We start from the raw sequence: 288,358 nt of genomic DNA, 5'->3' as shown, positions 1-288,358 counted from the left end.
TCTTCTGTAGTAGATGTTCCGATTTTTCAAAAGTTAAAAGTATAAGTTTAATCTAAGTCTGTGTACTTATGTTACTGGCAGTGTGTTAATAAACAATACTGTTATACATTCTGATTAAAATTACTAATTGATTGTTGACTGTTTTGTTAAGATAACAGAGCCGGACTTCCTGTTATGACCACAATATTGTATTCACCGTTATTTACTGGGGTGAGTGTGGTGAAAATCAAACTGTTAGACACATCACAGAAGTTTGCCCTAGGACAGCTTATGAAGGGAATCCTGAAGATTTCCTGATGGCGACTCCAGAATCTGTAGCATAAATTATTTTTTTAAATCTTTGGAATTTTGACTGTAATTGGTGTTGTGTTTTGGTGCCATACGCTAAATAAATACTGGGGCAAATGTTGACGTTATCGAAATGTTGTTTTCATTGAATTCGGTCTTTTGTTGGTGAGTTAATTAATTAATAAGTTCTATTCTTTGCAATTTAAAAAATATCTCATTTTATAATTAACGTGACGTGTTAATTTTGAGATAGACCGACTAGTATTGAATTTCTACAACGAATTCTCCACAATTTGTGGAGAATTCAGTCATGTGCTGCTGGTCACAATATAACTTTGCACTTGTCGAACAAACTTGTTTGACTTGTCTGACAAACTTTTGATGGTGTTGAAGACAACCGAAATCGTCCTACGAAACGTTACGTGGCTTGAGTGTTCTAAATTACAACTCATAAGCAGAACGGGTTTACGTTACTCCCGATAAAGTTCATAATATATTCGAAGAAAATTAGATGAAAATAATCAAATAGAAGAAATTTTATTTACGTATGGTAACGAAAATTGAATCGCAAGATTTTTATAGCAACTATTTCGAAAATTTGCGCAAAGCTAAAAAAAAAACTTTCGAAATGGATGATACATTCAAGAAATGCTCGAATTATTTCATCTATAAAACAATGGCTTATTTTTCTTCTCAGTAAAATAAAATCTAAACATACGAAAAGGAGTTTCGTCATCTTTGAAGGATGGCAATGACGGTCTCATATTTATATAAAAAATATAGTACACACTTACCAACAATTGTAGTATTAATTATCCAAGCGCTTTCGGATTATTCCTCCGTTATCAGGGATTATTGATTAATTATGAATTTTATAGTTGTGCAAATAAATTTCTTTTTATTGATAAAAATTAAAACGAAGATAAAAAATTAAAATTATTATGTTCATAACAGTTGATTGTCAAGTGTTAAAATAAGTCATACGTTAAAATAAAATATTCACTTTCATATTTTGTTTCATATTTGAACTTGATTGAAACTAATGTACACCCATATTTTGTACATCACACGTACCTATTAAAACTAATACGCCAAGAAGTTCAAATTTAAATAGATCTGGTGAAAAAAACTTTAAGAAATATTAATCATATTTTGAAACAACAAATTTTTTTAGAATACCTCTACAAATCCACATTTTTAAAACTGTGAAAATGAAGAATACTGTTTTGCCTAATACGTCGTAGTAAAAGAGCTTCAAGATGAAAAGATTAAAAAATTTTAGATTACGTTTTTCGAGAACTTTATTACATCTCAGTCACCATTTACATTTTACATTTGAGGAGATTCGGGAAAGGTTGAAGTTGACAGTTCTATTTATTAACGAGAAGTCACATCAAACATCGTTCTTTAACGTTACTGTTATTATAATAGGATAAATTACTACTCTGACTTTCCACTCCGATTAAATCTAATTTACGATATTAGTTGAGTCGTACTTATATACAAATTATAGCTCTTCAATTATTAGTTACAATAATTAAAATTAATATTTAGAGATTATGACAGAATATCTTATTTTTTCAACATTGAATTCCCGTCAAACATTTAGTGCTTGGTGCCGACTATGTAAAAAAAATATTTATTATGAAATAAACTGCCTGTTACGGAAGTATCTATTCTTTCTGAATAACAAATAACAATATAACTTAAAGAATTGTTTTTTTTTTTTCACTCAATACTGGTTTGGTGGTTGGGTTTCAATTAACCTCACATCTCAGAAATGGTCGACCTGAGACTGTACAAGACTACACTTCAGTTACACTCATACATATCATCCTCATTCATCCTCTGAAGTAATATCTGACGGTAATTCACGGAGGCTGAAAAAAGGAAGGAACTCAATGCTGGTAAGCTAAAATACTAGATAATCTATCGTACTTCAATTTAAATTAAAGTTTTATAAGCTGATTAATAATAAAGTTGTACAGAATAATTTATGCTTCACAAATTAAAATAAAAGTTTAATGTTATGATTGATATGTTAGGAGTGTAATGTACAGTAATAGAATTGTTTAATGTGTTTCCTGTTACGACGATAAGCATGGAAAAAACCATTACGAATCATCTTACTCAGGGATGAACTGGTAAATTTTTCAGAATCGGAACGTTTGATTTTGTAATATAGCAGATCGCAAAAATGTGGTCCGGAGCGGCTGGCTGTATGACAGTGTTATGAGAAATGAACATTCAATTTGCTGGTTAGATTAAGAAGCATAACTTATCTTTTTCATGTCAAATGTTTAACTTTTTTCATTAGATTAGATTTTTAGCGACTTAATTTTATCACCGTTTGCTTATATACGTATGTTAGGCAACAGAAGTGTCCTTCGTTACACACGATTTAAGGAAATGATAATAATTTTCATTGAGTGATTAATAATGAATTCATAATATTAAAATAAAACGTAGGTCGGACCTTAAATTTTTTTAAATATTTATGTGAAAGGACAACTTTTTACTTTTTCCAGTACCGGAACTACGTTCCGCCATCAGTGCACCCTAATTTTACTCGTAAATTAACAGGGTGTTGTTTTATACGGTAAACTCAAACTTGTTTTACGTTTTATAAAAAACACAAAATGAAACATGTGTTAAAGAAGATATGTTAAAGAAAGAAATGAAGAAATGTTAAAGGTATAGATGTATAAGGTTAAACGTCTGAAGTTAAATATATGTTAATTACTAAAATAACAGTAGAAAGATACTCCAGTTTTTGAAGGTGGTTCTTTCAAGAGTTTAATTTCAATATAACTTTAGTGTTGTTTAGAAAAAGCTTTGCTTGTATCTATTCAGATTGTTCATAAATAATGCCAACCCATAAATAATTTTTCAATCGTTAAACATTAAAAAAAGGTTTTGTAAATACCCGTGCCACAAAACGATGTATTTTTTCGGCATGAAAGCACTATTTCACAATCAATGAGGAAGAGGTTTATTAGACTTTTTAAATAACTGCTAAACATTTAACATTGAAAAATAAAATTTAGCAAATAAAAAATAAAATTCAGATAGGCCAAAATTTTAAAATAATTTTGACCTACCTTAAAACGACCTATTTTTCGGTATGAGACCATCACTGTAAACCATTTTTGAAACTAGCTTCCCCATTTTAATCAAGAGTATCGTAGTTTTTGGTCTAAATGTTTTTTTACCAGTGCACTCGAAAATGATATGTTACAACCCTACTCTTTCTATTTAAAATTTTGCAATAACCCTCCCCCCACCGTAAAGGTAGTTGTTTCACACTAGAAAGATAAATTGTTTTGAGGTTCGAGCATTTACTAAATTTCAGTTTTCTATTTAAAAATTTCCAGACTATGAACTCCGTATATAAAAAACCTCTACTTTTAAATACATATTATAGTGTCTAATTTTTTTACTACGAAAAATTAAAAAAATAATTTGAAAAACAAATCCCGTAAATTAAGATATTCTTTAGAAACAGACAATAGGTTGAATCTGACGCTACCAAAAAAATTATTGAGATAGAACTAACGAAATAATTACGAAATGCAAGCAACTGATGTTTCCAACTTTTTACATTTTAATCTCTTTTACTGATTTGAAACTCAATAATCATTTTTGTTTCTACATGAAATTTCAACAAGGTTCGAATACTATGTATAAACAAGATGTCCCGGGAGGATTCTGCTAAATTTTATAGGTGTATTTTTCTTATTAAAGAAATGAAAAAACTTCATATAAACATGGGTCCGAAAACGCTTCGTTAGCGAGTTACGACTAGTGAAATATTTCCCCGATTTCTGCTCCACCCCTGAAATGAAACTTCATTAAAAAAATAAATTTTAGTAAATCTTTCACTAGCCGTAACTCGCTAACGAAACGTTTTCAGACCCATGTTTAAATGAACTTTTTTCATTAATTTGGTAGGAGGATGCCATCTCCAGGTGGATTTATTAAATTAAATTTTTGCAAAGAATGGAAAAAGAGAAGGAAGTGTTTTGGGCAAAATAGAGTTAAAAAATTTAACTGGAGAATTTTATCAACATTTTTCTTACAAATGTTCAACCCTTTTTAAAAAGTTTAAAACCCTTTTCATCAGGGGTAACAAATTGACCAAATGTTTTTTTTTTAATAGTCACCTCACCCCCAAAAAATGATTTCATTTTTTGTTCTTTTCAGCTGTTTCTTACTTCCAAAAAGGAGTTAATGAATGAATATTTTCTAATCACTCAGCCTTAAACGTCTATAGAAATTTTTCTCCCGTTCCATTGCTGTAATCTCTGGCCACTAGCCACAGCTAGTAAAAAATCGTTTTTGTTTATTTTTAAAAGTTTAAAAGCTTATACTGTAAAATATCCATTCCGTTTAAAATGTGAAAATATTGATATGTCATTATTCCCCAAATTTCTAGTTATTTACAAATACCTATTGGCAAAAGAGTTTCAACTCCTTTCTAAAAAATTAGATTCATGTAAAATTACGGTTTTTTTTATTTTTTTCAATAGTTTTTAAAGGCCTTTTTTAATTTTGTTTTTTTAGCACTTTGGAGCTAATTTGTTAACACTAATTTTACCCAAATACCCCCCTGAAATAAGGAGCCACCAAAATCAAACTATTTTTGCAATTCAGAATTATCAATGTCTAAAAATTCTTTTTGTAAACATAAAAGTCACAAAATTCCCCTTAAATACGGGTGACTCCCCCAATCTTTAAAAAATTTAAAAATATTTTGGGATTTTAATTTTAATTTGTTTTGATTCTAATTTTAAAAGAAATTAGAATTATTAAAATAGTCTTCTTTGATTCGAAGGGTTCCGATTTTAGAAATATCATAAAACTTTATTTTGCATTTTTTACTTTATTAAATACTAATTTTAAAAAAAAAGTTTAAAAAGTAAACGGTATTTTTTATTCGGGGCTCACAGTTTAAAAAAATATATTGTTTTTTTATTTTAATATTATTAAATAAAAAATATTAACAGTTTTGTAACTTATTAATATTTAAATGAGATTATTTCAATAATTATTTTTATTTTTTATTTAATTTTATAAAATCAGGAATGGTGTTTATAGGAAATTTCCACAGATAAAAAGTTTATTCGTCAAATAAGTAACCTAAATGCGTTGGTAATTTTTTTCATAATAAAATGATTATATATCATTAAAGACAAAAGTAATGCTTCTTAACGATTGAATTTCCAAATCTTTTCCGCGTAGCCGGAAAGTTTTTACGATGGAGTAAGTGTGACATGACTGGACCTGAGTAGCCAGGAAAGTCATGCAATACTTTGCCAGCTTTTTTATTAAATCTTTTATAAAAAAATTCTAAATATTTTTAATATGCTCTTAAGCAATTTTACAAGAATTTATGGTTTAGAATCGTAATCCATTCAAAATACAATAATCTAATATATCTATTAGATTTATTTAAAAAATTTCAAACATAAAAAAATTATTAAATATCTAAAGGACAGAAGATAAGCTATTAAGAAATAAAAAAATAAAAGTATAAAATGTAATTTAGGTAAAGAAAAACAAACATAATTTATTATGTTCACAATAACATTAAAAAAAGAAACTAAGCACACGAAGACAAATCTTCCTTCATAAGATTAATAGTTCAGTGAACATTAGGTTGTCTAACAAACAAACATTAAGCAACTGTCTTTATAAAATCATTATTAATGAATCTAAGGAAGAAGAGGAAAAAAATAAAATGAATATAGAAAAAACTTAACGAAAATGAATGGCTGGGTGAATAATGAATGAAAGAAACAAAATTTACCATATCGTGTACAATAATTTAGAATAAACAAACATAAATAATTCGTAAAAGCTACCAAACACCTTTGCATGACAGGTACGAAACCTACTTTGGATTACTTCAGAGGTTAATAGCCTATCCCTAGAAAACGTTCTTCATATGGTTAACAATTCTTTTGCCGAATGCTACATTTTCCCATCCATTCTTAGCCCAACAGAGAATATCGAAATACTGAAAAAAGCTGGTAAATTATTGTATGACTTTCCTGGCTACGCCGGTTAAGTACAATAACTTGATAAAAGCATAACTTTTATAAAATAAAGTATAACTTTTATGAAAGTTATGAAAAAATTGCCTCTCATTTTAAATCCGGAATATAATATAGGTATCAAAGTTACTCTTATTTTAACAGCCATTCAAGTGATGAAAAAATTACAAAAAAATTTAATAGTAAAGATTGAAAGAATTAATAGTCAAAAACCAGAGTATATATATTTTTAGAGGTGGGGAATAAATTTTAAGGGAAATGTTTCATGAATCTTTCGATTTAAAAATCGAAATGAGTTTTTTCGCAATATCCCCTCATCCCTTTAACGAATCTTGAAACAAATAATATGATTAATCTCCCAAATGCAATATATATATATTGCAGCCCGGTCTAGTGGTACAACTCGTCATTGCAAATCACTTGTTTAACGACTGATTTTTTAAGTCGAAGGTTTTCAAGTTCAAATCCTAGTAAAAGATGATTGATTTTATACGGATTTGAATATTAGACAGTGGAAAGCGGTATAATTTGGTGGTTGGGATTTAACCAAACATTTCAGGAATGGTCGGCCTGAGTCTGTACAAGACTACACTCCATTTACATGTCAACCACATCTCATTGGGTCGTGCGGGGGGGGGTTGCTTATTATTCACTAATTGAACAAATTGTAACGTACATATTAGGGAAAAAATTCCCATAAAAATCTACATTCAAATCAAGAACTACACTAAACGGATATTGGAATATGTTTTTTAAAAACCACGAATAATATTGTTCATGTGTACGTGAAATTTTCTTGTTCATGATACATTTCATACATTGAACATTTTGTTAAAAAAATTAAATCAGATATAAAAAAAAAAAATTGAATTTGATTATGAAACTAAAAGTAAATAGCTAATATAATTTTTGGGATTTAAAATTCATTTTTATAGAGAATAAATAACATACACATATACCGAAAAAAAATCGCACTGGTAAGATAGATTCATTAATGATACTTTTCATCCTACACAACGTAAGACCGTAACTTTTAATGCCCTGGTTTTACCCTTATTATAGAGAAATGAATTTCATTAAATCATACAGCTGAATTTAATAACAGCATACGATAAACAATTGACAAAATCTGTAATAATACAACAAAACAACTTTAACAACAGAGAATAAGGATCGAAAAAAATGTTAAAAATAGCACATTATCCTATTATCCTAATGTTCTTGTACGAAGTAAAAGAAGTATTGTGATCGCGAAAAATTCCCGTTTTAAGATTTCAACGGAAGTATCCATTTTGACCATCCCTAAATTCATTTTGAATAGTTTTGGCGTGACGTCTGTACGTACGTATGTATGTATCTCGCATAACTTAAAAACGATTAGCCGTAGGATGTTGAAATTTTGGATTTAGGACTGTTGTAACATCTATCTGTGCACCTCCCCTTTTGTTTGCAATCTACTGAACCAAAAAAAAAACCCAAAATCCAAAAAAATTGGATTTTGGACTTTTTCTTAACTATAGTAATAAGCCCTCATTAAGAGCTTTTCAACGATGTATCATAAGTGGTACTTATTTATTGGTTCCAGACTTAGAGCCAAATGAAATTTTAATTAATGAAATATTTGGATCTTATAAGGGGAAGGCACATCGGTTCGAATCCGACTTCATATACATATATTTTTTTGATTTTTTTTTTTTAATTTAAATATAACGATTTATTAATAATTATTAACCTTTGATTGTAAATTTTTTTTTACAGTAAATAACAATTCAATAATAACAATAAAAAAAAAAACTAAAAAATATCAGAAGTTATTAATGAAATAAAATTTTATGTACTTTTCATTTTAAAAAAAAGTTTATATGTAATTTAATAGGCGAACAAGTAAGTCATGTGGTGTCCACATCAGATTTGGTGAAACATGTGATTATTCGTTTTTGTTTACATTTTGTTGATGGTTACATCATAATAATGATGTAAATATATAATAATAATAATTTTGTAAATGATAGATATAAGACATACAATTATTTACAGTATAATACAGGGACTTTTACTCTATCCAATATTTCAGGTAAAGTTGTTTGAATTAATAATTGCATAAATATTTGATGTTAATAACTAATATTTTAGCAGTTGTGTAACTGTCCACTTTATTAAAGAATTGAAGGATCGTATCTAACTTTCAAATGAAATAAGTTTTAATGAAGTGCAGCAAAAAAAAATGTGTATATGTAATTTAATAGGCGTAAAATGTGTATATGTAATTTAATAGGCGTAAAAGGAAGTCATGTAGTGCCCAATCAGATTTTTATTAAAAAAAAATTAAGAATATTTTTTTTTAAATCACAACTTTAACGTTACGGTAGCTACGTCTGGGAAATTGGATTTTATCTTCGGAAACAGCTAAGTATAAAACCAACTCCCCCACCGTGATTACGACTAGAAAATTAGCTTCTGTCTTCGGAAACGCTATACTCGTCAAAAGATTGGAAATTCATAAATTTTGTAAAGAAAATAATTTAGGTTACGTAGGGTAAATTAAAAAATACTGGAAATAGAATAAAGGGCATTTTGTTCTCATACATATAGAGAATCTCAACCACCAAAAAAGCAATTGCATTGTAAAAGTGGTTAGTGAATCTCCTTATCACCCCCAAAAACCTTCCCTCCCAAAAAAAAATATTTTGTTGAAAAGACACCCAAAAAACAATTGTTTGTCCTAAATACAAGCAAAAACAGAATGTAAAAAAGTGGTGAATAATACAAACCCCCGAAAAAACTTGCAAGTGAAGATATCCCTCAAAAAGCAATTGTATCCCCCGAATCCGAGAAACACTGATATACAAAGCTTACAACTCTCAAGCTTCTGTAAAACACCATTTTTTACTTAAAACGCAGAGAAATATATTTAATGAGTCGTACAAAAACTTGAAAGAATTACAAAAATTCACTCTCCATGGGACTGTTTTTTCTATGTTCATCTGTCGAAGACTGATTTTTTTTGTCGTATACGTCAACAAACATTACTGTTTTTCTTCTTTTGGTGTAACACATAACAAACTAATTTAGAAAAAAAAAGAAGCCACTAAATAGTTAAGAGCAACATCTATTTAGAGTAACATTATTTTGCTATTTATTATTTTCTAAATGAAAAAGTTACGAGTGAATTTTTGTAATTTTTTTAAGTCTTTTGTACGACTTAGTTTATTAAATATATTCTTCTGCAGCTGAAGCAAATAATTTTGTTTTTTTAGAGAAGTCTGAGAGAAGCAAATTGTATTCAGTTTCTTCATGTATGAATTTTTTCTTATTCGGGGTAAGAAACTGTTTTTTGTGGGATACCTTCACACTACAAGTGTTTTTCGAGGGTTTGTATAATTCACCTGTTTCATTCTGTTTTAGTTGGTATTCAGGAAAAATAATTGTTTTTTGGGCCTCTTTTCAACTAAAAACTGTTTTTTTGGGGCTTGGTGGATGATTATTTATTTTTCTCTTAAGAAGAATATATAGACATGTCTTGAATTTCTTGCCCATATTTTTTATAAATGCTTAAATCTCTACTCGAATTTAATACTCTACGCTTTCTTCTTCAGCATACAAGTGTAATGACCGTTCTGCATACTCTGCCCATTAAGAAATATTGCTGCAATTACTTGATACGAATTGATAACAATGTTGCACGAGCCTTTGATGTATTTTTAACATGTAAAAATGATAAATCTTTTAATTTTTAATGCATCTCTATTTTACTTAATCTGACCAGTTTTAATATAGTTAATCAAAACATAGATTATTTCGAAGTAATCTAAATTTATTATTTCCATTTAACTGGAAAATACCTTATCATAGACCAGCTCATAGCAATTCAGCTATAATTTTACTGTATTTACCGTTAATTATAATTTTTATTAATAATTATTAATTAAATTAATTAACAAAAAATGAATAATTAAACTTATTATTCATTATTATTATTGTATTATGTTTATATTGTATTATATTTATACGTATAAGTTTTACAATTTTTCCGTTATGATACACATCCTAGTATTTTCTGAACCATGATAGCTTGCGCCATCTAATGAAATACAGAGGAAACGTACGCCTGCTTGCTGTAGGAGAATAAAAATATCGGTTTCAAATTTTTTTAACGAGATAAGAGTAAAGCATGTGATTGTAGCTTGCTCCAAATGAAAAAATATAGACGAAACATATGCCTGTTTGCTGTTGAAGAAGAATAAAAATGACGGTTTTAATTTGCGTAATGAGAAAAGAGTAAAAACATGTTAAAAACGTGTTAATTAATGAATATTTAATAGTGAAAATAGCTTTTATATAAAGATAAGTGCGTAACAAAACGACATTACCGGATATCATGTTAGTATGTTTTTTTTGGTGTACGAAAAATCGCGACCTTTTATAAGAAGCTTAACCATTTCTGTAAATACTTCCCGTTTGTCGTTTTCTTATTTCTTCTCTCTTGTGTTTGATTTTTTGGCGGAGATTAGAGAAACAGAGAAAATCGGCGTTGTTTCGAAACTGATCACAAAATTATTTAATGTACTTCATAAAAAAAGCTGACAACACAGTTGTAGGACTTACTCGTCACGCAGCGTTTTTCTGATGCACGGCTTACATACACAACTTAAAAATATTTATCATTTTATTTAGATAGAATATTTTTTGTTCATTTAATTCAATGATTTTAACCAAAGCGTGCGCGCAAACCCTATTTCATTCACGTGTGTGTGGCGGTATTAACGGCAACTTTAAACACTTTTTTACACTTTAAATATTATTCATTTATTTAATTTTACCGCTCACCTGTGACGTCAGAACATAGCAGACGACTACAGCAGCTGTTCGTCAGTGATACACTAGCACTCCTTGTGGTGAGAGGGGGTAATATTGACCCAGTATACCCACTTAGCCACTAGTTTATTTAGAGCATTTTTTGGGGTGGGAGTGCGATTTTGCAAATTTTTTTTAAATATTATTTTTTTATTAAAGAATGTGTCTGAAGAATAAGACCTTAATTAGGCAAAATCTCGAGGTACTGAGGGTGACCTTGCTCTAAGCCTCACCCCTTGACTTTTTCAGTTGAAAATTTAATGTCATCAATGCCCCATACAAAGAAGTAATCTGACCAAGTTTGATTAAAATCGGTCCAATAGTTCCGGAGGTATAAGATGATTTAGAGGACGACACCGAACATACACACGTACTACGAACATCAGGAAAATTTCCGTACGGTTTTTGGGTTTTTTTGGGTTTCTTAGGTGTCAAAGCGTCAAGATCCGGTGAAAACCGCTTATGCCCAAATTAGACTGATTACAATACTTTTCATTTTAAAGCTATAGCGCTAGACGGGAAAGTATTAACTAGACAATGGATACTTTGTCATTAGTGAAAAGAAATTTTATTTACTGTTGAACAACGATAGAGATAGGAGTAACCAATAGCCTGTTAAGACTTTTTTTCCTTTTGAAAGATTTTTCATCATAAGAAAAATTTTCTATTTTCTCTACCTTTAACATTTGTTTATGAATGAGAAAATCTTATTGATTGGAAAAAGGTTCATGCTATCTTTATTGATGTAAGTTTTAAATACCCAACTTATAAAAGGAGCGTGCACTAAGTCTTAGATTGGAAGAATCTAAATTGGAAGTTTAAATAGCTAAGATATTTTTAAAGCTAAATTTACGCTTTCTACTGGGATTGCCTACAACCACAACAGTTTGCTTCTTTTTTATTCTAAAATTCCGACTAACAATACTCGTTTTGTAGTGTTTTGCAAGCACTACTTATATGACATTATTGTTCTTTTTTTTTTACTTTTTTACAGATTACTAAATAAAACGACTTTTATCCGAACATATTTTCTCCGTTTCCCTTCTACCCTTACTCGATTTTCACTTATGTTTTAAATTTTCTACCACTTTTAGTACTTACACACAAATCTCTACTTCATCAGAAAGATTTCACAAAATTAAAAAATACCTCATTTTATGTCAGACGGTAAACTTACCACTTTATTATTACAAAATTAAAATTAGGTAAAATGTCCTGATGAAGCAGAGATTTTTGAAAAAGCATTAAATTTAGAGGAAAAAATATAGTAATAACTGAAAAACCAAATTTTTATTAATAATTATCTTTCGCTGCCAGGATGCAATTTACTAGACTATTTTTGAATAAAAATTAAGTACAGAAAATATTACTATTTAAAATACATATATATATATATACAAAACACAGATAAAGAATAATAGCAAACGTTTTGTAAATAGGTCTCGTGAAAAAAAGGTATAAAAATAAAAAATAATAATAAAAAGGAAACAAATCACAGGCGGCGCCTTATGTCGGCAATCACCTCTGATCTGCTAAGAAAGAGAGATAGAATAAAAAAAACAACACACAGAGAAAGAAAGAGAGAGAAATAAAGAAAGAAGTTTTAAAAGAAGTCAGTTTAAAGACGTTTGGGTAGGAGGTCAGGTCGTCGAAGACTAGGTAATGTAAAAAAAAAAGATCCAGCGAAACCTTCCTGTCTCGAACCAATTCCAATTTTAATGTTAATAGCCGACGACTGTCTAAATTTTAAAAGCAAAACCAACATAATAGAACAATACAGGAGAGTTAAGATCATAAACTGACAAGATAAGTAATATAAAAAATTAAAAAATTGAGTTTTAGTTGAAAGAAGTTGTGGTAGGTACATTTTACAAATTGATTGGACCGTACATTTTTTGTTACGATTTATTTCGCTACTTATACAGAACTGAATGTAGGACCATAACGAATCGCGTACCAATTTTATAACTGTTTTGACTTTTATATTATTTGTTATAGAGAAAATACAATAAAATAATGAAAACATTAATGTCAAATTCAAGCCTGAGATCTCTGTATATATATGAACACACCCACAATCGTATACAGGTACACTACTTACACATAATACAAACCTGAGAGATCGTAAAAGTTTTATACAACTGCATCCATAAAATATGGTTTAACTCATAATCGTTTTATTTATTATAAACTACAGAAATTAAACACTGCTGTTTAGAAAACAACCGTAAATAACTTTTTAGATAAAACAAGATATTTTTCAGCGACAGATCAATTTTTCTGAAAAAAGGCTCAATTTTCTTTAAATAGCTCCTTTCCTAAAACAAAATACTCTATAGGATTCCAAAAGGCATAACAAAATGAGCTTTCATTCGAAACCCTAACATTAAGGATACATTTATATTAACATTACATTTACATTAAGGAAGAATTACAATTATAGAACGACTGCAGAAACGAATCGATTGCAAAATAAACTTTAAATACGGTGGTATGGAAGAATATTGCAAACCAGATACAGCAAGTGTCGTTTATAACGATGTCAAATATGACATATCGGATATTGTGACCAAAAAGGTTGAGTGACATATCGGTTATTATGACTTATTTTTTCTACTGCAATGCAATATTTTATCGCTTATAATGACGGATGGAAGTGACTCCTCAGTAACATAGTATATCTACATTGTAGCTACAGAAATATTTTGACAGTTAAAAGTCACCTTTTCCTGTTTACCTGCTTATGTACTATAGTTCTTGTTTTTCTCATCTTCTTCCTGTACCAGATTATTGTAAACTGAAGCAGCCACATTCAGTTGTTATTAATCTTTTGCTGTGAGCATATCATACCGCGCGGATACAGTATTTTATTTTATGTAATTCATTTAATGGTGATTTAATTATGACTTCGCGAAAATTTTCACAATAGAGGAAAACGCGCACATTATCTGGCGGTTAGAGAATGGTGAGACTAAAAAGGACATTGCCTAAGAAATAGGCGTAGGTCATTCGACAATATCGGTGATATGGAAAAACCGTGAAAAAATTAAGAGAACTTGCGAAGAAGAATCTTTAGCGAAATGGGACAATAGTCTACAAAATCAATCGTTGTCAAATGCGTGGTTTGAAGATTATCGAGAGGTTGACAAAGATTTAGAAACGCATGAAACTGTAACAGATGATGTAGTGGCTTCAGTACTAGCAAAAATAGACGGGGACGTAGGTAATGACAACGAAGGTAACGATGAAGACCTCAAACCGCCAAATCTTCCAGAAGTTTTAATGAAAACCGTTTATCGGTTTCTCAGTTTTACAGAAATTTCTAATGAAGAAACAAACAGCGTTTGTTTTGATTTAGAAAAGAACCTTCAAAAATTGTATTACAGCACGAAATGTTCGAAACAAAGCAAAATAACCGACTTTTTGTAGAAAAAGTAATTTCTAAAATGTTTATCTTCTTTACTCTACCGTATTTGTACAGGATTTATTATTGCATTTTTTTGCTTTTGTTTTTTATATTATTTTACTACGGAAATAAATTATTATATTTTTAATGATTATTATTTTACTGCATTACAATACCCGTTTAGATGGCATATTAAAGTAGTATCAAGCTATCTAAACATCGGTTATTGTGACTATCGGTTACAATGACTTAAAATCGTTGGTTCCTTGGAGATCACTATAAACAATATTTACAATATGTTATTAAAATATATATTGCAATGTATTATACATAATACACACCCTATTAAAAAAAAATACTGAGGAAAATATTAGGACCAATCAAAGAAAATATACAGTACCGAAAATGACATAACAAAAGACTTGTTATGTTACCGTGAAAAACTAATATCTGGTAAATATCGATACTCTCCGGTGAATGTCAACTTACCAAATACGTCGGTGAAAGACCGAAATATTTGCTTATATTATTTATTATACGGTACTTACGTATTAACGCCACCGCAGCTACGCTTTATTTAAAAACAAAGTAGTCAATCGGATTTCGGTGGAAAATGAACAATCTGTTTATTAATTTTAATAAATGGTTATTTATATTTATTTATTTTATAACTATAATTTAACCAAACTTAACCTACACTCGCTAACCTTGACTAATTAACAGGAGTGTTTTGATTATTTAAATAATAAATAATTGCAATAATTACAGAATTTATTAAATAAATACTCAAAAAATTACGGTTATAATTAGTCAAGGTTAGCGAGCGTAGGTTAAGTTTGGTTAAATTATATTTATAAAATAAATAAATATAAATAACTATTTATTAAAATTAATAAAGAGACTGTTCATTTTTCACCGAAATCCGATTGACTACTTTGTTTTTAAATAAAGCTGTAGCTGCGGTGCCGTTAATACGTAAGTACCTATTATACATTCGGATCTTCACCGGTATATGTCGATAAACATAGATAATCTCTGGTGGGGGGTCGAAACAATAAAAACAAATTCAAAAAATCACCCAATACCAATCTCTAAGGTAAATACATTACGAAAAACGCTCATTAAAAAAGGAAGTTTAAATTTAAGCCAAACATACACCGACATATACCGGCAAGAGTTTGAAAGCATAATAACATAAGCAAATATTTCCAACTTTTCCCGACGTATTTGGTATGTGTCGACATTCACCGGAGAATTCTTTAACTTCGGTCTTTCACGGTACCATATGCACACTTTGAAAAGATTACATACACTAACAGAATACGAAGAATTCCATGGACATCTACAAAGAATGGACCGAAAAAGACTCACAAACAAAATTTTCACACATCTCTTTACCAAAAATGCAACAATAACTGGTTTCAAGAAACAAGGAAAGATTAAACAAACTCGAAATAACTGATCCCTACATCAAACAAAAATCATATCTGAGGAACAAATTACAAAGAATAACAGATGTTCAGGAGAAAGAAAAATATCGGATTGAAACAACTGTAGGACTGAAGAAAGGAAAGAAAAACACAGGAAAATTATGATAGAAATGTGGAAGAATAAACACCTTTCCAAAATGAATTAATTGAATCTCGTGGTTCAAAGCCTATTCGAACCAAAAATTAAAAAAAAAAAACAAATATTGACTTCTTCAGAAAGTTATGCGTTTTACTAAATTTAATGTCATTGTCTAATCTGGCGTCGAACTGCGAGAACTCATCCTCACGCGAGCAAAGCAGCACTCTAAATATTTATATCCTGAACCAAAAAGTTTCATCAGGATATAACGTACACATAACTGGCATAGATTCAACTTTCAGTTCTGTGTTAATATTTTCATAACGCCTAGAGCGGCGAGGTTACAGATAGAATGAAGAGCTTATAGGGCTACTACAATATTATACTGTGCAAGCGGAGATTCACGACATAATGGTTACACAACTATCAATAGAAAAATAGGTAAGGTTGCTAATATAATAAGTATTTGATCTCTGAAATTCATGTTGATATTTCGGATTTATTAATTAAACGTATTCTTGGTCGTGCGAAAGAGCAATAATAATTTTTCCTCGGAATATAACGGCAAAAGAAATAAACACGTTATTCTTGAACAATTTAACAGTAAATTTTATGAATATCTATCTGCTGACATAGTATTAAGCACCGATGATGCAGTCCATTATCCGTAAGAGTTTCTTAATACTCTCAATCCACGAGGATTTCCACCTCATACGCTGAAATTAAAAGTCGATTCTTCAATTATGTTGTTACGTATCCTTCAACCTCTCAAAATTATAATGGTATCAGAGTAATGCGTAACAATATTTTTATTAAAATAATATAATTATAGTTTTATATTAAAGTTATAATTCTTCCTAGGCTAGTAACAAGAGAAATTGCATTTGTCCCTCGAACCCCTATCATATCTACCATCTCAATTTCAACGTCTACAATTCCCCGTCGGAATTTCTTTGGTTTAATATTAACAAGGCCAATGTCAAACTTTCATTAACTTTAGAGTGGGGCTCCGTTCAAAACGTTTTTCCACATATGTAAATTGGAAATACTAACGTTCAAATAATCTCGATACCAACGAGTGACAAAACAAGAAATATAATTTAACCAGAAGTTTTATATTATCTTCTTTTAACGTGTTTTACGAAATTATATTTTACTGATAATTTGTTATTCTTACAAATGAATTTATTTTATCTGCTAAGTTTTGAATAGCGATAACTGTGAGATCAACAGCCCATACATAACTACAAAAATACTATTTCCAATTTTTTAAATTTGATATGTATAGGCGCGGGCAAAGCCTCAATGCGGATTGCTAGTAACACAAAATACTTTACGCAAAGATATTAAATAAATACTTTACGCATATCAAGTTCAATTAAAAACAACTGATCATAATAAATATGAAAAATATACTAACTTCATTTCATTCAAAATTGATATGAATAATCTGTTTTTTTCCAATTAAATTCGGTTTATTAACGAAGTTAGAGAAACGGAATGAAATGCAAGAATAGCAGGAAATATATATACCGCTATTAATTGCAGAACCTGCACAAAGTCCCTTGCTGCTGGCTCTTTCTTGTTATCGGGTTGGTATTTGTTTAATTTCGTTAGCTGTACATTTAGTTTTAAGGACGGAATTGCGGATTGCGTCCAGATCCTTACAGATCTAATCTAAAAGCTTTACTTGGGTTGACCTGGGGAGACTAGCAATCTCTTCCGGCACGAATCCCCTTCAGGCCATCCACTAAAGGCCTGTCGGTGATAGCGCCTTTCGGTCTAACATGAATGCGCCTGATGGAACCCTAATTGTTAGAGGATGCAATACAATCCCTTCACCGGAGGAAGTCGCATGTGCTTACGATGGATCTAAGTTGTAAGGTATTCGTGTTAATGGGATGATCAGCAGACAATGCGACTATTTCTTAATTAGAAAATTATCGTATGTTAAAAGAACTTTATTCCGTGGTTCCTAAAATCAATGTAATGGTCTACTCTATTACAAGATAAGATTTCTTTTCATGACAAAAAAATAAATGAGAACTTATTTTTAGACATTTTTTTTTTCAAATAGCCCTTTTATACGATACGATAAATCAATTTTGATTATACTTCCTTTATGTTCACACTTCTTTAATCCTTCGACAATGTCGTTCCTTCACTTTTTGTATCCACTTTCTTCCACCGGTTGATTTTTTCCTTTTCTGAAAACCTGATTTCTGAATTGCCTGTCTAAAAAGTATCCTGTCATTTATTGTGCCTGTGTTAAACGATAGGAAATATCTATTTATTACGTTTTTTCCCAGTCGCAAGAAAGACTGTGCTAAAATTACTCGTGACACTGGATGGACATTTCCAAACTGCTGCATCGGGAGACATGGACCGATTCTTTGGTCCCTAAATCACCAGACAAAACTCCATTGGATTTCATTTTGTGGGGCTACGTTAGACATCGTTTATGCAACGATGTTACAAAAACTGGCACATTAAGATACAGTGTGAGAGAAAAAGAGAAAGGATTAGAAATGTAATCGAAAGCATTATTCCGCTGATGTTAAATGTTTGGAGAGAGTGTAAATATCGTCTCCATATTCTTCATGCCACTATAAACGCTCATATTTAAGTTTACTAAAAACATGTAGATAATGTTTATGAAATATATAATCATAAAAGCTACATTTAATTTGCATATTTCTATGAAATTAGATTTACCTAATAAAATAAATGTTTTATAATAAATTGTAATCAAGATAATATTTTAAGAACAAAACAATGTGTAACAACAGATGCAATTTCTCCTGAAATTAGTGAAGTCATTATTTTCAAGATAAAAAGCTTCCCGTGCTTTCAGGTTTACTAAGAAAGTAGACTGTAGCATATCCCATGACAATTTCAGCTAAATGTATAAATCATGTTTAAAAGGGAACCTTTATTCTATCCACTGAAGGATCTAGGGAGGATAATGAACATCGTAATTATCACAGAAAGTAACTTAAGTCCTTTATACCTATCACAACCATAAGAAATATTGGAGCATGTAAAATAAAAAATTAATACACCTCTCTTTAGAGAAACAATGCGTTATACATATACAATCAGAAATCTCAATAACTTATGACGCAAAATTGTAATAGAGTAAAGAACAAATAAATCCTCAAAGATGAGTATTGATTTGAAAAGGATAAAAAACAAAACTGCATTAAAATAGCCAAATTAGTATTAATGTAAAAAAAAAAAATCTGATAACAGAATATTATTTATTCGTATATAGTGGAAAACAAATTATACATGAAGAAATATACCTAAAATGTATGATTAAGTTTTATTGCAAAAATTATCATTACAAGTTTAAATAAACCAAAAAAATTTAAATATTATTATATTTCATTCTTTTCTATTCTTCCACCTCCAAAATTATCTTCCAAGAAAGTGTTTTTGATGTTTCTACGTTTACTATGTTCAGTAAAAGAAACTAAAAGAAAATTCACTAAAAACTGTACAATCAATAGAAAGTTACCTAAGATTTACTTATTTTGGGTGGAGGGTGAATTATGATGGAATTTTATTGTAGTATTATTACTGAGTTCATTATTCAAATTTTAATAATATTAAAAGTTTAAATATACCAAAAAAAGTTATGAAAAATTCAATAAATTATATTTTTAAACTTTGATCGGCTTCTCCATCACCAATATCATTCTTAAGTATTTTTTTGGATGGCTTGCACTACTACTTTGCCTAGAAAGACATTTTCTAAAAGATTAGAGAAAGATATGCAATAAATAAAAAGATAGATTTCATCTATTTTTGGCGAAGGAGAATTTTAGAGTATTTTTAAAAAAATTGTAAGATAACCATGCACTCATTTACTGAGCTTAATATAAAGTGGGGTTATATTTGCAAAATATTAAAAAAATTGAGCCCCAAAAAGCCACCTTCACTGTGTGAAGAATTAGACTTCAAAATTTTATCAAAAAATTGCTCTACATACACGAGTCTATACAAAATTTCATCAAAATCGGGTTTTTCATCAAAAGTTATTAAGCTTTTGACAACACACGTACATACGTACGTACGAATATTAACCCCCCACACAAGTTTATTGTTGTTTTTTTTTGGATTCCTGGGTCATGAAACGTCCGAGAAATGCAAAAAAAGAACTCACATCCCATTTTCTGACTGATTAATATACTTTTCTTCTTGCAGTAAAGCTCTAAAGATATGATGCCAGGAAAGTAAAAATAACTATAAAGTTTTTATTAGAGGATAATTCGGAAGATTATTATTAATGTTCAATAAAATTGCCTAGTGAATGTAATTTAACTGACAGTAATTGTAATAACTTTAAAACTAATAAATTATCATCCCGCAAGGTGGTCGTCGTTGACTGATCTTTAAAAGTTATTCTCTAATTTATTAAGACCCTGTCCCCACCTCTCCGATGTTACACCAAATCTAGTAATACAGCTCTTCTTAACCAAAAGTAGAGGCAGCCGTCGATAGCTCAACAACGGATGGACGGACAGGACATTGAGTAGTAGGCTAACAACAAAAGAAAAAGAAAGCGGCACCTTTGAAAAAAAACCAACCTTAGGGGTGAGGTAAAAAGGGAGCAAATGACCGAATTAGTAAAGTAAACCGATAGCAAGAGGGATACAAGGTAGCCAAAAAATTATTTTAAAAAACCGTTTTCTTAAAAGTTGTCCCACAAATTAATTTTAAAAATAATTAACATTAGTTATCTTTTTTTTTATAAAAACACGATTTAATTTCATTATCTATGTAAGGTATAAAATAGAATTCTTGTCTACACTCGATTTTCAACTAAACCTTAGAAAACGTTGGTTTGATAAGAATTATTCTTTTACAACTATATTTTCTGAAGAAGTTTGATTGAAATATTTATTATGTAATCATTATTACCTATATGTTTTCACAATTATATGCCAAATTCATGACACACATTCAAGATTATATTTTCTACTTATTGACAATTTATATCTCTTACTGAACTTGTACTACAAGAGATAGGCAAAGGAAATTAAACCCTTAAACCACGAAAACTTTCAACCAGATGTAAGTTAATATAAAAAAAAAATTAATAAAAATTTTTTTCTTTTCAAATATTATAACGATTGTCTTTCTTTTTTGGAAACATATTATTTTCTTTTAAAATTCTTTAAATGCACTTTTGTTTTAATATATAAGACTCGGCTAATAAATTTTGCACCTAACGTGCTACACGATGACAAAAAGTACTATCGAGTTGGGCGTGGAAGCCGATGATAGCTATAATCCTCCTTTATAAACCTGCGATAATGCGTTTAAATCCGTTTACCGGTTTGTTTTCATTGCCATGTAAAATGGAGTCGAATACGGCCAATATGTCAACACGGTTAAAACAGCGCGCGCGCAGTGATCGAATTTTTAACAGCAGAAAATGTGAATCCTATGATTATTTTTCATCGTTTAAAAGCGGTTTACGGTAGTAAAACTGTTGAAAGGAGAATTGTGAATAGATGGACGTTGAAATGTCGCAAATGTAAAGCTGGTAAAGCGACAATTGAGGACGCACCTCGCAGTGGACGACCAGTTTCTGTGACTGACGAGAACATCGAAAGGAGATGAACGATTTGCTTCAAAGTGACCGGCGAATCACCCAGAAACGCATCGCTATTCAGTTAGACATATCTAAAGAACGAGTAGGCTATATTATCGAGCAATTGGGTTACCGTAAAATCTTTGCATGATGGGTACCGCGCAAACTCTCTGATGGCTCTCCGCATGCTGAAGTTTGAGCCTATTCCGCATCCGCCATACTCGCCGGATTTGGCTCCGTGCGACTTCATTTTGTTCCCTCATCTCAAGAGGGATCTCAAAGGTACACCACCGACGATGAGGTGAAGGAAGCTGTGGACATTTGGATTTGAGAAAGACCGCCAGAATTTTTCAGTGACGGAATACAAAAACTTGTCACAGATTGAGAAAAGTATCAGTGTAAACGGAGATTATATTGAAAAATAAATACTGCATTTTGTAGCTAAGGTATTTTATTTTTATTCATTTTTTATTTCATTTCATTATCTCTTTTCATTCTCATGCTACGCATATATGGAAAAATTTTTCAGTCGAGCCTCATATTTTAGCAAAACATTTCAGAAAATGAGAGATAAAACTGTATCAGGTTTTTACTTTCCCGGCTATAAGTGTAAAGGAAAAGTATATAGATTGGTCCAAAATTACGACATCGGGTCTTTTGCGAATGTTCGACGTTTTGCGACCTCCTAAGTCCAAATAACGTATAAAAAACCCATAGAGATTCCCGGAAGATGAATACACGTACGTAGGTTGGCCTGCATTTCCATTAATATGTTCGTAATGGTTCAACATAAATTCTTCGAAAATGGCTCAAAAACAGAATCCTAGAATTGTTTAATCGATTTTTTTTAATCTAAATTCGATTACCAAAACAGTTTCCTGTTTTTATTTCATAGTTTATTTGATCGACTTTAAATAAAAATCGTTAATCGTAAAAGTCGTTAATATTTAAAAACCCAATGGTGTATTTGAAATTAAGATATTTATTTCAAGGGCGAAGCCGGGTATACAACCGGTTAGCAACAAGTTTTATTTAAAACTTTTACATGTTTACTACCTATTTAAAAGTTAATTTACGCCAAATTTAAAATAGTGTGTTTGTCGATCCCAATCTTCTCTTTTATCGCAGTTCTAAAAAACTACTAAAAATACAATTTTAGGACTAACTTACTAACTTTTAATCTTAACATCACTTTTTAATGTTTCATTCAGGTTTCATATGAAACCGTTAAATTTACCCCTTAATTCGGATCCCAAGAATTATAATTTGGCTTAATTTTACCGAAGGCGCAGAAATTTTTCACCAGCCGACATTCTCTAACGAAGCGTTTCCGTGCTGATGTTTATTTGAATTTTCTTCTTTATTTACACCAGTAGAACATGTCCTGAAAGTTTTTTACATTCTTCTTCGTGAATAAATCTTTATGTATTACATTATTAACGCTGAAATAATTAAATAAAATTATTTGTCACGATGAAAATTAGTACTGATTTCTTTTGTTTAATTATGGTCCCAGTATAATTAGTTACGGTCCACCGATCTCCGTGGCGTAGTAGCGTTTCGGCCTTTCATCCGGAGGTCCTGAATTCGAACCCAGTCAGGCCTGGCATTTTTCCTACATTACAAATTTCCTTTTTCACATTACCATGTACGAGTTTTTTTTTGTAAGTTTTTGCGGATTCATCAGTCAATATTAAATAAATTTTCTATACCTTCTCTGTTTGGTTTTTACCCTAATGCTTCAGTTAAAATTAAATAAAAGTAATTATAAGTTTTGCTAAAAATATTTTTTTTATTAAGCTTTTGCTTCTAAGTATTAAATGAAGAAGCATCATGCGAAGAAATTCAGGATAATTCATGATATAATCACTAATTATATATTTGTAATTTAATGTAACCAATTATTTTATTTATTTTTAACTGATAAAAAGAATCAATAAATTTGCAATACACCAGCTGATTACCAACTAAACAATAATAAAGGATAATAAAATTATGGTTAAACAATAACTACTAGGTAATATAAAATACATAAAATAAACTATGAAGAATTTATTGCACGTTCCTGGGAAAGAATGAATGATTCATTTTTTAATATTTTTTTTTAACGACCTATTATTTAACTTTAATAAATGCAACTAATTTTAAACGGTAAGACATATTTAATAAATCGATATTAATAACATTAAAAAAACTATTTGTATTAAATTATTTTAATACTATATATTTTACCAACATACAATTGAAAATTTTTTAACTTATACCTATTTAAAAAGATAATTTAAAGAATTAATAAAAAGAGCTGCAGGCTTACCATTGTTCCGGAAATAATAATACAAGTACTATTCATAAAAATTGTTAAGGAAATAACTATATAATTACTATTATTTTTTACTATTACAACTATAATTATAAGTATAATTTCAATTGTTAGTTAGGCGATTTTTTATTATTTTTACTTATTTTTTATTTTACCACTAGAATAAGGTAGAACAAAAAATAAAACTATTGAATTTGATAGACCACTAATATTCAGCTGTCGGTCATCTTCCATCCGCCCAGAAAATAATGTCTGGTGGTATTACTCGAGCAGCCTTTATCATGCGAATTCCAACATAACAATCATATCCTGGTTAATAATTGTATTATTATACATATAACAATTGGCAAAAAAGGTTAAAAAATGCTATTAACTTTATCCTTTAAAATCTTTTTTTTTTAAATTATTACATTATTCATTGTCCTTAAAAAAAGCTGTGTTCTCTCCAAATTCTTTTGCTTCGAAAAAAAAATTACAACAAAATAAAGTTTAATATTAATAATGGTGGCGGTTTATAAACAAAACAACTCCATTAGTTTGTTCTGAACTTAAGAAATTGAATTAAATACCAATCGTAATTGATTGTGAAAAGTTTAGCTTGAACTAAAATTAATTTTTGTTCCCAAGAACACCGGGAATCAATGATAGAAAATTTTTTAAGTGGTATTTCCACTATATTAATTTTGATTTTTTTGTTTTTTAATTCAAATTTTGTTTAACTTAATATTTACCGGATGATTCAAAAAGAACTTCACAACTTTAAAAGGATATAAAAATCTGTTTAGATAACATACGGAGTGTTCAAAAATGTGATACAATCTTATGGGAAAATGAGTAAGTTACAATAGTTCTTGAAAGTGGTCTCCATTATGCGATTCACATAATTCAACACGACGTTACATGCACTTAAAAACAAGCTGTTCGTTTTTTGAGGAATTGCAGCGATAAATCGTTCAATTTCGCTCTGCAGTTTGAGTATGATGTAAAGGTGAGTTTTATAAGCAGCATCCTTTAGGTATCCCCCCAGAAGGAGATAAATCAGGAGACCGATGGGGAGGGCCACAACCCGTTCGAAATTATGTCTTGTCCATGAAAACACTGATCCAAAAAAGTCACAGTGTTGTTGGCTGTATGAGCCTTAGCATCATCCTGCTGAAATTACTTGTATTCTAACCGGTCTGCAGGTATAATGTTTACAAATTGTTGCACCATCTATTTGTAGCGCTCGCTGTTCACTGTGCTGTGAAAGAATGTCATGAAGATTCTCCAACGTGACATTGCACACCAGACACCCACTTTTGTGTGTGCTGAGGAGACTAATGCAGCTGATATGGATTTTCCGTACACCAAATGCGTGAATGTGCATTCACGTATCCATCAAGGTGGAACCATGTCTCAACAGACCAAAACCACTCATCGAGTTCTTGCACATCTGGCGTTACAGATGACATAAACCGCTGACAGAAAGCTACACGTCTTCCATTGTTTGCAGGTAATAACTCGTGAGCAACACAAATTCTGTACGGATGCATCTTTAAACATTTGCTCAATTCCGTGTGGGCACTACCGACGGAGAGACCAGACTGGCTAGATAGAGATTCGCACAGATTTCTTGGAACTAATAGAATATGCGGCTTACACATCGATCAACTTTTCTGGTGTCAACACTTTCGACTGCGTCTGCCACATTTCCTGTCTCTTGGAACTTGTCGTACAGCCGCTGATGGAGGACTTGTTTGCAGTATCCAGACCGTAAATTTCTGTGAGGGCATTCTACGTCTAGACATAACTAACACATCTAATGCATTGGGGGCAATGAATATTCTCTGTTGCATTGTGTAACCCATTTTTCCTCGATTAAACATGTAACAAAAGAAGGAAACTTTCTTCTATAAGGTTGCATCACTTTTTGAACACTGTAGATTCGGTTGAGGTCTGATTTCAAAGCAAAACACATCAAGTTTTGACTCGCGTAGTTCATTAGTGCCAAATTCGGCAACCAGTGTTGTTAAAAATGGATACATTTACTAGTGCGCAACGTGCTCACGATACGTTTTGGTTTCACGATTTACTGTCAGTAACTGCAGTTCATCGTAATTTTCGTTGAGTACGGTAGGAGCTTCCTAGTAGACGAACAATTTACTCTTGACACCAAACCTTCGTTGAAACGGGTTGTTCTGAAACATACAAAACAACTAGGACGCCCACGCGTTAATTGAAGGTACTGTGGTGCAACTCAGAAAGCTTTGCACGTAGTCCGAAGAAATCAACTCGACATGCGTCACGTGAGGCTGGCTTTCCAAAAACGACTGTTCGGCGAGTATTACATAAACGATTGTAGTACTTTTAATAAAAGAAGTCGCTCATTTTGGATTCAATTTAACAGATTGAGCTTCTACAACAAAATTTAATTAATGAAGTCAAAACTAAAGTAAAATATAAAACGGCAATTCTTTATCATAACTGACTGTAGAGGATTTAGCCTGTACCAAACGTAATGTTGCTTTGTTAGTAAAATCGTAAACATTATTTTCAGAAACAATGCATATTGCTGACTGATGACATCGAGGAGATCCATCATAACACCAGTGTATTTTCCCAAAATTTTTTTTATTAATATGTTTTAGGAGAAAACTGATAAAAAATGTTTATTGAAAATAACAGTTAAAACTAAGCTTAAATATATTTTACTTGTGTACTGAGAAAGGTACAGTGGTGTAAAGTAACAGAAGAACATCTCAAGAGACAAACAGTACACTTAAAACTAATTAATGAACTATCTAATGTGTAGCCTCGGAAAAACAGACTGAAAATGGTGGGTGATATTAGTAGTAGATTACGTCATAACTGAAGGGGAGACCACGTCTTAGTGGCTTGGTAATGGAAACTTCCTCTCCAACACGCTCACTCTAAGAAAAATGGCAGCTGCCAATTTTAAACGGAAATTTTTATGAAAAATTGTTACACATATTTCGTTTTACCAAATAACGAGCAACCTTACTGCTAAATTACATAAAATCCGTGTTTGTTCATAACTGCATTACAAATACAAAATACAAAACAGAACAAACAGGACCTCACCTCGCATGATCAACAATTATTATGCTGATAATTATTTATTCATTTATAACTAAGCTACATAAAAAAAGAAGTAAAATTGTAATGATAAAAAGTCATAAAGGAGAAATCCAATAATAAAATCTATATATTAAAAATTATGTCAACATCATCAATGCCTGAGAGCTGGTGACCCGATTCATATACGCTGACAATTTCCCGCCATAGCTCACAGTCCTCAGCCATTTGAATCGATGTACCTAACGTTTCTCCAGTCGCCTATTCAATTTGATCCAGCCTGCTTTTCGGCGGTCCTCCGTGTGACCTGCTGTCCTCAATTTTTCCCTGTATGACTCAAGATTCCCTGTAGCTTCAGAAAAAAAAAAAAAAGAACGGCGAAAATCTTTTTCAAGATTTTCGCCGTTCTTACGGGTTATATGGCCGAAAAAGCGAAGGATGCATGGGACAGCATCCGGACAAGCTCCTCTGTATATACAGCTTGTTTATAATCAAGTTGGATGTAAACATATGTGGATATGTCAACATAGCCACACAAAAAAAATGGCAAAAATGTTGCTGAAATTTCCCGGCGTTTAATTTAGCTTAAAATTTAACTTTTCCCCTTACTCGCAAAATTAAAAATTTTTTTCCGCTTTTAGGACGTAACTTTTTTTTAAAGGTAACAACATATTTATGTTGTTAAAATCACTTAAATTTGCCTTTAATAACAAAAAGAAGTTAGAAAAAAGTTTGACTGTTTTCGTTTTAGAAACATTATTTTTAATAATTTTAAAATATAACCCAAAATTCTTGTGATAAAGGTAAAATGTTAATTTTTATCTGATGATGTTTTACAACAAAAAAAAATGAAAAAACTGTTAATGTGCAAAAATAGTCGGTAGGTTCAAACAATAAAAAGGTAATTATTTGGGCAATAAAAAAATTCATTAAAAAACTTCTGTTTTTAAGAGTAGATGTGCATTACTTCGAATATCTAAGATGATTGATAGTTTTCCCACCTAATAAAGCTTCATTCAAAGAAAACTTTTTAAAAATTTAAGTTCCCTTAGTTTTTATACATGAAAGAATCAATGCAGGACTTGATTTTTCTCAAGTCCTGCATAATCTTGCGCAGTCCTTCAAGTCTTCCATCAAGGGAGATAAATCTTAGAATTTATCTACTCAAGTATAGAAAATAAAGAAAAGGAGATGTAGAAAAAAAGATAGGCTTTTGACCGTGTTCTTTTGGCATACACTGATAATGAATAAGAAGAAGCAATGAATGACGTGCACTTATTCCAAGAATATAAATTAAGTTTAAAAACAAAAATAAGATAAATTTAATGAAATGCTTAACGTAAAGAAGCGACAACGATAAATTAAGTGAAGGGAACATGAATGTAGCATACCAGAAGTTGCCAAATTAAGTAGTTAAATTACAAAGAATGAACGAATTAAATAGAAATCAAAAGCAAACTGACAAAAATAAAGATAATTTTATATTTATATTTTTAGAGAATTATATTTTCTGCTAAGAACAGTATGATTTCTATGTTGAGTACTTTTTACCTTTCTTAGCTTCATTATTTTATTATATGTTGACGCGTTTCGGAATAACGTCATTGTCAAAACTTATTGAACTGGTACATTTAAATTTCTGTTAGTATTTATATAACGTTTAGTCAACCCCTACCTTTATTAAATTATATTATTATAAAAGCACCGTCCATGATGTTTTCAAGCGATTGAAACTTCCTGCTTATAAATTGCAGTTTTCCATGAAATTAAACCTAACGATATAAGCCACAAAGAGTTCAATTTCTTAAAATTATATTAAATTTCATTTCTGCTTATGAAAACTAACTAATATATATATTATATATATATATATATATTTATTTATTTTTTCCAAAAAAAAAAGGAGATGAAATCTGATTCGAACCGATGTGCCTTCCCCTGTGAGATCCAAATATTTCATTAATTAAAATTTTATTTGGCTATAACTTTGGAACCAATGAAAATAAGCACCACTTATGATATATCTTGAAAAGCTCTCAATGAGGGCTTATTACTGCAGATAAGAAAAAGTCAAAAGTTCAAATGTTTTTAGATTTTGGGTTTTTTTGGACACTTTTGGCCCAGTCGATTGCAATCAAAAGGGGAGGTGGACAACTAGATGTTACAACAGTCCTAAATCCAAAATTTCAACATTCTACGGCTAATCATTTTTGAGTTATGCGAGATACATACATATGTACGTACGTACAGACGTCACGCCGAAACTAGTCAAAATGAATTCAGGGATGGTCAAGTGGATATATCCGTTGAAATCTGAAAACCGAAATTTTTCGCGAGCACAATACTTCCTTTACTTCATACAAGGAAGTAAAAATTGATATTAAAGGTAACACATATAGCTACTCCAGACAGCCTTAGCTAACACTAAGTATTGATTATTTAACGTAATTTTTCAGCATCCTCTTTCTACGTAATTTTTTTATAAAACGTCACGTTTTTATCTTTTGCGTTTCTTACGAACAGTTTTTTCTAAGCTTTCTCATATTTTGAATACAAATATGATTAAAAAATAATGCTATTCAATTACTTATAACCCTAATATAGACACCAGTAAAATGATAGTTATTTCTTTTTAATTATCAACTGATTTCAAAAAATCTAAATTTAAAAAAGGACAATATAAATTATATTTTTTCTTTGTAATGCGTTTTACTTAAAAGACGGTTTATAATTACTTTAAAAAGTTTATTTTACTTGAGATTTCAAAGTATATACTTGAAACCTATCTGGCTATTCCAAAAAAAAAATAAATAAAAAATTAACTACATTTAACTGTACGAATAAAAGTACATATATAAAATAAGTACAAAAAAAAATTAAAACTTTAGAAGGCGTAAGGAAATCAGTTGATCACAAAATTTAATCACGTTCAAACGAATCTAAATGTTTCGGGTTACTAATACATTTTATTTAAAAATTACCGTCATAAATATTATGTTGTATAGGATTGTTGGTTTGGCGGCACCAGTCAGAGCACGCGCATGTATCAAGTAATCATGGCGTGGATCAATCAGAAGATTTTTGTTGTGTTTACTCATTTTGTTCTGTATGTTGCGGTTTTGGCCTGGAGTAAACGGTCGGATTGCGATACGTTTCCCAGCGCGCGGTACGTTTATTGTGTTCGCCAAACGTTTTGGGTATTGTAATTTTATTCTGAACGAGATCGCGTTAACGTTAACATATTATTGGTCCAACTTAGTCTCCGTTGCGATAGTAGAAGCCTTATGCGAGATGAGTTTACGAGGATTATGTTACGAATCCGTACTGTGCAATTTATTCGACGGTTGTTTGGACGACCGAGAGATTTTCTGAGTTTAAACTCGGTGCATAACAAAATAATGGACTATATAAAAAAATTTGTTTTCAATTTAGCTTTAACGCCTTTGGGTTTCCAATGAAGTTTTTCTGATGAAGAGAAAAACCTGCGTTAGATAGATTGGATTGTCTTGTAAAATTAAAGCACTACTAGATCTTTGTGAGAAAGTTAAATCTTATGTCTTTGCGCCAGACTCTAAGTTCAAAAAGGTGTCATATAACATTACAGATATTTACAACTCTGGAGGCGTTCGACCGACAATAAATGGCTCGTTCGTGGTATACAAAGCGACCAATTTGTTGTTGTTGTTGGTATTGTACAGTGAGTCGTACAGACGTTTGGTCATGTCATACTTCCAGCATTATGGAATCCTCAACCTGGATGGAAATAAGTGCAATCTTCCACTATCGTTGTGCATGTTGCGACTATCACCATGAACTGAGATCTGTCGAAAATATCGGCGGTGTTACGTTATCACAACGTGGATTTGTATAAAGTTTATGACGTCTTAATTGACTGTTACGCTTAATTATCATTAAGAGATATATGCCCACGCGCGCACGCGCAATATGTCAATTAAAATTTACAAAATAAGTATTATTAATTTTTTATCTAGTGTCAAGGATCATCCATTGTTATAGATTTCGCTGAAGCGTTCATCAAAATTACTGAAGCGACGATTAAACTGCTCAATGTTAATTTGTATGTATTAATTTTTTCTGTTGTTATTCTACTTTATATAGAGCTCACTTATTTGTAAAACTTAATAACGTATGTCGTGGTCAGGTAATATAGTGTGAAACGATTTTTCTGTTTTAACTTGTATTTTATACTGATTTCACTCGTTTTTAAACAAAATAATTTTTTACCCATTAACTGTTGTTGAAACTATTGTAGTAGGATATGACCCACCCTGCTACAAGCGCTCAACACTCAAAGTGAGAACTTTTACTGTCCGGCCCGTAAAAGCGACTCGTTAAAAATTCTGTTGGATGTGAAAGTAGGCGACTACAGATGGGACTGCGGGATTTAAATAAAAATAGATGTTTTCTGCTATCAATTTTCGCGTCCTTTACGATCCTCCGGGTAGAAAATGCATGTGGCTGCAAAAGTACGAACACGTGCTTTACATGGAGGGCATTAAAAGTCTAGCCTCGATTTGGATAAATTTGAGCAGCAGAACCCGAATTTCGCTGTATTCTGTATTGTTACGATATAGTCACCACTAACGATTACAAACTGGCCGGTAAAATAGTGACGAAGGACAGATTTCGAGGGAGAACTGTGTACATTCACCGCAATAACCGACAATCGCGGTGCGAAACACTTTAGCATATTAATGTTGAACAATTTGACGACACAACACAAATATTTCACGCTGATAAACACGAAACCCGGAAAAGAGGGCTTATCCAGATCGATATAAAAACGTGATAGATTTTTACAACGGTTGCGTACAAAATCTAATGGATCCAACCGATGGTTGTTAGTTAGAAATTTTTAATGTAAAATCAGCACTCACCGTGGGTGAAATGTAAAATCCAAATTACCATTCGTTCGAATCCCGTATTGCCGTCCGATGATTCTTAATACGATCTACTGGAGTTTAGAAATTTTCTATTGAAAGTTAATTTTCTCCAAAAGACCGATAGATTTTGGTCTGTGTAACAAATACCGTTACCAATAAATTTAATCGAAAAGATCTACACGATACCCAGTTTTGTTTCAAAGGATGCTATCTACGTATTTAAATCGTATACGGTTATGAATCTATTTTTGTCTTAATGCACAACACGTTTGTTGCCTAGGATGTGCGCTCGATTCCTAACGTTGTTTTCAGCGTTGTCAACAACGTTTGAAACCGTTGTTTTCAGAATTTCAAAAATTGTACAACATGAAATGGCTTAGTAAGCATCTTGATTCCTATATAAATAAGGAGGTTTACAAAGATGAGATGATATTCAATTATGTCAATTCTGCCTCATGCGAATTTAAATTAACGTTAGACTTTATAAAAAGTATAACTACAAGTGTAGGAAAATCAAAAAATCAAAATGAAAAAACCTTTTGTTTGTATAGAGTAATTAAAGCCGTATAATATTTTCATCGAGTCGAAACTAATCTATCTGCGTTTCTAATGAGACGTTTGGTCGAATCCAACAGAAAATGTGAGGGTGATAAAAGTTAAAAATTTCACAGAGAATATGCCTGATAGTATATTTGGCGAATATGAGGAAGTTGAAAATTTCATAAAGAACGAAAATGGCGACATGTAAACATGTACGCCAGAACCTAATACTTTGTCCCATTTGACCGGTTAAACCTGTTTTTGTTAACCAGCAATTAATGTATGCTTACAATTGAAATTAATGTTTTCCTTTTTTTACAATTTTTTTTTTGTTTGTCTTCAGTCATTTGATTGGTTTGATGCAACTCTCCAAGATCCCCTATCTAGTGCTAGTCGTTTCATTTCGGTATATCCCCTACATCCAACATCCCTAACAATTTGTTTTACATATTCCAAACGTTGCCTGCTTACTCAATTTATTCCTTCTACCTGTCCCTCCAATATTAAAGCGACTATTTTTTACAATATCTTACGCGAACCAACCCATCATACACAAATATAGAGACATATCCAAAATCAAACGCGAGAAAATACAATAATTACACCGCGAAGTGGCGGTGTAATTAAATGACTATCCCACCAGAAGTATCGAATTGAAGGGTATAGATGATTTTACTAAGCTGATCTCGTCTAAATGATACTCTACGAAAACAAAATAAAAGATACCGCTACCTCTTTACCATGATTAATCGTTTTATAAAGTTCGCATTCGCGATTCCGATAAAAAGAAAAACCGCGGACAATATAATCGCGTTGTTGAAACGCATATTGAAAAAGCACAAGATGAAAAATTTTCAAACGGACAACGGTAAAGAGTGGTACAACTCCAAACTGAAAAATTTACTGAAACAGTACAATATCAAACACTATTCCACTTATGCCGACAAAAAAGCCTAGATAGTGGGACGTTTCAATCACACTTTGAAAACTAAAACGTGTAGGAAATTCACGGAATGGGATTCTCTCACAAATGTTGGAAAAAAATCAACTTAATCATCGAATACAACAGTACGAAACACAGTACTGTAGGGATGAAATCAAAAGACGTAAACAAAAAGAACGAACAACTCCTATTGTACAGGATAAACGCCAAAACTGAGAGACCGCTCCCACGACACCACCGAAATTCAAAGTCGGCAATCACATGCGCATAAGCAAGTACAAATACGTTTTTGATAAAGAATACCTGTCCAAATGGAGCAACCATATATTCGTCATCGATGCTGTACACACCGAAAGCAGACCATACACTTATGATCTTACCGACAGAGTTGGCGGACGTATACTGGGCAGATTTTACGAACACGAACGTTCAAAGACCAAATACCCGGATAAAAACCTGATAGAAAAGATTTTACGGTGCAAAAGGCGATAAAGCGTTGGTTAAATGGTTGAGTACGGGTAACTTGTGGGTCGACAAATACGAAATCACGAATATATAGAAGGATGAGATTCACCAGACAGAAGCGAAAGATAAGCGTACCCAATTTCGACGTTCTTACTAACGGTTCCGGTATAAGCAATAAAAAGAATAAATAAGAATTTTTATAACCGAACGTGATACGATCAATCGTTTGTGGTAGTTCCGGTTGCGGTAAAACTAACGCCGTGTTCAGTCTATTGTTCGATCCTAACGAATTGCGTTATAAAAATATGTATGTGTACTCTAAATCGTTTCGCCAGCCGAAATATCAACTGTTAGCAAAATTAATAGAAAACGTACCGGAGATCAGATGAATATTTTGCATGAGACCGCGCTCTGTAATGCTGTTCGACGTTGTTATTAAAGAGGATCAAGATAAAACTGAAAAGTACTTTTGCATGAGCAGACACAAATACATTGATTGTTTTTATATGACGCAATCGTATTTCGAAACTCAGAGACGATTGATCAGAAACAACTACAATTTTTTGATACTGTTCGAACAGTCGGGCAAAGATATCTGAAACTTATAATGATCACGTCAGAAGGATATTTCCTTTGACCGTTTTAACAGGATTGTTCGAAGGCGTGGAATAAACCGCACGGCTTTTTGATAATCGATAAGCATAGGGAACACGATAAAGGCCGTTATTGCATCGGTTTCGATAGGTTTGTGAGCGATATCAGGGACCGTTAACCCTGATCGGGAGCCGTTAACGCGAATATTTCACGTGAAAATTGGCCGACGTGGAGGATGATATACAAGGCAAACACCCGGCATACGTAAGCGATTTAGCGGAAGAAAAATTAGAAAGGTAAAGCTATTCAGAACCGTAACAAAATTGCTCGAGGACATCAAAAATGCGCTGTGACAACCTCTAGAAGATCTATCGAAAGAATCAGAGATAACAACAAACGACGACGATGATGATGGCGAGAGTAAAATGGATTACGAAGATGATATTGAATATTTTTATACTGATGACGAGAAGGGCTCTGACACACTGTCCAACATGACAAACACTTGAAAAGGAGGTGCACGACGAGTTCACAAACCGCAAGATTGTATATAACGTGCTTTTCTTTTTGAAACACGTAGTCGACTCTCGAATAACGAAACAAATAGATCGAATGTTTCGTGTGTGAAACGAGGGCGGCAAGTAGATGATGGGTGATAAACCGTTAAGATTCGAACGATACCTGATGCTCGTAGATGACAAGACTTTCCGACTGACTTCGGAATTGATGGATTTAATAATTTACAGAAAGGTGGAATTGGATCCGAAAGATCCGTCAAACAAACCCGTTCTGAAAACTTATAACAAAATAGTGATGGCCTACCGACGCTCATTTATAACCAAACGGCCAGATAAAAAGTAGTAGGTCTGAAAAATATAATAAAACAACCAGGGAACTGTTCAAACCGAGACGTCCGTTGAAACCGTTGAACGTAACATTCATTTTCCACCATCAATCCGTATGCAGCACAATCTCCCCAGATGACCAATACAAGTACGCAGAGGTAAGACGATATGTATTACGGTAAATTCAAAAACTTTTTCAACTCTTCAGAACGAGCGTGAGACTCGCAAACCAACATCCAATTTCTCCTGCCAGAACATACGCTAGAGTCACCACTCGGTGCTATTTCGGACAGTAAAATTCCACCACGTCGACGTCCTCATGTAGAAGAAATTGCACCACTGCGTCGTCGCAATCTTACTCCTTCCGATCCCGAAAAACGTTCTCGAGTACGACCTCGAGAAAAAAACCACAATTGTGGTAAAAAACCACAATTAAACAAGAGATGGTTGAACGAACGAGATATCCAACAACATCTACGACAGTGGTAAGAGAATCCGGTGAACACGCACCTGCACTTCCTGAACGTTGGGCTTCTGTACTGTTACCAAAGAGAGCGCAGCTAATCATCAGATAGCGAAGCTTCTTTACGGGATAAGGTTTGCGCAGTACTTATTTAGATAGCGATAGTAGCGAATTGTCAGTTGCTTTTAGTCCGAAAAAAGGGAATGAGATAGACGTTACACAGACTATAATGAGTCGAAAATTCCGGGTGCAAAGCGAGATAAACCTTCCACGTTTCGAGATAAGCCGACGAAGAAAAGATTTTACGACGACGACGATCCCACCGGTTCCGGATTGATGAGTTACGATAAATCTAAACTGAATTACAAATACTGAGACGATCCCAACGAATTGGTCGATCGATTGTGCAACGTATACGACGAGTACCACGCCGGTAATACAGAAGTTCGAAACGAAGTGATATCGATAATCGAAGTGCTAAGAGAAATCGGAATAATCGAATGACGTATTCATTCTGTTGTTCATTTTTTCTCATATGGACAACATGCCGAGATTACATGTTGGTGGTGGCCGAAGGCGTGGCAGAGGTTTACGAGGACTACCGGGTATAGGGTTCAGTCTGACCCCGACGTTCATTATGATATGAAAGGGTGCAAGTTGTGCAACGTCGGTGATGCTGATAAATCGGACGATGTAGTAAGTTTCCGATTCGTTGATGCTAGGATTGCTGAAAATGATAAAAAATGGAACACACGATTCGACAACGATATTAGTGAAATAAAATAGGTTTTACTAGCACTCGATCTCAGATTGAAGGAATTGGAAAATAAAAGCAAAGATATCATGAGCGACGTTAAGTTGCATGTGTCGGAAGCGATCAGAGAACATATCAATAAGAAAAACGCAAAGGCGATTAAGGACAAAGAGACAAAGGAAAAAACCTATAAAATATTGTTGTTCTTGATTGATGTCGTATATTAAGAGAGATGGGAAATGTGAAAGCGAAGAAGAACGTGAACAGAAAAACAGGTTGCGGAATTATATCTTGGCCAAGCCGACGGGCGCCGTTTTAAACAAGGCCATCGATTATTTACCGGTAGAGGCTGATTTGCCAGAGTATCAGTACTTCGGTACGGGCACAAAGCTCGAGAAAAGATTGAAAAGGGGCGATCCCTGTATAAACAAATTAGATCAAGCGGGTATAATGCACGATATAGTGTACGCGAAATATAAAGACAACAGTACAAAGACTCAAGCCGATAAAGAGTTGGCCAAAAGGACTTGGGAACGGCGACGGAATTCGAGTACAGCGTAAAAGGCAGCGACGTGGGTGGTAACCAACGCGATGAAAACCAAATCGAAATTGGGCCGACGAGTTAAGGAAAAGAAGTCTTTCAAAAAATCGGGCAGACGACTCCATCTAAAGAAAGGTGGTCGTTTGAAATTGAAACGCGGAGGCGGTTGCGCAAATAAAAAAAAAAAAATCTTATTTTCCGTACCGATACAATCACTGTTCGATTGTGAACTGTTAGAGTATGCTAAAGAACAGAAAATTCCTAGTTTTAGAGGCGTTTTCATGAGAAAGAAGTTGTCGAAAAAGCCGTGAAAAAACGAAGCCGGTATAGTGAACTTGGACGTTTCCAAAGGATCGGGCACTCAATTGGTCTGCTACCCATTAAATAAGAAAGCGACGATAAAGTCGATTATTTTGACAACATCGGAAACATATCTCCTCCAAACGAATTGATAAAATGTTTTGGTGCCGATAGCAATATCCGATTTAATTACAATCGATACCAGGCCAACGACGACGTGGTGTGCAGTCGCTTGTGTTTAGTGTTTTTGTGCGGGATTATAAAAGATGAAATTTGAATAGAATATCGGACTTGTGTTTATTTTTTTCTGGTTGTAGAAGGCCATCTCGGTCTCTTTATCTTTCAGCGGCGTCGGCTCGAAAATCACCCATCGATTCTTTTCGGAATTACAACTGTCACCAGGCCAATGAGAATTGGGTTTGTAGTGCATAATGACGGGCAACCGCATATCGAACGTCGAAGGAGATGTAAACAACAATCTTACGTTCGTGTTCCCCAAAGAAGTTGAAATATAAGAGCACAAAAATATTAATTTAAAGAAAAAACACGACATAGCAATGCCCACCGGTTGTTATGAGTTGGAAAATATAGCCGACTATATTCAGATCAAACTGAAAGGCGGATTCATGTTGTTAAAACCCAACAAAAACAACTTACAGCTGGAATTAAAATCTACACTTCGGGCGGACACTAATGAATAACACAGTATAGGAACCCTGCTTGGCTTCAAATCTAATCTGATGGAGCCGAATGCAAAGCATACGTCCAAAACCCGGTGAATACAGTGCTCCTGAACGCGATTCGCGGCAGTTACGGCAATTGCGAACAGGATAATATACTGCACGAATTTCCTCTGTCGGTGAATCTGGGTGACATGATTGAAGAGTTGCCGTGGACCCCGATATATTTGCCGGTCAAGCGTTTGCCGGATAGCGTTCTATCGGTAAAATTGAAATACAATTGACCGACGAGAAAAATTATCGTTAAATCTACACAACGAGCCCGTAAGCTTACGACTGGAAGTGAGGAGAGTGCGATCGTGAATAAAGTTTTGTTGTGTTTTTTTATTTTTCAAATATATAAAGTGTATATAAGATGGTGTATATAAGATGTGATTCGATCACCACAATACCGCAGGGGCCCTAAAGCTGAAAGAAAGCGTTGGGCTGTGACGAGAGAAAGAATAACAACTTTATAATCCCAGGGGTATAAAATCAAATCGGTAAAGGGGAAAAGTAATTGGTGTTAAGTCATTCTAGACCACTACGATATTCGGTACGGATACTATTCTACTGGACGAAAATGGACTGTTCAATATCGAAGTACCACTAGGAATTTTGATGCAGTTTGCAAAAGCTTTCCGGAGGGCCGTCAAATGTGTGAAACAACGACTGGTGTTGAAAATAACGAATAGCGATGACAATGCAATAGTGGGGACCGAACCTAACCACGGGTCGAAACTAACGATAATGAAAGTTACATGGGACATACAATTTCTATGGCCGGGGCTTAGAGAAACAGTGGAATTGAACGGTATAATCAAATCAAATAAGAAGCTGCCTATAGGTTTCTACAAGTTGGAGATATTCGAATGGACGATCTGCCGCAGAATTAAAAGAACACGTGGAACGTACAAACGACATCGCGAAAGAAGACGCCGCACTGGGTGATATTAACGTTTCACACGGCAAGGAAAAACGACGCCGTCAAGAATGTGACCAAGTTCGATCGATGCAATTTACTGGAATTAAAGGTTTAGCTTAATTTGGAATATTGTCTTCCCGCCAACAGCTTGAAGGCGATTGCAACAAAATGTACAGAATATTTAAGGATCTTCAATAATATTATATACACATACTATTCCGTATATAATATGTAGGAGAAATCCACATCCGGCATATACTTTTTCAGATTTTTTAAAGGATTTTCCGATTTTCGTAGTCGATTGCTTGCTTCAGAACGAGTCTGTGAAATCTGGTACCATCGACTTTGGAAGTAATCTTTAAAATCACTCGCAATATTCCAACGAAGCAGTGGTAAAATACACGCCGCTGACTAGAGCTGTGAATAAATGATTTTAAAAAAGATATTTACACTGTACGTTGTGTGTGTGTGTTTTATCTTTTGTATGTAAACAAAAGTATCGGCTGGAATGTGAGTCGATGAAAAATATTATTTAAAAATATATAAACAAAACCCCGCAACTCGTCCTAGTGTTAAAAAATTCAATAAATTTCTAAAATCTAAATCGTCGTCGATTGTCCGTCAATCGGTCGAATATCTTCGGAATCGATAATGTTGTACATGCTACCTTTTCCAACTTACAGTCTGGTTTATTGACTATCTCATACATACATGGACATCTAATCTGTCTAATACGGCTTTTTTTCGCTCATCAGAACAATGTTCGTTCGTCAAAAGATGATCGTCGAAACGTAAGTTGCAAATGACGAATGTTTAAAAATTGACGAATGTGTTAAGAATGTTTTGATTGGGTTCTAAAATAGTCCATTATTTCACCGTAAGTCGGGATTAAATTCAGGAAATGTTTTTTTCTTTCGTCGTAACAACCGTCGAATAAACTGCGCAGCACAGATTCGTAACATAATTCTCGTAAACTCATCATTTCGCAGACACAGCTTCTACTATCGCAATCGCCACTAGGTTACACCAATAATATGTTAACGTTAATAAAAGTAAAATACAATAAACGTTCTTTATTATAAAATTATTATTACATTAGAAGGCCAGTACTTACAAAAAACTTGAATCCGGAACTTTCGAAATTCTGTGTTAATTTAATACGATGACGCCTTAAATGTTTTGTTTCTATTGAAAGAACGCGTAGATTAAAATGAACTATTCGATCCCTAATAAACTTACATATAAAAATCGTTATTGAATTCCGAAACTATATGTAGTATTGTATAATATAAAAATATAACCTCCTAATTTATTGGTAAAAGAAAATCAGTGTATTTGTCTAATAATAATTTGTTACAAACATATCATTTTTTAAGTTATACTTAAAACATATGCATACTTCTTCACGACATTTTTTTTTCAGATTGCCAAATTTTAGGTACATAATGAGTAAATGATACCTAAATAATAAACTGAATAATGTGAAGAATAAAGTACCAGTAAAATTAAACAGAAATAAATAGATTTAATTAGACCCACATAAGTTGTCTATCCATATTAAAGAACACAATCTACTTAATTTAGCTAAAGTATTAACATACAATAGTTACCATAAAGATGGAATAATGTATTATTACTCTGAACAGTTATATATGCAACACTAAGACAAGGGATGTAATAAAAAATAAGTATGGATGGATGCATGAATAGCTCACCTCTACACAGAACTTGTGTTCGGCGTCTTGGATGTTTGATAAATACAAATACTGTTTACAATATCTAAATGTGATTAAACAGCAACAACGTACAGTATAATCGGCACTCGTATCTAACTATAAAGCATTATTTTGAAATTATTTACAATCATAACTACATCTACGCACAGTTAAGATATTTTACCACCCTACATTGCATAGAGAGCTGTAATAATGTGATATGTATCACCGGGTGCATTACTTAAAGAGATGACTATATTAAGCAACTAAGAAATGTATTTCATAAATCAAATTTATCTTTAATCAGATCTGTCTCCATTTAGTCTTTAATTTCTTAAATTTTATTTTATCATTAAATAACTGATACGTTAAACACTAAAATAGTTAATTTTTGTTTTTACATAATATAACCTTATCTCTGACAAATATTAATCAACTTAATCTCAATACAATCTGTTAACGAATATTTGAAACTGGCGGTTGTAACCTTGCAAGCAGGCAAGATGGCAGGTTCCATCGAACATCAGCTGGAGGTTTTTTATGGTGTACCACGTTTTTACGTATGTGTGTTAAGTTTATTAAATTTTTATTCTCTTGGAGTACAAAGTGTAAGTAAAAGGTTATAAAAATTTTAATCGTTATTTTGTCAATTACTATTTTTTTAGCTCTAGAAGTATTTTTTATCTGTTTAAAATTAAAATTTTATATCTATTCATTAGGTAATTATGCGGAATTTTTTGAGGTTAGAATGTTTATATATTCAATCCTATAATATTCAGTAACATAGGTAGTGTTTTACAATTCGATAATTCATGTATAATACGCCTAATTAATGTTATATTGATTTTGTTTTATAATGTTTACTTTTTATTGATATTTGGAGCTTTATGACAAGGCTATTTTTAGGTTATTCATTTAGCTGAACGGCTTGGTATTTGTGACACATTTCATTGCTTCATCTGTTGTAATTATCTTATATATTGTAATTTTTTTTTGTTTATTTTAAATTGCGACAATACAAAATTCTCTTAAAGTAGATTGTGTAGTTTCTTTAAATTATTACTTTATATTGCTAACATTTACTTCAGTAATATAGTCGTTAAGCTTTATTTGTAACTTAAATGAAAATTGAACTTTGTGTATTAAATTTAATATTATTGTTATTAGGTATTTTTATTATAAATTTTTCAGGTTATTTATATTACCTACCTTTAGCTAAGTATAATTTAAGTTTAAAGTAATTATTTATGGAGAATTACAAGATATTTCTCCATTGTATTGTATTTTTCTAGTATTGTTGATTTAGTTTCATTATTTAATTTAAATTGATACAGCATTTATTGATTGAAATGTCATTTTATTAGTAAAGAAAGGTGTATTTTGCCTAACCTAACATTGTTAATTCTGTTTTTAATATCTTACATATTATCCTTAAACACGTTTGTTTTTTTATACTGGAAGAATTAACGTACCAATATTATGATGCAGTATTGATGACAGTATTAATTAATGTAAATTATTTAATAATACCAACATTTATTAAATGGATTGAAGTTTTCTCTTAAGGTAGGTTTATTTGGTTTATTTTATTTTGTTTCTTTTGAAAAAATATCAGCTTATTCTAATATAAAATCTTACTAAGAAACCTTTGATCCTTAAAAGATAGTTACATGTCAAAAACACACTGCAATAAAAAAATAATAAAAATAACAATATTGCTAACAATAGGTACTGCAGATAAGGAAACATCAACCTTCCAACTTGCAGCATTACATCGAACCTCGCTTCTAATTTGCCCTGCTTTAATTTTTTCAACTTTAAAGTGAGCGTAGCTCAATGACTCAACCAATCTTAATCAAATTTTCATATGTTCAACTTCAGGTACATTATTATAGCATATCTAAATTTTAATGAAATTGTAGTAGTGTTGGCGATTTTTGAGCCACAAAGTTTTATACATACGCCTATAAATAAATATATGTATAAGGAAACCTCAATTTAAGTGAATGGTGTTTTTATACGCCTCAAACCATAAACAAAATTCGTTGTCATCCCCTACTTCCACAATGCCACTTAAAGTAATTTTCTTCAAAAAGTCAATAAAAAAAACTTAACTATTATAGTCATAATAAAAATATCATCATAAAAACAGTAAATGTTCCTAACCATAGATTTGTAAGTTTTTTATTGTGACACATGATATCAAAAGTATGTGTGTCAAGAGGAAAGAGTTCATAATGATAGCATCTCTGCTGACCAGCTGGTTATGATTCCTATTTCATGATGCCATAAGGCAATAATTCAAATGTGTTAAATCTTTATCTGATTGTGCCATTTAAAAGAAGATTATCCACAAGGATAGGTCCATAGCTGAGTCCTTAGGAAGCCCCCTGAGTACATGGGAGTTGCCTCTGAGCAATAGGGCAGTGGGCACTTCGCATTTTGGTGCCTGTGACACTCCCCTTTACCAGACATAATGCTCTTCATGAGTGGTTCCAGGAAGGGGAGGGGGGAAAAACCTTGGATCCATGGAGTAGTTACTGCTCATTAGTCTGTTTGAGGTAGACACGGCTCTATAGAAAGAATTCATCTATTGGCTAAGGCAACTATAAGGTTTAAACATGTTTCTGTTACTAATATAATGTAATCTAAAAGTTATTTAGGTAGCTGTCATAATATAACAACCAATCAATTAATTACTTTGTACTGGATTATATATAATCGTTCTATTAAAATGTTCTCATGTTTAAAAAAAAAGGTTTATTACTGTTTTAGATTTTTTTATCATGTTTTAATTAACGAAAAAAATTCTGAACAGTTATTTGAATTCGGCAGTTCTGAGCAGTTACTTGATCAACTTCAATTTTTTTCATACTTTAATATACCAAATAGATATGCTTACAATTAGGAACACACAAGATCTAAATATTGGAAAGCAGGTTTGAACAACAGGTGACAAGATCAAAGTCAACAAGATCAAAAGTCTAACAAGATCAAAGTCTGCACCATGTTATCAGTATTCTAGGTAATCAGTTTTATGAGTTATCAAAACTTGTTCAGATGCTAATCCATTCTTTGGAAAGAGGTTAGGGATAAATATTCAAGGTCTCATAGGTAATACCTACAAGTTATCTTGTAGGACACTTCGGCAAATTTATGTTTGAATTGAAATATAGTCATTGGAGGCAGAAGCTAGACCACATGTTTTGTGTATTAGTCAAGTGTATAATGGATAGTCACCTTAACGAAAAGAGCATTGTCATTCATCTTCAACAGCTGACTCCAACTCTGACTGATGTTTATTAAGGTTAGTTTATGATTTATTCCTCTTTCCACAAAACTCAAACCTTGAACATTAATCCTAACCTCTCTCCATAGGACAGATTAACATCTGATCAGGTCATTATAACTCACAAAACTTGATTATTATTGACTAGAGTGGTAACGCAGCACAGACTTTCACCTTGCACAGGTAACCTGGTGTCCAAACCTCCTTTCCAACATTTAGATCTTGTGTTTTCCTGAAAGTTAGCGTGTCTACTGTGTTATATTAAAGTAAGAAAAAATATAAAATTGATCAAGTAATTGCTCAGAATTACCAAACTGATTATGAAAGCCTACATTTCTATTGTACTTTCACATCATGGTTTAATGACCTAATCAAGAATGGTTTGTTGAAGTTCAACTAAGACTAGTTCATATCCTAAATCATGAATTATGTATGGTTAAAAACAAGGTAGAGGTAGTACTGGCTATTCCAAACAATGAGTAGTTAGAAGGAATGCATTGTCATCACAGAAATGGTATTTAAACTTAGAAATATTCTACTAGAGTTGTACTTCTTTGTATTTAATCCCAATAAAAAGATGAACTAATATTTGTAATATCCTATTCATATACTTGTAAACATCACATGTTACCTTCATGCCCAAATAAAACAAACCTTGAATTTGGATAGAATAGTACCAAAACATTTATTTGAACTGAAGGTATATGGCAGTTAAGGGTAGTGTTTAAGAGATGCTTCTTTGTCCTTTATCTTGTTATTGTTATTAATTATTTTGAAAAAAAATTAACTAGTTAATTTGCTATTCATTTTACTTGAGTGATAAAAAATTATTATAGTAATAAAAAACAGGAATCATTTAAATTAATGTTTTTTTTTTAATTTTAATTAAATAATTATTCTACTTGTGTTAATAAGTTTTGTTCATGAGGTACATTTTTTTAAGATCCTATCAGAACTGTATTATTGTTTAATATGATATATTAGTTATGGCATTATTAATAATAATGATTAGATATCATCTATAATGATCTTAAATAAAAGAAACATAATTTTGATTGCTATTTGATTTAATTAAGAATATTATATAACATCTTGATTTTATTGACTTACATTTGTAGTTTGATGATAAGATAAAATATTTTTTCTTAATAGAAAAGTCAGTTATTCTGATGTGGTTCATACACACATGTGCACACATGCACATACACACACACACACACACACACACACACACACACACACACACACACATCACCACTTAATTTATAGAATCTGAATGACACTGTTACAAGGAATAATAAGATTGCTTATTTATTATTTTTGGTGTATTTAATATGTTTTTTATAGATTGGATTTGATAAAAATATCTAAGCCATAAGATTAAAATTAGACCAAAATATCAGGTCCATTTTGATGAGATTGTTAATGTGATTTATTTTTTCTAAAATTTTAGCTTATGACTAATAGCAGAATGGTGTTGAACTACATACAGTGAATGCTACTTGAATACAATTTAATGAAACTGGTTTCATTTTACCTCAAAGTAGTGGTTATTTTATGTAGCTGTAAAAGAAAAACTGCTCCAACACAGAAATGGTTATTGGTTAGAAAAAGTAAATATGATCCAAAATTACACTGCCCAACAAAAAATTTTTTTTTTAATGTTTCCTTCACTTCACGAGTCAAATCTTACTAATTTTGGGTTGAGAAAAACGAATATGACAAATAAAAATGTTTATTAGCTCTAGTTTCTGTGATATACAATAGGTGGAAGTATTTAATGACATATACTAACAACATAGAAAGTCCATTTGACATTGTTTTAATGACAGTTACATTCTAAGAGTTCTTAACTGATGGAAAAATACCTGGCAGTTGGTTGGGTGTGAAGAGAATCATGTAGTAGCTTCATGAGATTGTTGTCTTTCGGCTTTCCTCTTGTAAGTGAGTTCTGGAGCATCCCTACACACAGACCAGCAATAATGCACAAGCATTGCTTCATTCCAACGCCCCCGATATCTTTATTACATTACAGAAATATCCTGATGGAATTTTTCTCCATGTTCATCACTGACAACTTCACAACTAGAAGGGAAAAAGTCCAGGTGTGAGTGGAGAAAATAGATTTTAAGGAACATGTTGCATCGGAGTTGATGGTATTTTTGCAGAAGTACTGTTACCAGCTGTCTGTAGTTATCATCTCTTTTGCCTAAAAATCTATGAATGACTGCTTTTAAGGCTTCCCAAGCTTCCTTTTCTTACCCCTCCAAAATTTGGTCAAATGCAGGATCCTTTACAAGTTGTCGAATTTGTGACCCAACAAAAATACCTTCCTTAATTTTTGCATCACTTAATGCAGGAAATTTGTCTCTTAATTACTTAAAGGGTTATCCTTCTCAGTTCATACTTTTGACAAAACTTTTCATGAACCCAACTTTATATGAAGGGGTGGAAGAAGAACATCGTTTGGGTCCACAAGAGGCTTGGCAACAACATTTCTCTTGCTAGAGTTAAGATTTCTTGCAGGCCAGTCTACTTGAATATAATGTAATTTCCTATCCCTGCTGTTCCACATAAAAAGCAGCAGTATTTAGTGTACCCCAGTTGCATTCCTAAGAGTATAGCTATGACTTTTAGATCGCCACAGATTTTCCACTTGTGTTCAGCATATTTGATTGAGTCTAGGAGTATTGCCATGTTTGCATAAGTCTCCTTCATGTGAATTATATCCCAACCCCTGTAGGAGAAGACACTTGCCTTGTGACAATTCCAGTCACCACACGACTCCCTCCGTTCCTAGCCCTGATGGGTTTTAACTGGAGTTGTCTTTTGCCCTCTAACATTTTACATCACACAGTAATAAGCCATGCCTCAGTAGACATTTGTATCAGTGAATTAATGACTCAGCCTTTGCCTTCACTGTAGGCTTCTTTTGGACATCTTGACTGTCCTACTTCGTTACCCTCTGAACTAGCTAACTGAGTTCACGGAAGCATAAACCCCTTGCCTAGTTTTACACTTAATTGAGCTAATTTGTGATTAAATGTCTTATAATTATTCAAGGCAAATTTAATAAATAACACACCACAAGAAATGTTCGCAACAGTGAAATTTATTCCTAGTTCCCTTAGTGAACTCGATTTATAGTTCATACCCCTGACTTGATCCTTCATGTGAACTGCATGACTAATAGGAGTAGAAGAAAGATGGTTGCTGTTTTGAAGTAATATAGTTTTCAAACTAAGCTTGAAGGAGACTAATAATAGCCTCCAATTAGTTGGATCATGATTCATATTCAAACATTTCATCAAGCCATTAATGTCACAGCAAACAAGATTATTTTTCTTCTCAAAAAAAGAAAGCAGATCCCTATGATGATGTCTCTATTGTGAGACCCTGACATCACGTTGAAGAAGATTCCATTGCTGTAGTCTGGACTCTAGAAGTTTTGCTTTCTTCTTCGACAAATCAAGGTTTCGAATGAGATAACTCAATTTCGCATGACTCAGACTGTGCGGTTTATCATACTTTTTGTCAAAATTAGTCATGGGATGTGGAAGGTTTGTTGGGTTCTTCTTCTTCCACACTGTGTTCATTTTCTACTTCAAGCTCATAATTTTGGGATGGAGTAGGAACTGGTAAACTATCTGAATGTGGAATAGGTTGAATAGCAGATTGAAGATTAGGTTATTGAACTGTTCCTCTTTTCTTCATTGACAGTCCTGCCTTTATAGATGGAGTCAAGCAGAAATAGCAGTTATCTATATGGTTTGTAGGCTCCCATCAAACCATAAGCACAGCAAAAGCATAGATTGTTTTTTTTTATTTTTCAGCCATTCTTGTAGTATAACTGAACAAGTGTTGCAACATATATGTGGGACTTATCCTGGTCCCTTACCTTCATCCCAAAATAATGCTGATAGGCAGTCTTCACAATAGGTATCAGATTGCGTTTCTGTGAAGAAAATGTTATTTCACCACAAATGTAACAAAAATTATTCACTGAATTTACACATTTTCGAGGCATTTTGATTTAACACTTCACTTTTTTTCACTTCAAAAGCACTCGAAAACCAGAAATCCTGCACTAATTGCAACACAAACAATATGAAACTCACAGCAACAGTAATAATGTTTATAACGTACAAACAGCTGGAAAACATTTTATTTTGTCATTTAACAGTTGTGAAAACTACATAAACAAAATTACCCCCAAACTAAAAATGTAGGTCGGATAAAAAATGACATGTCATTGTATCTCCAAAGCAAGAGCTAATCAGTCATTTTTAGTGATTTTTGATTTCAGCAGATGGAAATATGTAAGAATAATTTTTTTTTTTAGCCTAAAACATTCACATTATTGGGCAGTGTTATCTACTGTGGACTTAAATTGAGAATTAGCAGTCATTGGAACAGATTTACATATGAAACTGTTAGATGCTGATGTCTTGCAACTGGACAAAAAGCACATTGGCCAGCAAAAAAGCAACTTTTAACACCAGCACTATGCAAAAAAAAGCTCTTGTGGGCTAAAGTACATGCTAACTGGACCAAAGAAGACTGGAAAAATGTTATGTTTTCTGACGAGTCACATTTTTATGTTCAGGGACAAAGGGTTCCAAATGTTAGCAAAGAATCATATGAAAATACACCACTGGCTCATATCCAACAGTCACTTAAACACCCCCAGAAAAAAATGTTTTGATGTTGTTTCATATTTGAAGGCTTTTGTTTATTACTTCCAGTAGATGGTATGTTGAAAAATGATGCATATATCAAGATTATGAAGGAAAGGGTTGTGATACAACTTCAAAAGAAATTCCCACAAGGCAACAAGGTGTTCCAACAAGATTTGGCACTTGTCATACTGCCAAAAAAGTGGAAAAAATTTTCAAAGAACAAAACATTAAAGCATTCCTGTGGCCTGGCATCTCTCCAGACTTAAACCCAATTGAAGATCTGGGCAATAGTCAAAAAACAATTCTCAAAAATAAATTGTACCACAAAAATTGACCCCATTGAAGTAATAATATCTGTATGGTTTCTTGATGAAGAAATAAAAAAAGTCTGGTATACTTGTTGAATCTGTGCCAAGTCGTGTGTCTGAAGTGATTAAAAATGAAGGAGGATATATTAATTATTAGTTAGTTATTCACAAATTGTACAGATACAATTTTTTATCTAAAGTTACTTTTTATTAAATAACATCTAATATTTTACTATTATTTTAGTAATAATAACAGCACCCCATTTTTTATAATGTTCATGATGTATGTAATATATTCATATCAATATAATATATTCATGATGTTTTTGTAATTAAATAATCATTCCAAATTAATTGTCAAAAGTTGTATTTTTCACATGATTGTTAGTAATTAGGAATAATTGTAGTTAGAAATAAAAATAAAAATTTAATTTGCATAAGAAAGTAATTAAATATATACATAAAATTAAATATATACGTTGTTCTATAAGTTACACATAACTAAAGTGTTTCATAAAATAATCATCTGTAAAGAAAGTTTATTATACAATTTATTATTTCATATGGAAACATAATATATTACTATTTAAACCTTGTAAACAGTGGACTGAAAAACTTATTTAAAATTGTATTTAATAACTATATGATAAAACTATGAATGATTTGTAGACAATGTATGGTAATAGTGCTACTTGTGCTATGGATTTTTTTAGAGTAATCATATTGCAGCATAGCATGTATTCAACATTCAAAAGCCAAAATTATGAAATTGAAAAATCCAGCATTCAAAATGTATTCAATTATTCAAAAACTTTTATGTTTAGGTGTATAAAATAATAAATGAAAATGTTTAAAAAAAATCCTCCTAATTTTATATATATGTATATTTATTTTTAAAGTAAGTTTTATGAAATAAAGATATAATTTTACTTTATATAACCCTATATAATTATAGTAGAACTGTATTAAATATCATTATTTTAATTATGATCATGATATCAAGTCAAAAAATCAAAATAGTCGGTCAACCAAGTCATTTATATGTACGAATAATTATTATTAAAAATTATTATTAATTTAATCATATAAAGTAGTGTTTCATACGCTTTGGGGTATGTAGCAGCAGTGCACTGAATAAGGATGTAGGTTTAGATATTATGGTTTGGTCATAGTTGTGATGGTTGTGGTTAACGTAATCGTATAGCCGAGAGCAGAATAGCCAGCAATTGTCATAAAGAGGAGGAGGTGGTGAAGGAGAATGAGGAGAATCTTCTCCTCCTCCTTAACTTCGCTCCCTATTTTTACTACTACTTCATCTTCTTTAGCTTCTTTTGTATAATTATTATTATTCGACCAGGCTATTCCAACCTTTTTCTTACGCCCTCTATCAGTTACAACCTATGTTAAACCCTTCAATAATCGTGTTATCATTATTAAAATGATGAACCAAAATTATGTTAAGAGTAGAAAATGCAACTTTCCATTTGCATTTAAAATATACGTAATTCCATTCTTTTTAAAGTATGTAATCTTTTATATATATAATCAGTGATTATAATTATGGATACAAAACAACAACAGATTGAAACAACTCTTCTTCATTTTTTTTCTTTTTCAGTCGATTTATTTTACATTTTATCATCTATGTATGTATATCGTCCCATCTGTCGATATGTATCGTTTGTATTATTATTGTTTTTTTTTAAACCAGCTTCTTTTTTTGTTTTTTTTAATACAGAAAAATTATGATAATAGTTACTGTGTTGGTAGTAATGAAAAATATTTAAGAATACCTAAATAATTAACATAATCTTTTCTTTTTTATTTGTTTATGTGTGTATTAAAGTTGATTTTAATAATTGGGGTTGGTAATTGCAAATACAGTATTTATTTAATGTAATTTGCATTTACTTATTCTTTTAATAAAATTGATTGATTTATATGATGTTCTTGAAATCTCTTGATATTCAGCATGGCTTTCTTGATTCAGACCCAGTGGCAGCTCCATTACTTTATCGTGTTATGAGTACACCTTTAGCTTTTTATATATAGATTGCTAATTCAGGATATCTTAATTAAAACACATTAACAGAATTAGCAATTGTGATAGTATCAAAAAGCTGTTAGCATTAAAGTATTACTGCTTCATTTAAGCCTTGAACTGCAGCTTCTTTTACAGGAAAGCTGTAACTAAGAATTTGCACCATTCTGACACATTCTTTAATAGTAATATATTATTCTGTATTGATTCAGTATCTCTAAATTAATTGTGAGATAAATCATATTTTATTTGATAGTGTTTTTTTTTTAAATTAATAAATCTGTTGAATAATTTTTCTTAACTATCAAAAGTTTCATACTGATTTAATACAACACACATGAAAGCACAGGTTATTGTTAGTTCTTTGAATGAAATACATATACAGGGTCACATTCTGTTAGTATTCGAGTTCATAAAAATGAAGAATGACATCATCAAGAACTGAGGTCCTTTATAGTCAGTTTTCCATCAAAGATTATCTTGATCTTGTCAGGTGGGTCCAAAACTCATTAATAGCATTAAATACGGCATGAAATTTAGATTCATGAAGGAAAACAAAAAATCCTTTATGGCTAAGATGCCTAGAGTAAATCCACTCCCCGCAGTATTAATGCATACCTAGTAATCTATACTACAAAACTGTAAAATGATAATCAATGTATTATAAATAATAATGAATGTAATTATAGTTCTATTTTATTACAACCTGTGTAGTTATATATCTGTATACGTAGTAAAATATACATTACTTTTTTTTAAGTAGATATTTGCATAAGATAGCTTCTATAATAGAGATTATTTTTTTCATTTTAATTTTAATGAAGTTTTAGAACTTAATAATAATTTTTAAGTCCATAATGATCAGTGGTAAAAATGATATAAAATGATTATTTTTTAGATGAACCAAACAAGTTCATCTTAAAAATTAGCATTTTACATATTTAATGAATTATTCTTGAACAGATTTTATATAATTATAGTTATTAGTGACGATTTTATGCCCAAAATTTCAATATGAAGTTAAAATTGCAGTTTGTAGATTCTTAACTGATTCAATAGCTTTTCTTTTTTAGTTAGAGTACTCTTTTTATATTTTGTTTATTTTATGCCCTTCCTATATTTTCTGTTATTATTTGGAAACCAAATTAATATTTTAATGGAAAAAGCTGTTCTGTGAGAATAATTATGTCCACCAGATCATCTTGTGACTAATGTGTTGGATTTCCAGCCTCAAAACTTAAATTTCTCTCTTATAGTTGTTGGAAATCTGTGCAATAAGTACATGATAGAGTCTTCATCTTTTTATTTATAAGAGCATTTGTGAATCGCTCTGTACTTGAGTTAATACGATTTTTTTAGAATTATAGAAAACTTATAAAATATACTAGAAGTGATCTCCTTATACTATTGTGGAGTACAGAATATGTTTCAGCAATTTAAATGCATCTAATTTTGAAACAATTCAAATTCTGGTTCTTTTGTGCCCAAGCTTGTATGTTCTGTACATATACACTTTAATTTTGCTGATTGCTTTTAGTTTTTGATCACTGATCAAGGAAAAAATCATTTGCGATAATTAGTCATCAAAAACAGCTTGCTTAACTGTCTTTATCATGTTAGCCATGATATATTGTGTACTACCCTGTGGAGTAAAGTTTAAGTGATATCTTCTTTAGTGAGTTGACCAATAAAATTGAGGATCTTAGAGCAATGATCACTTCATGAATCTTCAAAGAATTTCACATACATCACATTAAACTTCCCACATCCCAGTTTTTTTTAAGAACTCTTGTTGAATTGAAAGAATTTAAGTAACCATTTTCATATCATTATAGAAGATATTTATTCAAATAACTGAATCCAAGTAATAAGAATGTGATCTCTTTAACATTTTGTATAAAACTAGGACAAAGCAAAAGAATTTCAAGGACATTAAATACAGCAGATTATTTGTTATTATAACATCTGAAGTCATTGTCATTGTATTACGTCAGATTATTCCTATGAGAATAATGTAAGAAGCCAGTGTACATTAAATGACAAAATTGATCTCTTCTCCCAAGACAATTCTGATACTGACTGACTGATTGTTCTCTCCCTCTTTCTCCACCTTACTTCTTATCCCTTGTTCCCTGGATAATTGAGAATTGTGTCAGACATTATATTGGCTTAAATTTTGGTATCATTCTGACATAATCATGTATCCAGAGGGGCACCTGCTTCATTACTATGATAATAACTTTAGACTTGCCTGAGGATTCTCTTTAGTCTAGTCTAGTCTAATCTCTGTAGATTGCACAAAAATTCCAGCTGACGCTACTGTATCTGCCAAGCAGGTCCTGTTGCTCCTAACTGAATTTAATACATCTTTCCTCAAATGATTTTGTTCTGTTGTAAACATTTCCATTGTAGATTTTAATGATTTGATTAGTCTGCATAAAACTAGCACCTATCTTTAGTGTTATTCCTGATGTTGGATTTTTTTCATATATTTTATCCTTATTTAACATTGCATTTCTTCAATGTAGCCTATAAGCTCATGGTTCACAATTTTCAGCTAGTCATTAATTATCTAAAACGTAACAGTTAATCTTCAAATAAATTAAAAGTAATTATTATATTTTAAGCCAGTGTGAATGTTGGGAGAAAGGTGTGCTAGGGCACAAAAAACACCATAATGTTTACTCTCCAGCGGATGATTGAATGTTATGATATTCTTATCAAGAGTATTAGATTTTCTTTTCTAATATATATATATAGCTGGTTGTATAATCATATAAATTTAAATATTTAATTATAGTACACTCTTTTTCATTAACTTTAACATAAGTATCCTTTTTTTTAGTACATGATTGGATCTTGCCAATTGTAAAAATGTTTAAAGCTAGCACATTTCTAATAAGCAGCTTTATCCTACAAATATAGGTTCAAGATGGGAAAACAGATTATCTATTTACTATGAAGTATTTCATAATTTTTTTTACTTTGTAGTTTATTTTATATTATAAATAAAATAAGTTCTGGGTTATCAAAACTTAGTTACAGTAGTTTTAATGTAACTTAACAAAAAATTCCCTCAAATTGGAGAAAATTTATGTTTCGTAACTATTATGTTATAACACCAGGAACATCATATTGAATAGCAGAAATTAAATGGGGTAAAATAATATAAGGAAATTATATCTAACAGGCTTGAATGGAAATTGAAGCCATATTTAATTAACCAATTATTGTATATCATTAATAAAATAATCTTTAATTTTCATCTATTTGTAGAAATTATTATAACGTCAATTCTCCTTAAAGTATAAAAGAAAAAATCAATTTTTAATTGTAAAAAGATTTTTATAAATAAAAATAGAACTTTAATATTATGTCATAAGCTATTATTTTTTTTTTAAAATGATTATATTTATTTAATATTAAAGTCTGTTTAAACATTTTTGTTTTTATTGCTTAATAGTACAAATTTTTGTATATTCTGTAAGTACTGTTCTATTTATTTGATTTTTTATGGTAGATTTTTCCCTGAACTATATTAGAAAAAAAATATTTCTATCCACTTTTTCTCTTCATTCTTGGATGGATCAACATAAGTGAACGAATAAAAGATATTGCTTTCTTCTTTTTTTTTGTTAAATTATACCCTTATTGTTTAAATTATATGCTAGTATGAGGGTCTAGGAATAATCTTCTGTTTCTTTCTCATTCTGTTAGTAGTTCTTACATATGTATGGAGAAAGACAAAAAAGCAAGTGAGTGTGTGTAATGTAAAGGTGGTTGAATAGGGAGACAATCACTACACCTTTATAGCTGAATAGTTAATTTTTTTGACTACTCTTTTTTTTTACATCTTTTTGGTCTTGAAATGTTATTATAAGTTTTAGTTGTACAGAAATTTTGAACTAACATAACTCAAAAATGTTATGTTAAATGATTTGAATTTTTCATTTATACTTAAGTTAATGAATTATGTTTGTATTAATTTACTGTTTTAAACTATTTCTCGCAGTCTTATGGTTTTTGCCCGTATAAAAATAAAACTCTTGAGTTACAAGATACACCAATTTATATATTTGTTTATTTACCTTTTTATTACATTATAACTGTTTTTTTTTTTTTTTTAATTTAAACACTTATCTAACTAATACAGTACTACTAAACATTTTAAAATTATAACTTTAAAAAAGTGGCCTTCATAAACATGAAAAAGAAAATCAACTATATTCATATGAATTAATCAAAGATCCCTTAAATGCGATTTAATCTTTATAACAATCTATGTTTGATCTCTTGGTAAGGTAAATTTAATTGAGTAGTTCGTCCCTCACTCACTTACTCGGCTGAAACGTAGAGACTCAAGTCAATTCAAAATTAGATGTTATGTGATGGTTAGTTGGAATTGATGCCGAAGGCTAGTTTGTTGTTGTTACTTTATTTTGTAAAATAATTATTTTTAATACCGATTGTTTGATGCGTGATCTTTTGAGCGCATGTTGATGTTGGAGAGATGAGTGATAGAATAAGAGAAAAGTAGAAAGAGAAAGATTATTACTGTGATGCCACTCCTACCAGAACAGATTACTATTTTCTGGACTAGTAGTGATAGAAATTAATGTGATATTCTTCTAATTTTTAAAACTTGTTTTTTTTTTTAAATTATCATATTTTATAATTATTTTTTACTTCATTTATGAGAAACCTTGAATTATCTATGGATAAAAACTTCTGAATATTTGTAAATTTAACAACAATATCTGATGTAATAAAATTGCCTTTGATTCTTCTTTTAACTCATTTTCTGCCTTTAAGAAAGAAATAGTAACAGTAGTTAAATTTTAGTTTTACTTTTTTTGAGTAAATTACCTATTTATGTTTGTACATAGAAGTTAAGAGGAGGCCCTTTCTCATCCAATAAGTACCTCAAATTGAAGTTATGCTTTTTTACAGCCACTACATAAGAAATGGTGGATAGGACCTTAGACAAGCCTCTGCTACCAAACCTCATAAAAAAGAAGTAACAATAAATCTTCAGGTCCCCATATCTTAGTTAATATCCAAAGTCCAATCTGGCTGAAATCTAAAAACCATCTTGTGGAACAAAGTGTCAAGGATACGGGAAAAGCATGAATTTTCTGAATGGGATAGTACCTTCTGTAGAAACTACCTCCAGAGAGCATAAAAAGGAAAAACCCGTACAAAAAAGTATTTTGTGCCCCCTAAAATTTTATGATTGTGGATGCTATGTTCCCACTGAAAGAAGGCATTATATGTAAGAGCATCTATAATTATCCAGTCAGTTTTCCAAAATGCGCATTTGTATAAATTAAATTAATCTCTGTGATTGCATAAAAATGTTTGAATGAATTAAAAACTTGCTCAAGGACTTAAGTTGTAGTAGAGAATTTTGTTCTGATTAAGTTTTTTACTACTTTATTTTATTACTATTACGACCTCAGACATGTTTCTACATATGTTTTAAACAAAGCAGATGAGATGAATGAATTAATTAATTATTAATAAATACCAGACCATCGTTACTGGGAATTAAACTTGAGACCAACTGATTTAGAAATCAGGATACTAATCACTACATCTACTGGTTATGGTTAACAAGCTGTAATTTATTATTTTTGGTTCATCACAGAAGTTAAAAGGCCAAATCTACATTTTATAAATCCTTTAATGTTAAAATTAAGACATTTATTTGAGTTTTAAGTTGAAAATACAATAATCATTAAAAATAATAACATAATAGCTACAGGTAAATAAAAAATGGTGCCAGCCCTCGGACCAGTGTTGATTGTGAATGAATGCTCCACTGATTCTGAATTTTTTTGTAAAATTATTTTACTTTCCTGGCTAGTTTAGTTATATTAAAGAGAAGTATAGTAATCAAATCATTTTTCAAAAAATTATTTTTTTGAAAAACGTGCAAAACCCACAATTTTTTAAATAAGTGTTGCATGACTTGTGCCAGGAAAATCATACAATACTTTACCATCTTTTTTTGTATGATAAAAAAAGGATTTTTTTTTATTGTAGCAGTATTAAATTTGCATTTTTAAAAAATATTTTCATTAAAATTAAACTTATAAAATTTGAGTAGCGGACCACAGAATTAAAAGTAAACTTCTCTCTTGTTTTATGGTATGAGTTCTTGCATAAGATATGTAGAATGTTGAAATCATTTATGCTGATTTGGAATACAAAAAAAAAATGTATTATAGAAAAGCTTTGTTATGCCATTATATTACGCCCTCGGGTAGTGCTATTGCATATAAAAACACCTTGGCTTTTACCATGCACCTCCTAATTGTATGTTCTAGAGCATGTATGACACTAAGAAATGAAGAACCAAAGTTGAAAGTATTTTGAAATAATATCTGTTAGCCCATATCAGAAATATTAATACTGTTGATAGATTGTTTAATACCTCTGTTTTAAAAGTTTTTCTTTCCTTGGTTTTTCACCTCACAAGATATTACTAAAGTAATTTTCTTGTGGATTATTGCATATTTTTTAAGATAATAATTTTTTAATTATATTTTGGTATTTGAAGTTTTAATTTAGAGTAATCTCCAGGAGAAAAATCAGCTTCATACAGCTGAAGACTCAGATGAAATTGTGCTATCCCTGTAACAAAGTACATTCCTGTTCATGGGGAATCAATGTTTTTTTTGTTTTGTTACAGAGAATGGCACCTAAAAAAGTAGAAGAACCAGAAGCAAAACCAATATTTGGTCGTGTTGGTACTAATTTAAAAGTTGGAATTGTTGGTATACCAAACGTTGGTAAATCCACTTTTTTCAATGTATTAACTAAAAGTCAGGCAGCTGCTGAAAACTTTCCATTCTGTACAATTGATCCGAATGAAAATAAGTATCTATTTTAGTTTTATAATATTATCATATAAATTAATAATATGTATATATATATATATATATATATATATATATGTGTATTTTTTTTATATCAAGTTTTTTTTGTTGTTTTGGTGTACAAGGAGTCATGTTTGTATAAAAATATTTACTTTTGTATGTTTCTGGTTACTTACTGATTGGAAAAAAGTATTAATTTTAAGATTGTGTCCTGTTCTTCAGGAATCTTTGAAATTATAATTATGTTATAGTAGACAGTAACAATATTATAATTTTTTTTTATAACTAAAAAAAAATTTTCCAGGTAAGAAAGTTAGGATGATTATTTGGGGAGTGAATCAATTACAATTTAGTGTTTGGAGGTACAGTTATAATATATCACAATGATGTTTTATTACCACTACATGTTATAAAGATATTGCACCAGTTTCTCAACAAAGGACATCAGCTGAATTTTCCTCAACAGTTTGTAAAGCTTATTTTTTCCCCTTTTATCCCCATTTTCAGTTGAAATTGGCTGTATAGTTTTTTTATGAATTTTACTTTTAAATCGTAATGCGTTTTTGTAATATGACATTTTGATTAATGTATATGTTTCTTTTGGTTTTTACTTCAAGCTAATATATTTTATACAGTAAACTAATCCAAATATTAAAACCAAAAGTTTTGTTTAATATGCTTTTGTCAATTTTTAAAAATTGAAACAAGAAGAAAATATTTCTTCTTAGAAACCATATATTATAAAACTTATTAAATTTTGCTGATGTCACATAAGCCTTTCGAAGTAATCATTGCATGTATATTAAAAATTATACTCAAGACCTTAGCAGAAATCTATCAGTGTGGGTAAAATAATATAACTCACTGTATTTTTTATTTTGTATTTATTTACATTTTACAATTATTATTATTATTTTAACCAATTATTTTTTATTTGTTTTAGTTACGTCGGGTACCTGTACCAGATCCTAGGTTTGAGTACCTCTGTGAATATTATAAACCAGCCAGGCAAGTCGATTTGCATTGTCTTGAATTTTTTTTTTGCATATTTCTGATCATCTTCCTTACAGGGTCTCCTAGAGTCACAGAATCAAAATTTATTCCTTAGAACTTTTATTAATATTTATATTTATAGTAACCATTTAAATTAAGACTGAAAGGTATTAATTAAACTGTTATTAATTTATTTATAATCCTCTCCTAGAGTTGGGCATAATTGAATGAATTATTTAAAATAACTCTGGGATAACACCTATTATTAAGTTGTGTGGTCGGTCAGGTTTCCCCAATCACAAATTGGTGCTTGATCAGCAAATGAGTAATTGTCTATGTACAATTTTTGACTGCGATTGGGGTACCTTTACCTAAAGGTTATTTTTCAGATAAATTTGTATTATGGAAGTTGTGTATATGATTGCCCCAAAACAATTTTCTTTAATATGTATTGTATCAGTTATGATTTGCATGAGCATTTATGAACCATTCTATTCTCCCCTCGATTTCCCGTTTTTGCAGCAGGTGGATTTTTCATCTATCCTCATTTATTTATTTTTGTAAATTTCATATCGAGTAATTCTAAAAATTAAATTAAATTTTGTTATTAGAAGGAAGATTTTACTGTTAGAATTCATACCAGATATGTATGATCAATATTGCACCATTTGAGTTAAGATCTACAAATAGTTTTATCAGTGACTGAAAGATAGCATTAGAAGAGGCAATAGTTTAAAACATATAGGTGTTCTCTTTTTTCTTTTTAATCTCGAACCACTGTAAGGAAGAACGAGATGAATCAGAGGATGAATGAGGATGATATGTATGAATGTAGATGAAGTGTAGTCTTGTACAGTCTCAGGTCTCTCGAAGAACGAGATGAATCGAGAATGAATGAGGATGATATGTATGAATGTAAATGAAGTGTAGTCTTGTACAGTCTCAGGTCAACCATTCCTCAGATGTGTGGTTAATTGAAACCCAACCACCAAAGAACATTGGTATCCAAGATCTAGTATTTGAATACTTATAAAAGTAACTTCCTTTACTAGGATTTGAACCTTAGAACTTTTGACTTCAAAATCAGCTGATTTGCGATGAGGAGTTCACCACTAGACAACCGTGGTGGGTTGTATATAGTTGTTCTGTAATGTACCAGTGGAAACACAAATACCGGACAGTGGGGACTTACACATGAAAAATTTCATGCCTTTATAAAATAAAATACTGCAGCCAGTGTGTTATAGTCGAAAAAAAGAGTTAATATGAATTAAATTTGATTTATAAAAGACTAGGGTCTTTGATTTTACATCATTTTATCAAATATTGCATAATAAGCCTATTATTAGCCTTTTGAAAATGATTTTTCAGTTGTTGAGAACAATTTGTGTGATCTTTTCTTATTTAAATTCTTTTCTAGTCACTTTAAATTGATCTGTACGTGATCAGTGGTAAAGAATGTATTCAAATTTGAATGCCCTTTCATTTTTAAAAAAAAGAAAGAAAGAAGGTAAGACTACTTCTGAGTCTAATCTGAATTGCAAAGAGATTTTGTGGTTGAAACTGACACCACACCCAGTGAATTGCATCTCTTTATACATTTTCTTCTTTTTCTATCTATGTTAGATTAGCAGTAGTAAAAATAATAATTTATTTTATGTTACAAAACAGTATCCTCTTTAAATTTGAAAAAGGTTAGTTTATAAAAATTGCTTTGAATAGTTTTTTCAATTTGTTTAACATTAAATTTTATTTAGAGTTGATTCTTTATGTGTTATTCTTTATTTCTAAAATAATATTATATCTTTAACCAATATTCTTATTAACCTTTATCTTCATACCATTTTTCTTTCACTTTTTGGAGAATTGTAGCAATTAATTGACAAGAATTACAAAGAATCTGTTAGATTTTCTGTATTATTCAGTAAGTTCAAATAAGTTCTTCTTTAATTATTAAAATTATTATCAAAATTTTCCATTTTTAATTTTAGAATTAACTGGAATTCATTAATACCTAAAAGTTACCATTCAATGAAAGTTGATCATTTTTTATTGGTTATATTAATGAAATTAAATGGGAAAAAAATATTTTTTTGAAGTTGCTAAAAGTAGAATACTGCTTTAACATTTTATTTTTTGTTTTGGTGGATTCACCATCTTTAAAAGCTTAATATCAAATATACATTAAATATTAAATAAAATAAACTTTTTGAAAAAAATAAATAACTATCATCAGATTATCTGAGTAGGCAGTTATGTTTTCATTTAAGTTATGAGTAAACAAACTTGGCAAGCTGATCGCCTTAACCAAATATGAAATAAGCCATCGCAGCCAGTCCATTTGATGAAGAAATAAATAAAAATGCATTTGAGTGAAATTGAGAACCATCTCTTTTTATTGAAATCTGGTAAAAATTTAAAAGAATGTTTTTCCTTCGTCAAACTAGTTGAAAATTTATCAGGAAGGTAGCTTCACAATTTTAAGTTTTCAAGTAAAGAGAAATTATTTTTTTTACTTTCAACATAAATCTTGATATTAAGTCTCTGATGAAAGTGTTGTACTAAAAATACATTAATACCTAAAATTTATAAAATTCAGAACTTTATAAAAGTATATTTACTTATTTTATTTTAATTAATACGGTTAAATAAATGGCTTAAAGCATTATAAAGATTTGTTAATTTGTTCTATTATTTAATAAATTAAATAAAAATTGTGTTGATTTTTGTATGCTTTTATTTAACTCACGATTTGTGTCTGTTGTTGTTCTGTTGGTGGCAGGATGGTCAAAACTTTGACATCAATTTTTTACCACTTCTGATAAGCTCAGAATTTGCATATACATTCATTGTAGTTAACAATGCAATTGGAGCATAAATTTTTCATGAATAAATTGTTATAAATAGAAAATTAGCTGTTTCAAAGATATATGATTTCAAGCATATATACTCTTTAAGTTGGCTGAGAGAGGGATAGAGAGAGTGTTATTGTCTGCTAACATGCTTTGTGTACTGTTATGTTGATTTGCTTGATTCATTAACAATGTGCAGTCAAGTCAGCTCCATTTCAGCAGAAAAGTTCCTGGTAGTTCTTGGTGTCAATGATATGTTTAGTGGTGTTGCCAGGTAAGTCACTTAAACTCCGTAGTTAATCAAACTGAGGTTGGTAAATTCTTTCTTTTGTTGAAAACATCCTCTCCAGACAGTCTGTCTGAATTGACTTTTACAGAAGATTCAGTCTAATTTGCAAATGAAGTAAATAGCCGTGCTCCATTGTAGCTTTGCATTGCTCTGATGTTTCTGCTAGTGTTGCTTGCGAGTGATACAAACCATCAATGATGTTCTAATCTATTGTTACTTTGCTGTTTTGAATTTGAAGCTCTGTTTCTGATAAACAGTGTCTTGAATGTTCTAAACTACTTTTACATTTTTCATTTTGTTCACGTGTTCTTTTTACTTATAGTTTTTAATCTTGCTTGTTTTTCTTCAAAACTTTCATTATTAATTTTTTCTTGTTTTTTACACTTTCTTATTCATTGTTGAAGTATTGTTTATTTCAGTGTTTTTATTTATGACAGAAAATTATAACAAATTTTTGTTATAAAATCATTTTTTAATTGAATAATATTTTTCATATCAAAATGGATGTATAAAAAGTTTAAAATAAAAATAAATTTTTTAAACATGCTTTTATGTAAAATATATAAAGTAATGTAACCACTAAAAACAGAAAAATAATGTTATTAAAATTTAATAGAAAAAAATTAAATTCTTTTCTTTATAAAGTTTATGTTAATGAAAACTGTATGAAATGACTATGAAAATCATATAGGTTCATGGAAACAAGGGATTAAATAATTTTCTTTAATTCCTTTTTGATCTGGATAGATAACCCAATGTTTGTTAAATTATGACTGATCTATAATGTAATTTATAACATGTATATAACACGTTTCACAACAAAAAAGGGTACATTAATTTGTTGCTTTACACTATTTGTCCCAATCTTCCTAATTAGTGAGGATGCACGTAAACCATCTCAAATGCTAGCGTCAGAGGCACAAATATCTTTCTCTGAATGTATGATGTTTTCTATCCAACCAGTTATGGCGTTGAAAAATGAAGGTGATACTTGTAAGGCTGATCAATTTCCTAGCAGGCCTAGCATGGGATTTTTTTGAGAGTGACTGTGCCATTTATGGGAGCATCTTGTGACTAATGTCAGGTTTTTCTGCAATTATTATGGTTGTGGCATTTAACTTTCACATTGTACTTTTAAAATTAAATTTTATGTCAGTTAATACTACAGTTAGTTTTATTTATTTATTTGTTTTATCTATAGCAAAGTTCCAGCTTTTCTCAATGTAGTTGATATCGCTGGTCTTGTCAAGGGAGCTGCTGAGGGCCAAGGACTTGGAAATGCTTTCTTGTCTCATATTAGAGCTTGTGATGCAATCTTTCATCTTTGTCGTAAGTATCTATTAAACTTTTAAATAATTTCATTGGTTACCATTACAGATTTGTGGTATTTTGATGAAAAAAGTATAAATAAATCGAAAAGATGATAGAAAAGTAATTAATTTTTTTTAATCTTCTTTAAGAGTGTAACTGAAGGAAGGAGATTTTATTGCTTAACATTGATATTAATATTCCGTAAACCAGTATGTTAAACATCTAAAAAAAAGAGAGAAAAGATATTGTTATAGAAATTAGATAATTATTTTTCCTTTGTGAATATATATTTTTTCTTTTTATTTTAATTCTTGCTTCCTGTTATTAGTTGTTTGTTATCCAGATGTCTCATATATTATTTTACCTTATATTCACATACAGTAGTGCATAGTCAGATGTTTTTTTGTTAATGTATTCATAGAAAAAGCAATGTTATGTTTGTGAGAAAGATATATTCATTGAATATTTTTACCATGATTTTGTATCTCTATTGTATTCAAAAATAGAATAGTTGTTGCTTTATTGAATCTCATTCATGAAATGTTATATAAAATATATATTTTATGAATGAAAATAAAGAAATAGTAGGTTAAAGGCACAAAAACTTAATTCATTGTTTATCAGTTTATATGTGGGAATCCCTTCAGGGCTTTTACTAAACATCAAGGAGATATTAAAAATAACTGAACAACCTGAGTATAAGAAGGAAAGGGATGTTGCATGCAGAAAATCATATATATTCTCTACACTGTTGTTTGCCTGTACAATATCTTATGAGGTTTTTATATTTTCATTCAAATATAACCATTTATTTTTATTTATTTATTCTTTTCTTAAAATATAACACTTAAACATCTGTGAAAGAAACAGGTGGTTTTTTAATTTTGTATATAATGACTTTATTTGTGTAATATTTTATTTCCTGTCTTTTGTATTCATTATTGGATTTTTTTCAGTAGGTTTTTATGTTATTTCTCTCTCTCTCTCTCTCTCTATATATATATATATATATATATATTTATTTATTTATAATTTGTAATTTTTTATTTTTACCTCTTTATTTCAAACTAACTCAGTTCTTTACCCAGGATTCTCAAAATAGGTTTTTATTTAGTTTTATCATCAAAAATTTTTTTCTGATGAAAATTTGCTGTTTAAATCAAATCTGTAGTATTTGTTTTTTTTTTACCAATCTTTATTACTATTAGTAGTTTTTTTTTTTTTTTTTTTACCAGTTTCATAAAAATCAGATAACTGTTTATACAAACAAAATTGTCTGAGTGATATGCAAAACTACTGAGGTAAAGAGAAAATTTATATAAAATGTATGGTAACATACTGAGATTAGTTACATTCACCACTTTTTTCCTGGTTAAATTGTAGTTGGAATAACATTGAAAATTCTAAATGTTTTCTATCACTTTGTATTAAATTGCGGTATGACAGGGAAGAACAATGAAAATGGAATACAGTTGAATAAACTGTAGAATAATAACTAATGTATAAGCATTCATAAACTTTATGTTAATGGTTATTGTAATAAATATTTCTTCCATTTGATTATGTTAGGTGCATTTGAAGCTGAAGATGTTACGCACATAGAAGGAGAGGTTGATCCAATTCGAGATCTTGAGATTATCATTGAAGAATTGAGGAAGAAGGATGAAGAATATCTAGTATCCAGTCTTGAAAAACTTGAACGTACTGTTTGTAGAGGTGGTGACAAAAAACAAAAACCAGAATATGTAAGTTTAATGCCTTGAAATATTTATACATCAGTATATCTATTTATTTTATAATTTAACTATAAACAAAAGAACATTTTTCACACAATTGTCTTCCTATAAAGACGACCTAATGACTTAATTTTTATTACACAATACAGTGCACAATAATGATAATTATTATTATAAATAAATAAACTATAGTATGTATTAATTTAAACAATTAGTTGTAATTTTTTTTTTATTATTAAAATAGTAAAATATTTTTATAGTTTAAGAATAATATGAGATGAAATCTCAACAATAAAAATGAGCAAACTTGGAAAATTATGCTACAGAAAAAAAAAACAATTTTGTAATGAAATATAAAATAAAATTATTGAAAAAATTAGAAATATGGATTTGCAAAATGATTTAAAGGAACTAGACAGAGAAGACACTTTGTTATTATGGATAAATTGTGGATTATATGAATAAATGGATGTGATAAAACAATTGGCATTTAATAAGATTATGAAGAAGATAAAATTATTGAAGTTATGAGTAGTATAAATCAGATTAATGAAAACGAAGAGGGTATTGAATAAGAAAAGCAGAATTGGAAACTATTGTATAGCATACTGAGGAAAAAGATTTTTTATATGGAATCCATTAACATAGAACAGCAGCCTAATAGATTACACTAAAATTCTGTAAATAAGAAATTGAGACTGCAAAGTTTTTTCAGCTGCCTAACAAAGAAAGATCAAAGTTAAAATAAATAAGCAAGAATTTATCAAAATCAGTTTGCTTTAGGCTTACTAGTTAATTTACTTGTTTAAGGTCAAAACATGCAATTAAAAAAAAACTGTTTATTTTTCAGCTATAAAATTTTGTTCTAAATATCAAGGTCTTGAGAAGAGACATTAACTTTAATTCTTTCATAGTTATTACTTAGCTAAAATTACAAATAAGGATTACTGATATGTTAAAATGTAATGCTAATTAATATTCTGTACCACTATCGCCTTTTTAATAAGTTCTTGAAGAGCTATTAGTATATTGATTATTAATAGGAAAATAACTCCAATTTAATTGACTTTTTTACTTAATCAATATCCATTGGTCCAATGGGTCCCAACCTAGTCTGTTAACAGCAGGTCTATTCCTGTGTAATCATACATATTACTTTTACATTGCATAAATATTGAAGTTATAGATATGAATTTAATTGGTAATTAATGTAACATTGTAATTATTTTTAACTGGCTCTCATACACCTTATCTTTTTTGGAGAGTGATTGATGAGAACAATGGTATTTTCAGATATCTTAATGTCATTAATTAGATTCAGAATCAGGATATTAGTGTCCAGTTTGGAACAGATGTTAAACCTTTGTGAGATTCATATTGAAAAGTAATTTTTTGATTGGTATGTAGTTGGAATAAAATGTTCATTTGTTTATTTCAGCTGTATCTTATTTTTAGAGCGCTTATATACAATTTGTTAACATGTTTATATGTGTTCAAATGTATAGCTTGTTTTATAATTTTTAGTTACAAAACTGAAAATTTTATGAATTATTAACATATTAGGTATTTTTCTGTTTGAATGAATTTTTATATGTTTTGGATCAGAATGTTTGTTATACTGCAACATTGTATTTTACTATTGCGTTATTTGTTTAGATGTTACTTTTTGATATTTTTTTTTTATAAGTTATTTAGAATATAATTTATTCTTCATCAAAATAATTATTATTGACTGCCAAAAATAATTATTTTTGTTTGGTTTTTTTCTAGGATTTACTTTGTAAGGTTAAGACGCACCTAGTTGACGAGAAACAACAAATTCGATTCGGCGAATGGAATGCAAATGAGGTAACTATAATTATTATCTTTATCAGTGTTGCAGTTTCACATAATATATATATATATATATATATATATGTGTGTTCATCTATATATGACGTACTATGTGAACAAAATGTTTTTGTTCTGGTTTTGTTTTAATAATAGTTTTAACATAATAATTTGCTGTAATTCAGCGAATAATTGCATTATTGTTTTTGTCATACCTTTCATTTTTATTGTATTGTATTGTTGCAAAAGTTTTCAAACCATTTATTTGTCAAAATCAAAATTGTTTAGGTTTAACTACACTGTTCACAGTATACATTTGTATGTACACACCTATATTATGTTTTGTCATGTGTAGCATCATTAAATAGTACTGATATTGTGTATGTGTGTTTTGTATACGATATAATGTATGTATGAGTAAAGAGAATATAATTATAAATGATTGTTTATTATCATTGTTTGTTGATATTTAATTATCATTTGTATTACAATAATTGCAATACAATTATTTATATTTATATATGGAGTGATAACAACCTTATTAACGGTTCATAGTTCAACAACATAGTTTTTAAATAACAATAATTATTTTTTTTTAAATATATGATTTTTCTGTTAATACTTTCCAATTCTCTGTTTCTCTTTATTTTATAAACTAATTAATTTGTTGTGTTTTGTTTTTTTTACTGATATTAACATCTCTGCTAAAAATATATAACTAGTATACAGAAATACATTCTCACTGGTTTTGATATCGACTTTACAAGTTACTAATATTTGTAAAATTGTTAATATTTGATTTTTAATTAAACAACACCTTATGGTCATTATTTGAGTAGTTGATCAGTATTATGTTTGGTATTCTGAAATTCTTCATTTTCTATTGCAGCTTTCAAGATTTGGTCATTTGGCAATCTCTCCTTTGTTCATATAATGAATGTAGCTGTAACTTATAGTATCCATGGATTTTCAGATAAGAATATTATTAAAATCCAACAAACAATGGATTTTAAAGACAGTTTAGAGGAATCGTTTGTAATAAATGTAATTGATCAACTAAATCTTGGACTATCTATTTCCCACACTAGAATGCTAGTGCAATTTTTAATTAGTTAACAATTTCAAAGTACACAACTTTAATTTATCAGTTGTATTCTGCAACTGTGTTATATATTTCTCTTCTTTTTTTCAATTTTGTATCAGTGTTTCACATCAATATGTTTCTAGCATACTTCATCTCAAATTGTGTACTTTATGGTTTCTAATCTTTGTCTTTTTCTTAAATTTTTACTTCTACTTTTCATCTGATACTCAACTGTGAGAGTGTCGATTTGATCTTGCTTATAGTATATATTATAGTTAAAATAATTTTACAAGGATTTTTCCCTGATCCATCTTAAAATCATGTAATGACTGTTTTCTTTCATGCCTTGGTAAAGCAGGTATTTTTATGATTTTGTGCTGATGTTAGTTGTCGTGTTAAGAAATTTTATCTCTGTGCTATCAATTATATGAAATAAAAAATTCAATTTTATAACTATCATTTTGGAAGCAACAATGTTTGATTAGATCTGATTTTGAGTGTGCTGTGTAAAATTTGTTATATTAATTAAAATTATGTATTTTTTTATTTTGTAATTTATTAGTTTATATACACATGAGGGTAAATCAAATATAAACGGGATTTTTGTTCCTGAGCATTTATGGTTGGTAGGACTGGGCCCGGGCTTCTAGTATGCTTGGATGGGGTCATTGGGAGTGGGGAGAGCTGTTTATTCCACACTCCCAACCAATTCATAAGTAATGCTCATGATGTCAGAGCAACAGATGCACCCCTCCACTGTGCAACGCATAATTATAAAATTTCTTGCGCATGAAGGAGTTCAAGCGACAGAAATTTTCCAGAGATGACTGCACAGTTCAGGAATTAAATATTCTCAAGGACTCATGTGTTAGCCGGGCATAAAGTGTTCAAGGAAGGACAAGAACAAGTGGAAAATCAAGATCGCCATCCTCGGACCGGCATTACAGACGAAAACATTCACATGGTTAGAGACATCCTTGAAAATGATCGACGAGTCAGAGTATCTGAAATTGCAGAACAGGTCAGAATAAGTTATGGGAGCTGTCAAGCGATCATCACAAACAATCTACAGTTCTGTAAAGTGTGTGCCAGATGTGTCCCTCAACTTTTGACCACACATCAGAAGTTGAGATGTTTGAAGGTCTGTCAGAGGCTTACAGCAAGGTTTGCGAAAGAAGTTGTTGCATTTTTGGATTGGATTGTCACTTGCAATAAAATGTGGGCCCACCACTAAACTCCCCAGTCGAAACAAGCCATTAAGAGAATGGTGGAGTAAAGAGGAGGCAGCCCCAGTGAAAGCCAAGACAACTGTCAACTGGCAAGGGTCTTTCAACCGTTTTTTTCGACCGGCAAGGCATTTTGCTCATTGATTTTTTGCGTGGACAATGCACAATCAATGCTGTTTACTATTGCGAACTGTTGAACAAGGTGAGGGTTGCATTTCACCGCAAAAGACGAGACCAACCGATTCAAGAGGCCATCCTCTTTCACGATGCCAGGCCCCATATTGCAGTTCTAACGGTCTCAAAACTAGAGGAACTGCACTGGACTCAACTTGATCATCCTCCATACAGCCTGGACCTATCGCGCCCTGCATTTTCATTTGTTTGGGCCGCTTAAAAAGCTCTAGGAGGACAGTGATTTGAAGATGACAAGGGCGTGAAGGGATTCGTGTGCAATTGGCTTCTAATGAAACAAGCGTCATTCTACATTGCTGCGATAAAAAAAACCTTCCTTCTCACTGGAAAAAATGTATTTCTAAAGCAGGAAACTATATAAAAAAATAAATTATATTTGCCTTTTATTTTTCAATAAATAAATTTTTTTTTTAATAAAATCCCGTTTATATTTGATTTACCCTTGTGTGTGTGTGTGTGTATATATATATATATATATATATATATTTTATATACTTGAATTTTTTTTTTTTTTACAGATAGAAGCTTTGAATAAACATACTTTCTTGACAACTAAACCGGCCATGTATCTTGTTAATCTTTCTGAAAAAGATTATATTAGAAAGAAAAACAAATGGTAATTTTAATGTATTAACCTTGATATTTAAGTCATTTTAAATATTCTAACTTATATTTCAAAATGTATATTTAAAAAACATTTTTTAATAGTTATTTAGAAAAAAAAATGTTATGTTAACTCAGTAGTAAAGTGCCAACATTGTTTGATTATCTTGATTATATTTAGATCAGAACTGATGAAGTTTATAGATTACCTTTAGCATTTATTTACTATTATCATTATTTTTATGAGTACCTCTTTCATTTTACCTTTTTACCTTCTTGATTCTTATCAAGATGGTAAATATCCTGATACTTATTTGATGCAGGTTTTATCTTGCTTTATTTTGTTTACTTTATTACCCACAATAGGTACATTGGAAACTGGCCTAGCTGTTAGATTGACTTCTGCATTGCTTGAAGAAGTAGCCTGAACATCCTTTGGTAGATGAGATGACACCTGAATTTTGATTGCTGAGAGTCTTTATTTTCTATTTGTAATATTTCTACTAATGATTGATGCCTCTGGTGAAATAAAATTATGTTTCCTATTCCTCTAACCCCCAAAAAAAACATACTTTTTACTAGATTTGAACATGGTTTCTGTAACATCTCATAGTGATTGATATTTATTCATCAGACTTATGGATTGGTTGAGTAAATTTATTTGTTTATTATAAATAAGGTTTTATTGAAGATGAAACCTGTATTTGATAAGTTAAGTACAAACTGTTTTTGTTATCTCATTTTGCAGGTTAGTAAAGATCAAGGAATGGGTTGACAAAAATGATCCCGGTGCTTCAATTATTCCATTTTCTGGGGTATTTGAAAATAAATTTATTGATATGGTACCAGCAGAACGAGCAAAATTTCTTGAAGACAATAATTGTACAAGGTATTGTGGTACATTTTCATCTTATTTTTTTTCCTTAATTATTGATTGGTTTGATACTATTTTCCATTACTTTTTATTCTATGCTAATACTTTAAGCTCAGTATATTTATTACATCCTACATCTTTTATATGTTTTATATATTCCAGTTTTCTGTCTTATATTCTGCAAACATCATTTGTAACTAAATTAATTATACTTGATTGTCACTGTGATTTGAATGTTTACTTTTTAATTACAAAATTTTACCAAAAAATATTTATCTTCTCTCTTATTCATCAGAAATCACCTTCATTTTGAGCTTTTTCAACCGAAGTAATTTAATCTTGTCAAAAACTTTTGTTCTTTTACTTTCGGTTTTTTTTTCAGTTCATGTTTTGCTACCCATAAGCATTAAATGCTAGTTAAGTATTTTTAAAAATTTCTTTCTATGTGGGTTTTTATGAAAATGAAAACTTCTCAATGATTATGTTTTTTGGAAATCCAGGTTAACCAGTTTTTGTTTGTTGGAATGTGCACCGTTTGTTTATTGTTATGCCTCTCTATGTCGTATATGTATATGAGTTATTTATTAACAAAAATTGAAGCAATTGAATAAATTGAGGTAATTAGCTTTGCTGACAACCGTAAAATATGATCAGTGATATTTTATGAACTTTAAATATCAGCTGAAATTCAGATGCAACTGCTTACTCTGTATAATGTTAATGCAATGAATAAAAGAAATGGATGAAAATTTCATGAAAGTTTTTGGAACAGAAAAAAACATAATGAAAGTCCCTGTCCTTGGTGACCGAAAGCACCATAAAACAAAATTGAAGTGTTGATAATGAAGTAAAAAAAAGCTTGATTTTGAAATTTATTTTTCAGATATTTATTGAAAAATTAAAAGAATTTTTGGTGACAAATGATTTTTAAATGTTGATAAACCTGTCATGTAGTTGTTAAATTGATTGGTAGTAAAGGCATGTAACAAGAGTATTTTCAAACTTGTGGATTGGTGTGACGAACTTTTTGTTAGTGGTAATTATGTCTCAAACTATGTAGTTTCAGTAAAAATTGTTTGTTTCATGTTTTCATTTAAAAAATGTGTATAATTAAACATTTTTACTGTAAAGATAGTTTTCACAATTCCTATGCTAGCATAAATGTTAGTTTGCAGCTAGAGTAATGAATAATGTGTAATAATATATTGTTAAAACCGAATAACATTTAAAACTGTAAACACCAGCTATTATTGCCAACATAATTATGTTATTATTAAAAAATTATCAGTGTGGTATATGTATTGCCGTACAGATAATTTTGCATACTATATCTTTTTGTTATTTGTGTTATTATACTTTGTAATTATTCTATAGATTTTGAATTTTTTTGTTGTATTTTGAACATAATCACTGGGAGCTAAGGCTGTAGGGTAGATGATTGAAGATTTTCCAACTAAATTTTTCCTATTGATTTAGTTCTGCAATCACTAAATTCAACAAGCAAGATACCCTTTCTGTCCCAAAAAAAGCAATAGCCATAAACATCTTTACCGATTGTGCTTTTCTCAACATTCAAATAACAAATTCAAGTTTCATTTCCTGTATCAGTGTGATTAAATAATTCATCACCTTCATTTTCATAATGCTGCAGCAAGTCCTTGTGTGTGTCAATATCATTTACACCTATTTGGCACACAATTTTTATAGCCCAATTTTTCAATCAAAATTTCATAAATCAAAAAACATAATACTTCAAAGAGAATTGTAACATGATGAAGCGCCAATTTTCTCAAATTTTTTATTAACTTTTTCAATAAAATCGTCAATTATCATCGATGACTGACCACTACATTCTTCATCATAACATTTGTTCACCCTTCTCTAAATGAATGGCACCAGTATCTGCAACACTCATAATTCAGCCTGTAAACATCACAAATTTTCCAGTAAATTTTTGCTGCAGTTGTTTATTGCCATAAAAAATTGGATTATTCCTCGTACTTTGCACTATCACAAATTGTAGCACTCAGATGGATTAATATAAACTGATAATAAGACTAAACTGTAGTTAGTAACAGCTAAAATATTGATTGGAATGACTGAGCTAAGCAAGCCACACCTACTTAGATTGCATATATAAGTGGCAAATTCAAAATGGATCTTACTTTAAAAACATGCCTTGTATGATGGCAAGCATAACATCTTAAAATTCTAAAATTCAATTAAATATTTGTATGCATATTTATATTCTTACATGTAATGTAATGATTCTTTTGGGGCCCCTTTAAAACTTCAAAACAGGTTTTCAAAGTGTAAAATGTTAAAATTTAAATCATATAGAAGAGCATTAAGTAAATTATTAATGCTTTTATATAGTCACTATTCCTGAAAAATAACAATATTCACCTTCATTAAACCAGATAAAAAAAATATATTTGTGTTGACAGTATAATACTTCAGCAGTGGGAAACAGCCGTATTGTTACCATTGGAATTAGTAAATTACCAGTCCATTTAATCAACCTTTTCACCAATTTTTAAAAAATAATTACTTTCTTTTACAGAACCAATATTTCTTGTTGACAACTTTTTAAATAATGGTAGTTGCAAAAACCTGAATTTCTGTACATTTGTCTACCATATACAAATAATATGTGCTCAAATAATTTTCATTAATGTTGTCAAATAAAATTTTTGTATCTATTTTATATATGCAGTACCTTCACAAGTTTTTCTCATTATTTCATATATTTATTATTTTTAGTATAAATATTGATTTTAAACAACTTTAGTATTTTTATAATTACTGTTATGTATTTTGTAATGCTGCTCTAGTTAAGATTTACCACATTTTTTCCTTGATCCAACCAGCAAAAGTTGGGGCAATCCCTTTTTTATCCATATTGTATTTTCTGATTCTTATATATATCTGGACTGTCAAAATCAATTATTTCAATGTCCATTGACAAATTACGATTTTTTTGGAGCATGTGGAAAATTGGTTTTATACTTTTTTCATTATATAATAATTTTCTGTAGGAGGAATAAGTTATAAAAGAATCATTTTCCAATTTTTTTTCCACATTAGACCTCCTGAAATAGAAAAAATTTGAAAATTGAGGATTTTTAGTAAAACAATTGTTTTTTATCTTTTGTTCTACTATTTTACTTGGAAGGAGAATTTATTATTAAATTAATTTATGAAAATTATATGATTATATAAAAATCAAAAAATGTTGTTAAACAAAATAATATTAAGTAACAACTGCAAGTGTGTGTGTGTGTGTGTGTGTGTGTAAACAGTTAAAAAAATAAATAAAATAAAAAATTAATAAAGTGTTGTAAAAGAAGAAAACAATAGATTAGAAAGCCAAACTGGAAACCACATAGATACTAGTATGATTTTATTGTATGAAACCTGTCATTAAGAACCAATATTTCTGACCCAATACTGAGAAAAAGATAGAAGAATATAAAAGAAGAGGAGAAATCTTCTTTTTCTTCTTCTTCTTTGAGGGTCTTATGATGAGTCTAAACATTTCTTACCTGGCTAGACTGTCTGTGTCTATCTGGCTGTCTACATCCGTATGTCTGGGCTTAAATAATTTGTCCTTAAAAATAAACCCACCCATATTTCCAACTCTTATGTTTGGTCCAATTATTGTCATTCTCACAACAAATTAATGATTTCTTAACCTTGCTTTATTTCTCTTTGTTTCACTCCCCTCCCTCTTACTTGTTTTCACTCTCTCCCTCTTATTCATTCTTTTCTTTGTTTTTATTTTTTTTTATTTTAAACTCTTCAATATGTTTTAAAGATTATTAGGATAAATTACTTCCCTAAATATATTTTATTATTCCCTGTAATCATAAAATTTTTAATAAAATATATATTTATTATCAATTATCTTTGTTACCTTATTTCATTACAACTTATCAGATGTAATTTTGATTACTATTTTAAAAATATGAATTTATATAATCTATGTTTAAATACATATTAAAGTGTCCTACTATTAAACATTCTTGTATTTAATTGTTTATTGCATTAGTTCTGTTTTAATATTATTTATTTATTAAAATTTTATATTCATTTATAATATTGAACTATTATAATATAAACATTTTGTGAAAATTTAATATTAAAAAGATCTTCTATATATAAAGACTTTTGTAACATTATGAATACTGTATAACTGTAAAAAGAAAAATAATATAATTATTAATTTAAAGATCATTTATTGAATTAATAAAAATTATAAGCCACAATTTAAAATAAGTGTAAACTGAATCACTGGCTTTTGCTGTCAGGTATTCATAATTTACCAGATAAAATAGAATGTTTAGTTAAAAGATGTGTTCACAAAATCAAATTTTTAATGAAATTAGGAGGATATTGAATTTGTTCAAAAAGTTTTTTTCCCCCAGTTCAGTGAAATCCAGGAGTTTCATTTTTCCACTTTTTTTTTGCAATTGTTTCATATTTTAATCTTGTTAACTATTTGTATCTTTCAAATTTATGTAGTCAGTTTCAGGGCAATAATTGAGACCTAACATATTTCTTGAAGGTTGAACTCTATGTTGCTCATCAAGTCTTTGAGAATGCTCTGGTGTAGATTCACATTGTTTGTAATCATAAATTCTAGTAGAAGATATCAAATTGAAAGTTGAATCTATCCCAGTTATATGTATAGATTACCCTGATGGATCTTAGTTCAGGATGTAAAAGTCTACTGAGTGCTACTTTGCCCATATGAGGATGAGTTCTCACAGGTTGCTGCGATTAGACAGTGACATTAAATTTAGAAAAATGCATAACTTTAAAAAAAAATTGGTATCAAAATGTTTATATTCCTCAAACCATCAAAATTACAGTGTTACATGTGTTAAATATGTAACTATATGTTATGTACCATATTAAATCTGTAAATAGTCTGATTTCTTTTTAATTTTATTTTCAAACTAATTTGTTTTATATATATTCTGATAGTAATACAAATTGATCTTTTTTAGTTTTGGTTGAATAGTTTTCACAGTTTAGGGAACAATTAAAAAAGGCATTGTCTTGTTATATGGTTATATAAAGTGTATCTGTAAAATAATAGTGGGGTTTTTAATGGTTATAGCTTTGAAACAAAGCATTGTAAAGAACTGTATGTTCAATGGAAGAAAAACATTCAAGTTTCTTACCTGGTTTTTTAAATGGTCCATATTTTGAACTTGAAAAAATACACTTGTGTTTTTACATAACCCCAAAAAATAGAAATCTATGGAATAAGGTCTGAAGACCTTGGGGGCCAGGCAACCCACCCTTCTCACACGGTCCATCACTGAGGAAGCATTTCCTTAAGAAAATCATGCATGATTGTGGCAACATGAGGAGGAGCTAACTGGAAAATGGAATTCTCCAGTATTTGGGGCGCTGCATACCTTTTAACATGTCCAGGAAGATGTTCCCTATAATGTTTTTTTTTTTTCAGCAAAAAACAAGAGGCCAATAACTGTCTCGTCCAGTAGTGCACCACAAATTCACTTTTTAAAAGTCACACTGATTTTCAGTAATGGCATGTGGAAGTTCAGTACCCTATATACAGGGTGATTCAAAGAAATGGGAAATTTTGAAAGTTGTGTTCGTAGCCGTGGGCGATTGGTACCACTTGATAAGTGGCGCCAGCCTCTCTAACCTTACCTGCCATTTAGTTGTCATGGATCCTTGGAGTGGTGCGCAACGTGCATTTGCTATCAAAGTGTTTTACAAAAACAATGACAGTGTGGAGGGAGCGCATAGAGAATTTTGCCGTCATTTTAATCTGGGATGGCACAACCGTGTTCCATCAGCACATGTAATTAAAACATGGATAATTTTTAGGAAACTGGTTCGGCAATGAAAAAGAAACCTCCAGGTCGTGAGCGAACCGTCCGTACACCACAGAATGTTCAAGCTTTACAAGATGCTGTCACACGAAGTCCACATCGGTCAATCTGTCGTCTCTCAGCATCTTTACAATTGCATAGTTCAAGTGTTCGAAGAATGTTAGTGAAGAACTTGCAATACCATCCATACAAGTTGCAGATTATCCAGGAACTGAAACCGAACGATGCAGTTGTGCGAGCACAATTCTGTAATGTAATGCTTCAGAAGATAAATGATAACAAAGAGTTTGTTCACGAACTGTGGATGTCAGACGAAGCGCATTTCCACCTCAGTGGATTTGTTAACAAGCAAAATTTCAGATACTGGGCACAAGAAAATCCTACGCAGCTACACCAGCGTCCGTTGCACAGCCAGAAAGTGACCGTGTGGTGTGCTATGTCATCTTATGGTGTTATAGGCCCTTATTTTTTTGAGGATGACAACGGTCTTGCGATTACAGTGACGTCGGCTCGTTACGTAGCCATGCTTGAAACCTTTGTTGTGGAACAACAAAAGAGATTTCCACCAATTCTTAACACAGCTTGGTTTCAACAAGACGGAGCAACGTCACATACTGCACAAATATCGATGGCAGCTGTACGCCAATTGTTTGGACAATGTGTCATTTCACGAAATGGTGACATTAGATGGCCTCCCAGATCGCCTGATCTCTCAGCTTGCGATTACTTTTTGTGGGGTCACCTTAAAAGCAAAGTGTTCCACAGTAGACCTGCTACAACAGAAGAACTGAAGGCAAAGATCCGAGAAGCAATTGCGGAAATTCCAGTTGAGATGTTATGTCAAACCATGAACAATTTAATGAAGAGACATCGTGAGTGTTTACGTAGAAGAGGTCACCTGCAAGATGTCATCTTTAAAAAATAAACTAAAATGTATGAATCCTAAAATGGCAACATTTGCACAATTACATGAAATAAAATTCATTTTCTAAAAAAAATTTTCATTAACGTTATTTAATTTTTTTAATTTCCCGTTTCTTTGAATCACCCTGTACAAATATTGTAGAAATGTAATCCAGAAACAAGAAACTTTGCTTCATCACTGAAAGTGAACTTGCTTAAAAAATTATCATCTTACTCTAACCTATCCAGAATGTCTACAGCAAAATCAAATTGTTTCACTTTGTTCTGTGAATAAAGTTGTTGTAACAGCTGAATTTTGAACACAGTGAAATATAGCCGTATTTTTAATACATTGTGAACAGTTGTATTAGGAATGCCCAACTGTCTACAACACTTCTCCATGGATTTCTTTGGGCTACGCAAGAAACTTGTTCGCACTGCTTTAGTCATTTCATTAGACACTAATGGCTGTCCTGGAAGTGTTTGTCTCAGTAGGCTGCCTGTTTCTTTGAGTTGCTTGTACTATCACCGATTGTTATTTTCATTTAAGGGTATCTTCATTTCACACACGATGGTATTCACGCCTAAAATGTGCAACTGATTCAAACATAGCAAGCTAAACTACACATTGAACCTTCCTCTGCACTGCAAACATGATGACTATCGCACACATGCTGCTTGCATATACTGGAAACAATGCGCATGCGCTAGCTTTTGCACACATAAATTAAGTGTTTCCTCATTTAACATACAGCTCATCTCTTTACAGTGCTTTGTTCCAAAGCTATAACCATTTAAAACCCCACTATTATTTTACAGATGCACACTGTATATATATATATATATATATAAAATATGTAACCGTATACATATTAATGCTAATAATTGTTTAAAAATAAAAACCATATTGCAGATTTTTATATTGATAAGTATAGCTTATTCCTAGAATATTGTTTTCTTATAATCATTTGTTCTCAAAGTGGGCAATAACACCCCCTTTTGGGCACAGATGCCTTCAGGGTGTGTGGTAGAAGGCCAACAGAAAATTGGGGGCATTCAGGAGGTGGTATAGGAAGGCGATTGGCCGATTAAAAAAAAAAGGCAAAAATTATGTACGGCTATCAAGAATTTTGGCTGCAAAAGCCAATCCTGCAACTGTACCCTGGATTGTGGTCAATTGTTCCAACAATTTCTGATAGCATTCCCATTGTTTTATTTGTATAAATGTGGATTTGGTGCTGCAGCACTGTTGCTAACCAAAAAGAGAAATTGGCTGCATGTTACCAAATGCGGCGATTAAGGCTGTTTTTAAGCAAATTCGAACCTGATATTAACAAACTCGTTAAAGCACATCAGATTCATCCTTCACATTAATGTAAGTGTAATTTTTCAATTGAAAGCTTTATTTTAATTATTGTATTATTATATTGAATATGCTATCACTATTGTTATATAACTATATAGGTACATTGTAATTTTTTTGAAAGAAATTTTAATAAAAAAACTTCCAATATGATTAAATATGCATTTTAATTTCTCTCATTTAAAATGTAAGTTTCAACTCAGAAATAGGATATGCCATGTTTAAAAACAGCAAATACTATTATCATTTTTTTTAAATGTTAAGTTTAAGAATTTTGGGGGCACTAGAAAATTTTTGATACTCAGTGTGGGCAGTGGGCAAAAAAGCATTATATAGCATTCAAGAATCAATGCTATATATTTATATTTTATATGTAATAAAAGTTTTCTTATTTTAAAAATCAATTTCCATCCATTATCTTATCTGACCAGTATGTTACAACTTACTTTAAATTTATAAAGTCTCCCAATCAATTAGTTTAGTTTATATTGTATTTTTTAAACAATTTGGAAAAAATGTTTCAAGCTTCATTTGGTTTGGATTTGTCAGTTTTGTGAAAGTGATTAAATTTATTTTTATGTAAAGATAATAAACCCAATAGATTTGTAACTTTAAACTAAAATTAGAACAATAGTCTTAAAAACAGCTGAAAAACAAATTCTAGATTTACTTTTTTATTATCAAGGTATATGTGTTATGATTATAGCCATAAGGAGTCAGGATTTTGTTGTATTTTTACTAACAAAAGCCTAGAAAAAATTAAAATAGTATACCTCTGAGATTTTTGTTTAAATCTTACTTATGTTTGCAAGTGATTTTTCTACTCTTGAAAGACAAACTTTTGGTTGAACAATAAATTCTGCAATTGCTATAAGATACAATTGAAGAATTTATTTGTTAACTTTAATTGATGGATTGTAATATTTAATTATATTTTGGAGTATTCATAATTCTATTTACACTATCCTTGATAGTTAAATTCTGTAAAGAATGATTTTGTGCCAAATATATTGCTAGGAATCGAAATATAATGGGCCACACATCCATATCATTTTTTTTAAATTTAATTCTTTAAATTTTATGTCAAAATGGAATTTAATTCCATTTAGTTGCATAACTAAATAGTTGCCAAATCCTTACTATCCTTAATTTGATGCCAACTTCAAAAAGTTACAGTTTAAAGAAGAATTGAAAAAGGAAAATCTTTTATCTTTTTAGTATGTTTTTTTAGTTGGTTTTATTTTATTTTTAATTTATTTTATATCATTCAGTTATCTTATTTTTTTTAAGTGTAGGAACACCAACAATCAAATAAGTTTAGAAAAGTAAGTACTTAGATTTAATTTCTCTATTTATATTATCTTGAATTTATTAAAATAAAATGTAAAATCGTCTTTTTTTTGTATAATAAATCTCACATTTGAACTAAAATTCTTCTCTTACACTGTATAATTTATTATATGTCGTCATACAGAAAGATATGTGGTATAGTGCACACACGTGCACACAAACATAATTTTTTTGTCTTTGTTGTTAAAATGAAATGGCTCCACAGATTGTTTTCATTGCCATTGAGTGCCATTATCATGATTGTCATAATGACTCTGGTAAGATGATGCTGCTTGCCCTTGTCTAATACACACACACACACATACACAACAGAGAACATAAAACCTAACCATTATCTCTGTCTGGTTTTTCATCATAATGACTCCTACCAGAATTGGAAATAAAATTAATGAAATTTTTTTAAAACTCTCTTCTCTTGGCTCGCGTTACAAAAAGATACCTCTTTTTAAAAACTTGTTGAATTGTTATATCACTGGCCAGCTTGTTGTTATTGTGTTTTTGTTTTTATGTAATAAAACAGTTAATTTGGTTTTATTATTGTCATTTATACACCAAATTGTTATTTTCATAGTATTATCTTTTGTATTTTTTTTTTTTTGTTTAACAGAAATATTTCTTAAAATGGTTTTTAATACTCATTTTGCTTTTTAAAAAAAATTATTTTAAAAGTAATTCCAGTTCTGTAGTTTCATATATAATTATTGTTGTTATTTATTATTGGTGTTATATTTTTTTTAAATTACATATTTTTTAAACTGGTTCCTTGTGCGTGTCTTTAAACATTATTTAATTAAATTATATTAATTTTGATTATAATGATTGTATTGTCATCTTTGTTTTTGTTTCTACTTAATGGATTTTTTCCTCTTCATCTGTTTTTTATCATACAGTATATTTATTAGGATTTAACTGATATGCAGGATTTTCATCCACAGAACATTCATCTCAAGAAATCCTACAAGAGTGATTTTTAATTTTAAATCATGTTTAATAAATGTGTTAAATAATGTTAGTGTTTAATTAATTATGATTATTTTGATGATATTGTATTGATAAAATTAGTTGATTTCAGTAGTATATAAATAAACAAAAAGTTCATTCATAAACAAGAAAAAAGTTATAAATTTATTTTTGAAAAATAGACAGATTAATTTTTTTTTAGATTATAAAGCAGGATTCTCTTTAGGGCAACTATAAATCAAACCCTAAAAAGTTCAAATCAACAAGCAGAATCCTTTTCTGTACTGCTGATACAATTGTGCAGTAGTTTAATGTTTATTTTTTTACCTATTTATTATTCATATTAAATGTGCCAGAATTCAAAATATTGAGTTTCTTAAAGTAAGATCTATTTACATGGATTTGATAACATCTAAAAACTTACATTTTAATTTCAGTGAAACTGTACCTGTAATCAGCAGAACAACTCCTATATTATACAAGATATATTTTTAGTTCTTAATCATGTAGACTATATTAAATTTGTTATTACAATATGTTCCCTTGTTAATCATGTGGAACAAATAGATGTTCATTTCAACCACATCCCATGACTCAATACAAGATTCTGGACCATTGACAGGTTATTGACTGTACATGTACTTTCATTTAACTGGGTGGGTGTTCATATTGACCATACAGCTATGCCGAGTTACACGTGCACTCAGGAGACTGCATTGTAATTATTTATGTTTTTAGTTTTAACCTATTGTGTTTTTCCTTTTTTAAAGCAATTTTTGAAAATCCATTTCAAGAAAAATTGTTTTTTTTTATTATTTGGTTATTTTAGTTTTTGTTTATATTTAACAATAGGGATTAAACATTAATTGTAATGTAAATGGATTTTAGTAATTCTTTTACTTCTCATGTCCTAAAATATGGTTTTATATTATTTTTTTTTATAACTTTATATATATATATATATATATATATATATATATATATAAAATGTGTTGATTTATATTTAATAGATTATAATATTTAATAGATATTTATATTTAATAGATATTTAATAGAATAGCGCTTTTGCGAATTTGATTCACATCATTTGCTGCATGCATTGTGTATATATATATATTACAAAAACATGAAAAAAAATTGTTTAAAATTACAAAGATATATTAATTAAAATTAACCAAGTCAAAATTAAAACAAAGACAAAAATTAAATAATCAAAAGTTATAACATTTAAAATAAAAACAAAAACTTAAGCGAAGCAAAATCATATGCTAGCAATTTCACTTATTTTAGTTTACTAACCATATTGAAGGATCAATTACTCAATATTATTATCTAAACAGATAGTGTACTGTCTACTGCAGCCTTTCTAATACCATCATCCTTATATTCTGTCTGATGAAGGTAGATCTTATTAAATTTGTTTTTATATTTATATATATATATATATAATACCTTACTCAAATATCAAAACCCTTATTATACTTATCCATATTGCATTTTTTTAATTTCTAATACTTTTAAGTTTGTCTGAATATCTGATATTGTGTATTTATTTTTAATCAAATAATCTGATACATTTGAAAATCCAGTTTGCCTTTTTTATAACTTTTAAAATGTTCCATGAATCTGTTTTTAAATGATGTAATGGCCTTATCAATATAAATATGGTCACAATCATTACATACGATTTTATAAATACCACTCAAATTGTATACATCAGAAGAATTATTGCATATATTACTCATTAAGTGTTTTGTTTTGTGGTTATTCATCTGGTATACAGGTTTGAACTTATTATTATCATAAACCTTTGTAATATGTTCAACTATCTTATCAGTACATACATATTTTAAATATACATTGTCAATTTGTTGTGTATTATCTATTGATATTAAATTTGTATTATTAATTTTATTTTTTACCATTTGTTTATTATAAATATTATCTACTAACCTACTATCATAACCATTATATATAGAAATCTGTTTTATAATATTTAATTTTTTGTTTAATTAATTTTTATTTACTTTTTTTTCATATAATGAATTGCTCATTTACCATATTTGTATAAGTACTAATCTCATGTGATCATGGGTGATTTGAAGCTCTATGTATAGTGGTTTTGTTAGATGTTGGTTTCCTGTATACTGAAATTATACACTGATTATTTTTTTAAAAATAATTATAAATGCCAACCAGGCAAGATTATTGTTCAAATATTACAATGTACATGTTAAACTTTGCAATATAATCCAGTCAATAAATTTTAACAAAACCTGCCTGAAATTTAATTTGATACCAAAGTATGCCAGGTTAAATATAAAAAATTACCAAACTAATAAATGTATAAATAAAACAAAGGAATTGTTGAAAGATTAGAGTAAAACAAGAAATAGAATATGCATATTTAAAAAAAAAGTTTAATGAATTATACAGTGCACATTTATATTTGGTGAAATTTTGGGTAACCTATATTTCATTATGCATATAATGTAATCAGAGACAGTATAGAGGTATATCAGGGAAAGATTAAAGATAATAAAATTAGTAGTTTAATAAGAAATGATAATAGATATATGAATAATAATGACCATAACTATAATTCTAATAAATATAATAATAGTATAGAATTGGGTTATTTCACTTTGCAAGAAAATTTGTTAGTCAATAATAACTATGATAACTTACAAATAGAAGAAATGCTTGCAAAATCAAGTTCTTTTCCTGATAGAAGTATTGATTTGGTGAATTTTACAAATATGGAACTTGATAAGAATGAACAATTTATTGCAGCTTAAGTATATAAGTTTAACTTAACAAAAAATGATGAGAATGATATTAAGAATATTGTAGTGGATTCTGAAGTAAATATAAATAAAGCAAACACTAGTGAAGATATTTTACGGAATACCATTTATAATAAAAGAATAATCCACAACCTGAAAAATAAATTAATTTATAATGATAGCATTATTTTAAAATCTGGCAAAATGAATACACCAGTCATCATGTATTTTGATAAATATAAAAATGTAATGAAACAATATATAATAGATGAGTTACAAGAGATAAATGACCCGACTAAAAGATTTTTGAGAATTATTAAAAGTTTAATAATGGAATGTTGTAATATTTTTAATTATAAAAATAATTTAACATATCATACTAAATTGTCCTAAACCGAAACCAAATGCATCTATATTAACTGGTTTACCGAAGTTACACAAACAGGGTATACCTGTGCGTACTTTAATTAATTTTAAAATCGCTCCTTGTTACATTTTATCTAAAATAATTGATAAAATACCCAGATGTAAAATAAAGTTAGACAATAAATATAATGTAAAAAATGGATACAAGATCTTAAATAAACTAAAGATCTTAAATATAAATGATAAAACTAGGATGGGTAGTTATAATATCTGTAATTTGTATCCTAGTATACCTATAGAAGTAACTATTAATGTATTAAAGAAAAAATTAGTACAAAATCATGAAGATCCCTTATTTGTTAAAAAAAATCATTGTTATTATAGGGAACATAGGCAAACAAAATTATTTCAATTTTGATTACAAGTATTACACACAAGAGAGTACACTACCGATGGGTTTTCTGTTGTCATCCATATTGTCTGAGATTTATTTATAACAGTTTGAAGATAAAATAGTTTACTAGATAACACATACACATATTGTTATGTGGACTAGATATGTTGATGAAATTTTTGTGTTCTATAATCCGGTGGCAAATGGCACATTTAATAATCTTGATTAAATTGATCTCGTAGTGTAGTGATTTGAAATTTACGTTTGAAATTGATAACAATAGTAAAGTAAATTATTTAGATGTTGTTATTGAGTTTAATAAAAATAATCAATGTGTAATTTCAGTATATAGGAAACCAGCATATAACAAAACCTTTATACATAAAGCTTCAAATCACCCCTGGTCACATAAGATTAGTACTTATACAAATATGGTATATAGAACAATTAATTATATGAAAAATAATAAGACCACTATATCCTTTAAAACCAGATTCTTGGAATATTTTAGAAGTTATAAAAAAAGGTAAACTGGGTTTTTTCGAATGTATCAGATTATTTGATTAAAAATAAACACACAATATCAGATATTCAGACAAACTTAAAAGTATTAGAAATTAAAAAATGCAATATGGATAAGAATAATAAGGGTTTTGACATTTTAGTAAGGTATTATAAATTTAATATGATCAACCTTCATCAGACAGAATATGAGGATGACAGTATTATAAAGGTTGCAGAAGATAGTACCACTATGTTTAGATAACAATGTTGAATAATTGATCCTTCAATATGGTTAGTAAAGTAAAATCAGTGAAATGGCTAGTATATGATTTTGCTTTGCTTAAGTTTTTGTTTTTATTTTAAATGTTATAACTTTTGATTATTTAATTTTTATCTTTATTTTAATTACATTGTAATTTTGACTTGGTTAATTGTATAATTGTAATCAATTGATCTTTGTAATTTTAAACTATTTTTTTTGCAATTTTTTGATGGTTTTGTAATATATATATATACAATGCATGCAGTTGATGATGCGAATCAAATTTGCAAAAGCACTTCTGTTATGTAATGAAATAAGGTAAGGTAGTCATACTATTTCAGTTGTTCTGTACTTAGGTTTTATCTATTAAATATAAATTAATTTGTATTGGTACAGAGAAGTATGGTTATTAAAAGAATTGTTTTTAAAAAAATAATAAATAAATATATATATATATATCTACTAGTTAGCCCATCTAGCCATAACCTGGACCCTCAGGGCTCAGGTCAGCCTATGCAAATCCTGGAGCCAGCTAAAAGCTTCTCAGGGCCAAGGGGCTTACCCCATGGCCACAGAGCTCACTTAGCTCGCCATTTCCAATTTACACCTGTAGAACTTTGTTTCAGTCGCCATTCCCATCTCCCCAAAGGGCTGCACCCCCAGGACCACTGCACCATACATTATTCTCATGGTTGTGAGAATAATATTGATGATAATAATAATTACAGTATTCAGGCTTTATAGAAACTTGAAATAGAAACTAAATTGCAAGAAATAGAATAATAGTAACTGTGGTGACTAAAGTACATTCATCTTTGACAACAAAAAATTTATAACTTATTTCTTTGCAGTAAATATAATAGTGGCAGAAATATAATGAAGAAGTAAAAGGGTTAACTATTTTGTTCCATAACGAATATCTTTAATTCACAAATTACACTCCTTAGGAGCAAAGAAATAATGAATATTTTTAATATCTTAACCTTCAAGGGTGTTAAAGCCTCAGTCAATAGCAGAAAACCTTTCCTGGGATAACATGAATGTATCCTGCAAATTTGAAAGTAACTGGCCTGTTGGTTCTCGTATGATGCAGTAACAAAGAAAAAGACAAACTTTATATATATATATATATATATATCCAGATAACTGTGATCTGTTAGCTCAAGAGTATACCTGATGCATCACTTTCAATTCCATTTCTGTAAATTTCATGGAAAGCATTTTTTGAGATTACTTATTGGCTTGCCTCAAAATTTTGTTTATTATGTAAAGTTGTCTTAAATCATTTTTTCAAAGATCTCATTTGGGAACTCAGAAAAAATCTTGGAGATTGTCAGATGAGTAGGGTGGCTATGGAAGCACAGTTTTATTAGTTTTAACCAAAATGTCATGAAACAAGAGCAGTTTGTAAAGTTCACATTGTTTCTTACAAATTGAGAATTCTGGAGTTGTTTGTCTATTACTTCAGATCCTTTTCTCTTGATGTTTTCTTTCAGATGTAATATTTTACGATAATACCTCTATTTGTACATAAGATGAAAACTCGTTAGGCATACATTTTATACTTGTCAGTATAAAATACATTACCAACTTTTTTGTCTGACTTCCATGATTGAATTGATCTCATGATCCTGTTAATAGTTTTTATGAGATTTTTCTAACCCATGAGGCAGATTGCACTTTTTTTTTTCATTGAATCCATAAACCTGTGATTAGTTCAAATTTGTTAAATAATTTGTGTTATACTTTTCCTGTTATTAGCACATTCTAAAAGTTTTTGACAGAAGACAGTGTGATTGTTCAGATTTTTTGTCAGAATATTGTGACATGAGGCCACCGATATGTTACATCTGCTATTTACTGAACTGTCAAATAATTTAGGAACTCTTAGATTCTTACAATATAATATTATCATGTAACACTGACGCCTGTCTCAAACATTAATTATTGTCTGTTGATTAGTGGTCATCCTTATATAGCTTAAATCCTTAAATCATTAATCAAAACATGTGCAACTTATGAACCAATCACAGTAAACTTGTTTAACCATTCAATGAATTTCCATTAATGTTTTCTATTTTTAATGTTGTTTTTTCATAATTTTTACATTTAGTTTTTTGTATGTTATTTGGTAAATAAGCAATGCAATTTTGTTTATTCATTTTCATCTCTGTAATTTTGTGACTACTTTTTTCCTTTTTTTTCTTATATATTTTTTATCTTCTAGTAAAATAACACTTATAATTTGTAGTACTCCAACATGTACATGCTGCACCAGAATTTGTTATGTCTCTAATATTGTTGTTTGAGTGATTTATTTGTTTTGTTTGGGGGGGGGGGCTTAATGATATTTCCACATAAGTTTGAATCTTGTGCATGGGGTATGGATTTAGATCAGTAAAAAGAAAAATTAATGAATTATAATATTTTGTTATAACTAACAAGTTGTAATATAAATACAACTAGTACTGTTGACCTTTTACTTGATAAATCAATAAATTTTAGTATACATTTTATTTATGTGAAAAAACATTTTTACAATACCCAGCAGTAAGCTAAGCTCATTTATATAACCCAGTAATATTACTGTTTAAAAGAATCTTCCACCCATCTGTTATCATTGTATCTTATCTTAATTTCTGTATAACTGATGCATCCCTGTTTACAAATTTCATTTCATTTCAAGAGTATTCACATACCCATTACATAGATTTGTGCAATAAATATAATTTGGTTTTTGAAAGGCAGAGGGAAAGAGAGAATATTAAATGAAAATATAATTTTTTTTATGACCGATAAAATGATAACATTTTTATAAAGGTTACAATTTTATTAATGAAATAATTTTATGATAGGTGTTCTGTCAATGTATTTTTATGTAATGTAGTTTTCTTGAAGTTGAAATGGTTTTATTATTGTTGTTATTCCTCCTTTTATTAATGCTATATTAATAATTTGTTTCAGTGCTTTGGATAAAATAGTTGTTCAAGGATACAAGGCTTTACGGCTCCATTATTTTTTTACCGCTGGACCAGATGAAGTGAAAGCATGGACTATACAGGTTAATTTTTTAAAAATTTTGTTGTACGTTGTATTTTCTTGAATCTGATTGCAATCCTGTTTTGTTTTGACGTTTCCATTAGAAACAGAATTATATTCTATTCGCCAGCTTTTGTGGTGCTGGTCTAGTCATAAATATGGATACGGTCAAATTTATCTCCAGCTAAATTTATTTTACATGGATAAGTAATTAAAAAATAATTAAGGAATAATAATTGTTTGTTGCCAGAAGAAATAATTAAAAAACATATGTTTGGTAATTCACATCGCTAGTGATGCACTATAGAATAATTAAAAATTCAACAAAAATATAAAAAAACAGTGATCTAGTAATACATAGTAACATTATTCTGATCTGATCATAAGTATCCCTGAGTATGAAAAAACTAACTGATTTGCAAACATATTTTCTAAACATACGAGGAACAGTCAAATGTAAACCAAACTTTTGGCTCACATACAAACATTAGTAAACTGGTGCAGTGAGTTATTGATGGTTGAGATATAGGAAGGGGATGATGTTTCTCATGAAATACTTCCCATGAAACAAAGTTTCTCATGAATGAGAGCACCAGATCCTCTGAAATTGGGACAAGACTGTATGTGCAATAGGAATATGATGTCACTTATCCAAGACTATGGCTGGGCCAGCAAATTGAAAATGTAGAAAATAAAGAGTCGCAATTGGTGTTCAAGGAGAAGTATGATGGATAACAACATTTGATCGATCTGTGGCCTCATTAAGGTCAATTGGCACCTTACAGTCAATGAAATTGCTTTGTAAGTGGATATCAGTTTTGGAAGCGCACATTCCATTATCACAAAGAACTTCTGTCCATAGAGTTTGTGCAAGGTGAGTTTAAAGACTTTTGACTCAAAATCAGTTTAGGTTAACAGGAAATTTGCCAAGGGTTCCTAAATCGATTTTGACAAGAGGTAAATATCTTTACTCTAAATAGTTGAATGTGATGAGACATGGGTTCATCACTATACTTCTTAGTCAAAATCAGCAAGTGTGGAGTGGTGTGTTAGAAGTAGAGAGCCTGCCCTGAAAAGGTGAAACAGCATCCATCAGCTGGAAAAATCTTCACAACCAAATTTTGAATGCTGCATACTACTGCCAGCTCTTGAACATAGTGAAAGGATAAACTGGACGAAATTTACTGGGAAACTTAGAACATCCTTTGTACAGTCCAGATCTATCCTTCTGTGATTTCTTTTTGTTTGGGCCATCAAAGGAGGCACTGAGAAGTCATCAATTCCAGAACGACAAGGAATTAGAGATATTCTTATGCAATTATCTTATAACACGCCCTCAAATCTTTTATTAAATAGATCCACTTGCTCCCTATAAGTTGGGAAAAATGTGTAGAACTTCAGGGAGACTACGAATAAAAGAAATAAATATGTTTTGTGTGTTTATTCTGTACTAAGAAATTTTGGAAACAATGTCTGGTTAATCAAATATAAATGGTAATTTTTTTTTTTTTTTTAATTTATTGATTAATAATATACACAATTCATACCTTCATCATTTCTCTATATAGTCTCCTGCACGATCTACACACTTCAGCCAATGGTTTGGAAGCTTGAATATTCCTTGTTCATAAAAATTTTGAGAACGAGTCATCAACCAATTGTGCACACACTCCTTGACTTCTTTGTTTTTGAATCGTTCCCATTGTTTCGAATTGTTTTCAAAGCGATTCTTTCAAGAGCACAAATAAAAAATAGTCACAGGAGGACAAATCTGGACTGTAGGGAGGGTGTTCAAGAGTTTCCTAGTGAATTTTTTCCAATTTATCCCTTGTCAAAATCAGTGTGCAGCCTGGCGTAGTCATGGAAACAATGGTGATAGTCATGGGGGTATGCTCATCAGAGATGGGCATACCCCCTCTTTTGTTTTGGTAAGTGGCTTTTGTTGACTGTGATGTACAATAGTAAGCTGCATTCACCGTTCATTGACTGTGGAGAAAATCAGTGAGTAAAACTTGAGTCAAAAAACATCATTCCAAGAACTTCTTCGGCTGACAGACAGGTTTTGACCTTTACTGGGCAGTCCTCATCCTTCCTTCACCACACATTACTCCCCATTTTTAACTCCTAGTGTAATATTGGGCCCACGTCTCATTACATGTGACAATACGCCTCAAAAAATTGTCCCCTTGTCAAAATGACTCAGAAGTCTCTCACAGATCTCCAACTTGACCTGTTTTTGATTTTCAGTCAACAGCCTCGGAACCAATCAAGCACTAATTTTTCTAAGCAAAGATGATCAGTGATAATGGATTGAGCACGCCCATAGTTGATATCCACTTCTGACATGATTTCTTCAACAGTGAACAAGCGATCAGTCACCTTCGATAAGCTCTTGAATGTCATGGATGTTGTCAGCTGTGAGACTTGAACTTGGGCGTCGATCCACAACTTTCATTTCTACAGTTTCTCGCCCACCTGTAAATTGTCTGGCTCACATATACAATCAGTTCTGGGACAGTGTAGAGTCCCCAAACTGTACCTTTAAACAAGTTGAAATTTCTACGGGTTTAATGCCTTCATTATTTAAAAACTTTATGATTATACATTGTGCATCAGATGACAGAACCTCTTACTCACTCATGGCTGTATTGATGATAGAACAGAGTGGAGGAGCTAACCAAGCTGGTTCCCCCTCTTTAACACATCAAACATTAACCCCCCACTCCACCATCCAGCTTGGAACTGCTTACTGCATAGAATAGCAAAATTACCATTTAAATTTGATTCACCCTCGTATTTCACTGACCATCATATTAATGTGTATGCATATTTTGCATTATGTGATAGTAAAGTAAAAACAATAATTAATGTTTCTATAAAATTTCATAATTAATTTTGCTTAAATTGTTTTTAGCATTAGAGGCTGCATTTGCCACTATTGTAATTCCTTATTGTGTTTTATAAATGTTTATTATTTTACAGTTTATTTTTATCATTGTGCTATTTAAAAAAAACTTTATAAATTTGTTTTCATTAGAAGTAGGCTTTTGAATTTCAAGCATTCCAAGGATTAGGTAACCTTTTACTGCTTGTACATGACTTTTTTATTTTGATTGTGAACAGTATAAATAATATATGTTGATTGTGATGAACCATTATTCCAAAATCATGCACATTTTCTTTAGTAACTATTAAGTTAAAAAAAATCCAATAAAATAATAACAGTTATTTATGTGTTTGTTCATAGAAGGGAACCAAAGCTCCTCAGGCTGCTGGAAAAATTCATACAGATTTTGAGAAAGGCTTTGTCATGGCAGAAGTTATGAAATTTTCTGATTTCAAAGAGGAAGGGTCTGAAGCAGCTTGCAAGGTAACTACTAAAGATATGGTTTTATTTTTTCATATGCAACACTTTGCACTTGTTAACAACTGTAAACATTTAATGTTTTATGTTAGTTGAGTTTTAAATTAGATTTATATACAGAATTAACTTCGTTTTCTATAGCAAGTATATTATCAATATCTCTTAGTTATTAATTTCATCAATGCTGGGGGGCCAGCATTGCCATGCTGTAGTGGGGACCCAACACCACTGAGGGGAAGCCCGGTCTGATTTCAATAGACAAACCACAACTCCCCAACTACAGCCAAGTTGACTTCACCGGAGACCAACTTCTAGACCCAACAGCTCTTCTCAGAGCTAACGCAAAAAATGGTCCTTTTTAGGACCACCACAAGGTTTTAAATTACATGCTGTCGAAGCCATTCAACAACAACAACAGCCCTTCTCAGAGCTACTATAAGGTTTTAAGTTGCCATGATCCATCAAAGCCATTTGGCGACAATATATATTTATATATATATTTATACTATTTAAAGATCATTATTGTATGCATTATGAATGTAAAATGTAATAAACTTGTTCATGCAGTGCATTTTACCTCGTTTTATTGTTAACACGATTTTTCCATCATTGCAACTTTGAATACTTATAACTCAATAATGAAGAAATTCACAGAAAAATGGATTTTACCATTGTTTCTCTTGTAAAATTAAGTTTGATTCAGTTTGGCGGATCCAAGATGGTTGAAAAAAATAAAAACCCACCATAATGCAGATTTTTTTTGAACTGTGTAGAATCGCATTTCTTTCTGCCTGAAAATACCTCTCAGATATGTAATATAAAGCTGTTTCCATACTTTAATATCACTCTGTATATATAATTCTACTATGATTCAATATAAATCGTCAACATTACTGTGACTGTGAATGTTTTTTTTTTTTTTTGTTTGGAAGACACGACCTTAATTATGGTTCATGCCTGTAATCCTATGATTATTTTAAAAATATTCAATATATTTTATCACTCAAGTAGATCCCAAGCTGATGAAATGCAGATCAAATCTTGTTTTGATCATCTAAGAGAATTTTTGGCTTGTTTTGTTGACACATTTGATCCTTAATCATTTTAAATTGAGTAAATTGAAAAGTTTTTTAAGGCTTAAGATAATTTTTGAATAGTAATTAACAATTACTTAAAGTATACAGTATTTTTTATTTAATACTTTATATTTGCAGGTTTATATTTTTAGATAAGTATTTTTATTGTTTTGTAACTTATTGACAAAAGCTGATAAATTAAATTCATCACTTGCCTTTATCGACATGATAAAAGCAACATACAGGTTTTTAAACTTAGAACAAAATAATGTAGAAAGTGTACTTGATCAACCTATGCCAAACATTCTTTCAGGCTTGTCTTTTGACTCCAACTCTTAACACCAATTTAATTGTTTTCCAGTCTCAATTTATCACTTTTAAATATGAAGAAGTATCGTGAAAGTAGGTTAGACAGATGAAGCAAGGAATGTGGAAGTAATGAACAGGACTAAATATGAAAGAACACTTTTGCAAGAAGTACACAAAAGAAAAAAAAACGTGTTAGGACATAGTTAGAGGAAGTGGAATCTTGACAACTGTATTTGAAGGGTTAGTAGATTGAGCAAAGATGTGAGGAAGAAAAAAGATAAAATGAATAGATAAGGTGAAGATTGCAAACTAAAAGGGGGTGAAGGAGAAGGCAAAGGCTTGGTACAAGGATGGATGGAGACAGTGGTGGCATAAGGGTTATTTAATCTTTACTATGAGCAGAACTTAAATATTAATACACTTTCTGAACTATGTAGAACTATTTTTAGGAAATATAGACTATCCATTGGTTGGAGTATTTAATAAGAAACTGTATTTCAATGGATTTTGCATCTGTCCTTTGCTTAGTTTTTCAAAATTGTTAATTGAATTTTCATTATATTTTATTATTATTAAATGGGTTTTAATTTTATTAAATGGTTTTTATATGATGATTCTATTACTTTTAGAAAGGTGGACTATGTTCTTTTACTTTTGTTTCAGGGTGCTGGTAAATATAGACAACAGGGTAGAAATTATGTTGTCGAAGATGGAGATATAATATTCTTTAAATTTAACACGGGTGGATTTAAAAAGAAAAACTGAAAACATGGACTGACTGTAAATGGAAAGTGTTACTTTAATTTAATAATAAAATATTCTCTCACAATAAAACTGCATAAATAATTTATTTTCTATAAATTACCTGTTTTATTTTATTTTTTTAAATATTAATACTACTTTAATAATATTTATTATATTTTTGCTTTTATAATATACATTAGCTTTTTTATTTATTAGGTTAGAAATATACCGAATCTGTTTAACCCTGAAACTGGCAATTATATTTTCCGAAAGTGGTAAGAATATTTTAGAACATTCTCTTTAGTGTAAAAATTCTTAAATCTATTTTTAAGCAAAACATCATAACTTATTTATTAATACACCCATAATACTCAAAAAAATTTATTACATATTACTTAATTTTTTATTATACAACCGGTAAAAAGTTACTTATGCATTATTTGAAGATTCTATTACATGCAAGTTGTTAATAATGATATTTTTTAAAGTAAAGAAAAAATGAATTTGTTGAAAAGATTTTTAAATATGTTAAAAATGTAGAACTAGGTCAAAAAGTAATATTTTACTCTGGTGATTTATTGTTTTTTATTTCTTGAGATTTTCTTTTCTTTCAATAATTCCTATGTTATAATGTTTTAGAACATTTAAAACAACCAGTATGAATCCTACAGTTGTACCTGAAACATCAGTAGCTGGATTTATTTTTTCCCTTTTTATTTACACAGAAAATTCTGTTTTACCAAGCACATGAAAAACTGTGCTGAGCCTTACCAATACTGAAAGGGGGTATTTATAGTAACAGAAAATGAATATAATGTGCTAGAATGGACACATAATTTTTTTTAAATAATACAAAATATTTTATAGAAGAAGAACTTTTTGGCTGGTCTGTCTCCAAAGTTTTACTAACTGTAAACTCGTTTTGATTGGAATCTGCTAAGTTCTGATGAACAAATAACATTCTGCTTATTTGCACTTGGCATAACTATAACAGATTATTTATCATTCTCATCCTCATAAAGAAATAATAAAATCAATTAGTAGAAATACACTGGGAATTACTACTGACTTCATCCATTCTTGTGTAATCACCATTATTGAAGTAAAGTTTCTTTCATAAGCAGATTCCTCTTAATTATTTTGCAAAAAAGTTTCTCTTAATAGTTGGCTGAACATTTAATATAAAATAATAATGAAAAAATATCTAAAACACATTAAAAATAGCTGATCACAATAAACCAAGCATGAAAATGAAAACAATAAAAAATTTGGAATTTACAAAGGATCCAGACATAAAAACTAAATAAAAAAGTATCATTTAATAATTAAAAATTTCCAGACTACTTTCTAAATTATTTTATTTTGTTACTTTCTAAACTATTTTATTATTAAACAATGTAATCTGGATAGTAAAAATATAAAAAAAAATTGTTATAAAGCTATGTACCAAAGCCGATTTTGTGACACTACCAGCTGAACAATAGATTTCATTGTCGCTAAATCAATGATTGCCAGTTCTAGGATTAAATGAGTGACTGGTTACACATAAGTATGATTACTGATATCAATAATTCATTCTTGTTACTGAATTTTTTGCTGTTGTATTACTTAAAATAATTAAAGTGCGCTATGCTAAAATAGTACAGTCAATTATGTTTCGATATTATTAACAATATTCCTCATTTTGACTTCTTTTTATCCTCTATCTCAAAGTTTAGTAACTATTAAACATGAATTTTAAACAATTTTAAAACGTGCTTTAAAAAAGTCTAAAAAATGGATTACCCAGTAAACATAAAAAGAATATAATTTTGTTTTCACCAAAATAATAGGCAAATAATAGTTGTCTATTTTCACAAGACTACAATGAAAAGCATGGGGCATGACCTCAGTTCTACTTTGCACCTTAACTTTAGTTTATCTAAAGAGATTTACTAGATATTGTATACTGAAGCTATCATTTCTATTTTGCATCAAAACTTTTGTCATATTTAAAGAATTTATGTAGATATTAAATAAGAAAGCGCATTTCATGCTTTTCATTGTGGTCTTGCAAAAATAGACAACTTTATACATATTATTTTGTTGAAAACAAAATTATTGTCTATTTATGTTTACTGGGTAATCATTTTTTTAGATTTTTTAAAAGCATGTTTTAAAATTATTTTTTTTATTTATACTTTTTATTAGTACAATGTTTAAATATTTACGGGGTAAATATTATGCAAGAGTTTTCGATATCTTGTACAAGGGTGTTTGAAGCGTTAACACCTTTGATCAACTATATTAATGTTCATTCATCCCTAGTGTGCACGTGTACTACTCCTCTCCACCTTCTGCACATTAAATACAGTTCAGCAAGTGGTAACAAAAGCGAACTAAAGAAAATAAAGAAAAACTTGTAAAAACACTTGTTTTAACTGTTGTAATGAAGTTGCTGATTTAAATTATAAATTAAATCCTTTGGTTATTTGATTTTTTTGTTTGATAGTTTTCAAACATTTATATTCTCTATTTGTGAGTTTCATTTCTGGTTTTAATTTTCCATTCTATCTATTTATTAGTTTCAGTATATTAATCCATACATTGTTTTTATTCTTAACGTCTTAATCAATGTATTTCAAACGATGGATTACATTTACTGTTCTGCTCCATTGTCCTGTTATACTCATTATTATGAAAAATATCTCCTATAAACCCTCTTAATTACTACTGTTGTCTAGCAACTTTAGCATAAATAGTTTTTTTTATTTCTTAAAATCTACATGTTTTACGTATGATTATATTTATGCTAAAAATTCATCCATAATTCAAAAAAAAATTATTATGTTTCTAAAATGTAAGTAATATTTAGCTTAGCTTTATAAGTATGAATTCTTCTCTTAATGCATTGCAGATTGGTCATATAATGATCATCATTATTTCAGAGAAGCATCTCTGAAGTCTGGAACAGGTAATGTAAAGCAATTAATCGTTATAACCCTTTCTGTGGGAATCTGTGCATTATGCACTTCATCTGTATTTAGTAGGGGAAATACAGTAACTTTTGGAAAAATTTATATTTTTATTTTGGTAATGCAAGAGTTAATAGTGACTAAGTTCTGGACTTTATGGATACCTAATTGTGAAAAAAGTGATAGATACCACTATACCGAAAAACTTGAAAGTTATAATCAAAATTTAAACTATTATAACTCACCTACATGTTATATTGACATTGGGCTCTTATATATAAATGGAGATGAAAAAAAGATAAGAGACGTAAAGTTTTTTTGAGTAATCAATTCATTGTATTATGATTTATGTTAATCTTTTTTACCTCTATGTATTTACTACTTGTATATCCTCAATTTTTTTTTTTATTTCATTCTTTTTTTTTGTTTTTACTTTCTATTCACCACTCTATGACCAAATCAACTAAATCTGGATATCTTGAAGACAGCCCACCAACTTAGTCCATTCATCACCTCCAAAAAGATTCTTCCACAAATGTCTTCCTGTTCATCTAAAAGCTTCTTTATTCCAAATTTAAAAGTTTTGTTAACTTTTAAAAATTTTCCTGTTTGTAGCCTATTTATTTAATTAGGAGATATAAAAATAGTAGGAAAGCAGTAGTAAGACCTTGTGAAGACAGGAATACCACTTAAAATAATTAAATTATTTTTTACATTATTAAAATTTAATTTGAAATACAATATAGGATGAAATGAAAATTTACATATGTGCATATAAAATGATATTTGACAGATAAAATTATATTATTTGGTATTGCTCAAATTTATTCCATTTTTTTAATAAACATTTGTACATATTTTTACAAATCAAGCTGTACAGTTGCTAAAGCATGTTGATTTAATAATCTTTTTTTAATATAATGATAAAATTCATACTCCGCAGCAAGTTGACTTTCTAATTTTTTTCTCACTTCTTTATCTAATACACTAATTGGTCTGTACAATTTCCTAGCTTTCTTTTCTTCTGAAACAATAAAAATCTTATAATCATAAGTTATACAATTTATTCTAATAGTAACTAATACTACAAAGCAAAAACTAAATTGTCATCCATAGGTTATCAGAGTGGGCAGAGATGAAACACCATTCAGTATAGATAATCAAAAAATCAGTGTCTGGCTTAACATTTAAATTTTACTGCTATCTGTTCATTATTTGTTTTTTTTTCAGTCTTCATTTACTGTTTGAGTCTAAATAACAATAGTCCCTTTAACAGGAAAATGTGGTGTTTGTAAAGCTTCATGTAAAATATCACTTCTGCTATTTCTCCATAAATACTTAATCTCTACTATATTATTGTTGTTATTTCTGATAAAAACAAAACAGCTTGAAGTTGTTTCATCATGTTGAACAATTCGGAAAATAAAGGGAAACAAACTTTTTAATTTATTTCTCAATGTGGTGGAGCAGAAATTCCAGTATATCTGGTAAATGAATATTGTTTATAATTAAATTATTTTGTTAGTTGTCACACTTAAATTAAAAAAAAAAATTGAAAAATACGTTTTGAATATTTTTTAAACATATCTTTTGATCATCATATTTTTACTTCCTTGTATGAAGTAAAGGAAGTAATGTGATCATGAAAAATATCAGTTTTCAGATTTCAACAGAAATATCCATTTTTACTTGTTTCGGCATGACATCTGTACATACATTCATATGTGTATGTATGTATCTCGCATAACTCAAAAACAATTAGCCGTAGAATGTTGAAATTTTGGATTTAGGACTCTTATAACATCTAATTGTGCACCTTCCCTTTTGATTGCAATCAACTGGCCCAAAAGTGCCTAAAATCCAAAACAATTTAGATTTTGGAATTTTTCTTAACTGCAGTAATCAGCCCTAATTGAAAACAATTCAACGATATGTCATAAGTGATACTTATTTTCATTGGTTCTAGAGTTATAGGCAAATAAAACTTTAATTAATGAAATATGTGGTTCTTACAAGGGAAGGGCACATCAGTTCGAATCAGAATCATCACCTTTTTTTTAACTTTTTTTTTAATCTATTTTTTTTAATTTAAATATATTGATTTATTAAAAATTATTAACCCATAATTGTTAAACAATTTTTACAATAAATAATGCAATGATGGCAATAAAAAAAAATATGAAAAAAATCACAAGTTGTTTGTGAAACAAAATTTTATGTACTTTTAAAAATATTATGTGTAATTCAGTAGGCATTATTACATATGTGTATATGTAATAGATTTAATGAAACATCTGATTAATTAATATTTATTGAAAATTGTAATTTAGAATTGTATTATTTTTGGATTTTGTACTTTAATTTCTGTTAATTTTATCGTCATTAAAGTTAACTACAGAGTGACTGAAAAATAGACACTCACAAGAACAACGTATACACTGAGGCATACATGCCCAATCTTTAATAAATTGCAAAAAAATTCTTATATTGTAGTTCATTACTCCTCTGATATTGTCAGACAATATTCTTCCTAAGTCAGAGTCTATCATCATTTCATTTATTTGTTTTCTGTTGCCAATCATTGATTCATTCATTGGTTTGATATAATTTGTGTACATTTTCCCTAGTTTTCAAATTTTCTTTCTCTTTATATTCATCATCCTCTCTTAATCTTTTTATTCTTTCCTTGGTCTTAACGTTTTCTTCCTCTGTATAATTATCATCTCTTAATTTTTTTTATTCTTCTCATGTTCTTAACGTATTCTTCCCCGTCACATTCATTTTCTTGTTATTTTTTTGACATATATTTCTTCATGTTTTTTTCTTTTTCCTTTATGATTGTTTCTTTTTCAATTTTGATTATTCACCAAATATCCAATAATAAAAACTGAATATTTTACATTGTAAGCTCAAAATTAACATTTGTAACCAGTATACAGTAGTTCACTAAACAGAATAATTTAATTATTATTAACTTTTATTTATACAACACACAGAAATCAGAAACATTTGTTAATCAGCGACTCATGAAGGTAGGAATAATACTGATCTAGTAATATGAGTAATAAAGGAGCTTTTACTCTATCCTAATACTTCATGTAAGATTGTTAAATTAATAATTATATAAATATTTGATGTTATATCTCACTTTCAAATGAAATAAGTTTAAATGAAGAGCAGCAAAAAATATGTATATGTAATTTAATAGGCATACAAGGAAGTTATATGGTGTTCAAATCAGATTTTTTTCTGTATGTATTTATAGTTGTGTTTTCAAATTTCTAAGTTGAATGGTTCAGCTGTAATGTTAATCATACATATACACGAGTGTTATCATAAGCATCTAAAAATTTGGTTGAGTGCAATGTAGTAGGGATACAGTAATACGACTATATGAGGTCTTTCCTCTATGGAAGAATCATGTTTTTGGTTAGATTTTTATCAAAAACAATTTCGTTGCAGCGTATATTTTAGATGGTTTATGCAAAATTATGATTCTATTGTCATATGGATAAAAAGATCCCAATCTCTGAAGGATTTTAGGTAGAATGGCTATCCATTTAGAGGGAACCATTAAGTTTTCCTCTGGTTGAGTTGTGTGTGTCATAACTGCATGCAGCTTCTCCATGGGTAGATTATCTCTATAAATTTTGAACAAAATATTAGGCATAAATAATTTTATTTGTAATAACAAATTACCAGAAATATTTCACTACTATAACAGTGATGTCATAATTAGCTACAGTACAAGTCTTTGCAAATTAATTGATTGACTGTTGGGATACACTACTTTGGCTGCTGGTATGTGGAGAAGTCTCTGAGTGACATTAAGAGCAGTGGTGGGGATGGCATAGTGTACTATGGACTCGTCTTCAGATATTACATATACAATAATCTCTTTTTCAATAAAATTTGATTTTTTTAAATGTTTGTGTTTTACTTTTTTTTCATTGATTTACTCTAAATTAAATTCAATACAATTTTATTTTTAACCTTCTTGTTAATTTAATATATTTATTACAGATATAATGACAAATATGCTTCATGGTTTTTAATTGAGTTATTTAAAAAGAAATTGTTTGATATTTGTGGATAGTAATGCTTTGGCACCCAAGATTTTTTAATTCTTCAGTAATTTAACTTAAAATCACAAAGTGTGTCCTGTAATTTGTTTCCACAAAAATGGAGTATGGTATTTATTTCTTTCGATAACGTAGACTGGAATAAAATGTTCAGCATTTAAAAAAAATTAGGGTTCAAATACAGAGATAGAAGAACAATTGCTAACATGTACAGGAACCAAACAGCAACAATAACAATTGAAGAACATAAGAAAGAAGCCCTAATAAGAAAGGGAGTCCGACAAGGATGTTCCCTATCTCCGTTACTTTTTAATCTTTACATGGAACTAGCAGTTAATGATGTTAAAGAACAATTTAGATTCGGAGTAACAGTACAAGGTGAAAAGATAAAGATGCTACGATTTGCTGATGATATAGTAATTCTAGCCGAGAGTAAAAAGGATTTAGAAGAAACAATGAACGGCATAGATGAAGTCCTACGCAAGAACTATCGCATGAAAATAAACAAGAACAAAACAAAAGTAATGAAATGTAGTAGAAATAACAAAGATGGACCGCTAAATGTGAAAATAGGAGGAGAAAAGATTATGGAGGTAGAAGAATTTTGTTATTTGGGAAGTAAAATTACTAAAGATGGACGAAGCAGGAGCGATATAAAATGCCGAATAGCACAAGCTAAACGAGCCTTCAGTAAGAAATATAATTTGTTTACATCAAAAATTAATTTAAATGTCAGGAAAAGATTTTTGAAAGTGTATGTTTGGAGTGTCGCTTTATATGGAAGTGAAACTTGGACAATCGGAGTATCTGAGAAGAAAAGATTAGAAGCTTTTGAAATGTGGTGCTATAGGAGAATGTTAAAAATCAGATGGGTGGATAAAGTGACAAATGAAGAGGTATTGCGGCAAATAGATGAAGAAAGAAGCATTTGGAAAAATATAGTTAAAAGAAGAGACAGACTTATAGGCCACATACTAAGGCATCCTGGAATGGTCGCTTTAATATTGGAAGGACAGGTAGAAGGGAAAAATTGTGTAGGCAGGCCACGTTTGGAGTATGTAAAACAAATTGTTGGGGATGTAGGATGTAGAGGGTATACTGAAATGAAACGACTAGCACTAGATAAGGAATCTTGGAGAGCTGCATCAAACCAGTCAAATGACTGAAGACAAAAAAAAAAAAAAAAAAGGTATTTATTTACATCAGTATTATAAATTTGAGAAAAATTGTCAACAGTTATTAATGAAAAACAAAATTTTCCAGACCTGTACAATGCATTTCTCAAGTAAATATATTTCACATTGTCTTAACTTATGTAGCCTAATTATTATATATTGATAGATTCTTTATTTAAATATTACTTTTTTTTAACATGTTACAAACAGTAAATGAAGTATATAATATTTACACACCAGTAACATACAGTTAGAAAAACTATTTTTCAGATTGTTATGATCACTACAAAAAGTCAATAATACATTTTTCTATATAGCAGAACATCTAATTGTAAATAAATATAAAAACATAGAAAATATTATAAATTAATAATGCCAAAGAAAAAAGACTTGTTAAAAATTATTACATTCATAAATGTAAAAATAGATTTTAAGTAAGTAATACATGAAAGAAATTTCGATATGATAAACTTGCAAAATATAACATAGTATTTATATACTGGTAAATCTTATGATTTACCATTGGTTTAATCTACCATGATAGAAAAAAATTGTGTATATATATATTGCTACTTTTTAATTATTTATTTATAACTGATTATAATACTTTATATATGCTAAAAATGTTGATTGATTTCATAAAAGCACTAAATAGAAGACTCATCATTTCTATTTTGGTGGTATATATAAATACAATCCAAAAAATATAATTACAAAAAAATTTAAATGTTATAAATTAAATTGAAATAAATCTTCAACTAACCTGAAAGATGCATTGTAAAAACATTTAGAACATCCCTAAAGAAATATGGAAGTTGATGTTGTAAAACAAAAAGAGTTGAATTTACTTCTTCTAATATACCAACAACTGGAAAATAGCGTTCAACATTTTGCTTTGCTCTGTTCAGTGCTGACTGATCATTTAACATCCTGTTTTTATACAACATATATAAAGTTTGTATATAAACTAATAAATAACATATTTATTAAATAAGATGTAAATACATAAAATTTTATTTTCTAATAATGTATAGCAATTGAGTTGTGAAGCGTATCCATTCTGTTAATTAAATTTACTATTTTGCCTGTTTTTCTGTTAATTTTAAAAATAGAGAAATTATTTAATAACAAATAAAAATCCATCTTGGATGTTTTTCCATAAGATTGCCACAGTTTAAGGATTGTATCAACAAGAAGTAAATCAGTTACGTATTTAACATGAATTGCAGCTCATATAACTGCTATTTTTAACTCATAGTGATAAATGAAGAAAATTGTTTTTTTTTTTTTGTCTTCAGTAATTTTAATGTTTGATGCAGCTCTCCAAGATTCCCTATCTAGTGCTAGTCGTTTCATTTCAGTATACTCTCTACATCCTACATCCCTAACAATTTGATTTACATATTCCAAACGTGGCCTGCCTACACAATGTTTTCCTTCTACCTGTCCTTTCAATATTAAAGCGACTATTCCAGGATGCCTTAGTATGTGGCCTATAAGTCTGTCTCTTCTTTTAACTATATTTTTCAAAATGCTTCTTTCTTCATCTATTTGCCGCAATACCTCTTCATTTGTCACTTTATCCACCCATCTGATTTTTAACATTCTCCTATAGCACCACATTTCAAAAGCTTCTAATCTTTTCTTCTCAGATACTCCGATTGTCCAAGTTTCACTTCCATATAAAGCGACACTCCAAACATACACTTTCAAAAATCTTTTCCTGACATTTAAATTAATTTTTGATGTAAACAAATTATATTTCTTACTGAAGGCTCGTTTAGCTTGTGCTATTCGGCATTTTATATCGCTCCTGCTTCGTCCATCTTTAGTAATTTTACTTCCCAAATAACAAAATTCTTCTACCTCCATAATCTTTTCTCCTCCTATTTTCACATTCAGCGGTCCATCTTTGTTATTTCTACTACATTTCATTACTTTTGTTTTGTTCTTGTTTATTTTCATGCGATAGTTCTTGCGTAGGACTTCATATATGCCGTTCATTGTTTCTTCTAAATCCTTTTTACTCTCGGCTAGAATTACTATATCATCAGCAAATCTTAGCATCTTTATCTTTTCACCTTGTACTGTTACTCCGAATCTAAATTGTTCTTTAACATCATTAACTGCTAGTTCCATGTAAAGATTAAAAAGTAACGGAGATAGGGAACATCCTTGTTGGACTCCCTTTCTTATTACGGCTTCTTTCTTATGTTCTTCAATTATTACTGTTGCTGTTTGGTTCCTATACATGTTAGCAATTATTCTTCTATCTCTGTATTTGAACCCTAATTTTTTTAAAATGCTGAACATTTTATTCCGGTCTACGTTATCGAATGCCTTTTCTAGGTCTATAAACGCCAAGTATGTTGGTTTGTTTTTCTTTAATCTTCCTTCTACTATTAATCTGAGGCCTAAAATTGCTTCCCTTGTCCCTATACTTTTCCTGAAACCAAATTGGTCTTCTCCTAACACTTCTTCCACTCTCCTCTCAATTCTTCTGTATAGAATTCTAGTTAAGATTTTTGATGCATGACTAGTTAAACTAATTGTTCTGTATTCTTCACATTTATCTGCCCCTGCTTTCTTTGGTATCATGACTATAACACTTTTTTTGAAGTCTGACAGAAATTTCCCTTTTTCATAAATATTACACACCAATTTGTATAATCTATCAATCGCTTCCTCACCTGCACTGCACAGTAATTCTACAGGTATTCCGTCTATTCCAGGAGCCTTTCTGCCATTTAAATCTTTTAATGCTCTCTTAAATTCAGATCTCAGTATTGTTTCTCCCATTTCATCATCCTCAACTTCCTCTTCTTCCTCTATAACACCATTTTCTAATTCATTTCCTCCGTATAACTCTTCAATACATTCCACCCATCTATCGACTTTACCTTTCATATTATATATTGGTGTACCATCTTTGTTTAACACATTATTAGATTTTAATTTATGTACCCCAAAATTCTCCTTAACTTTCCTGTATGCTCCGTCTATTTTACCAATGTTTTCTCTTTCCACTTCTGAACACTTTTCTTTAATCCACTCTTCTTTCGCCAGTTTGCACTTCCTGTTTATAGCATTTCTAAATTGCCGATAGTTCCTTTTACTTTCTTCATCACTAGCATTCTTATATTTTCTACGTTCATCCATCAGCTGCAATATATCGTCTGAAACCCAAGGTTTTTTACTAGTTCTCTTTATTCTGCCTAAGTTTGCTTCTGCTGATTTAAGAATTTCCTTTTTAACATTCCCATTCTCCCATTCTTCTTCTACATTTTCTACCTTATCTTTTTTACTCAGACCTCTTGCGATGTCCTCCTCAAAAATCTTCTTTACCTCCTCTTCCTCAAGCTTCTCTAAATTCCACCGATTCATCTGACACCTTTTCTTCAGGTTTTTAAACCCCAATCTACATTTCATTATCACCAAATTATGGTCGCTATCAATGTCTGCTCCAGGGTAAGTTTTGCAGTCAACAAGTTGATTTCTAAATCTTTGCTTAACCATGATATAATCTATCTGATACCTTGCAGTATCACCTGGCTTTTTCTAAGTGTATATTCTTCTATTATGATTTTTAAATTGGGTGTTGGCAATTACTAAATTATACTTCGTCCAAAACTCTATAAGTCGGTCCCCTCTTTCATTCCTTTTGCCCAGCCCGTATTCACTCACTATATTTCCTTCCTTGCCTTTTCCAATGTTTGCATTTCAATCTCCAATTATTATTAAATTTTCATCTCCTTTTACGTGTTTAATTGCTTCATCAATCTCTTCATATACACAATCTACCTCATCATCATCATGGGCGCTTGTAGGCATGTAGACGTTAACAATCGTTGTCGGTTTAGGTTTTCATTTTATCCGTATTACAATGATTCTATCGCTATGCGTTTTGAAATACTCTACCCTCTTCCCTATCTTCTTGTTCATTATGAAACCTACTCCTGCCTGCCCATTATTTGAAGCTGAGTTAATTATTCTAAAATCACCTGACCAAAAGTCGCCTTCCTCTTCCCACCGAACCTCACTAATTCCTACTACATCCACATTTATCCTATCCATTTCCCTTTTTAAATTTTCTAGCCTACCAACCTTTTTTAAACTTCTAACATTCCACGCTCCGACTCGTAGAATGTTATTTTTTAATTTTCTGGTGACCCCTTCCTTAGTAGTCCCCACCCGGAGATCCGAACGGGGGACTAGTTTACCTCCGGAATATTTTACCAAGGAAGGCGCCTCATTTTCATTTCTATATGAAAATGCAGAGAGCCACATTTTCTTGGAAAAAAAGCAGCTGTAGTTTTCCATTGCTTTCTGCTGCGCAGTACTCAGAGGACTGAGTAATGTTGATATGGCCGTTTAAGTCATTCTGACTCACGCCCCTAAAAACTGTTGAAAGAGCTGCTGCCCTCTTTCAGGAATCATTCCTTAGTCTAGCTCTCAACAGATACCTCTCCGATATGGTTGCACCTTCGGTCCAGCTACTCTGTATCCCTGAGCACTCAAGCCCCCTCACCAACGGCAAGGTCTCATGATTCATAGAGGAGGGAAAATTGCTTATTGCAAAGAAATCTGATGATAAATAATAATTGTACCAATATTCAGTAATTATATTCTTACATTAATATTCATGGTATTATGTTAAGTAAACAGATCTTATAGTGTGGAATCCCTTTAAAATTTAATATTAAAGTGCTAAAAAAAACTTACAATCATATATGAAAAAAAATTTTTTCTCTTTACAGTATGTTTAAATTATTTTGTATAGTATATGCAGGGAAGTATCACAAGGTTTTCCTGGGACTTTTGTAACCTATTCTACTCATGAAAATAATGGAAAATGATCATATATATTCTAAAATGCTTTATTTGAGAGTTACAGCTAGTGAAAGATTTTGCTTGGATTTCAGCTACCCCAGTAAATGAGATTGTGCTGAAATTTTTAGGACTTTAATTAAGGGGCAAAATTAGTGATTTTTAAGACTTCGGACTTGAAATCGAATAAAATAGGTCCAAGAACCATATCTGCAGTAATTTTTGAGAAATTGGAGTAAAAACCAATAAACAGGTAACCCTATTTTTCAAGTATGATGTACAATAACGTTGTTAAATGGATAATTAATACATAATAAAACTTTTAACCAAGACTTTAAAAGAATTTAATTTTGCACAAAATGGTGTAAGATAAATTGAATAAAACAAAGAAAATTAGAAAAATTTGAATTTTATGTAGAAACAGCAACATATTTACTACATTTGTCAAAAAAGTGCATATTTAATATCAACATAAACCAAAATTATTTTTTGATGACGTGAAAAATTTGTATGATTACAAATTCTACAGCTTATCAACAATGCATAATACTGCATTAGTGTTTAAATTATTATGTAAGATACATTAAATATATCAGGTACTGTAAACTCTTCTTCTCTTTCTTTTTCTGTTTAGCCTCCAGAACCACCATAAGATATTACTTCAGAAGATGAACGAGGATGGTACACAGTCTGTCCCACAAGAAAGGTAACTCATGTGAAATAAAATACAAGACTTGTTTATTTTTAGTTTATATGACTTTTTACTCAAAATAGGCCCCTTGTGAGACAACTGGAAACATTGAAAAAATTGTTCGAAACAATTTTGATATTCAATCTTTGAAATTGCCTGCAGTACCATGGTCATAGCCCTCTGGATATCTGAAATCGTGTCAAAACGCTTTCCTTACATTGACATTTTCAGTTTTGGAAATAACCAGAAGTTGCACGGAGACAAATCAGGCAAATAAAGAGGGTGTTCAAGCACCATGATACAGTTTTGAGCTAAGAGATCGTATATGATTTTGCTTTAGTCTGTAAGTCCATTGTCTTGCAACAAACACCATATTGCTTGATTCTGATATTCAGGTCGAACCCAAACAATCCTCACCCATAAACGATTTAAAACATCCAAGTAGTAATCTGCATTCACCATTTGACCTTCTAGAGTGAATTCTTTATGGATAATTCCTTTTGAATCAAAGAAAACAGTGAACTGTCCCTTGACACGGCTTTTCTGCATGCAGACTTTTTTGGGTCTCAGATTCTGGACCTTTCCATTCTAAGTTTTGGAGCTTTGTAAGTGGCTCGAACTGAAAACACCAGGTTTCATTACTTGTTACGATGCAAGAAATGAAGTCTGGGTCCCTAGCGGCTGATCTTTTCATGTCTCTGCGGTGTTCCACTCTGCAATCATTTTTATTACCAGTGAGTGAGTGAGTGGGGCACAAAACGACAACAGATCTTTTTGCCCAAATTTTCAGTTAGAATGCAATGCACAGTTTTAGGAATTCCAGTGATCTCCTGAATTAACCTATTAGATTCACAATGATCATTTTAAAGAATTTCAGCCACTTTTTAAACATTTTCTTCTACTCTAACTGTTGATGATGCTCCTGGACATAGATCATCTTCAGTGCTCTCTCTGCCATCACGCAACCTTGCATACCACTTAAAAACATTTTTATGACTCATTGCTTCACTACCATAAACAGTTATCATTTTAAAAGTGTCTGTGGCACTTTTACCCAATTTAAAACATAACTTAATTTTTGAACGTTTCTCCATTGCTCCTTTCACGACCAAAGTTCAAAACATACTGTTAAAGTTTTGGTTATTACGAGCAGTCTGTGATGCCAGCACTGTTAAATTTAAAACGGAAGATAGGTAGAATACCACCCTAGTTAATTTATGCATCCGTTCACAGATCGCATTTAGTAGTTAGACGAATATAAAATCAGTCACCTTTCTTGTGGAACGGACTGTGTATGTGCGAATGTGAATGAAATGTAGTCTTGTACAGTCTCAGGTCGACCGCTTCTGAGAAGTGTGGTTAATTGAAACCCAACCACCAAAGAACACCAGTATTCAGATCCGTATAAAAGTAACTGCCTTTATTAGGATGTGAACCTTAGAACTCTTTTGACTTCAAAATCAGCTGATTTGCAATAAGTTAATAACTACTAGACCAGCTCAGTGGACAAGGTACTGTGAACTGTGCTGTCATTAGTGAAGGTTTTTTGTGAATTTTATTTTAAATGTGATCAGTTTACCATTGAAGTAATGCTGTACTTATTAACAACAGAGAAATACTGAATACCATGGTATGGTATTCATTTTTGGTGTGTGTAATGGTAATGCCACAGTAGAATGTGAAATACATTTTCTGTATTGCAGGATTCCAGATCCCAAAACAATTAGTGCAACTTTTCGCAGTCTTTGAGAAACAGATTCACTACCTAGTATTCATACCAGCTATGAATGGTATAGTGACAAATCGTGTTAGAACACTCTTTTGCATTGTGGGAATTTGTTTTGAACTTGTGTCATAATCCTTTCCTTCAGAATCTTGATATATGCATCACTTTTCAACATACCTTCTACTGGAAATAATGAATAAGGGCTTTGAAATGTGAAACAATCCAAAACATTTTTTTCTGGGGATGTTTAACTGATTGTTGGATATGAGTCGATGATGTATTTTCATCTGATGCTTTTCTAACATCTGGAACCCTTTTTTTCTGAACATAAAAATGTAGCACACATTTGGAAAACATAACATTTTTCCATCCAATCTTCTTTGATCCAATTAGCATGTGCTTTGGTCCAAAAGAGCATGTTTTTGCACATTACTGGTATTAAAGCTTCTTTTTAGCTGGCCAATGAGCTTTCCATTCAGCTACACAGAAGTATGGTATGCACAGAAAGAGAAACAATTTTCAAATGCTTTCTTGGAGTTACGTTCATTAGTACATATTCAAGATACACGAAACAAAAAATACCTAAATATGATTTTATAATAAAAAATTAATTAAACTTTCACAAAACACTATTTATAACATGAAAATTGCTAAATAACCAAAAAATAATAACGTTGCATTACACAAACAGCTTAAAGAATGGTTGTGGTCAAGCAGTATAGCCACAACAAAAAAATTAAAATTCCCTGTGCTCAGATTAACTTGCATGCTACTCTATATTATTTATTATAATGGCTAGAAAAATACATAAGTGTAACATACATACCATATCACATTCTTCTTTGTATTTCATTTGTAACAGTGGTTGATAATCTAATATACTAACCTCACTTCCAAAACTGCTGCTCAAAATAACTTACTAAAACTTCATTCAAACTGCTCTCTCATGTTATGTTTGCAACAAAGATCTATTTTCAACAATCCTGTTTGCCTTGAATTTTCTCTTAGATGACAAGTTGTAAAAAACTATCCTTCTTCCCACATATTTTGTGCTTTGATTTCCTCTGCTTTATATCTAAAACTACTTCTTTCCCATTTTCACTCTTTTTAATACTGTTACATTCATAGATTCTATCGATGCATCTCCCCCATAACTAAAATCAGTTAACTTTTTGTAAAATAACTTTATTCAGTGTCCAGGCTTCCTGATAATATTTTATTACACTGAATACATAGAATTTCATTAAAACAATTTTTAATCTTCAACTGTTTACTACATAAAATATTTTTCTTCCAAACAAAATAAGCTTACATTTTTCCAGTTGTTGCACTAATTTGCACTGTATAATCACTTCCCTCAATTTCTGTTGTCCCTAAATAATTATATATTTCATTTTTTCTATCTGTCCACTTCGATTTTTTAAAATCTTATTGTTATTATTACTTTGGTAAATAATGTCATAAATTTTATTTTATTGTTATAGAGAAGTAGAAACCATCCAGTCTACTGCAGTTTACAATGCACTGCATTATTTATTCTGCTGGTTGTTTATCAGCCTGTCAGAATCTTTTATATATCCTATAGAAATATGAAAACATGTCTGTACACAGACATGTTTAAATTACAGTAGTGTATTAAAATACAGTCTTAAAAAAAATTAATACAATCTTATTAATTGAAATATTATTACTATTTTGCTATTCATATCACTTGTAGTTTTATTTATTTTAGGTATAATAACAATATTGATTTATTTATGGTTATATTTCCAGAATCTAAAAAAGTATTATTTTATTTTCCTGTAATGAAATATTAAAGTTTGTAGGATAAAAATTTGTTTAGCATTTGTAGTTGTAGCAATGTAAATACTGATTTGAAGAATGACTTAAGAAGTATTTTGTAATTTTTTCAAAATACTGGTATATAATCCTTAAATATTATTCTATAATTAATGACATGAAACAAAGCATAACATATAAAGTCCAATGGGAAGGTTTTGCAGTAAAACTTATTTTTTTATAATTTTTCAAAATAATTCCCACCACACGCTATATACTTCTCCATTCTTTGAAACCAGTCTTCAAAGAAACCCTGCCATGTTTCATTGAGATCTGGGCACACTTATCATCCCAAGCCCTTAGGGAGTCATCATCACTCATAAAATGCCTCCCTTTCAGTCAGTTCCTCACCAGGAGGAACAGTACAAAGTAACATGGAACAAGGTGAGGACTGCAGGGAGAATGCTGTAAAGTTTTATTCCAGTGCTGGCCAAATACTCAGATCAAATTTTAGAGCAGTGCACTGGAGCGTTATCATGGTGAAGAAACCATGTGTCCATCTTTGAGTTTGGGTGGAGCTTCGACAACTTTAGGCAGGCCTTCCTTAGTATACCACTTCCCAGTAACTGTCTTCTGAGTTTCCACACTCCAAAACTTCTCTCACACTAAAAAATACATCTTTCATTCTCTTTTTCACTAATCAGGATTTTTGAACAACTTTGGGGTCTCCTCATCTTTGAACACCCAAACTTGTTCTTAGCCTTGGTTGGGAAAGTAAAATAGTACAGCCAAGTTTTGTCACCTGTCATAATACTGTTCACATAGGAAGGTTTGCAACAATCTATGATGTGAGCAATTAATTCTCTTTCAGAGCTGAGAATTGTTTTACCTCATTTTTAAACATTCAAATCTATTTCCATCATAATTGCTAAAAATAACTTAAAAAGTTGCATAATTACAAAACAAAAATTTTTTAAAAATGCTACCAGTACATATTTCTAAAATTAACTATAAATACAGACAAAACACTGGTAATGGAAACACAGTAACTACCCTATAACACAATAACTACACTTTACTCGAATTTGATTTTATAATGACCAACAGTCTGATAAGCGGATAGCACTGCGTGTACTTGACTAATACTTTTAGAACGAGTTGTAGCTTCTCATGTGCATGCTCACTAAGACCTTTTCCCCATATCCCATCTACAGCAATCCATGCCACTTCTTGTTGTGGCACATAAAAAAATAACCAATGGGTCCTGTAGTACTAAGTTTATTTGAACTACTGTAATGATAATATGTCATTTTCAGTTACTAGATAAATATATTTGCCAATCTCAGTGGTGAATTGGTAGTGTCTCGGCCTTTCATCTGGAGGTCCTGCGTTCAAATCCCAGTCAGGTATGCCATTTTACATATACTATAATATTCCATGCACAAGCTAAAAGCTTATATCATCAAGTATGAATAAAAAAACAAAAAGAATTTTTTTTTGTTGCAAAATGAAATAGTACCATTTTTCTCATGTGGTTCTTACTACTAATCAATATCCCATTCAAATAGAGGATGCTGACTTTGATCTTTTATTGTTTTGTTAATTTCACTTAGCTGAAATTAATTATCGTTATTTTTATTCTGTTTAGTATTTTTTAAGAATTATACTCTATTCTTTTGACTCATTTCTACTAGCTTGCACTACATACTCTATATGTTTACTTTTATTGCTATTAAAAAATAAAAATTTCTCTGTTTGGCAGTTCAGTGTACAAGATGTAATAATTATTTTAAGCAATTTAAAAAAAATTATTTCAGATTACTGGAAAATTTAAACCACTGGAATTTAGATTACAGGAATTGGACTGTATTACTTTTTTTTATTAACAACAAAATTAACTTTGCTTATAACGTGTGTAATACAAGAACAAATAAATAGAATAAAATACCTTGTACAAAACTACAATCATATAATCATTTCATTTCTAAGTGTATGGAAGAATAATCCAACAAAATTAAGTAATTCTTTTTACATACTTACATGCAAAATTCATCTTGTCCACAAAAATATGGGATTGTTAAATCATACATTTCTCCATCATTATAAATACAATTTGGGTCATCTCTTTTAACACATTTTTCAAATTCTCTGACCACAGCATAATGTAATTTAGTTCTCCATGAGATCGATATTTTACTATTAGGATTCTTAACAGAGGAGGAAGTGCTAGTATATCGTGAAGCCGGTGTAGGTGTTGTATGATGATAGTAGTACCTATAACATATTAATTTTTTTTAAATAGTGACATTTGTTATCTAGCACTTGTTTATTGCAACCTTCCTATTTTAAAATACACTATTATTAAAACTAAATAAAAATTATAAGGACTATCCAAAATTGCTTTCTGATGAGATATTAAAAATAAACTGGTTGCTATAGCAAAGCAGCACATATGGATGAGCCACCTGTAATTTATAATCTCATTGTACATACATCTGCTGGGTTCGATAGTGTTAAGGCAGTAGTTAATTAGTAGTTAACCTATAAGCCCATTTTGCATATTACACATATACTGCATCAGTTCAAGTGGGAAATTTTTAATCATACACTTGGTGCCAAGTAATTACTATTTATTTACAAAACCAAAGATCTGGCTGGTAGCCTGTTGCATTGCATCCAATGACCAACTCATGAAAAAGGTTAGTAAATAATTAACCTGGCTAGGTACTTTGGTGGCGTAGTTCTTGAATGAAAGCCTGTAAATGAGGCTTTAAAATAAGTGCCTGAATGAGACACTGTAACAGTGGAGAAGTAATATAGATAACGAATAATAACTTTTTCTTATTCCAGTCAAAATTTCATTTCAGAATAAACCTCAAAAATATGTGTAGAAAGAATGCAATAATAAAACTTATTATACCACTGTTGTGTGGAATGCAACAAACCAAAACAGCAGGTTACATCATAATTATGAAATTTATGTAGAGCCCAAAATAGGGTTAACTCTGGTTGTCAGGTGAAATGGTAGTTCATAAAGGTAATCTACTGATAAAACTATTAATGGTCTATAGAACTTGTGTATAAAGTCTGTAGCCTGGCTTTACCCATTCATGAACAGTTCACAAACAAAATCTTTGTATATTTAAAGTTTAAAGAATTTTCAATAGAAGAGGAGGTATTTATATTTATGTAGAACATTAGTTTAGCATGACAGGTAAAAATTATTTATGTTAAGAATTTTTCTGAGGTGGCTTCCTCTATTCCATCCTGCTTAATCATCCTGAATATTTATTTAAATTCAGTGTTATAATACTGATTAAAAAATCTAATGTGGGCATCACATGACTTCCTTGTACACCTATTAAATTATACATACACATTGTTTTAAAATGAAAAGTACATAAAATTTTATTTCATTAATAATTTCTGATAGTTTTTCATATTTTTTTTTTTATTATTATTATTGAATTATTATTTATCATAAAGATTTTTTACAATCAGTGGTTAATAATATTAATAAATAAACATATTTAAATTTAAAAAACATAAAAAAATAAGGAGATGAAGTCAGATTTGAACCAATGTACCTTCCCCTTCTAAGATCCTAATATTTCATTAATTAAAATTTCATTTCGCTATAACTCTGGAACCAAAGGAAATAAGTACCACTTATGATGTACATCGTTGAAAAGCACTCGTGAGGGCTTATTACTGCAGTTAAGAAAAAGTCCAAAATACAAATTTTTTTTGGGCTTTTTTAACACTTTTGGTTTAGTCGATTGCAGTCAAAAAGAGAGGTACACAACTACAGAATGATTTTTTAGTCCTGTAACCCAATTGTTAATGTCTGGTAATTTTTTTCTAAGAAAGGGAAATTTTATTTTGTGACACGAGGTTGGTAGCACTACTCAACCTGTATAGATACGGCAGTGTGAGTTGATTCTCCTTGAGCTGTGTAAACGTTTCTGCGGTTCCGGTCGCGTTACGAACAGAATGTCTTTTACCATTGAACAACGAGTTTTCATTCTTGAACAATATTTTGCTACAAAATCATACGCGAATGTAAAAGAGTCATTTCAAATTAAATTTGTTGGTGTTCCTCCGCCAGAAAAAATGTTAATTTCTAGGCTAGCAAACCGATTTCGAGAGAAAGAGTGTTTGCAACAGAAAGCGTAGCAGTCGACCAACTCGCTTGACAGATGATGTTTTAGAGAATGTGAAAACAAGATTGTTCAATTCTTCACGGAAAAGCTTACGAAAGCTTTCCACGCAAATTGGTTTGTCACATTCAAGTGTTCAGAAAACTGCTAAAAATCTGTAATTGTATCCATATTGCATATGATTAGTCCAAGAGCTTTGCCTCCAGATTTAAACAAGCGATTGCAATACTGCCGTTGGTTTAGGTCTCTTGTAAATGATAACGGAATTGAATTTTTAAACAAGTGTTCTTTAGTGATGAAGCTTGGATCCATCTCGATGGTTATGTGAACAGTCAAAACTGTCGAATTTGGGCGGTTGAGAATCCTAACGCTCTACAAGACAAATCTTTGCATCCTTTAAAAATTGGTGTGTGGTGTGTCTCGTCATCGTATAGTGGGACCCATATTCTTCAAACAGACAGTAAATGGTGAAGTATACAGGAATATTGTGCACCAATTTGTGTCCCTCCTGGAACCTCAAGAATGGTATTGCTGGTTCAGCAAGATGGCGCTGCATGCCACACATCTCTAGAAACCGTGGATTTTCTGCAAGAGTTCTTTGATGATCGAATGATAAGCAAGGGCTTATAGCCTCCAAGGCCCCCAGACCTCACATCTCCTGACTACTTTTTGTGGAGCTATATTAAGTCCAAGGCCTTCAAAAACAATCCTCACATTATTGATGAACTTAAAGTCAATATTACAGACTTAATCACGAATATTTCCAATGCAACTCTTAAAAAGGTTTCTGCTAATATGCTGAAAAGAGTCCGTGCATGTATAACCGCAAGGGGTTGCCCACCCCTTTTGAGCATATTCTTTAACAATTATGTAATTAATAGCTTTTTATTAAATTTCTTTTGTAAGTAACAAATACATTTTTTAATCCACCTAAATTTCTCTTTCTTAAATTACATTTAAAATTCGGTAACAGGACTAAAAAATCACTCTGTAGATGTTACAGCAGTCCTACACATTTCAACATCCTACGGCTAATCGTTTTTTGAGTTATGCAAGATGTATATGTATGTACATACAGATGTCACGCCGAAGCTGGTCAAAATGGATTCAGGGATGGTCAAAATTGATATTTCTGTTGAAATCTGAAAACCAAGATTTTTCCTTTACTTTGTACAAGGAAGTAAAAATGTAAAGTATAATTATTATTTTAAAAATTAATAAATTTATATGGCTTAAATAAAATTGGAAAATTTATAAATTGAAATTTTTTGGGAGTTTTGTTTTACTATTGCTATACAATGTACCATCAACTTACTCCAGTAAAGCCCATCAAGGCTAGGAATGTCAAGGAGTGGTTTGGTGACCAGAATTGCCACATCACCAAGATATGTCTTCGCCTAGAGTGTCAGGATGTACCATCAACTTGTACAATCAGTAAAAAGCTGATATTCGGTAAAAACATCCTTGAAAAAACTCATTTTATTATCATTTCTCCAAAGCATTCAATTTCAGGATGATATTACCTGAGACAATCCAGATATTGCAGAACCATCAGTGGTAAGGGGATTCAGTTTACCATCTTGCTCAGGATTACTCATTTTCATGTTGAAAGGTGCAAATATTTGTTGTAAATAAATTAACACTTCACTTAAAATTACAAATATTATCATCATTAGACTTCATTCATTTAGCCTTTTATCTGTATTTTGGAGTTTCTCCTCTCATAGTTGTGAAAGGAATTTTCAGTTATGAATCTAAATATTTCTTTAAAGAAAAATATTTTTCTATCATTGAATAGAAGTTTATTATTATGATAAGAAACTTGTAATACTTACCTAATAACTTTTATTACACTTCTTCTTCATCTTTGATGAATTTATCTTTTGATAGGATTCACCTGAATGTCCTACATTTTCTTAATTCTGAGCATCTTCCTCATTTGTTTTTATTTCCTCCCTTCGTAATATCTGTTAGCATCTAAATCCTTCTTCTGTTTTTCATCTCCTTCCTTCTGCTTTTCTTTCTGTGATTCTTCACAGAGGACAGTTTTTAAATAGAATATGCTTCATTAAGATATTTTCTTCTTTACTTTCCTTACCGTCATGAAATTTTACTCCTTTCTTATACCCGGTACTTATTTTGTCATTTTGTTTTATTTTCTCAGTCTTCTCCACAATTACAATTAAAAACTATTCAAGTAGTTCTCTTCTATCTTTCTGACTGTTCTTGATTCAGATACTTTTAATAATACTTGGCTAACCTCTTCTTCATTTCAACTGTGATCCTTCTTGTCAGTAATCCTTTCACGTTTGTATAAGATCTTTTCCCATAAGTATTCTGTTTCTTATTTCCTCCATGCAGCCAACATTCGAAATGACTAATCTTCCTAATTACTTAAATTACCTCTTACATGTTCTATAATTCTATTATATTACATATACCAATAATGTACAATATTCTTTTAATTTCCCCGAAAGAATAGAAATACGTACTTGTACTTACATGATTACACTTGAAAGATTCTGAAAAATTACTTTTTCTGTAGATGTATAAAGACTCACTCTCAACACAGTTAATATCTTCTAGGAATTCTCTTCCTCATTTTTATCTACAAGGTTATGTTACTTAAAAATATTTTTTTGACACTTTTACATTAATTGTCCCCTATATTTCCACTACTCTACTAATTAGTTAACTGAAAGCTGATTATTTTTTACATTTGTCTATAATTTGTGTTATTCTGTTATTAGTTTTTTTTTTTTATAGATATAAAGTCTCTAAGCTATCTTACATAGTTTTTTTATTTGTTCTGTCAAATAAAGCCAGATCTTATCTTCTATTAAATTCAGTAGTAGAATATTAATTGATTACAGAGATGTGAGTATGTATGGTAACAGCTGTGGATAATGAAAGACAGTGTTCACAAAAGAAAAAAAAAATTCCTTTCATTAATACCAATGGAAAAATTATGAAAAAAAAATGTTTCTTTTTTGAGTATATTGCATGCAATTAGTGATATGATGGGAAAGCAGTACAGAAATACAGTAGCGTGCAAATTAATCCCAACACAGATATTACTTAATAAAAAAGATAACTTTATTAAGAAAAACAATCATACCTGTATAATTTATGAATATCTAGTAATTAATATGCCCTCATTTATTCATAATCACTTCATGTACACAATTTCCCATTAATTCAACAAGTATACTACATATTTTTTTTGATTCCATCATGAATCCTACTGATATTATTGTTTTAGAGGTCAATTTTTGTGGTACAATTCATTTTTGAGAGTAGTTTTTTGACTGTTGCACAAAGATTTTCAATTGGATTTAAATCTAAGTCTGGAGAGTTGCCTTTCCACACAATTTAATATTTCAATTTTCAAAAAGTTTTTCAATTTTTTTGACAATAAGACATGATGATAAATCTTGTTAGAACACTGTGTTGCGTTGTGGGAATTTGTTTTGAATTTGTGTCACAACCCTTTCCTTCAGAATCTTGATACATGCATCACTTTTCAACATACCATCTACTGGAAGTAATAAACAAGGTTCTTCTAATGTGTAACAACCCCAAAACTTTTTTTTCTGGGGATGTTTAATTGATTGTTGGATATGAGCCGGGGATGTATTTTTTCTGATGCTTTTCTAATGTTTGGAGCCCTTTGCCCCTGAACATAAAAATTTGGCACACTGGATAACATTAACATTTATCCAATCTTCTTTGATTCAATTAGCATGTGCTTTGGCCCACAAGAGCCTTTTTTGCACATTACTGGTATTAAAAGCTGTTTTTTAGCTGGCCAATGAGCTTTCCATCCAGCTGTAAGAAGTTGCCACCTAACAATTGTCATATGTAAATTTGTTACTCTGGCTACTAATTCTTGATTTAAGTCCACAGCAGATAATTTTGGAAAAAGTTTACTTTTCTCACTAATAACTGACCATGTGTTGTAGTAGTTTTACTTTTACGGCTACATGTGCCTTTACTTTAAGGTGAAAAGGAATCAGTTTCTTTAGATTGTTTTAAAATAGTATTCACTCCTTAGACCAACACCATACTCAAGAAACTGTTCGACATTGTGTTATACTGGAATGCTCAGAAAGAGAAACAGTTTTCAAATATTTTCTTGGAGTTACGTACATTATTCATTATTCAAGGTACACGGAACAAAAAATACCAAAATATGATTTTATAATAAAAAATTAAGTAAACACTCACAAAACAATATTTATAATATTAAAATTGCTAAATAACTAAAGAACAATAACCTTACATTACACAAACAACTTAAAGAATGGGTGTGGGTCAAGCAGTATAGCTACAACAAAAAAATAAACAAAAAATTTCCTGTGTTTGGATTAATTTGCATGCTACTGTAATTAGAATATCATTTAAACAAAAAATAGGATATCAGTTTTTTTAAATAAAAGAAATTATTTATATTTAAACTTACGTAGCTATTGCTTTATCGATGGGATCTCTTATAAGATTAATATAAATTGGAGATTGATGTCCAAATGATGTGAAATTAATAAAGAATACATGACGATCAAATGTTAATGGTAATGCACCATCTCGTACTTCTGTCATCATTGTTTGTATCATTTTCTCCTGTAAGATATTTTACATTTGTTAATAAATATAATTAGTAAAAACTTCATTACATGGATATAGATGTTAATAATCTCTTATGATTCTGCTGAAAATCCAGACTTTTGTTTTTTACTATGACTTGTTATATACTTTTTATTGTTTTCATCTGCACCTTGATAGAAGTAATAAAAATATAACAGAAAACATGTAAAGAAACTTATGTAGGAATTGTATTAATACTGTATTCTAAGAAAAAATAAAAAGAAAGTGGCAAAGAAATAATGTATTAACAAGAAAAAATAACAGTGTAAAAGTACAAACATAAAAATAATATAAATAAACAACCTGTTCATAGAAGTTTATGAAGGCTGGAATTTACAAAAAAAAATATTTGTAATAGATAGTTTGAAAACCATCTCATTTTATTGTTAAAAGTTAGCTGTAACCATGATTGTCTAGATATTTAAATTATCTTTAAGATTGTTTCTGCCTTAGGAATATGGATAAATTGAAGGAAATCTAATCTAAATAATTTCATTAGTTGTTTAGTTTGTTAATTTTGTATGTGTGTGTGTGTGTGTGTGCGCGCGCGCACGCGTGTATAATTTAATAACTAAATAATATAAATAATTTTTTTTTAATTATTATTTACTTATTACAAAAATCTATTTATTTTTTCTACGTCAGAAAAAAACTGATTCTGTTCTAAGTGTATTAATCAGAAGAAAAAAATATTGCTAGAAATAATTTTAGCTGGATTTACAATTCTATAACAATAATAATCACTGGATATGCTACGTATGGGTTGCTGAAGCTGAAATTGTTTTGATATAAAATAATACAGAAACCTTGTTATATCTGAACTTTCATTTGGATTGTATTAAAAGAACTATTTTGTAAGGAGGTTACTTGCTCAATTAAAGAAAGATTAATTTAAATAAAATTATAATAAATTTTTTTTGGAAATTATAACCAAAATTCCAATAATTAAAAATCTCATAAATGGCTTTTTTTAATCTATCTGATTCAAGAGCTTTCTATGGCAAAAATTATGACTTTCTATGGGAGAAATTACGACCTACAAGAATGAAACATCTATTTTTGCATGGACAGAGGTTAACAAAATTGATAATTAAATTAGAGTTCACTGCATACCTGTTCATAGCGATTTAATGTATGTTTATTTCCACCAGGTAGTCTAACATGTTTAAAACCATTAAATGACTCTAACCATTGAAGAAGTAAAACTATTAATTCACCTCCAGATTTTGGAACACTATTAAATAACACAATATCTTCATTTATTTCAGGTACTTTTCTCATCATTTCACTTAATGATTTTGTTACTTGTTTAGATGTAGTTGGAACAAATATCTCTGGTAGTTTATTATTGTAATATAATATGGTCATCTTTTTGTTTGAATGTAGTTCTATTTTTGCCCATAATAGTAATACTGTTATTAGCGTTGAACATGTTATACATAAAAACCATAGTTTTCCATTTTGAATACAAAAATTTAATACTTTTTGTATAACATATTTTATTATTTTTGAAATAAATATCATTTTGTTCAATAATTCATATAAATTTTTTACATCTTGATTTTTATTATTTTACACATTTTATTTAAATATATAGTCTATATGTTTAAAAATTTACGTTTTCCTTCACTAACTGAAAAAAATCTTCTTGTGTCATATACTTTCAAATAATTCATTATTACTTTCACAATTTGTCAACAGTATGAAACCTTTGTGGATCATTAATCATTTATTCACATGAGAAAGCGTCCAACTTACCTGACAAAATTTACCATTACCTGAAAATTGAAAAAAGATATGTTAAATTGTTTTCCACTTCATGAATTACACAGATTATTATAATTATTACATTGTAACATAATAAAAAGAAGTGCCTTTATTTCTTGTTATAAATTTTGTTGTTGTCTTTTGTGTTATTATTCTTTTTTGCATAATAAAAAAGTTTTAAGTACAAGGGAAAGTCAGAAAGTAAAGGAAAATGTTTATTTACTTTCATCTATTCATTGCTAGCTGTTTATGATTGTGTTTAAAGGTCAATTTAAAATGACTGCTTCTTTGTCTGGTTGTACCAAAGAAGTAGTGATATAATTTTTCAATTCAGAAGGGGTGAAATCAATCAAGATTATTCATAGAATGCAAAGTGATGCTTGAGTGGAAGCAAGAACTATTAATAGTTTAAAAAGGCAGTGATGTTAACAACAGAAAGATTAGCCTTACACTACAAAAAATAATGACAGTATCAAAGTGATTAAATAAATGATTTACAAATTAAAGTTGATGAAGTTGTGACTTGAATGTGAACTGTAGGTTGGTGTTTTCAATTATCCACAATTTTTTAAACTTCCAAAAAGTCTTTGCTTGCTGGCTATCATGACAACTAATAGAATTTCACAAATATAGTCATCTGAAAATTTACCATAAGCTTTTGTACCTTATGAAGATGAAGGAGACATTTTTCTGAAGTGATTTATAACCACTGATGAGACATGGGTCCATCATTTTGAACCTAACGATGAGGTTTAGTCTGGATAGAAATTTATCTCCTACAACAAAAAATTTCATTCACTTCACACCTAAAGATGAAATTGTGAATAGTTGTGAAAAGTTCTGTGATCATTGAAGAAAAAAATCAATTCCAAAAGGCATTATAAACTTTGAAAAGGTGTGATTTTGTTTCAGGACACACTTGACCTATAAAACTGAGCCAAACAATTGTTTGCCTCAGTTTTTATCTGGTATTTTGAATCACCTATTGTACAGTCCTGACCTAGCTTAAAGTAATCATTTTCTTTTTGGCTCCCTAAAAGAAGAGCTTTAAAGGAATTATTTTCATTTTGATGTAGAGATCATGGAAGCAATGGAAAATTTATTACACACCAGACCGAAAAGTTTCTTCCAGGAAAGAATTCAACATTTTGGAGTTAGTGCCTAGAGCTGGAAGGGGATTAAGATGAAATAAAAGTATATTTCATTTACGTAATTGAAAATGAAAATAATACTTTTTTTCATTTCACTTTTTTTTTCATTCCAGATTTCTTGCTGAGTGAAAATTGTGCCTTATAAAAAGGGATACATTAATTTATAACTTCATATTATACATATTTCTTATAGCATTGATATATTTAAATCATCCAAATAACAAGTGCACTCGTCAAGAGTTACTTTCCCAAAAGTACAGCCATCCCTATGGTGAATACAATGAAGGTGTTACTTATTGGGCTGAATATTGCCTACATTCCAGTGTGCTTGGCATATTGATATGTAACTGTGTACTCAGCTCAGTGAATAAGATAGTGAAAAACCACTTCATTTCTCAGTAACCTGGCAGAAGGAAGTACGCTGTTGAGAATGACTATATTGTTCATAAGAGTGATTTTTAATCTATGTCAGCTTGCTTATAATCATTACGGTTAAGGTATAACATACATGTACTTTTGCGTATTATGAAGTTTTTAATACTGACAATACTAATAGTAAAAAGTTAGATATTGCATTTATATCTTACTTAATTATATATTATCAGGGCTGCTTGAGAGGCCTTGGGGATCTGAAACGTTTAGAAACCATTGTGTATTTTTATTTTTTTATATGGTCAAACACATTATGATAAATAAGACAAATAAAAAACAATTCAAATGTTGCATTATTCCAGTTCTATGAATTGAGGGGTTCTAATATTAGAATTAATTTGATAGAAGAAAAAAGCAAATTGAATTTTGCAACATTTTCTAGAAAAATAATAATCTATCATATAACTACAATTATAGTACTTTTGAAGCCGAACAGCAGTTGAAGGTCACAACCCTTCCTTCCACCGACTACCTTAATTTTACTAGTTAATCTCCTTTCACCCTGCTATAGTCAACTAATCAGAGCCTCTGTTATGATTTGTTGTGCTTTATTCTGTGGACTACAAAAGTTTATTCAAAACATACTAAGAAATGATTTTTAATTTCAAAAAGCATTGTTTTATGAACAGACTGGTTCAAATTTCATATATTACTTCATGTATATCAAGAGATGAACATTTTTAAAATATAACAGTTACAGTTATTATAATGAAACAATTGCAATTTAATATGGCTGCACATTTAATGTAAATAAATAATTTTTTTTCATGAAGTGTAAGTGTAAGTGAAAATTTTAAATTGATTTCTTAAATAGGTTGTTTACCATTTGGTATTGTTGTTCACATTTGGTAAATTTATTTATTTATTATTCGTTATTTTTTCCATTGTAATATAAATATCTATGTTTTAAAGTTATATACAGTCACAATTTCAAAGTTATATTAATTGATCAGTGTTTTATTCTGCATTACTGTTTTAAGAATAATCTTTGTAAATAGCCTGATAGTTTGTGACAGTCTGAAATAAACAAAAAAACTACATATTTTCCATTTAATTTTTATTGTAACTTATAAAGCCCTACTATTGTTATATAAAAACTAGGTATAAACACATCAGTAAAAGGTTTTTACTGACTTTTCAAGGAAAAGTACAATATTACTTTTGGCCACATGGAAGGGGGGGGTGAAAATAAATTTTCTTTACATTTTAAGGTATGACAAGTATGAAAATGCCATTCATTTAGATTGTATTTATTTACAGGCTTATGTTTAAAATTTTGTGGCTCAAAAATCTCCAAAACTACTGGATTAATTTTATTAAACTTTAGATATGCTGTAGTAGTGTATCTGAAGTTGTGAAAATTTGATAAAGGTGGTGTAGTTGTCCCTGAATTAGAGACAATTTAAGGTTGAAAAAATTTGAGCGAAGCAAGTTAGAAGCGTGGTTTGTTATGATGCTGCAAGTTGGAACATGGAAATGAAATAAAATTAGAAAAAGTTGGAACTGTGCAAGATCTTTTTTCTTTAAAAGTGTGGACATGTAAACTGATAAATGTTTTTTTACAAATTACACATATTTTTTAAAAACAGATTGTCCAAAAGTTAGGAATACACCAGAGTAACATTCATTCATATATGTTTTTCAAGTAGATTATAATAATTTGGGGGAATAATTAATCGTGCTACTATGAAAGGGCAGGGCATTAAAGAAGGGAGAATTAGAGCAGGTAATGTCTTTAAGCGATAGCTTATGACATTATGGAAAAGTAAGCTTTAAAACAGTACAGGAAGTTTTTATATTGGTTCATATGTTCTTAAGATTACCTTGAAAAAATAAAGCAAATATGTCTTTATATTAGAGTATAGATATAAATTATGTTGGGAGTTGGTCAAACATCACTCAGAATTTACCTAGATTGATCAGCACAAACTACGATTAAACTTTGAACAGGGCAGCATCATACAAAAAAAAAAGCTAAAACATCAAGTCGTTAAAGACCTTATTAGTATTTAAAAATAGAAAGTATAAAAATGATTAATAGAAAATTAATTATATGAGGTATTTAATAATTAAAATTAAATACAATAGTGGATGTTACTGAGCAGATGGTACACATAAAACTAAGATTGAAAATATTCAATTTTCTTTTTTTAAATTTTAATTTCTGTTAGTAATAGTAGTATTAGTTATGTAGTGGAGAATCTTTAATTTAATTTAAAATAAATTGATAAAAGTTTTTTTTAAATATCATTTTTTTATTCAAAACAGCAATAGAAGCATAATGAGGCTTTTTCAAGGAGGCCAAAGTATTGTGTTGTGTTATAAAAAAATACTTATGTTGTCTGGTTTAGTGCACATGGATATTATAATGATTTTAAAAATAAATGCCTACTTTTTTTTAATTTATTAATTTTCAGTTAGTATGCTCATATTAAGAGTACCAAACAGTGACGTTGTCCAGTTTTAGATCCTGAAAATTGAATGAAATAAATATTTAATTGTGAAATATGCCATATTTTTTAAAAATTTTATTGAGATGCTTCAAAATGAAACAAAATGAGCTACTTTGCTGTAGAAGAAATCAATTAAATTGTAACACGAGAATTTATTAACCCACAATGTTAAATATTGTTACATTGAAAGAAATTGTCAATGATAGGAATGAAAAAGTCATTACGTGATGTCACTAGACTTTGGTTCTTGAATTTGAATCTAAATACCAAGCTCTGCCACTTATTGAGTAAAAGTATAGTAATAAACCACAATTAACATAAACAGATACACATATCTGTTATTTTACAATATCTTCCCCAGTCTTCCTTATGTTTGGGCCACTTATAAAATTTTTACAATGTAACTCTGATGTCAGAATTGCTTTTTCTGGTTATAATACATGTTTGTTACATATCTTGCCTCTATGATGAACAAAATGAAAGTATTCACTTAAGAGTGAATTTCACCTGCATTCTGGCAGGTTGGCGTACTGATGAACAAGTATAACAATATAATTGAAAAGTTTAACTAAAAATAAGAAATTCTTTTGTTAAAACATAATAGTAGTTAACTCTTAACATCATTTATATTAAAAAAAATATATAAATAAATAAATATTCTTACTTGATTATAATATAAAAAAATAATAAATAATTATAAAGTAATAATTGTAATAAAAATATTTTCATTCACAGAACGTGTTAACTGTTACAAAAATAACCTTCATCATAATTATTGTAAATTTACACAATCATAATGAAGGATTTTTATTGATAAAAAGATAAAAATTTATCTTTATTACTTTTGATATACATCTTAACTAAAGTATCTATTAATGTAGGGTTTTGTTTTAAAATACGCATATTTTTACAAAATAAAATAAATTTAATACTTTAATATTTTTGTATACCTAATATACAAAAATTATAGTCATAATTATTTTTATTCAGTCAGTTTAAAGTCTGTATTTATTTATCATTCAAGGGATAAATGTTAAATTATCATTTCTTATGAGTCTAACAAGTTAGAATAATGCATTTTAATTCTCTAAATCTATGCAAAATTAAAGACTAAACCACTAACAACTTACCAAGCATAATTTCAAGCTAACTTCCCTAAATTTAAAGAAGAATTAAAAAAAAAATGTCTACTTTTATTGCATTTTTTAAAAATTGGTTTTATTTATTTATACTTTCATTTTAATGGTTTTATTGAACAATATAAGAAAAAATGATGACATTTTAAAAATATTAAACAAAAGGCTTACTTTCAGTTCACTGAACCATTTTTCAAAGGTCTTTCAATGCTACTGAATATTAATTTGAAAACTAGTCATTTAATATTTATCATTTTCCACTTTTTAGTTTAATTTTTATTGATTACTGAAAAGTGTGACCTAAGGTTGTTTGAAATTGTTACATACATATATATATATATATATATATATATATATATATGTTTTCCCTCAAGTTTTGCAACTAGATTAAATTGGAGTATGCTAAATAATCTAATACTTAGTGATGATCATTAAAGAAAATATCTTTAAGATAACTCATTTAAATACTGTAATCTTTTCTCCATAAAAATCTTATACCTATGAGGGTAGTTCAATAACGAAATAACGAGACAAATGCCAATAGCAGAAAAATTATTTAATAGAATATATAAAACTGTCTGTTATTTAAGTTGGCACTCATGACATCAGCTGTTTGAAAAGAATTTTCACTATTTCAGTCACTGATCTCTATATAACTGGGTAGGGAATTCTTATGGCGTAAAATACAATTAAGTGTTCAATATTGAAGCATATTTCAGCATCGCAGAATGAACAGCTGGAAACTAAATAAAACCGTTGTACGCTTGCACGAGTTTAATCATTAGGTAGGGATGTTTATTTTACTCAAGTGAGGTAACCAACCCATCGAGTTGGTCTAGTAGCGAACGCGTCTTCACAAATCAGCTGATTTTGAAGTTGAGAGTTCCAATGTTCAAATGCTAATAAAGGCATTTGAATACTTTTATACTTTTGTACGGATTTGAATACTAGATCGTGGATACCGGTGTTCTTTAGTGGTTAGGTTTCAATTAACCATACATCTCAGAAATGGTCAACCTGAGACTGTACAAGACTACAATCGTACATATGATCCTCTGAAGTAATACCTGACGGTGATTCTCGAAGTCTAAACAGGAAAAAATGTCAAACCAAAAGAACGGTAATTTTCGCAACACAAGCAGAAATTTACAGACAGTTGTAGAAAATTTATATAGAGGTCAGATATGTAGTTACATAGAGATCAGTGTTCAAAATACAAAATCAGAACACTTCTGCATCAGTTTAAAACATGGTTTTATCCCTACTCTTACACTTATCTCTGCGCATGCGCCGTTTCATTTTATTTAGTTCTACCACGTAGCGCTAGTTTATGCTTCAAATTTTACCAATTCCAACATATGGATTCCACTATCTAGTTATATAGAGATCAGTGTCAATATATATTCGATAATATCGATATTTATTTCAAAATATCGACTGCACCAGAAACAGTGTTCCATGGAAGAACAGCGTGATTAGTTTCTGAAGATGAAAAACCTCGAAACTCACTCGCAGATTTTAAATTAACATTATGGTAAAAAGTGATAGAAAGAATATTTAAAAAGAAAACGAAAAAAGTGCCAGTTTTTCACCAATTTATATAAAAGCCAAAACAGAACAGATATATCTCGGAACGCTTTCCTGGAATACCACTTAGCGGATTTGAAATGCAAGGATGAACTGATACAAGGATGAGTTGAAGTACTTCGTCATCCACAAATGTATTTTAAAATAATCAAAACCAATTTGACCGTTCGTAACGGGAAATAGTTGCGCGTTCGTTTAGGGGCAAAAATTTCACATTTTACGCGTTCCACACATGCACACTCTAAAAATTCTGTCCAGTTTAAAATACTAAATGTTTGGCGTGCGGTATTTTTCTTAGCTTTGTTTTTAGCTTCGTCCTAAAACGAGTTTGATCATAAAATAGTGAAATATAATAAAGAAAATTATAAAATAAAACGAACTAAAAGGGTGAAACTTATACTGATGGTCAGATACACTCAAAGGGAGCGCTCAGAAATAACAACGCTCCAAGTACGTAGCGAGTTAATCACATGTACCCACATTCTTTACGCATGATTGATATAGTTTCCATTCCAAACTCGAACGCTAATATTTGTGTTAGTGACCTAATAATTACTTAAAAATTAAAAACCCTTGCAAAATAATAGTTTTGGAAAAATGTTAACTTACCTAATTCGATTTAATGGTACAATACACAACCTCTATGCCGTAAATTATCCCAAGTTTTAACCATAAATGTAAAAATAAATCCTCATATTTTAAAAAAAATCGTGTTTTGTTAATTATTTTTTAAAATACAAGAAACTAAACAAACAAATAATAACATTTTTTATAGGTTTTAGGATATGTGTTTACTCTGTAGGCTACTGAATACAAAAAGAAAAAAATAACTTGCAAAAAGATTTTTCATGAAATTTAATTTTTTTGTCATTAATTTTTATTATAATTATATTCAAAGAAATTGAAAATGACTAACAGTCATGTTTTCCATAAAATATATACAGTTAGCTTTCAAAAACTGTCTGTTATATTCATTTCTTACAATTCAGTCATTTGAAATAACTTGATAGAAATTAAACTGTTAACGCGTTTTCTGCTTAAAAAATCGAGTTCACCTGTTTGTTTTAGGGCTTTTAATAGATATTTACAAAGGGAATAGTGGTTGAGTGGTTTTTTTTTATGTGTGATCAAGTCTTATTCTTCACTAAATAAAATTACATTGATAATTCATTTCCCCCCCCTCCCCCCAGTAAATACCTCTGGTAGTTCATTGTAACTTTATTCCATATGACTTATTTGACTTGACGTTTTTTTTGTTTTTTTAAGTGGAAGGAACAAAAGTTATCTAGGTAAATATTTATTCTGATCTATACCTAATAATACATAATCTAGTTCACGTCATGATAAGATAAATTATAAATATAAAACCAAACAAGGAGATAAAAAAATAGACGTGATTAAAGTCTAAGTTATTTAAATATAAAACACGAAGTAATGTTAAGATAGAAAGATTAAAGATAAACGTTAGAAATAAAAAAAATTACTACAAAGTAATTCATATCTCAGAATCAATATTATGTTGTGTTGTACGAAAATAGTTCAGTTATCTGGTATGGTAAAGGTGGAAATTATTTTATTATGAATGACCAATTTTTTTTTTAGTAGATATCACCACGCATTCACAAATATAAACACAAGGATAAGTGAACATTTAATTTTCTAAATATAGGTTTACTTGATTTATACATATGGGCGCCATGTAATGATCTGACAGCCCGTTTTTATACCTTAAAAACTCGTTCTGACTTTTTGAAGCAGCCCGTAGAGACGACATTATATTTCTTTATACGGGAATATTCCCGTGTATTGTTACGCGTACATATGAAGGTGTATGACGATGTTCTTCCTGGACTTTCATAACCTATTCTATTCGTGAAAATAATGGAAAAAATTCATGTAAAAATGTGTCCTAAAATGATTCGTTTGCGAGTTACGGCTAGCGAAAGATTTCACTTGGATTTCAGCTACCCTGGTGAAATGAAGTACTGAAATTTTTAGGTCATTAATTAAGGCGCCAAATTAGTGATTTCTTATGGTTTTTGACCTGAAAAATTGAATAAAATACGTCCCAGAACCGTATGTGCAGTAAATTTTGAGAAATCTGGGTGAAAGCCATTAAATTGGGTTAAAAAACCCTGTTTTTAAATGTTTGAATAAAATAACTTTGTTAAATGGTTAATAGGCACATAAAACCTTTAGATAAAACTTGTAAATTATTTAATTCTGAACAAAATGGAGTAAGATAAGTTGATTAAAACAAAGAAAAGTTAGAAAAATTCGAATTTTATTTAGAAACAGTACATTACTACTTGTATATTTGACAGAAAAGTAGTTATTTAATGTTAACAAAAACCAAATTCTTTTTTGAGGATGTGAAAGATTTGTAAAAACAGAATTTATTGTTAAAAATTGCTATTAAAAAAGTTGGAAATTACACAATATTGTAAAATAAAAATTACAGTACAATGCACTCTCTAGTCTAGTTTCTAAATAAAATTCGAATTTTTGTAACTTTTCTTTGTTTTAATCTACTTATCTTACTCCATTTTGTTCAGAATTAAATAATTTACAAGTTTTGTCTAAAGGTTTTAAGTTATTTTATTCAAACATAAAGAAACATGGTTTTTTAACCCAATTTTTTGGTTTTCACACAGATTTCTCTAAATCTACAGGGCATACGGTTCTGGAACGTATTTTATTCAATTTTTCAGGCCAAAACCACAAAAAATCACTAATTTCGCGCCTTAATTAATGTCCTAAAAATTTCAGTACGACCTCATTTCACCCGGAGTAGCTGAAATCCAAGCGAATTCTTTCGCTAGCCGTAACTCGCAAACGAAGCGTTTTAGGACATGTTTATATAAACTTTTTCCATTATTTTCACAAGTAGAAAAGGTAATGAAAGATCAGAGAGAACTTCGTGATATATCTGTATATGTACGCATAATAAAATAATATAAACATAAGCATAAATAAACAAGCTTAGTGTTTTATTAAGGCCGTTCAAACCAAAATAGTACATTTTGATTTTGTTACAAACAAAATCAATTGAATAGTTGGATTAAAAAAATAATAATTTCCTCATTATAGAAAGTCTTATCTACGCTTAGTAGTAACAATCACTTTCTCACTTCATTTCCAAAGGTTTTTTTTTTCATTCGACAGCGGCTTTAAAGGATATTTTATTAAAAATAAAATATAAAAAATGGCTTACATAAAAAAAATCTATCCCCGTTAAATGTTTAATGTTATCATTGTTTGATGTTATTCACGCGAAAATTCAGTAAAATTAATTGGAAAATTTAAGCTAAAATAAATAAGCCTTTCCTTTATCTCGATAGCAATCTCTTTCTACCTTCTCAAGTCTTGCTGGTCTTTTGAATCTTGGTGTCTTCTTGTTGAAGTCGATTTTCTTCTCTCCTTAAGACAGGTTTCTCTCCTTTATGTTTCTTCTGAGAGGCATTTTTTCATGCGAGCTGCCTCTTTTGTAGATCAACACTAAGTTAAATAAAGATAAAATCTATAAAGTCTAATAATTTAAAACGTAATATGAAATTAAAACTAAAACGTTTTAACACTTTTTAATTTTTTTGTTTTACAATTTAAATTCTTCTTTAAATGTTTACATTTAAAAAAACTGCGTTAAAATTAAATTTAAAGAAAAATTGAAAAATTATTGTTAATCTCAATATAGTATTCTTATTTGATCTTAGGCAGGTCCCGTGCATCAAATCCGTCTACATTCTCATACTATTCCCAGCTAAATTTTAATTTCCTAACTGCTTTTATTTCCTTTTAAATCGTCTATAATTTTTACATTTTTCAGCCTCTTTTTTTGCACCTTCTATCAGCTTCGTCAGCTTGCAAAATCCTGATTTCTCCTCCTTTTTCCTGTTTAGCCTCCGGGAATTACCGTAAGATATTGCTTCAGAGGATAAGTGAGGTTGATATGTATGAGTGTAAGTGAAGTTAAGGTTTGTACAGTATCAGGTCGACCATTCCTGAGATGTGTGGTTAATTGAAACCCAACCACCAAAGAACACTGGTATCCACGGTCTAGTATTCAAATCCGTATAAAAGTAACTGCCTTTACTAGGACATGAACGCTGAAATTCTCGACTTCCAAATCAGCTGATTTGCGAAGACGCGTTCACCACTAGACCAACCCGGTGGGTAAAGACTACCCAGACTCTTTTTTTGCACCTTCCATCAGCTTTGTCAACTTGCAAAATCCTGATTTATACAGAGTTCTATACTAACTTGTTAGATTTTGAGTTCCTGACCAAGTACGGCTACCGAATGTCAATAAAATTTATTTGAAATTTGAACAATAAAACAGGAGAATAAGGCAAACATTTTTTTCCAAAATGAACAACCAGGTAAAGTTGTTGTTGCCCTCCCCTTCCCCTCCAAAAAAAAAAACTAGCAATAGAATATAATGTTTTACAAACTATTAAAAGCAGTAAAAATATTTTGTAAAAAGATTACATTAGTGACAAAAAATGTTCAGAATATAAATGATTAACATAATCTTCAAATTGTCAGATTTTACAAAAATATCAACAGCTGATTTATGTCATATATTATTTATAAGATTTACTTTCTTTCTTCTTTTTAATTTTTAATTTGTTTTGTTGTGCATTTGTTAATTATAAGAAATAATGAATTAGAAATTCTTAATGGATAAGAAGAATAATGAATTAAAAGGTCAATAATACAAAAAATAATAACTGAGAATGCACTTTCAGCGTACAAGCATTAACTTTTGCTGGTCTATACCACAGAAAGTATACAATTTATATTATATTTTACAATTATGTAAGTATTCATGAACTTAAGAATATATTGATTAAAAAATAATCTATGTTTTAATTGATAAATCATTTATTACTTACAGATACTGTGTATTTGAAAATTATTTGTGTAAGTAGAAATTTTAATTTTAATCTGTGCAATAAAAATTTAATTTTATGGTATATTCAAATAGAGTACATGATATATAGGACTTTGTACTGGTCAGAACTTTAGGTTGACTCTTTTACTATGAGCATAACAACATATTGATTTTTATAAATGGTTTATTATTTTATAATTTTTATAGCTTATTATTCTTTAATAATTTTATTATAATTCATCATTGTATAAAACTCATTTATAATGTTTAATAATATAGCGTTACGCACTGACAGTTTTATTTTTAAGAACTCTAAAGTAGAAATTCTAAGACCATGAAGTTTACTTTTGAAAGGTAGCATATAGCAAAGATATCAGATAACATACCAAATATCAGCAATAAACTACTAAGATCTTGGTACGTGATAGGGTATCAAGGTACTGAATGTACCAAGGATTGATACAAATTGAAATATAACTATTCAAGTAATTAAACTAACTTTAAAGTATTCAGTATCATATTTCATTATCAAATTCCATTTATCATTAATAAAATAATTAAAACTGGTAACTAGATACTTTATAGTAATCATACTTAAAGACATCACAGTATGGATATGTGTATATACAAGATATTTCTCTGATTAAATTGAGGATAATTGTTCCTTTTGAACAATAAAACTTACATCTTTAATACTAACTGGAATGATGGACTGATGTCAAAATTACCATACCTTCCCCACACATCCATCCTATTCCAACAATTACAGCTGTGTTCTAATAAGTGAAGAGACAGCTGGTGAAAATGTATGTGTATTAAATGATGCAATGATATTCTTAACAGTTATAAATTCTATTTTTTGATATTTAATTAATTTTTGATGACACATCGCTTGTTACATGTTGTGGATATCCAATGTGAAGTTTGTTTCCTATACAGATTACTTAACATAAAATTAATTGTAAAATCTTATTGTTAGTATAGCTTATAAATGTTTATTAGCATAAAATTATAGCAGTATTGAATAAAACAATTTTTATTTTTGAAGACACGTTTTGTTTTATCCACATAACATTGTTTTAGGTAGATTTTGTAAGAAAGCTACCTATTGTAATGGGTACCTTGATTCGACTTCCAGAAAATTGTTACATATCTTCACATTTCACGTCCCTCAAACTCCAAAACCACTGTCAGTTCAAAAGTTTATATATACATTTATATATATATATATATATATATATATTATAATATAACTTTCTTGTGGACACGATAACTGCCATAATTTTGAACCAGTCACTTTCAAATTGATACATGAAATATAACAACCCAAAATCTCTGTCAAGTTCGTTAATGGGAAAAATCGGACCATGGGGTGGAAATGGGGGGACTTTTTCGAAAAACAAAATATCACTATAAATTTCTTATTAAGTAAAATATCGAATTTGTTTAAAGTTCCTACTGTTCTTTGGATAAGGGCTCAAAACTTATCTAACTCTCTTAAGTCTTTTGATATCACCAACCATTGGGCCAATGGTTGGTGATATCAATGGTGAAAAAATGGGGTTTCAAAGACAAAAAAAAAATCATATCTCCCTTAGTAGGCACAGTATCAAATTGGTTTAAAGTGGTTGTTAGTCCTCTAAAACTTTTGTCTGAAACAATTTTTGATATGACCAACCCTTATGGCAAGGAATGACCAAAATGTTGCTGGAATTCTAAGAAGATGGGGCTTGTCATATGCTAAATATGTGAAATTTTTTTCACATGCAACCATTGTCATATTGAGTAAATTTGAAGTTTTTCTTAACTTTAAGGTGGAAATATTTTTTATCCCCTAGTTAGCACTGGTGAAATCTACCTCCACCTTCCAATGTGCTGAAAGGGATTTTTATAAATCATGCTTGTAATTTCATCTAGCAAGATTAAAGAAAAATTTTTTTTTTTTTCAGTTTCACACTGGTTTAACCAATCTAGGCACATAAGTTCTTTATAGTTTGCGTTTGCTCCTGCCTCAAATATGGTTAGATATCTATAGAGCTCTATTAATTTTTCCTAATGAATAAATAAGACTAATTAAATCAAACTTTATATCGAATTTAAAACAATTATGACATGCAAAAAATTGAATTTGAACTTGAGTTTTCCTACTAGCATCACAGAACAGTTTGCTATTGTATTAGAACAGCTTTTTATGAAATTAATATACTTAACCACTTCTGGAGCCTTTTGTGAGTACCTCACAAAAGTCAAAGTTTGGAGAATTTACAAAATGTCATTACTCCTCACAATAAAACAATTTTTTTTTTCGGAAAAAACTGTTGTAACTGAATTTCTTTATTTTAAATGAAATATATATTTTAAATTATATTAGTTATAATTATATAATCATAATAATTATTATTCTATCACTTCTACTCAATCAAGAACCACAATGAAAATGATTTAAAAAAATAATTAAATTGAAAATTTACATTTTAATAATAATAATAATAATAATAATAATAATAATAATAATAATAATCAGCCTGCTGAGATTACAATAGATAAAAATAACTACTAATATGTAAAAATAATGATTTACAGCTTAATTTGTTATATTTTAAAAATGAATTGAAATATTATTAAATTACAATATTATTTAATATTTTAAAAGTTATAATTTATCAAAGTTGCTTTTTTTCTAAAATTAATTTTAAAGCATGGTTTGCGTCAAATATTTTTACTAAATGTTTGTGAATTTTATATAAATGTTTTTCAGAAGAAATTATTGTTTGTTATGAAGTAAATAGATTATTATTTATTATCAATTAATAGTTTTTATGCTAATCTGAATGTTTTGTTTTGTATATTTATTTCTTAAAAACTAATGTTTGAAAAATATATATGTAAAATGATTAATTAGAAAAATAAATTATAAATTTAACTACATAAGTAATAAAAGAATAAAAGATTAAACATGTAGTACATACAGTAAAAGAGAACAATAGTTGTACTGTAAGAGTAACAGGACTTACAGTTTGTACGGATTATAAGAGATGAAGGTTGCACTGTGACTAAAATCTAAATATTGTTTATACTTGAATGAAAGATCAGTTGGTTGGTTTTAGATATTCTATAAAGTTTTAAAGTTTAAATATTACTATTATTATTTTTATACAAGATCTTTGGAAGTGGGGATGAATTTTAAATAGAAGAACATCATAACATCATTGATTCATAGAACAGAGAGAAAGAGAGAGACAGAGAGAAAAGCAAAAAAAAATAGTAGCAAAAACTTTCACTTATAACAGGATGATTTTTTAGACTAGCTAATATACATGTAGATGTTCTTCTTCATTGGTGTTTAAACAACATTGGTTTGTGTAGCAGTATTCCATGTTAAGATGCTAGTATGCCGTGTGACCTCTATGTAACCTCTTTATGAGTAATCATTTTACATACAGGTTTTAGCACACTATGATTCCAACTATAATGTATTGTAATACGTAGTATTTTACTTACCTTTTACTCTTTCTTTCATCAGCAAAATTTTAGTGGGGGATAATGATTTTATAGTAGGAGAATTGCTTAACATCAATGCTGTAATTTATAAAGTAAACACATGACCTTTACGTATCCCACTATTTTTTTTTTTTTTTTTTGTTTTGACTTCTTTCTCCTGCTTCTAATATTTTTTCTTTGGTCTGATTACTTTTATGGAGCATTTAATGTATCTCAGCAGTTATCACACAATATTTTTGAAATCCTTTAATATTACATATTTTTTTTTACATTACAGAATGATTAAATTGTTTCTTTTTTTATATTTTAAGTTAATTGAACTACTTATTAAGGAACATTTTTTCAAATTAAGAATACTGTTAGATTTTAATTAATTGTATATTCAGATCCTTAAATAAATTAAGCATGAAACATATTTTGAACAAATACAAGGTCAACCAAAAAAATAAAATTCAATTATTTTTTTTATTTGTAATTTGATTGCATTTTATCCTGAAGAAGGCCACCATTTTGATTCACACATACATCAAGATAAGAGATTATTTCCACTTATATAATGCAACTATATACATGTAACAAATATTTTTCTTTGAGTTCTTTAATCTTTTGTGGAAATAAACACTTTGCATTCCTAATATTCCTACAGGAATAAAATCTGTGATATCACAATAATGGATCATCATATAAGGAATTTGTAAGTCTTGGGAAAAAAACACTTAACTGGATTCATTGATTGCGTAGCTATGTGTCTGGTTGATTTATTTCTAGTTTTTCTTCTTTGAGGAGATAAAGATTTTTCAATCATTTAGAGAGAGATATTTCTCTGATATGATAACAGAATTTCCATTACTTCCTCAAAGAAGTATTGACTGATTATTTACTCTCAAAGGAGTACTGATTGATATTGCACAGAATCTAATGATTTTGAGACTATACAGTGTGCTTAAATAATAAGAATTAGTAATTGCCTAATACCAACAGTTTTATTTATTTGCATATCTAATGAAAATGTGTTCCATTAGCATTAATAATAACACATTAACAATAATGTGTACTCATTAGCATAATACGCATAACATCTTACAATATTTAAAGTTCATAACAAAAAGTCATCTAATTTACTTTAACATCTTTGAATACTTATATTACTTGAATTTTGTATGGATTCATGGATTAGTCCTTATGAACAATCCTTTGGACATCGATATTAAATGGTGCAAGTGAAACTGACTGATAACAAAACATTTAAGACTACATAACATAGCAGCTTTTCTGGAAAAATATTTTCAAACTTTATGTGATACTTTAACACAGTTCCATTTGCTTCAAAATTTTGCACTGATGATTTAAAGGTTGGGCTGACAGCATTGCATCATTGCAATTGACATTAGTGTCATCGAGCTACCACAAAACTACTTCCATTCTTGTAAAGCTCCCCTACACTGGTCCATCTTTCCAATGTTCCATCCTAAAAAAAATGTTATAGAAAGGATTGCTATAACCAATGCTTATATTTGCCTGTTTCTTTGGTTTCCTTTATAAATTTTAAATAAAAGAATGTCATAGGATCTTTTATTCATAGAAGAAAGAAATAGAGCAAAAATAGATGAACAAAAAATAGAAAAAACTTTCAATTACATCAGAAAGTTTTTTTTAGGGTAAATGTTCCTCTCTTTACTATTTAGATGTATAATACAAAATAAATTAACTTAGTAATATATATAATATTAATAATATCATTAACTAACCATTAATAAATAAATGACAATCACCAATTCATCAAGATAGTAATTTTTTATTGGCACGGATTGTCATGGTTATTGTTAAGGAAAACTACACTTGACAGTGTATTAAATTTTGATGATCTTAAGAACTAATTGATTAAATGTGGCTTTGACTGTTGGAATTTTACCTTTATTTCTTTACAATTTTCAGGATGTTTACAATTTCTTTACAATGATCAGGTTGTAAGGGATAAGTCATTTACTTCCTGATTCAGAACTCACTTTTTTGTACATTTTATAACTGTTATAATCATTAACTAACAAAAAATAGATTACAGCAGGTAGAGAATTAAACCCATGGTATTTACTTCTTAAGAGGAAGTAAAAATGATAAAAGTTTTAGCTTCTAAATTGATATTACTCATGCGTAAGTAAATTCTGAAATATTTTTTTGTATGTTGCTGGAATCATTAAATAATCTAGTAAAAAAGATTAGTTTTATCAAGAAACTAAAGGAAGACTGTGATTTTGGTCATTAGCATTTTACAAACTCCTCAGCCTTTAATTTCCAGGAAGTAACTACCAACATGTTCCAGGAGTTGGAGAACCACCAGAATGTGCTTCTATTGTGATTTATATCATTACTTTTATTGGCTTAAAATTTATATTCAAACATGGACTGTGTTATGGGTAAGGATAAAAATGTTATCCTTGTCAGTTTCAGTTTATAAGGAAATAAATAAGAGGTGAAGCTAAAATGTAATGCACATTGGAATGTAATGGGAAAACAACAAAATGTACCTGTCGCACAAAGAGACAGGTACTGCTATCTTGTAATTTCATTCCTTTTGTTACTAATATTCCACAGCTCATAAATCCAATCCACATTCTCATTTTCTAACAATCACTGTTGTTATGGAGTCAAGTATGCCTGCTATGTCAACGTGTCTACAATGTACGTTTTTAATTTTTTACAGTGCAAAACCTGAATGTTAGTGACATTTTTTATTGTCTAAAAGCTGTTTATGGTGATTAAACTGTTGAACAAAATACTGTTTGTAGGAGGGAAATAAAATTTCATGCATCAGAAACTGGTAGAGTGATTGTTGAAGACGAAACTTGCATTGGTCGACCAGTTTCTGTGATTGATGAAAAGCATCAAAAGCAGGTGGATGAATTGATTCAGATGGTGTTTGCATCACACAACATATTACCAGATAGGCATAACTAAAGAATAAGTAGGACACATCGTTGCATGAATGGGCCACTGTAAAATCTGTTTATGGTAGGTGTCATGCAAGCTCACAGAAAAGAGCAAACATCAATGAAAGGTTTATTGTTAACAGCAATGTATATTGTAATGATGGAGATGACTTCTTTTTCAATATTGTGAAGGTAGATGAAACAATTGGATCATCATTACGACTTAGACGAAAGATGGCAGTTGATGAAATACCAGCACTATTTCTTTTTATTTACAGGTTATAAGCAGCTGTAAATTACATTTCAGCCACCCATCATACTTTGGCAAGTAAAAATATGTATAGTATTTATAGTAACTCATAAACTGGCTAGTCATATGGCAGTGTCATAAATTTAAGGTAAACTATAAGAAAATTCTGTTAATGCTATTCAAATCATTTTCAGAGTGGCTAGCTTCTGGACTCCCATTTAATGTTAATTTATTTTTATGTTTATTGTTTGTATGGCATAGTAACTAATACAGTAAAAATTATATGAAATTTATCTTATCATGGGTAATGTAACCATTTTAAACTATTATTATTAATTATTCTCCAAAAATGAAACATATTTATTAAATTTTCTACATTAAATTTTTTTTTAAATTAATATGCTACTTTTTATTATATTAGTTTCATTCAATTAATGGCCATTTTTGTCTTTTTTTTATAAAACTGAGGATTTTTTAAAACCAGGTGCTAGTCCTGACAACCTAATTTTATTAGGTTTTCTAGGATGCCAGATCATAAATCATAATAACAGGTCATAGGCTGATAAACACTACAGCTTAGGAGAATACAGATTAAAGTACAGGATTTTATGCAGGAGAGATGGGTAGAATTCCCAAAAGTTTCCATATTTTTGATGGGATTTCTTTATGGGTGGACTGGATTTCACTATTTTTAACTTTTCCAGATAGGCCTTTTATACTTCATTCTAGAAAAAAAATGAAGTATGAAAATTTGTAGGGAGTGTGTCACATAATGCCAGAATGGGATTTGAAACTGAAACCTTACAAATAAAAAACCAAAGATGCTAACATTCTACTGTGAAGGTAGGTGCAAATGTAACTGTAATGACTGCTTGAAATACTGTGTTATGTAAACTGGATAAACATATACCAACAATTATAAAGAATTCTTACAAGCATACTACAATCAACCTATGCAAAATACAAAATAATAGAGGGTCTAACAAGAAAGGTTAAAAAGGTTTTATATTATAAAAGAAAGTCATTAGTTACAAAATGGGTACGGTAAAAAAAAGGTGTAACTTTACATATTTTTAAACATTTACTGTCACTGATTGTTCCTTCACCATAATTTATTTATTAAGCAATAACAAATTGTAGACAGAGTTTAAAAATATTATAGTCATAATTATGATACAAGAAGTGAAACAAATACAGTAGTTTTATGGAAGTCCATAGAACTACATTTTTGAATGTTTAAGTTTGTGGAGAAGTTTGGCAAAAGTGAAATTTATGGAGAACTTGCCATACATGTGTGAAAATGACTTATAAAAAAAGTCTAAGGCAATTTTTACTATAAAAAAGTCCTTGAAGTATTCCTTCCTTCCTTCCCGATTTTAACTAGGTTTAGGTTTATATTTTGGAAATTCTGATACAGAGTATATTAATAATATAAAAGAAAAACTTAAAACTAGTCATTGATAATTCATAGAATAAATGTTAAGACATTAAAATTCACTGAGAGGAAGGACAACAAAACCTGCTTCTATGAACTTAGTCCTTAAAATATTTCCATATCTCATATTTAGGGGATGAGTAATCGGAAACTAATTTGTCCATAAAATGTATTGATAAATCAAAATAAAACAAAGAGCTGCATTTAAAACCGTCCAAAATATTTTATTTATTATCCAGATAATGTACATTGTAAGCATGTAAATGTTACGATTTTCTTTTCTACAATTTACGTTTATCCATAAGTTGCGTAATTTTGGACCAAAGTTAGGTTTTAATAACGCCTGGTCTAGAAAGGGTTTTGTAATGACGAGAATCTTTTTATTTTAATTTCTTCCACCTACGTACTCCCAATCATGTGGCAGACAGTCAATAAATTACCCATACAACACACGTACAACATAAAGTGCGAAATTAACCTCCTTCTACAGGTTAGCTAAAAAAGTTCTTAAAATAATGTTGAGAAATTTCTTTTTTCTGTCTATTTTTTCCCAACGCTTACAAGAAGTACTTATTAAATATTTTTAACAAGTATTACGGTTTTTGCTAGGTTTTAATTAAAAGATATTTTCAATACGAAATCACTAAAAAACAATCTTGTGTTGGGCATTCCAATTATATGATTTTTATCATAAAGACTATACTACTTGAAAGGCAACATAAATAAATACAAAGCTTTTAATTTACTTGAAGATAAGCTACTTAAATGAATACTTTGAATCTTATTTTAACTAAAGAAGTAAAGTTGTTTTTTTTTCTTTAGTTTTGTAGATGCATCACTGCTAAGGGAAGCGTCTTGTTTGTGTTATATGGAAGGTAATGGGACAAAGATGGCTACAGTAGAGGAAGGTAGCTATGTGTTTAAAGAAGAATGTGTATTTGTAGATTATTTACCCATAAATCTTCGTGAAGAAGAAGTTACAAGTGTGCCTGAAGATGAAGTTACTGTACAATTATCTCAAAATGATGAAACTGATGTAGTACTAGGTAATTTTTATTAAGTGTTCCACATTTTTAAATTAAACCTACTTAACCTTCTCCTTAAAACAAGCGATATTTTTGTTTATCCTGCCAATTTATTGTGATATTCTGCTGAATAATAGTGAAATTTAGTTAGTGTTTTGTTTTTTTTTTACATAGTAAGAGAATTTGGCTAAATTAGGCAGTTATGTCGATTTAATAATTTTGTTTGTATTCAGTATATGGTTACGGTTCATGAAAGAATTTAAAAAACGCAAGTTTTATCTTATGTGATTGCATTTTAATTTAAAAATAAGACTGTTGAATGGGTCCTTAAACAGTGCATTAATGTCAGTCTTTCGTTTAACTGAGGACGACGCGCAGCTGTTACGTGATGAAACTAATCTGCCGTCGTTAGTCATTTTACAAAAAAAAAGTTGTAAAACGTTGCCTACATATTGCATACTACAAACAAATAACTTATCGTAAACAACCAAAACCAAAAAGAGATGGACTGTGAGGTGTCATTGTAAAAGTAAATGGATAATTTTATTGTAAAAACACAGATGGGCATATAAATTAATAATTAGTCATCAATGTTCAAATTTCCTACTGACAGTTTCTTTAACACTAACCATCTCTTTGTAGTTACATTGAACATTTTAAGAGTAAGAGCTTAATAAAGAGAGGCAGTTTGTTATAAAACTGCTATATTAAATAATTAAACGCTTTAACTTACCTTTTTAATGTATATTTTGGCCGGTTAGGAATTGATTCTCCAAATATTTTTATTTTGGACTTTAGTTCTTAATGGTAGATCTTATTTTAACGTTAAATAAGACAAACAAAAATTAATTCTGTTAAACAATATAAAGATTGTCTTTTTAAACTAGGTTTGCAGTACTCGAAACAATACTAGCCTTTTTCTACAGAACAGTGAACAAAGCCACTTTTAAAGCCAGTAAATTAACATTATATTCATTGGGTTTATCTTATTAAAGTTTTCTGTTATTCATTGAATCTGTGTAATTAACATACTCATTGTTTCTTTCATATTGTGTTTACCATTCTTGACATCTGTTAATGCATGTGTTCTTTTTAAGTTAGTGTAATTTTTTTTGCAGTAAATAAGTTTATTATTCAATTATACAATCTAAAACATGAGTACAATAGTGTTGCTCATTTGTTTCTTTTCATAATTTGACCAGTTTTTTTTCTTTTTCTTTTTTTGAGAGAAATAACCTCAAAATCTGATAGTCAGAGAATGGGTTTGTAAAAACAAATACTATATTTGCTTATATTGCAGGAATGTGACAGTTTGGCAATCTACTAAGTATACACTGTTTTAAGTACATATCGGAGCCGATCATTAAAAGGGTTATTTGGTAACTTAAATTTTATTTTGGATAATCACTTTGGAATAATACCTTGTGCTATATTAAGCTCAGCATTTTTCTACTGTTTAATATGCTGAAATTCTTACTGCATGTTATAAATGCTATTCTCATTATCAGTTGACCAATCCAATATCTTCAGTTTGAGAATAATGAATTTTTGTTTTTTGGACTCTATCCATTGTAAATTGTCCCATGATATTATATGTAATTAGTTTTCAAGATATGTGATATCAACTTTGTGTGCAGTTCACATTTGTGACTATTAACATTGTAATTAAAATAATCATAACATTATATACAGCTCATACACCACCATTTCTCTTATTTAGAAATTTTTACAAATGCCAAACATAAATAATTTTTTTTCAGTTTAGTTATGTAATTAAGTATAATTATATAGACCTTGTCAGAAATATGTGCTGCTCCATAAATAAAAAAAAAAAGAATTTAACTTGAAAATTTTAAGGATCATAGGAAACTATGATAAAACTTTAACCTGATCAATGTCACAAAATTAATTGCTACAAAAATGAATGGTTAAAGTCCATATTAACACATAAAAATAATAACTGAGATTAGAAGAGGAAATATATGAAGATACTAAATAAACAAAATTTAGAAGACTATTGGAAATTATTTGAGGAATTATTTATACATTTTAAATCAAGATAGAGAAAATTCAAATGTTTTTTTTTTTTTATTTTAATTTATATCATTTAAAAACATTTATCAAAAGAGTAAATGGTTCTGTAAAAGAAAATGTTTGAATTGTATTTCATATAAATTAACAAAATCTTTTCAATAGGCTAGATCGTTTATTGAAAATAACAGTAAAAATAGAAATAGTAAGGCCCCCGTTCTCTTCCCTTTCCTTTCCTTTTTTTTAGCAAAGGTACTAAATTTTATGCTAAAGGTGTTTGAGAATTATAAATTTTTAATTTACTAAATCTTTCTACTTGTAAAATAGTCATTATCTCACTAATAAATTCTTATTTCTCTCAAAAAGTTTGAATGAGTTTTTTAAGAAATACAAACATGGTGTTAGGCGTCTCATTTATTGTATGTTCATTATACAGGATATAAAAAAATGAGTACTGTAGTTTTAAAGCTATTTAATATCTTTTAACTTTGCTTTACAGTAATGAATTTCAAATAATGAAAGAATAATTCTTACATTTTTTCTGTGTGAAACTTCTTGTCATGTAGGACAAGAAGGTTCTTGCTCAATAGGACCCACATGACAAAAGTGCCCATCGATACGAGAGTTTGCCTTCTTTGAACAGTATGTCTGAAATAATGGAAGCAACCAACAGCTGCTTCAATCCTCTGCCCTAAATCAGTTAGATTAGTAGGTAGCAGTGGTACATACACAAAATCCTTTATAAAACTCCAAAGGAAAAGATCACATCGGTCGACCTTAGAGGCCACTGCAAACAAGCTCTTATCATTAGGTCTGTGGTGACCGATTCAGTAATGTAATGTAATGTCATCTTATTTTGCCATTCTGTTATTATTTGCAAATCTTCCTTTATACCTCTGATTATCTCTATCATAAAAAGTTCACAAATTCAGCATCATTATTCATTTTAAGTGATCAGGACTATTTTATTAAAGGAAATGTTAGAATAGTTCTATAATAAATATAAAGCAAGGTGTCAAAAAATCAGTTATGTAATACTACATATTAAATTACAGTGGTATATGTATACATTTACATACATACCAATGTAGTTGCAAAGAATTAACTTTGCAACATAATTATATATGTACATGGTATTTTTATTTTTTCAGTTAAAAATGAAATTGGTGTTCATAAAACATATATGAATAATGGATCTATAAATAATGCAGAGTTGGATGGCCATGAAAATAGTGAATTATCAGGTAAATTTATTTGATCATCACGTTTATATAATGTCATAAACAGTTGCTGACTTATTTTACTCCTACTCCTTCCTCAGAAGGAAATGTTTGTTTGTAACAAACATTTCTTTGTTACAAAGTGATGGTTTACGGTAAAAACACTTTCTTGTTTATGTATTGTCAGTTTATGTTTACATTTTACTTACCAAAGAATTAACTGGTACATTCAATTATCTAATTTGGATTACAATGACTGTAATGGGTGTATGAAGTACAATAAATATTTAATAAAAACTTACTGCTAAGGATATTACAGAGGATATAGTTTTTTAATGAATGTTAACTTCCTGTATTATTTATATGACCAGAAATAAAGAAATCAAAGAGATTTATGATGTTATGAATTGTTGAATTTGTACTACTGAGAAATCAGGGGAAAAATGGATGTCTTATATTAACATTTTCCACAACTCTTAGAAGTTTTTTCAAATACTGTAAATTAACTAATAAAAATAACTCAAAAAACATGCCTTGTTTTGAAGTAGTATAAACTTCAATTTTTTTGTTATTTGTATGAAATAATTCTTCAAATAATTTTTCTTGCTGATTACTATACGAGAGTTGTTCAGAAAATTTTCATCCTGACAAAGAAAACAAGATTTCCAGAAATTTTATTTAATTTTCAATTTAGTCACTTTACAATTCAATATATTTAGACTGGCTTTCCAACGTTTTTAATAGTCTTAGTATAATGAATGTGATTTTATACTGTTCTGCAAAATAAGCAGTTGTAACTTTGACCTCATCATTTGAAATGAATATTTGACCAGCGAACCATTTAATCAGGTTTAATAAAAGGAAACAATCATTGGGTTCCAGATCTGACAAACACAGCACTTGTGGAAAGCACTTCAAAGTGTAGGTCATGAATTTTGCAGCTATAACCCAATACGTGTATGCAGGCACATTATTGTGGTAAAAAAGTGCTGTCTTTTTTGGTCTGATATTTAGCTTGAATAGCACCCTTCAATCAACCCAGTAGTGAAGCGTAATATTCCCAAATGACAGTCCTGCCTTTTTCTTTTAGATGGAACCAGTTTTACTTTTTTTGCTGTACTTTCACCTCTACCCACTTTTTGGACTGCCATTTTGTGAATCATGTTTCATCTACTGTTGTAATATGTTGATTAAACTCAGTGGAATTGCATTTCAATAATTCTACACACCTTTGAGAAGCTTTTTCAAAATTAACTGATAACAAACATGACACCCATTGAGCGGAAAGCTTTTTCAAAACCAAAAAATTGTGTAAAATGTAATGGTCACTATCTATTGAGATGTTTGCAATGTCAGCAGGCTCATGTACCTTCAGTTGGTGATCATTTAACACAGCGGTGTGGAATTTATTTTTATTATTTTGTTGGTTATAATGGGTTTTTTGGCATCCCAAGTGTTCATTATCTTGATTGGATATACAACCATGTTTAAATTCATTAGCATAGTAAAATACTGGTATTTTACTATCCTTTAAAGCTGTGTTGCATAAATGTTAATGCACATTTCTTTGCTTGTAAAGAGAAAATGTGATGACTTGTGGTTTTTCATTAAAACTTTATGGCATTTTCCATTAAAATGCTATTAAGGAAATAAATTTATGTAAAGGTTAATATTGTACAAAGCAAACACATATAAGTAATGTATGTTCTTATTAAGAAGTAGGAAATCTGTCCATTCTTCTAAATGTTTTATTAAGTCCTGTAAAAACAAATTTCAATAAGATTACTATTTCATGTTTTAGATCTTGAAGATTCTGTGAATGATAAACATAAATGCATAAATGATAAAGATGATGGATCTTATAAAAAGTTTCCTGAAAAAGTTGATGATAAAGAGAAACAGTTGAAAACTCATGTTTGTTATCATTGTTCGTGTCTGTTTTTAACCCACGAAAAGATGCTTAGGTGAGTTTTATGTTATATATTTATAAATAAATAATTTCATTCCCATTATGTTTACTTTCTACATTTTCTTCTGTCAAGTAAATACTATATATAAATGTATAATATGGTTTGCGTATATATTTTCTCCTTTGTCAGCTAAAAATTGTTGCAAATGTACAGAAAGGTTTCTTTACTTTGCATTTTTATTAGTGGTAGTAGTAATCATACAGAATTTATAAAAATTCAGATTTTATTAGTTTGCCTGAGTTTTTTTTTTTTTTTTTTAATTTAAATAATAACATATGTTAAACATGTTGGCTGCCATAAGGCACATCTTACAGTAGTGAATACCAAGCATACTGAGTGCCAAGTGTTCTGGCATGTAGCAACATGGCATCATTGACATTTCCAAATTATTGAATAGAGTTTAGTTTGGCGTATGGGGAATGCTTTGATACTTATATATGACATATTCAGAATAACAAGTAGTGACTGTATGGTGTCCACTATCTGTTTACAACATTAAGTTTTTTTGAGAAGTTCCTCATTCATATTATAATCATCATATAATAATCATATTATAATATACATTTAACTGACGTTTCATTCAAATGATGTTTCTTAAACATTATGACAGCCAACGTGTTAAGATTTAGTTTTGGCTTAAACCTTACTTGAAGAGTGTTTAATCATTTCTGTTTATTACATCAATTACTTATTGGGGTATATATCAGGAATAAATGCAGGTTCTTCATTAAAAACAAAAGAAAAGGGAAAAATATATTACCAATCTAGTATTTGTTTATATCTGCTCTACTTTTCCATATATTTATAATCAAGGTGAGGGAGATTCCTGTTGTAGGTCCCAACCACTTATACTACAGCCAGTGTACAATGGGATACAATACCTTTAGTTTTACTACATTAAGCCATTTAACCTGTTTGTAAATCATTCCTTCAGTCTGTAACCAGGTACATGCCTAAAATTCCACACAGAAAAGCAGGAAGAACAGATTCAATATTGATACATTATTAAATATTGAATATAAAATAAAAAATATCACTTGTTGCTCACTTTTCTTTTAAAAAATGTTCACATTAGTGCTTTCACGTTGCTCACCACTTCATCAGATGTTTTAAACTTAAGAATTTAAAAAAGATAAGGATGTTATTTCTTCTAGGTCAGATTGTTAAAATTTACTTAATTTTTTTTTTATTTTAATAAAATAAAAAAAATGTGTGCTAATATGAACATTAAAAAAAATATAATAATAATAAGCAGTAAGTGATGTGTTTTAATTTTATTTATTATTGATAATAATATTGTTTTGATTGGTAGAATGTAAACTACAAATCCATTACTTTTTGAAAATTATAATTCCATCCAGTTCTGGATTAAATTCTCTTCTTAATAATATATATAAAGAACTCCGCCTTGCTGATCATTTTCTGTTCTCTATCTGCAAATAATTCTGCCTCTGAAGCATTTGATTTATGAATTTATAACAAATTTTGAAAGTTTCCGTGTTAGTGATAATTGTTTCTGTATCACGCATGTTCTCCTGCAACATGTTCCAATGCAGTTGTCTCCATAAATCCTGCATTTTGGGACAAAACAATAGAATATGCCAACGATTATTCTGATGAAGTATCATCAAGAGTATTTATCTTTCCTTACCAATAATTAAATTTTCCATAGCATGTGAGAATTAATCTCCCTCGCTTTCCACTTTCTATGATAATTAAAAAAAAAATATTAAAATTAGTCATAATGTAAAAGACCAAAAGAGCAGTGTCCCAACTTTCATGCCATTTCTCCATAGCTCAGTGGATCTGACAACTACTATATTTTACCTTTATTGTTGATTTTTTCCCCTGTAAGCTTAAATAGTAACCAAAAAATATAATTCTTTCAATGCAGCATACGCTATCATGCTTGGTGGAAACCATTTTATGAAGTTTCTTATTTTTATTAAGGTGCAGTAAAAAGTAATGTTATATATTTATGTTTTTTTTGAGTGCTTAAGGAGTATTCCAAGTAAAAGTGTTAAATTATTTCTGCATTCTATGGAAGTTTCTCATTTCAGCTTTTCTTATGAATGATACATTCATAGTTGTTTAATTGGGGGGCTTATTTTTAAAAGTTAAAATTTAAAGAAAAATTATTAAATTTATATTTTACACAAGTATATTAGTGTGGTCTCTTACAAGTTGATTTATTATTATTTTTACATCAGATTTTAGGAGACACTGGGATCTTATATTTTGTAAGGTGTAGGTTTGTAGTGTAAAGAAATAGAATGTAAAAATTTAATTTTTTCTTATATTTTTGGCTAAGTGAGAAGGCTCAAAGCACTTCTCAGTAATTATATGTTCAGTCAATAGACGCTGAGTCAAACAGATGTTGAATAAAGGTTATTTTTTTTTTTTAAATTAAAATGCTGTGGTTTTATGGCTTTGTTTCTTTTTGAAAGATAGAAACTTGCATTTCTTTCGTTTTTTTTCTTTAGGGTGGATTTCAATTCATCCAGGTTGCAGTAGATTTATAATGGCGGCCATAACCTCTTGCTCTGTTGTGTCATGCTCGACATCTCGGATGTGCACAACAGTTCTCCTTCCAGCTCTGCTTTTTATATCAACGTGAAGGTCGGCAGCCTTGTCCCTCAGGATAGATGTAAATTGTTCCGCTTTCTCTGCACCCTGTATCCTAACATGGAGCTCCTCGTTACGGCCCTTTCGCAATGAGATGACGTTATTTACCTCCTCGCTGGTGAAAGCATCCTTCATGGACCGGAGGAGCTCCGCGTACGTTTTTCCTTCTGCCTTAACAATCACTGTTCGGCTTTGCTCCGCCGGTGGAGTAGCCTTCTTTATCGGGATTTGATTATTACCGATGTGCTTGGTCCCACCATCCCCTTGGAGAGTTAACACATATACAGGTGTTTCCCTTGCTCTGAAGATATAGGATATGATCTTCTTCTCCGCCATTATAAATCGCGTGGGTTCTAGCGAGGAAGTCAAGATAACATCCATGAGGAAAGGTTTTGGCGAGACACAAAATATTACGGTCATGACCTCTTACAGAGCGGCATGCAAACTGGTCGAGGAAAGAATAAGAATCGGATGGATTAGTTGCCGGGCGTACATCCGGGAAGATGAAGACAGGTGCTACTGTTGTTGGGGCATGGGCCATAGAAGGCACGAATGTAAGGGCCCAGATAGGCTCGATTTGTGCTTCAACTGCGGTAGCAGAGGTCACAAGATAGCGGATTGTCTTGAACCTAAGCAATGCCTCGATTGTAAGAGCGGTGAACACAGGACTGGAGCATGGCAATGTAAGAAAAAATTGCATGATTAGGACTATGTTAGCGAATGCCAATAGGAGTATTCTCGCTCACGACTTAATAAGTCGTGTTGTTGCAGACAAGAACGTAGACCTCCTTGTGGTCACCGAACCCAATAAATATGAAGCTGCCAAACTTGGATGGACTGTTGATATGTCGGGAGATGTTGCCATTATGGACGTAAGTCATAGTATACAATGGAATTTCAAGTTTAGAGGTAGTGGCGTGGTGTCTGTTGAGACCGAAACAACTCTATTCGTGGGTATGTACATTGCGATCACTGACTTTACTAACTTCATCAACACTACAAGGTGTGATTACCAATTCAACCAAGAGGATCGTAATGTTGGCTGATTTTAACAGCAAAATGGTGGCGGCTGGCAGTTGACACACCAACAGGAGGGGACAGATCCTTACCGATCTCCTGGAAACTGCCGGCTGCATCTGCATTAATGACGACACGCCCACGTACGTAGCGAGAGGTCATCGGTCAGTGTTTGACCTCACCATCCTGGACTGTAGGTGGAGAAGGAATCAGTACCAGTGTATGGTTCTCTCAGAAGATATAGCGAGCGATCACCGCGCCTCTATCTTGGATCTGAAAAACTTAGATTTCAGGCTTGAAGTGCACTCCCCCCCCCACGGAGATTCTCATCAGTACAAATAGAGCAAATCGTCAACAGGACTGCAAGTAGACTGTCTGATAGACATCAACAATCACCTGAGGCTTTATCTAATATAATAAAGCAGGAAATGGATAGAATGGCAGCTAACAATACTAGGAGGCGCTCCGTATATTGGTGGACTGCTGAAATTGAAGCAATGAGACAGGAGCTCCAGTCCCTTAGGAGAAGGAAACAACGTATTCTTAGAAATAACAGAGAAGGGTACCAGGAAATAGTCAATAGATACCTCGAGGCAAAAAGAACGCTCAATAAGGCTATTAAGAGACGTAAAAAGGATTGCTGGATCAGGCTCTGCGAAGAGCTTGACAGCAATCCCTGGAGCCAGGCATATTGTATTGTGACCAAAAAGTTCGGGAGACGTATGCCTATCCTCAATAAGACCAGTGTTGCAAGGGAGGTAGCCAGGTTGTTCCCGCATACAGTGCCTGATATCGTGAGATCCACACCTTGCGACAATAGAAGTTTCACCATGAAAGAGCTACAACTTGCGGCGAGGAGTTTGGCAACCAAAAAGAGCCCTGGCCCGGACAAGATTCCCGCGGCAGTGATCAAGGGGCTGGTTCAGAAGGCTCCCTGGGAGATGCTCGAGATTGCCAGCCACGGCATGGAGAACGGAGACTTCCCCGACTGCTGGAAGGAGGCCAGAGTGGTATTCCTACCTAAAGGCACCTCTTCGGAGGAAGATATAACCTATAGACCCCTGAGCCTCCTTAACATGATGGGGAAGCTAGTAGAAAAGATGCTGGCTGGCCGCATCAAAGAACTAGAAGAGGGAGCCGGATTCAGTCCTAACCAGTACGGGTTTATGCGGGGGCGATCCACCGTGCAGGCTATCTGCCGAATTTCGGGATGGGCCGACGAGGTGAAGAGAGGCACTTGGCGAACCAGGAGAATTCCACTGATGCTGTCACTAGACATAAAAAACGCGTTCGGGGCTATTGGTTGGGGTCACATTAATGACGCAATTGCGGCTAGTGGCCTCAACCCGTACCTGCGTAGGCAAATTGAATGTTACTTGTCCAACAGAGGATGTCTGGTAGAAGCACAGGAAGAAACAGTACATTTTCAAATGCACGGTGGAGTTCCGCAGGGCTCTGTTCTGGGGCCGTTGTTGTGGCTGGTGATTATAGATGAACTCCTTCAGAAGGAGTTTCCTGTCGGCATCCAGGTCCTGGCTTATGCAGATGACCTTGCAGTCCTCGTAGAGGGAAGGACGGTCTTGGGAGGTGCGGGAGAGGGTGTATGCGGCCGTCGACACTACAGGAGTGGTTGAGGTCCAGGGGTCTGCAACTGTCTACGGAAAAATGCCGGTGTATTGCCTTTACGTGTAGAAGAGTGCTAGAACCGTTCAATATTTCCATCAACGGTCATGCTATAGAAGAAGCAAATAACATCAAGTACTTAGGAATTATCCTCCAGAAAAACGGTAGATACACCGACCACATAGTCAATGTATGCAACAAGGCAGAAAAGATGATAAAAAGTCTAAACATCATTATGTCATCACAGAATGCCCTCCGGGCCTCAAAGCGCCGTTTACTGGCGACCACTGTCGTGTCTTCGCTTATGTATGCCATTCCGGCCTGGTGGCGTTCTATCGCCATCAGGCACAACAAAGAGAGACTGGCAAGGACGCACAGGTGTGTGCTCCTAGGTGTTGTGTCCGCATACAGGACAGTGTCCTATGCCGCCCTGTGCGTGTTATCGGCTACACCTCCTATTGACCTAATCGCAAAAAAGAGGGTGGAGAGGGCACAAGGCAAGCCAGAACAAGAGGTCAGGGATGCTGTTTATAATATCTGGCAGGAAAGATGGTCACAGGAAGCTGTGGGTCGATGGACGAGAACCCTCATCCCCAACATCAAGCCATGGTTGTCGAGAAGATTTGGTGAGGTTGATCATCACCTATCGCAGTATTTTACAGGACATGGTTCCTTCAATAACTACCTGCACAAAATAGGCAAGAGAGAAGAGCCAATTTGCAACTACTGCAACGAGATAGATGATGCTGAGCACACCTTTTTTGAGTGCAATAGGTGGGACACACTTAGACATAGTAAGGCACTCACAGGTATAACTCCAGAGACAACAATAGACTACATGCTAAGAAGCGAGTCAAACTGGAATAATTTTGCTAGTTTTGTTAGACAAGTTGTTGTACAGAAATACTCCGATGAGAGAAGACAAGGTGTTGGCTAGAATAGGACTGGGTGGACAGCCTTGCTGGTGAGGTCCAGCATGCTGCGGTGTGTTGGCACTGATGAGCCACCAAGGACTCCACGGGTAACAGTCAGGTAACAGCACACTGAATACTGAAGGGACCTGGCACCGCGTCGCGGCGAACTGGGTCTGGCGTGGTGTCCAAAAGGGCAATATTAATAAAGAACTCTCAAAAAGAGCTAACCGGTAGGCCGACCTGTCATGCTGGTATATAGCCGGTAGGTGGGGAGGCCTATTTGAGTTTAAAGACACTCCCCTGGGCGGCATAATACCAACAAGTCGGTCCGGCCCAGGGGAGCTGAGAGAGAAAAAAAAAAAGGTTGCAGTAGATTCTCACAGGTAGTTAGAAATATGATTTCCATTATATGGAGTGCATATTAATCTTCTGCTATAATATTGTAGGTGTACGTTGTATTTCCATGCATACCAATGGTTATAAGTAAGATTGCTCTCCATGGGTGTAGAATCTTTGGTTTAGAAAAGATAACTTAGTACACTATTATGACAAAAACAATTATTCAATGTTAGTATTGCTTTCTCTATTCTTTTTCTTAATATTTCTTTAGTTTTTGATCATTTGAATTTTTTTAGGTTGTTTATCTTTTTAATCACATTCAGCTCATCCTGTAAGAAATTATAGAATGACCTTTTCTTTTCCGTTTACTGTATCATTAACTAATTGCATAAATGCATTCAATGAATATGATCTTTACACCTGAAATAAAATGTATAATTAGTTACTTTGTGATATAGTTTGATTGCAGTAATTATAATTTTGTAAAAAAAGTCTCCAGCTAGAGTTTATTTCATTACCATTTACTTATTTTCAAGTTTTCTTTGTTGAACTGTATTATGATTTTTAATTTTTATGTGGTACAATGTGTGTGAACAAATAGCTGTAGTGTTAATTTTATTGTGTATTATTTTTAATTTTAGTTATCTGGTAAGGACATTTTTGATTTGTGTGTAAGTTTATAAGAAATTAATGAATTTTTTTTTTTTAACAGACACGTAAAGATGTATCATAAAGAAAATGTACAAGTACGAATTGATAGAGAAGGTAAGCGTTGTTGGGTTTGTGGTAGTTGTAAGAAAACATTTATATCACGCAAAGGATCAATTATACACCAGAGGACTCATACTGGAGAACGTCCATACACATGTACAATATGTTCAAAAAGATTTATAGATAGCAGCACATTAATGAAACATCAAGTTATTCATCAAGCCGTACGACCATTTACATGTCATATATGTAAACGTGGTTTCAATCAAAAAGTTGCTTTACAACGTCATGAAAGAACACATTCACAACAGCAAATTATTTATATTTGTAAATATTGCCCAAAAACTTTTCTGGGTACAAGTAGTTTACAGGCTCATGAAAAAATCCATTCTGGTATCAAACCGTTTTCATGTAAGTATTGTCAGAGTACATTTCATACATCGACTGCCCAGAGACAGCATGAAAGGGTACATACGAATGAACGACCATACAGTTGTTTATATTGTCCAAAAGCATTTAAAGATAGCGGTACTTTATTTAAACATCAGGTAATACATTCAGGTATAAAACCGTTTGTTTGTCCGTTATGTTCGCAAGGTTTTACACAGAAAGTCGCCTTGAAAAAACACATTAGATCACATGTTATGAAATCTGATATTAAATCGTGCGATATTTGTAAAAATATTGAATTCACAACGAAAGATGAGTTATGTGATCATTTTGAAAAACATCATGTCGAAGATCATCCAAAATTATTGGAAGTGCGTTCAGTTGCGTCATCATCACTGTCTTCATCAGTTAATAAAAATACAAAGTCTCCTTCTTCATTATTTTCATCACCTGTACCTGATTCTTCAGATTTAACAGATTTAACTACATTGTGTGATGTAGCTATATCAACTGCAAAAAATTTAACATTTACGGAAAATTATACTATTGATAATAATGGTGATATAAGTATAGTACATGCATATAAGCATCATCAGTATACTTGTTCTGAATGTGGTATGGGTTTTAAACGTTTAAAATCGTTAAAATCACATTTACTAGGTCATAGTTTAATGTGTAAATATTGTGATAAAGTGTATTCAGATAGATCATTGTTGGAAGAACACGAAAAGTTATTTTGTAACAGTAGTTCTGTCTGTACTAATTATATTAGTAATAATAATAAGATCGGTAATACTACTAGAAAAAGATTTAGTAAATTTAAATCCACAGTAAAAATTAAATCGTCAGGTAGTAATAAAAGACAGTTTTATTGTGAAAAATGTGATAAATACTTTAGTTCTCGTAATGGGTATATGATTCATCAAAGAAGTCACACTGGAGAAAAACCGTATGGATGCCGATGGTGTGATAAAGCATTTGGTGATTCTGCAACTCGACATAAACACGAAAGGATACACACTGGTGAACGACCGTTTAAGTGCGATCGTTGTCCAAGAGCATTTAATCAACGTGCTGCATTACGAGCACATCAGATAACACATAGTGTTGATCGCGCTTTCGTTTGTCCATATTGTCCGTCATCATTTCCTTATGCAGCAACATTAAAAAGACACTGTGATACTTGTCATAATGAACATATGAATATTATTTGTCCAATATGTGATGATTTATTGTCTGGTATTAGTAATTTACATAATCATATTAAAAATAAACATGTTACTGATAAACAATCTAGTATATGTCCTCTATGTGATTCAGGTACATTTACAGATTTAAATGAATTTTCCGATCATATAATTTGGCATGCTAAACAATTATCTAGTAACAATAATTCAAATAAATTGCTAAATAAAAATTCCAAAAATAGTCAGTTAGATCCTATTAGTTGTTGATGATTGTTTTATATTTATTACTTATTCTAATTAGGATTATAAAAATGAATTTCTTTTTGTCGAATAGTATTTTTTTTTTTGTATATAAATATACAAGTAGCAGGTGTCTTTGTGAAGGTTCATTCACTTAGTCAATATGGGTCCATTCCTGTGTATTTTTTTATTGCTCATTCTGGAAAATATTTTATACCCGTATTCCTGGGTACATTCAAACAGATTTTATTTTTAGAGTAGCTGATGACATGATAATAGAAATAAATTGTGTATCAAACAATGAATTCCACCCTTCCATCACAAAATGAGAGTTGCCATCTTTTTACTAATGTGGGTGTGGTTTCATATGAAAGAGAATTTATTCAGATGTAGTGAAATATTTATAAGTTTGTATGTTCTTGGACTTTTGCAGATTAATGGTTGAAAAGAAATTGAAACTGGTTGATGGTATTGTGCTTTGTGTAGCAACAGATTTATTACTCTATTTGGAAGTGGTTGATTAAATTATCATAATTAAATGTATGTATTTGTCAGAATTCATAGAGAAAAGAGTCTGTATTAAATTTTGCCAGAAAAAACAGAATTTGGGCATTCTTGTTCAGAAACCATCCCAATAATATGTAAAGTGTATGTCAATGAATCGATAAATGATGCCCAAATTAAACAGTGGTTTAGGAGATTTAAAAAAAGTCGTACTTCATATGAAAGGTACTCTTAATCTTGCAGGCCTGCAGCAACAAAAACTCCCGATGTGGAGCAAGCTCTACTGTTTTATTCGTTGTTTGTTAGTGTAAGAGATAGAAGACCTTGGAATTGCAAACAGTATAGTTTCAGAAATTTTGATTTGAGGATTAGGGATGAGCAGTGGCTGCAAAATTTGTTTCTCAATTACTGACTGAAAACCAAAAGATCAAGGAAGAATTATTGTTGGAATAGCCCAGTACAATTTGGAAAAATTCAGAGACAACCTAAAAATGGTCAATTAGATTAAAAACATTAGTGGGGATAAGTAATAGGCTTATTGTTATGATCCTGAGACAAAAATCCAAACTTTACAGTGGAAGAGCCCTGAATAACCAGTAGCCAAGAAAATATGTCCGAGTCTGAGCAGTATTAAACTAGTGCTCACTGGATTCTTTGACAAGTAAAGTGTTACCATATATATGCAGTAAACAAAGAATATTATTTGGTAGTTCTAAAGCAATTACATGATGTAATGAGAAGGAAATGGCCTAATATATAGAAAAGCGGTGACTGGTTCACCACTTTTATTACTACAATGTACTTAACCATTCAACACAACTTATCCAGCAATTTCTAACGAAACGTGGAGTTTTGCAACTTTGTCAGCTCCTGTACAGCCCTATCCTAACCTTTTGCTATCTTTCTGAAACTTCATAATTTTCCATGAGTTACCAAAGATGTGTGAAACCTTGCATCATCATGTTGGAACACAATTCCTTTGCAATTTGCCAGTTCTGTACATTTTTCATTGATTGCTTCCTTCAGTTTTATTAGTTGTTAATAAACATCTTAATTGATTGTTTGGTTCCTTAGAAGTAGCTCAAAAAGCACAATACTTATGTAACCTCACCAAACTGACAGCATGATCTTTTTTCTGATACAATTCAGCTTTCGATGTGGCTTGTGCTGGTTCATCACACTTGGACAATGATCGTTTTTGATTGATGTTATTGTAGGTGATCCATTTTTCATTACCGTTAATGACTTGTTTAAAAAAAGAGTCATTTCATTGTATTTTAGATGTATTTTGAAAATATTGATTTGTTGTTTAACTGTATTTCTCTCAATTCATGTGGAACCCAAATATAGGTTATGAACTTCAGACAAAAGTCTAAACTTTACAGTGAAGAACCCTGAATAGCCATGCTCGAGTCAAGAAAACATGCCCAAGTCTGAGCATTATTGAGTCCAAGACATATTAATGACATTAATATTAAAGAACTTCTTAACAAGTCCAAGACATTTGATGTGATTTTCAATTGTAGTGTATGATGCATTTAACCACTTTGCAATCTCTCTCATAACAATATGATCTAACTCAATTATGGGTTTGATTTGGTCTTATCACCTTCAGTAAGTGGCCAGAATGTTGATCATCTTTGAATGAAAAATCTCCAAAATGGAATTTTTTAAACAATTTCTGACCTGCAGATTCTGTTAGGCATTCAACACCATACATTTTACATATCTCTTTGTGAGCTTCAGTAGCTTTCTTCCTTTTATGGAAATAAAACTGTAAAATATTTCACAAATGCTTGCTTTTGCACTCCATGTTAAAATTGGCCTTAAACTAACAAACAAAAATATGCACAGTTTGCTTCTAAAGTAAGCAAGAAGTGACAGCTGTCAAATGCCAAAAGAAAAAATCAAAACGTGGACAGAAATCCTTCAAGATAAACATAAAGCTATTTAGTTTTGAAAACCAAAATTACTTTTTTGCCAGCCTGAATCACTAAATGTACTGCAATTTTTTCAAAATCCCTACAATACAGACAGAGTTTAAGTTCTTAATTAGTTTGTTGAGTGCAGATGGGTTGGCTGAGGATTTCATCTATATTGTAATATTGTACTAGAGCTATCTTTAGTGCTAGTTGCTAATTACCAGACTGACTGAAATGGACTGGTGTGTACATATGACTGGTCAAAAGTTGGTCAATTTTTATAATATGAATAGTAATAATACAGCATTCAATTGTGTATATTTCATATATTTTCTTCATAACACTACAATCGAGTTTGAATTCCAGCAGTAGTTTAATCAGGTAGTATCATTTATTTCACAAATTTTTAATTATAATAACTCATTTGCAGAAATCAGCTTTGTGTTCGTAGAGTCAATGTAGAAGGATTAAAGAAAATTTATGAGTGATTAATCCATTCATGGCTGATTATTATGTGCATCATGAAAGAAAAAGCTTGTTTTAAAGGCATATTTCTTACAAACCACATTATGGAAAATTGTTAGTTTTTAAACTTTTTCATTTTTAGTTCAAACCTGCTTTCTGACATTTAGATCTGGTGTTTTCCGTATCCTAAGCATATCTACTACGGTATAATAAAGTACTAACAAAATTGAAGGCGATCAAGTAATTGCACAGAATTACCAAAATTTCAGTTTATTGAATAAAACTGGGAATTTCTGAAAATAATGCATGAAACAATTCCAATTTTTCATAACTTTTAAGAAGTTATATTTAAAAATTACCCAACAGTTGGTTTCCATACGATAGCCATTTTAAATAAAAATATTTTCACTGAACTTTTGTTTTAATAACATTTCTGTAATTCATATCTAATTTCATAACTTCAGTTATGAAAAACGATTGTGGAACGAAAAACGATTATGACGGAAAGAATAATTTTTATTAAAACAGTTATAAATTTCAGCAGTCAGAAAAATATATGATTGTTTTACAGTTTTACATAAAAAATAGCTGCACAGACTACTAAAATCTCTACTATGTTTTATGCTTATGTGAAGCAACAATGTATTGTACACTACATGATTGAGTTTGTCTGGAGTTTTAACAAAAAACTCGCTTCAAACAGAAAACTTGCATATTGAAGTGAAAACATATTGAAGTTGACCTATAATGAATTTTTTTATATACTTACACATAAATTCTTAAGTATTTTTTTTGGCAGAATTATGATGGAACTTTGAAATTTCACTCTTAGTAAAACAAAATCATGATATCTTTAATTTGTAATTTTCCATAATTTATGATTTTCATAAGATAAATTGTAAATCAACAAGTTTTAATTAGGTATAAAAATTAATTCTTTTAGTTTATAAAAAATTACTTTAATTTATCGAAGATCATTGCTTCCCACCATGGTAGAACACTTAGATATCCTTCCATTAATACTGGTGATGTAATTTTCTTTGAATTGTTAAAGTAATTGCTGTATAATTGTACTTTTTTCTGCACAGATGATATTTGCAATAATGTAACAGTACTTGTAATGATTTATTGAAAGAAACAAAGAGACTGGATCTAGTACAAAAAAACATGTTTCTTCTGTTGCTTAGAATGTAATTTTTATTGTAATCTTATTATTAACTTAGCATATATTAATCTTTTTATTCACCTTGATTTACCATAACTTATTAATTTGTATAACATTAATTTAGCCATATTTAAATTGTTCAAACATGATTTAATTAAATATAAATTTATTTAGTGTAATTTGTTAAAAATAAAAATGTAGAATCTTTCTGTATATTAAAATATTTATGTAAATTTTGCATTTTATAGGTGTTATTGGCATTGTTAATGTGACTTAAATTTTTTTTTATTTTAGAATTTTTGCATCTTATCTGTTTAGAATGTTCTAAAAACAATTGCTTAACCAAATTTTTTAAAAATTGTTGGGATTTTAATATAGAATTTTTGTATCTTTATTAGGCTGTAGAACTATATGTTATGTCGTAATTTTCTCTTATTCTATATCCCTGTTGGACATTTTTTACCATGAATGCATTTTAAAAAAATGTTATACAACTAAATTTGAAGTCTATAAAGTTGGAACTAATTTTGAGTTGGAAGATTTTTGTGGAAGATTTGAGAAACATTGATTTTATTTATAGGAGAAAAAAGGGGTTTAAAATATTGTAAAAATTTTGATCAGAAGTCTTATATATACTCTCCTCTTTTAGTAAAAGACTGTTTTTGCCATTATTAGATTTGCTTAAAGACGAAATATAAAAATTTTGTATGCTACTTAGTAATTGATGTAAACTATATAGCTCTGACAACCATAATTTAGATCAAACCTTTTTATACCTACCGCCCACTTTTGTGTTTCTTAGTATTAAAATTTTCTAACTGCCCATCAGTTCCACAGTAATGGTGATTTATAAACTAGGGAAGTAACTTTACTTTATAAAATATAAATTAAAACATAATAATTTCTTACCAAATACTTTGTGTTGGATTTTCGCTAAGTTTGGCAGAATAAATTTTTATAAAACAACTTACTGTAGATAAGTATTGGATATCTGGCTCAATTTTTGTAAGAAACAAACTAAGGTCTCCTCTTTCGGAAATATGCAGGTGGTTTCTTTTGTTGGTCATAATATAATCATCAGTACCAAAGCCGGATTCCAGAAGATATGAGGTAGGGAAAGGTAAGGTATCAATAAACTAAATATCATATTCCACATATTTAGATATAAGGCAAGGCGGTTTTTTATTTTGCCATAGGTTTTCATATCCAACCCACCGTGTAGATCTAGTGGTACAGCGTCTTCCCAAATCAGATGATTTGGAAGTAGAGAGTTCCAGCGTTCAAGTCCTAGTAAAGGCAATTACTTTTATATAGATTTGAATACTAGATCATGGATACCAGTGTCCTTTGATGTTGGGTTAACTGTTCTTCTCATTATAACTTTCAACAAATTGTATGTCACTATCATATAATGCTACAAAAGAGCCAAAGATGTACCCTTTGATAGCCACTGGACTTCTGTGTGCAAAAGTAAACAAAAAAAATCTTCATTATTGTCCTGGCAAAGCTGTTTAATCATTCTGTCGTTTTTTTGCATTGGATTTGATCTTGTTTACAGCTCAAATTATTATAATTAATGATGAATGGAGACTTGTACTTATATGTTCTCCTACAAGATGTCGTGCAACACACAATGAATATATAAAACATTTGGCACTTCTTCAAATAAGCAACAAATCTCTAATAGTAACCTACCATTGATTGTGCTCCATCAGTAGCGCATGCAACAAACAATATTATTCAAAGGAATATTATCTTTTGTAAATCATGATTTCACAGTATTAAATATAGATAATCCTCTTGCATCTGTAATGAGATTTATTGCAAATAGCATTTCTTCTCGTGATGTATTGTCTTCATAAAAATAATGTACATATGCCATCAATAAAGCATTATTATCTGCAATGGTAGACTCATCCAATTGCATGGAAAATGAAGAGTTTTAGAGAATTCTTATAAGTTTTTTTTTTCAATATTAATGGTCATTTCTTCAGTTCGTCGCTTGTGCTATCGCTTAGGGGCAACTTTTAAAAAATTTCTGGTATATCCTGATTCATTACTGTTAAGATAAATTCTTTTATAGAGGGTATTATTACAGTTTCTCCAATGTTATAGCTTTTACCACTCTGCAATTAATTGTGAAATGCGATAAATGACAATTAATCCATCTTTGTTCGCTGCATGTTGTTTTTTAAATGATGCAACGATTATTGAACAATGAAATTTTTTATACATTTCCAGAAAATATTCAATGGGCTTTTCCTTATCATTTGGATGCTCTGTAGAAAGATGTTCTCGCAGTCGACTTGGCTTCATTGCCTCGTTGGATAATGTTTTGTGACACAATAAATACATTGGATGAAACCCATCTTCAAATACTCTGGCAAATAGCCACGAATGTATTTCTTTTTTTTTTTTTTTTTTTTTTTTTTTTTTTTTGAGACGGGCTCACAATATTTTGTTTGAAGCTATAGGCAAGTGCTCACTGCGTACTGACCAGATGCGCAAGCTATTCTGAGACAAGGCTCTTTTATTTGCAGTTGCATTATAACGCCATTTAGTTTCACTTATGTAATGTGAACTAAACTTATGCGCGGGTGATACAAATAGTATATTTTCTGAAATTTTATTTATTGTGGGGAATTTTATGAAAACCTAATGAAAATATTTTTAAATAATGCCATGAAATTTTTTGAAAAAGTCAATTAAATTAAAAAAAAAGGAAAGTGCTACAGTATCAGACAAAACCCTTGCCACCTACCATGAAAGCTGGAATGCCCACTAGTGGGTGGTAGGAACCAGGTTGACTATCACTGATCTAGATTGTAATTATTGTTAATATGATACATAAAGCAACATGCATAGTTGTAAACAAAGTGGTACACAATAGCACAGATTTTCTTGGATCTAATTAACAGAAATGTACTTAGTGATGAAAAAGTGTCCACATTATTAGTATAAGTAAGTGACAGGTTATGCACTGTCAGGATGTACAATTAACAAGAAGTACTACTGTCAATTTTTATGTTTTAATCCTTTGACTGAGGACTTGTAATCAAATTATCAATCTAAGGATGAGAAGTTTTTTCTTTTTCTTGTTAAATCAGTGTTTTTGATTATACATTGACTTGATTTCTTGGTAAAAGTGATTATAAAGATGGAAAACTCGGGAAACCTTTTTTGCTTGGTCCATCTCACGAAGTGATTTTACCCCTGTAGTGTAAGAAACCATACATCATATGTACATAAATTTGTCTAATTATATATTGTGAAAATAAGGTAATAACAAATAATGTATATCATATTTTATGAATATTTTTTTGCTGTTCATAAAACATGAAAAATGCAATAATAACATTCATTAAAATAAATTTACCAATTTTTTATTTTTTTATTTGGGATTACTAGTATAATTTACAATTGGTCTACTTGTTTACAAAATATTTTTTAAAAATATTACGTTTTATATAATGAAACATATTTAAAAGGCAATTATTTATCAATATTATAATAAAATACAAAAATGTTCAGTCCATTGTAGTGATTTTATTATAAATACCTCAAAATATTAAGTCTAAAAAGACTTAATAAGAAGAATATTAAAGAATGTCTTTGATCATCATTGATGAAAATTTATGCATATTTTAAAAATGTTAAGTACGAACACAGACTGTGAGTACGTTTTATGTAGGTACAGTATAAAAAAAAAATTAAGTCATAAAACAATATACATATCTGCTAGAACTTATGAATTGATACTGCAATAAGAACCTTGGAGTTGTTATATGCTTGGAAATCGACTGTCTGGTCTGGTAAAAGTGGTTGAACACCAGAACGACGTGAAATGTACACAAATCAAACACTAAATGAAGTGTAGAATCAACAAAAATACAACTATGTAAGGTGAGCAGAATTTTACACAAGTACTGTGTAAAAGACACAAAAAAAGACCATGCGTACTACACACCACACTGGTCCACATTCAAAGGGTTAATGGACTTAGTTCTAGAAATACCAGGGAACTTATAAATAACCCAGGTAAACCAGACTAGAAATAAATGGCAACGTTATCACAATAGTTGCACTTTACTAGAACTGTTGCATTAGTACATTTTATAGAACTGACATTCATTCTCTTTACCAGATCTTGCTCCCTGCAATTTTTCCTTTTTCCAAAGATCTCATCATTATTAAATTGAAAAAGATTCCAGGATTGAGTAGCTAAAATAAAATGTAAGTAGGGGGTTGGTCAACATTCAGAAAATGTTTCGAGTGGTAGAACCAACATTGGGCTAAGTTTGTGACTTTGAAGCAGTTAACTTACAAATTTGTATCTTTTATAAATTCTTAAAATAAATCTAATGTGGTTCCTTTTGGATCTTATATCATAGAAATTTATAAAAAATAGTTTTAAATTGATGGATCACATGATCCATTTTTACTTGTAACTCTAGAGTTACTATCATCTGAAGAACACAAATTTAATATAAAATATGGAATTAAAATGTTTATTTGTGTCATCAGCCAGTCAGGTTTATATACATTCCATAACAATACATAGTATTGTGATCTTTGCTAAGGCTTCTAAAAATAACCTGATCTCTCTGAAGGCTGAGTTCCTTTGAGAGTTGATGTGCTTCTTTTGGTGGAGGTGAACTCTGCTGGCAATCATTTATATATTTCTGAATATCAAATAAGAAGTGTTATTTGTTATAATGTAATTGTGTTGAATTAGTTACTTATGTTTCAATTTTTCCACTCCTGTCATGTTATTATTTCATTTAAATGTCAAGATATTTATAGATATTAGATCAGATTATTATTTGTAACAACTTTATCATTTGTAAATTTTTATCTTAAAGGATATATATATAATAAATTACATAAAACTTTCATTAGAAACATTTTCAAATTCAGAACCTAAAAACAGGAAGATAAATGTTCTTACATTTATGAAGTACTTTGATGTATTAATATGTTTTAATTCTAGATTTACAGAAATGTATTTAAATGCAGACTACCGTTTTTGTATTATATGTACTGTAAAAATAATTATGCTAATTATTTTTATTTATTTATTTGTGATATACTGAACTAATCTACAAGCTTTTATATCTATATTCGAATATTCATACTGCAAACATTTTCTCAATGATCATGTGTTATATTGGCTACTTATATATATTTATTTGTGTATAGGTAAATTTATATTGATTGTATATTACTTTAATAATAACAGTTTTATACATAATACTTTATATAATTACATTAGTATTTCATTTTATTTTTAATTATTTATTTATTTATTATTATTATTATATTATGGTATTTTATTAAATACTTTTTTATTTATGTATTAATGTTGCAAATTTTCTTGACTATAACATAACATATTCATGTATTCATATGTGTACATAACATATATTCACGCAACCCATTTTATTAAAATTGTTTGTATATCGGTAAATCGTCAAAATATGTTTTTATTATGTGATTCAGTAAACTCATCAATTAGTTTTAAATTTAAGGAGTTATTTATTGCTTTCTGTAGGTTTTTATTGCATTTTTTTTTTCATCTGAAGGCTTCTTGTATTTTATATATCTTCAGACTCTGTTAAACTAAAATGATCTCTTTACCCATCAATTGTTCCCATTGACAAAAATGAAGTAAAGAATAATGAATTATATTTTGTTTATTCTGAAATTATCTTCACAAAACTTTATTTATACAATTGAGCAAAAAGCGGAGCAAATCAGCTATTGTATTTGAGAATCTTTTAGTTACAAGTTGTTTTATTGTCCCTCAAAAAAGTTATGTTTTATGATCCCTCAAAACTAACTGCAAACATGAAAAAAACCGGTTAAAAATACAGCCAACCTTCATATTGAAAAAGAAAATAAACTGTTTGTGTAGAAAAAAAAATCCCTGGGCATGCTAGAAGGTAGACTTTACCAGTGCTAAGTAGAGGATAAAAAAGATTTCCACCTTAAAGTTAAGAAAAACTTCAAATTTACAAAATACGACAATGGTTGCATGTAAATAGTTTCACATGTTAGTATACAACAAGCCCCCATCTTACAATTCCAGCAACATTTTGGTCATCACGTGCCGTAAGGGTTGGTCATATCAAAAATCATTTCAGACAAAAGTTAGTTTTAGGTAATGTTTAAAGGACTAACGACCACTTTAAACCTTAAATTTGATAATGTGCCTATTAAGGAAGGTATGATTTTTTGTCTTCAAAACCCCATTTTTTCCACCCTTTAGGCCAATGGTTGGTGATATCAAAAAACTTTACTTAGCTAACTTTTAGGTCCTTATCCGAAGAATAGTAGAACTTTAAACGAATTCGATATTTTACTTAATAAGAAAGTTATAGTGATATTTTGTTTTTTTCAAAAAAGCCCCCCCCCCCATTTCCACCCCCATAGTCTGATTTTTCCCATTAATGAACTCAACTTAGATTTTGGGTTGTTATATTTTATATATCAATTTGAAAGTGATTGGCCTTAAAATTACAGCAGTTATCACATCCACAAGAAAGTGAAATTATATATATAAACGTTTGAACTGATGGTGGTTTTGGCAGTCTAGGGGATGTGAAACGTGAATATATATCAAAATTTTTTGGAAGTCGAATCATGGTACCCATTACAATAGGTAGCTTTCTTATGAAATCTACCTAATATACCAGAGCAAAGCAACCATTTATTAATCATTACTGGATAATCCATAAGTTTCATTGCTGTGGACATTTTTTTGGGTCAAAAAAAGTTTTACCCCAATTCTGAAACCCTAAGTAAATGTTAGTTTCCATTTTGTATATAATACATTCAGACATCTTAAAGCATTACTTACTGTAAGAGGAATACATTAAAAAAGAAATGCCATAAAATTAATCCTGCAAAAGTAGGGTAAACCTATTGTTTTATTATAAATAAAACATAGTATTCTTTACATTTTTATTTTATAGTTTAATATAATTTTAATAAAAAGTAACACATATTTCTGTCAGTTTTGTACATATAACAAGAAATATTTAAAATAACAAAAACCTTTAAAAAGGATAAATAAAAGTACTTGGGAAACATACATTTCTAATTCTCTGAATCAAACACTGTCATTTTCAGGAGTGTGATCTGTATCTCATATATAATTTACAAGTGTTATGGTTCTGACCCTTAACATACACGTGAGTAATTAGTCTGAACTCATTGGAGAGATATTTTTCTGTCTGTAGACACTTTGTAATACCAAATCTGCCTATTATTGAACTTAAATATATTATTTAATGATAAACTAACAGGTGATCTAAGGGATGAAAGTTATTTTACCAACATTGATTTCTGTTTCATTACGCTATTTAGATTTATTTATACGCTATTTATTTTATTAATTGATTTATCAGTATATTATAGAAGCAGGGTGTCTGGGAGGTGTTGGCCAAACAAGGGACCGATTCAAGACATGAAAATAAAAAGGTTCATGTGGGCAAATGCCCTAATTTCACTTCATTTTCCCCTGTGTCCTCTATTCAGTTTTTTTTTTTAAATTTTGAATATCTTAAGAATGAATTGATATATTTTAATAAAATTTGATGAACATGTACTTAAAAAAAATTAATAATTTCGAAAATTTGACCTTTAAAAATGTCGAAATGACGGCTATTTAAATTTTTAATCATCAGCAGCTCCATAAATATTATTTTTATTGAATTATTTTGTTAGATAAAATGTTAAGCATTTTTTTATGAACAAAATGGTAACTTGTTAGTTGAAATTAGTTGATATACAACTGAAATTGTTAAAATAGATTACAAAAATTCACTTCCTTCTCTAAATGAATTAAAAATAATTAATAATTTCTGTTGTTAATATTTGTTCATTTCAGCAACCATATCAATAGCTAACATTATAACAATTTTAAATCATGAACTGTAGAAAAAGTTACGATGTGTTTTTAGTGAATGTAAAAACTTACTACTAGTTACCAGAATACTATACTGCTGAAGTGATCACTTTTATATTATTTTATTATTAATTTAGTTTTAATAAAGGTCAACTAAATTGAGTGTTAAAATAGGTTTTTAATTTTTCAAAGCAATTATCAAAATTGAAGTTTTCATTTGTTAATGAACGAAATAGCAACTATATTATTGGTTGTTGTCCTTGACAATGAACAATGAAAATTATTTTAAACTATAAACTCTTGAAATAATAAACCAAACCAAATTTAATAATACATAATTTTAAAAACTTAACATTTTGCTGTTTTTATGACAATCATCAGTGACTGGAGCTGCTGTTTTCTTCTTTGTGTCAGCTGATGATGTTGCTGGTAGTTTTTTTTTTTTGAATTGTTTCTGTTGATTTAACATATAATACGTTTTTATTATTCATAATTGCTTAACATACATGCCTTGTACATGAGAAATTAATATATTTTTAAAATTACAAGATTGAAAATTTGAAGTTTATTGAGGTTCAATTATAAAATTTTAATTCATTGTAGTATTGAACCTAAGATAGTGAAATTGCCAACTAAATAAATAACATTAAAAAGCAATTTTTATTTGGACTTGTTTCAAACACTGGCAGGAAATTATTTGTCCTAACTATATAATAAATAAACATAACTCATTTTTTTTTTGCTGTTCAATTTTAGGTTTTCTCCTATCCATTTGTTAAATAAACAGTAAGGTACTGAATAAAACTACTTACCTTAGTTGTTAGGCTATAAATTATTATAACTCAAAGATAAGAATTTTTCTCTTTGACAAAGGGAACACGTTCATTCTGGCTGCTCAATTTTTATTAAATATTTATGGCTTGTGGAATTAATTGTGCTTAATTTATGGATGCTTATCTCTGTGGCGAAGTAATAGCTTCTTGCCCTTTCATTTAGGGGTCGTGGGTTCAAGTCCCACTCAGGCATGGTATTTTTCATATGCTCCAAAATTCCATTTCCATATTCCCATGTACAAGTTTCCAAGGTTCTCTTGTGAATTAATTAATTATTTCAAGCGAAAAAAAAAACAAATGTAAAAAAATTGTCAGTCTTTTTTTTATTTCTTGATTTTATCAGTCTTGATTTTTTTATTATTTATTACTTATTGGCACTGTACTACACTACTAATATTGCAATAATAATATTTTGTTAAAAAGAGAACACTGACGTGTAAAATCTGGGGAAAAACTTAGTTTAAAAGCTCACAATTCTCTCTTGAAATCTGGAAGTTATTTGCAATAAAAGTAACAAAAAAGAAAGATTTACATTTTAATTACCTCATTTAAAAATGAATTTTATTATAAATAAATATAATTTGTATAAAGAGAAATGATATTACATTTTTATTTTAAAATTACTGTTATGCTAACTATTATTTATAAACATTGAGATCTATTTACTAATGATTTTGTTATTTTGATTGAAAAAAGGAATAGATTTCAGTTGATAATATGAATTCATTGCTGAGGAAAAATTCAATTTGCAAGTAAAATAAAGTCGATAAATTATAATAGTATAAAGAAAAGAGGAATAATAATGAATTAAAAATTAACATAAGAGTACACAATATTCCAGAAGTCACAGAATTTTGTTATTATTTAGGTTGTAACATTTTTTTAAAAATGTGAAGATGGGAAAACGTCAAAAGCAGATAAAAACAAGCTAGAAATATGTATATAAAGATTAGAATTGGCTAATATTAAAGATAGATTTACAATTAAGCAAGATCCTTTTTTTAAATATTTATATGGAAGTAAACCCCTTAATGTTACAGAAAAATGTTGGAAATTGTACAATTTTGGTAAATATAAAATAAAAAATTTTATAAAAATATAAAAGAGGTGTTGAGATGAATTGAAGAAGAGAAATGAAAAGAAATTTTGTAAAAAGAACATTGTTGATGAACTACGTATTAAAGCATTTAGATTAGAGAATTAGATTCTGGAAGGAAGTGGAAAGAGAATAAAAGTAACAGATTTGAATGTATATGGAAGATAATTAAAGATGTTGATGGTAAGAGACTGACTGCCACGGATAGAAAGAAAGTACCAAACCAATCATCTAATAATTAATGAAAAAACATACAATAAAGTTAACTTTCATTTACATTTAATATACTAATTTTTATTTATAATTCAGTACATCTATTCAAACAAAAAATTTCTATTGCCAACTTCCAAAATTAAATTTACAATATATTTTTTGCTTCTATCTTTATTGATAATTTTCAACATTCAAAAAATCCTTTCTATTGATTTGACAATTAACTAAAAATTTCTTTCCCTTATGAATTAAAACTTAATTTTGTATAAAATCTTTACATAATGTTATTTATTATTATTATTGTAGGTTAGACGAATGGATTATGAGGTAAAAGACACTGAATTTTAAGGTAGAATGATTGGAATATACTTATCTGGGGGTCCCCTTGTCCCAGTGGTCAAATGTTTAAAACGTTTATGAAAATCATGTGGCTCAGTCCCATTAGATGTAAAAGAGGTACAAAGTATTACATTTTTAAATAGACACCTATGTTGTTGTAATTAATGAAATACTTGTTGCATCTATGATAATAAATTGATTTGACTTTCTAATAATAATAAATAACAATCAAGATTTAACATGAAAATATCTCTTTTGACAAAACTTTTTAAACCCACATAGATTTTCATTCTTCGTTTTATATTCTTTGAAATTTTAAAGAAGAAATAATTTATGAAGTAAAAGAAAGAGCTTTGTTAGAAAAAATTATATAAAAGGATATTGACTAACAAAAATGTTTTAGCAAATATGAGAAGTTTACACATAATTATACACAAATATAAATGTATTTGAGTATATGTACACTATTTACATGAAGTAATACTAAAAACAAACAAAAATAACTATCAATAATAATATTATCAAAAAATAATGTCTGTGAAAATGAAGATGATCACTGTTATTACAACCGCTTTCAGTACAACAAAATATGCAGAAGAACTTGTCCTTACTTCTGTCACATATATCAAGCCCCAATCCTCTATTCATTATTTCATCACCGAAATCACATGGTCCTAATCCACATTCTCTTTTAATCGTTAAAGGATTTTCTTCTGTAAAAAATAAAAAAATTAAATAATGTCTTATTGTACAACAATTATTATTGTTTGTTAAATATACACAAAATAATTAAAGGAACCATAGGAATAACTTGAGTAACAATTCTAGAAAATAAATAAAAGCAGCATTTAGAATGATATTTTTATTTTTTAAATTAATTAGTGGAAGTAGTAATTATCATATACTCATTTATAGGATAGAAATTCAATCTGATTATGAAACAAAAGTTTCATTAGAATGAAATGTGACGGAAAATAATATTAATGTAAGAACAACATAAATCAGAAGTTACAGAATTATGTTATTAAAATATAAAATCAGAAAAAATGTGTGAATGGAGGAAAATATCAAAAACAGAGAAAGAAAACGAGAGATGAACTACAGGTAGACCAACATGGTTACAAAAAGCATTGCTCGTTTATTTTTGTAAGATTTACCACATAAAATGTACCGTGAAATAATTTATTTTATTTAATATATATTTATGAAATTATTTATTTTTGAAACTGTGACAGTTTGAAAGGTTACAGTTGCCACACAAAAAGATTAAAATACTTTTCTGATGATGTAACTGAAGGATGTTAATGTTAGTATGAGGGGTGGTTCAAATGTAATGCACACTGAAATGTCACGGAATAACAAAATGTCTTATACAATCCAAAACTCATGCCATATTATTTTTTATCAGTCACCATTATTTTGGAGTCAAGTTGCCTGTTATGTCTATCTAAAACAACCTGCAATGATTGAATTTTTAACAGCAAAAAAAATGAACACTAGTGACATTGTTGTCTAAAAGACATTTATGGTGATGAAATTGTTGATCGAAGCAATGTGAATAGAAGGACAATAAAATTTCATGCATCAGAAGCTAGTAAAGTGAATATTGAAGATGAACCTTTCAGTGGTCAACCAGTTTCTGTGATTTGATGAAAAACATCAAATGGAGATGGAACATCTGCTGGAGTTACGAGATCAGTGTAGTATTCGATTATCCAAGGAGCTGATAATTCTCCTACATGATAATGCTCAGCCATGCATATTGTATTCAACTGCTGAGGCTTTTGTGAAGTTGAAATTTGAACCTATTCCACACTCTCCATACTCATCAGATTTGGTACCATGCAATTTTCCGCTATTAAAGGGAGATATTTAGAGTGTTCATTTTTCCACTGATGATGAACTGAAGGACCCAGTGAAGTCGTGGATGTAGACATATTGTCTAGAGAAGGCTTTGTAGTTAATCTGTCAGTACAGTTGTTTTTATCTGTGATTTTTGTATATATAGATCATCTTTTCTTACCATTTACTCCTTTTTCGTACCCTGGATTCCTTCTTCACTACTTTTGAACTCTGACCCCTAGGGGAAGACACCCACCATGTGACGTTCTAGTCGCAATGCCTCCCCCTCTGTACCAAGCCCTGATGGGCATTACCAGTGGTCATGTTCAGAAACCTCAGTGGTTGACATATTACAGTCTTGACTGAAGACTTCCTCAAGACTACAGTCTTGAGGATGTCACCGATGCGAATGCCGCAAGCAACATTCCCATCAGTGTACTACTAACAAAGATGAACTCGTAGTAACAAAACACACCTCAAATATAGTCTTAAACAAGACTGAATTCCTAAATGTTGAATGAAGGAACTGAAATCACCTACCCAAGCAAGTAAAAGTGATTTTGACACAATTCAAATCAACCAACAAAGTGAAACGTTTTAAACAAAACCACAATAACAACTAACATAAAAACCAACAAGTACAAAGTAATACAAAAAATGATAAAACAATAGAAACATGGGAAGCCAGTCAGGACTTTACACCTCCTTACTATCCTTTCTTTTGCAAGGTAATCATAAATTCCTCAGTTACTGACCATTCAGCCTGGTTACTCCAATTTTGCTGTATGAGGTGTGTTCAAAAAGTAACGAGAATTTTTGTTTTTTGAAAGAATTTTATTTATTCATCTACATTAATGTTGTCCCCTTCAAAATAGTCCACATTAGATATTATACACTTATGTCAGCGCTTTTTCCTATCCCCAAAACATTTCTGGAATTCGATTTTTGGAATAGTGTTTAGCTCTTTCAGCTATTCACTTTTAATCTCATATATGCTTGTAAAACAACGGCCCTTTAAGGTTCTCTTTATTTTTGGGAATAGGAAAAAGTCACACGGGGCCATGTCTGGTGAATATGGCAGCTGGGGTATCATTACAGTCTTGTTTATGGCAAAAAATTGATGAACAAGCAATGAAGTGTGAGCAGGCGCGTTATTGTGGTGCAAAAGCCATGAATTTTTTCACCACAAATTCGAGTGCTTTTTCAGGATGTTTCATGCAAATGACATTGAACTTGTAGGTAATACTCCTTATTGATTGTTTGACCTTGTGGCAAGAACTCATGAGGTACTATGCTGTTAGAATCGAAGAACATGGTGAACATAACCTTCACATTCGACCGTACTTGTCAAGCTTTTTTCAGTCTTTGTGATCCAAAATGCCTCCACTAGGACGATTGAGCCTTAGTCTTGACATTATATCTGTAAACTCATGTATCATCACCTGTTTTGACACGTTTCAATAGTTCTGCATTGTCGTTGATTTCAATTAGCGACTCCTGAACAACTTCCATTCACTGCTGTTTTTGTTCAAAATTCAACAGTTTTGGAATAAATTTTGCTATTATTCCTTTCCAACCCAAAATACCTGAAAAAATTTCATGGCTTGAGCCAACTGATATCCCAACATCATCAGTGACTTCTTTGATTGTGATTCGGCGATCATTCATAATCATTTCTTTCACTTTTTCCACGTTTTCATAGATTGTTGATGTCTGGGGTGCTCATCATCTTCACAACCTTCTGGGAAACGCTTGCTTTGCTCATAGCCGACTCACCAAAAGCAATATTTAACCAGGGAATACAACACAAGAAAAGTATCATCCAGAACTCTGCACTACGGGCACAAACCTGCATCCACCAAGCCAAATCGCGCCAGCTTGTCCCTAAAAGCACCATGTCTTGAAAGAAACTGTAACATACTTATTCGGGGAAATCCAGGAGGCATGCTGCAAGCATCTAATATCCAGAAAAAGATCACGCATATGCTTGATCTTTTTCCGGATAACAGCCAAATGGCCCTTGAAGAGCATCATGGTGGTCTTATCCGGGCTGAACGTCATCTTGTCTTGATGACCCCACAGCTCCAATATCCTGCACGAATGAATGGCCCTGAGCTCAACCTCATTACGCAAGCATCCTTCGACAAGCAGGTGTCCATCATCAGCATAAGCCACCATGCGACAACCTCAGCTGCAGAAGAGAATCAAACTCATATACCCATAACAGAGGACCCAACACACTGCTTTTGGGACAACCCTTAGAAATTATCTTACCAACATCATGGTTACCCTCGTGGAGCAACACATTGTGATCACTGAAATAGCTTTGCAATTCACTAACAGTACATGCTCTTTTCTGCAATTGGTAAATAGCAGAAGGCCACCACAGGTTATTAAAAGCACTGGAAATGTCCAAAAAAATTCCCAAAACATATTCCACTGTACTCATCACATGGAGTATGGCGTCCTCAGTACCTTTTCTGGGACAAAACCCATACTGGTACTTGCCCATGAAACTACTGAAAGATCTCTTCTGATCCCTTCTAAACTATAAATACAACAATAAAGAATGTCAAGGAAAGTAAAGTCATTCAAGAAGGATATATAGTTTTCCCTGAAAATGAAAATGTTGGATATGGTAGATGGAAAAGTGTTCAAGAAGGATAAATAGTTTTTACTATGGCTTATACTAAAGGTTTTTGTACCTTTATTGTTTACCTATAAATAAGTACAAACAGATAATATAACATACCATCTTTTTGTATGTGTGTTACACATCTGTCCTTGCTTTTAGGACATGGTAGTAATTCATCAGGATCACACTGTATATCAGCATGTCTGACACACTGATAACAAATCAGTGATTCATTCTTCTGTCTTGCTCCTAATGCTACATCTGTAATAAAAAAAAAGAATATATATAAATATGAAAGAAATTATTAGGGTACTAATAAATGTGGTTATATGAGTATATATTATTCCATAAATATATTTATGGACATAAAAGAGATTATATATGGCTCTTTCTTTGAATGCAAGAAGTGAATCTATCAGATGCAGTAAAAAATGATCGGGACTGGTGTTATAAATTATAAATATTCAGAAGTACAGTTATATGGAATGAAATTTGTTACAGTTTGACCTGATCTGTGCATATGTTGTCAGTAATATCTCTTATACTTGTCTGGTTTTGTTCTTAGACATGTTTAGTTATTGATCGCATTTATGATATATAGAAAATTTAGAAAAATAATGATTTCTGTAAAAACTTAAAACTAGCAAAAAAATATTTCTTCAGTTACAAAGAGGATTTTATTCATTTCAAAGAATCTTGAAAATTTATAATTTTTTCACCTTCCATAAGCATTTTTTTTTTTTTGGATATAGCTTCATATTTAAAAACAGAAATTTAGAAAATTCTAAATTTTGCTGAACCATGTCATTTATAATCTTATCTAAATATCTAGTATATATTTGCCCATGATATATGGGCATAGTGAATACAAGAAACAGATAATATTAGGTAGCAAAAATGGAATTTAAAACTTGTCTAAAAAATGATGAGGAATATAAAAATAATAATATGAATTTTTACTCAAACTATATTAAAGCCAAAAAATTAAAATGCTTGAATGATATGGAGATTTTTGAAAAGCACGACAAAACATGTTAATACTTTTAAGTATTAATTAAACAAACTTAAATAAAACATCAAACCAACTTTACCAAATTCTTTATTGAAAACTAAATAAAAAATACAAATATTTTTATAACCAATATAACTTTATAATTCTTTTTTAAATTTGGTGCTGCTGTCTTCAAAGTGTCAAACTTCTTTGAAATGTACATAGAAATAACTTAATATACAATACAATTTTTTTACCATAAATGTCGAATTAATTTCATGTGAAAATACGTTGAATATTATGTAATACGTTATTATGCTATAATAATCCATCCAACACTAAGCAATGATGATTATAAAAGAAAATGAAAAATATCTTTAACATGTTTATATAGACAGTATATTTTTCAGTTTAAATTATTTTCCACTAAATTATTCAGATCAAATCCCCGGAGTAATTTATTTTTGGAATTAAAAAAAGAATCAAAGTTTTTGTGTATGATGTAGAGTAAGACTTCAACACAAATAAAAATTAACAGGGGTTGACTTGAGAACCTCCTCATTTTACTGAAGTCGACTAAAAAAAATATAAATCAATTATTATTGTCTTGGTGTGTTCTTTGTATCTGTAGGTGAATGTGCATTCACAAGACACAAAATCTTTTAAATGTACTGAATTTAAAAAAAAAAATAATTAAAGAACAAACTCAAACAGATCAAATTGTATTGTTTAACTGCCTGCTAAAGGAATATCCTAATCAGTGAAAATCAGACATCATTAATGAATGTGCTACAGTGTGCTAGCATCATTATCTGCAATAAAGGCATTATCTCCATCAATGAACTGCTGATAAAGGCAATGCACAGTATTTTCAGAAAGATCTACTAGAAGCACCCTTAAATATAATTAAAAAGTAATTAATTTAAAAATTTGTTGTTTTTTTTTCAATTTAATGACATCTTTCCCATGATGAATTTAATTAAAATCATTGACTCAAATGTGTATTTGTTTCTATTATTACAGATTTGAAATTTTTGGGACTGCATATGTATAAACTGTGTTGTATTTCTTTAAATTGTACTTTCACAGAAAATACAAAATAAAATCACCAGTATATTAGTTTAGGTACCTTTTTCCAAAGGATTTTATTCATTACACAAGCTTGAATGAGAAATTAGGGATGGAAATTTTGTAATATGTGAAAAATACTACATAGGTTTGTTACCATTTAAACCCAGAACCTTAGATTGTAATGTATATATCACGATACAATGTAATTCATCTATCTTATATTTTCTTTAATATGAGGTGCATTACTTTTTGCCTTGGGTAAAAAGAAATGCATCATATTATATTGAGTCATCATAATTTACAGACTAACTGGACAAAGTTTATGTATATAATAAGAGTTGGTTTAAATATACAGTAACAAAAATGAATTGTGTTTATTTCTTATAAATAGACATACGACAAAAAAGTATGCCAATGTTTGACACATTTGTATTGTGTAGAAGGAAATAACTTTGTAGTTGTATATATTGAAGTTCAAAACAAACATTGTGCAAGTTTTTTTCATAAACAACTGTGACAGTGTTATTTTCTTAACTGACAAATGCTATAATTAGATTTCTAAAAGTTCCCAATTAAAAATTTGAACAAACTAAATTTAACAGTATGAACATTTTAAATTTATTTGCTGTCTTATAAAATTGCATAATTACTTTTATGTGAAGCATGGCAATTAAAATAGAGAAGCCAGAACGCTGCTCAGGCATATTTTTAAAAAAATGAAGCACCTTTATTCAAAAATATTATTTGCCTCCTAGAATATAAAATGTATAGCATACCTTACAATACCACTTTTATTTTTTACGATAGCCATCTTCTTATTAATATTACATAAACTCAGTAAAAACCCTTGTCAATTTATAAAATTATCTTTGAGCATGATTAAAATAAAAAAGAGCTTTCAATATATAACTATAAGTAATTATTTTTTCTTTTTCCTGTTTAGCCTCCGGTAACTACCGTTTAGATAATTCTTCAGAGGATGAATGAGGATGATATGTATGAGTGTGAATGAAGTGTAGTCTTGTACATTCTCAGTTCGACCATACCTGAGATGTGTGGTTAATTGAAACCCAACCACCAAAGAACACCGGTATCCACGATCTAGTATTCAAGTCCGTGTAAAAATAGCTGGCTTTACTAGGACTTGAACGCTGGAACTCTCGACTTCCAAATCTGCTGATTTGGGAAGTCGCGTTCACCACTAGACCAACCCGGTGGGTCATAAGTAATTATACTAATCCTCTTCTATCTTTCAGCCAGCCTACTCAAATCATCATCTTTAAACCATGTTTGATAATAGTAGACTTTTATTCTTGGTTTTATAGATGTTTAAAAAAAAATTACTTATTTTAATTGTTTACCTCAAGAATGTGCTTATTGTTTACAAATATATTAATTTTTTATCAAATGCTCAGTTGTTAGAAAACTATTATTTTTTATATCTATATTCTTTAGTGATCTGAAAAAATTATATTGAAAGACCAATTTATTTCCCATATATTATATGTACAATTTATTCCAACTGTACTATATTAAAATCGCACTGCTTTTATCTATAAAATATTAGAAATAAATTTCATTTAGGTTTAAAAAATTTTTATATATTTATCATTATTTTTGTTTTTTTACAAATTCTTTTGAAGTAAAGTTTGTAAATTTATAATTTAACTTTAACCATGATTTTTATTTTTTTTTGTTATTGAGAACAGTGATAATGGATGCTGTTTTAAACAGTGAAAAGAAATTATTAAAAAAATATAAAAAGAAAAGTAGCACAATAGAAACATTATATATTTAACAAATATATACAGTTGGGCCTCTCTTAATCCAGGTAATTGGGGATGTTGCCAGCTCGGATAACGGAATCCGCGGTTAACAGTGACCTTAAGTTTTGTTCTTGAATTCGAGCAACAAATGTCGATTTGGTAGCAGAATAAGCGACGAATTAAAAGTGATTACAACAGTTTTATTTATTATTTTATTTTACTATATTTGTTATAATAAAAACAATAGTCATAAAGCACTCTCGCATCGACTTACACGTTTGAATTTTTAATGAAAATGTCTGTCACTTTCTTTTGTCTTAACTGTGTAGCACGGTCCACAGCAGCGCGATCACACCAGTTTCGCACTACCGTTAAGTCAAGGAAAGGAACATGTTTCGTTGTTCTAAACATTGAAGCGCTTTTATGAGAAATACAGTCCCTTCGCTGCGGCTAATTTTTTCATTAATCCGTTCGACTTCGTAACTGGAGATTTCAATTTTAAATGTTTCCCTTGAATCAGATTCTAACAGTCTTGCACTTCATTTTCCTTTACATTTTCACATCCCAGTATATTTTCTATTGAAGCACAAAACTCACTCCTCATTTGATGGTACAGTACACAAAATTTTCTGTTTGTTACCTATCGAATTTCTGGCCATATTTTTGTGAATGATTTATTAATTGTTGTTTAAGCGATTGAATTCTGCCAACCTGCAAATTCCATGTTTTGTGGTTAATGCCTTTAATGCGGGCATAACTTGAAGATCTGATGCTAGAATAGGAGAACACCTTTCGTTTATAATATTTTTTTATTGCTGCTATGACACCCTAATCCATAGGTTGACAAATGGGTGTCACGTTTGGTGGGAAATAATTGTCTTAATGTTCCCCGAAATTAGAACATCTTCAGACGGATAGCAGTGGGCATTGTCCAACTACGGAACTGCTTTTTCCGGTAATTTCTTTATTTTTAGATAATTTTTCACAAACGGGACGAAACTGCGGTTAAACAGATTCTCAAAAATGTCTGCCCTCATCCGCACCGATTTTTGGTTAAAGTATCAAACAGACGATGGATCCAATTTTAAATCTTTTAGTGTCTTAGGTTTAGCAGCTTTGCCGATCACAAGAAGAGATACTTTCTCGTCACCACTAACGTTACTGCAGTCGAGAACAGTTATTCGCTCTTTAATAATTTTAAAGCCGGGTGCAGAAGTTTCTTCCCTTGATGCTATTGTTTCAGATGGCAAATTAAATCCTGTTTCTCTGTGTTATACTCGTATACTTGTTCTGGCCGCAGATTTTCTGACTGAACAAGAGCAAAAAATATTTTAATAAAATTAGCAGCGTTGTCAGTAACGACAGATAATTTTTCCTCTGATACGGCTAATTGTCTTATACCATGACGATTTCTAAATTTCTCCAGCCAGCCTTTACTGGCAGAAAATGTACCTGGACTATTCAATTTTTTGATAAATTGAATAGCCTTTTCTTGCAAAATAGGGTCAGATACTGGTACCCCAAAGGTTCTCTGCTGCCTGAACCACAAGGAAACTGTATCATATAAAACATCCTCGACAGGCTTCCGTAGCGTAGATTGTTTATTTATACAAATTTTTCGGGCACTTTTGAACAGTACTCTTCAATTTCCTTTTTGTTCCGTTTCCAATCGTTGACGGTTTTTTTCTCCGACACCACACTCATAAGCAATTTTTTTAATCGATTCTCCGGCATATAATATTTTAATTTTTTGTCCATTGACACTACCACACATTTACGTTTTGTATTAGTAATATTTTTGCTAGAACTAGCCATTATAACAATAACCACAGTACAGTACATACAAGTAAACACAACATACTACAGCTATTACGCTGTATTACAGTACAGCAAATACACACTTACAAAATATAGATCAATTTTTACGCGTATAATAGGTGACAGAAACTGAAGAGAATTTATTGTTCTGCTTTATTGCCACGCGCTGTAAATTCCCAATACTAGTTGCTACGCAATAGTAATTACGTATAACGAATAATCTTCAGTATTAGGCTATAGTAAAATTCGTACATGGAGTATTAATTTCATCTCGGTTAATTTTTTTTTTTTTAATTTTACCGTACTTAAGACTTTTTGTAACTGAGGCTAATTATGGATTCAATGAATGATTTGTAGCATAGTGAAAAAATGCCTTGCCTGAGCGGGATTCGAACCCGCAACCGCCGGATGAAAGGCGACACTCGACCACGCGGCTGATCATCTCGATTAAGAGAAGCTCGGTTAAGGGAGGCCCTACTGTATGTAATTATTTTTTTAATAAAATTAATGTGAGATTGCATTTATTATAAAATAATAACATTAGGAACGGAAAAAACTTTTAAAAAAATTTTAGAGCTGATGTTTAAACAGAAGGAAAGAATAAGTGGATGAAAGGTAAGTGAATAAGGAAGTTATACTTATAGAAGGAAATGAAGTTAGTACCGCAGAATTTAAAGCTTAATGCTTTTCTGATACCGGTACTACAAGCAAATTTAATTTGCTGTTGAGATGAGAAGCGGAGGTATATCATAAAGCTTGTTCTTTATTACTTACATAACTCTGTTCTCTTCTATTCACGGAAATTTTCTTCTTACTTTTTCTTTATTCTTCTATTTTATATAACCGTGATTTATTTTATCTCTAGTTTCATTTTATGCTGGCAAATAATTTAACCTTATTTATACTGGGTTTTGATAAAATGAAAATAATCTTCAGTATTATTTAATTATTCTATTTTGTTCATTACACAAATTAATTAATGCAAGAACACATTTTCTTTACCTCTTCCATTAGATTCTTTTATTATTTCATTAGTAACTACAGTTTATGTCTATCAACATGATTAAACATTGTTACAGAATTTAATTATAGATTGTTACTTAAGTTACCAATTATAACAAATAATTACATCCATATTACACAATAAATGTATAAAAGATTAATAAATTATATAAAAGATTAAGACTTATGTAAAAATATACGTATTTCTAGAGTTGCGCTAGGCTAATTTCAACAATTTTTGTGTTCAAAAATTTTTTTAAAGTAAATTAATGATTGATGTAGAGTAATGATTAATGTAAGTAAACATGATTGATGTAGAAAGTAAACACATACATTTAAAATAAAAATAGTCTCGGATACTAAATTCACTCATTAAGCTGATTAAAAAAGGTTTCATAGAATATTATGTACTGTAAACTTTTCTTATATTTTTTTTTTGTTGAAAAAGTAGTAGAAAAACATTTTAAAAAATTAAAATTATTATTGTGAAACTATTCAACTAAATTAGTTACATCATCTGAAGATTCCTAGCATCCACATTAGGTGATGTAGACTTAAAAGGGCACATTATGTAATAACTATTTATTTATACAATAATAAGAGCTTATGTCCACTTACAGTTGTCGATGGATGATAAATGAATTTTTTAGTGTGTGAAAAATGCTATACCTGACTGGGATTCGAACCCAGGATCTCTGGATGGAAGGTCAAGAAGCTATCACTCTGCCAAGGAGATCAACAGATAATAATACAGAGATTGGCTAAATATAATTTATTTTACCATGCCTTTTTTGAAAAGTGCAAAATTTTCACTATCCTTATTTGCTAACATCATTGAACATGTAAGTTATCTGTACCAGATAAATCTTTTCTGGAAAATCTGGTTGTTTATGAATAGGTCTCATATTACAATATGCTGACAATGAATGTATTTTCAGTCGTATAACGGAAAAAGAAACGGTATAAAGAAAAAAAAATGTCTTTATGTTTTATTCAATTCTAGTAATTCCCTTAGATGTCAGGATGTTTACCTCTCAGTAAGGGAAGTAAATAATCAAGGTTGGACAAATTTTATTTTAAGTCTAACAGCTCCTTATTACTGTCTCTGTTTCTTGGCCACCATTTTGTTGTTGGGTTCTAGTTAACAACAGATTATTTTTATTTTAATATGGAAAGTTCAGTATTGTAATTGTATTTAATATAAATTTAAATAATATGTTTAATTTTTTGTTTTTATAACGCAAATATTATAAGGTGCCTCAATGGAATAGTGAGACAATATTATGTGTTGTCATATCAGATAAAGTTTTCATCTAACTAAAACACTGATAATGTGTGAGATTCTTCCAACTTTGAAAGGGTCTGGATGCCATTTTATAACTACCGTCATGAAACAAGAGCTGTGTAAATATACCTTTTGCACTGTCTTGGATAGGTTAAACAGCTAATGGTCTAATTAGCTATTTTAGACTGATAATGTTTTAACTAATGATAATCCTCTAGAGAAATAATACAGAGTACTGAATTTCTATATTTTAAAAACATAACATTTTTTTAATTTAAATTATTACGAGCAAAGTACAAATAAACAAAAACAATAATGAAAAATTGACATTGATCATTTTTTTAATTATGTGTAAGAATAAAATATTAACGATACATAATTTCTTACTTTTTTTTCAGCATGAATTATTTAATAATAAAATCTGGTTTGCACAGTTGTGTTCATTAGTTAATGCATCTGTTTTTGGCATAGCAACAAGAGTAATCTGTGCTGCTGTTCTCAAATTTATCAACTGTTTTATCAATTTATATAAGTTTTGTATCAAATTTTTATATAAAATTTTATCAATTTTTTCTGTATCAATTTTATCAAATTTAAAAAAATATTTAATATTATAAATTTAATTTCTGAGAATAACTATTTCTTATTCTGAAAAGTGAGGTTTTAGTTTACATTCATCCTATTCCAGTTATGGGAGAGTGTCATTAATTCAACCTTTGACAATCTTACTTACTGCAGTGGTACTGCAGGACATTCAAATTTTTTAAGAAGCAACTACATTTTTTTAAAAAGTGGGTCCTACAACATTATACAATGGTTGCTCTGTGATGATGTAGGTATTTTGAATTTGTGGTGCTCATGTATTTTACTATTAGTAGTGCAATTTTAATTTATCATACACAGAATTACTTATTAAAAAAATGTAATGTTTAATAAAACCAATATTTAGTCAACTTTTTTTTATATAAAAATAATTTTATTATTTATTTCAAAGGTAGTTCTATAAATTATATTATTTATTATTTTTTTTAAAGAAACCCCTCTAAAATTGGAAAAAAGGTTTTGGTAAGCTGTTTTCTAATCTTGTTTCCTTTCATAAATAAGATATTTTATTGAATAAACATAATTCTTTCAAATAAGATGGGATTTATAGATATATAGGTCTGTTCGTAAAATGTGGTGTATACAGTTGCCGTATCTGCAATATTTTCTTGTTGGTGTGGGAGAGATTTTATATATAAAGGTGGAGAAGAAGATTTGTGCTGGCTGAGTGAAGCGTAGGTAGATATTGGAGGGGATCGTTGGAGAACAGTAGCATGGGTTACTCTTGTTGCTATGGCAACAACAGGTGCTCTGTACTAATGAACGCAACCATGCAAACCAGATTTTATTAGTGAATAATCCATACTGAAAAAAGAAGTATCGTTAACATTTCATACTTACACATAATTAAAAAAATGATCAATGTTAATTTTTTATTACTCTTTTCATTTATTTGCTGTTTGATCATAATAAATTTAAATTATTTGTGTAAAAAGAACAGTTATAAAATTCTTTAAGGAGGAGTCTATTTAATTATGTTAAATACCAAAATATTAAGATTATTACTAACAGTTATATCAACATAAAAAGTTACTAATATTATGTGTTTTTTTTCATTTATTTTATTATCATTTAACTCCTTTTTTATTCAGTTGAAAGAACTTTTATTTTTCCAGTAACTACATTTGTTTTAATAGAGGATGGTTATCATTATATTCATGTCATGCTAATGATGGAGTTTGAAAGTTGCTCTTCGTCTATATCCATTAAACAATAGTATTTCTATTGTTCATAAAGCAAAGTTTCTGCATGTTTTATTAAATGACGAACTTCCTTGGGATGACCAAATTGATATTATTTACAACAAAATCAGACCCTACTATTTTTCTTTGTAGCACCTTAATAAAATGCTAAACTTTTCATAATTACTAAATATTTATTATGCTTATATCTAATTCTGTCTAAAATACAAGTAATCACATACCTTGAGGCTCCCTGGAAAAAACAGAATAAGTTTTCAAGTTACAAAAATGAGCTGTTAGATCATTGTTTGACATCCATAAGTATGAATCATGTAGATTGGTATTTAGAAGATTAAAAATGTTAACTTATCCTTGTGCTTATATTTGTAAATGTGGAATCTTTGCTAAAATGAATAGTTGATTATTCTTAAAAAATAGCAATATTCACCTCTATCAAAACAAACAGAACTATTCTTGTGTAACTCAACACAATACTTTGGCTTATGAGAAAGAAATGATCTTACTATGCTTCTATTACTATTTTTAAGAGATTACTAAAGCATTTAAAAAATCTTCCCTCAGTTTATTTAAAATATAATTAAAAGATTTCCTTTTACTGAAACAAAATGATTTTTTTGGATAATTAAAAGTTAAAAAAATCACTGAATGGTTTGCATCTCCTTTAATATGTGCTCAAATAATTCTCATTAACGCCTTCTGAATTGCAGATAATTTTGTTGTTATTTTTAATATTTAGTATCTTCATGTATTTACCTTAGCTTTATTTCATATGTTTATGTTTTAAATAATTCATAGGACTTTAATCACACATATTTTTTTTAATTTTATCATTATTGTGTATTTTTTGATGCTGCTCTGATCAAGGTTTTACCACAGTTTCCCTTGATCTATCTAGGTAAATGATGGTGTATTTCCTTTTTTTTATCATTGTAGAATAATATCTAATGTTGTGATTTCAGTTAATGTTTTATTATTTGCCAATTAGAACGAAAGATTATTTATTTATTAATTTTCTAGCTGTGTGATCAATCTTTCCATAATCATTTTAACTGATTGGGTCTATATTTTTCACAGTTTTTTTAAAAAAAAAAAGGCTTAATTATATTCATATAACTGTCAGAAGTAAAAGTAACTGGATGACCATTGATGTTCTCAAAAAATATATATTTTATAAAATGTATAATTATAAAAATATATAGGAAAACCAGTATATGTAGTGAGTAACAGTAAACATTTTTTAGTTACCATAAACATGAATCTGTTACTTTAAAATTATCAACAAATTTCTTAATGGCATAAGCTGATGGTACTAGGATATATTAACAAAGTTAAGAACTTTCATGAAACTGCGGCAGTTCTTCTTGAAGAATGTACAAGTACAAGTAGACCTCACCATTTAAGTGGCCAGGTTATATGAACGGTCTGAACAGCTGACCGTTGACAACTGACAGATGCTAAAACATCTGTATTTAAAAAAAAAGAAACTATAAAAAAAAATTTAGCACGATATATAACCAGCATCAAAGATTGTTTTCACATATTTTTAATAAATCTATCTATCTATTTTTAATTTGTACAGTGTTTTAATAAATAAGAGGCTAATAAATCAGATGGAAATGTAAACAAAGGAAAACCAATCAGATCAATGCAAGATGGCCGCTGTCAAACACAATGACCAATCAGAAAGAGCCCGTATGGCCGTTGCCAATGTAAACAAAATCACAACTGATTAAGTAACAAATTTCTTTGAATTATATTTAACAGCTAAAACATCTGTATTTTATTTTTTAAAAAAAGAAAAAAACACCAAAACAAAAAGAAAAGCCACCAAGAAGGATGACTTACAGTAAATAAATTAAAACACCCAACTTTCTGATAGCCCAGATAGACTTAAGACTATGCAAACAAAAAAAGTCGAAATAACCAAATACACAGAAAATAATATTTCTACATAATGACCAAAAAATCCTTTATTAGGTTATTTTTTTACATATATATGACCAAACAATCCTTTTTTTGTCATTTAGCGTTCTTTGCTATGTAAAAGCAAAGAATAAAATTCACAAATAGTAACACTGAAACCACACAACTAAGTATTCGTTTTTTTTTTGTTGTTTCTAACCTCCGAAACCACCGTTATGCATTGCTTCAGATGGTGATATGAATGATTTATAGCGTATGAAAATGACATGCCTGACCGGGATTCCAACTCGGAACCACCGGATTAAAGTCCGAGACGTTACCACTTGCGCCTCGGAGGCCGGCAAACATATTCGTTAGGAGCCTAATAAAAACACGACTTACCAATATGGCGTTGTGTGTCAAACGAATTTTATACGGACTATAATTACTTTTAATACGCGAAACCCAAAAATTGAACTTTAACTTAAACCTCTTCAAAAATTATTCCTTTTGAACTAAGCCACATTTTGATATCATTGTTTTTCTATAACACGGTTGGAATTCTTTTCGTTTAATGATAAGATGCGTTGTCGAAGACAATAACCTAATTCTCTTCCAAAGGACATAATACACCGCTAAACTATTTCTAAATAATTCAAATTCGTGTAATTTTTTTACGAATCGCGTTTTTATCAAAATCTCACCTTTTTCTCAATTGACCTGCGGGGTTTTGTTTTCTTTGGAGACCGTAATTCATTAGTAGATTCATACTTGAGAATCACGTTGTACACTGAAGCAGCACAACTTCTACTTACGTTAGCAGTTTATTAATATCTGAAATCAACGCCGTTTGATTATTCTGTAATTTGTAAGCATTACTCTGCTTTTGTAAGCATTTAAAATGATGTGTTTTTTTGCGCGACTGAAGGGCTTTTTTTCGCAGCCCACAAATCTTTATATATAAAAAAGTTAAGTTCGTTTGTGTACGCTTCAAAAACTCAAAATGTTCTGCACCCATTGAGCTCAAATTTTATATATATATATATATATATATATATATCGATTACTACACTTATACTTCGAACCATAGGTATATACACTCTTACACTTTAAAGCCTAGGTCAGGGAATTTTTCTGCAATAACTTAAGACTTGTGAGGTTTATCGTTTTTCATTATCGTGTTGAAATAGCATTTTCTTTTTGGACAGATGTGGACGTTTAGCCTGAATATCACCCTTCAATCAATTCAGTAATGAAGTTAAATAGTTTATGGTGATGGTCCTGCCTTTTTCTAGGTAGTCTATGAGCACCACACCATAAGAATCCCCCAAAAAACGAGTAGTTATGACTTTTCCTTCAGATGTCCTGCTTTCGCTTTTTTGGCGCACTTCTCTCTGCTCTCATTCACTGTTTGGACTGCTATTTGATCTTTGGCCTATAATGGTGAATACATGTTTCATTTATTCTTTTAAAAAGTCGAAAAAACTCAGTGAAATTGCGTTTAATAAATTTTAAACGCGGTATCCATCGAGTGAAAAGGTTTTCATACTCAACTGTCTTGTAAAATGTAGTGGACACGATCTATTGAGATTCGTAATGTCAGAAAGATCGCGTACCTTCAGTCAGCGATCATTTAATACACCATTGCGGATTATTACGAGAATTTGTCAGTTGTAGCGGTTTTTGGTTTTCCGAGCGTTCATCTTATTGAATGCTTGTACTACTACGTTTAAGTTTCAGCAACCTACTTTTTTACCGTCGAAAACAAAGGACAAGAATCCTTTAAAATGGGATTTAATTCCTTTTGTTTGTCTCTCAGGATTAAACCTTTTAAAACAAACTGCTTTACAAAGTTCGAATTTCAATTTTATCCATTTTTCATAAAGTACTAAAGCTTATTTGCTTTGCTGGATTGACACAAACAAAGAAACGGTCTGAAACTTCTCAGCTTTCCATCTAATGGACCATATTCGACAGATTAAATATTCATTTGGCCAAACTTGTGCAATCTCTGTGTCAGACAGAGAACTTTCCAAACGATCCTAGTGTTCAAATCATGATTTTTTTTTAAAATGATTTAATGGTGATGGCAGGTATGGCTTTATCTAACCGCCACTACATGATGACTAAATGGTATACTTTAAAGATATAGATGTGATCGTATACCTAATAATATTATCTTCAACAAAAAAATACAAAATTTTATCAAAAGATAAAATTTATACTTAAAAATAAAACTTTACTTTAAACGAAATTTTTACCTTCTTTAGACAAAATTACTTAATTTAATTTACTTTAGATACTTTAGACAAAACTTTATTCTTTAAAGACATAGATGTGATCACATACCTACTAATATTATTTCCAACAAAAAAATACAAAGTTTTATCAATATATCATCTGCTGGTATGCACCAGTGAAATAAATGGGTCAGGATAAATAGTACCAAATACCTACTAACATTGTTTATTATAAAGCATATTTACTTTTGGCATCATCAGGAGACTACAAATCATTTTAAATTCAATTACAAAGATTAAAAATTGTTAAAAATAAAAGAAAGATTAGTTAATATGTCTTGACAATTAAAGATCTGATGAAAGACATAACTGTTAATGTACATATACTTATCTGATAAGGCAATCTCCTGTAATAATTTGCATAGCTCTTACTGAAATATGCGTTAATTTTTAATTAAATTTCTCAAATAAAATGGTTGAGTCTTATTGGTCGATGCTAATATATCAGAACTGCAGCTAGACAATTTATAAAAAAATAGATTCACCATCCCAAATATGCCCTCCTACTTGGTCCTAATCCAATCATAATTTTTTTAAATTTATAAATGATGGCAAAAATTAGGATTGTCAGTAAAACGTACCTGATTTAGGCTATGAAAATTATTTATGCAAAAAAATAACAGAGTCTGAGGATTAAAGTGGAAAAAACAACGTAGTAATGTTATAAATTCTTTGAGCTTGTGAAAAAGTGGTGTGGTAAAGGGAAAAAGAGATGGTAGATTTTCTCTTCTCCTCCATTTTGAAAGTGACGTAGATTTATGCATGAACTTTTCACCACAGTATGCATGAAGGTTGTATGTGCATTAGTTGAGGGTTGCTTTAGAATAGGAGGGGAGAACTCTGCCACCAAAAAAGGAAAAAAGTGTGAGTTTCCATTCCATTTTTATTTCCTGGATACCATTAAGGGAGTAAATTTCCCCACCTTTTTTCACCCTTCCTGTGTAACTACCTCTAACTTCTCTTTTGTAAGGTACCAACATCCAGTATTATACATATAAATTCTCATAACTTTATTTTGTAGCATACGACGCATCTGTTGTTAGTTACAGTGTTGCCAAGTTTTATCAATTTCTTGTTTCTAAAAAATGTCATCCAACATATGAAAGTATAGAATATTTAATATACTATTTGATTTTTGTATATGTATAATTTTTTTTACTTTTAAGTCTATAATTTAAATGCAAACTTTTTAATGTAGACAAACTTTTATTTTTAAGTAAGCGCTAAAATTCGATTTAGTTTCTTTGGAAATATTATAATTTAACCAACTAATGTAGTAAAAATTCAAACCAGTTGATCAAACGAATGATGAAATATTTTTAATACGTATATTTCGTGTAATATATTGAGGATATTTTTTATATTTATTTTAACAGGTTGACTTCTGTACTGGTTACGTTCGTCCTGTACTACAATTTAGGGTGAAGCGTTCTTTTTGTTGGTCTACCTCTTCTGTGAGGTAAAGGTCCTACGTAATAGATAAAGTAATTTTGGTGCGAGCCTGTAACAAGATTTGTACAGCTAAGTAACACTAATAGTTTTATAAAAAACTGATAGATAGTGTTAGAAGAAGTGGAAGCTTACAAGATACGGTTGTCTTTTTTCTTTTTCTTTTTTTCTTTTTCTATTTACCCTCCGGAACCTCCGTAAGGTATTACTTCAGAGGATTATTGAGGATGATATGTATGAGTGTAAATTAAGTGTAGTCTTATACAGTCTCAGGTCGACCATTTTTGAGATGTGTGGTTAGTTGAAACCCAACCACCAAAGAACACCGTTATCCATTCAAATCCGTATAAAATACTGGTGTCTTGTTACGCACCAGTAGAAACTCTAATATCGGACAATAGGGATTTGATAACCTATAAAAATTACCGTGCATTGAAAAAAATACCACAGCCAACGCGTTAAACATTTAAAGATTTTCCATGTATTAAAATGATTTATTGACAGTTGATTTTATAGAATGTAATTAAGATTAAGTAATGATTCTTTATTATTTAGTATACACAGAGTGATTCACGAAAAATGTAACAAATTTTAAGGATATATTCTACTGGTGAAAATAAAGAAGAAAGTTCATATAAACGTAGGTTCGGTATCGCTTCGTTAATGAGTGTCCGTTCGTGTTCCGGCGTGTCTAACGCCGGAACACGCCGAAACGCCGGCGTTAGACACGCCGGAACACGTGATATTCCAGTGCCCGAGGTGGGACAAGGAACGCCTCGACTGCACTGCCGTAACTGAGCATCTTGAGGGGGGACCATCGTTGGAACGATGTTACGCAGTTCGGTGGACTTCGACACTGACGGGTTTTGTGTCGGGAATACTGCAAATGATGTATCGGGAATCGAGGGGGTGAGGGACAGCTCCTTACGGAGCTGCAGTTCGCCCGTGCTTGCACGGCTGGGTGGTGGTGATGAAGTGCGGGGACTCTCGAGCCCCTGAGCTAAAATACTGAGTCTCAGCGGGGGTGTTCCCGTTATTGGCGAAGCACAAAGGACCGAGTCCCGGTTGCTGGGTGATGGAGGCCGGGTACGGCATAGCCGGGCCTGGTGTTTCCCTCATCTGGCGGCTAGGGGCAAAGGCACCTCCTGAAACCGTGTTCATGCTTAATTGGGGGTCTGATCCCGGGAGGCAGGGTTAAAACAAAATGTTGCGACCGAAATTAAAGGGTAAATTTAGTGGTCTTACATGAAATCTGACCTGACAAATTGAAAAAAATAGATCTCAAAACTGTATTTTTAATAGTTTTTTGAGAAAAATTGGCTAAAATACAACAGATTAGGGTCATAAAACACACTATTTTATGTTTAGCGTTAAATAACTTTGTTTAATAGTTAATAAACAGATGAAAGTTTTAATCAAAACTTTAGAGAATTTGATTTTGAGTAAAATGATATGAATAAACTAAATACAAACGTAAAAATTTCGAAGTTTATTAAAAGCAAAATGTAACTAATTTTTAACTAGGTATTAAAAAAAAACAAATATTTCAATATTAGAAAAGAAAAGAATTAAATATTTTAGAAAAGTAACAAATACAAATACAAAAAATAAAACCAAATTACAAAAAATAAATTAACTGTTGAAAATGTAGTATAAGCAATAATGGCTGGACTACCCTACATATGATTTGGAACAATTTTCGATAATATTCTTATTTAGGTAAAATCTAATGACCATTAATGATGCATGTAACTGTTATTTTCCAGTTACTATACTCGTAAAATATAAAAGAAGAAAATGATGTGATCGACTAAAATTTTCACCCCCTCCACTCCTTCGAGGTAATAAACGTCTGCCTTGAAAATAGCGCTAACAAAGTACGTGCAAGTCTTCACCCGTTTTGCTTTACACCTCCGTAATTGATTACCCAATTTACAGTGATTCATTTGTTTATAGGTGTCTTGATTTCATTAAATGTCCGGTGAATTTAGGATAGGAATTCTGAAGATATGGATCCATTGGGATATATCTCGAAATGATTAAGACTCAATGAATGGTTTTTTTTAATGATTAATGATGATAATTGAAAATTTACTGTCACAAAACCTACTGTATGATAATGCGATATTTTTATCGTATGAAAAATTCCAAGTTTTACCGGGATTCGAACTCAGAATCTTCTCGATGAAAGAAAAAAACGTTACTGCTCCACTGCGGAAGTTGGCTAATTTTAATCGTATATGTTTTTATTTAAAAGTAGTAGTGAAAAATAATCAAATAGTTGCCGATGAAAAACAATGGGAGAAAAAGCCAAGGAATGTTATAAAAAGTAAACAAAATCGTAAACAAGAAAAGGGAAGCCATTAAAAAATGAGTCTGGAGTGAATGCAACAGAACATTTTAAGAATGCGATTCACTTGGGAGAACTGAAAAACAACAAAAAATATTAAAAAAATGCAGCATGTATAAAAATTAAAACAAAAAGTGATTAAAAAAGTGTAATCAAAATAATATAAAATACTAAATGAAAAACACCACCTAAAAAAATGAACTTTGTAGCAGATTTTTTTGTTGTTGTAAAACTGAATATCTGTAAAGTGTACGGTTTTACACCAGGGACGTAATAACATCCTCCATTATTATTATCTGTATGGCAATATTCTAGCCTCTGATAGCCTGACTAAAGATCTTGGTGTCACTGTTTCTGCAGGCATAAAATGATCATACCACATTTGCTGACTTATTAAGAAATTTAATCGACTTTTTACCCGATTTCGAAGGCTTTTCAACCAATACAATGACGAGAAATTTATTTCGTACACTTTTCACTTGTTTCGTCCATCCCAGATTACAATTCGCTGCTGGGGTCTGGAATTATTGTTTTTTCTTTAGATATTGACCGCATGGAAAAGGCGCAAAAGGGCCCAACTAAACTTATTCCCACTTTAAAACAAATGTTGTATGAAGATCGTCTTCCTTCCCTGGATATTCCCACATTGGCATATCAACATTGTCGTGGAAATCTCATTGAAACATTCAAGATTTTAAATTTGCATTATTTAATTTCAATTCTACTCTTTATAAGAAATTCGGCAGTCGTACTCGTGATTACTCATTTGAGCTTACTTAGGAAAGATTTAATACACCTATAAAGTAACATTTTCTCTGTACAAGAGTGGTTAATTTTTAGAAACTACAGCTTGATGATATTAGTGCTCAAACTATTGATGTTTTTAAGATTCTATTGGGTGAGATATTGCAGTTTATTATAGGTGATTGCTATTCCGACCGATCGACTGTAGTATGTCGCTAGTTACTTTATTGACTTTCGAATTTTCATTGGCGTATCAACTTATTTTTTTTTTCATTCTTTTTTCTGGGTATTCTTTTTTATGTTCGCTTGTCTAAGGCTCAGAAACATAATGCATTAGACTATTTATAGCGAATGATTAAAAAGGGTTTTACTAATTTAAAACAATATAAAAATTTATTTAAATAATTTACAGATTCGGTTGATGTCTTATTTCATAGCAAAACATATCAAGTTTTAACTCACGTAGTTCATCAGTACAGAATTCGGCTACAGCACTGATAAAAATGGATAAATTTAGTGGTGCGAACGTGCTCGCTGAGTGTTTTGGTTTCACAATTTGCAGTCAGCCACTGCAGTTCAACGTAATTTTCGTAGAGTACGGTAAGGACCCTCCTAGTAGGTATACAGTTTATTTTTGGCACCAAACCTTCGTTATAATAATAATAATAATAATAATTATTATTATTATTATTATTATTATTATTATTATTATTATTATTATTATAACATAATTATCAAAAGCGTTACGTATGTTTTTTTTTTTTTTAAACTAATAGTCAGTAATTAGTAATACAAACATGTAGGTAATCCAAATAATAAATCCCAATATGTTGGAATTCAATACTTCGGATTCCGCCATGTTTAGGAAATATCTTTTTTCTAGACTTTTTTACTTAAGTTTACTTTTCAAATTCTGCAACGAAATTTCTCGTACCTTTAAATCAAAGGATAACATTTTTTGAACTTGTTTACAATAATACAGAATAATGAAAGTAAAAATAGTACATAATAACTATTACTCAATAATAAATAAAATTAAAAAATTAAAAATTTACAAAATATAGAAAAAATTGTTTACACATCAGCATACTTCTCATGACTGTTCGAGGAGTTTCTACAAAATATATGCAAAAAATTATAGAATAAAAAATGGAAAAAAATAATACAAAATATATATGTTGTTTGTTTTCACCAACTAGTTTTTCAACTACTGACGAATCTTGGTGCGCGCGTGTGTCTGTGTGTGTGTGTGTGTGTGTGTGTGTGTGTGTGTATAGGAAAATGCAATTACCGCTACCAGCTTGTCAGGACGTAGCTGCAGATGGAGTGAAATTTAAGTGTAAATAATTTAAGGGTAAACGTGTAGCCTGGAACAGACTCAGGTCGACCACTACTGAGATATGTGGTCAATTAAAATCCAACCACCAATCGTATACACAGTCTAAAATTAAAATCCATGTAAAAGCAACTGTCTTTACAAGGACTGTCGGCTTCAAGAATATGTAAAATTTATAAATATTAAAAAAAAATAATAAGCTCAAGTAATGATTTGAAAATTATTTTAAAGCCTCCTAGTGTGCAACTAGTTAACAATAAATAGTACTATATGTTACTTGTGGTGAGTGAAAAACTATTATCAGGTATTTTTTTCTTTTCAAACAAAACACATAACTTACTTTAAAATTTTAATAATTTTATTAAAAAATCTGATATGGATACCACATGACTTCCTTGTACGCCTATTGAATTACATATACGCATTATTTTACAATCAGAGGTTAATAATTATTAATAAACCAATATATTTAAATTTTAAAAAAAAGTTAAAAAAAAGAAAAAGGAGATGAAGTCTGATTCGAACCGATGTGACTTCCTTCCCCTTATACGATCCAAATATTTCATTAATAAAAATTTTATTTGGCTATAACGCTGGAACCAATGAAATTAAGTACCACTTACGATATGTCGTTGAAAAGCTCTCAATGAGGGCTGATTACTGCAGTTAAGAAGAAGTCCAAAATCCAATTTTTTGGCATTTTGGGCGTTATTGGACATTTTTGGTCCATTCGATTGCAATCAGAAGGGTACGTGCGTACAGACGTCACGCCAAAACTAATCAAAATGGATTCAGGATGGTCAAAATGGATTTTTCCGTTGAAATCTGAAAACCGAAATTTTTCGCGATCATAATACTTCCTTTACTTCGTACAAGGAAGTAAAAATTTTAAATAATCAGTAAAATTCCAAAATCGAATTTTTTTTGTTTTATAAAAGTATATGTTCCTGGAAAATTTTTATAACGAAGTTGCATTTTAATGAATTATCGGTTATAGGATCTGTTAATTGATTTCCGTAAGTGTCTACTGTATATTTGAGAACAAAAAAATCATAAAAATGTAAAGAATTAAGAAAGTTTTTGAAATTTAAATTTTATTAATACAGCTTGTTTTTTTTGTAAAAGGTTTAAATTTTAAAAATAATAGTATTTCTGTAATATTCTAATTACAGATGGAGTAAGAGAAAAAATATATAGGGTGCGGACAGTAGGAGGAAAAAATTGTTAAGTATTGATATTTTGAGTTTTCAACAGATATAAAATAATTTTATGTTTTATTTGTTTTAAAATAATATAAAATAAACGATATTTTATTTTTTTTTTTAATATAAAAATCTCCTTATAGTTTAATGGTTCAGTTTAATTAGGATTAGTACTAAAGCAAAACTTAATAAACAGTCTGGATTCCGCTGTTTCTTTATAGTTGATCGCAATAACGTTACGTAACATTAAAAAAATATCTTACGGGGCTCTGGTTTAAATATACTTAAAAGTGTAGTTACTGTAATTTCAAAAATAAAATTTCTGCATTTCAATGTCAAATAAGTTCAATTAACGGTAGCGTTGTCTTAGGCATATTAGCCTGAGTCTGATTAAGATCAACAGTTTTACGTAACATATCATCACAAAATACAAGTTTCAGAAATAAAAATACATTGTCTAATAACCATAAATTGTAAATAAAATTAAAAACGTATTGAAAATTAAATTTATTGTAAGTTTATAATTATATAATAAATTTAATTAATCTTTTAATTGCTGTAATTATAAAAACCTCTGAATTCCTCATGGTATACTAAATTTATCTACTGCTTAAACATCCCTTCATTTTCACCTCATCCCTCAATACGCGCGCGCGCGCACACACATACATACACACACACACAGAGAGAGAGAGAGAGAGTGAGTGAGAGAGAGAGTGAGTGAGAGAGAGAGTGACAGAAGAATCTCACACACACTCATATACATTTACGAATGCAAATTATTTTGTCTTTGCTTCTCACGAAACTGGTTAACTGAATGACTTGTAATTAGCTTAACATTTCTTCTTACAAAAATAATCTGACTTTCAAGAGTAGGGGTGATTTGTAAGGATTCTATGGAGAATTATGAGTGCTATAGAAAGAAAGTGGAGACAGAAAAAATGAGAATGTTAATTTTAATACAGAATTTTATTAATCTGTATTAAAATTCATTTAAGGCAGATGTGTATATTTATAGTATAATATCGCCTGTTTTTCTTGTCATTAAGAGTAATATATTTCTTTATATTATCTATTTTATTATTTCTTACGACTGATTATTAATCAGAGTTCCTTTCTGTCAGAGTAATGATGTTCAATATTACCGTCAGTCCCCGTGATGAAATGAGTCTAGGTATTATTTATTTTTCTTCTTTATGTATCACTTCGGTCATCATATGTTGGTAACGACTTGAGTTATTAAAAATTTGTCGGAAGATATTTACAAAAAATATTTATGAAAGGAGAATATTTATTGTTCATCTGTTCTATGTATAACTATATTTTTCTGTCCAGAACAGTAGTTAGTGTTTAGTGTTGTCTTGGTTAGGTACAAGTCCTTTTGGCTGCACGTGTGTTGTTCGATTCTAAGAGGATACGTGCCGAATGGTCTTAGTAGCTGATGCAATCGAATCTGAAAGAGCAAGTAAATTTTAATAAAAAGAAGGGATAATGACTTCGCCTTAAATTCTTCAAAAATGAAATTCTCCACCGACTTGGTTCTCTGTTTCCCTTGATTTTAAGTAAGGGATTTAAAAGCCGATATTTTTGTGAATGTTTCATTACGTTTTCCTCTTAACTGTTTTAACTCTTTATGTTAGTACTCAAACTTTTAAGTACATTTTCATTATAAATTTAATCTTTCCTACTAATCTTAAATAGTTGCCGATGAATTCACATCTCAAAAATCTTAATTCTCTTTAATTGTGCTATTTATAAAGTCCAAGACTCAATACCAAACAAAAACATGGAAAATATCTAACACTTAATCATTCTCTTCTTCAAACTTAAATTTAAATTGTGGTTGCATAAGACATTCCTCATCGCTGAAAAGCTAATGATCTCTTTCTATTTTATCCTTTATTTTTCGGAAAGGATCGTAATTGTCAAGCAGTATCCTTAGTACTTAAAACTTGACACTTATCTAAGAAAGGTTTTACCAATATCCATTACTACCATAGTAAATATCCATTTACTACTGTATAATTCATCTTCTTAACGTTCAGTTATAATCCACAGCAGTCACTACGGTTTGTTTGCAAGGATATATATCATCGCCTTGACAAGCTAATTTATAATAGTATATTCTGCTCGATGAAGAAAACAATGAGAAATCACTTTAATCCTCACTTTGTTTAATAAGCTTGGCATGGACTGCTTGTTCGTATTGGGATTACCTACACTATTTACAAAGAGTGATTTTCTCTCGATTGATTATTCACAACCCTCACGTTATGACAAAAAACAAACACGCGCTACTAGTATACAGAATGTATCACGAAGTTCTCCCGGGACTTTCATAACCTATTCTATTCGTGAAAATAACGAAAACGTTCATATAAACATATGTCTTAAAATGCTTCGATTGCAAGTTACAATTAGTGAAAAATTTCACTCTGATTCAGCTATCCCGGTGAAATAAGGACTTGGTGGAATTTTTAGGACGTTAATTAAGGGTCAATATTAGTGATTTCTTATGGTTTTTGACATAAAATGAAGAACGAATAAAATAGGTCATAGAACAGTATCTGCGGTAGTTTTTGAGAAATCTGGGGTAAAACCCCAATTTTTTTTTACGTTTGACTTACAATAACTTTGTTAAATGAGTAATAAGCACATAAAACTTGTAAACAAAACTTGTTGAGAAGTTTATTCTGAACAAAGTTGTGCAAGATAACTTGAATAAAAAAAATAAAACTTACAAAACTAATTTTATTTAGAAACAGTTATTACTATTTGTCAGAAAAGTACTTATTTAATGGAAACAAAAACCAAATGTTATTTAATGTGTGAAAAATTTGTAAAAACAAAATTTACTCTTAAAAATTTCAAAAACTGTAAATTACAAACAATTGTAAAATAAAAATTACTTAGATAATAATTATTTTATTAATAACAGAAATATAATAAATTATTTGAGAAATTATTTTTTCAAAGTTGGCAATAAAATAACAACAGCTGATCAACAATTCGCAATACTGTATAAGTGTTTAAATTATTCTGAAAGGTACATTAAGTTTTTCGGGTACTGTTAATTCTGCTGTTGTTAATTTTCTGTGAATTTTAGTTTTAACGTGATCGATTTGCCATTGAAGTAATTCCGTACTTATTTACAACAGAGGAATACACTGATATTGTATTCATTTTGGGTGAGTGTACAGCTGTTGCAGTAGAGTATGAAATCGTTTTCTGAATCACAGGATTCTAGATCCCAAAACAATTAGCGCGACTTTTCGCAATCTTCGGGAAACAGGTTCACTACCTACTATTCGTACCACGTACGAAGGATCTCTCCAACACGACACTGTTACAGATGAATTTATTATCGATGCAGTTCAGCGTAGTCCAGGCGTCAGTAGACGACGTCTTTCTAAGCGGATGGAAGTTTCGCATTCAGTGGTTTGGAGGATGCTTAAATAAGAAAAGTTTTATCCTTATCACAAACAGCCACTTCAACATCTACACCCAGGCGATGGTTGTTGCTTCGCTTGGGTTTCCAGAACTAATGGAATACAAATCGACAATTCTGCAAGTATGTTTCGTTTACCGATGAGGCAAATTTCACTCGAGATAACATAAACTTATGCAATGAGCAAACATGGGCAAACGTAAATCCTCATGAAACGGTAGAAGGCAATTTTTAACACTGATTTAAAGTCAGTGTATGGTGCGGCCATCTTCACAATCTACTGTTAAGACCGTTGATAGTATCTGGATGCATAAATGGTGAGGCTACGTTCACTTTTTCCAAGAAGAATTGCCGCAGCTGCTTGAAGATGTTCCTGTAGCGCTGAGACGCAAAGTATACTTCCAGCATGATGGCGCGCCTCTCCAATTCTCTTGTGCCGTTTCCACTCTCTTAAATCATAATTTTCCTGAGAAATGGATCTGCCATGGAGGTCCACATTCCTGGCTAGCAAGATCGCCTTATCTAACAGCTTTAGATTTTTGCGTCTGGAGACGAATGAAAAATATTGTATACAAAATAAAAATAAATTCTCGTGAGGAATTAATATTCCACATTGTGGATGAGGCTGAACAACTTAATGACAGCCCTAAACAATTAAAAAGGGCAAAAAAATAGTACAGAAGCGAAAGAAGAAATGTGTTGAAAATGGCGGGCTCATTTTTAAACATTTATTATAAATTGGTACATTTAATGTACTTTCTTCTAGTGTACTGTTTCTAAATAAAATTCGAATTTTTCTTGATTTTATTTAGTATATCTTCCACCAATTTCTTCAGAATTAAATTCTGTACACGTTTTGTTAAAATATTTTACGTTTTTATTATCCACTTAACAAAGTTATTATACATCAAACATAAAAAAAGGGTTTTTACCCCAATTTGTTGGTTTTCATCCCTGATTTCTCAAACACTATCGCAGATGAGGTTCTGGGACCTTTTTTATTCGCTTTTTCAGGTCAAAAACCATAAGAAATCACTAATTTTATATCCCTTAATTAACATCCTAAAAATTTCAGCACGACCTCATTTCACCAGGATAGCTGAAATCCGAGCGTTAGTTTTCACTAGCCGTAACTCACAAACGAAATATTTAAGATATATGTTTATATGAACTTTTCCATTGTTTTCATGAGTAGAAGAGGCTATGGAAGTCCCGGGAGGTTTTCATGATACACTCTGTATGTAAAGGGTGATTTTAAAGTATGAAAACAACTACATATTTCAAGACTGAGGGGGTACTAGGAGGTAGGAACAAGTGCGGATCTACATAATGCATCTTATATAACAATGTCCTCACCTATGTAATAGTTACAAAATTACTACTTTATGGCGTATTTGAAATTTTCATCCGCCACATTAAATCAAACTTTTTTTAAATAGGAATGTGGACATATAATACACGATTTTAATTTTACATTTTACAAGAAAAATGTGGCGAAAACTATTTCTCGATAAATTCCTTCGTTTTTGAGTTAAAACCGATAAAATTTGAAAAAAGAAGAAAAATCGCGAAGGTAAATCATGAAAAAATGAGGTGAAATGTTTCAGTAATTTTTTTATTTCCTGTTTCCTTCAGAATTACAATCGGTAACAAACTTTGAAGAGTTACTGTTGGAATTAATGGCCCAAATACTAATAACACCCTTTAACTCTTGTAAAGGCCATACTCTTATCACCGTACCCGTACATCATCAACAGAATTATTTTTTCAGTTTCACTTAAAGGATGAATTATTATCTGATAAAACTAATTGAATAAATGAAGATAGTAATAGTAATAATAATAATAATAATAATAATAATAATAATAATTATAATTATAATTATAATAAAATTGCTCTAGAGAACAAAAAGTTTTAATTTTACCGAAGACACAGAAATCAGGACGAAATCTTTCGCTCGCCAACACCCACTAACGAAACGTTTCCGAACCTATGTTTGTATGAATTTTCATATTTTCACCAGGAGAACATGTCCTGAAAGTTTTTTTACATTCTTCGTGTATCATTCTGTATATAAATTAGGTTATAAATAAATTGAGAATCTATTGTTGACTTAGGTAAAAAATAAATTTAATTTGAATTATTTATTATTTACATTTAAAAATATATTTAAATATAATACCATAAAATTAATTTCATTTTCTGCCAGTAGATTGTAGGACGAGTAGCGACTGAATTATTAATTAATTTCAATAACTGAGATTTATCTTTACAGTTTAACAATTTTAATTATATTTTTAATTCATTTATTATAAAAACAACCCGTTCTGATGAAGCAGATCCCTACAAAGATACTGAACGAAGATCACAAAAAAGAAGAAAAAAGTAAAACAATATTTTAATTAATTTTTTTAGGAAATTAATGAAACTTTCTGGAAAAATGTATCAAAGCAAATAGCTTTTATTTTAATTAAGACCATGCCTTAATTGAAAAATAATATTAACCGAGTGCCCGCTCCCCTCTTAACAAAAAATAATTATTTCAGTATTAACTCACTTTGGTTGCATTTGAAAACAAATGATAATTCTTGTAAAAAAAAAAAAACATAATAATAAACCTATAAATTTGGTGCGACTTGAATTTATTTATTCTTTAAGAATTATTTTGTTTAATTAAAAGAGAACTTTACCCTTCGTTTGAAATATTTTTTTGTGATGTTTTAGCTGAGAATGTTTGTAGAAAAACATATAACATTAAAGAAAATAAACTTTGAAACTAGGTTTGTAGAAAATACGAGTACATTATCAAATTCAAGCAGGTTTTTCATCTTGTGTAGCACATGTTCTTTTTTTAACACGCTTAGTTTACTTTAAAACATTTCATAAACTACTAACAAAATAAACTTGGAAAAAACTTTCCAAAAGAAAAAAAATTGTTAAAGGAAAGAGGGCTTTCTATTTCTTTAACGAAATTACTTTTTATGATTTATTTAATGAAATATAATTTAGACAGTTTTTAGAGAAAAAATTATGAAATTAAGTTTTTTGAATCTACAAAGAGAGCCTCCATCCCATTCTTGTCAAAATTGTATTTCTGTTTTACTCGTAAATGAATTTCAATAAAATATTTTTGGTGACGACAAAGCTAAAGCAAATTAAATCTGTATAAACTTTCCTATGAAACGATTTTTGCAAATCCGATTGAAATTTCTTTTTAGGATTACTCAGAAGTGATAACAAAAAAGCGTACAAAATATAAAGTACATGTTTCCGTTTTTCCATATTGTTATTTCTTTAATCCTTTTAGGGGCTAAATAAAATAGTACTTTATTACTACCAACATGAAGGATTCCTTCATGAAATATACCTAAAGAATGATTCTAAATTTTATTCAGCGGTGTTATAGTAAAACCAAAAATCCAGCATTAATTATTCATAATTCTATCATTTATACTTTCTTGGCATCATGACTCTAGAGCTGTGCTGCAAGAAGGAAGTAGGGTAATCAGTAAAAAAAATGGTGTATAGGCTTTTTGCGTTTCTCGACATTTCATGACCCAGGAACCCCAAAAAACAAAAAGGGCGTAATGTTCGTACGTCCCTTACACATGCACTTACGTGTATAACCACACTTAAGTGTGTTGCCGTGATTGAAGTTTAATATCTTCTGACTGGATGGACAGATTTTGATGAAATATTGTACTGAGATTCGTGTATATGGGGAAATTTGTTGGGAAACTTTTGGGGTTAATATCTCCAGAGGTTGGGGGAGTTTTGAGGTCTATTTTCTCAAAATTTTGCAAAGATAACCCCACTTTTCATTAAGCTCAGTCAATGCGTGCATGATTATATTACAATTTTTTTTCTAAATATTACGTCGAAATGCCCCCTTTTCCAAAAATACTATCTTTTTATTTATTGAATATTTTTTAATGTTTTCCTAGGCATAGCAGAAATGTAAGCGATCCAAAAAATAATCTTTGCGAACAGTGTTAATGGTGAGGGAACCGATCAGATGCTAAAAATATCGATTTATTTATTTTTCAAAACTCTTTTATTTATTAATAATAAACATTTAGTAATAATATTACAATCAAATTTCATCCTCAAAATTAAAAAAAAAAAGAATCTTAGGTAATTTTTTATTGGTTGTACATTTTTTAGATTAATTTTTTTCAGTTTCTTTCATTTAACATAGTAAAAATACAAACATTAAAACATTTTTTTGGAAGGTGATTTTTGAGATGGAGAAACAGAAAAAATACGGTTTTTTATTTTTTTTTACTTTTTGTGGTTTATTTAAACATATAATGATAATTTCACAATAAAACTTCATCATAAATTTCCCCCATTCCCAAAAAATAAATCTTAGGTAACTTTTTTCTAGTATTATTATTTTTTCATTATATAAGAATAAATATACCAATGCCAGGAAAATATTACAATTTTGTTGTAAATTTTTTTAACTATAACTTTAAAAAAATACTATAATTAAGTTTCGTTTATTATTTTGTACCTAAAGTATCATCTTTAATATTTTCTAATGATAAATTTAATTAAGAAAATAATTTTAAAGTATTTATGAGCATTAGCATATTTTTTTTTTGAGTGGTGTAAATACTGAAAAAAAATCTTGATTGACTCTTATTTTTCTTAGGATCATCAATCAGTTGATTGGTTTGATACCATTCCTTTCTATCATATATATTTTTTTACATCAACATATTTATTACTTACTACATCTTTAATTATCTGTTCTATATTTTTTAATCTTTATCTTCCTATACAGATTCTATTTCTACACTGTTTCTTCACCATCAGATTAAATAATCTCAACAGTCTTACTCTTCAATCTAATTCTTTTTTTGAAAGTTGAGTTTTCCCTATTCTTCTTAAGACCTTTCAATTCCAAATTTTTCTAAATTTTTAACATCTTCTTTAACACCATATGTCAAAGGTCTCTTATTCTGTTTCTTTCTGTTTTTCGTATTATCCATGCTTTGCTTCCTTAAGTTCTACAATATAAATACTTTAAAGAGATTACACTTCCCAACAGTGAAAATATTTTGGGCTCAAAAATAGCTTATTCTTATGTATATCCATCTGCCGAATTCAAAAATCACCATAAAAATGACCGATTAGCTGTTACTTTGGAAATTCAATGACATGTCATTTTTTACCCAATTTACATTTTTAATTTGGGAGTAATTTGTTTTTGGAGTTGTCGCACCTTTTAAATGACAAAACACAACGTTCCTTAGTTGTTTGTAAATTATAAACATTATTACTGTTGCTGTGACTGTGAGTTTCATATTGTTTGTGTTGCAATTAGTGCAGAATTTCTGGTTTTCAGCGCTTTTGAAGTGAAAATTCTGTTAAATAAAAATGCAACGAAAATGTGTAAATTCAGTGAATAATTTTTGTTACATTTGTGGTAAAATAACATTTTGGTCACAGAAACGCAATCTGACGCCTCTTGTGAAGACTGCCTATTAGCATTATTTTGGTATGAAGGTAGGAGACCAGGATAAGTCATGGGCTCCACATATGTATTGTTGCAACATAGAGAATCACTGAAAAATAAAAAACGATTTATGGATTTTGCTGTGCCTATGATTTGGCGGGAGCCTACAAATCATACGGATAACTGCTATTTCTGCTTGACTCCACCTATAAAGGCAGGATTGTCAGTGAAGAAAAGAGGAACAGTTTAGTACCCTAATCTTCCATCTGCTATTTGACCTATTCCACATTCATGTAGCTTACCAGTTCCTACTCCACCCCAAAATTATGAGTTTGATATAGAAAATGAAGACAGTGTGGAAAAAGAAGAACCCAACAAGCCTTCCATATCCCGTGACTTTTACTTTGACGAAAAAGATGATAAACCGCACAGACTGAGTCAAGCAGAATTGAGTGGTCTCATTTGAGACCTTGATTTGTCGAAGGAGAAGGCAGAACTTCTAGACTCAAGACTGCAGCAATGGAATCTTCTCCAACGTAATGTCAGGGTCTCACAGTACAGACGTCGTTATAGGGATCTGCTTTCTTTTTTTGAGAAGAAAAACAATCTTGTTGTTTACTGCGACGTTAATGGCTTGACCAAATTTTTGAATTTGAATCATGATCCAACTGATTGAAAGCTATTCATAGACTCCTCCAAGCTTATGAAAGCTGTATTACTTCACAACGGCAACCATCTTCCTTCTGTTCCTGTTGGTCATGCAGTTCACATGATGGAGTTAGTCAAGCCTCGAAGCAACCCGAGGTGATCTTCATAAATAAGGCTGAGGGGTCTACTAAAACTAGTAGACCACTCAAAGAGGACTTCCAGGTTTCCCTCCGTAACAGGAAGAATTTGAAAATTAAGGAAATTAAACAGATCAGCAAGGGTCTGGTAGTGGTTGCCAACGATAAGGAGACTGTCCGAGTCATCGCGGAGTCAGTGAAAAAGCCTGAGGTCAAGAATGACCAAAAACGTAAGCGTAGGCCCGGGTCATTGTCTACGACATTGGCCGGCCGCTATCTGATGAGAATGTTCTGTCCCTTGTTCGGGAGCAGAACATCGAACTTGATGAGGCCGAATTTAAGAAAGAGTGTTGGCTACTCTTCAAGACTGGAAAGTGTGATGTCCAGCGGTATAACGGTGTTTTTAAACTTGGCGCTGATCTCTTTAAGAAGTTTGTGTCTGAGGGTAGATCGTATATCGATCTAACGTCCTGTCGATTCAAGGAATATGGTAACGTGCAAAGATGCTTCAAGTGCTGTCCTTTTGGCCACAGGGCAAAGTTCTGTAAGTATGGGTCAGTCTGCGAGCATTGTGACGAAGAAGATCACAAGCGTGACGACTGTCCGCAGAAAGTTGAGGCTCCATCCTGCGTTAACTGTAAAAGGTTGCGCAGAGTGCAGACACTCGGTCAACAGTAATGACTGTGGCTGCTATTTACGTTCGGTAGATGTACTTCAATTCCCTGGATAATTAGGACTCTTTCTTTGAATGCTTGATTTTTGTACGTAGTGTTAGGTGAATAGGTATTGTAAGCCTCGGGGTTGATTTTCGCAGCGTCCATCTATTAAGAGAGTGATCTACCAGGTCATGCGGTTTCTAAGGTTTCTTCGTAATACATTATGATCTATCCGCTCTTCGATGTAGAGGGCTTTTGATTTTTAGGTTTAATGCGATCGCCAAATTGCTTCTTTGGTATAGTTAGGTGATAAATTCTGTGGGTACTTTTTATGGGTTGTCGACCCTGTTCGCAAGGACGCTTTTACATTGGAAACGGATGGATGTTAACTTTTAGTTGCGTTGGTCTCAGTCTTTGACTGAGGGCTGGTTGTGTAGTAATAGGGAACCTGGTAGAGGTTTACTTTTCCGCGGTTTCTACCGCTGTGATGCTTCAAAAATGATTACTTGGCTAACTTACTTCACTTCATACCCTGCACTGACGGTTGCACCCCGACAGTGGTTGTACCCTGGGTGGCTAGGGTACTGCCCGGACAGTTGATTGGCCGGAGGTAGGCGTGCTTGGCACCGAGCCCCGGTTAGATAATCATGTTTCAATGTGGGTCGTGCTCGGGAGTGTGATTTCACTCTTCCGGGTACGGTTACTAATTTAGCGTGGCAGTTCTTGATTGAATTGGAGTGCACTTTTAAGGAGCAGTAACGAACCGTAGTTGCGATCAACTATTTAGTTCATCCAAGCGGGCCTCAAAATTGGAACTGAAGTAGGAGACTGGAGGTTATACTCAGCTCCCGAACGGACCAGACCTCAGGTCCTCTGGGATTATGTTTTTGGTTTGGTTTGCACTCAATAATAATCACTAAATTATTATTGCTATCGTAGCTTGGCGTTGTACCGAATACATGGTTTTGTAAGTGGCATATACGTTTAGATGGCAGCAAAGTTAGGCGCGGGGTCTTCGTGCTTCCGCGGGTTGGTAGAGTAGTTCTAGAGGGCTATGTGGTAGTGCTAATAGGTGTCCGATGCCTTCGGAGAAGACTAAGACAGGGTGGAATTTACTGATGGGAATGTCTTCCGAGGTATTCGCGTCAGTGTCATTTCACCGAGGCCGGCTGATGACTGCTGATTAGATTGCGTATGTTATGCGGCCTTAATCGCAAATTTAAATTATCCCGAAACATTCGCCGTATCCTAGGCAATGACTGGCAAGTGGTAGATCAGGTACTTTTATTCCTACGGAGAATAAATATGTTTAATAAAATATAATATTATAATGTTATATTTAGTGTCTGTAGATTAATTGTAGCTTTTCAGAGCGTTAATCTTTACTATCCGTGAGGGGCCCCTTTACACCCCTTCCGGATTTTGTTAAATTTTTTATATTCTAGTTTTTTGTTTTAAATAAATCTATTTTACTGTTAAATTCTGACTGTGATATTAGTTATAAGATTTACGTGATTTTAGTTTTAAGTTTCTTTTTTTTAGCTTTTTATTTTTTCCCTAGTATGTGATATTAGTTGTAAGTTGTTAGTGATATTAAAAACTAGGTTAGTTTAGTTTTTAGTTTGAAGCCTTTAGCTTTTTTATACTTTAATTTAAGTCTATTTTTAGTTTTTGTTCTTGTTTTTTTTTTTTTTTTTTTTAATTTTTATTATTAAATTATTTTTGAGCCGGGCGATGATAACGTGAAAGCGTTTTTCTCCCCCCAAAAAAGGTCACAATACGGGTGTTGTTCTCCCTCGGGGTGGGGGGGGGGAATTGAGTTCACATGAAGGAGACTTATGCAAACATGGCAATCCTCCTAGACTCAGTCAAGTATGCTGAACACAAGTGGAAAATCTGTGGCAATCTAAAAGCCACTGCTGTACTCTTAAGAATGTAACTGGGGTGCACTAAATACTGATGCTTTTTATGTATGTGATTCAGTTGGGATAAAAAATAACATTATATTCAAGTAGACTGGCCTGCAAGAAATCTTAATTCTAGCGAGAAAAATGTCGTTGCCATGCCTCTCGTGGACCCAAAAGATGTTCTTCCACTCGTTCATATAAAGCTGGGTTTGATGAAACATTTTGTAAAAAATATGACTGAGAAGGATGAGCCTTTAAGTAATTAAGAGACAAATTCCTTACATTAAGTGATGCAGAAGTTAAGGATGGTAATTTTTTGGGCCACAAATTTGACAACTTGTAAAGGATCCTACGTTTGACCGAATTTTGGAGGTAAAAGAAAAGGAATCTTGGGAAGCCTTAAAAGAAGTTATTCATGGATTTTTAGGCAACAAACGAGATGAAAACTACAGTCAGTTGGTTATAGTACTTCTGCTAAAATACCGTCAACTCGAATGCAACATGTCCCTTAAAATCCATTTTCTCCACTCACACCTGGACTTTTCCCCTCCTTGTTGTGGAGTTGTCAGTGATGAACACGGAGAAAGATTCCATCAGGATATTTCTGTAATGGAACAAAGATATCAGGGGCATTGAAATGAAACAATGCTTGCGAATTACTGCTGGTCTGTGTGTAGGAATACTCCTGAACTCACTTATAAGCGGAAAGCCAAAAGATAATGATCTCATGAAGCCACCACTTGATTCTCTTCAGACCCAACCAACTGCCAGGTATTCTTCCATCAATTAGGAACTCTTATAATGTAACTGTCATTAAAAAAACTTCAAATGAACTTTCTATGTTGTTGGTATATATAATTAAAATGTATTAATTTATCTTAATCCGTTAAAATAATATACTTCCACCTATTGTAAATTACAGAAACTAGTGCTAATAAAAAATTTTGCTTTGTCATATTCGTTTTTTTCAACCCAAAATTAGTAAGATTTGACTCATGAAGTGAAGGAAACATTAAAAAAAAATATTTTCTGTTGGGCAGTGTTATTTATAATTCTTAGATCTATACTACATATATACTAGTAGACCTTTTTCTTTCTTTAAAAAAAAAAATCTTGTTGCTTGTGCTAGTTTGCTTTTGTTATCTACGTTACTTTCTCCATCTTTACAATTTTTAGAAAAATTTGGTAACTTCTGTTTTAACGTGAGCCACTTGATTTTCCATGTTTTCTTTTGTTATTTTGTATGTTAATTATTGTACTTTGTTAAAATATCACTTTTGTTATTAATAAGCTATTTTATAGACCTATTCTTATGTGCTCTTCTTTTATTAGCTATCCTTTTATCTGATTATCATAAGAAACGTTCTTATCTCTTCGTGGCATAGATTGTATTGTACATCAGTATCTTTGTTGTTCCGTATAGGTTTAATTTTTCATGCAAATAATAATGACCGGCAATAATGTTAGAATATGGAACCTTCTTGTTCCGTTGCAGGTGCACGGTGTTCTTCCAAAAATTTGGACATGCCATCATGAAGCTATATTTCGATGAACGTGTAAACTGGTGCTGTAATTTGCGGAATTGTCGTAACAAAGTTAATTACGGTTTAGTAACTGGCTCGAGAATTCACGTTTTCCTTTTGTTACAGCTGTGAGGTTTATATACTGCTGGGCTGAGAAAAATGACTTCTGTTAGATGGTGTGACCGTCAGTTATATTATGGGTTTTAATGCTACTGATGAATTAGCTAGGCGGCTAGCTGTTAAAATCGATGACCCGGATAGAGTAATCGAAATCGACAAGTCTGTTTTCAAAAATATCACTGGTCGTGTCTTGCCACATCACTGGATTTTCGGCGGTGTCTGTCATGAGACTTCGGAGATTTTCTTAGTAGTGGTTCCAGATCGGTCGCAGGCTACTCTTATATAATTACGACCAACATGACTGATGGAAGTTACTAAGCTTCAAACATGTCAACAAACGTACATTGTAACGTACGTACATACGAGCATTAACGCCCTCCTCACTTTTTTTGAGGTCCCTAGGTCATGAAACGTCGAGAAATGCTAAAATCCCATACCCCATTTTTTTATGATTACTACACTTTCTTTCTTGCAGCATAGCTTTAAAGCATTCGTTCTGAAAACGGGTGATAACGCCTTGTTGTGAGCTCTGGAGGCCTTCAAGGGGGCGGTAGAAGGCCCACAGAAATTTGGGGGCGTTCAAGCGGCCTAAGAAGGCGATGACCGATTAAAAAAAAAAAGGCAAAAATTATTTTTTCCTGATATTTCAAACTAAAATTAAATACCTACTACACTAGCACAAAAAATTAAAGGGTCACCTGTATTTTATGATAAAAAATCTGATTTGGGTACTACATGACTTCCTTGTACGCCTAATAAATTACATATACACATTTTTGTTAAATGAAAAGTACATAAAATTTTATTTCAATAATAACTTCTGATATTTTATATATATATATATATATATATATATATATATACATATATTTTTTTAAATTATATAATAATAATAAAATAATATATATATTTTATTTATATATGTATAATTTTGTTATTATTGAATTATTATTTATCGTAAAATGTTTTTACTATCGGAGGTTAATAATCATTAATAAATCAGTATATTTAAATTTAAAAAAAGGAGATGAAGTTGATTCGAACCAATGTGCATTCCCCTTGATCCAAATGTCGTTAATTAAAATATTTTTCGCTATAACTCTGGAACCAATTAAAATAAGTACCACTTATGATACATCGTTGAAAATCTCTCAATGAGAGCTTATTACTGCAGTTAAGAAAAAGTCCAAAATCCATATTCGTTTTGATTTGTGCTTTTTTGGACACTTTCGATTCAGTCGATTGTAATCAAAAGGGGAGGTGCACAACCAGATGTTACATCGGTCCTAAATATAAAATTTCAACCTCCTACAGCTAATTGTTTTTGAGTTACGCGAGATACATACATAAGTACGTAAAGATATCACGCTGAAACTAGTCAAAATGGATTCAGGGAAGATCAAAATGGATATTTCCGTTGAAATCTGAAAACCGAAATTTATATTCAAACTACTTTAACTTTGCAACCAGAGGCTTAAAGAAACGAATAAAAAATAAATTAAAGTGTGAATGCTCTACTTTTTGACAATACACTTCAGATTTCAAATATCATCAAATTAAAAAAAAAAAAAATAGTGAGAAGAAAAGTTTTAAAAATTTGAAAGGTTTTCTTTGTGAAAGTTATGATCGATTGTTCAACGATTTCTGATAGCATTCCTATCGTCATATTTGTCTGAACGTGAATTTATTACTGTAGCAATGTTGCTAACCAAAAAGAGGATTCATGTTACCGAATGCGGTAATTTACGGCTGTTTTTAAGTAAATTCGAGCCTGATATTTACAAACTCGTTAAAGCACATCAGATTCATCCTTCACATTAATATAAGTGTAATTTTTCAATTGAAAGCTTTGTTTTAATTATTGTATTGTTTTATTGAATATGCTATCACTGTTGTTGTTTTATAACTATATAGATACATTTGTAATTTTTTTTGAAAGCAATTTTAATAAAAATACTTCCAAATATGATAAAATTTGCGTTTTAATTGCTCACATTTAAAATGTAAGTTTCAACTCAGAAATAGGATATGTCACGTTTAAAAACAGTAATTTAAAAAAAAGAAATTATTATTTTTAACAGTTGGTAAGTTTAAAAATGTTGGGGGCGCTAGAAAATTTTTGACTCTCAATATGGGTGGTGGTTGAAAAAGTTTGAGAATCAATGCTCTAAAGCTATGATGTCAGGAAAGTAAAAATAAACAGCTTAACAATATTTTTTCCTTCTAAGGTTTTTATGGATTCCCCTTCCTGCCCTTCAAAGAAATTAATTAATTAATTTTTACAAGTTATTATTATTTTTATTTATAACTAATTGAAGTTATTATGAAAACTGTGCGTAGACAGATTCAAGTTTCAGAAATATCCTTATTTTTTTAATTTAATACACTTACAATACTTATGCAGTGCATATATATATATCCATGTGTTGTACAATTTCAGTTTATAAAGTTTTCACTTTCTCACTTATGAAATTAACTAAATCGTATAACATGCAATTATAATAAATTATAATAACTGTAAACGTTGATCCTGGACTAACCAAACAATCTAAGCATGGATAAATGGGTAGAAGACGGGTAGGGATAATTCTGATGAAAAGGGGAATAGCAGAGGGAATCAGGGGATAAACAAACAGAGTGAGTTAGTTTTAGGGATATCTGGCCGGGATGAGAATATTGTATGGGTTGTGTTCGTAGTTAAGAACCTCCCCCCGTCCTGGCCACATCTCATAATATTGATCTGCTTAGTGTTGTGACAACTGTAATCCCTCATTCATACCATTTACGACTCATAAATATTACAGTTAATGTTTTCTGTTTTTATTCTTATTTTATTAATCTTTTTTTAACGCGTAAAGTTAACTTATTTTTTGTGTTCGATAAAGTGATCGTTTTACTGGAACGAGATAGATATTATTCATAATTGTTAAGAGAAAAATTAATCATTTTTCCACCACCGATTAGTCTCTCTGAGAGTGAAATTTTCAATAAATTTCACTTTCAATAAATAAAAATAGAAGTTTCAGATAATCAGGAATTTCTATTACATATCCTCCTTTCTCAGCGTATTCATTTCTGTAGTAATTTCAAGTTGTAATTGTCTTAAATAAATTTCCTTAGTAAAAAAAACATCAAAATTAAAAATATTAAGTACCTACGACCAGTATTTTTAAAATGGCGCAACTGATTGTATAATTATAAGAAAACTGCCGTTAATGTTAAAAAAATAAAAAGTTCAATACTCTAAAAAAATCAGCCTATAAAACTTTTGTCATAATTTTTGAGAAATTTAATTATTAAATTTAACTTTTTTAAGAAACATAAAAACATAATTATTATAATTCGATTAATGAAAATTACATCCTTAACTAAACCGATGCAATACGACAGAAGGCGTACATTAATTTCTTTCTTTCTAGTACCATTTCTAGACTTTCTCAGCCTGTATATGATTCACGTAAAGCATCTAAGGTACAAGAGATATTTTTTTTGATAATATTGATATTCACTCTAAACCCAGTTCCTGTGATGAACAGAAAGTAAAGACGTCGCTTGTAGAACTGGACATCTTGGCTTAATGAAGAAGGCAAAGGAAAACCACTTCATTTTTTACTTTTCGGCATGGAGTGCGGTTATCTTGAAAATAACTAAGTTAATTTTATCAGTAACTTGTATTTCATACCACCTCAGCTACAAATTTTTTGTTATGGCAGTTAACAATCAAATATTTTTTTTATTTTTCCTAATGTGTACGTTACAACCCTCTTTTGCAATAAGCTACCAATCCTCCCCCCACCACAACGGCCTAATGAGATAAGGATGACATACATACATACATATATGAAAATAAAATAATCTACATAAAAATAGATGTTTTCAGATTTTTTTTATAAATTATTTTTGAGAAATTTAATTTCGAAATATTTCAATTTTAAACATCGTTAAAATTACTAAATAGTTAGCAATTATAGACAAAAGTTCAAGAATGTATTCCACAGATGAAAACAAAATAAAAACGACTTAAAAAAAATTAAAGGTAAACATTTTTTGTATTTTAGAAACGGGTGCTAAAAGATGTTTTCCAAATCTTTACTATAACTTATTAATTAATACTATCCTGCATTACTTTATAAACGTCACTTTCAAGGAAAATTTGAAATTAAATATAATTTAACTTAAAGAATTTAAAAACTTTGGTTCCAAAACTATATAACCGTTAATATCCAAAAATTATTGAATGAACTTAATGAAAAAACATTTTTCTATTTAAAGTGGATAAAAAACAAATTGCCAACAGACTTAAAAAACTCAACAATAAAATTTTTAGAGAATTTATTTTCGCGTAAGCTGATATAAATAATTGATTGCTACTCCGTTTTTTATCATATTACTATCTCTGCCTTATGTAAAAAATATTCTGGATTCGAATAATCTCGATTAGGCTTGTCATTTTTCAATTAGCTATAAAAACATTTTTTACCGTTGTACTATGTAGTACAGTTTATTTTTAATTATTTAAAATTCACTCGTGTAGATACAATATTACGATAATACAAATATAATATAAAGATAAAAATACAGATACAATAAACCGTTTCTAATAATACACAACAAGCCTGCTCTCAAAAGTAAATACTTAGGTTGAGACCAAAAGTAATGAAAAACGTAGAGTAATCAAACAATAAATGTTACCAAAATCACATTTTACATGGAAAATAATATTACTTAAATAACATTTGAAGTAGAAAGGAAATAATTTATATGAAACAAATAATTCATCTCATCATAAAAAAAAAAAAAATAGTAATGACTTTAATTACGCGTTAATCTGTTGTTACCAGTACGAATAAATTAAAAAAATAAATAAATAAAAACAAAAAGAAAGGAAATAAACTGTTATTAAGATAAATTGAGATTCAAGAAAACCCCGGAAATAAGATCTAATTTTTGATAGTTATTTTGATTGATAAACAATTTACATTAAATAATACATACAAATAAATAAAATAAGAAATAAAATTAAAAAAAAAGAATAAACAGATGATACTTAGGAAACTATAAAAAGTTATTTAGTTTCGTTGACATTATTTGTTTTACTTTGTTTCATAATTATTTTTCTTCTTCTAGGCACGTTTCTCCTCTCTCCTGGAGTCCATTCGAACATCCTCCTAGGCCTTACTTTCTTCTTTTTAGCCTCCAGGAATTACCGTTCAGGTATTACTTCAGAGGATAATATATATGAGTGTAAATGGAGTGTAGTCTTGTACAGTGTCAGTTCGACCATTCCTGAGATGTGTAGTTAATTGAAACCCAATCACCAAAGAAAACCGGTATCCACGATCTAGTATTCATATCCGAATAAAAATAACTGACTTTACTAGGTCTTGAACGCTGGAACTCTCGACTCCCAAACCAGCTTATTTGGGAAGACGCGTTCACCACTAGACCAACCCGGTGGGACAACATTCTCCTAGGCCATCTATACACTACTATGGTAGGATTAAAATTCTCCAAACACGCTCATACCATTGTAATATTCTTCCATTCAAAATATCCATCACTGTACCGGTTTCTCAAATTTTTCTGATCTCATTTCTCACGCATTGCATTCTAAAAACTCTACAACTCCTGCGCAGCACATCCATAATTATTTTTTATACGTTTATTAATACTCGTATTGTTATTTCTTCTTTAATTTATTTTCTTTTATATACAGAGTGATTCACAAAGAATGAAACAAACGTTCAGGACATGATCTACCGGTGAAAATAAAGAAAACATTCGTATAGATATAGGTTCAGAAAGTTTTTGCTATCGTCAGCTTTGTCAAAAATTGTCTTTATTTCTACGCCTTTGGTAAAATTAAACCAGTTTTCTTGGGACCCAAATTAAGGGGCAAATTTAGTGGTTTTATATGACATCTGATGTAAAATACTCCAGAAATTTGGGATAAAATACAAAAAATTGGGGTCGGAAAACACACTATTTTATGTTTGGCATAAAATAACTTTGTTGAATGGGTAATTAACACGTAAAAGTTTTAAACAAAACTTATATAGAATTTGATTCTGAGTAAAATTATATGAATAAAGTTTAAAGAAACTAAATACAAAAGTAAGAATTTCAGTTTAAAAAAAAAACATCAAAATGTGGCAGATTTTAAATAGGTACTGGAAGACAAGATTACGTCAAAACTATTTAGAAAAATTCTACTTAAACTTTAAAACTAGATGGTTATTTTGACTGTTTTACAATTATTATCTAAGATAGATAAAACAGGAAAAATACGTATAACAAAAAGCAAATAGATAAATAACAAAATCAGAAGAAATAATATTAATTATAGAAATGATAGCTAAAAAAAGATTGCGAAAGAAACAGAAGTTAGGTATTTGGAAGATTTATCAGTAGTAATGCAGAAACTTCATAATTAAATAACAATGGGAACTTAATAACTAATAGCTTTTTGATTTTTTAAATTTAATAAATATACTTTTGTAAAAGTTCTAGATCATAACATTATTTATTTCATCTGTTTTAAGTCTTGTTCGTGGGTGGGAGGGATATCACCTTGATTGGTTTAAGGTTCATGTAGTCCTTCTTTCATGTTTCTCTTTCTTGAGATAAGTTTAATCTGTTCAAATAATATTAAGAGACGTGCATTAGATCGTCTTGGGCAATCTAAGTTGGAGATTTTAGTGGCTTAGATGTATTTAAGGTTAATTTATAATTTCGACTGGGATTATCCATAACGGCAACAGTAGTTTGATTTTTTTTTACTTTCATTCTTTAGTTATTTTAAAAACCTGCTAAGAATATAATGTTTTGTAAATACTGTTTATTTTTTTAATAATATTTTTTTAAACTGTTGTTTTATAAGCATAAATTGTCAATTAAGTTTTTTACGGCCTGCTCTGGACCACACTAAATTTTGGTTTATTCTTTTTTCAATCTCTTTTTCTTTTGTTTCCAGTATTTCTTCATCCTCTCGAATTGGGTGCTTTTTTTTTCTTCTGACCAGGTGTTCGATGTTGCTTTCTTTCTCTTTGCGCAGTCTTGTAACTTCTTGATACTCATTACCCTTTAGAGGTTGTTGCAAACCACATTATTGTACTTGAAGCGTTTCCATAGAGACAACAGTTTCTGGCGGGGGAGTATGCATACATTCGTTCAGTTGCTTCTTCGCTGTTGTAGTATGTTTGTTATGTGTCTAAATGAATGTGTGTGTGCGCAATATGTTTAACGTATAGGATAGTTTTATAAATCCACTTTATTATCATGGAAGGTGAAAGTAGTGGGGTATACAAGAAAAAAATTGGGGGGGGGGGCGTAAACTTATCCCTAGCCAGACGAGAGAATTCATGTTTAATGTTTTTAACTTAAGGACTTATATTTAACTATTTTTATAACAAAGGAGGCACAACATAGATCGATCCTTCTTAAACAAGCTCAGAGAAGTGTTTTCCAATTTCACTTATTGTGTTCAAAAAATTTTAAATGAAGCAAATACTAATCCCGCTAAAGGCTTTAGCACTTCTAAAAAAAAATCGAAACATTAAAAAAAACTAAAACGTCCTTAGATAACTTTGATAAAAGTATAATTTGTGAAACAATTTAAAATTTTTACATTGATAAAGGTGAACGCGTTTCTCTTCGATCGCTACCACCGGTCGTAAAAGAGAAAATCAATTTTCAAGGAAGCCTTTGGTCTTTATAGCGCATTATCAAAGATATGAGGTTCAAATGGAAGGAAACTATAGGTAATAGAAGAATTTTAGTAGAAAAATTAGAAAATCGAGAACTGAGGCAATGTCACTTAATTAAAGAGTGCCGCAACCAAGTCAGACCTGTAATTTATACGAACGAATCCTACGTACGTGCCAGTGATACCTAATCAATTGTATGGAGTGACAGCTCTGAACGCAACCTTGCTGCCCCGATTTTTAAAGGCAAGCGTGTTTGCATTTTCATGCCGGTTACGAAAATGGTTTTGTCAAGAACGCTTGCTTCTTATATTTAAATCTGGTACAGGAAATTACCATGACGATATGAATTTTATTACAAGCGGTGGGTAAAACAACAATTAATTCCTAATCTTCCCTCTAACTTAGTCATCGTCATAGATAATGCTTCGTACTATAACGTGCATCTGAACCGCGCTCCAAATTCGAATACGCGAAAAGCAGTCATATCGATCGGTTTACACAAAATAACGTGTCATTAACGAGTACAATGTTAAAACAAGAATCGTACAGTTTAATAAAACCGTATAAGCCGCGTATTACGTAATTTAAAATCGATTTAGTTTTAGCCGAGAAAGATCACAGTGTTTTGAGATCGCCTCCTTAATCTCCGGAATTAAATCCGAATAAATTTGGAAGGTTTTAAGAGCACGTCGCGTAAAAAAATGTAAATTTTAAACTAGATGATGCCTTGCATTAATTGAAGGACGTGCAAATTCAATTACGAATGCCGAATGGAAGGTACGACCATATCAAGAAAATATGACCATGTTATCGTATTTGTCTCGGGAATCTTTAATTGATAATGTCATTGAAAATGTCGATAGCGATGGTAGTGATTTAAGTGATGATGTAATTTAAATATTAATTTAAATATTAGCGGTGACGATAGATGAGTTATGAGATGGGTGACGATGAAGCGATGATAAGTTATTAGGTATTGAAACATTATAATTAGATTTGTTTAGTAGCCGTTCAGATCAATGTTCTTACATAGTACAGTACTTCCCGCGCAACTTCTCCTCCTTTGCTTTTTCTTCCTTCTCCTTCGTCAATCATTTCCCCTTCAAAGTTAATGTGGTGGTTTGCAACAAACTCTAACGCTGTACACTTGTCTGTTGTTGATCATTTCCGGTTATATTGTGATTTTTCATGTCCTCGATTACTTTATGTACCAGTTTGTATTTTTTTATTTACTATCTAGGCTTCTTTTAGCTAGCCTTCCGTGGGCATTCTTTTGATTTGAACATAGAAGAATTATCTTCTTTTCCTAAAGGTGGTTATGAGTTTTTCTACTGTCTGGTATAGCTCTTCATTGAATTCTAATCTTAAGATCAAATAAGTAATATCTTTTATTACTTTTTCTCATTCTTTTTTGCGGTTATGCCAGCTATAAAGCACACAAATATTTCTTCTGGTTTCTTTTCTTTTTCTCAATGTTCTTTCATTCTTTCCGCAAGTTTCTTCCGACTATTTAACTATGCTGTGATTCTTTTCCTTCCTGACCTTTTCAAACTTATCTTCGTTTATATTTTGTCCGAATAGCTTCGATCTTTCATTTCCTGTATTTGGATCCCTAGGTTTTGTAATTCTTTCTTCATTTGTTGTAGGTACCCATTGCTGTTCTTTTGTTCCCAGAATTTAGTGAATATTTATTTATTTAGTATGTTCGTTCATTTTATACTTATATGGCCCAGGAATCTCTGTCTCCTTCTTCTTATCTCTTTTCCCACATCCTCTATTTCTAAAAACAGTTCTTGTTTGGATTTCATCTTGTATCCTTCCGTTGTTTTCTCAGGGCCTAGGATTGTTCTCAGTGTTAATCTCTCTATTTTTTTTACGGTTCCAGGTTGATAAGATGTAACGTTTCACTTCCCTACCACTACGTGGAAATATTTTTTTTTAAATAGTGGTAATATTTTCTACATTTATTTATAATTTTTTTTTTTTTCATATATATATATATATATATATATATATATATATATACTTTTGTGCAGAATCAACTAATAATGATTGTATAACGTTCGGCACAGTCATCTAGGTTTAGATTTTAAGTAAAACATTTTTGTAAATTTGTTATTTCAATATCCGTTTAGCATAGTTATTATTTTTATAAATGTATACACTTATTAGTAATAAATAACTATATTTTTATTTCATAAATTTGTTAATAAATTACTTTTATAAATTTATTTGTCTGAATTATACAGTTATTAATTCAACTGGTTCTTTATGAGTACAATCATCAGTATAACGGATATTTTAAGTTTCATAAAAAAATAATTTAATGAAACTGAGGTTTTTTTACTATAGAAGTTAAACTGTTACTTTATTACATGGGTTTTTTTTAAAATGTATTTGAATGTTGTTTCTATTGATACTTGTTATAAAGAAGAAACGCTTATATATAAATATCACTGCCTGCATTATCATACATTTCGTACGTAAGTAGCTATTCCTGCTGAAAAAAATCAATAACATCTGAAAGGATTTTTAATACATCTCTCACTTTTTAAGCTGAAGCATCTCTATTCTATTGCCATTATTCTCATACAAAAAATATTGATTATTATAATCTTATTAAAAGTTTTTTTTAAATTTCAAAAAATGTTAGCGATTAATTTTTTTTAATTATAATAGTTTTGTTTCATTTTTGTATAAAAGTATAAAATTTTATCTGAATACATAATTTTAATAATTTAATTAGAAATTAAATATTTCCTCGTTTCTTTAAATATTTTAACTATGCTTTTTTTCTCATTCTTCTTTATTCTTTTAATGATCGTCTTTTCCAGACAGTTTTTTCTCTTAAGGTGTACCTTATCCAGTTTCCTTTCTTTTTTTTGTTTAATCTTCTTCAGCTCTACTAATGAGGAGAATTGAAGAGGTAATGAAATCTTTATTCTTAACATCGCTTAACCTTTCTATATTTTTTAACAAAGCACTTCAGTACTGGAATTTTAATTTTCCAGCATTCCAAACTTTAAAAAAAACATGTCCCATATTAACTATTTTGAAATTAGATTTCTTTTTTATCTCAGACTTTTTTAAAATTTTATTAAATTCCAGGTTATCCTGTGAAATTATTTTACAAATAATTTATTTTTTATAACTGTTATTTAATACAAAGTTAAGTAACTCTGATATAAAAATAACTACCTTCCTTTAAATTCCCTAATTACAAAATAAATAATAATTCTGTTTTGTTATCCTTCTTTCTTTTAAATTTTTATCACTTTACATTTTCCAATTTATTCTAGTGTATTCTACGAGGGTCATTTAATAATTAGAGACAAATGGGAACAGCAGTAAAACTATTTAATAAAAATAAAGTAAAACTATCTGACTTTCAAGTCGGCATCCCTGACATAAAAAATATTACCTTTTAGAAAAATGTCCATTATTATAACTTTTTTATTTTGTTTATTTCAAAATGTCGGCTCTATTTGAAACGTGTGGAAGAACAGCGTGCTGTTCTTCCACGGATTTTTATTTTCTGAAGGTGTTATACCGGCCGAAATTTACTAGCGGGTTTTAAAATACTATGATAAAAAGTGGATTGAACAATCTTCAGTCGAGAAGAATGAGTTGTCACCTATTTTCATAAAAACGAAAGGTCGGAGGAAGTTTCGACTGACGCTTTGCAAAATCGCATTATTGTTCTTAATTATAAAGACAGATGCGTAAATATTTAGGAAATTGTTGAAATTTATAATGCAATATCGGCACTTTCCGTTCCACTATCTATGATAAGATGAATTACCGCAAAGCGAATTTTAGGTGGGTTTTGAAAAGATCGACTCAAAATTATAAAGAGACCCGAATTAACAATTATATGGAACTTAAACCACAGTATCTAACGAAATTTAATGATTTTAGATCGCATAACAACTAGAGGTAAAACTTGGATTCATCATTTTTAGCTAGAAACCAAACGTCAGAGTACGGAGTGGAAACATCTGAATTCATCCGTCAGGAAAAAATTCAAAATCTACGGTCACCCGGTAAACTGATATTAACAGTTTTTTTTTTGCGGGAGGGGGACTATAAAGGCTCAATTTTTTGCGATTATTTGAAAGAAACCGTGCAATCAACAGTAAATACTATTGTGAAATGCTAGAAAATAAAGGTATATCCATAGGAAGGAGTAAAACCTTTCTCCCTCAAAAGGCATAATGCTTTACCATGATAACACCCATCCCTATACTACTTAAAAAACATCGGAAACTTCAGAATTAGATCGAGAGGTGATACCATATCTACCTTACAATCCCAATCTTTCAACATCAGATTTTTTTTTTAATTGGTTTTCTTAAAGAATTTTTAGTATCACAGAGTTTGGCAACAGTGAGAGGGTTAAGAATTCGATACTCTGAATTCGGTCAAGAACCCCTGGCATCATAGCTCTAAAGCTATGCAACAAGAAGGAAAGTATAGTAATCAGTCAAAAAAATAGGTTAGTTATATGTTTTTTTCATTTCTCAACGTTTTATGACCCCGAAAACCAGAAAACAAAAAAAAACGTGAGGGGTTATGTTCGTACTTATGTACGTACGGATGTATGTGTATTGACGTGTTTGAAGTTTAATAACTTTTGATTGAATAAACCGATTTTGATGAAACCTGGCAGAGATTCGTCTATATGGGGCAATTTGTAAGTAAACGTTTGGAGTCAATATCTCCTGAGGATAGGGGGGGGGGGACAATTATATAAAAATTCTACAAACATAACCCTTATTACATTAAGCTTAGTAAACATGCGTGCATGCTTATTTTACCATTTTTTAACAATTTTGTTCCAAAATTCCTCCTTCCCCAAAAATTGAAAAAACTATGGTTTATTTATTGCATATTTTCTAACCGAATTTTTAAAATGTCTTCCTAGGCGTAGTAGTAGTGCGTGACGAAAAAAATATTATTTGGGACCAAAAATGGGGGCAATATTTTAATTTTTCAAAACTTTGGTTTGGTTTATTTAATTTTTTTTATATTATTAAAAGTTTTAATAATAAACTTATAATAATATTATAATACAATTTTATCATAATTCACCCTCCACCCCCAAAAAAGAAATTTTAGGAAACGTTTTATTCGTTATACATTTTTTAGTGGATTTGTTTTTAGTTTAACATAATAAACGTAGGAAAATCAAAAAAGATTTCTTGGTAGGTGATTTTGGTGGTGGGGAGTAGAAAACCCCGATTTTTTTAATTTTTAAAACTTTTTCTGGTTTATTTAAACATATAATGATAATTTTACAATAAAACTTCATCATAACTTACCCCCTCTAAAAAAAAAATAAAACTTAGGCAACTTTTTCTTGTATATTTATTTTTACGCTATATAAAAATAAATAACCAATGGTAGAAAAGTATTACAACTTTGTTGTCAGCTTTTTTTCCTAATGCGAGAAATAATTATCTAAATTAAAGCCATTATTGTACCCGGATTGTCAATATTTGAATAATAACGAATAATGGTTTACAATAAAATTATAAATTACTGTAAAAAACAAAACCAAATTCAAAACGCTTCGGATTTTTAACTGTTATGAGGTATACTGATACTTACATTATAGAAAAACCTTATTAAAAAATATTAAAACCCTTATTCTTTTTAAAAATAACAAAGATAGCATAACAAGACCGGTATAGCAGGCCTGAGTAACGGATTCCTACCAATTATTAAGGTAGAAAAATATAAAGTAGTAAAAATTAGTAGTAATTAGAGGAATCCAGAAAGGTACTAAAAAGGTCCCTTTTTAGTAAAGGTAACAGGTCCGCTTAACACTCGTCTTTTGTAACACTGCTACTGACACACAATGAACAAATATTTATACCATGAGAAAAGCTACCAAACCTGGTTATGGAATTCATGGGAACGAAAGCCTCGGTCGATCGTTCTCACGCTTCGAGTTGGGTCCGGTCCGACAGGTAAAGAGATAGAAGTTAAAATACCCCTGGGAAGACCAGCTAAAGGGAGTTGTGTGAAGTCCAGTGAGACGTTGCGACGTCCGAGAGGAGAGGCTGCGAGATGGTAGTTGTGTGAGTTCGGCGGAGGTCTGCGAACCAGTCTAGCGAGAAGTGTCTGCGAGACGTCAGTCAGCGAGAGCATTCTGCGGGAAGGACAGATGAAGGAGCAAATTTCCAGTGTGAATTAAGTTCGATACGATTAAGGTGACGCCACGAGTAATCCCAGTAAACAAGAAATACTATAAGTGATTTACTGTAAAAAAGTTGAAACAATGACTAAATTTCATTCATAACTGTTAGGGTAATTTTATTTATGGACAGCAAAGGTATTTTCAATGAAACTTATACTTTTCTTATCTAGTGTACTATTGTTTGTTAAACAAGACTAGTGGTTAAAAGAGCTAAGACTAGCGGTTTCCTTTGTTAATGGGTCATAATTCTGGTTTTCTATTCATCTACCTGGAATAAATGCTAACGATTACTTTAAATTCTGTTTTGTAGGTAATATTTCTGTTTACTATTACTATTGACATTTACGACTATTTGATGTGTAATATGATGATTGTTTACTGGTTTGATTAAGTTGTGTTTTTACGTCATGCATTAATTGTTTGATTTTTTTTTACTGACATGTAGTATTATTAGCGTTTACTACTATTATTATTACTATTATCCTGATTAATATTTGGTTGTTTACTATTTTTCATTAATTTTTTTATTATTATCACCATTGTCATTAATATTTTTGTGTGTTGTAATTATGAAACCAATAAACTGTAATTATATAAACATTCTAAATTTTCAATCTCTCAGTATCCTGAGTGAGCCGCAAACACGCGACAATATAATAAATGTAGTTAGTAATCTTAGGGGTTTTAGGTAGTCAGTAGATTAAATTAAGATAAAATGAAGTACGTACTATTACAAAGGCTTATCCTAGAAGCCTAAGAAGGGACAGAGACAAAATTATTGAGAAATAAAAATTGGGCATTCCGTGAAAAGGGAAGAAAAGTAAAAGGAAAAAAGAAGAAAAGGGTATCCGATGATTGGGCTGTGAAGTTTTACAGTTCAAAGCACACGACTTGATAGTTGTGCTCTTTCATCGACATCCTATGTTCCTCTTCCTTTCTTTCTTTCTTTCTTTCTTTCAAATAAATGGAATTTTTTTCATTTTTCTCTTATAAGTTTTTTGTGAAGAGGAAGTACTTTATTCTTTTAACTCGTTTTTTCCACTTCATTTCATTCATAAAAATAAAGTTATTAATTAATTTTTATAAATTAATAATTAATATTTTTAAATATTAGTGGTCGTGTTATTATTAAACATGACTATATTTAAGAGAGGTGTATTTAAATTTAAGATCTACAAATATCGGACGTCTTTCCTGAAAACGAAAACTTTTCTAAAAGAAAAAATAATTTTGAATTTTTTTCTTTTTGTAAAATTTTAATACAGTGGAAGTATTTATTAAATTATTTAAAGTTTCAAACTTTTCAGTCAATAGGACTTAGGAGAGGGAATATTCAACATTATTTTTAATCAGTTTTAGCCCCATATCTCGAAAACCCGTTGACCGAAAAATTAAAAATTTGTAACAAAATTTGACTATATTATGCATGCCAGCTTTGCCCTGAGTTTCAACCCATCAGATAAGAGAGCATCAAAGCAGCTATATTTTCTCCTCGGATAATAACTATACTCAGTATCCTGGAAGGTACTGGCCAAAGTTAAGGAAATGATCAACAGATAAAAATAAAGAAGATAATGTGTTTTTGTGATTTTTTCGATAAAAAGTTAAATCTTAAGAACGGATTCAAATATTTTAACAAGTGGTTGGCCAACAGAGTAATCTGCCAATTCATACGGGCGTATTTTTATCTCTCACCCTTCCTCTCTCTCACCTTTCCTTTCTTTTTCTCAAGTTGCGTGAATGGACAGAACTCAAGCCCCTTTACAAACATATACTGTACGGGCATGTACTACCTTTACAGTTATTTTCGGCGTTAAATATTCCATTTTTAAACTTTGACCCCTCTGGAGGGACCCTCGATATTTCAATCGAAATTTTCCGAAAGACGTCTCCCCGTAATTTTTTTATGGAGAACACGAATCAGGTCTCAAAACCCGGAGGACGAATAGTCTAGATTGACCCGCACTGAATTGGTAGATTACTCGGCATTTAAAGAAATCTGGTGTATACTTACCCAAAATTTTCAACAAAGTAAATAAATATGAACATTTTACCTTTGAAAATTCCCAAATTTTTGAATCATTAATAGTTTCGTAAATATTAGTTTTATCCAGTTATATTCTATTGTTTTAAATTTTAAGCCTTTTATTGTGAAAATAATGACCTCATTTGTTCAAATTGGTTGACAAACGATTGAAATTGTTAAAATGAATAAAAAAATTATGAATGAAAATAAGCACAAAATCGTCAGATGCTTAATTTTTAGTCGCATTCCTACCGGCCGTAGGGTAAGACGGTACCATTCAGTTTCACATACTATTACTTTTTTCAGTATCATTCAACAGATTTTTATTTAAGTGCTAAATTTACTTTAAATTTTTCCTTATAATGGTTACCTTACCTTAATTCTTATAATTGATTACTATTTTTTTTTTCATATATAATTTTTGACAGTTTATGTTTTTTTCAATTTGTGGCTGTCATTAAAAATGTTATAAACTAGTTGTTGAGCAAGAGGCCAATTGAGATAGAATTTTTTTTTTATTGATCAGAAAGTGCCGTATATAAATTTCTGATTGGTCGACGGCGCCTTTTTCCTGTAGGTAGCTTGCAATTTGTCCAAGACCTGATTGGCCGATTTGCTGATTTTTTATTCTGTTTTAATAAGTCTTTCTTTCTTTTTTTTCCCTTTTAGCCTCCGGTAATTACCTTTCAGATAATACTTCAGAGGATGAATGAGGACGATATGTATGAGTGTAAATGAAGTGTATTCTTTTACAGTCTCAGTTCGACCATTCCTGAGATGTGTGGTTAATTAAAACCCAACCACCAAAGAACACCGGTGTCCGCGATCTAATATTAAAATCCGTGTAAAAATAACTGGCTTTACTAGGACTTGAACGCTGGAACTATCGACTTCGTATTAATAAGTCTGATTTATATTTGTAAAAATACTTTTAATACGTTTGAAAAGTTCATTTAATTATCAGCAGTACTAGTCGATCTTAGACTTCAGTTAAAGGTTTTATAAATCTAACAAACTGAAAATATTTACTTATATACGCCCAAAAACGCACAGTAAGATATACTCTCACACATGTCTTTTGTAGTACTCTGTATAACGTACACGTTTATTTAATTATGCTTAGGATGTCTAATGGAAAGCTCTTTAGCTAAAAATTAAGAAGTTGAAGGGTAGGAAGTGAAACAGAGACGTAAAACGAGTGAATAGTGAAAGTAAATACATAAGATCAAGAGGGGGAAAAAGACACAAGGTGACGGGCTGAGTAATTCTAAAAATAACAAATAACATTAGCCTGCCTACGTATCAAGTTTACTGTAGAACTAGAAGGGTTGGTGTAAAGTCAGTCAGTAAAAGGGAAATAAAGCGAGACAGAGAAATTGTTTGAAAGAGGGGGTAATTGAGAAAGACACCCTCATGCTGTTGAGTTTATACATTGTACTTTGTTAGCTGATACTGGCCTCAAGCCAAAAACAAAATAAACCGACTGTTTAAGTATAAAGACTACTGCATACTAACTTTTACCCACTTATTACATTAAATTCAAAAGCAAAGAGAAAAAAAACAAGCTGATAGTGTGACATAAATAGCTAAATAAAATAATGTAATTTCCCTATTTAACTAAAATAAAAATAAATAAATTTTAGCAACGCAAAACAAGAAAGAAAGAGAGAAAACCATTTACATTTGACTTTATTCAAGTTTATATGATAATTATAAATTTATTGTGTAAATCAATATTTTCTTCTTCAATTTGATTTCTGGTCCTTCGGGCTGGTCTAGTGGTCAACTCGTCGTCGCAAATCAGTAGTTTAAGAGCTGATTTTCAAAATCGATGGTTCGAGGTTCAAATCCGAGTAAAAGCTAGTTGCTTTTATTTATACGGATTTGAATACTAGACAGTGAATATCGGTGCACTTTGGTTGTTGGAGGTAAAATTAACCACATGTCTCAGGAATGGTCGGCCTGAACCTGTACACTACACCTCATTTATATATAATATATATCATCCTCATCTTATTGGCCGTGGGGGGAGTTGGTTATTGTTCATTAGTGGAACAGATTGCAACGTATACATTAAGAAAATAAATTTTAAAAAATATTAGATCATGGATATGTTTTTATCGTTTTTTAAGAAGAAAATATCGGTCTCCGTGGCGCGAGTGGTAGCGTCTCTTAGCCTTTCGCCTGGAGGTCGAGGGTTCAAATCCCGGCCAGGCATGGCATTTTTCATACGCTATAAATTTCCATTCGGGCTAAGTGATCATAGCAGTCGATGCCCGCAAATCTCATTAAAAAAAAAATAAGAAAATGAAATGGATGAAACTATAAATGAAAAATGTTGACATCATTCCGGAAATCGAACCTGAGATCACAATGTAATCGCTACACCAAATGGTTTAATTTATTTCTGAATTATATCATCACATATAAAAAAAAATTTATCGTATTAAAATGATTTTTATTTTTAAAAATTAATTTTTTTTGTTTCAGCTGAAGTGAGAGTTTAAAATATTTTTCCTTTTTCCAAGCTAAAATGGTAGTATTCTTGTATTTTTACTTGAAAATAATTAGAAGGTTCTCGGTTCGGTCTGAATATTGATCTTTTTATCGACTTTTCGAAGAAAATTATGGTATTACTTTCGATATGGTGGTAGGAAAAAGATTTTTTTTTACGTTTTGAAATATGAGTGTGAGAATACCATTCACTTAAAATGGGGTTTCCTTATATATTTATAGGTTATGTATAAAATTTTGTGGCTCGAAAATCTTCAAAACTACTATATCAATTTTATTGAAATTTAGATTTGCTGCAGTAGTTTATCTGAAGTTATGCATGAGAGAATTTTTTGAAAATATTGGCTGGGTTGTTCTAAAGTTACGTTCAATTTAAGGTCGAAAAAAGTTGATCAGGGAAATTAGAAGCTTAGTTTGTTATGATGCTGCAATTTGGAAGTTAACATTTTTTGTCTGCGGTATCTATTGTTAGCAATATTAAACCAAATTAAAAAAAAAAAAATATTAAATCCAAATTAAATTAACGAAAAGTCAATCTTCTTGGGCAGGACTGCGGATGATTTTTTTTTATCTATATTCAAGTCTTACTCATTGCTAAGTGAGCTGAGTTAAATAATTTTATTTTTATTTTATACAAAATATTCCTGTGCTGGTGTAAGTTTCTTCCAAAAAACATTAGTGAATGAGTCATTGAACAAAGCATTATACGGTGACCGTATATAATTTGAAGAATTATTTTTATTTGTTTTTTGTTATCGTTGTTTGAATTTGATATAATTGATATATAGTGTGAAATAATGTGATATTTCCGGGAAATCAAAAGAAAATATGAGTAAATAAATAATTCGTATTCTTGCAATTTTTTTTTAGCCTTCGGGACCACCGTTAGGTATTACTTCAGAGGATGAGATGAAATGATTGCAATTTTTTAGAGCGTGAAATTTCCATTCCTGAGTGGGATTCGAACCCGGGACCACCGGATGTAAGGCCGAGACGCTACCACTCCAGGTAGCCATAGCTCATCGCTAAGTAGTTTTGCAACCGTTTTTTCTCCATTTCTATATTATTTGAAATGTAGGATAGACTTTTTTTTAAATAATTAGAAAAAACTTCAAAAATAAAAAAAGATACTGTTCAGTTCCTTAAATCTTGCCCTTTTTAAAGTCTGTATCAAGCTGTTGGTAGATGTTTATTGAAGGCAGTTTTTATTTTTTTCAAGCTTATTTTATTTCTAAATTATGTTAATAAGACTATAAAATAAAATTAATTTTATATTAAAAATAATTTTTGTTTCTTTTTAACAGTTTATATATTTTCTCTTGCCGTTTAACTGTAATTTTAATAAATATTTTTGACTTTCATGGTAAATGGTATTTCATCCCGAAAAATTGTTGCTCTAACTCCAGTTGGGCTTGACATTATTTACACGCTTTCAATTTTTATACCACATAGCCCATATAAAATTTTCTTGATGTCAGGAAAGATAATCCGTTGTAATGATCCTGTCAAAATTTTCTCTATTAAATTTAAATAAACTGAAAAATATGATCGTAAAAAAATACATTTCAATTTTCATAAAAAAGTATAGTTTTTTGGTAATTCTATTTATAATAGTCTGCTGGCTGTTTGACTTTTGATTAATATAATATGAATCGTTTTCCATCGATTTACAGTCTATCCAATTTATCTACGTAGTTGCGTAGTCGATCAGATGTAAAAGAGTAGTAGTGTTTGTATGCGTGTATATATATATATATATATATATATATATATATATATATATATATCATCATTCATCAAGCAAAAGATCAACAACGACAATAAATCCCACTATTTAATCAAACTGTTTAAAAACTGCGTTAAGATGCTGTAACTAATACTATTTAAACTTGAGGAGGTTTATAGAAACATCTTACCTAAAGATAACAATTCGATCCAAATAAATATTGAAATATTTACGAAAAGAAGGAGGATACAGACTGGATTTTTTTCCATTAAGTCGAAATAGGGAGAAAAGATTTTTATTAATAATATTATTGGAAGTGGAGAAAAATTTGAAAGACCTTTCCTTTAATCTTCTAAAAAAGAAAAAAAAATTAATTATTATTTTCTTTGTACGTATGCGCGCTAGTGCGTACGTATACATCTGGGATTTAGTGAAAAAATTCAGCTGGTTTGATTCAAGTGCCTGAAATCTAAACACATTGAACAACCGTCCCGTTTTATTCCCATATTCCCAGTCTATCCTTCTAACCGCTCGTTTCCCTCATTCCCCTCAAACTCCCTCATGCAGGTTAACGTTTGCTCTTCGTCTCTTCTCATGTAGAGAGTCGCCTACCGCTTCTATACCAGAATTAGATATCTCCGCTATCCTCTCTTGGCTCTTGCCTGCTGGCCTCAATTGATTTTCCATTACTCTTCTGTAAAGCTGCCTAGCCACCCGTTCACCCATCTGCCTTTACCTGTGTGTTAATATAATGCTGAAGGTTTGTTACCGTTACTGACCAGTATATCGATTACTATTCGTATCCATATATACATATATATGATATTTGCAGAAATCAGGTTATATATTTATTTCTTCGATATATTTGAATAGATTTGTTAGTAATAGTAGATTTCATTTAAAATTAAGATAAACGATTTTTATTTTATAAAAAAAAGAATACGTACTAAAAACGTTTTACTTTATCTTTTCATCAATTATCTTTAGATGCTTAAAACATCTGAACATATTTTTTTGTGGGACTCGAGGAAATGAATCTTAAATCTGATATTAACTATAGTTAATTATTTTAATCAATCGACCTAATAAAACGTTGGACATAATCGATTCTACTTGTATGCTTATTATATGTATACATTTATGCTCTTCACCAAACGGTTCGAAGATTCTTTTTTAACTATAAAGAACAACTTTCTTGTGTCATAAATTAAATAGAAAATATTTAAACCGAAAATTAAATTTTAAAGTAGAAAATGTATTCATTCAAATACATTTCTTCTTTTTATATCGGTATCATTGTTTAATAATGGACTGTTATGAGTGATATATCCTGATATTATGGTATTCAAATTATCTTCACGCAAAAAAATCAAGAAAATTGATAGGAACGATACATAAAATAATTCTAAACCTTATCTCACGAAACCGTCTAGCAGATATATATATATATATATATATATATTGTTGCCGAATAGCTTCGACGGCACGTAATTCATAACCTTGCAGTGGCCCTGAAAAGGGCCGTTTTTTAGCGTTAGCTCTGAGAAGAGCTGTTGGGTCCGGAAGATGGACTCCGACGAAGTCGGGAAGTTGCGGCTCGTCAATTGAAGTCCGACCGGGCTTTCCCTCAGCGGCAGTTGGGTCCCCACTAGAGCGTGGCAGTGATGGCCCCCAGAGCCTCGCAGTATCGGGCCGGCGTCGGTCGTCCTTCGCCAGCGCGGCCGAGGCGGTTCCCCCCAAGCGTTCCCACGCTGGGCCGCTCCTGCTGCTGAGCCCGGCGAGCTGGAGCTGGAGCGGGAAGGTAGCGTCCGCATCCAGCGACTCCCTCGGCGGGCCGGCCAGGCCTGCTGCTACGGCGGTGATGTTGGCATCCGCCGGGAGCTCCCACGTTGAGCCGGCCAGGGAATTTCTTCTTCTTCTTGGTTTTCTCCAGGTGGTGGTCGACGATGAATTGCAAATTCATTCTCGTGCACGCTCTTTTATTAATGGCTGAGAGTGGTGGGGTTGCAGCGCCGCTATGGTGGAAGAACTGCGCGGTCATTTGCGCGGTGGGAGTGATGCTTGTATCCGCGTGTTCGTATACTGTACGCCCCGCTCACATCGTTGCTACCGTTATCGCCCGCCGATATTAAATTAGGCATATATGTGGTAACAATATTACATATATATATATATATATATATATATATATATATATATATATATATATATATATATATATATATATATATATATTTATTTATTTATTTATTTATTTATTTACGTATATGTATTTATTATTCATATGTAATTCTATCACTCCTACGTGCAAGTATAATTATTTCTTTATGCGTATAAAAATCTACTGCAAGCTTTCACTTGTCTGATGCCCGTGGTATGCCGATGATGGAAGATAAAAGTTGATATTTAAAAACTTAATAATATAATATTTAAATACTTTTTTTTAATCTCCAGGATTACCGTTAGGTATTGCTTCAGAAAATGAGATGAATGATTTGTAGCGTGTGCGAAAATGCTATGCCTGACCGGGATTTTTGAACCCGGGACTCCGGATTAAAGGCCGAGACGCTAACACTCGCGCCACGGAGGCCGACTAAAAACTAATTCTTAGATAATTAGTTCATCACGCAGTTGAAAAACAGAAGTGTTACTTAAAAGTTAATAAATTATTTTATTGTAATGAAATTCAGGTAGAATTCAGTTATCAGAGTTTGCAGTCAACATCTTGTAAATCTGGAAGTCATAAATACCACTTATACATTTGATTTTAAAATTCATATTCTACAAATCTTTATAATATTTGCTTGTATGTTTTTATAACTTAAATATATAGGATGAAAATATAAATTCAGCATTCAAAATAAGTTCAGAATAACTAGTTGGATGCTGCACGAAATCTAACAGTACTTCAAAAAGATAAAAGATTAAAATCTTAATAATTTGTTGAATTTTATCAGGCCTAATCATTTTATACAAGCTTTAGACAAACGAAGAATCTTTATCTAACTGAATGTTAGAGAAACTTCTGTAGTAAAGGTCAACTTTGTAGTAAACGGTACACAACTTTTTTATCTTTCTCACACTTTCTTTTTGTGTTTTAGCCTACGGAACCACCTTAAGGTATTACTTCAGAGGATGAATGAGGATAATATATATGAATTTAGATGAAGTGTAGTTTTGCACAGTCTCAGGTCGACCATTCCTGAGATGTGTGGTTAATTAAAACCCAGCAACCGAAGAACACCGGTTTCCACGATTTAGTATTCAAATCCGTATAAAAGTAACTGCCTTTACTAGGATTTGAACCTTAAAACTGTCGACTTCGATATCAGCTAATTTACGATGATGAGTTCACCACTGGACCAACCAGGTGGGTTAACTTGTTTATCTAAAAATCATAAACATCACATACCCCTCAAATTAATAAAACAATAAAAACATTCTATATCGTATTCTATGAGTTTTTATAATGAAAATAATATTGGAAAACATTTTGCTGAATTAATTTTGAGAATTGAGAATATATACCCATTGAACACCGAGATTTTGACAGCGTTTGGTGATCAAACATTATGTAAACTCGATAAAAAATATGCTCTCAATATCCTACTGGTAGTCTGAGAACTTTCATAACCAATCATTTTCTGTTAGTTTATGATGAATTCGTGAGTTTAAGGATTGAGATGGAGTCTACTACATATATTGTTAGAGTTTCGCCATCTTGTATGTTTGGGTAACATAAATATTACGTACCTCCTAACAAAAAAGAAAGCAATATAATAAAAAACATTCCAATATATTGTTTTAAATATGTTTAAATAAAAAGCTAATGTTTACATCATCCCATCCATCACCTAGGACAGGACAGTCGGTTACCAAATAAACAGTTGAATATTACGTAAACAAAATAAAAGATATATTTTTCAAACTGTATTATTTTGTCGAATTTTGTTCCAACAAATCATTTTGTAGAAATGTAATTTAATAAATATATATTTTTGTAGTAAAGTTGCTTATATATATATATATATATATATATATATATATACACGAGTACATGTGTAATATTTACATGGATTAGTACTTACCGAATAAACCCACCGGGCTGGTCTGGTGGTAAACGCGTCTTCCCAAATCAGCAGATTTGGAAGTCGAGAGTTCCAGCGATCAAGTCCTGGTAACGTCAGTTATTTTTATACGGATTTGAATACTAGATCGTGGATACCGGTGTTCTTTGGTAGTTGGGTTTCAATTAACCACACATCTCAGGAATGGTCGAACTGAGACTGTACAAGACTATACTTCATTTACACTCTCATACATGTCGTCTGTATATGAATATGTATATAATACGGCGAATGTAGCTAGAATAGTTATATTAAAGGAGAAAGTATGGTGATCATGTCAAGAATGGGGAATCGGGTTTTTATGCAAATCTTTACGTTTTAGGGTTAGTTCATCTTGGCAAAAAAAAGATATCTAAAATGTGTGTCGCACTGCTTTTTAGTCTTATACCTTAGGATTAACAAAAGCAATTTTCTTCAAATTTGGCAGAAATATTTATTTTTATGATGCATTGATCATATTATTATTTTTTTAATTAGGTAAGGAGGTGAGGGAATATCACGAACAAATTTTTTTATTTTCTTCAGAGGCATTTCAGATAAAACCTTATTAAAGGAAATTTTTTACCATACCTACAACGCATGTATAAATAATCTAAACAAACGTTTTCAAAAAATGAATCCCTACATCTTAAAATTTAAATATGTTTTTTATTCTTTTGCTCTATCCCCTTCGATTTAAATATTTTTAAAAATTGTTTGAACCTTTTTACATTTCACGTAGATCTATCCAGAAATCTCTAATTTTTTTTAATTTTCGACCCCGGACCTAAAATATAGAAAAGTTTTCTTTTTCTTACTTTAGCCTCTGTTGAAGAGGGATTTAGAGAAAAGTTTACTTAAGTAAATTTGTTAGGCTTAACCTTAATATAAATATTTTAAGAAGAATCTTTTTTTAAATTTATTTCTCTTACCACTAAAAGATACATATTCTGTTTTTGTTTTAGGCTCTATCTCTTTTACTTTTTATTATTAAGAATTTACTTTGTATTTTTCTTCATCACGAAAAGGGCTATTACAATTAAAGAAGCTTTGGTACCTATATTACTATATATTCCGGACCCAAAATCAGAAGAAACTTTTTTTAATTACTTTCATAAGTTATACTTTATTTTTTTAATATTTTTAAATAATTCTCTTTTAATTTTTTTTTGTTAGGGATGATTTCATTATAATAAATTTTTCCTAAATTTTCTCCTTAGAGTAAGGAAGCCCCTAAATCTAAAAAAATCTTTATTTAAAATTTTGTTGCTTAAATATTTTTTTTGGTAATGCATCATAATCAATATAAAAAATCCTTCTTAATACTTGGGCTTCCAAATTTTAATTAATTTGAAAATTTGTTTTAGGTTTTTCAAACTCAACATTTAGGAAACTAATTTTGGTGAATATTAACGTTATCAAAAAGTGTCTTTTTGGTAGCCTTTTTTTAATTAAATTTAAAAAAGAAAAAAATATTCTTATTCCTCACTAATACTTTTGACCACGAATCCCTGTTTTTAGTAGATTACGCTTAACTCAACGTCATCCTTAAAGAAAAAGTTTCTTAAAATGCTCTTAGTGTGTAAGAAATTTAATTATAACCAATCATCTGACAGAATTTTTGTTAAATGAATACGCCTTTTTATGCTGGAATTTTTCTACTTGCCATTGTCGATCGATCGTTTTACAACTATATCTGTGAATAAAAAATATCGTTTCTCTTAAATTAATAAAAAAACTTCCCGTCTTGTCTTACTTTAAAATAAAAATCGCAACTACATGCATTATTTTTATGTTAACGTACTTAAGGATTTTTTTTTAATAATCCTTTTTTAAATTTTTTAATACTCGAACTCGTACATAGAACACAGAAGATGGGATGCCATACTGAGTCTCCGTGTTGTTCAAATTAACTCCACGTGAGATTCCTAATGAGATCTCATGACCTGATGATATGTGATGATACCAATTATGATCTTAATGGTTAATTAAACAGGCTCAAAAAATCGGCGACAGTCAAATTTATTTAATCAATAATTAAAATTTAATTTAAATATTATTTATTTTAATTTATTTATTTATCGGCGACAGAAGAATTTATTTTGAAGTTTACTGCGGTTTAATACTATATCGCTTTTATTTTTATGTTTAAAAATATCGTTTTAATATTTAATATACATTAGAAATAACTCCACCATTCTTCAAATGGGTTGGGAAATAATTTCATTGGATTACACAAATTTGGTATATTTAATTTACTGGCCTGAAACTGTGCGAAAAATTCTACGGTAATGCTTTTTTTTCATTTTTAAATTATCATATAATCAAATTTAGTGTGTAAGGTAATGTGAATTATTCTTTACAATTTTAATCGGAAAACATAAAATAAAGTTTAGTTTCATATATTATCACAAAAGAGAAATATTTCTTTAAGTTTAATACGGAGAAGAGAAACCGTGAAATAAATTCTACGGTATAAAACTTAAAGTTTTACTTAGATCACTCTTTTTAATACTTGCATTATTATTCCATTCCCGCGCGCGCACGTTGGAGTAAAATTTTAGTGAATTATTGAGGAAAACAGATAGCAAAGTTTTATACCATGAACGCATTCAAATGAAAGTGCTCTTATACCCCGAGGGAATGAAAAAGAAGACTAAAGAACACATAAAAAAGGTGCCTTTCTTTTTTTTGCATTTACTACGTACTTTGTATCCATAATGGTATCTCTTCCTTTTTCAACTTATATACACAAATAGCAGGTATATATATATATTTTCAGATTAAAAAGATACATTAATTTTATAGCTTTATAATGCTTGTTTCAGTCTTTATTACAGCCGTAACACATTCAAATTACTAAGTGAAGGTGATTATACTGCTAACATAGGAAGATTAACATAAGGCTATAAACAGATATACTTTCTTGAAGAGTAATGTTATTTACTACACAGCCAATCGTTTTGATGAACAAAATGAAATTTTACTTGTAATATTAAATATCTTCTGGATTTTGACGGGTTTGATATGCTAGTTTATAACAATATATTCCGTTCAATGAAGAAGACATTTAGAAAAATCCCGTAACTCCTGATTTTATCTAGTAAGATAAATGTGGGATGTTTTATATTCTTGAGAATATCAATGTCACTTTTGGGAGCATCTTGAATTTCGTTCAAGTTATCTTCAACTACTTGCTTATACCTTAAATGTTTTGAAGGAAATTCTTATCATAAATTTCATGAATTACTTGATCTAAAAGTCGACCTACGTGCAAACTTAGCAAAAATCTGGTACTTTTTTAAGTATTTGACTACTGGAAATTGACCTTATCTTTTTATAACGGATACTGTACAAGAATTAATCAATTAGAAATAAAACAAGCTTCAATATGGGCCTTGAATTTCATTTTTGCGATTCTTACTGATAAGATACAGAGTATACATAAAAAGAATATCTGGGCTATATTTAATATCTCTTAAATTTGACTTAAATTAATTATTCAGAAATAAAACGAAAGCATGAACTCTACAGTTTTTTCCTATAAGCGTTCATTGTGAGCACCTTTCTTCACTCGGCACACATCTAGGCGATAGCAATTCGTCCCTTACTTTAATCAGCATACCTAGAGTAATGGAAGCGACAGCTGCTTCAATCCTGGGCTTGAAATCGGGTAGTGGAGGCTCATACCCAAGATCCTTTATAAAGAACCAAAAGAAAAAAATTACACGGTGGTCAGATTGAGTGACCTTGAAGGCCACCACTAGCTACGTCATTGGGTGCATGCCGATCTATCCAGTGATTGGGAAAAACTCATTCAACCACTCCCGTACAGAGTTATGTGCCAGTTAGAAGGCGCAAAATTGTCTTGGCATATTAAATTCTCTGATCCGTCTCGTATTCGAAGAATTTGTAGTTGAGCCGTTTACGCAGCATATCCAAATGAGCTGTTACGCTTGCTTCAGCGAAAAAGAATGGCCAGTAAACTTGCCGTCGGGATGTTCCACAGAAAATATTTAATTTTTGGAAGTCCCTATCGCATTGTATAAGTTCATGGAGACTTTCTGATCCCATTATGTGTTTTAACTTTCCTACTAAGATGAAATGTTAACTCATTACAAAACACTATACATACTATCGTGAAAGTCATAATTTTCATGCTGAAACATTTCGATTACGAAGTCGATTCGCACAGCGTAGTCGGTAAGCTTCAAAGCCTGTAACGGCTGTAAACGGTATGGACGCATATGTAAGTGTTTTTTTTAAAACAATCCATACTGTAACGCCGCCATTTCTATTTCGCGGCCGGCCTTTCCAACAGATTTTTTAGGACTAGAAGGTAAGACTCCCTGACACGTTCTACATTTTCTTCAGACACACTCGGTCACCCAGTACTCTTTTCTTTACACAGACATCCGATTTCTTCTGATTATGCGAATGACGATTGTTATTGTCAGTTCAAGGATCACAATTAAATTTTTTCACGGAACACAAGTTGAATTGTACCGAAAGTTCACATTTATCAAACTCAAAACATAGAAGGCTTCCTGTATAGGAGTCGCCATCTTTGTTAGTAGCGCTCTCAAGCGGAAAGATAGGTTATCAATATACGACCGTGCGCGCAACTATAACTGTCCTTTTTTCTCTTTTATTCTTGCCTTCAATTAATAAACTCTCTACACCTCATCCAAAAGATATAACAAATTAAAACTCTTATATTATTATTTGTACACCTAGTGTATTGCTTCAAAGTTAGGTTTCATCTTTCATTTTATTCACACATTGCAGTTAGAAATGCTTTCTCTTAGAGCAATGATGTTTTTACTATGTAGCTTCTCAAGTGGACGCTGCCAATTGTGTGTTTGAACATCTGCATTTCGATGGGTTAGAACTGCCGGTGTAGAATAGCATACAGAACTCGGTGAAGAAGACATTGAAAATTCGTTTCACTTCTAACTTTCTTAGTTAGCATGATTTTTAAAACAATCCATACTGTAACGCCGCCATTTCTATTGCCATCGGGATGTTCCACAGAAAATATTTAATTTTTGGAAGTCCCTACCGCATTGTATAGGTTCATGGAGACTTTCTGATCCCATTATGTGTTTTAACTTTCCTACTAAGATGAAGTGTTAACTCATTACTAAACTTATAACTATGCTTATTATTCTTGAGAATGCCTATTCGTTGGTGATGTATCGTGTCAGGCGGCATAAACTAAATTTGATATTTGTTCTACAAGTTGGTTTTCTAAATTCTTTTACCTTTTTTTATTAAAAAATATTATAAATTTTGTTTATTTTTAATGAAGTACTGAAATTAATATTGACTGAGAGAGACAACCAAATGTTTTAATGTTTTTGGTACTTGAACTGTTTTTGTAAAACATTTTTAAAAAATCCTCCAATAAGATTCCTTTTAATAAAAAAATTAACAATATTGAAAAAACATAAAAATAAATAGATTTTGATTTTGTAGAAATACCTTCTTGACAGTCATTAATCAGCAATTTCCAGTACTCCTGGAAACAATGCTTACATCCGTTGTTAATACAGGTGAGCAACATGTAACCGAACACATAACGTAACCGCTGCAGAACCGGTAGGTTATGTTGGAATGAAATTTGATGAATGATAAGAAAAAAATTAAAACAAAAAACGTAATTTAAATGTTACATTTATTTATCTTATTGTTACAAAAGATGTTAAAACGACCACCTTGGGCATCGATGCACTTTTATGCTCGACTGATCATACTGAAAGTCGTCTGACGCAAAACGTTGATGACAATTGCGTTGATTTCTCGTTGAATGTTCACCTTCAGTTCATCAATATTGTGGGGATTAGATGTATAAACTTTCCTTTATGTTGCCCCAAAGGAAAAAATCGCAAGTAGACAACTCTGTTCACCAACAATGTTTTCAAGAAGCCAGTTACAATAATCAAGTCGTTTCGGTTTGACTGTCTCTTTCAGTTGTTGTACAGTTGTAACTCTGTACGTTTCAATTTTAATTCATGAAGAATTTTACGACAAGAATGTGTATTTAACACTAGATTTTTGGGATAACTTGGATAGTGATTTTTTTGGACTAGCAGTAATTCTCCTTTCAATATCGGTAATGGCCTGTGGAATCCTAACGGAAGGTTGCCTATTTCGTTTTGCATTTAAAACCGAACCTGTTGTAACTAAATCGTGTATGCTACTCTTTGCTGGCATACAGGCATTCGGAAATTTTTCTACGAATACTCGTGATTCTTGAAACTATCCAGAACGAATATAGGCCTCAACTACAGCTATCCTCTTCTGGAGTGAATAAGCCATTTTACACAAACACAACTGCACGCACAATACTGCACTGCAACAAAACGTATACTGCAGTGAGACGTAACCACCTGACAAACGACAACAATAATCAGTAGTAACACATACATTCACTAGTCGCGCTAGTTGTATGAGAGTCTCATAAATAGTGTTGGATAGTGGTTTCATTATGGGTTCGGTTTTATGTTGCTTACTCTGTTCATTAACATTATTTTTGCTCCGGATAAAATTTTCACAATCAATTTTGATTGATAACTCCATTTTTTAGATTAATTTAATTTTCAATTTCTTAATTTTAATAACTTTCAAAAGCTCAGTTCGGTAAATTGTGTCGCACTGTTTTTGGCCTTAAATCTCTTCTTTTTTCCCCTGTTTAGCCTCCGGGAATTACCGTCAAGTATTACTTAAGAGGATAAATGAGGATGATATGTATGAGTGTAAGTCTTGTACTGTATCAGATGGCCTTACATCTCAGGATTGACTGAACTGATTTTCTTCAAATTTGGCTAAAATATTTCTATATATGGGGCATTAATCATTTTTTTTTAAATTCACTAAAGGAGTGGGGATATTATTAAAAAAAAACAATTTTGATTTTCATCAAAGGCATTTTAGAGAAAATTAAATTAAAGGAAATTGTTATCTATAACTTATATAAAATAATTTGAAAAAGATTTTTTTCCAAAAATCAACCCCCATCTCCTAAAAGTGAAATATATGTTTTATTCTTTTGCTCTACCTCCTTTCGGTTTAAAGTTTAGAACTATCAAGAAATGTTAGCAATTTTTTTTAATTATAGACCCAGAACTAAAATTCAGTAATTTTTTTTGAAAATTTTTTCCTTAAGTCTTTATTGAAGGAGGTGTTAGATTTAGAGAAAACTTTACTTAAGTAAATTTGTTAAGCTTGACCTATAATATTTTTAAAAACAGTTTTCTTAAAATTTATTCCCCACTCTAAAATATTCTGTTTTTTTTTTTTGCTCACGTTTAATTTTTGACTTCACCGGCATAACGAAAAATTCATGCAATACTTTGCTAGTTTTTATATCCTTACGATAATTTACATCAGATTCAATTTCCACTGTCGCTACATTTCACTAAATTAAATCAAATAATATTATTATGGTTTTTAAACTTTATTTTAATTATTAAACTTAAGAAACAAAAAAAAAAGATAAGTTAGAGAGAGAAATTGGGATGAACGGAATTTATCTTCTTTATATTTCAAAAATGAAAAGAAAAAATAGATTGTTATATTTTATTATTAAAGAATAACAATTTTATAAAATAAAAAAAAAATAATAAGAAGAAGAAAAACTAAAATCGATTTAATGGAAAGCAATTTCCACCTCTTGTAAATTTAACAAGAAATCTCCCCCATGGGAAATCATTCAAGTGTATTAGGATCGGTACGTTGTTGGCAGAAGTGGTCGGGGGAGATGAGTTTAAGGAAGAATAGACACAAGATGAAGTACCGTATACGAGTTCTGGTTATGTTATTAGTTGTGAACAGTTCTGGTTTAGAAGTTTGCCAACTAAACATCTTCAAACTCAACTAGTAATGATGAGTTTCTAAAATTTGGTATTTCCTATGCATTCACAATGTAACACAAGTTAAACGCATTTATATTAATTTTTTGTAAAAAAATTTTGTGTGTGTATAATATTATAATCTTTTCTAAACAAGTAAAAATAATATGCTTTTATTATTATTATTATTATTATTATTATAAAAAATTATGTTTATAGATCAATTACCCTTCGCTGTATATTAACGTTTTACGAGTTAAAATTAGATTAATAATTTGATTTGATTCAATTTTATCCAATTTGAGTAATAATTTGAAGACTTTTAATAAGGTAGTTGGTTCTTCTCTACTGAATAAGTTACAGCACGATAAGGGAGTAATGCTTACTTACTATGCTGACGTAAGTGTTTATTCTTGAACTGAAGATAATAATAATTTTCCGTATTGTTCCAATTTTTTTATAAGATATTGAAAAAACCTGGCAAAATATTTTATGATTTTCCCGGCTACTCCGGTCAAGTCATGATTATCAAAATTAAGCATCAAAATTCCCAAATTTCGAATAAAAGTTTTTTTTTTAATTTAGGGGATTCCTTACTTTGTGGGGAAAAATTAGGAGAAATCTATTTATAAAGAAGTCATTGTAATAATAAATTTAAAAGAGAACTGTTTAAAAATATTGAAAAAATAAAGTATAACTTTAAAAGTAATAAAAAAGATTGCTACTCACTTTGGGTTCGGAATATAATATAGGTGTCAAAGCTAGTTTAATTTTAATAGCTCTTTATGTGATAAAGAAATATGCAAACAAAATTTAATAATAAATATTAAACCAGTTAAAGACTAAAAACAAAATAAAAAAGCAGAATATATCATTTTTAGGGGTAGGGAACAAATTTTAAGAATTATCTTTCTAAAAATATTCATATATAGATTAATCTTAAAAAACTTGCTTCATAAATATTTTCTCTAAATCTAATACCTCCTTTATAAAGGGTAAAATAAGGAAAATAAATTTTTTCTGCATTTTAGGTCCGGGATCGATCATTTTAAAAAAATTGTAGGCTTTTCTTGATAGCTCTATATACGAAGTATAAACTTTCAAAAAAATTTTGAAAAATATTTTAACCAAAAGAGATAGAGAAAAAGAACAAAAAATCATATATTTAAATTGTAAAAGGTGAGGGTTGATTTTTTGAATTTTCTAAAATTATTTTTATATGCATTGTAGGTAAAACATTTGCTTTAATAAAGTTTTCTCTAAAATGCCTCTGAGGAAAATCAAAACTTTTTCGCGGTATCCCCTCACCTCCTTAACTAATTTTTAAAAACCATTAATATGGTCAATACCTCATAACTGGAAATATTTGAGCCAAATTTGACGAGAATTGATTCAGTCAATCCTGAGTGAGTAGAAGGCCAAAAGCGATGCGTCAGACATTTTAGATTTTTTTTTTCTCAAAGTTGATGAACCCCTACAATTTAAAAATTTAAAAAAAACCCGATACCCCATTTTTGACATGATCACCACACTTTCCCTTTAATATATCGATTCTAGTTATATTGGCCGGGAAAGGAAAAATTTTATCCAATATTTCAAAAGGAGTTCAGTTTAAACTTGCTGTTCCTGACTTTTTTCCTCTTTGCTCTAGAGTGATGCCGGCATATCTCAACATGTCAAGAATGGTACAGTTGGTTAACGTTAGCCATTTCATTCAGAAAGTTAACAATTCGGTGACCGGATGAAAAAGTTATGATTAAGCTCTTTTCTATTACATCCTTGATCAGTACTCTTTTGTTAGGTCCTATTTAAATACTCATCCTAACCTGGCGATAAGTGCATATAATTAGTTTAAAAAGAAAGATTTGTTTCCTAGAAAAGCGGCCCCGCAATCTTCAAGGAGTACGACAATCGTTTTAACATCGTTTTGAAGTTAGACCACTCATTCCGAATTCGTAAACGTAAAATTATTTATTCAGAAAATTTTAGTATATGATACATTCATCGTTACCATTATTAATATTTTTGGGAAGATGAAGAATCAAATGAAAAGGAATAACAATTTTTGAGAGAATGACAGTTTTAAAAAAGCGAAAAACGGATGTTTCGTATGAAATTCTAAACTTGAATATTTTCTCTTTTTTATGTTTAATGACAATTAACCCTTAAAAGAACATTTTCATCCTCTAGCAGAAAATAATGACCGTACATCTAAATAATTATTACATATCAAGAGATATCTAAAAAAATTTCAATATACAGATCGAATGTCAAAACAATGTTTACAGGCATATGAACAAAATGTTAATCTCTATTCTTATAAATAATAAAAAGACGCGCGCGCGTGTGTATCGGCGGTGTAATGTAAAAACGGGAAGAAAAAACATTTTTTTTAATAAAATAATTTTTTTATATACATATAAATATATTTTTTTTATATGACGTAAAATAATGGGCAAATAAAAAGTGATTTTATTGATAAAAATTGTTTTTTTTTTCATATTAGTTTACATTGCCATATAACACAGATTATATAGAAAAAATATATTTCCTGTTTTATACATTACGCTAACAATTTAAATTATATTTTAATAGACTTCCCTTTAATTTTGTATTTCTATAATCCTTATATTTTACATTACAAATAATTTCGTGATTTCTCACTAACATTTTCAGTTAGCCCTGTTCCGTATTTCACATAGTTGAATTATAGAATTTAAAAGGAAACAATCTACAACATAATATTTAAACCAAGATTAAGTAAATGATCTTTAAACTATAATAATCGTAACGTAAGAAAACGTTGATGCCACAATTTCTTGTCGTTCTAGTCGTTTTTAACAACATAGCCATGTCCCTTTATTAAGAAACAATCTGCCGCTTTCCATTTAGATATAAGAGAACACTTTTTATGAATACGATTCACAGTAATATTACAGCCGCAATTTTTTAGTAAACCAAAGCTTAACTCTTATTAAATCAATAAAGAACTGGTACTTAAAGTCAACAAGGAAGCAGCTGCTTACCAAACTTGAATGAAGAAAACCACATTAGATATCACTGTATAACAAAGTGTCTTTCTTTATCCAACTAGGCGATCTATTACAATACAGTATGCGATCTATAAAATTACACTAGTATAATTTTTTTTTCTTCAATTAGATAGGCTACAAAAAAATAAATGCTCCTTTAAAAACATCGTTCACTAGAAGTCCAAAAGGTAAAAGACCCGCTCTTCAAAAAAAAAAAAAAAAGTATTAATAAAAGTAATGCGAGAAATGATGTTAAGAAATTTTAACCGAACGTGAACAAGACTGCTTGGATTTCGGGAATATACATACTTTTTTTATTTAAATTTAATTTTCAAGCGATTATAATTTTAATATCAGAGTGATTTCAGATCCTATATATTACGCTATAATAATCTAATAATGATTTCAGTAAATAAACAATGCCCGCGGCCACATAAGTTTTTGTTTTAATAAAGCTTCCTCTGATTTTATTTTTTTTTTAATATAATGTAGGCGCCATATGACTTCATTGTACGCCTATTAAATTAGATATGCATATTTCTTTAAAAATGAAACGTACATAAAATTTTATTTCATTAATAATTTCTGATATTTTTTTCATTTTTTTATTATTATTATTATTATTGAATTATTATTTATCGTAAAAGTGTTTTACAATCAGAGGTTAATAATATCAATAAATCGATATATTTAAATTAAAAAAAAAAAAGGAGATGAAGTCAGATTCGAACCGAAGTGCTTCTAAGATCCAAATATTTCATTAATTAAAATTTAATTTGGTTATAACTCTGGAACCAATAAAAACAAGTACTACTTATGATATATCGTTGAAAAGCTCTCAATGACGGCTTATTACTTCAATTAAGAAAAAATCCAAAATCAAAATGTTATTGGATTTTGGGCTTTTCTGGACACTTTTGGTTCAGTCGATTGCAATCAAAAAGGGAGGTGCACAACTAGGTGTTACAACAGTCCTAAATCCAAAATTTGAACATCCTATGGTTAATCGTTTTTGAGATATGCGAGATACATACGTACGTACAGACGTCACGACGAAACTAGTAAAAATCGATATTTCCGTTGAAATCTGGAAGCCGAAATTTTTACGATCACAATACTTCCTTTACTTCGTACAAGGAAGTAAAAAATGATTACTACATACACGGAGAAAAAAACGATATTTTTATTGGCACACAACAGAAAACTACCAATTATTGTGTACTACTCACAAAATCATTACTAGTTGAAGAATTACAAACAAATAAAAACAACAAAATAATGGTAAATTCTATCTAAAGAGTGTATCACGAAGTTCACCCGGGACTTTCATGACCTAGTCTATTTGTGAAAATAATGGAAAGAGTACGTATAAACATGTGTCCTAAAATGCTCGTTTACGAGTTACTGCTAGTGAAAGATTTCGCTCGGATTTCATCTATCACGGTGAAATGAGGTCGTACAGAAATTTTCAGGACGTTAATTAAGAATTAGTAATTAGTGATTTCAGAAATAAGATATATTTCCAGATTTAGTAATTTCTTATGAAATTTGATCTGAAAAATTGGATAAAATAGGTTCCAGAACCGTATCTGCAGTAAGTTTTCAGAAATTTGAGGTGAAAACCCCTGTTTTTTTTATGTTTGACGTACCATAACTTTGTTAAATAGGTAATAAACACGTAAAACCTCTAAACAAAACACACAGAAAACTTAATTCTGAACAAAATTGTGTAAGGTAAGCTGAATAAAACAAAGAAAAGTTAGAAAAATTCGAATTCTATTTAGAAACAGTACAGTTGATTAAAGTACACTATAACTACCGGTTTATAATAAGTGTACAAAAATGAGCTCGCCATTTTCAACACAATCTTGGCACAATTTGTACTGCTTTTGTTGCTGTTTTTAGTTCTTCAGGGCTGTCCTTAAGTTGATAAGCCGCATCTATAATGCGGACAATTAATTCCTTACAAGAATGCACTTTTGTCTTGTATATAATATTTTTCATCCATCCCCAGACGCTAAAATCTAAAGGTGTTAGTTAGCTAGACCAGGCGATCTTGGTGGTCAGAAATGTAGACCTCCACGGCCGACCCATTTCTCAGGAAAATCATCATCATTTCCCTGAGATTACTAATTCTGCTCCTTAATTAACGTTCTAAATATTTCTGTACGAATTTATTTCACTAGTGTAGCTGAAATCAGAACAAAATCTTTCAATAGCCGTAACTCGCAATCGAAATATTTCAGGACATATTTTAATATGAACTTTTTTCAATATTTTCACGAATAGAACAGGTTATGAAAGTCCCGGGAGAATTTTGTGATACACTCTGTATTTTATACAAAATAACCATTATTATATTCAGTTCAGTACGACATATTGTATAATAATCGTAACTAAAAAACTATCGACAATGCAGTTAAAAATATTCAAATTTCTACAAATTGGATTTAATTTCCTACTCATAAACAGTAATGGCGAATTCATATACTGTAATGTAACGTATGAGTGTCGCGCTGCTTTTGGCCTTATATCTCAGGATTGACCGAACTAATTTGATTTCTTCAAATTTGGCTCAAATATTTTTACATACATTAATCATATTGATTTTTTCGAAATTTGCTAATGGCGGGGATATCACAAAAAATCAGTTTCGATTTTCTTCAGTCATTTTAAAGAAAACTTTATTAAAGCAAATTTGTTATAAGATACCTACAATGCATGTATAAATATTAAAAAAACTTTTTTATCATCTCTCACCACTTAAAATTAAATATATGTTTTTAAAAGCTTTTATTTAACTCGCTTTAGGAATAATCAAATCTTGCAACTGCTATATCTTTTGATCTATCGTATGAAAATCAATGAAATTTGGTACACGTATATAACTTCGATGACAATACAGCACTACGGTGTCGGAATTTGATATGACCCACCCCCACGCCCACACTACCCCTACGCTAAATTCATGCATTTAGTTGAAAATTTTCATTTCTCATGAACTATCGTATGAAAATGATTGAAATTTGGTACACGTATGTTACTTCGATGTGTAAAAATAAATATTTTTACTTTTTTTTTTAGTGTTAAAAAAAATTACAAAAATATATTTGATTACATATAAAAAAATATTTTTTAAAAAAGCTTTTATTTAACTAATATTAATATAAACATTAATAAAAGGAAACAAATTAGAAAACCCCTCTAAAAAGTAAAAAATAAAAATTAATTCAAATTGAGAATTTTAAACAAAAAATATAATATATTAACAAATACATTAGAAAGATCAAAAATCGTTATATTTTCGTGCGCTATCTATATTACTAATTTAATTGAACGGATAGACTTTTCTAAATGTAAAAATTTAATATGGAAAATTATAAAAAAATTAATTTAAATACCTAATTTAGGTTTAATTTAGCAATAATGATCTGAGGTTCGCCGCGTAGTCTGGCTTGTTATTTATACTTATTTAATGTATATTAAAAACATTTAGTAGGAAATATAAATAACAATAGCTGCGTAATAAATTAAAAAATTGTAGGTGTTAAAATGAGAAAAAATGGAGGGGATAGTAATTATAATAATTTAAAAAAGATAGAAGGGAAGGATAACTAATAAATAGATCGACCGAGGATTTATTTTATTTATGGTTTAAGGGAAGCAATAACAATTCAACGTTTCCTTCCGTTTTGTTTTTGCTTTTTATTATTTTTTTTTTTTTAAACATTGCATTACATGTATCGTACACACTGTTATATCACCCTCTCTACACGGAAAAGATTGGAACTACACTGTTTTCTTCTTATCTTATACATACAACATATAAAATACCCATAAATCTAGTTTAGAACTTTTCCAGCAATAAAAAGAGTCCTAAATAACCTTGACCCTTTTAAAATAAATGTATGTGTTATATAATACGTATGTGCTTTGACAATCATATACCGTTGATATATTTGCTTAAATCCCTTCTTAAAAACTATTATTTCTGATATTCTACTGAATCAATTTTAAAGATCCTTACGGAAATGATGAATTTTATTTGAGCAAATAAAAATAAAGTATCATTATATTGTTTTCTTTTTACAGTTTACTTCGAGTTTGTGTAAAGGTAGGATTTTAAATTTTAACAAAATTACCAATAATGTAGCTGAACTTTCTTAATATTTATACAAAGCTTAAAACGTAATTCACCCCCTCGAAATAATAAAATTGAAAATCATTACGTATTACTAAGGACGTATTCCTTTTTTTTAAATATTTATTATTGCTTAATTTAAAAAAAGTTTTAAATTTTTTATCGTAAAGAAAAACTATAAAAATTAATATAAATTCAAATATCTGGTAATATTGTAAGAGGACCATTGTAACGGGTTTCTTCCAATTAAGAAGAAAGAGAGCGAAAAGAAAGAAGGAACTAAAAGGGATTTTTTATTTATAATAACGGGTCCACTTAACAATTTGTTCTTTGTAATACAGACCTCCAAAAGCTCTCTGTTCGACCAGAAGGATTACCGGACCGGAAAAAAGTGAATTCAAGGAATTTTTTATTTTTCTATTGTTATTTTATTGTTAATGCAATATTAGTTTCTATTAGCCATTATAAATTTTTAGTAAATCGGAAGTGTAGTTTGGTATTTACAATTTAATTTTCGTTAGATCAATTTGGTCTTTTTACTGGAATTATTATTTTGTACGTTATATATACTTATTATTATTATTTATTTTATTTTATATATTTTTAGAGTAATAAATTGTATTTATAAGAAATTTTTACGTTTGTTAGTCTTTCAAAATGCTTATCGAACGATGCTTATTTTAAAACGATGAAATTAAATTTCATCGTTTTAAAATTTATCTTCTTCCTTACATTTAAATTCGCAGATTGATTGGGAATATCTACCGTGCTTCTTTGTTTTCAATCTTTTCCTTTCATTTCATAAGAGTGTCACCCTGTGATTTATGATCTACGGCATAGGTACTCTTTCCTTCGTCTATCCTTACAATCGACTCCTTAATCTAATTCTTCCATTATGATCAGAAAATACATTTTTATGTCGTAGTATGTGTCCCATCAACCCATCTCTTTAATAGTCATTTTTCCTCTACATTTTTAGTAATGTGTTAATACTTAGAATTGTTTATATTCTCCTGAAACAATATCTCAAATGTTTTTAGTTTTTTTCGCCTAAATTATGCATATTGTCCAGGTTTCAGATCTGTATAATAATTCACGCCTCTCGAAAAATGTTCATTAAGTACCTTGTACTTCTATAAAAACACTTTCATCGATCTCCGGAGCGGTAGCATATCAGTTTTTCATCCGGAAAATTAGCGTTCAAATCCCAGTCAGGCATGGCTTTTTTCATATGCTAAAGAAATTTCTATTCTATATTCCACAAGTTTCTGAGGCTTGAGCTTACGAAGTTAATAAAGAAAAACGACTGAAACCTATTTCCATGCAGATGATACATCATTTAGAAAAAATATAAATCTTCGTAGTTGATGGGTTGAAACAGTAAAAAAATTAGAAAATGTTTATATTTGGATCAATGTTTATTACCTACTACTAATAATATGTTTAAAACTGTTCGTAGAATTCTATTTATAAAATTTTAAAAGTTGAAGATCTATTAATTATTTTTTTCAAAAATTAAAATTTACTTTTAATTTCCAGTGGTATTTATCAGACATTATTTTTTTTAATTTTAAATTTTAAAAAATGAGTAAAGTTTTCTTAAATGTTTAATATACTTTGAAATATAAGCTCCCGTTTTTTTTTTTTTTTGTTTTTTTTTTAATATTAAAAATGTTCCCTTTTATACAAGTGTTTTCGCATCATTTTTCTTGAAAAAAAGTAATCCACTCTGGGGTACAAAGCAAAATAGTGCGGACACATACACAAACATACTCGTACTTATGAAAACAGTTTTTTCTAAATTTCTATGTTTTATAATTCCAAAAAATGTAATTTAAAGCCAAGTATAAAAATTATCACCACTCTTACCCTCTCTGTTATGTTGCACTGTAAAAGCTGGGAAAGTAAAACCCAAGTACAAATTCACTACAAATAAAAGGAAATTTTGAGCCTGTTTTCACCACTGAAATATAGAAATACTGGAATGGGCACTAGCGTTAGAAATCCGTGCCAACAAAGATAGCTGATTTAGATGTATACCTCTCTTTGTCTACAGTCCGTTCAAAAAGTTTGTGACGATCTCTCTCATCACAAATCACAAGTTATCTTTCATAATTCAAGTTATTGTAGAAAGTTTTTATAAAAACATTTATATGATACAATGATTAATTCAACATTTATTTAATATTCATAAGCATTGAAATTTTTCTATTAATTAAATAGAATTATGAGATTTTATCACTTAATATTAACTACATTTAAGTTTTATGGAATCACTTTCTGAAGGGACGGTACGTTAGGTACAATGCGCATGCGCTGCACTGTGCGACAATGAAAACTATACCTCTAAATCTATCTGTCTCACTTTCGTTTTCCGCTCTCGTTGGACATAGGCAGTGCCCATTCCGGTATTTCTATATTTCAGTGGTTTTCACTTAATAATAATAGAAATTATTATTACTCGTAAGTATTTTTAATTCAATTAGTAAAGGAAGTGAAAACAAGCACAATATCGTAGACTGCATAATTTTTACGATCTACTTGAACAATTCTAGCCATATTTCAATTATTTATCAACAAATTTAAACAAATGAGGTGTCATTTTTTTACCCAATAAAAGATTTAACATTTTATCAAATAGAAAAATAATTAAATTAAAACTAATATTTACGGAACTACTTTTGATTAAAAAATTTTAATGCACACCACTTTGGAATTTTCTAAAGTAAAATTTTCAAATTTATTTATTTTGTAGATGTTGGGTACACGTATATCAAATTTCGTTAAAATATTTCAATCCAATGCCGCAGCTGCCATAGTGGAGGACATTGTTCGTGGTAGGGAGGTTTATGAGAGTGAGTAGAGGTTTTCAGATGCCTATTCGTTCCACTGCATTTGTTTGGTTGTGGACCTTAGGGGCTCTTCTATATAAATTGATGGAATTGTCTTAAGCGTGTTGTCATTTGATTATGTTTATTTAAACACGGGTTGTTATCTTTGGGTGCCACTGTAATTTGTATTGCGGTGGTGCTAACGTGTCTGGTATCTAGTTATACTAGTTTTTGTGTTTCCTTTTCTTCGTGTGTCGTGTTTAAGTGCAAACGGTGTAGTGGTGGTGTAATCGTGCCAGATTGTAATGTGTCTTTTTTTTGGTGTTGATTGTATTATGTAATCTAATGCTTCTGCGTGTTCGTTTTATAGTGTTATGTTAAAAAAGAAAAAAATCGTGATGTATAATTCGGGCGCTACAGTAATTCGTGTTGCGGTGGTACTATCGTACATGTTCGTGCGTCGCGTGTTCGTATCGCGTATCGTATCGTGCATGTAAGTTTTATCGTACTACGATAAAAAAAATTTGATTTATACTTTGGTGCTACAGTAATTCGTGTTGTGGTGGTGCTATTGTGTAAGACTGTAATGGATGCATAATATGTGTGTTGGGTTTCATCAGGTTTAATGTTTCTGCTTCTCGTTCTTCATTATTCCGTGTACGGGGGAAAAAGTGTGCAGCATAACAATGTTCAGTAAAATTGTACTGAACAATTATTTGCCATTGTGTGACCGAAAATTATTCCGGGTGGCCGTTTTTTGCAGAGGTGGTGCCTCTTGCAGAGTGGGAACTGAGTTATGCTTAAAAAGCGGATCCAATTTCCACCTGCAAAAAAAAGGTTACGTTGATATGCCGGCCTCCGTGGCGCGAGTGGTAGTGTCTCGGCCTTTCCTCCCGAGGTCTCGGGTTTGAATCCCGATCAGGTATGGCATTTTTTCACGCTACAAAAATTGTCATTCATCTCATCCTCCTCTGAAGTAATACCTAACCGTAGTCCCGGAAGTTAAAAAAAAAGATTATTTTGATATACAGCCCTGGTTCGGGAGGGGGTTTCGTGGGTTGAGTTATTGGCTCACGCAATTTCTGACCGGATACGGTGCCTTTCGGGTGTACCTTCTTGGGAGAAGGAGAGCGTATGATAATGCGTGCCCTAATTGTTGCAGTAGAGACACATCCGAATATGTAGTTTTTGAGTGCCTCAGATGGGCGCGGGAACTTAATGAATGTGAACTCCGGGTTGGACCACTGGAAGTAAAGAACATAACTGACAGAACGCTCAGTAGTGAGGATCACTATGGTATTATATCGAAATTCATTGCTTCAATACTACGTCAGAAGAACTGGGGAACAGCTGACCAAGGAGAGGACTAAGAGAGAGTAACTGTCGAATATTACGATGAGAATGAAGATTATCTCCGCTCTGGATTATAAGATAGCTGCAGTAAAGCCCTCTGTTGAGGTGAACTGAAGAACCGCAGAGCGAGTGGGTGAAAGACAGTCTCCTATAGAGCCGTCGTTCGTCCGTTCTTGCGAGGATGGACGGCGGTGATGATGCACGGGGACTCTGGATCCGCTGAGTTCGAAGGCACCTTCCCGGGCTGAGAAATGTTTAATTGCGGATCCGGCCCGCCTGGCGGGGGGGGGGGGTGGTTAGGTTTAGTCGGTAGGACGCACCCGTAGCGAGTCCGATACGTTGTTCGTAACTGAGATTCCCCCACCTCATCATTAACAAAAGAAAATACGTTGATATCGTACGTAGTTCAGTACACGGAATCCTTAGTTACCTAACTGAATTTCTCTTAAATGAAGTTATTTAATCAGTAAATATTATACGAGTATTTTATACTTGTGCCGTGTTGAATTATGTTAGTGTTTGGTGAGAGTACTGTGTAACGTACGAGGGACGTACGAGGTTACCCACTATAACTCCAGATACCATTTCTTACAATTTTTTTCTATAAAAAGGAGCTTTAATTTATAATATTATTAGAAAAATTATTTCAAATTTTATTTTTTTAAATTTGTATTCCCTTAAAATTTTTACTAACATACTTTCCCAAAGAATAAATTTAAAAAAGAATTCGACAAGATGTAGGAAGAAAGAGACATTTGAAGTTTTAAAATTTTCTTTATAATTGGTTCATATGTTTTCAGTTAAAATATTACAAGTGAATTGAATTCCTTCCGAAATATTACATTTCTGTAAAATGGTGAAAATATTTAAATAATACAATATTCTACTAAATCTCTTTTGATTGTTTTTAGCCAACGCAGATACAAAGAAAAACCGCCCGGCACACCACATTCGGACAATATGATTTATTTGTAAAGGTAATAAAGTAACTAATTATAACCAACTCCTATTTATCAGTTATAATTGTCCCAAAAAATAAAAGTAAGGCCCACATTTTACAAACAGATTTTAGGAATATTTGTGGATATTTTATATGGTTTTAATACGCCATGTTTTTTGTTACTTTTTCATATTTTAAAAACTATTTTAAACTTTAAAATGTATGCTTCTTATTGCTTCCTCGTACGAATTACAATAACTATTGTGATCGCAAAAAATTTCGGTTTTCAGATTTCAACGGAAATATCCATTTTGACCATCCCTGAATCCATTTTGACTAGTTTCGACCTGACGTCTGAACGTACGAATGTATCTCGCATAACTCAAAAACGGTTAGCCGTAGGATGTTGAAATTTTGGATATAAGATCTAGTTGTACACCTCCCCTTTTAATTGCAATCCACTGAACCAAAAAAGTTCAAAAAGCCCAAAATCCAAACAAATTAGTATTTTGAACTTTTTCTTAATTGCAGTAATAAGCCCTTGTTGAACGCCTTTCAACGATATAAGTGGTACTTATTTTCATTGGTTCCAGAGTTATAGCCAAATAAAATTTTAATTAATGAAATATTTGGATCTTACAAGGAGAATGCACATCGGTTCGAATCAGACTTCATCGCCTTTTTTTTTACCTTTTTTTTAAGTTAAATGTATTGATTTATTAATAATTATTAACCTTTGATTGTAAAAAAAAATTACGATAAATAATAATTCAATAACAATAAAAAAAAAGAAAAAATATCAGAAGTTAATAATTAAATAAAGTTTTATGTACTTTTCATTTTAAAAAAATGTGTATATGTAATTTAATAGTCGTACAAGGAAGTCATGTGGTGTCCACATCAGTTTTTTTATTATCTTTATCAAATAAATTAAAGCACTCAGCGGGATTAAAAATTCAACGTAGCACTATATATATTTTATAAATGTAACAAACAATAATTAAATTCTTAGTTTATTATACAAATAAATTATATTATTTAAAATAATATATTACGTAAATACAGTGCATTTATGAACTTTTCTGTAGTGAAATAATGCTTAATAAGCTTTATTAAAGCTTAATATTGCTAATAGTTACATTATACCTGTTTTTGTTTTTTTTTGAGAATATATATATATATATATTTATTTATACACGTATAATGTAACAAATTTAAAAATAGATATTACATTTTTATAATAAAAAGTTATTTTAAATAATATACCATATATTAATGTCCTTTTTTTGCGAATAGACCATCAAAGGGATAAAGCAAATATATTGTTTACTCTTTTTTCTTTCTTCCAAAAATTTCTTCATCTGATTTAACTTGATCTTTTTTTTGTCTTCTTCAGTCCATTTCCTACAACTGGGCTTTTTTGTTTTACAAGTATGATCAAATTGTACAAGAACTATCTAAACTCATTTCTAAGAAATTTCCTGAATTAGACTGAATCTTTGTATTTCTTTTTCCATTTGTTTGCTGAAACTTGATGGTTTTTGTATTTCCCAATTTTATCACTGATTTGTTTGTTCAATCTAGATTCATTCATGTTCATCATACGTCCAAGAAATCTTAATCTTCTTTTTCTACAATCTGTTTCTAGTGATAGTTTGATGTATTTCATTATTTTATTTTAATTTATAAGTATTTTGGTGCTTTTTATTTCCTTGTATGAAGTAAAGGAAACATTGTGATCGTGAAAAATTACGAATGTCAGATTTCAACGGAAATTTTGACCATCCCTGAAACCATTTTGACTAGTTTCGACATGACGTCGAAACTAGTCAAAATACATACGTACGTACGTATGTATCTCGCGTAACTCAAAAACGATTAGTCGTAGAATGTTGACATTTTGTATTTAGGACTGTTGTAACATCTAGTGGTGCACCTCCCCATTCGATTGCAATCGACTGGGCCAAAAATGTGTATACAATCGACCTCTAAATAAAATGGGGTTTCAATTTTGAAACATCTGAATTTTGGACTTTTTCTGAACTGCAGTAATAAGTCCTCGTTAAGAGCTTTTCAACGATATATAAGTGATACTTATTTTCATTGGTTCCAGTTATAGCCAAATAAAATTTTAATTAATGAAATATTTGGAACTTACAAGGGGAAGGAGACACATCGGTTCGTATCCGACTTCATACACATTTTTTTTAACTTTTTTTTTAATTTAAATATATTGATTTATTAATAATTATTAACCTCTGATTGTAAAAAAATTACAATAAATAATAATTCAATAATTACAATAAAAAAAATATGAAAAAAATATGAGAAGTTATTACTGAAATAAAATCTTATGTACTTCACATTTTAATTCAAAAATTTTTACAGAGGTTAATAATTATTAATAAATCAATATATTTAAATTAAAAAAAAAGTTAAAAAAGTACATGTATATGAAGTCGGATTCGAACCGATGTGTTCATGGTTACGGATCCAACGCGTTCTCACACCACAGAACTATCTGAGCGACGGCAAGCAAAAGTAATATATAAACGAATATAAATGCTGATACGGATACCACAAAACAATGTAATGTAATGTAGTGTCCACCACAATGCAATTGTGTAACTGTCCACTTTATTAAAGAATTGGAGGATCGTATCTCACTTTCAGATGAAATAAGTTTAAATGTAGTGCAGCAAAAAATATATATATGTAATTTAATAGGCTTACAAGGAAGTCATGACCACATATGATTTTTTAGGTCCATATGAAGTATTTATTTTATTATTACTAATAAAATAATATTTAATTCCAAACTAAGATATTAAATGTACATACACAATTAAAATGAAATTATGTTTTTAATTAATTTATTACGTTAAAAAAATTCCTTCTAATCAAGCAGAAATTTCTGGAAAAGTATTCTCCAATGGAAACAGAAAAAGCATTACGTGAAACAAAATTGTAATTATTAAATTAGCTTTAATTTTAATAATCTTTCTTTTACCAGGATATTTATACATGGAAATATAGTACGACTAAGCTTTAAGTAACGCTAGGGGGGTGATATAATTCTTATTCAGGGAGTCTTTAGGAAAAAAAAGGTAAAAACTATTTTTATTAAAAAATCCTAAGAGTTTCTATTTAAAAATGGTTTGAAAGTGGTGAATCTTTTATTGGAAGAACTGGAAACTTGAAAATGTTCCCCAATTATAATAAGTTACTGCTAAGAAGGGATTTTTTTCCTCATTCTCTTCGAAGTTGTGAAAAGAGCAAACCGATTTTCAAAATCTTCGTATCGCTTCAGTTGAGATAAGAATACAAATTTTTTCATTGTTATATTAATTACAGAAATTTGAATATTTATCCTAAGTTTAGGAATTTTCCTAAAATTAATCCCTAACAGAGTTAAATATGACTAAAATTATATTCTCTAATTTCTAAACACCGTCTAATCTGTTTGGAAATAAAACACAAATATTCTATAAAAATATCCCATGTTTTCTTGAAAAGGGTAAACCTGAACTAAAAATGAACTAAAAAATGTCCGTATAGAGTAGCTTTGCAATGTAATCATGATATAAACTAAATTTGGCACTTAAAATAGCAATAAGATTGAAAAAAGTATTGGGAAATTCCCTTTTAATCATTCCTAAATTGGTAAAAAAGGATTCATTTAAGTTACTGTTGTACAGAGATTGTTAAAAAAAAATTCAGCAAAAATTAATATATGACAAAACATTTTGGAATATCCTTTCAAAATCATCCTTAAAAGGATGAAATTGGATAAAGGGTTTCATATTTCCAGTTTATATTTCGAATTTGTAAGAATTATTTAATAAAAATATCATGTAAAGAAAACGAATTACATCAGATAATCATTATTAACAGTTGGAGTATCAAATGTATTTTACTGTATATTGATTTAAAAACACTAAGTTTTTGCTTTGTGCTCAAAAGGACAAAGATGTATAAAAGTGGAGCTTTAAAAAATACTATTGCCTGCATGAAATACGAGTACTTCACTAAGTAGGCTATAACTCACGTAATTTCTATTTGTATCTATTTTAATTGTTATTGTTAGCCATTACGCTATTAGTAGATAATAAACATGAGCCAAAGAGTAAATTTTTATCGTTAAACTCATTTAAGGGGAAGATTGAACTACCTTTTAATTCATATACAAGAAATAGTCTTAAAACTTTTCAAGCGTTACATTTTTGAAAGAGAAAATTAAAATAAAATAACAGCTAAAACTTTATTACTCGTGCCTGCTATTTGGAACAAAAATGTACCCTAAAATCTATAAATTTTTGCGTTTAATACTTCTCAATAAGCGTCAGATTTTAAATACTCAGCAGGTAATCCACAATTTACGTAAAGATCCATACAGTTTTTAGAGTCCCTTTTCCCTCTTGCGTATATTACATCAGATTTTATAATTTACATGCCTTCTCAGTTTTTATTTATTATTAATTTTAAGAACAAAATCAAAAATTAAGGAAATTAATTTGGGAAAAAAATTATTTTAAGATTTCCGGCTGCTCAGTGTTTATTATAACCTAGTATTTTTACTTCTTTGTACGAAGTAAAGGATTTATCGTGATCTGGAAAAATTTAGGTTTTCAGATTTCAATGGAAATATGATCATCCCTGAATCCATTTTAACTAGTTTCGGCGTGACGTACGAATGCATCTCGCATAACTGAAAAACGATTAGCCGTAGGATATTGAAATTTTGGATATAAGACTGTTGTAAGATCTAGTTGTGCACCTCCCCTTTTGATTGCAATTGACTGAACCAAAAGTGTGCAAAAAAAGCCCAAAATCCAAAATAATTTGGATTTTGAACTTCTTAACTGCAGTAATAAGCTCACGTTGAGAGCTTTTCAACGATATAAGTGGTATTTATTTTCATTGGTTCCAGAGTTATAGCCAAATGAAATATTGGGATCTTACAAGGGAAAGGCATGCATATCGGTTCGAATCAGACTTCATCTCCTTTTTTTTAACTTTTTTTTTAATTTAAATATATTGATTTATTAATAATTATTAACTTCTGATTGTAAAAAGGTTTTTACGATAAATAATAATTCAATAATAATGATGATAATAATAATAATAAATATGAAAAAATATCAGAAGTTATTAATGAAATAAAATTTGATTTACTTTACATCTAAAAAAAAAATGTGTATATGTAATTTATTAGGCGTACAAGGAGGTCATGCGATGTACACCTCAGATTAAAATTTTTTTTTTGCTTGATGATATCACCACATAGCTTGAAGATTGCGCCTAGAATATGGAAATGGATTTTTTAGCGTATGAAAAATGTCATGCCTGACCGGAATTTGAACCCAGGACTTCCGAATAAAAGGCCGATAGCTACCACTCTGCCATGAAGATTACATGAATAATTTCATTTTTGAATTAATTAAATTATTGTAATTTTTTATAGTGAAAGTTTTACACTAATTTGAAAACGTAACTCAAAAAGAAAATATTAATAAAATGAAATAATACAATAAAACTAATTAAATAATAATAGTAAAAAAAGGTAAACATTAACTACTAGTAATCTAAATAAACGTATGGGAATGTGTTAACATATATATATATATATATATATATATACTTCAAAATGAAGAATTCTAAAATATTATAAATTTCTTTAAAAAATGTAATAGGTCTTTTATTATTTATTTTAATGTAAAGATTTAAATATAGGAAATGCAATTTTTTTTAATTTTTCTGCGTTTTATAAAATATTTGAGAATTTCTGGTAGAAATTCAATACTATATCTACTTTGTTTAGATGAAAGTAAAACCTAACAAATATTTTTAATTACTTAGACATTTTAAATACACACGTAAATCTTTTCGTTTTAAAATTATAAAGTTGCTATTTAAAAATGATCAAAGTAATTTTATTTTTATTTTATTTTTACTAATAATAGTTGAACATTCTACAAATTTCTACCAGGGAAATGTTACAATAAGAATATTTAGACGGCTTCCCCCTGCAGATAAATTAAAGTTACATTTTATTAACTACTTTCCCGTTCTTGTTTTTAAAGAACCGTTCAAACAGACTTATGTGAGAAAATCCCTAAATGACAACTTTTACCTTTAATTCCTCCTTCCCAGGGAGAACAATAAATAAGAAGCAGTATGGTATATTTTTGGTGCTAATAATTCTCACTTATTTTTATCGGTTTCAATCCATTGTATCTTACAGGATCGTTTTCATCCGAAAACTTCCTTTGAAAAATCAGTTATTTATAATTTTAAACAATTGATACTTAAAATCTTTCAAACGTTCAGGCCTATATATATATAAAATTCTATAAAATAAAAATACTATTATTACTAATATTAATAAAGTGATCACAAACTACGTAGGCAGTCACATTTACACCAACAGATATTTAAAAAAACCGACTGTACGGATGCATAAACACAAACCATTGTTATAATTTAAAAATCTCTTTTCATAAACCTAAAAACTGAAAAACTTACGCATTTTTTGAAATCATTAAAATTGATTTTTTAAGATAATGATTGTCTTTGTTTATCGATATATTATTCTTATGAAGTCCGATGTAAAAAAATGAAAGAAATATGTTATGGACAACATTTACATAAAAAATGTGGATTTTTTCAGCAAAAAAAACTTAATAAAAAGTGTTAATTAAATTTATTATAACAAAAATTTATTTTTACAAAATCCATTTTAAAGATTTAAAATAAATGAACATTATTTTGAACTTAAAAATAAAATATAATTTAATTTATTACCTGTTAAAAATATAAATAGTGATAATAATAATAAATTATTGTATTTATTATTATTATTATTATTATTATTGCAGTAATGAATGAACATAATTTATATTAAGTAAGCATTGCAAAACAGCATCAAACTTCTAACAATCGTAGTCCGAATGGAACTGATCGGGTTGGTGGAAGGGACACCCTTGGGCAATGGTTGAGTAGTGCGCCGGTCATGGCGAGGGGTTGTGAGAAGGTGGAAGTTGTTCAGAGTGTTGTGTTTTAGATGGTAAGGGGAGAGTTGTAGTTGCAGAGAAAGAGAGGGAAAGCTGAAAGCGTAGTTAATGTTGAGTGCCTATTCCTGCTCCGTGTTTTTGCTTGCTGAGTTGCAGAAATGTGATGGTGTTAAGGTAAACGAATTAAGTACATACACTCAAATATACGAGTTCTTACACCATCTGCTTTAAATAGCTGTACATCTGCAACTTTATGAGAAAATTGCATATAAAATTGAAGTACACATTATAAATAAGAATGTCGGTTGCACGTATCATCCAGTCCACCACCCCAACTGTCCCATTCGTAGCGGGTTTGCAAAGAATTTGTAGAAATCGCTACTGCGCTTGGTCAGATTTTGTAAGTAGGTGTCAGGGGAAGACAAAAAACTAGGTTTTTGGGAACGTTTTCAAGTTTTTTCAAGGTTTTCATGTTGTAACTTGGAAGATCACATGCTAGAAAGCCAAAATTAGGTTTTTGCGAATGCCAACACGTGCGAGCTGGTTTCACAATGGTCCCAAAATATCAAGTTTCTAGCACAAATCTGATTTTTGCGAGCACCTCCAGGTGCGAGCTATTTTCGGTATAATACTTTAGTTTCGAAATAATCCAATAAAAAATGTTATCTTGTATTAAGGAAAGGGGTTGGTGTCCAAAAAATCAGTTTTGAAATTTTAATAGTTTTGGGTCCTTTTGGACGATTTGAACCTTTTATTTTCTATGAGCACAGCTCCAAAACCACAAAAATTATGGGTAACAGATCAAAGTCGGCAAGTAGTAGTATTAAGCAATGGCGCAGTCACAACTCAGCAACCATGAGAAAAGGAAGAAGAAAAAACAAATAGATAAGTAAATGTATTTATTGGAACAATACACAGTACTTCGCAGTATTATAAAAAATCACATGACAATAACAACGTGATACATAAAAAATAAAAAAAACACCGAAAACTACCTAAACCAACGAAAGCAGTAAAATCTTCAAAAACATTAAAGCAATGAAACATCCTTTCTTTCTTAACTAAAACCGGAAATCCGTCCCTCTGATGCACTTACTGCGATAGTGTTTTACTATTAAAATAGTAAAATATTTCACTTTACAACCCCAAACTAATCATTAATTTTTATTTTTATCATGAAAGAATAAAACGTCTACATTTGTAAAAATAATTAAAATAATAAAATACCAGCATATATGTACAGTATATATTTTGTTTTGATTAACTTCTGAACTAGCAATAGTTTTTCACGAAAACAATTGCAGTTACACGTTTGTAGACAGAGGGTCAATCTGGAATCGAGATGACCGGAATCATGACACTGAATCCCGGAGGGGGAAGAGTATCAAGAGCCCGGAAAACAGGACCAAAAAATTAAAAAATTGTTTCTCTTTAAATTTGCAATCACGTATCGGAGGAAGTGAATTCGGTAATACTCATATTTTTTTAAACAAATTGTACCTTATTTTTGTTAAAATTCCTGCAAAATTTCAAAAGTTTTATAACTTCATTTTTACTTAACTTACTTGCACGAAGTAGAGGAAGTATTGTGATCGTGAAAAATTTCGGTTTCAGATTTAAACGGAAATATCCATTTTGGCCATCCCTGAATCAATTTTGACTGGTTTCGACGTGACGTCTGTACGTACGTACGTACGTATGAATGTATCTCGCATAACTCAAAAACGATTAACCGTAGGATGTTGAAATTTTGAATTTAGGACTGTTGTAACATCTAGTTGTGCACCTCCTCTTTTGACTTCAATCAATTGAACCAAAAGTGTCCAAAAAAGCCCAAAATCTAAAACAATTTGGGTTTAGGTTTTTTCTTAACTGGAACTAATAACCCCTTATTGAGAGCCTTTCAAGATATATCATTAAGTGGTACTTATTTTTATCGGTTTTAGAGTTATAGTTAAATAAATTTTTAATTGATGAATTTTTTCCTGCTGAATTCCTTTATTTACTTACAATCAGCTACTACAATGAAGCTATAAGAAAGTCGTATGACTGACCATCACGTTAAAGAAAACCACCCAATGATAATCCTCAATTTATACAAAAACAATAGCATAACAACGAACAAACAGTAATATAACATAAATAATATAACATTTTAGGGTGCCTTTGAATGTCCAGTTAATATTAACATTAAAACGACAAGATTAATATTAGTTTTAAATAGAACAGTAAACGAAACAGTAACTTTGAAACTTTGAAACAGTAGCTGCCAAACCGGATCATCATAACGGACCATCAACAAGATCAAGCACACAGAGCCTTTTTAGTCTCCTAACGTCCACGCTGTTGTCTAGCAGATTTAAAGCGAGATAGTTAATATGCTTATATAATCTGGACACATACCTTGAAACTAGACGTCCAACTTCCTCTCGAACGTATGCAACGCCTACTTAATCGTGAATCTCAATATTCCTCGCGAACCACGGCGCCTGCGTTCCATAGAAGTTTGTTCTGAAACCGCTGAATGACCTCCACGTTGCTGTTACTGGCGGTTCCCCAGAGTTCAATCCCGTACGTCCATATCGATTTCAAGAAAACCTTGTAGAGCAGAACCTTGTTGGACAAACAAAGTTGAGATCTCTTATCCAACACCCAGAATATCTTCTCAAGCAACTTCTTCTTCAGCCTAATATGATCCCTCCACGTCAATCGGTGATCAAGGTAAAATCCCAGGAACCGTACCGTACTGACTTGAGGTATCCTGACACCGTATTACCGAACCGCAGGACACTTCTTCCCTCCTCATCGTGAACATCACGTGGCTGGACTTCGCCGGATTAATCTTTATCCTCCATGTCCTCAACCAAACACTGATAGCAGATTGCAATTTCTCCGAGGCAGTAGCCGGGCTATCGTCAACCGCCAAGATCGCCATGTCATCTGCATACGACGCAATTGTGACATTGACTGGAGTAGGCAGGTCAGAAGTGTAGATTAGGAACAGAACCGCCCCCCCCCTTCCCCACTGAGCCCTGCGAAACTCTGAGTTGTTATTGAAAAACCGCTGATATCTCTGGATTGTAATTAACCCGCGAAAAGCGACCATCTAGATAGCTGCGATGAATTAAAAAGTACGGTTGTGGTAGGCACGATTTCAATTTTAAAAGAAGACCTGATATCCAAACTTTGTCAAATGCCTGCTCTATGTCCAAAAAGGCCGCCGAACAGTACTGTTTCTCTTCCAGACACCTGACGATAACACCAGTAATTCAATGAGCTTGTTCCACAGTCGATTGATCATCCCTAAAGCCGAACTGATGATCGGGTATCACTCCACTTTCCAACACTGGCCACAATCTGCGCAGAAACAGCTCCTCAAAGATTGGATAAAACCGGTAGCAGGCTAATAGGCCTATACGAAAACACCTCCTGCGAGGGCCTCCCAGGTTTCAAGACCATCGTATTTGCGACACCTTCCATTCCGAAGAGTAGTGAATTGTCGTAAGGATTAACACTATGTTCTTTTTTCATGAGCAGAGTGTTTACGTTGTATAAGGTCTTTTTCAGAGCTATTTTTGAGCTGGTGATCGAGTGTGTACCTTTCCAGTTTCACAATCTTGCTATCTGAGAACTGTTACAACGGTTTTGCGCCTTTATTGTTTAAATGATTCATCTTCATTTCCCGGGGATACAGAGTGTTTTGGAGCACTATTTTTTCGAGCACCCGCCTCATCTCGGCGAAAAGAGTGGCAACGACTACTGGTCGGAAGCCCCTGTTACGAGTAAAGGGACCTTTACCCTTAGTTTTGATCGCGCACTTTTAGAGCGGGGGCCGTAATCTGTAACTGTGTGTTGATCTTTGATTTCACGCATTTGATCCAGTAGCGACGAAGAGGCGCAAATAGTGACAGGTGAATACAGAAGGTCTCCAGCTGCTCGTGACTCGCTGCGGGTAGCCGTCACGCCTGTGGGTTGTGCCCAACATTTCTAGATAGAAGGAATACAGTGAGAATTTTGTTCGTATACTCTTAGGTCAGGGAATCTCCGACCATGACCGATTTTAGAGAGATAGGCAAAAAGCCTAGCCGGAGGAGGGGGCCGGAGCTTTTTCCTTCGACCTCCTCAAACACTGGTTCAGAAATGGATGTAGGGGTCAGACCACCCACGAGGGTATAAACCCAATCATTGAAACATTTTCACAAGCCGGTGGCAGGCCTGGCAGCTCTGCCCCATTGGCTCATGATGTTTTGGCGGAACTAGATGGCTTGTTTTCCTATTTAGCAAACCCTAAGAGTATCAGTGCAGCTACCAAGGGAAGATTATTGCCTCGACTAGAATTCTTCCGAGTTTTGAAGATCTTGCCTCAAAACCTAAGGAGGTAACTGCAATTCAGGAATCGGCCCCGGCCCCGGCCCCAGTACAGCTGCGTAGCTATGCTGAGGTGGTTAGGGGGACGTGAAACCAGCCATTCCACTAAAAAAGCAACAGAGAGAAGTGCTCGACAGTGTCCAGCAGTCAGCTGAAGAAAAATTCCTCCAGGTTGCCCTTCGAGGTGACCAGAATGATCTTAAAATCGGAAACATCAAACACACTAATAAGGGATTAGTTGTAGTAGCGGATGATAAAGAAATCATTCAGGCAATTAGAGATTACATTGCGGTTAAGCCTTGAATGTAAAAGTAGACCCCGAAGAGAATGCATAGGTCCCGCATTATAGTCTATGACATTGACCGTAGCCTTACCGATGAGGATGTCTTGTCCCTGTTTAGGGAGCAGAACACTGATTTGGATGAAGCCGCCTTCCGGCAGGACTGCAGGTTGGTCTTTAAAACGGGTAGGCGTGATACCCAGAAACATCACGAAGTTTATGAAGTGGATTCTGGTCTCTTTCAAAAATTTATCTAGATTTTATTTAGACTGTTTATCGATTTTGGGTCCTGCTGAGGAAAAGAATACGTGGATATCTAAAGTTGTTTCAAGTGCTGCAGATACGGTCATAGGGCTAAATTTTGTAAGTTTGCCTTGATGTGTGTGCATTGTGGTGAGAAGAGCCACAAACGCGATGAACGCATAGGTGCGAGGCTCTGCCCTTTGCTAACTGTAAACGATTGCACAAGAATCATGAGCACCCAGTTGTTAGTACGGAGTGTGGCTGTTACAAAAGGGCCGTTGGACTGTACTTTAATTCCTTAGATGGTTAGCTTCGGTCAAGTTAATGCCCAGGTTGCTTATGTAGTCCAGGTTGAGTTAGGTGAGGTTGTAGCGAGACGGAGCCTCGATTTTGTCCTTCTGCACCACCTACAATGTGCACAACTTGTAATTAGGGGTGATCTGCTAGGCTTTCACAGCTGGAAAAAGTTTTGTGTAGGGCATACCTATATGTCTGCTATTCTGTGCAGGAATTCGCTTTGTAGTGTCCTTATACGGCAGGTTTCTGACGCGCATCATGTTGTGATCAGACTTGCCAATCGCGAACAGAACCTTATAGTTGTTAATTCATATTTCCAATACAGGGATCCCACTGAGGAACATATAGCGAGATGAGATAGGATCCTTCGTATTGTGGGTAATGGTCCAATTCTTATTGGTATCGGTGTTAATGCAAAGTCGCTTCTCTGGTACAGTTGGATCACTAATCATGGCGGTGACTTAATTGAATTTTTCATCGTGCAGCATAATTTTGAGGTCTTTAATGTTGCAGACCAATTGGCCACTTACGTCGGTATGGTTGACGGACAAAGGGCCTTTTCAGATAAAAATATTGACATTACTATAGGTAGACATACCTGGCAGAATCCTTGACTGGTCTGTGGTCGACAACTATTCTAGCGATCATCGATTGATACTTTTTGAAATAGCGGATGAGCTGCGTGATAGCCATAAGGGACACTTTCCTGTTTACCAGGGGCGCTTCCTGCATAGGAAGGCGGACTGGCCGAAATTCTCCTCTTTGTTGGAGTCTAGACTGGAAATTTTTTCTCGAGACCTTGACGGATGACATTAGATGTCCTGGTGAAAATTTCACTTCTGCGGTGGTGGCGGCGGCTGAAGCCGCCATTTCTAGAAGCACTGGCTGGGAACGTATATCTGGTTGGTGGTCTCGGAATCTGACAGCAATGAAGCAATCTGTGAATCGACTCAGAAGGGCTGTGCAACGAGAGGATGATCCCGATCGGCGTGCGACCCTAACTAAGATAACTAAGATAAGAGATCCTTGGGGCGTTATGCCCTTGGGCATAAGCGCAGGAAAGATGTCCTCTTGTCAGCTTTGTCGACCCGCTAGGGTGTAGTAATTGATAAGGACAGTGTCCTTAATATTTTGCTGAATGATTTGCTCCCGGTGATTGATTTGACACTATGGTGGGTGAGGTTTCATACCACCGACGTGTCAGACGAGAAGTCGCGGTTTTCGAAACCGACTTACAATCTTCTGAGATCACTGAGGCAGAGTTGCATCAGGTGATCTGCAGTGTGGCACGGCACAAGGCCCCCGGATATGATATCACAGTGGAGCTGCTCGTCCGAGCGCTTTCAATTGTTCTTAGTTCTCTAATTAGAATATATAATAGGTTGTTCTTCGCCGTCCACATTCCGGGTTGTTGGAAGTGTGGAGACTTGGTATTGTTGTTCAAAGGTGGCAACAAAGATCCTACAGTTAGTTCTTCTTACCGTCCACTAACAACACTCTTGCCTGTAATTGGTAAGGTTTTTGAGAAGGTCCTATATTTGCGTATTAATGTTAGATTGGTCACTGATGATTTACGAATGGACAACCAGTATGGTTTCCGACCGGAAAAGAGCAGTGAGGATGCCATACTAAAGGTAATGGATATAGCTTCCTCTAGTTCATGCAAATACGTATTAAGGATTTTTCTGGACGTATCCGGGGCATTTAATAACTTATGGTGGCCTTCTGCGCTGTTTCAGATGCAGAAGCGTAAATGCACACGTAATGAATTAGAAGTGCTCTCCAGTTATTTCAGTTATCGGACTGTTTCCCTGCGTGATGACGGCTCGGAGGTTCGTAAGACCTTAACTAAAGGATGCCGTCAGGGCAGTGTTCCGAGTCCCGTTCTTTGAATTATTGAATTCTTTTCCATTTTGCATTTAAGGTTTCCATGTGGTTGTCGTGTCATTGCTTATGCTGACGACGCGATGCTACTGATTGAAAGGTATTCGCATAACGAAGTAATTCCGAGCTGCTCATGCTCGTGAGACACTTCGGCTGTAGTGTCTCCAATATAGCATGATTTTCTGCCCAGAGAAAAATAAAATGATGTTGCTTAAGGGCCGATTGGCTGCTTCCCGATGAATCCGGGTTCGGATGGCTGGTCCCCCATTCGGTACGTTACGGTTCAGAAGTACCTGGGTGTTATACTTGATGAGAATTTTCGGTTCAATGAACATCTACAGTATGAAGAAAGAAAGGCCTCTGATGCTTTTTATGGAATCCGTGGAGTCATTCATCCCGATTGAGGGTTGAATTACCGTACCGTCCGTATCCTTTACAAAGGTGTCAGTGAGGCCATTGTGCTACATGCTGCATCTGTCTGGGTTCACCACTTCTCTTTTAGGTGTTACGCAGACATTTTGCTGCGGGCCCAGCGACTCCTCTTGCTGGCTGTTAATAATTATTTGTCCCCGTGTCGCCGGATCACTTCACATAAATCATCTAAAAATGATATGACACTCTCAATGTCTGTATTGGGGAAATAGTAGCAAAAAAACATCACCATCCCACTAAAGTACACACACATAAAACCACAATCAGCTCTGCTACTTATTACTGGAATTCCAGATGCCGGAAAACCAATAGCCACATTATGTTTGTTATCTTGCAGCCACTCTTGTCCTGTTGTCAGATCTGCATTCAGCTCAGATATCAGTAGAACTTCCACCCTTTCATTAACTTACATCTCCCAACACAGGTTCATCACTCTCCAGCTGCGGTTGGCATTAAACTGTAACACCTTCATGTTGAGGGCATATATGTTGTGGTCCTGTGGTCCTCCTTACCACATATAAGACACCTAGCTATCTCTATGCATTCTGCTTGTTTGTGTCCTGGTACACCCGCAGTTGTAACATAGGTGTGTCCTATCTACAAATTTGCATTCAGCAGAGATATTTCCCTCTGCCCTGTAACACTTTCCACCAGTCTCTCTGGTGACTGCAAGGCAGTGAACTCATCCAATTTTTATTCTCGCCTCTGTTAACTTCATTGCTGCTCGGTACGTACCGAGCAACGTCGGACCAAAGTTATTCTGAATTCATCCTCTGTTGTTCCTATTATACAGATCACTGCCACTTTTATTTCATCAGTAGTTGTCTCCGTATCAATATCTTTTATGTGAACTATCGTTTTTCTGGTGTTTGTAGACATTAAGGCTACCTACAGTTCTGTAGTTCTGCCTTGCAGTGCCCTCTTTAGCTCCACAGCCCTCTGAGCACCTTTTACCCTGATGCTAAGTTCTTTCTGGGTGCCTTTCCTGAGGGACAAGACTTCCCTCACCTCTTTTTGTGTCACTGCCTCCTTCACTTTCTTTAGGAGGTCTGTGTATGTCTTGCCTGCCACCTTCACTATTACCTGCTACTGTCTTGAATTGGTGGTGTTGACCTCTTCACGTCTGGTCTTTTCTCTCCGCCAGCTTTGATTCCTGCCAAGTGGCCAAAAACACACACAGATTCCTCGGGTCCTCTAAAGATATAGGACAGCACTTTCTTTACCAGTACTCCTAGCCTGCCTCCTGGTAGCATGAAAACTGATTTAGAAGATTCCACACAAATCTTCCTTGTAGATTTCAATATCTCCATCATTGTTTTTTCATCCTCTTTGGAGGATTCATAATAAGCTGTGAATCTGCTCTTCCTCGCTGGTGGGCCTTCTCTCCCCATTATAATTGGCTTTTCCCTTATTATGTCTCTTGCTCTAACAGCTTTATGAGGCTTCGCTGCCCAACAAAGGTCCATCCATCAGTCAAGTTGTTGAAATATACCAAATCTCCATCTTCATCTGCTATATCTTTGACCTGTACTACATTTTCCATGGCTTCAGTAGGCCATCTCTGTGCTGCTATCTTCACCAGCTCTTCATCAGTCATTTCCCCTTTCAATTTACCTAGCAGTTCATATGCTCTGACTTCCTTGGTCTGCATCGCCTGGGTCACTGTAATTACTGGCTGTGACATCTCCATTAGTTCCTTGGGGCCTGCATAGATCAGTTAATTTTTTGTCATGTTTAAATATATATTTACTTAAATTCAAGCCATAGTTGTTTTAAGAGCAGTACTGCCAATCCTAATTTGATAGTTAAATCATCCAAACTTCCTGGTGAGTGGTCTTTCTCCTCGAAAGACATTGGTCTCAATCTCTTCACGGACTTATGTTCTGTTTTTCTTGTTTTGGTGTTTCCTTCTGATCTCACCTGTCTACCTGTTCCTTGTTCAGCAACTCCTGCCATTACCACTGCCAACCACTAAACTGGTTGAGGAAGTCACCCTTGGCGACCTCGCTGTCTTGGTACTTTTCTTAAACCCAACTTCCATCTCCATCTCTTCATGTGGGTCTACCATCTTGTATGTTTATCGGATTGAAAACCTGACACCACCAGCATATCGGGGCCCGAAAACCAAGTTCTTGGAATATTCACAAGCCATATTTCTGGAAGTTCAGGGGTTTTGGGGGTTCAGAAATTTTTGGGGGTCCAAAAAATATCCCTCAAAAAAAGGTTTAAAAATTTTGGGGAGGGGAGGGATGGTCAGGGTGTCAGGAAGGACCCGGTTCATGTAGAACCAGGGGGGATTTTAGAGTAGGAGTTACGGTACAAGTGAAATTAGGGAAGGAAGTTCCTCCTATAAAAAGCTGTCTTATGACTTCGATAATTCTAACTCACCTCTTGGTGAAAATTTTCCAAGTCCCTGTTTACCAGTATATTTTCTTGTGTGAACTTGTAAAGAAACTAAACTACATGAATATAAAGCAACTAAATGAATGTAAAAACATGAATGACTGGATGGACAGAATAAGATAAAGAATGAGTAATTCAGGAGGAGGTATGAAAGGAGAGGAACCTCTGATAAGGATACTGAAAGAACAAAAATCTTTGTTGAACTGAATCTTATAACTATGAATTAGGTTGACAGAAATGAAGGGAGAACATTTGAAATGCTAATAGACATCAAAGTAGGAAGATGCTCAGAAATGAGAAAATTCAGGCTATGTAGTCAATAGCTTTCCAAAAAAGATATTCCACAAAATAATTTTAAAAGATGTTAACAAAATGTTAAACAATTAGGAAAATGAGGACAAAAATGTTAAATGTAAGAGAAAGGATAGATGTGGGAAATGTTATATTCATTACAATATAGCAAATTTTAATATCCATCTATTTTTTTCAAACTTTTTCAACAAATATCAGAAATGTATATTCTTTTCAGACTAAAAGGAACACTTAACAAACTATCTCTAAACAGTATTAAAAACCTATTCACTTAAAATGAAGCATTTATTTTCTATATTTATTGTTCTCTTTATATCTTAAAAAAGTATTATTTATAAAGCACAGCAATATATATAGTGTAAAGCTTATTAAAAGTGCCTGAAAGCCAAATTACTAATAAAAATCAAGCACAATATTTAAACATTTTATTTAATCATGTATATTCATTCACATATCCATGGACAAAAAACACAAAAAGTACACTCACATTAACAAAGACCAAAACAAATTTGTAATACAAACAATTTTACTATTCCTCACAATTTTACATCTCTTACATTAATAATTTACTATTATTTATTTTTACTAATGCTTTCCTTGGCTATTATTATTTTCATTTCTCTTCTTATACAATTCAAAATTAGTTAACAAAATAACTAAATCATATAATGTCCTACGAAATTCATCTTCTTTTTCTAAAATTAAATTTAATTTTTTCATATCCATTTCACTTTGTTCTCGTAACCTTTGAGCTTTTAATAGTTCATAATCAAGATTTAATATTGATTTTCTTTCATCACTTTCATTTTCTGAGTTAACAGTGTATAATTTTGGTTTGTTACTAACTGTTTGGTTTTGTTTTATTACTGTTGATAAATTACTAGTAGAAGGAACAGTTAACAATTTGTACATATTTTTTTGTAGATTTGTTGTTACTTCTTGTAACTCATTAACTTTTAAATCTTTCATTTTTAAATCTTCAATTTTCGTTCTGTATTTACAAATTTCTGCAGCTGTACCTTTATTCTCAGAAAAAAGTTCTACTAATTCTAGCATCACTTTACAAAATTCTTGTGTTTTATCACTCATCAAATTAAAATTTCTTAGGTTATCATTATTGTTTCTTGGTTTCATCAAATCCTCTGTAAAATTTTCTTCTTGAATGTTTTCTTTTATAGTGGGTAATGACATATCCATTTTTAAAGTGTTGTAAGATTTGAATGGTTGTTTTATACAAGTTGTGTTGTGATCTTTATCTACTAAATGTTGCACTAATTTATAATTTTTATAAGATTTATTTCTGTAGATAGGTTCAATTGTGTCAATTTTATCTCCTGCATTACTTTTTCTTTGTAAGATTTTTAATAAAGTTTTCATTACTTTTGTGTTCTCATTAGTAACGTAGTGTTTTCTTAATGGATGAAAATTAAGTTTAATTTTTGATTGCTTTCTTTTCTTCTGTATTCCTGCCAATGACTTAGATTTATATAGCTTTGAAAGGTTTTTATTTACTGTATCGTTACCTTTATTAATATTATTAATATTACCTTTACTAACTTTATAATATAATATAGATGATTTTGTTCCTCGAATGTGATAATTATTCTTATTCCGGCCATTAACTGTAATTTTAGAACTATTCTGGAAACTGTTCTTTTCATTATCATTTTTAGAATTTAACCAACAAAAGTTTTTTTTATCTTTAGTATATGAAATTGATTTACCACTTTCTTGAAAATTATTAATTTTATCATCATTATTAATTTTTATATTATCTTTAGGTGCATTTTGATTATTCACTAAAGATTCTGACATATTTTCTTTATCGCTCATTATACGTTCTTTACTTTGTAGTATTTTAGTAACTTTTATATTACTAACTTTTTTTAACATTGAGCTGTCTATTACTTTTTCATCTAATTTTGCTGGCTGTAGTACAGCAGGTTCAGATTCTTTAATAAGTGGTTGCTTATAACCAGATTTAGAATACTGATTTTTATTATCAGATTTAAATTTTTCTTCAGCTACAGTTAATGGACCTTTAACAGTAGAGTAAAGGCTTTCATCTTTTGTTTTCTTTTCAGATTCAATAAATTTGGATTTTTTACCAGACATATTTTCAAAAGAACTCGAATATGGAAATTTTGATTCATTATCATCATCGTATTCCATTACAGTTAATCTGAGTTGATATTCTTGTTTGTTACCCGTAGTATCCTTTTTTCCTTTATTTTCATCTAAAGCAACTTCTGATTTGCTTGATGAACTAGAAATAGATCCTGTTATATTCACATTAAATATTTTTTTAGTATCACCATCTTCATCACTTATAGTCTTTGTTTTTTCCTCATGTTTCTTATCAGATTTATTAAAATCTCCTAAAAACCCATATACAGGTTTTTCTGTTGTAGAATGCACTTTAGATGTACTTTTGTGAGAGGGGTAAAAAAACTGTTCACTACTTGATGAATTACTGTCATCTGATGATCTACCTGAATGTTTTTCTGGCACAGAGAATACTTTAGGATTTATTTTTCTATTGGAGAGTGAACTATTCTGTATTTCATTCACTTCAAAAGATTTTCTGGTTACATCATAACTTGTTTCAAGTTGTTTTTTAGAGCAAGATGCATGTGATTTTTTATTTTGAAGATAATTAGAATTTCTCATAGATTTTATATAATTAGGGTCATTTTCTTCAGTAGTATAACTTAATTCCGGGATATTTAGAGATTCAATTGAAGGTTTACCAAATACACCAAACATTTTGGACTTATTATTTAATTCTGTGGTTGAATCAATGCGATCTACTTCATGGTACGATTTATGAAACTTATTTTTTCCTTCAGATTCATACAAATTATCAGGTCTTTCAGGATGTTTAGAATATGTATTTGTTTGCATAGTATCATTTTTTGAACTGTCACTTTTAATCGTAGTGCTATGTTTGATAGCAGGACCTGAGGTTCCATTTTCTCTCTGTATCTCATCATTCAATTTGGTAGTTTTATTTACATTGAAGGGTGATCGACTATGAAACTCATGGTTATTACTTGGTGGTTCATTAGAAGCATTATCATCTAAAGATGGAGTAGCACTTTTTTTGGAGATATTCCGTTCTATAATTTTATATTTATTTGTAGGCTTATCTTCTGATAACTCTAACTTTTCATCGCTTGTTTTATTTTTACTATTTTCTGTTGCATTTAAATTATTACTTCCAGTTGCAGTTCCACAAGTAATTGATTCATTATTATGTTCTAGTGCTTTAATTTCTTCTAAATTAGCATTTTTAACACAATCACTTGAAGAATTTGTTTTAGGATTAGTTTCTTGTTTATTTTCATGAGGAGTTTTTACCTTTTTCTGATCTCGAAAATTTATTGGGTGGTCAACTGTTCTAATCAAAGTTGATAATGCCTTGTTTTCTGTTACCCATATTTCTTCTATATCATATTTTTTACACAAGAAATGCATTTTATTTTCTGGAAATTGTACTGTTCTATTGGTTTTTTTAAGTATATGTTTTTGCTTATTTTCACTTTTAATTGATGTTTCTTTTTCACTATCTGATGATGGAGAACTTTTAATTTGACATCCTTCTGTTAAGACTGGCTCTACTTGTAAGATATTATATTTGTTTCTTTTCTCATCCTGAGTCTGATTTTCTTTTGATTCTATATCCTTATTATCTACATATTTCAACTCATTAGTTTTATATTCATTTTTACCGTAGTTTATCAGTGAATAAATCCAGCTAAAAAATGATTTAGTTTTTTTTGTTTGGTGGCTATTTTTATGAATGTAATTACTTACAGCCTTTTTTTGTTTACTTTTTTTATGTTTCTCTGTTGTAAGATTTGCATCATTTTCATCAAAAGAATGACGTCTTCTTATCAGTTGCTGAATAATAACAGAAGGATTATTTTTTAATAATTCATTTTGTATTAAAGTGTTCAATTTTTTTTGCATATTACATGACGTACTAGTACGAAAATTTCGTTTCAAGAATGTTTTTGATGATAACTGAAAATCTGCATAAATGTTGTTTTGATAGTATTTTAAATAAACAATAATTTTTTTATAAATGTGGGTAATATTCAATTTTTCTATAACATTTATAAACATCTGCTTATTCAGATATGAACTCTCTTTAGCATATTTGGCAGCAGTAGATTCAGTTTGATTTTTTACATTGTAACCGATTTCATCCTTTACCTGTAGAAAATTTGAGAATGATTTTTGTATTATTAACCAATTATTACTATATCTGTTTTTTGCAGAAAAGTAAAAAAGGTCTTATCCTTATGTTTTTGTGATTTATTAATTCTTTTGTCCAAAAAGTAATGAAGTACAGATTAATATTGTAGAAATGGATAACCTAGACTTAATATGAGAGTACTACCTCTTCCCTTTGGCTCTGTAAAAATCCTTATTAAACAGAAGTTTGAATGCCATTTTTTCCTAGCATGGACACATGGTAAACAATACAGTAATGCATAATGGAAAATGATAAATTAATTTTCCTTCGTTTTATTTTATGCATGAAACTTATATAAACCAACCCCAGTCAGAATTGGTTCATGCAATAGTAATGAAGTTCATTAAAACTCATTCCTTTTGGCAAACTAAGTACTACAAGTGTCACTTCCATACTAGAATGCAAAAGTATATTTTGCTCAGAAAAGAAGACAATAAAAAGCAGTTTCTTCTTCGTTTTCTCTAGTAAACCTGATATGAATGTTTATTATTATTGAGAACAGCTATACTATTTTCATATGTAACTTGTAACTCACATCAGGTCACTTAATACCATTACTGACATTAGACAAACCCAGTTTTTATTTATAGTTAAATAAATGTTTAATCCCTTTTGCTTCTTTATTGAACTATTTAAGTATAATTTAAAGTAAGAGATATAATTTATTTATTTTTCACTATAAATTAATTGGATCCTAAATACAATAGTGAAGAAACAAATGAATAATTTTTATAATACACATTTTATGTTCTCCAATAATGTATTATGGCATATCACATCACTGGTTTTTAATAATTAAGCCAATTTTACAATATCCACAAAACTGAGTTTAGATACTTCTTTTTTGCAAAACTGTTAGAAATGTTGATTGACCAGTCTAGATTAACTAAAGCTTGGAATTAATATTGATTCAGTTATCTGAAAACATCATTCTTTCCATTCCTGTTAAGATAATGTTTGAATTTATATTGAATCACATTACCATGATTTATTTTTACTGAGGTGATTTTTTATTCTTACTTACTGAGGTGACAAAGGAATTTAAATGAAGTGGACATATAGGATCTAAGAAACAAAGAACTTGACCTTAAATGGACCAAGACAAATATTTAAACATTTTAAATACTGAAACATTTGAAATTATTAATATTTTTTAGTTTGAAATGGTGAACAACATTGGAAGTAGCATTTTTGAAAATAGAAGAGCTGAAATAAAGACATAAAGCTAATGATATCATCTGAATTTAATGAACCAGTTTACATTGACCACAGAAGTTTACAAATAAAGGAGTTATTCCAAAAAAAAAATATTAATTTTTAGAGATAAACCAAACCAAACCAAACTTGCATTAAAATAATTTCAGTCACTTTGAAGCAATCTTCAGTAACTAATCCAGCTGTACATGGCTGGTAGGCTTTTATGAGGTAGGATTGACACATATTTGGGAGAAGTATATTAATATGAATTCTGTCAGTTCATTTCATCATCATCTGGGGTTCTGCCTGTCAGCAGGTCCCTTACACCACTATTGTCTCCATTTTTTCCCAAGCCTTCTCCTTTATCTCCCTGTAGTGTCCAATCTTCACCTCATCTATTAACTTCTTCCTTTTTCTTTCTTGCTTCCTTTCTTCTTCTACTGACCCTTTCAATGTAATTGTTAAGATTACAGTTCCTCTAGCCACTTGTCCTAACCAGTTTCCTTTTTCTCTAAATTGTATACTTCTGAATAAGAGTTCTTTCTTATTTGATCATATTCATTACTTCTTCATTCCTAATTTTAATATGTCGGTTTTACTTTCTTCTTCCTTTCCAAACCCACATCTCAAAAGTCTGCATCCAAATTCAAAGTTACAAATCCAAATTCTCCCCCTCTTTCTCATTATCCTTGCTTAACTTCCATACTAAAATAAAATCATTGAAAGCTTCCTTTACCATTGCTATACTTCCTTTTATTTCCATTAAACTTTCCAGTCCTCTGACAACATAGTTCCCAAATATCTGTAATTTTTTACTTTTTCTATTCTTCCTTCATATCTCCTTACCATTAAGTCTTACCTTCCAGTTGTTTGCTTCCATTAATTTAGTTTTTCCTATATTTATTTTTATTCCATACTCTTTCATTCCTTCTTCCAAGGCTATTAACAATCTCTAAATCATGTGGTGCCATCAGCTAGAATTACCATATCATCAGTAAAACTTATGCATCTTATTTTTATCCTCCTGTATTTATCCTTTATTCCTTTATTTCTTCCTTCTAATATATTGCTTAACATATCTTCAATGTAAATGTTGAACAGCGTCTGTGAGCTCATCACATCAATCTGTTGTAACACCTCAATCTAAACCCACCCAGTCAGTCATATACTTACTTTCATTCCTGATATTTGTTTCATTTATAAATCTTTAACTATCCTTCTGCATTTCCATTCTACTTTTTTCTCTTTAAGAATCTCCATTATTTTCTCCTATTGACTCTCAAATACCTTCTCTAACTCTATGAAACACAGACTCATTCTGCTTCCTTTCTATAAATATCTCTCTCTTCAATCATCCTTAGTATCCCAATCTGGTTCCTTATGCTATCCTGAAGCCAAACTGTTCCTCTCCTGCATTCTCTTCCATTATTCTTGCCAACCTGCAGTTTAAGCCTCTTAATATTTTAGCAGCAAGGAATGTTTAACTTATTGTTGTGTGTTCTGTACATTTTCTGCTACCAGTTTTCTTCAGAATTGAAGAAAACTGTTTTCACTGAAAGAAGAAAATTGTATTACTGCTGTTTTTACTAAGTCTGCAGCCCTTCTTCTATGTATTATACTCTTTTATACAGTTCAACTATTTCTTTCAGTCCTTCCTCATTTAAGCAAATTCTATGAGAAGTTCATCTACTCAAGTTAATATTTATTCTTCACTTCTTTAACTGCTTTCAGTATAAATTCAGTTAAATTCTTCAGTTAAATTTTTATATTGATAATCCTTTATCTTCTTTAGCTACCTCTCATCCCTTTTCTATGTTTAGTTTCTCAGGTTTCTCTTGTCATACACATGTCCTCCACATTTTCCTTCTATCTTTCTCTTACTTATTTCTCATAATGTTGCATTTTACCATCCTTGTCCTCAACTCCTCTGTTTACCATTCTCTTTCCATTTATCCCATATAATACTCCTCACTTTTCTAAACATCTTATCTGCTGCCCTTTCTTTTCTAGATCCCAATATCACTGTACTCTTACTTCAACCATCTTTCCATAGTTTTTTTCTTAACTCATTGTTTAATTTTCAATACATCACTTTCATTGTTTACTGTTTATTCTTGCCAGCCTTCATTTTTCTATTTTCTTTAAAATTACTGTTATTACCATTGGTTTCTTGGTTCTACTTCCCTCATAACCTACTTCTTCCTTTGTTGTTTTTACTATCACATTTTTTATTTTTATCCAAGTCTCCTCACTGTTCTCATTTTTCTTTTTGCTTTTTTTAATTCCCTTGCCTTATCCCATTGTTTCCTCATCCAAATTCTTTAATTTTTCTATGTTTTTTTTTCTTAACTACCCTTGCTTTCTCTACCTTCTTTAAACCTACTGTTAAAATGTGATATTCTCTTAAAATACTAGAGAATTTAGGAAATTCTTTTAAGATCTAAGATTCTGTGAACGAAAAATTCTAATATTCACTTCCCGATGGGAGACAGGGGGCAATGATTTTATATATTAATAACTGCTAATATATAAAAGCAGCTACCAAATGAAGGGACTGAGTTTGTCCCAGTATAACAAGTTCCCCTCAATTACAAGTGCCAATGGCCTCCACAGAGAGCAATGGTGGTTGCAAGGCACTCTATTACCTTGGGGATGGGAAACTGTCCCCCAAAAGTGGAAGAATTTCTTCTGAAAACCAACAGTAATAGAATACAGAAGGCAATGAAAAACCACTGCATTAAAGATCCTAGTGATAATTCCTTGCATTATGTTATGGTGCTGTCTTTTTTTGTTAACTATTCTGCAGTTAAAATAGCTTCTCATTTGGATCTCTGGGTGAAGTAACAAAACAAGTTAAATGACAGATTGCATATAGGAACTTGGAAATCAAAACTTTGTTGTAAAGTGGAAAATTAAAGAATCTCAGGAGGGAAATGAAGAACAAGTGGATATATCAGGACTCAGTGAAGTAAGATGGGAAGGACAGAATGAAATGAAGAGTTGAGAATTTACCACATTCTGTTCTGGAACAAAGAAAGGAAAGATGAAGTGGCAGTAATTATGAGGAATAAAGTAGTAAAACAGATGCAGAAAGTAAGTTATATACTCATAAATTAATATCAAATGAATGGGATGTTACCAAAGGATTTTGGTAAAGTGTTTTGCCAATCTTCATGATGGAGTGGTAGTGTCTCAGTCTTTCATTTGGAGGTCCTGGTCAGGCATGGCATTTTTCACATGCAACAAAATTCCATTCTCATATCTCATGCACAAGCTTCAAGCTTATGCGGTGATATCATCAACCTAAAGAAAAAAAATGTACATGTCTGCCAACATCGAATTATAAAGAAAATATTGAAGAGATATGTAAGAATATTGAAGATGAAATAAAATCAGAAAAAAGTTAATTGATAGACACAGCAGTGGTGTAAGAGACCTGCCATCAGGCAGAACAACAAATGATGAAAATGTGATAATTTTTCCATATATATTTAATGTTAAGGTTATTTATACCAATGGAATTTTTACTTATCCCTATGAAATGGTTACCAAATTTTGATTGTTATATAGGACTTTTATCTGTTCATTGTATCTTTGTTTGAAAATTCATCCACTTATCCAGTATAAATCATGGTGCCATCAGAGAGTTTTAGTTTGTATATTTCAGGCCACTGTTTTGTGTATTTTGACTTTTTTTTTACTCTCAAGGCTATATTGTAGTAGCTTTTTAAAATCTGTCAACTAGTTTCTCTTAGTCTTTGTTAATATATATTAGTGTGATAAATCTTTTGTCTTGGTTATGTTTACATTTATTATTATTAAGTGATATAATTCAGTTTGTAGCATATTTTATTTATGTATATGTTGACTGAATTGTTAAGAGCACTAGTTTGAGTATATGAATTTTTTTTTATGATTGATTACATAAGCTCATAAGCTTGTGCACGGCAATACGGAATAGGAATTTTTGTAGCATATGAAATTACCATACCTAACTGAGATTCAAACCCAAGATCTTCCAAATGAAAGGCTGTTCACCCTACCACAGAACTTGATATATCCACATGTTCTTTTATTTACTAAACAACTACATGCCTCTCTGACCCAGAATCTTTAGTACATTCTGTCTAATATTAAGCGTGATATAATTGTTATTGCATACTAGTACACATGTTGTTAGTAGGTTTGTGATACAACAAGAAATATATATTCTTATTGTGTAGAGACATCTTTACTTTAAATTTGGAAATTACTTCTTAGTTTTTATTTATATGTTTTTCCTTTTAAACAACAATGTTATTCAATACTGAGGGTATTATTTACATTGTAACATATAAAAAGAATTTCAAAAGATTTATTTAGTAATTGGTAACATTCAAAAATATTTACAGTAAATTACATAAAGATGAAATTACATGTATTACTCGCACATAATTTTATACTTTATAGTAACTTAGCTCTAAAAATTAATAAACAGCCCATTTTTATACAAAATACAGAAAGTTATAATTTCATCTTGTGGATATTCACAATGCTATAGTATATTCTTTAACAATATAAAAATTGTTTAGTAGTTTCAAGGATATAGTATCAGTTCTAATTATATAGTATATATACATATATATATATATATACATTTTTTTTTTTTTTGTAATGAACAATTTAAAATTATGTTTAATTTTTTCTTTTTTTATCAATTTAAAACTTGTTCTTCACAGTGAAATAACTGTAATGTAATAAAATAATATGGCAAACCTGTAAGGTATGGATTGAAATATAAAATTTTTGGTAGAATATGAAAAAAATTAGATGAAATAAGTATACTACTTTCATCACTTGCTACACAATTATATGTTTAGTCTTCTCACACTAGTGAGAAGTAAGCTGTACAATAATTGTTTACTTTGAATGGTTATTTCATATCATATTGCTTTTCTAGCTTAAGACGTTAGTAATCAGAACCATAAATAACCACCCACATTGAAACAAATTTTAAAAGTAGTTTTTAAATTGACTCATTTTAATTTAAGAACAAACAATCTTGTATTTAATGTACTAATGCACAGTCAAAATTGTTTACAATGTACATTAAACTACTGTTATTTAATAATATTTATCTAATCATATTCATTTTTAATTTAAAAAAATATATGTTTCAATAACAGCAATACACTACATTATATTAATTTCTAAATCAGCAAAGTAATTATTTGTTATACAAATTTAATATTACTAAAACTTTTGTTTCTCTCTTACCTTGATTTAAGCTAACATAAAGAAAGGCTTTTAAATACTATCAGCTACCAAGAGTTTATAATCAATACACAGGCTAAAATCAATTTTAATTATTTACAATCAGTACAATAAGATTCATTATAAATAAAAAAGAAAGATTGTTTTATAAGAACAATATTTACTACTAAATACTTACTACTTAACAGTGCAAAGCCAACTTCCCTTACCGTAAATAAACAGGATTTAAAAAAAAGCTGTGATGGTACAACTAGAAACAACACAAAGAAAACTCAACATACATTAATAACAATATGACCACAATTATTTAAACTCTAGTAATTTACCAATGATAATAATTTCTGTTTTCTCCTTGGAATTTGTGTAAAATATAAACCGTTTTTGAATGGAGAACATGATAAATTTCTCTTAAAAATGATGATAGAAAATTCTTTTATATGAACCTGTAATTGAGAACTTCTTACTTTTAATTCTTTAGATTCCAGTTTTTATTTTTATAAATAATTACTATACAAGAATAAAACAGTTAGGAGTATTTTTTTTTTAATTTAGTGTATTTAAATTGCTTTATGTGTTTATAATTTATATAATTAATGTGGACTTTAGTCATACTTTTTATCTTAATTTATTTTTATATTTATAATTTATCTTATATTGATGTGATCTACATAATTTAAAAGTTTGTTTATTTAAAAATATAAAAAGATTTAAAATCACCGTATTTTATTTATTTACAAGATAATTATATCTTTACTTAGTTGTAAACCATCATCTATGTAAAATAAGTTATAATCAAAAATTATAATTCAATTATTTGTGCACAAAATTTCAGAATATTAATTAACCAAATTTTAGAGTTGTTTTGTTGTCACTGAAGTGAGACTTTTCTCACAGGAATTATTACCTTATATTATAAACCTGAAATTCTTCTGTTTATAATCTTATAATTAAATGAAATCAATACAAGATTTATACCTAATTATAAATTTCTTGTAAATACATACATATTTTATATATTACATATTATATATTATATATACATATATAATATACTTATTATAATACATATATAAAAAATTAAGTAGGATTACGATAATAATTGTATTTATATTGAAAGATTTAGAAGGAATATCAGTGTTCTATTTTTATTTATTTTTTTTTTTAAGAAATTACAAAATTGCGTATTAATTTTAAAATATTACCAGTGATTAATGATGGATTTTTAACTTTTGAAATTTTTATCAGAACTTTTTTGGACTAATAATGCAGTTCATTTAGTTATTAGATATCTAATATCTAAGTAACTTAGTTACTGGCAGCACTGTTATTGAAGTTGTTTCCCACCTTAAAATCGTTAGAGAATGTCCATACTATGTAGTCAAGCAATATATTTAATTTGAGTTTTTTTTTTTATTACATTGTTTTGTCATGTTTAATGTGTTAATCAATTTGAAATTTTTCAAATGTGTTGAGATATTAACTTACTGGCTGCATCTAACAATTAAAAGTTGTAGTTAATATATTTGTATATGGAATGTCTTATTTATATAAATTAAAAGACAGAAAATTGATTATGTTGTGTTTAGTGCTTATACGTATGTCAATGTGTGAATGTGCATTCAATCTGTCAGATTCTGTATTATGTGAAGTCACAGAAGTTAAATTTGTCTATATGTGAGGTGATGTATGAGTCCGTTGGTATTTGATTAGTTTGGTGTATGATCTGGTGCATTTTGTTTCTAGTTAAAAGTAATACCAGAAGCATCTCTTCTGAAATTGTTGGCAGTTTTTTTTTTATCAAATGTTAGTTGTGTAGATTAGAAATATGAATAATCTATTGTTTTTATGCGTGTGTAATTTTCCTCTGTATTTTAAGTGATATTTAGCATAAAGTGTTTGTGGCAGGGTATCCATTAAGCTACGCCAGATGTCTGATTGTATAGAATTCAGTAGAGTTATCAGCAGATAAGGACCTGTTTAATAAACAATCTAAAATGTGTTATAACTTTTTGTTATATTGATTAATTTAATTTTTATAATTCACCACCTCTCTTTATCCATCTGCCATGCTGTTTCATAATTAATCACACTTGAACTTAACAAATTCTGTCCACATCAGCATAGACATAAATCACTAATCATTCATGAAATAATAAAAAAAACAGTTTGAGTAGATAAATTACAGTGAATAGAACATGCATTTGACTTACATACCTGGATTTTTTTTAAATTTAGCTGAAAATTAGTTTTTTTCATGTTATATTATCAAAACATAAACCCATTACACACTCCGTACAGTATTTATAAATATTATTATTTATTTAAAATTTAAATTTAATTTTATGAACATTTGGACAGTGGATATTTTATAATATTAATATAGCATGATGATAATTAATGTGATCACTTATAAATTTTGAATAAACTTCTTTTTTTATTTTCAACTTCACTTTCTTTTACAGTGAATTTTGATTGTTAACTATTAGATAACATCTGTTTATTTTGATTATAATATTTCTGTTTACATTTTACCAACAAAATAAATTTATTAATATATATTTCAATATTAATTATGTTTTCTTACCTATAGATCAGCTGACTCCTTCCTTAGTAGTATACATAAAATACTGCATTTATTAATGATGTTAAAAAACCAAATAACATTTTGGTAACTCTATGAAATTAATGTATATATGAGATAATATATTAGTGAGCTGAAAAAACTATTCCTATAAAATTATTACAATCGCCTGCATCATGCTAATGTTAAATTTTATTAGTGTATCAATTTAAATGTAAATCTGTGCAATAGCTTGTTGGGAAATGAAAAGAAAGTAAATAAGATTTTTAAAATATCCCAACTACAATAAAACCCCAAATTGCAATCAGTCTTTGCTGAATTATTTGTATAATTATAATTATTTGTATACAAATCAATAGAGTTAGTAAAATGTTTATGCTCCTATAAAAGAAAAAACAAATCATTTGATTTCTAATTTGAAACTCCCTAAACTATAAACGGCTACAGAATATTCATGAATGCAATTTTACTTAATTTTAAAATCACCATATGCCCAGTATGTCATAGAACTGGACTGAGGAATTTACTTAATAGTTTGATTAATTGAGAAATTATATATTATTAATGTATCTTGATTCATTAATTGAATGAGTTTAATTAATTAGACGTTTTTGTTTATTTTGACATTACTTTGTCATAAACATTAATGTGTACTTTTAAATTATACTTTATTATCATGTAAATTAATTTCTACTTTCAAATAGGTAGTAAGTACAATTTATTTCATAAAGTATAACTTGAGATTTTTTTTAAAAATATTTTGTCATAACAAAAATATATAAGTATTTTTTTTTTATGTGGGTTCATTATGGTAATTACTACTAATGCATGGTAATTGCTACTAATAAATGCATCAGTATGCAACAAAACTGCATTCTGCATTCTTTAACTTTGTAATACACTAGAACCAATTTATTATACAAACAAGGCATCAGTTGCTGGCATTTATTATTGCATCACATCCTTCAATTGTATGTATTTTATGTATCTTCCCTTTGAGATGAAACAGCTACTAGTAAAAATATAACAGCTAGTAGAATCATAAGTTGTAATAGGATATACTCTCCTGCACCATCCTCTTGAAAGGACATCTGTAAGAATCATGTGTTTACTATCTTTCTCAGGATCCACTATTATATTTGTTATTCATCTTTCTGAATAAAATATTTGAAAGTCTTAATATAGACTTTGTTTGTATTACATGTAGATTTAATATAATCTATATGTAATTCAAACAGATTTTGAAGTATTTGTATTACAATATATTTTTAGTAAAAGAATTTCATCACTTAACAGCTCCCAACAATAATTTATGAGTTATAAGTTATGGGTATTACTCCCATAAAAGTAGTAACAAAGAGAAATTATCTACAAAAAAAAAAATACAAAGAGACAGTCTACAGTGTGAAAGGGGAATTTTAAATTATAAGCAAGTAAAAATTTTATAGCTAGCTAAATTAAACCCTAACCTAGAAATTGGGTTTACACATAAAATAATTGGGTTTTAGCAGTCATATACATTATCATTCTTTCACAACCAGATAATAACATTTAAAATATTTTTTTAAGTATTCTAAAAGCCTAATTCTGTTTGTTGAGATACATTTGTAGTTACAAATTTTTTTCTCGATATGTCAGTATAATCTATTTGTAATTATATCATAAAGTTTTTCCAGAATATCAAGTTTTATTAATAATTAATTTAACAGATTGGTTGAATGTTCTATAAGGTACTTATGTATATTCATGCTGAAGCTAAGTGAGTAATCCAGGTGTTTTGATCAACAGAAATGTGTAATATCCTATTACATTTCTGTGTCAAGAAAATTTATTTATTTATTATATTCATAGTTGCCTTTAAAATTAAATTTCTGTTCTTTGTTTATACCTGTTGTTCACTCTGTTTTCTGTTGCCTTAGTACTAAAAGGCCTAGAAATTTCTTTACCTCATCATGACAAAAAACATACTTTCAAAGTATATAGAAAATGAGCAATGACAGAAACTTCCATTCACAATACCTTAAACCACTCAACCTTGCATAAACTAAATGATTTCAGACAAATGATCCACAGACAACTCAACAACCCCGTCACCTGAAGACCACATAGAATAAAGTCTCTAAAATGTCCAGCACTCAAAAATGGATATAACAGCATACCCACTGACACACTCTTACACAAAATAAATAATAATAAAAACAAAGAGCGAAATAAAAATAAATCACATTACCATGCATGAACAAAGAGTCAGAGAAAAGTTTTAAAATCTCCATTCAGCATAGCCTTCAGAACAAATAAAAGAATCATTAAACTCAGGACACAATCACCAAACAAA

At 30.5% G+C, this 288,358-nt stretch overlaps 4 protein-coding genes across 8 annotated transcripts; 2 read left to right on the top strand and 2 right to left on the bottom strand.

The window, feature by feature from the left end:
• Positions 1-41,361: 41,361 nt before the first annotated feature.
• LOC142323803 (obg-like ATPase 1) lies at positions 41,362-96,009 on the top strand. The gene is made up of 11 exons (XM_075364032.1): positions 41,362-41,486; positions 57,890-58,073; positions 59,024-59,084; positions 63,412-63,539; positions 65,091-65,266; positions 67,028-67,105; positions 70,108-70,205; positions 70,941-71,081; positions 88,792-88,888; positions 92,114-92,236; positions 94,279-96,009. Exons 1-11 carry the CDS (start codon positions 41,382-41,384, stop codon positions 94,378-94,380), a joined length of 1,293 nt encoding a protein of 430 aa, XP_075220147.1. The 5' UTR covers positions 41,362-41,381; the 3' UTR covers positions 94,381-96,009.
• Positions 96,010-98,033: 2,024 nt separating this feature from the next.
• Positions 98,034-136,985, bottom strand: LOC142323802 (uronyl 2-sulfotransferase homolog pip-like). Of its 5 annotated transcripts, none has more exons than XM_075364031.1 (6): positions 136,832-136,985; positions 121,511-122,175; positions 120,216-120,373; positions 113,634-113,867; positions 103,334-103,500; positions 98,034-98,334 (listed from the first exon to the last, which is right to left on the bottom strand). In XM_075364031.1, the coding sequence occupies exons 2-6, from the start codon at positions 121,919-121,921 to the stop codon at positions 98,174-98,176; spliced, it is 1,131 nt and encodes a 376-aa protein (XP_075220146.1). In that variant the 5' UTR covers positions 121,922-122,175; positions 136,832-136,985; the 3' UTR covers positions 98,034-98,173. The 5 variants fall into 5 exon arrangements, with proteins under 5 accessions (XP_075220146.1, XP_075220141.1, XP_075220142.1 ...); XM_075364026.1 differs by having other exon boundaries at positions 98,036-98,337; XM_075364027.1 differs by having other exon boundaries at positions 98,036-98,337; positions 136,787-136,932.
• A 5,831-nt stretch (positions 136,986-142,816) lies between these two features.
• On the top strand, positions 142,817-161,443 carry LOC142323801 (uncharacterized). Its single transcript, XM_075364025.1, has 4 exons — positions 142,817-142,976; positions 146,138-146,230; positions 148,008-148,170; positions 155,407-161,443. The coding sequence occupies exons 1-4, from the start codon at positions 142,820-142,822 to the stop codon at positions 157,247-157,249; spliced, it is 2,256 nt and encodes a 751-aa protein (XP_075220140.1). The 5' UTR covers positions 142,817-142,819; the 3' UTR covers positions 157,250-161,443.
• Positions 161,444-172,148: 10,705 nt separating this feature from the next.
• On the bottom strand, positions 172,149-262,437 carry LOC142322929 (uncharacterized). Its single transcript, XM_075362019.1, has 3 exons — positions 262,304-262,437; positions 176,263-176,406; positions 172,149-172,381 (listed from the first exon to the last, which is right to left on the bottom strand). The coding sequence occupies exons 1-3, from the start codon at positions 262,389-262,391 to the stop codon at positions 172,152-172,154; spliced, it is 462 nt and encodes a 153-aa protein (XP_075218134.1). The 5' UTR covers positions 262,392-262,437; the 3' UTR covers positions 172,149-172,151.
• Positions 262,438-288,358: the final 25,921 nt, after the last annotated feature.

Source organism: Lycorma delicatula, chromosome 4 (assembly GCF_047948215.1).
Source record: "Lycorma delicatula isolate Av1 chromosome 4, ASM4794821v1, whole genome shotgun sequence".
In the NCBI taxonomy this organism is placed as follows: domain Eukaryota; kingdom Metazoa; phylum Arthropoda; class Insecta; order Hemiptera; family Fulgoridae; genus Lycorma; species Lycorma delicatula.
Note: the sequence above shows the minus strand (reverse complement) of the source record. Positions and strands in the feature narration are given on the sequence as shown.

Excerpts from the sequence above, each read along its gene's own strand:
- LOC142323803 (XM_075364032.1), top strand. The coding sequence starts at position 41,382 with ATGGCAGGTTCCATCGAACATCAGCTGGAGGTTTTTTATGGTGTACCA. Across the intron at positions 65,267-67,027 it reads AAAAACAAAAACCAGAATAT|GATTTACTTTGTAAGGTTAA; the intron begins GTAAGTTTAATG and ends GTTTTTTTCTAG. Across the intron at positions 71,082-88,791 it reads GAAGACAATAATTGTACAAG|TGCTTTGGATAAAATAGTTG; the intron begins GTATTGTGGTAC and ends AATTTGTTTCAG.
- LOC142323802 (XM_075364026.1), bottom strand. The coding sequence starts at position 121,921 with ATGATATTTATTTCAAAAATAATAAAATATGTTATACAAAAAGTATTA. Across the intron at positions 113,868-120,215 it reads ATCGATAAAGCAATAGCTAC|GTACTACTATCATCATACAA; the intron begins GTAAGTTTAAAT and ends AATATGTTATAG. Across the intron at positions 98,338-103,333 it reads TTTTACAATGCATCTTTCAG|AAGAAAAGAAAGCTAGGAAA; the intron begins GTTAGTTGAAGA and ends TTATTGTTTCAG.
- LOC142323801 (XM_075364025.1), top strand. The coding sequence starts at position 142,820 with ATGGCTACAGTAGAGGAAGGTAGCTATGTGTTTAAAGAAGAATGTGTA. Across the intron at positions 142,977-146,137 it reads TGAAACTGATGTAGTACTAG|TTAAAAATGAAATTGGTGTT; the intron begins GTAATTTTTATT and ends TTATTTTTTCAG. Across the intron at positions 148,171-155,406 it reads ACCCACGAAAAGATGCTTAG|ACACGTAAAGATGTATCATA; the intron begins GTGAGTTTTATG and ends TTTTTTTAACAG.
- LOC142322929 (XM_075362019.1), bottom strand. The coding sequence starts at position 262,391 with ATGTTCATTCATTACTGCAATAATAATAATAATAATAATAATAAATAC. Across the intron at positions 176,407-262,303 it reads ACTATTTATATTTTTAACAG|ATGTAGCATTAGGAGCAAGA; the intron begins GTAATAAATTAA and ends TTTTTATTACAG. Across the intron at positions 172,382-176,262 it reads AACACACATACAAAAAGATG|AAGAAAATCCTTTAACGATT; the intron begins GTATGTTATATT and ends TATTTTTTACAG.